At 40.2% G+C, this 288,358-nt stretch overlaps 1 protein-coding gene and 1 non-coding gene across 2 annotated transcripts; one reads left to right on the plus strand and one right to left on the minus strand.

Annotated features, from left to right (window-relative positions):
* Positions 1-3,430: 3,430 nt before the first annotated feature.
* LOC126335530 (hexosaminidase D-like) lies at positions 3,431-224,321 on the plus strand. Its single transcript, XM_049998898.1, has 11 exons — positions 3,431-4,044; positions 4,120-4,174; positions 4,257-4,472; positions 62,065-62,229; positions 62,321-62,504; positions 110,242-110,316; positions 121,015-121,210; positions 139,867-140,034; positions 190,993-191,103; positions 201,259-201,345; positions 223,721-224,321. Exons 1-11 carry the CDS (start codon positions 4,016-4,018, stop codon positions 223,914-223,916), a joined length of 1,482 nt encoding a protein of 493 aa, XP_049854855.1. The 5' UTR covers positions 3,431-4,015; the 3' UTR covers positions 223,917-224,321.
* On the minus strand, positions 206,430-206,531 carry LOC126337508 (U6 spliceosomal RNA). Its single transcript, XR_007565085.1, has one exon. It is a non-coding gene; the product is annotated as a U6 spliceosomal RNA (small nuclear RNA).
* Positions 224,322-288,358: the final 64,037 nt, after the last annotated feature.

A 288,358-nucleotide genomic window follows, 5' to 3' on the forward strand; every position in this document is an offset into this window, starting at 1 on the left:
ACCATAATGTAAAATGTAACTTCAATATTCATTCTCCTGAGTGTCTACTCTGCAGATATTCATTGAATTTACTTTGTCCCAACATTAGATTACCATTTTTTCATGAGGAAATGAGTGAGTAGGTCAAAGTGGCCCCAATGTGGGTACCATGAGAATAAATGTAATGTATTTTATTTAATATCTTTTTAATTGATGGTACATGTCTTTGACAATACTAGAAAAATGTATTTGAAATTTTCTCTTTGTCACTATCCTTCGTTTGCCAGCTCATACAAAAATACAGACAAAAACTCGATGAAAGAAACTCCAGCTTATGGTAGTTTTAAAAAATGGAGATCTCCATAATGTAAACACACAGTAAAAGTAGAATACCCAAACTCTTAAACTGTGGTATACAATACTTTCTAGGTTTATATTCTTTATGATTCTTATGTTTTTTTGTACTTTGAATACTCGCTTATGTGCTGCCAAATGATCCCAAATCTGACCCTATATTTAAGGTGGAAAAGAAAGCAGCCTTAATAGCTACTGTTAATCGTTGTTTCACATGACATACATATTTTAAATAACATTGAAGATGACGCTATTTATACAAACATCAAAAAAGTTTTGCATTACCCCAGTTCTCAGAAGTCCTGAAGATAAATGCTGACTGTAGATATTGTATCACACAGTCCCTTTGAGTGTTCAGAGATGTCACTAAACCCGCCCAAAGATGTAAACAATCATGCATGAGCAGCACCTATTAGACGGAGGACATCTGACAGCCCATCAGTTCCTGTCATTCCACCATGAAGGAGGTACACGGCTTGTAATTCAACCATGGATAGACAGTCAATACCGCGGTTCGATCGCGTCCGCATTGTTACTTTGTGCCAGGAAGGTTCTCAACAAAAGAAGTGTGCAGGTGTCTCTGAGTAAACCAAAGTGATGTTGCTCGGACATGGAGGAGATACAGAGAAACAGGAACTGTCGTTGACATGCCTCACTCAGGCCTCCCAAGGGCTACTTCGGCAGTGGATGACCACTATCTACGGATTATAGCTCGGAGGAACCCTGACAGAAACGCCACCATGTTGAATATGCTTTTTGTGCAGCCACAGGACGTCGTGTTACGACTCAAACTGTGCACAATAGGCTCCATGATGCCGAAATTTCACTCCCTATGGTCCATGGCAAGGTCCATCTTTGCAACCATGACACCATGCAGGGCGGTACAGATGGGCCCAACAACATGCCAAATGGACTGCTCAGGATTGGCATCACGTCCTCTTCACCAATGAGTGTCGCATATACCTTCAACCAGAAAATCGTCGGAGACGTGTTTGGAGGCAACTCAGTCAGGCTGAACGCCTCAGACACACTGTCCAGCGAGTGCAGCAAGGTGGAGGTTCCCTGCTGTTTTGGGGTGGCATTATCTGGGGCCTACATACACCGCTGCTGGTCATGGAAGGCGCCGTAACAGCTGTATGATATGTAAACGCCATTCTTCGACCAATAGTGAAACCATATTGGCGAGGCATTCGTCTTCGTGGACGACATTTCGCCCGCCCATCGTTCACATATTGTGAATGACTTCCTTCAGGATAACGAGCATGCCTGGGATAAATTTAAAGGGCTGTTATGGACAACATGACCCCAACCACTCTGACGAATCTACGACGAATCGCTGTTGAGGAGTGGAACAATCTGGACCAACAGTGCCTTGATGAACTTGTACGTAGTATGCAACAACGAATACTGGCATCCATCAATGTAAGAGGACGTGCTGCTGGATATTAGTGTACAGCAATCTGAACCACCAGCTCTGAAGGTCTCGCTGCTTTGTGGTACAACATGCAATGTGTTGTTTTCATGACCAATAAAAAGAGCGGAAAAGATATTTATGTTGATTTCTATTCCAGTTTTCTGTACAGGTTCCGAAACTCTCGGAATCGAAGTGATGGGAAACTTTTTTTGATGTGTGTATTTTCGGAGTTAATAAGTACACCCAGTCAGATAGCTAGACATACACTTAGATCTCAAACTGATGTGGTCGACACACAGTCACCACATGTATAGCAAGCTATTAAAAGTGGTTTCATCATTCACATATTAGGAACAATTGTAAGCAAAAAACAGCTGATCACATACTACACTTCCTTCTGTTAAAATTTTCTTCCTTGTATTAATCTCTATGGAAAGTATTCTGTATACTAACAGTATTCTTGTGGCAAAAGGAAAGGAATATTTAATACATGGCTGTAATATATAGATCTGTTTTCTCAGTAATTTGCAACAATATTTGTATTATCATTGTACACTAAAACATGCATTATACCAAAACTTTTGTGAATGATTATCACAAAGACGTGATGCATCCAGACATGGACCTACATGTGGTGTAATCCCCATTGTGCCAGTTGCATACCGTATGGTGCATTATTTTTGAGAGGAAAGATATAATACTGTTCAAGTACACTCGCTAATTTGTTAAGCTTGTATGTATAACTGAGGGATCAAATTTAGGTAATGTACACGGATTTTATAGCTAGGAATATACAATCATATTCCACTGGAAAATAGAGTTCCAAGTCAGCTATTCATCCGTCGTAGCACCCAGACATGTACAGCAGCTAGACATGTGATGCCGGTTACTGGTCCGAAACGTAAACGCAGCCAGGAGTTTCACTGACACAAGACACTCCCATGAGTTTTAGTAGCAATTGTGATACAAAAATTCGGAAAGTAGTATCTGAATTGAGAAACTATAAACGATAAAGTTAATGACAAATGCAAACTTCATAAAGCATGTTCTTAACCAAATTTATGAGTTAAAGTGCTGAGAAGTGAAACAATATTTCAAACATCGACATTTATTTGCTAGCGAAAATATGTACACAGAAACACATCAAATAGTATTTACAAGAAAATAAGTAGAACCTCTATATTTTATCTACTATAAAGTTTTTCTTAGATAACTTATAACGTTATCAATAACAGAACTTTTTATTTCATTAGAGCTGACTTTTTCTCTTAAATTGTTATTGAACAAAAACTGATTCGTCATGTTATGTTCTTATTTATATAGCTGTGAACATCAGCTCTCTTCTCTTACTGTAAAAACCTAGTTAATATTATAGCTTTCAGGTATTTCACCCAGCTTGTGGAAGAACACCCAATGAAAAAAAAAGTCCAAGTTTTCATGGAACATTTGCATTTTGCCACGCAAACAAAACACAGCAATAAAATAAAAGTTAAGAGGACTTAGAAGTAGAAAATCCAGTACAGTAAATGTAGTGAGCGCAGCGAAAATAGGTTGGCTTCCGATATTGGCAGACGACAAGATCGTCGGAATTTTCTTGCAAAGAAACCTTGCTGTGGCATGACGTGACGATTTGTTGACAGCCTACGTGAATGCTGTCATTGGAAATTCATTGTCGAATTTTTTGACGACAAGTGACAGCCGTATGAATTGGTCTTAACATGAGTAAGGACAGTGAAAAATAGGTTAACTTCCCTAGCGAACGACGAGACTGTCAGAACCTTTTTCCAGAGAAACTTGACTGTGGCGTGATGGTCCATTGACGACATGTGCGAATACCGTCTTTTGAAATGAATTGTCGAATGTCTTGGCGTGAAGTGGCATGATGTGACCATCGATCTAAATTATACTACTTAAGTACAGTTGTTTATAGTTAGACAAAGATGAAGGGATTTGCGCAGGATAGACTAGCGTGCATAATTTCTTCAAGTCAACCTTAGAGCTGATGACAATAAAAGCAAAGCCGCTTCCAGCTAAAGGTGAAGATGTAAGTTCTGTTTTTCACAATCATTCGAGGTTTCCGATTTGCAGCTGTCACTTTATGTTTCTGTGTTGGTAATATCTTTGCGTATCTGTCATTGAACTCTTTGGCTTGCTATGTTTACAATTGGAAGTCTAAATCATAATATTATGATCCTATTACGTAGATTAATATTTTGGAATGAATCCGTATATATAATTGGCTGAAAATGGGATCTGTCCCGCCGCAAAATGGAATCACTGACACTGGGATCTCACAGGTGAATCTACAATAATTGGCTGATTTAAGTAAAACTCGTATGTAAACAAAATTTGACACCGTTCTTTTCTTTCAGGCTCGTCCATCTAGATTTTAAGGGAGCACCTCCGAAAGTGACATATTTGGAACAGGTTAACAATTTTTACTTTTCTGTAATGTTTTATTTTTGGTTTAAAAGGTACATGTTTCTAAATAGTCGAGTTCACATTTCAGTTGTTCCCGTTATTCCGTGAATGGGGCGCCACAGGTATTTTAATAGAATGGGAAGATACTTTCCCATATGTCCGAGACCTTATATCAATAGGTTCTAAAGGACCCTTGTCACAATCAGGAGCATACACCGTTGAAGAAGCAAGGCTTTTACTTCATCTTGCTGGTGATGCTGGGCTTGCTGTTGTACCACTGGTTCAGACATTCGGTCATCTTGAGGTATGAATTTTTCTGTAACTCGGTTTCGAACTGATTTCTTTATTAAGAGTTCTACTAGCACAATCTACTATACTTGTCATCAAATCCCTACAGATTGAATAATTTTTATCAGCCTTGATCTCTGTAGATGTGGCCTTAGCTTGTGTTTATACAGTGGTCTGACAGGCCGAGCAAGGAATTTTATTTTATAAAAAGCAGTCATGAGACCTGCCTTGCTAAAACAGCCATCTCTTGTAAGACAAACTGTCTGACGATTTAAGAACCACAGGTGAATGTAGTTACTGTGAAGCTGCATGACAATAAGCATTTAAGTTGGATGTAATCACAAATATTAAAAAAATAAACCACTCGTCAGTATTTTCTTGGTTGTTGGGGCAGGCGTGAGAGTCTGAACTGTCTGTAGCATGTTGTTTGATAAAGGACAAGCAACTTGTGAAAAACAATGGAACAGAGATGTTTCAATGGTCTTGATAGAAAAGATCTTGCAAAATCTCAAAGTGATAAATTTTGTTTTTCACACTGAGGTATGCAATCATTTTGGTTTTTCACCAGTGCAGCATCTGTTGTTGCTATCTCATGACAGGCTAGCTTTAAACTTGAGTTCCTTGGTGAAGATGAAGGAACTAGGTGCACATTGTTACAGAAACGGACTATAGGAAAATCATTTGTACTCAGCACAATACTACAAACTCATTACCATTGAGAGCTGAGTGACAAATTCTTCTCATGCCACAGCACATTGACAAGAAATATATTTCAGAATTAGTGTGTCTCTATCTAAACATGAACCTACATATCCACTGATGGGCAAACATGAACTATAACTTCCAAAACCTGCAAATAACTATTTTCGTATGAAGTAATTTGATGCATGTATCCATCCCTATAGATATCTGTTGACTACGAAACTTAATTAAATCCTTCGATAGCACCAGTAGACTTTGACCAACAATGTTGTCAAATGGCAGACATAAACAACTTCTAAAAATGAAACGTGTGGAACATGTGCACAATAATAAGAATTACAGTTGTTCTGATGGAATCATATTCATTGGCCTTGCCAATTCACAACCAAAATTTCATCTTTCAGCGTAACCTAGCCTTTTGACTACACTACAGATCAGTCTGTCACATTCGGGAGGACGACGGTTCAATCCCGTCTCCGGCCATCCCGATTTAGGTTTTCCATGATTTCCCTAAATCACTCCAGGCAAATGCCGGGATGGTTCCTCTGAAAGGGCACGGCCAATTTCCTTCCCAATCCTTCCCTAACCCGAGCTTGCGCTCCGTCTCTAATGACCTCGTTGTCGACGAGACGTTAAACACTAACCACCACCACCAGTCTGTCACAATAATTTACATTCCAAAAACTATATACATGTGATATATATTGTCAGTATTCTGCTGTCTCTTGGTTTGTGCACATGTAACATCACATATTCCACGTACAATACGAGACTGGAATAGAAGGGAGAACCGATAGAGGTACTCAGGGTACCCTCCGCCACACACCGTCAGGTGGCTTGCGGAGTACGGATGTAGATGTAGATGTAGATGTAGATGTAGATGTAGATCTCATCATCATTACATCACCAATCAAAGCAGACATCAGGTATCAGTAGATTCAATTGATCAATAACTGTTGTTACTACTACTACTACTACTACTAGTAGTAGTAGTACAGCATAAGAACATGTTGAAATATACTGAATTAAACAATATTATTCAGAAATGCCTATTTAGGCTATGATAAAGTGCAATGAAAATTTGGTAAGAGTAACAATACAAGCAGTATGTGTAGAAGAAATCGATACAGAAATTAATGCTGGGTAGACATCACATTGCATCAGTCAAGATGACATATGACACAGTAACTAACATCAGGGACAAACTATCCAAGCTTATCAAAATATCGTAAAATGTTCCTACAGTTCGAGTTGAATCAGGAACAGAGATAAGTTAATAATGAAAACAATGACAGCTGCTCTGTAAGTCATCCTGGACAAGATGTATCAAACCATTTGAGGGATGAAGAAAGGAAATGTACTTGGAGATTATTCATTACCGATAGCTGTTTTTTCAAAGCAACTTTTTAATTGCTGTTGCCAATCAGAATTTTATATCCTCTCTACTTCAGCCGTTGTCAGTTATTTTATTGCACAAATAGCAAAACTCATTTTACTTTAGTTAATATTCATCTCATGTGTTTGCATGTCCTATGCCATCTCGGACAGAATTAGAATGTCGTCGAAGTTTTTATTTATTCTCCCTGAGCTATAATTCCCCTTTCCAAACTTCTCCTTTGTTTGCTGTACTGCTTTCTAATGTACAGATTGAATAACATAGGATATAGGCTAGAACCCTGTTTCACTGCCTTCACAGCTGTAGCTTCCCTTTCATGTCATTTAGCTCTTATAACTACAATCTGGTTTCTGTACAAGTTGTAGATGGCATTTTGCTCCCTACATTATGTCCCTGCTACCTTCAAAATTTAAAAGAACTTATTCAAATCAACATTATCGAAAGTGTTCTCTAAATAAATAAATGCTATAAATGTAGGTTTGCCTTCCTTAGCGTACCTTATAAGATATGTTGTAGGTTTAGCATTACCTTGCATGTTCCTATATTTCTCTAGCTAGCACTACCTTTCTTGGGGTTGGTGTTAAAATTATTATATCCTACATACCAGACGGAACAGTTTTCTCATAATCGGTTCTCCCAATATTATTAATAATTCTAAAGGAATGTCATCTAGTGGCTAAATAGAATTACAGTGTTGGTGGCTCATGCATTGTATGCTGATGTATGCAATTCATTGATGGTGGTCATAGCCAATCAGGCAAGTGTATACACAGCCAGTGAGAATCACTGAATTTGACAACTTCTTTCGGCAGAAAGTGCGAATTGATGGCATTTGTTTTTTTTTATGGACAGTGTTGGAATAACTGCTAGTGATCTGGCTCGCAGATAGGCACTACAAAAAGACTGATACAAACAAAAAGATACGAACCATTTCCTCCACCAACTCTCCACAGTTGCTGTCCCTTTACCACATGCTGTCCTGCTTGTCTCTATTTATGCCTCCTTTCTTTACAGTAACATCCCTAATGCCCATGGACTTACTGCTATTGAACACTACGTTTCCAGACGCCTGACAGATTCCAAACCAACAACCTCCTTCCTAGTCGCCATGACCAACTGTGTCCTCATCCACAATTACTTCTCCTTTGAAGGCATTACCTACAAGCAAATCTGGGGCAAATCTATGAGCATCCACATGGCACAATCTTATGCCAATCTATTCATAGGCCATCTAGAGGAATTCTTCCTGAATACCCAGAATCCTAAACTCCTCACCTGGTTCATATTCATAGATGACATCTTTGCAATCTGGATTGAGGGTGAGGACATCCTATCCACATTTCTTCACAATGTCAACAGCCTCTCCCCATTTGCTTCATCTGGTCCTTCTCAACCCAACAAGCCACCTTTGTACATGTTGACTTCCACCTCAAAGGTGGCTACATCAATACATCTGTCCATATGAAACCTACTGATCACCAGCAATACTTCCACTTCGACAGCTGCCACCTCTTCGATACTAAGAAGTCCCTTCCATACAGCCTAACCACCTGTGGTCCTCACATCTGCAGTGATGAGCGGTCCCTCTTGAAATAATCCTAGAGTCTCATTGAGGCCTTCACAGACTGTAATTATCCTCCCAGCCTTGTATAAAAACAAATCTCCTATGCATTATCTTTCCAGTCTCCCACCACCTCCCAGAGTCTTACCGTCCGGCCACAGAAGGGCATTCCCCTCATAACTCTGTGCCACCCAGGACTAGGGTAACTGAATTACATTCTCTGCCACGGTTTCAACTATCTCTCATCGTGCACTGAAATGAGACATATCCTGCCCGCTATCCTTCCCACCCCACCCACAGTACTATTCTTCTGTCCACCCAACCTATACAATATACCCATACCTCATGGATCATATCCCTGTAATAGACCTAGATGCAAGACCTTTCCCATATGTCCTCCCACCACCACCACGACCACCTAATCAAGTCCAGTCACAAATATCACCTATCCTATCAAAGGCAGGTCTGCTAAGCTAAGCTGTAACCACTTTGCTGGGCATGACAACCAACAAGGTGTCTGTTCGCTTGAATGGCCACCGATGAACTGTGGCCAAGAAACAAGTGGACCACCCTGTTGCTGAGCGCCCTGACCAACATAACATTCTTAATTTCAGTGACTACTTCACAGCCTGTGCCATATGGCTCCTTCCCACCAACACCAGATTTTCTGAATTGCGCAGGTGGGAACTTTCCCTCCATTGTATCCTACGTTCCTGTAACCCCCCAGGTCTCAACCTTTGTTTGACATCGTCACCACCCATCCAACCCCTTACCTGTTCCCATTCTAGCACTGCACAGCCCTCATCCCATCATCGCACCCAGTCTTTTTACTCCTCTCCATTTCCACTACTCCCCCCTTACATCCTGACTGCACGTAGCTGCCAGAACTTGACTGTCCCCCACCCCAAAATTACTATCCCTGCCCCTCCTGCTCCGACCTCCTCCTTACCCTCTTCCATTCGCCGCTCCCATCATTCATTAGTGCTGCTGCAGCGTGGCTTCAGTTGCAAGAGACTGCAGTCGTGTGTGTGTGTGTGTGTGTGTGTGTGTGTGTGTGTGTGTGTGTGTGTGTGTGTGTCTAGTCTATTTTTGATGAAGGCCTTGCTGGCCAAAAGCTAATTTGTGACTTTTGTTGTGCCTATATGCAACTGAGCATCTCTGCTATATTGTGAGTGGCAACTTTCCTTTTCATAATATTGTAACATTCCATCCTGGATTTTCCATTGTTTGATTCTAGTGATCTGGTTATTATGAATGTTAAGGTTACTTACTGATTTCTTTGGTGACTGGAAAAAATTACATGTGCCAACAGACTGACTTGCAGCGAAACCTGAGGCCTAAGTTAGGCTGGAATGCAACAATTTGGTTGTGAGGTGACTAAGCCAATGGTTAGTGGAAGAAAAATAGATGAGCCAAGAGACTGCTTTGTAGCACAAGTGAGGCCTATGTTATGTTGGAATATGAAAATTGTCTTGTGACTCGGCGAAGCAGGTGCATCTTAATATGAAAATGTGATAGCCATAACAGATTGATTTGTAATACAGCCTGACTTATACATTCATCATTGCAGTAACACACTTGTATGTCTTATTTCTGATTTTGCTGAAAATTCCAACAAAGTTCTAACCTAAAAGAACAAAATACCAACTAACTTTACTTATGAATGACTGAAAATTATGGATGAGAACCTCACAGCCTACCTACATCTGACTCACGGTTCATTGTGCGAACCGTAACTGGCAGCAGCGTGCAACGAAAAAGCCACCATTACCATAAGTGCACTTCTACCTATCTACCTCATGAGACTTATTCTGACTTAGATTTGTAGTGCTCTGTCATATTCTTCTCACAGTATTGCATCACCCATCGTCTATTCATCCACTTCCATCTCCCTTTGTACACATTCTTACAGATGCTTCATTTTTTTGCAATGGTTTCTGTGATTCTCCTTTATGCATCATCTGTGGTGTCTCATAATAAGCTTCTATTTCTCCTCCAGTCGTAAAACAATGGAAACAGCAGGCTGGAATATCAACAGCATAGGATAAGATAGATTGCTACTTACCGTAAGGATGAGACACTAAGTTGTAGACCGGCGGTAATTAAAAGACACTTAGGTCTTCCCTGTGTGGGGAGACACTGACGACAGCAGAGCGCTTGTTGCTGCTGCTGCTGTTGCTGTTCTGTTGCGTGTACATTCGAGATGCCGCCCAAGACTAGTGGGAAGGCCTCCAAGAAGGCTGGTAAGGCGCAGAAGAATATTTCGAAGGGTGACAAGTAGAAGAAGCGCAAGAGGAAGGAGAGTTATGCCATCTACATCTACAAGGTGCTGAAGCAGGTGCATCCTAACACGGGCATCTCCTCAAAGGCGATGAGCATCATGAACAGCTTTGTGAATGACATTTTCGAGTGCATTGTGGCTGAGGTGTCTTGCCTGGTGCACTACAACACTAATTAAATTAATATTTCAAGTGTTATTCAAGGATTCTTACTGGATATTATCTTTTTATCTAGTTCTTCCTCTGTTTCATTCAGTATTTTATCTTTCAAAGCTACTCATTTGTCTGCTGTTGTATTTCATTCACATATTTCAGCCTGTTGCTCCTTCTGAATCTATTAACTCTGGTTGTTTCATCTTTTTCAGAATGTATCACCTTAATTATCTACCTATCTGCAATTTCTTCAGCATTATTCTGCACGTCATTTCTGATCAGTTATATAATCTATATGAAACTTTCTGGCCTCTAGAGGCCTCTTACCGTGTATACAATCCTCTTTCAATATTCTTAGACCATGTGCTGGCAATAATTGAATCCAATGTCTATGCTCAGCAAACCACTGTGAAATGCGTTGCAGACTGTACATCATATTTTGCTAGATTTTAGGTCATTTTACCATTTTGTTCAGGTATGGAGCACAGGAAGAAGGTTTAAATGCCTTGTGCATGCTGTGGGAGTGCTACATAGACAATTGTAGTATATTTCTGGAATCATCATTTATAATCAGTGACTTGTTTTGAGTTCTACAAGGTGGCTTTCCTGTTTATTATTTTCGCCCAGTTCATAGCTTTCTACTATTTTTCCTTCTCTTAATTTTCCTTCTGTTGATTTCCTGTCCCACATCCCAGTTAAATTTTTGCATCACCTTATTTATTTAATAATTTCTTATAGTTTATTATATTTTTTTTTCAGTGTATTCATCATTTGTGAATGTATTTCTGTGTATACTTGTACTCTTGTGATCAGCTGCAGATTTGTGTCTATGTTGGGTCTATTTCTGTGTTTACTTGTGCTCCTATGATTAGCTGTGACTTTTCTTTTTTATTAGACCTACTCCTATATTATTGCTATTTGATTTTGTTTTTGTTAGTGTATTAAAGAGCACGTACATCAGTATTATAGATTCCGTTAAACTTCATTGGAGTTAGAAACTAAAAACTGAAAGGTTAGTCAGACAACAAGGTTATATATCATCAAAACTGTTTCCTTGAGCTTTAGCAAGAGTTTTCATGTCTCTAAAATGGGAAGATGAGAAGGAATATTTCTTAATGGACCATATCTGAGCCACCTACATTTTGTAGATGGCAGGTACTGTGTGACTGTGGTGTAGATAATTGCCAAGAGGCAGAAAATGTGCCAGGATGTAACAGTATCAAATACCTTTTGGAAGTAAATATAAATGTCAGCAATATGGGAGCCACTACCTACTGACTTCTGAATGTCAAGGGTGAATAGAGCAAACTAAGTTTCACAGAGTTGCTGTTTCCATTATCCATGCTGTTTTCTATAGGGGCAATTTTTGGTCTCCAAAGAGTTCATAATAAAAGAGCAAAAAATGTGTTTCATTGTTATGCAATAGATTGCCATCAGCAATATTAGACTATGGTTACATGTGGCATATCTGTGCTACAGTCCTTGAAAATGGCAATGACCTATGCCTTTTTCCAAACACTTTGAATACTATTCTGCTCTTCACTCTAAGTGACTCTGTGACTAGAAGTAGATAGAGTTCTTTCACATAAGAATATTCTTCTATATTTTATACACATACATATGGGAGTGTCATGAAGTTCATGCATCATTTCCCATCAAGTAATTTTTATAGATTTTCAGCTACCGGTGTTGTACATAGTCTTGATTTATATAATTTCAACGTTTCATTGAGACCAAAAGGAATAGTCACAGCACAATGTTCAGTGTAACAATTTGGGAAGACAGACATCAGTATTTTGTCTTTCTGCTTTTCTCCTCATCGTCATCCCGGTGCCACTATGTTCAGTGAGCTACATGATGGATGACTTTGATCCATAGACAAACTTTACACAAGAACAGAACTTCCACACCACTTTTCTGAATAGATTCATTGATTCTTGGTTGCTTTGCTCATTTTGTCACTCATTTTGACTTCATTTAGGTTTTGTTCATTAACAGGCTTTGACTTTATTGAAAAGTGTAATGAATCTTTGTTTGGTTTTTGTAGTGACTCCATGATTGGTCTTTGCATGTCACAACCCTTTCTGCACATACCTGCCTAGTATGTGATGTACAGTATTCATATATTTTTCCAATTCATTGTCCATATTTTGAGTCCCAAAGATAAATATCTTCTGTTGGCTGGTCATCTAATAAACAATATGTTTCGTGCTTTACTTCCTAAGCTACACGTTGTGTCATAATTTCACGAAAGATGGAATATGAGTTATTACTTTTTGTATGTCCTTGATAATACACTACTGGCCATTATAATAGCTACACCAAGAAGAAATGCAGATGATAAACGGATATTCACTGGACGAATATATTATACTAGAATTGACATGTGATTACATTTTCATGCAATTTGGGTGCATAGATCCTGAGAAATCAGTACCCAGAACAACCACCTCTGGCCGTAATAATGGCCTTGATACACCTGGGCATTGAGTCAAACAGAGCTTGGATGGTGTGTACAGGTACAGCTGCCCATGCAGCTTCAGCATGATACCACAGCTCATCAAGAGTAGTGACTGGCATTTTGTGACGAGCCAGTTGCTTGGCCACCATTGACCAGACGTTTTCAATTGGTGAGAGATCTGGAGAATGTGCTGGCCAGGGCAGCAGTCGAACATTTTCTGTATCCAGAAAGGCCTGAATAGGACCTGCATTATCGTGCTGAAATGTAGGGTTTCTCATGGATCGAATGAAGGGTAGAGCCACGGCTCGTAACACATCTAAAATGTAATGTTCACTGTTCAAAGTGCCGTCAATGCGAACAAGAGGTGACCGAGAAATGTAACCAATGGCACCCCATATCATCACGCTGGGTGATACGCCAGTAAGGCGATATCGAATACACGCTTCCAATGTGCGTTCACTGCGATGTCGCCAAACACGGATTCAACCATTGTGATGGTGTAAACAGAACCTGGATTCATCCGAAAAAATGACATTTTGCCATTCATGCACCCAGGTTTGTCATTGAGTACACCATCGCAGGTGCTCCTGTCTGTGATGCAGCATCAAGGGTAACCACAGCCACAGTCTCCAAGCTGATAGTCCATGCTGCTGCAAACGTCAAACTGTTCGTGCAGGTGACTGTCGTCTTGCAAATGTCCCCATCTGTTGACTCAGGGATCGGGACGTGGCTGCATGATCCATTACAGCCACGTTGATAAGATGCCTGTCATCTCGACTACTAGTGATACGAGGCCATTGGGATCCAGCACGGCACTCTGTATTACCCTCCTGAACCCACCGATTCCATATTATGCTAACAGTCATTGGATCTTGACCAATGTGTGCAGCAATGTGCAATATGATAAACCGCAATCGCGATAGGCTACAATCGGACCTTTATCAAAGTTGGAAATGTGATGGCACGCATTTCTCCTCCTTATACGAGGCATCACAACAATGTTTCACCAGGCTACATCGGTCAGCTGCTGTTTGTGTATGAGAAATCGGTTGGAAACTTTCCTCATGTGAGCACGTTGTAGGTGTCGCTACCGGCGCCAACCTTGTGTGAATGCTCTGAAAAGCTAATCATTTGCATATCACAGCATCTTCCAGTCGGTTAAATTTCCCATCTGTAGCACATCATCTTCGTGGTTTAGCAATTTTAATGGCCAGCAGTGTATAATATGTTACCTCCCATTTTAATTCTATATAATGAAGTCAAAAAATAATTTTAATACTGTGTGACACAGTAGAAAACTATCCATGTACCAACTACCATACAGTGACAACAGGAATCAGTTCTGATAAGAGCCCCAAAGGGATTGCAGTAGTTCCTCTGTCTGTCATTATAATCAAAATTTTTGTGTTTCAGACTAAAAAGAATTAATAGTTGATTACAATACAGCATGAAAGAATAGTATGTATCAAAAACAAAAGTATCAAATGTACCAGTCGCAGAAATAGAAGAAAGAGCTATATGTACAGTGCTGTCACTTTATATTTTCTCGTTACCACATACCATCGTGCAGGTCTGCCTCCAAATTTACATGATGACTTATTACCACAATCGTGAAGGTCTGCCTCCAAATTTACATGATGACGTAGTGCCACTATCTATTCTATGCTGAAGAAAAGCATAATATTGTCACATTATAATCAGAATCAACTCCAAATCCAAAAGCACAGTAAATTAAAATATTAACATTCGAACAACTTTTATTATGAATACCAACGTACACCCGAGCAAGGTGGCGCAGTGGCTAGCACATTGGACTCGCATTCGGGAGGAAGACAGTTCAATCCCGCATCCGGCCATCCTGATTTAGGTTTCCCATGATTTCCCTAAATTGCTCCAGGCAAATGCTGGGATGGTTCCTTTGAAAGGGCACCGACTTCCTTCCCCGTCCTTCCCTAATCCAATGAGACCGATGGCCTTGCTGTCTGGTCTCCTGCCCCAAACAACCCAACTCAACCAATGTACAGCCAGAACAGATCTGAACTGATGGATGGAGAGTGTTTCTCTTTATACAGATGTTAGCTACTCGGGGGAGGGGGGGGGGGGGGGGCAAAGAACACAAACATTACAAGCAAAAGATATTTAGTGAACCTTCCATAAATGACACATACTAAATATCAAATAATTGCTGGTGGTGAAATTTCAACTAATGACCCACAGCACCCTAGCCAGCGATGCTAACTGCTACACCATACCGAATGCAGCATAGCTCGCAGCATTGCTCCCTCTTGTGGAGAAACATTGGCCTGTTATTTCAGGAGTTTCTGCTGGATCTGTCTACAGCACCCTTGATCTAGCTCTTGTCAGTGGTCCTCTGTACGGCATCGATGGTGGATCTTTGCAGTCTGTTCATGTTGTCGTGTCCTCTTCACTATGACAAGCACTGAAAGTAGCCCTCACATCAAATCTTCGTGATCATTGAATGTATTTTGAGTTTCCTTGAATGGGAAGCCCCCATCATTGGTCTGTGCATCAGGACTGAAGTTGGACTTCATACAGGGGATATGGACAATGTCTCTGCACTTTTGTTTTCTTCATGATTGTTTGTAATACTAGTTTCATGTGTGATGTTGGCCAACCAGTGAAGGATATGCCACAGCCCAAAGTATTGCTTTAGTAACTTTTACAGTATTCCACTTTCCACCCAGCTGTAAAATCCATACCATGTCTCGGGGGGGGGGGGGGGGGGGCAGTATCTCACTGGCCAGTGCGTGGCATTATTGATTGTGCTCTTAGGCATACAGGATCATTTGTAAGTGAGCTGTCTTGTTTCCTTGATTCTGGTGATGAGGCATTTCACATAGTCGTCCTGAAAATCATCCAGTTGAAATGGGAACAGTATATCCATTGTCATTTTGGCCTCATGAGTATGGAGCAGAACGAATAGTGTTAAGACTTTAGTGGCTTGCTTCACTATGTCATATGCAGATGACAGGATAGGCAGTATTGGGTCCCAATCTCTTTGTTCAACGTCAACATCCATCAGGAGCTTATCTGCCAATGTCATATTAAAGTGTTCTGTGAGACCATCGGTGGGTTGCAGGCAGTCTTCCTACTGGCGATGTCGCTACATGAAATTACCGCTGAGACTATTCATGACTGGAAAACTTTTACACAATCATAGATCATCAGAATGGTTGCTCCTTGCTTTAAAAACATGTCTTCTAAAGGAACTCTGCAATTTCCGCATATTCAGCAGTTTTGGCACGATTTTGTGTGGCAGGTGATGTTTTCAGTGCAGAATATTATCCATTGGTTTCCGTTAGTTGACTTCAGGTGCCTTCCCAAGAGGTAAAGGTCGGTGGAGTGGCACAACAGCAGGCGGAATTGATACCACATGCTCTGGAAGCAACTGTAGCACATGCTTTCTTCACTGGAATTCCTTACAGTAGCTCACATAGTGTCTTAACTGATGGGTAGGGACCTGGGCTGTGGTACCTGCATCTGATTCCATCTAGATTCTTCATGAATCCCACATGATCATATGCTGGAGCTTCATGGTAGCTGGCCGTAGATGAGCTGGCATGATGAGCAGCCATTTCTGCCCCACCGGATCATAGCTCCATTTATACAACGTTGTGATTATTATTTGTAATTTTCCTTTGGTCAGTTACTCATTCTTCAAGGCTTCTATACTTTTCATCAATACTGAATCTCCCACTGTTCAGCACCTCTGTCATTCAATGCACCAATGACTTAGATTTCATCCACACTGCTGTGTTATGTCACAGGATTCCTTGAAACACAGTTGGTATCTTGTTTATGTATACCCCTTTTAGCAGTTCCACATGTTTTATTTTCTTCGTTTGTTGCCCTCAGTGATGACGCACTGCGTTGCTACACTGGCTGAAAAATGGGTTGTGGATTCCGACACTAACTAGTGTAAATAAAGTAGCTGACTGATGCACATTTGCATTTCACTGGTTTTTATTTCACTTTTCACAACTCCCTAATAATACATAGTTATATGGCCAGTGCACTATTGTTTAACTTTCGATAAGCCTCATTATTAGTCTGCAGGCAAACCTCCACATACTGTTACAATAGTTTCCTGTTGAACATATATGAGCAGTAAAACCTAACCACAAAGTTCACAGTTCTTGAAAAATAATCAGGTACGTATGGAGCAGACACTGTCACTGTTTTTACACACAGCCTATTGGTGTAACAGTTATTTCACTGTTAAATTGATGCATTCTTATCATTCTAAGCAACACAGATTCCTCATCTGAAACTCAGCCATGGACTGACTGTCTCGTGACCAAAAACCGGGCCCTTGTATATCATCACAATAATAGGTACTGAAACTACACATTGTTCAAAGTTAAATTTACAGAAATTGCAATTGAACCTGAGCTCGTTGAATCGACTGAATGCATCGAAAAATTTGTTCCGCTTAACAGTTTCTTCTACTACAAGGTTTAGGCCTTAATTTGTTTAAATCATGAGATTAACAAATATAGTTATGTAAACAATACTTTTGACAAAACTGTTATTACTTTGGAATTAATTAAGGTCTGGCTTTGCTAACATGTTTTCGAATCAAGCTAAATAGATACTTTAAGATTACTAGTATTTCGTCTTCCAAATGTTTACAATTATTACAGAATTTATGTTTGTTTATATGTCAACAATAGCATTTACGTTATGAAACATTTAGTGACGTCACCCTATAGCAAAAGACACTAACTAGTAATAGTCAAAATAAATTAGAAAATCAATTACATACATAAAACTAAGCACAAAATTAAATCTGTTGTTATTTACTTTAAAACTGAGGGGCAACCTTTCTCTATTATGAAAATGCTGTTTATATATGCAAATATATGTTTATATATGTTTATATATGCAAATGGTAAATAGTTAAAAGAAAAAAATGAATCTAAGGGGGCAGATGGCAAAACGAGAGGGGAATTAAAATTATTCCAGCTTGCTTCGTCACACACTGTGACATTGTACTTCTTAAGCCTCAGTGCCTATCTCACAGATTAAGGCACTCTTTCACTGTATTAGAGTAGTTCCATTTAGATGTGGAGAATACTCTGGAAGTGCATAAGCTATCATCCTTTCAGCACTTTCCTGAACTTGTGCTAGGACTGTTCCTATGTGAAAACCACTATCACCAGTGTGAAGTTCTGTCTCAGCATTCTTGTCATACAGTACTAGGGCTGGAGAAGCTGTTAGTGCCTCCTTAAGGACAAGGAAAGACCTTCACTGCACTTTGTTCTAAGAAACTTTGGCATCTCCATGCAAATAGTTCTCGCAAGGTACATGTCTAGGTATAGAAGTCCTTTATGAATTGCTGGTAGTATGAGCACATTTTGAGACGACTTCTCAAATCATGAATCTGCTGAGAATTCAGAAATTGGTGACTCCTCTTATTTTCTCTGGATCAGGGTAGACCCTATCACCATTGATTAAATACCCCAAGATTTGTATTTCTTGGGTGGCAAGAAAACACTTTTACAGATTTAGTTGGATGCGTATAGCCTGAATATGCTTCAACATAGTTGTCATACAGCTAAGATCTTCTTTAAACTTCTTTGAAAAACAGACAATATCATCCAGCTAGCAAAGACATGTTGTCCATTTAAGGTGTCAAAGCAGGTTATCCATCATATGCTAGAAGGTGGCTGGAGTGTTACATAGTCCAAATGGCATACCTTTGAACTCATAAAGGCCATCAGGAGTTATGAAGGCAGTTTTTTCCCACCAGCCTTGATTTTCCAGTTACCAACTGTATGTCCGTGGTTGAGAAATACTTTGCTCCTTCCATACAGCCTTGGGTTATGTGTGCCGGTGACTAGATGTGTTTTTTCAAGTGTTTGTTCGATTTGGCAGTTGATCCAAAAACACCATGTGCAATCCTTCTTCTTCAACTGAGATCAAAGGAGATGACCAAAGAATCTCTGAAGGTTCAGTGAGTCATCGTGCAGCATCATCATCACCTCTTCCTCCTAGGTATTCCATTGTTCATGCTGTACAGCCACTGGCTAATTGGTGGACGATCTCCAGTGATGGTATGGTGTTTTGTCATGAGCTGCTTGGTCTGTATTTTCTCCTCTCCAGATTTGAAAGCACCCAAAAACTGGCACAGAACCGCTAACACTCACTAAGTTGCCCTTCGTGGAATGGTCAGGCTGTTCCTTCACACATACAAGTGTGTCTACTTGTGACAATCAGTGATCCAAATTTGTTCTTGACCAGCTACAACACTTGTGATCATACCTGATATGTAGATTTCTTTTGTGAACCTGATTAGCTTTCTGCAGTTGATGAAAACTTCATAGTTTAACTGAGCATCTAGACTGGTGAGTGGAACTCATCTCATTGATGAAGGTGGGATTGCATTTCCTTCAGTAACCAGCCAGAGCAGTCTTTATTATGTGTATGTGTTGGAATAGCTTCAACAATCTGGAGCTCTGATGTTCCACATTTTGTGACTGCTTGTGATGCCTGTAAGAATTCCCATCTGAGAATAATATTATGACAGCATCATGTTAAAATGACAAAGTCGAAAATTTGTGTTTTGTCATTGATAGTTATTCTTGCAAAATATGTTCCCATTGGCTGGCCATTTTTCCCATTTACGACTTTGAGCACAATCAGTTTTATATTATGGAACATATGCTTCTTCAATTGGTGATGTTAAGCATTCGACTTAATAATAAGGAAAGCTCATAATTTACCTGCACCTGGAAACATTGTCTGTTAATGATCACATCATTGAGATCTCCTGACACACTAGTGACTGTTGACCATGGAGAATTTTGGTATGTGGTGGCCTCATCTCCACAGATGATTGACTAGCTTAGTTTTTCTGAATTTGGCAGCTAGGTGAACAACTGTTACCTTTGTACAGTGACTAGGAATGGCTAAGGCGTGTTGGGGAGTGACCTCATCCATAGTACAGTGATGGGCTTCATCCCAGAAGTGGACTACAGTCATCTGCAGTTGACTGATGTGAATGCTGTTGCTGTGGTAGTTGACATCTTGATGGCATAGAAGTCATCGAAAACTCATCTTCTTTCAGTGCAGTGGTTAGCAGACTCAACTCCCATTTAGGAGAATGGCAGTTTCAAATCTCAGATCCCTAGATTTAGATTTTTCATGATTTCTCTAAACCACTTGAGGCAAATGCTGGGATGGTTGCTTTGATAAGGCCTCAGCCAGTTTCTTTCCTCATCCTTTCTGAATCCAAGCATGTACTCATCATCAACAGAACATTAAACTATAATATTCCTTCTTCCCCTGCAGTAGTGTACAGCTTGTCTGGCAACGTACGGGTGTGTTGTCCTCTGTCTCCAAATGTCTGTTCTTCTGTGGGGTATTATACTTGGTTGAGAAGTTGGTTATATTTGCTTTGGTCAGGTGTTGCATTGTCATTTGGTGGCTGTGGCATAGTTCTTAGATGATCAAGTCCATTCTTCTTGGCGCATTCACTGGTGGCGGAGATTGTTGCTATGGATTGATACATCCCTTCCTCAACAATCTTTATTGCCTCCTGATGTAGGAGATCAGCTTTGTCCAAAAGTTCTGGTTGCAATAAAATGTATCTCTTCTCGTTGTACGTGACACATGAGAGAAGTGAGATCGTGGTGGTGTTCTGCAACTGCCATAGTCCCCACATTTTGGAATCGGTCACACTGTTTTTATCAAACTCTTTTCTGTTTCATTTCCCCAATGTGCTGTACCATTTGATGAATTTCTCAGTTTCTGTGACATCATGTACAAGAAGAGTGTGGTACATATCTTCTGCAACCCCTTTCATCAAGTTTTATTGGCTTCTGTCATATGTGTATTCAAAGTGAGTTGTAGGTCCAAAACATTCTGCATGTAAGACTGTGTCGTCTCCCCATGACATTGGGTGCTGTTCTTTCATTAAGTGGAATTGATGCTGATTTTCACCAAATGTTTTCTTCAGTTCTACCTGCATTTGACCAGTTCTTCTTGTTGTTGTTCTTGAACCATTACTGAGTTGCGCCATCTGAATAAAGGTACACTTTTGCCGAACACATCATATCATCCCACCTGTTGTATTTGGTAACCCGGTTAGATCCTTTCAGCCATTTTGTCAGGCCCTGACCAGTGTCTCCAGAAAAAACTGATGAATGCCTGATGTGCAATTGACATGTTGCTGTTATGGAATCCATTGGCTTCCTGAATATACAGCCATTGTCAATGCTGTACTGCTTGTATTCTGGTTCTTGTCTGTGTAGGTGATGGCTTTTATGTTGCCTAATTGGAGCTGTGGTTGTGTAGATGTTATAAAGTATCCACATCTCAACCAAACAATGTCTAATCATAGCCAGCTAATAATAATCAATTCCAAATCCACGATCAGGGTCATCAGTGAAGTACAACACATAACACTGAAAGCCCATTCATTACAAACAGCAACATACGGCCAGAAAAGAACTGAACGCCTGTGCGGGGAATGCTTCTGTTTATACAAACATAGCATATTCTGGGATGTACAAACAGTACACACTTTAGAAGTTTTGAGAACAGTACACAAAAGTTAAATAGCATTAACAAGCAATTGCTGGTGGTTGGGAATGAAATGGCAACCCACAGCACGCCAGCCTGTGATGGAACCACTATGCCACAGTGCATGTGAAACAATTTGTAGCAATATGTTGGCAGTCCTAGAAGACTTAAGTCATAATGACTGTTGGTAGAAGCCCAATCGACAAGTACACTTTGATGCCTTGGTCCAATTGCAAACCAGTGACTGAAGATGGGAAGGAAGTAACAAAATGTTCAAATATTTATAGATTTAGGAGGTGCCCAGTGGCTTTTTATATGAGAGCATCAGAAAAATTAAAAAAAAATCATTGTCAGCACTGAATAATGATGAAACCTTTAGCCGTTAATGTGATGAATATATTGTTTGTGTGAACATATGGTCTGCGTGGTTGTATGTGTAAATGTTGATATGTGTACTTTTTCTAGAGAAAGAGCAAGAGTTCAAAAAATAGTGTAAGTACTATATTCTGTTCACTGTTTCTATGTGCCACCCATCAATCAGCTGTAGAAGAGTGGGTGCCGTTTCTTTTTTTAAACTCTCAGATGGGCCTTTCCTTTTTTACATATTGTTCCATTCAGAAATGTCCATTGTTGTTGAACATATTAATTGGGTGTGACAGAAATGAGATGGTCATATTTGCAAATGTTCTATACTCCTACACAGAGTTAGAAATTAGATTATGAGTAAAAGCTTACAATGAGTTAAGAGTTTCAAGTAGTCAGAAGCTGTATATAAAAAAAGGAGGTTAAAAATGTTAGAAGCAGGTTGATGTAGAGGCAAGGAAAATCAGAAGAGGACAGCCCAAAAGATATTATATGGGTGTCATATACTGTAGCTGAACATTTATTTGTAGGCAACATGGTATATAAGAGAAAGAAAAAGAAAGAAAATTATAATATTAAGGAGAAGAAGAAGAAGCAAGAGGTTTCGTGCAGTTAGCTGAAGTGGCAAAGACTGCCTGTCTTGATTGCAAGATGGAGGTTGAACTCACCACTGTAGCATCATTGACAGGACCAATTGTGAATCTTTGATAGTGGAGGGTCTGAATCAGAGGCTCAGATGATTCTGTGACTGTTTCAGAAAGGATAGATTAAATACAGTTGGTGGTAGCATTTCTGTTTCTGTTAGAAATAGTTTACCTTTTAGTGAAACTGAAATAGATAGTTCCTGTGAGTTATCAGAGGGTAGAGGTTATTCTTAACAATCAGAATAAATTAGTAATTGGTTCCTTTTACTGACCCTCAGCTCAGATGAATAAGCTGCTGAACTCTTCAAAGAAAACTTGAGGTTTATCACAAATAGGCAACCCACTCATACAGTTACAGTTGGTAGTTTCTTCAGTCTACCCATGATAAGTTGGCAAAAACATGTCTTCAAGGCCAATGGTGAGTATAAAACATCATGAGAAATTGCTTTCTCTTAGAATTATTTTGAGCAATTAGTTCAGAAGCTGATTTGAAGTGCATACTTGACCTCTTAGCAGCGAATAATCTTGACCGAATAGGGAACATCATGATGGATACAAGGATTATTGACCACAAGGGCATTGTAGTGAGATTGACCACTGTGTCCAAATCCACCAAAAGCAAATGCAAAATATATTTATTTAAAGAAGCAGATAAAAATTGGCTTGACACCTTCATAAGAGACAATCTCCACTCTCTCTCAATTATTGATGTATAGACCAGATGAGGCTTAATTTAGAGACAATTGGGAGATTTATACCAAATATATTAATAAAAGTTGGTTCTGATCCCTCATGGCATACAAAACAGGTCATAACGATGTTACAGAAGCAGCGAAGAATGCATGCCAAATTTTAAAGAACACGAAGTCTGTTGAGATTGATGATGTTTTACTGAAGCTCGAAACTTAATGCTGACTTCAATGGGAGATGCTTTTAATGGCATTCAGAACAAAACTCTGTCTCAAAATCTAATGAAAAATCCAAAGAGATTTTGGTTGTATGTAAAGTACACCAGTACCAAGACACAATCAATAACTTCACTGCGTCATACCAGCTGTAATATTACCAATGACAGCAACCGAGCGGGGTGGCGCAGTGGTTAGCACACTGGACTCTCATTCGGGAGGATGACGGTTCAGCCATCCTGATTTAGGTTTTCTGTGATTTCCCTAAATCGTTTCAGGCAAATGCCGGGATGGTTCCTTTGAAAGGGCACGGCCGATTTCTTTCCTAATCCTTCCCTAACCCGAGCTTGCACTCCGTCTCTAATGACCTCGTTGTCGATGGGACGTTAAACACTAACCACCACCACCACCAATGACAGCACCAGTAAGCAGCATTATTAAACTCAGTTTTGTGAAAGTCCTTCACCAAAGTAGACACAGTAAGTATTCCAGAATTCACATCAATAACAACTGCCAAAATGAGTAACTTAGAAGTAGGTATCCTCGATGTAGCAGAACAGCTTAAAGCTCTTAATAAAGGCAAGTCTTGCAGTCCAGATGGCATACCAGTAAGGTTCCTTTCAGAGTATGCTGATACTATAATCCTGATCATATACAACCACAAGCTTGACAAAACATATGTACCATAAAACTGGAAAGTAGCACAAGCCACACCAATACTCAAGAAAGGAAATAGGAGTGATCTGCTGACTAACAGACCCATATCATTAATGTCAATGTACAGTGGGATTTTGGAACATGTACTATGTTTGAACGTTATTAATTACTGCAAAGGTCTTGACACACAGTCAACATAGATTCAGAAAATGCTGTTCCTGTGAAACACAACTAGCTATTTATTCACTTGCACTAATGAATGCTATTGACAGGGGATCTCAAATTGATTCCATATTTTTAGATTTTTGGAAGGATTTTGACACCATTCCTCACAAGAAACATCTAATCAGATTACATGCCTATGGAGTATCACTGCAGTCATGCAACTGCATTCGCGGTTTCCTGTCAGAAAGGTCACGGTACATAGTAATTGATGGAAAATCATCAGTTAAAAAAGAGGTGAAATCCGGTGCTTCCTAAGGAAGAGTTATAGGCCCTCTGCTGTTCCTAATTTACATCAGCAATTCAGGGGACAATCTGTACAGCCCTTTTAGATTATTTGCAGATGATACTGTCATTTGCCATCTAGTAAAGTCATCAGAAGATTGAAGCCATTTGCAAAATGACTTAGACACAATATCTGTGTTGTGCAAAAAGTGGCAACAGTCTCTCTGTAAGGAAAAGTGTGAGACCATCTACATGAGTACAAAAAGAAATCCATTAAATTTTGGTTGCATGATAAATCACACAATCAGTTTGACTAAAGACCTAGGAATTATGATTATGAACTACTTAAATTGGAACAGTCACATAGATAATGTTGTAGGGAAGACAAACCAAAGAATATGTTTTATTGGCAGAACACTTGGAAGATGTGGTTTATCAACTAAAGAGACTGCATACACTACAATTGTTCATCGTCTGCTAGTGTGTAGTTGTACTGTGTGGGATCCTTATCAGATAGGATTGATGGAGGATTGAAAAAGGTAAAAGAGCTCTCAAGGGCTCAGCATTCATTTGCTGCACTAGTCCCCTGTCACAGTAAGCTCTGGGCATGCTTCAGTGACCACCTTGTGGTGTGGTGGTGGAATGTTGTGTGTCTCAGGGAAGGGGGATCTTGACTTGATTGCCAGGGTCCCTAGGATGGAATAAACCTCTATTTTTTTAAAAAAAGGAAAAAAAAAAACACCTCAGTCTCAGTGAGTGCTGTGCCCTGATGGGATGCATGGGTGTTGAGGTGGAACAGTCATAAGTGGGCAATCTCTGGGGAACCTGCTGCATCTCAGTTGTATAAGGCTTATGCAGGCATGTGGGGGCTCTGTCTGAGTGGACCCTTATTTCCCTAGCTGGCCATGGGACTGAGATGGATTATATGAAATTTTCTTTTCCCCCTCCCAGTGGAGAGGGTGGACCACTGCCAGTCAGTTGTAACAGAATGCATGCTGTTTCGCAGATGTATTTTTTATAGTTAAAAGAAAAGAGGGTAGTTTTGAGAAAGTTTCACCATTTTACACACAGAAAGCTTAGAAGGCATTGCTAACAACCTAAAATTTGTCAAGCACTTGCACAGTGGGACTCTATTGGTTGACATATGTAGCTCCCAACAAGTCAAGAACCTTCAGAAAGTTCATTGCCTCAGGGAGTATACAATAGAAACTGAATTGCACAAACTGTGAACTACAGAAAAGGTGTTGTGGCTTCCAGGGATCTAGTTGGCATTCCCTCAGAAGAACTAAAAGCCAAATGGTCTCAAGAAGGCACTGTCAATGTGCAAAATGTTATGAAATTGGCAGACTCTCTTATCCTTACTTTTAACAGCCCCAGATTACCAGAGCATGTCAAGGCAGGTTTCCTACGCATATTATTTCCCAAATTCAGTGAGGTATTTTAAATGCCAGCAATTTGGCCACACTACTCTTGGCTGTGAAGGAGAAGCCACTTGAGAGAAATGTGTTTAAGCCACCAATTATGGAATTGGTTGCTCCTTTCTGCCAAAGTTTGTCAACTGCTCCGGGGAACATCCTGTGCGGAGCATGGGCTACAGAGTTTTCCTAGAGGAACATAAGAGCCAGGAAATCAAAATGACAAAGCATATCACATGTGGTGAAGCCACGAAGTTATACAACTCCATGCAGCCACCCACCTTTGCTGCTTCTGTTCTGAAACAGCCAGTCCTGGAAACTGATGCTGCTACACAAACAGAGGTCGCTATTGTCAACACTAGCTCGTGCATTTGTCAATGCACTTGTGCTGCTGCAGTTCCTTTGAAGACCTGTACCTTGGTAGAAAGAAGAGTGCCATTCAGCCATCCGGACCAGGCATGCAGCTCTTTGACAGTTTAAATGCTGCCTGACAACAGACAACCTCAGAGCCTTTCAAGTCGCAAGGGCCAAGGCTTGAGGCGCCATTACGAAGAGTAAGAAAATGTCATGGCAAGTGTTCCTGAACTCCATCAACCTTTCCACGTGTTCTACAGAAGTATGGGAAGCCATCCAGAGGATTTCCGGTAAACACAGTCGTTTACTGCTGCACAGCAGTAAATGACTCCAAACAACAGCCAGAGACATTGCTCAGATGCTGGCTGAACATTTTGGAAATACCACAGCCGATGCAATCCAGCATCTGGCATTTTATCATGACTGTGCTACTGTTGAGAGGGGCACTGTGGAGTTCAGATTCAACTGTTCTGAGGCCTACTACTCTCCTTTCTCCATGTGGGAGCTTGAATCTCTACTGTCTGAGGCTCATCATACAGCACCCGATCATGACCTAATCCCCCAGGCTGTGGCTAAGCCATGTCTCCGCAGTATCCTTTCTTTCAGGAGCGCTAGTTCTGCAAGGTTCGCAGGAGAGCTTCTGTAAAGTTTGGAAGGTAGGAGACGGATACTGGCCGAAGTAAAGCTGTGAGTACCGGCCGTGAGTCGTGCTTCGGTAGCTCAGATGGTAGAGCACTTGCCCGCGAAAGGCAAAGGTCCCGAGTTCGAGTCTCGGTGGGGCACACAGTTTTAATCTTCCAAGAAGTTTCAAATCAGCGCACACTCCGCTGCAGAGTGAAAATCTCATTCTGGAAACATCCCCCAGGCTGTGGCTAAGCCATGTCTCTGCAATATCCTTTCTTTCAGGAGTGCTAGTTATGCAAGGTTCGCAGGAGAGCTTCTGTAAAGTTTGGAAGGTAGGAGACGGATACTGGCAGAAGTAAAGCTGTGAGTACCGGCCGTGAGTCGTGCTTCGGTAGCTCAGATGGTAGAGCACTTGCCCGCGAAAGGCAAAGGTCCCGAGTTCGAGTATCGGTGGGGCACACAGTTTTAATCTGCCAAGAAGTTTCATGACCTAATCCGTTACTGCATGCTTCAACATTTGCCAGTAGCGTCAAAGGAAATCCTCCTCAAATGTTTTAATCCTATATGGCAGACAGTCAACTTTTCCAACTCGTAAAGGGAGATGGTTCTGACACCTCTCTTGAAACCAGGAGAGTACCGTACATCTGCCAGTAGTCATAGGAGTATCACATTAACAAGCTGGGTAAGAAAGACCCTGGAACGAATGGTTAACTGTTATCTGGTCTGGTTTTTAGAGACCAGACAACTCCTTAGCCGCTCTCAGTGTAGATTGTGGTGGTTTCAGTCCACTGTCGACAACCTGAACCTGCAACAGCAAGCCATCAGTTCAAACTAAGAGTGTGAAGTTTACAGGAGAGGGTTGCGAATACAGGTTTTCAGTTTTCTGTGGATAAGTGTGTGCATGTTCATTTGAATCATTCTTGTCGTATTTTTAATTTGCCTGTCTTGCATGTGGAGGACATCATCCTACATTTTAATGACTCAGTGTGGTTTCTGGGCCTCATTTTTTGCTCGAAATTTTTGTGGTTTGCTCATCCAAAAGTCAGAACCCTGAAGCACTGAATCTCTTAAAGTGCTTTAGCCACAGGTCTTGGGGAGGAGAAGGATGCATCTCCTCAAGTTTTATAGGAGGATTTTGTATGTTCACGACTGGACTATAGGTGCATGTTGTATGGATCAGTGAGGCCTTCTTATTTGGAGATCATTGACACTATCCACCATGAGGGGCTTCCACTGGCCGTGAGTATTATGGGACCAGTCCCATACTCAGCCTCTGTAATGAGACTGGGGAACTGACACTTAACATCCAGTGGCAGCTCCTCATGATGCATCAGATATGTAAGATCCTCGCAGCTCCGACTTCACCCGCACACCATACTGTTAATGTAGGTTGATTCTTACAAAGAAGAAAACAGCAACCAGCCACTATTAATACTGCTATTTATTTAAGTAAATAGCACCGTAACCGGTTTCGAACTGAAAAGTTCATCTTCAGACGGCTGTTCACAATATTTATATGAATCTTTGTGTCAACACATGTGGCAAATACTTTTTGGTGTGTGTGTGTGTGTGTGTGTGTGTGTGTGTGTGTGTGTGTATGTGTGTGTGTGTTACTTTGCACAATATGGTCATTTGCACATCAAATAAGTGCCGCATATACTATACAATATTTGAAAAATGCAATACTGCAACTTCGCAAAAAAAATTTCGCAGAATTTTCGATGGCACCAACACACCAAGAATATTTCGGTGCATTGGAAGCATAAATATCAAAAACTGATAATTATGTAAAGTGCGTCTTATAAATATTGTGAACAGCCATCTGAAGATGAACTTTTCAGTTCGAAACCGGTTACGGCGCTATTTACTTAAATAAATAGCAGTATTAATAGTGGCTGGTTGCTGTTTTCTTCTTTGTAAGAATCAACCTACATTAATTGTATACAGCCACGGTCTCACCATGTCAGTTTTAGACAAAATAGTACCATACTGTTGCTCGTCTACCTCTGGAATGCATTTTCTCCAACCTTCCACGAGCCACAATGCTGTTTGGGATCCATGTGCAGTGTATGCTGGAGTCACTCAGTGTTGAGCACGTACAACCTCAAATCCAGGATTTTAGCTGTCTGCTGCCCAGGTTACTGCAGAGGCCCAGCCTAATTTTAGATTTAGTGCTGTACAAGAGAGACTGCATTCCTGCTTCTGTTTTTAATTCGGCATTTTCAGACATTTTATATGAGCACCTTAACTATGTAGCTGTCTTGATGGATGGGTCTACACAGGGGGACTTCATTGGTTACTTGGAAATACAGAAGCGTGCGATTCCACCCATCTGCTTTGACCCATGACATCACAAATATGGCGGAAACAACCATACACTACGACTCCAATATGGCACCTATGATGTCATTATGTAAACATGACCACAAACGCGAAAATACATTGAAAAACCATCACGCACACGTTTCTCAAAAAACGTAATCAAACTAATGGGAGAAGTGTGGGAAACTGGGGTTTTTTGGGTGGGGATAAAGTAAATATAAACAAATTTAGACACACACCACAATACCAAACCATACAAAACGACGGAAAAAAACCAACAACACGAAACTCCTCAAATTCCGCTAAACACAATATCGTCTGGAATTGGACACTTCCCTTGACCTATATAGCTCAACAGCAGCTCCCGATCCCACAAATTGGAATCAAACAATTCCCTTGACCTATATAGCTCAACAGCAACTCCCGATACCGGAACACCCATAGCAACCACACATTGGAATCAAACACTTCCTTTGACCTATGTAGGTCAACAGAAACTACCGATACCAAATCATGAAACCCAAAGCTGCAACCACGTCCACAATCATCACTACCTCAAAAAACACAACAAAATTGGAATCAAACACTTCACTTGACCTGTTATCCTTACGACATCTCCACATATAGCCACCCTGGTCCAGGATGCTGGAACATTAGTAAGCCTCATTTCTTCATGACACACTGAACACTTCACAACTTCATCCAAAAATCTGAATAGTTGAAGAAATTTTGCAATGACCCCCATCATCACCGACAACTGAAAACTGTTGACCTTTTCAGTCATACCCGTACCTACCAAAGACATAAAAAAAGCAATTTACCAAAATTCACACACGACAAACAGAAAAAAACTACAATAACATCAGCATAACAAAACCAAAATCGTTAGCTTACTGAAAAATATTTCACTGAAAGCACAGTCACTACTGATACCACAATGCTACCACGCAAATGAATGCCATACGCGAAGTAACACGCTACCCATAAACACACCACTAGAGAGAACCACCGACCGCAACAATACGCCACCTATAAACACACCACACACGCAAATTAAACCAAAAACATCACCTAACATCCAACACATAAATACACCACCAGAGAGCACCACCGATCACATCAAAACAACACCTACAAACACACCACTCTCTCAAACTCAATTCTGCGCCGTCGTGATGTCACAAACCACAACAGCCTTACGTCATGGGTCACAGCTGATGAGAGGGATCGGACACTTCAGTCGACCTGGTTGCTTTGTTGTTTTCACTCAAGAATTTACTATCTTTGATGCAGAATTATATGCAATTATTATATGAGATTCTCTTCCAGTGCTAAGTTTCTTGTCTGTTCAGATTCTCTGAGTGCTCTTTACTCTCGACAGTGTTTGTACCCAGCAGATAAAGTCATCCAGGATGCCCTCCTCCAATGTCAATGACTGGGGAAGGAGATGTCTTTCTGTTAGGTACCAGGTCACATGGGAATTGTGGGGAACAAAAGGCCGGATTGAGCGGCCAAGAAGGCATGTGTCATGATTCTCAGGTATTTCAGTGTGCCATCCCCCTGCATGCTATCACCTCGCTGTTGAGCTCAGAGTCTTGTGTTGGTGGGAAGATGGGTGGCTGGAAGTGACTGACACCAAGCTCCGTGTAGTAAAGCCCACAACTCAGCCGTGGTATCAATGGGAAGAGGTCCTCATTATTTATCTTCACATAGGCCACAGCCCAATGACATATGGATTCTCACTCTGGCAAGAGGACCCTCCAAATGTGATGCTTGTGGTGAGCAGATCAGTGTGTGCCACATTTTATTGAACTGCATTTTATTTGTCGACCAGCAGACTGTGGTGGATTTGTCAATGGATCTGCCCTGTATTATAAGCAATGTTCAAATGAATGTGGTTCAAGTTTTAAAGTTTTGTGAATTGTCCAACATTTTTCACAAAATATTAGGGATATGTTTTTAAGGCATCAACAGGGTGACTGGCTCACCCAATTTGTTTGTAAGTGGTCAGCCACTCACAGTTCTCTGTGCTTTTCTTTTAGCTCTTCTGTGTTTATTTTTCTCTGTGTTTTAATTTCATTTATAGATACTTTTTCTCCTAATTGGTTTTCGTGCAAGTGTGGTAGAGTGACTGTGATCATTTAGAGTGCATGAGTGTACAACAATTTTAATCTACCTTCACATTTGTTTGTTTTGTGATAAGTGTAAGGGTGCTGACGACCTCACTGTTGGGTGCCCATAGGATCCAATCACACACGCACATGCACACACACACGCACACACACAGTGTTCAAAGGCGGGCACCTCGTTTTATATGATCACATAATAGTGGAGAGAGTATCACGGATATGACAAGTGAATTGGGATGGCAGTTATCAAAAGAAAGGCATTTTTTGTTGTGGAAAGATCTTTTCCCAAAATTCCAATCACCATCTTTCTCCTCTGAATGTGAAAATATTTTATCGTCACTAATCTACATGGTTCCCCATGTAGATTAGTGACAATAAAATATGGTCATCATAATAAAATAAGAGAAATCTTAGCTCATACAGAAAGATTTAAATGTCCATATTTTCCGTGCACTGTTAGAGTGTAACAGTAGAGAAGTAGTCTGAAGGTTGTTTGAAGAACCCATTGCCAGGAGCGTCAGAGCGACTTGCAGGGTAGTCATGTAGATGTAGACTTGATTTCTGTCATATGCTGTCATGTGGCAGGAGGAAATTTTAAGAAGGTAAGTAGAAAATAAACTTCATGTATGTTTGTTATGTCCTCAATTGTCAGTGGAGCACACCCTGGGTTTGACATATTCTGACTTGTCTGGTTTATCCACAATATACTTCATTTGACAGTCTTGACATAACTTAAACTTGCACACACCTTGGCATACATTATATGGTGTATATGTTGTTGGCAACTGTCTAGTCTTTTTCCCAAGTTCTTGTTTGCTCTTGTATTCGTAGTTAGTAGGATAATCCAGGCATTGCTAATTTTTGGAATTATCCCCATGCACATTATTGCTATACTTCATACACAAGCACATGTATAGCATAAAGCTCAAGGATTAGTGTTGCAAAATATAAGTATTATAAGTTCAGAGTGACAGCTCGCTCCCCTCCCCACCACCACCCCTTCCAAAACTTCAATGCTCCCTTCTAAAGTGCATCTGCCAATCTTAAAGTGAAGATAAATGTTCTACATTCTTAAGAATGAAAATCTATGAAAATCATTTATGGAAGTATGACATTCAGGCTCTTGAACAGAAGCTAAATGCTGCTTTCTTTATCATAAGAATAGTGTCTTGTCTGCCAATGGAACTTGAAAGCTTGTTTACTTTGCATTCTTTCACTCTGTTATATTTTAAGGTATAAATCTTGTCTTCAACCGAAAGTAATATTCTCTTCCCACACCATTGACTCAACAATTTCCACCTCCTCTATCTTGTTACCTCCTCTCTATTCTCATCCCCTCACCTGCTTTGTGTGCCTCCCTCTGCCAATTTATCACCCATCTTTTCCCTTCCCTGCTCCTCTCCCTTTTGCTTTCTATTCCACCCCCCTCCCCCTCCACATCTTCCTGCCTCACAGCCTCCTCATGCTGTGCCTCTTGGCAGTCTAGTCCCGGCAAGCTCTGCCAGATAGTGGTCTTTTTGCCCCCTACAAGTACCCTACTATCCCCTCCCCTTCCCCATCACCTCCAGATTGCTGCTTTAATTCTGTATGACTACTGCATTTCAGTCCGAGCTGCCCGAAATGATGGGCATGTGTGTGTGAGGTGTGCTTGTTTGTGTGAATGAAAGTGTGTGTGTGTGTGTGTGTGTGTGTGTGTGTGTGTGTGTGTGTGTTTCCTTTTCTGAAGAAGGATTGGGCTGAAGTATAAGGTATAAGTGTATTTTCACTGTGCCAATCTACTTTCACTGTGCCAATCTACAACTCAGTGTGTCGTTTTATGGTGAGTAGCAACCTATCTTTTCGTATAATGTTGATATTCCAACTTGGAGTTTCCATAGTTTGGTAAACAAAAATTACTTATATGATGTATTGATGACAAATTTCAGAGCAAAGAAGCACATGTAAAATAACATGGTATATGTGACCATCATTAAAACCAAATTAAATCCATTAAAAAACATTCCCATTGGAGTTGGATTAAGGATAAAAGTCTTCACATTGAAATGTACATGGAATTAAAAGGCAATGAAATAGCCCGTATGTGACTGACAGAGCAGTTGCAGTGCACAAAATAGCAAACATCATAGGTGGCATACCTGTGTGAAAATATGTGCATAACAACCATGTAAAGTACAAGGTGTACATCTTTTCTTCCGCCTTTTGCTGATAGGTAGCTAAGCAGCGGTTGAAAGAAACAGATCACAGACGTCAGGCAGTTATCTTGGACATCAGTCAACAGAGCCTCATTTAAACATTAGTCGATTTGTGTCGGCATCATTAAGTTGTTCTTGATTGAAAATGTCAGTTTACGAGCCAAATTCTTGTATTTTGCAAGAGGTGTTACTGTTTTGTTTCAGTATGAAGAAAATGGCAGCTGAGTCTCATCGAATGGTCTCTGGTACATATGGTACGGACACTATTAGTGAAAGAACATGTCGTGAGTGGTTTCAACACTTCAAGAGGGTGATTTTGACGTCGTAGACCGGCATATTGGTGGAAGAAAGAATGTTTTCGAAGATGCAGAATGGGAGACATTGCTCAGTGAAGACTCGCGCCAAAATCAAGAAGAATTGGCACGATTAGTGGAAGTGACACAGCAAGTCATTTCAAAATGTCTCAAGGCTATGAGCTTGATTCAGAAAGAAGGAACTTGTGTCCCGTGTGAGCTGAAACCAAGAGATGTTGAATGGCTTTTGTGTGTTTGTGAACAGTTGCTTCAGAGGCAAAAGGAGTTTCTGCATCGCATTGTGACCAGGGACGAAAAATTGGTTCATTATGATAACCCTAAATGCTAAAAATCATGGGGATATCCCGGCCATGCTTCCACGTCGATGGCCAGACCAAATATTCACGGCTCCAAGATCTTGCTCTGCATTTGGTGTGACCAGCTCGGCGTTGTGTACTATGAAGTGTTAAAACCAAGTGAAACAATCACAGGTGCTCGTTATCAAATGCAGTTAATGTGTTTGAGCAGAGCATTAAAACACAAACGGCTGCAATACAGTGAGAGGCACGATAAAGTGATTTTGCAGCATGACAACGCTCGACCCCATGTTGCAAAAGAGGTCAAAATGTACTTGGAAACATTAAAATGGTAAGTCCTACCCCACCTGCCGTATTCTCCAGACATTGCTCCCTCTGACTATCACCTGTTTAGATCGATGGCACATGACCTGGCTGATCAGTACTTCCGATCTCATGAAGAAGCCACAAATTGGATCGATTCATGGATCACTCCAAAAGATGAACAATTTTTTTGACACGGGTTTCGTGCACTGCCCAATACGTGGCAAAAGTAGTGGCCAGCAATGGAAAATACTTTGAATGATACATCTGTAACCAATTTGTTTCATTAAAGCCTCAAATGTTGGGGAAAAACAGCAGAAGCAAAGTTGTACACCTTGTATAAACTATAAATTAGAGAAGGAGAGTTGCTAATCACCATGTAGTAGAGACGCTGAGTCGCGATAGGTACAACAAAAAGATTCACACAGTTATAGATTTCGGCCATTAAGGCCTTTGTCAACAACACACACACACACACACACACACACACACACACACACACACACACACACACACACACACACAAACGCAACTTACACACACGTCTGCAGTCTCAGACAACTGAAACCACACTGCGGGCAGTAGCACCAGTGCATGATGGGAGTGGCGACTGGGTGGGGGTAATGAGGAGGTTGGGGCAGGAGGGGGAGGTATAGTATGGTGGGGATGCCCGCCCGGTTGTACGTGTGGTCCAACACACCGCTTTTCAGGCGGGAAGGAGTACCAGTCCCCGGCTCGAATCTGCCCGGCGGATTTGTGTCGAGGTCCGGTGAGCTGGCCAGTATGTGGATGGTTTTTAGGCGGTTTTCCATCTGCCTCAGCGAATTCTTGCTGGTTCCCCTTATTCCACCTCAGCTACACTATGTCGGTGATTGCTGTACAAACAAGTTCTCCACGTATGCGTACACCACCATTACTTTACCATGCAAACATAGGGGTTACACTCGTCTGCTGTGAGACGTTCCCTGGGGGGTCCACCGAGGGCCGAACCACACAATAACCCTGGGTCCGATGTAGGGTGGCAGAGGGGTGAAGTGGACTGCGATAGTCATCGTGGGGTTGCGGACCACTGTGGCTGCAGCGGGAGCCTTTCCGTCATTTCTGGTTCCCCGGTTAACATAAATAAAAACATAACATGGTGTGGGTGGCGGACAGTGATGTGCTGCAGTTTAGACGGTGGGCCGGAGAGAAGATGTGTGTGTGTGTGGGGGGGGGGGGGGGGGGGGGGGGAGTTAGAAGCGGAAAGAAGAGAAGTAAACAGAAATTAAAAGATTAGGTGTGGCGCTGAAATGACGGCTTTGTAGTGCCGGAATGGAAGCAGGGAGGGGGCTGAATGGTTGAGGACAGTGACTAATGAAGGTTGAGGCCAGGATGGTTACAGGAACATAGGATGTATTGCAGAGAAAGTTCCCACCTGCACAATTCAGAAAAGCTGATGTTGGTGGGAAGTATCCATATGGCAGAGGCTGTGAAGCAGTCATTGAGATGTGGGATGTCATGTTTGGCAGTGTGTTCAGCAACAGGGTGGTCCACTTGTTTTTTGGCATGTAGAAGGTGCTTCCTAAAGTCCATAAACCCAACCACCCAGGATGATCCATTGTGGCCAGTTACTGTGTCCCCACTGAGAGAATCTCTGCTCTCATAGACCAACACCGTCAACCTATTAGTCGGAACCTATCCTCCTATGTAAAAGATACCAACCATTTCCTCCACCGACTCTCCACAGTTTCTGTCCCTTTACCACATGGTGCCCTGCTTGTCACTATTGATGCCACCTCCCTGTACACAAACATTCCTAATGCCCATGGCCTTACTGCTATTGAACACTACCTTTCCAGATGCACCATGGATTCCAAACCAACAATCTCCTTCCTAGACACCATGACCAACTATATCATCACCAACAATTGCTTCTCCTTTCAAGGCATTACCTACAAACAAATCCAGGGTATGGCCATGGGCACCCGCATGGTACCATCCTATGCCAATCTATTCATGGGCCATCTAGAGGAATCCTTCCTAAAAACCTAGAATCCTAAACCCCTCATCTGGTTCAGATTCATTGATGACACTTTTGCTATCTGGATTGAAGGTGAGGACACCCTATCCACATTCCTCCAGAACCTCAACAACTTCTTCCCCATTTGCTTCACCTGGTCCACTCAACCCAACAAGCCCCCTTCCTAGACATAGACCTCCACCTCAGAGATTGCTACATCATTACCTCCGTCCATATCAAACCTGCTAACCACCAGCAATACCTCCACTTTGACAGCTGCCACCTATTCCATACTAAGAAGTCTCTTCCGAATAGCCTAGCCACCATGGTCGTCACATCTGGAGTGACGAGCAGTTCCTCTCAAAATATACAAAGGATCTCTCTGAAGCCTTCACTGACCATAATTATCCTCCCAATCTTGTATAAAAACAAATCTCCCATGCATTATCTTTCCAGTCTCCCACCACCTCCCATAGTCCCACAGTCCGGCCACAGAGGAGCATTACACTCATAACTTAGTACCATCCAGGACTGGAGCAACTGATTTACATTCTCTGCCAGAGTTTTGATTACCTCTCATCATGTCCTGAAATGAGAAATGTCCTGCCCACTATCCTTCCCACCCCTCCCACAGTGATATCCTACTGTCCACCTAATGTACACTCGTCCATCCTTACACAACCCTTGCTCCCAATCCCTTACCTCATGGCTTATACCCCTGTAATAGACATAGATGCAAGACCTGTCCCATACATCTTCTTACGACCACCTACTCCAGTCCAGTCATTAACCCCACTTATCCCATCAAAGGCAGGGCTACCTGTGAAACCAGTAGAGTGATTTACAAGCTAAGCTGCAATCACTGTGCGGCATTCTATGTAGGCATAGCAACCAGCAAGCTGTCTGTCCGCATGAACAGCCACAGACAAACTGTGGCCAAAAAAGAAGTGGACCACCCTGTTGCTGGACACGCTGCCATACATGATATCCCTCATCTCAATGACTGCTTCACAGCCTCTGCCACATAGATCCTTCCCACCAACACCAGCTTTTCTGAATTGTGCAGGTGGGAACTTTCCCTGCAATACATCCTACGTTCCCGTATCCCTCCTGGCCTCAACCTTCGTTAGTCACTGTCCTCACCCCTCCAGCCCCCTCCCCGTTCCCATTCCAGCACTACACAGCTGTCATTTCACAACCACACCTAGTCTTTTAATTTCTGTTTATTTCTCTCCTTTCCGCTACTTACCCCCCCCCCTCCCTCCCCTCACCTTCCCTCCGTCTAAACTGGAGCACTTCACTGTCTGCCACCCCAACCATACTATCCCCCCCCCTCCCCACCCCAGCCTCCTCCTTACACTCACCTAGTCACCACTCTTATCATGCACTGGTGCTGCTGCACACAGTGTGGTTTCAGTTGTCTGAGACTGCAGACATGTGTGCAAGTTGTGTTTGCGTGAGTGTGTGTGCATGTTTGTATGTGTGACTATTTCTAACAAAGACCCTTAATGGCCAAATGGGTGAATCTTTTTGTTGTGCCTATCGCGACTCAGCATCTCTAACGCAACATCTGGCCGATAGCCCGGCAGCATAAAGCCCCACCAGAAAGAACAGGCCACTCCACAGCAAGAATGGTCTAATGTATGAAGACCAAAATAAGACAGAAATAATGGCACAGTCATTGGAGTCACAATTCCGAACCCACGTCATTGATGATGATGAGAGTGATGGGCATGGAAGAGTAGTCATTGGACGAGTGACTCAGATAAGAAATACATACCCAAACATAGAATTAATGCCCATTAATGAGCCAACGATAAGAGCACTTATCAAGCGACAAGGAAACTACAAGGCTCCTGGCCCTAACTGCATCCACACCCCACTCCTAAAGCACCTTCCACCGCTCGCCATAACATTTCTGGCAAGCGTCTTCAATCCTTGCCTAAAACTCATCTACTTCCCCTCAGTGTGGAAAACTGATAAGGTAATCACCCTCCCCAAACCTAATAAAAACCTGTTCCTACCAGAAAGTTACAGACCACTTTGCCTACTCACCGGAATGAGTAAAATCCTCAAACTGCTCGTCCTCTCACCCCTCCAACAATTCCTTACCAAGAATAGCATCCTGATACCGGAATAGTTTGGATTCTGTGCTGAGCACTCTACATCCAGCAATGCCTGCCCTTGGTATAGCACATTTGTCTGGCCAGGGCAAAGAGAGTATCTACAGGAGCAGTGTTCCTGCATCTGGCACGATGGCCTATGTTGTGTACATAGTTCCACATAGTCAGTGTGTACACAACTTTCCGACTAGAGCTCGCCCCGCTAAGCACAACAGCACAGGCGCAGCGCTCATCCGTCTCCGCACTACAAGATGGCCCTGCCTTAGCGACGGACCAAATTCTGCTTCCGCCGATCTGCATATTAAAATGTAACGCATCCAATGAGATTGCTGCTAACGTAGAACCTTTTCTCCTCGCGGATCACACTCGCGCAGTGATACCTGAACGCGCGAGGTATTATAACAAGTGTACAGACCTCCTATTAGTCAGTCTGCATTTGTCTGCACCAGTCTGTACCAGTCTGCATTAGTCTGTACCAGTCTATAGTCAAGTTTCCGTCTGCACCTAAGAAGATTATCATATTCCTGTACATAGCCATGAAGATAAATGTATAGACACTTTGTCAAGTATCAGAGATATGTGAGAATAAGATTAACGTACCAAGACCAAAGGAACTTAAGATTGTCAATTGTAAATAGCATCCAGAATGTTAAGTAAGGTTTATGATTGTTATTATTTTAATAAATGTATGTGAAAATTAATCAAGTTCTGTTTAAAGTTGGTCACCATCAATCTGCTACTCTAAGCGTGCAAGTGGTATTTCTATCGTCTGAACTAATGGCAGAAGATAAACACGCCACGATAAGACCACGAAACATATTGCTGACTCTCACCTACGTCGTTAGAGCGACAAGTCAAATACCTGTAAGACCTTTGGTACACACACCACAGCCTAATATACAAGCTAGATCAAATAGGGTGTCCAGAACATCTCATAAATATCATCGATTCATTTCTTGCGGAGTGTCAGTTCTTTGTAAGAACTGGATCAAGATCGAGCCAGATGCGACCGATTGCGGCCGGAGATCTGCAAGGGTCAGTTTTTGGTCTCGTCCTGTACTCAATCTACATGAACAACATGCCTAAACAGGTCAGTGGGGAGATTGCTATCTACGCTGATGACACAGTGATCTATAGGAGTTGCCGCGACCTTGAGTTCATACACCGAAAGCTACAAGGACACCTAGATTCCATAACACAGTGGTGTAATCTATGGAAAATTAAAATCAACCTGACTAAGAGCCAAGCAGCATACTTTACAACCAGGCTAAAACTCCCAGACCAGCAACTAACCATTGGTGGTCGGGATCTAGCCTGACGTAACTGTATTACTTATCTTGGACTGGAGATTCGTAGGCATCTCACATGATGACAACATATTACTAAAGTGGCAAACAAAGGTTGCGCACTCCTCTCACAGCTATACACCCATCTGAAGGGTGAAGGACTCACTCTAAACTGCAAAATGCTTCTCTGGCACCAACTCATGCTCCCGGTCATAGTAAATGGCTCGGAAGTGTGGTCGATGGCGTCAGACACCACCCTCATTCAGCTGCAACAGTTGAAGAACAAGACATTCTGTGTCATCACAGGTGCTGACAAATACATCTGCAACACAGAAATTAGAGAATTTTTAGGACAACCCGCCATCTATTCCCTCATGAAGGAAAAATCTGTCAAACTTTATGAAAAGACACAAACACAACACCACCTTCCCATCCAAAATTTAGGCTGTGAACACCCATAATTTCAGCATAAACATCCAAAATTAACACTTATACACCATGTTAGGGACATTTAGAATGGGCACAGCCCTATGGCACTTTGGTACAAATAGAACAAACAGAAAGCCTGTGCTATATGGTGAGTAGCAACTTTCCTTCTCTAATATTGTTACATTCCATCATGGATTTTCCACTGTGTGATAAACTATAAATTGCTACATTATATCAAAAAAGGGACTGAGAAAATTGTAGGTAGAAAATTGGGGGAAGGTGTTAAGTAAGGAGGAGGAGTAGAAACTTTTAGAATGAATAATAACAGTAAAAAGCAGGATAAATAAAAAGAAATAAAATATTTTGCAAGGAAAATAGAAATTTGATGAGAATAAATGACAAGTTGAGGCCACCAATGAACTGTGACTACACTAATCTGACTGAAGTACCGGCTTAAAACCTTCAAGAAACTGTTACCTCACAAGCTGCAGCTGATTATTTGACATGTTACCATCCACTTTGCCATGCCTGTTGAGTGTGTGTTTAAAATTTTCCAGTTTTCACATAAGTCTAATTTCTGCCCATTAACCTCCTTACAAAACACTGTGGTTTCTCCCAGATCTTTAGGGTAATTATTAGTAATGAGTAAATGTTCAGCAAATGTGGATTGGTGCTCATCACCACCCATCTTTCCTAGTAAACATTCTTCATTCTTTACTTTGATCACCCAGCTGATTTGACCTACATAGTAACATCTGCAATTGTTACAAATCATTTTGTAAACACATGACTTAGAACTTGGATCATTGGTATTATTAATTGTGTGCACAAGATTTTTCTGTAAGCTATTGTCAGTGAAGAAGTTTACATTACTATTGTATTTATTCTCTATTAACCATTTTATCCTATAGGATACATTTCCTAGGAAAGGAATAGGATTTTTATGTACTATTTTTTGCTTTGTTGGCTCCGGGCTTATTTCTCTGTAATGTGGTACATCTTTTTTAGAGATTTTCATGTTGATGATGTGATCAAGTAAATTTTGATCATATCCATTGTTAATATCAATAGATTTTATAACGGCAATTTCATTCTGTAAATTAATCGGGGAATGGGTGCCCCCTACTTTAAATACCTCATTTTGTAACCTAATTCCCACAGCATCACCTGATTTAATTCGACTACATTCCATTATCCTTATTTTGATTTTGATGATGTTCATCAATATACTCATTTCAGGACACGGTTCATTCCATTCAACTGCCCTTCCGAGTCATTTACTGTCCAACAGAAATACAAAATTGTTGACAGACCGGAAAGCTTTTATTTCTTCTCCCCGAACTTTAATTCCTACTTCAAATTTTTCTTTGGTTCCCTTTGCTGCTTGCTTAGTGTACAGATTGAATAACATCGGGGATAGGCTACAACTCTGTCCCAATGCCTTCTCAACCACAGCGTCCCTTTCATGCCCGTCAACTCATATAATTGTCGTCTGGTTTCTGCATAAGTTTTAAATAGCCTTTCAGTACCTGTATTTTGCCCCAGCTACCTTCAGAATTTCAAAGAGAGTATTGCAATCAACGATGTCAAAAGCTTTCTCCAAGTCTGCAAATGCTATAAATTTGGGTTTGCCTTTCATTAACTATCTTCCAAGATAATTTATAGGATCAGTATTGCCTTAGGTGTACCTACATTTCTGCGAAATCCAAACTGATCTTCAGGTAGATCAGCTTTCACCAGTTTTTACATTTTTCTGAAAATAGTTCCTGTCAGTATTTTGCAGCCATGACTTATTAAACTGATAGTTTGGTAACATACACACCTTTCAGCATCTGCTATCATTGGAATTGATACATTCTTCCTGAAGTATGAGGGTATTTTGCCTGTCTCATATAACTTGCACACTAGATGGAATAATTTTGTAGGGGTGGTTCTCCAAAGAATATCAGTAGTTCTGACAGGATGTCATCTACTTTAGAGGCCTTATCTTGACGTGGGTCTTTCAAGTGCTCTGTGAAATTCTCCTCACATTATCTTATCTCCCGTCTCATGTTCATCTGTGTCCTCTTCCCACTTTCAAAATATTACCTTCGAGTTTGTCTCCCTAGTATAGGCTCTCCATATACTCTTTGAACCTTTCAGCTCTCCCTTCTTTGCTTATTACTAATTTTCCACCGTAGCTCTTGATATTCAAGTAGCTGTGACTCTTTTCTCCAGATGCATCTTTAATGTTCACAAGGAACATGAAATGTGTGATAAAGAAAGGTCAGGTTGTATAAGCAACAGTGTCCATAGGGAGCAAATGCTTGACTTTTGTCAGCTGTGACTGCCGTCTAGAAATGCTTCGCATGGAAAACTTGCAAAACAAAAAGGGAGGTTCAGGAGGGTGGCCCAAGCGACAGGTAAAAACATTGTTGGGTATGCCATGTACAAGAGAACAAGGCAAGGGTAGCACCAAGAGTACAAGCACCAAAAAGAGAGACAGCGCAATGTCCAGGCACCCAGAAAGATATGTGGGCTGGAAATACAAACAGGCTTCCTGCAACAGCAGGAAATGACGAGGCAGTGTTGGCAGGACATTGAGAAAGCTTTGATGACCAATGGAAGGCAGAAGCTCGACCAACTGCAGCTACCCAAGGCACAAGAATGCCAATGGGGCAAAGAAGCATTGAAGGGTCACCATTGGCTGCTGGGAGGCATGAACTTGACCATCAGTGGTCGCTGGAGACAAGAAGATACCAGCAGGACACTGGCCCAACAGTGATGTGTGCAACAAGGTCCTGGGAGCTCAGACGGATGCCAACAAATCAGTGTGACATCGACGGGGGTGCCGACGGGCACTGCCTAGATGCTGGGAACGCTGGAAGTGCCTTGTTGCCAGTCCTAGCTCCCCTGCATTATAACAAGAGCACAGAACTGCAGGGTAAATGAGATGATGTGTGTGGTGTTGCTTCACCAGCTTTTGACCATAGGCAGACAAGCTGCCAGGAGCGACTACAAGGACACTGGCAGCCCCGGGGCATCAGGCTGCAGCGGCCAATCGAAGCAAGGCTCAACCTGCAGTGGCCACAGGAGGACATGGGTTCTGAGATGGCAGGCTTCAGCAGTCGAGGGGAGCTTAGCTTGAACCACAGCAGCACTGGTGGGACAACTCGATCTCCAGGAACTCTGGGCATCAGTGGCCAAGTAGGACACGATGCAATCTACAGTAATCACTGGTGAGACAGCTGCAACACCTGAAAGGCGGGCAGGGGCAGCTGATGACAGTGACATACCACCTGTGGCAGCAGCCGGAGTGACGGTGGGTGTCAAGTCTGAGGGGGGTAATGATGGCAAGTGTGATTAGACGAGGTATGTGGAATTGAAGTCAAAAGCCATCCCCAAAACCAATGGAATACAGTGGAGTTGGAACATCTCATCAACAGCTGGTACACAAAAGACTACATGAGGTGCATGGATCCATAGACGGACTTGTTGTCAGCTTTTATGTCCTTACATTGTGACAAAGACAAAGGAAGTAAACAAAAGTTCCCAGGATGATATCTACAAGAGTTTATTGCACAGTGGTAAACAATACATAACATCTGGTATTACAGTAGTCTGAACCTCACTCTGTAGGACATGGCAGGCACCTGGTGATTTGACATTGTGATAAGATGGGTATGATTGACACCTAGCGATGCTGGCAGCATCAATAGCCTGATGAGCCAGGAGCAGCATTGATTGGTGATGGTGGTGTGGCTTTGGGGAAAGGTGGCAGTGGTAGATGTCCGGCGATCGATGCTGCAACAAGAGGAGTGTGACTGGTGCCCAGCGAGGGTGGCAGTGTTTGTAGCTCGAAGAGTCGGCAGTGGCACAGGCAGGTGTCAACAGGGGCAGTGACAGCTGCTGGCGAGGCAGCTCTGAATCCACAGCAACCACCTGGATGCAGTGAGGCCAATGGGCCAGTCTGTGTCATCGGCAGCAGCTAGTAGAAAGGTGTTTGACCAGTAGGGCTGCCTGATCTATGGCAGCTTGCACAGTACCTTGTTGACAACTTCAGTCCATAGCTTTGTGGAGTCTGCACCCATACTCGAACCCTACCATCAGCTCTTACCAACTGAAATTGGGACTCACCTGAACAGGCCACAGTTTTCCGTACATCTAGGGACCAACCAATATGGTCAAGAGCAAATTTGAAACTGTTAGTCACTGATGAAGTGTGACAATAGTTTTCAATCTCTGTGGGTTAGGATCTTTTTATGATCACTGTGATTATGCTGGGTCACATGTCTGTGAGTAGTACACCATTTCTTGTAAACACATCTTAAAATCTGCATTGATAAATCATCAAATTGGGCAACTTTATTCACAGTGTGGTTATGGCCATGTCTAAAAGTGGTAGCTCCTTTAGTTATTTTCTCATGTCTGAATGTCAATCCACACTATTGTGCTGATTCTATTCAACTGACTGGCCCATACACACCACTCACTTCCATGACTTATATTGGTGGTGGGGTGTTACAGGACCACCTGGTGTCAGTTCTAGAACATCTACAGAACTTAATAGTGATGAATGTGCTCCCTTAAGGAGCTGACTAAGTGAGTCTATTATATGTCTGTATAGCATTGTAAATCTTTTTCTTTTTTTGATTTTTATAAGTCTTTTTGGTTTTTAAAATTTGCTTATTGGTTTAATTACCAATTTTGTGTGTGCACCACTTCATAGTGTGTGTGTGAAGTTTGTGCTTGATTTGGACACTAGAGGCCTGTAGTCATGCCCTCTGCTGGAACTACTGAATATGAATATATAGGTCGGAGTGCAAGGCTCTGCCTGCCATCTGTGTATTGCTGATTCGATTGTATCTTCTCATCCATGTGTATATGTACCATTTGAGCAATAAGTCACAGTGTTCATGGGTTAGAACTCCTTTTGATGATGAGTATGGTATTTGATTCCATGTGTTCCAAATCAGTCATTAGTCCTTTCACTCTGACTGCCATGGAGGCAGTGCTTAAATCTCAAACAACAATTTAATGACTACATTTGCACAACCTGTGGCCCTGACAACAACGTATCCACTGACGTACCCTGCATACGACGATGCAGCAAAATACTGGGATGATTACAAAAAAAAAACACCTGTGGCAACATTTCCAGAAATTTGGGATAACAGACGTAAACTTGTGCAAGGCCCTCTTTTTGTTGTGGCTATCACCTTGCAGGTATCAGTTGTTGTACCAGCTCACCTCTTACAAGAAGCTTCAATTTTTTTTAATCACATGTGTGAGTTATGTTCTACCTATCGCTGTAAACATACTTACATTATCGCTGCTCATTTGGCATTTTACTGCTGCCAAGAGCGACCAAAACAGTGACACAGGCCATGGGCAGCAGAACTACGGACTTGGCTATCGTCGTAATTTTTTGACAACTGTACATAAGTAATCCTATGCTGATCAGATGGTTCATGATGCAATTAAACATTTTGCTCCAGATAGTGAAGTTTAAGAGCAAGCTCTACAGTGGAAAAATCTTACACTTATAGAAGTATTGAACATAGCTCAGTCGTTTGAATTTCCAAGGGCTGCAGGTTGTCAGATTGCCACATCCCATGTCTGTCAAAGAATTACATGCACTTTTAGGCAAAATCATGTACCACCACAAATTCATACCAGACATTGCTACTGTGCCCCAATCACCCTGTGCATTATTATGTAAAGATGTTCCGTTCCAGTGGTCCCCTGCAAGTGACCAGGCATTCAAGTTGTTGAAATCTAAGTTGCAGTGGGTCCCTTCTTTGGTCACTTTTCAGCCAGGCCAGCACCTTGTGATAGCCATGGACATGTTTCAGTTTGGCCTTATCACTGTCCTTGCTCATAAATGTGTAGATGGATCAGAATGCCATATTGCATATGCCTCTAAAACCCAAAATTCAGCACAACAACATTATCATCAGATAGGAAAAGGAGCTTTAGCAATCGTGTATCCTGTAAAAAAAAAAGTGCATGTTTTTCTATAAGGGTCAAGTTTCACCTGATGATAGACTAAAACCCACTGGCATCTCTTTTTTAACTCTTTGACATCCTTGCCAGACAAAGCAACACATTGCTTACAGGGGTGGGTTCTTTTATTGTCGCGATACAATTACGAGATCCCTTTTCGACCTACAGTGTAACATGCAAATCCTGATGCCTTATCGCATATGCTGATTGGTTCGGATCCAAAGTTTGATAAAGATTAATTGCTTTGTTTTCATTTACACACAGAGGTTCAAAATGTTGTAGGTGGTTTTTCTACTACTAGCACTAATCTTGAAGTTACAGTAGCTGCGGATGGTGTTTGAAGTAAAGTTGTTTCTTTCGTACAACATCCACTGTGTGCTTCTGATCCTTTAAATAATTATTTTGCTTTACATAATCATCTTTCTGTTTGGGATGGAATGCTGCTGCTAGGTACAGAGGACACCGCTCCACGGATTGTACTCCCGTCCACCCTTGGGCATGAGGTTATGCTTTTATTACATGTGGACCAGAGGGGTGTATCATGTACAAAAGCATTAGTGTGCAGATATGTTTTTCGGCCAGGCACTGAGGGGGAAATAGTATGAGCTGTTGCAGCCTGTTCACAGTGTGCCATCCATCAGGCAGCTCCCCAAGCTTCTTTGTCACTATGGTCATATCCACAACATCCTTGGGAATTAATTCATGTAGATTTTGTTGGACCTTTTTGAATTTCCAGTGGCTTATTGTAATTCATACTTGTTCTAAGTTTCTGAATGTGGTCTGCTTTGTCAAAAATTTTTGCAATGGGAGGTTTTTTTGTATATTTTAGTTACCAGCAATGGCCCTCAGTTCATATCTCAGGAATTTGTTGATTTTTGTAAAAATGTGGTGTTCACCATGTCATGGCTCCTCCTATCCACCCTCAATCAAATCGGGATTGACTAGTACAAATGTTTGAGACTCAGATGAAAAAACACATTTTGGATGTTTCACTGGAAGTAGTTCTTGACTAGTTCCTCAGTCCATATAGTTCACCTCTGTTGGTGATAAAGAGTCCGGCAGAGTTGTTGCACGGTCTCAGCCTTGGACTCTGCTGTATCTTCTTCAGTCAACACCAGGCTGTCAGCCGGCAAAAGTGCCACAATGCTTCAGCCGGCAAAAGTGGCACAATGCTTCCGGTCTGCCACAGTTGTTTAAACTCACAAGTTTGACTGCTGCCAAAATGGGTGCTGGCAGTCATTGAGAGTTCTTATGGCTAATGCCTTTGCATTGTCTTTATGGCTTAGGGGAGGGCATCGCGAAACGTTGACAGACTATGACCTGGCTTGGGCAGCTGCACACTGCGTGTGTCTCCACTGTGGAAATGGTCACTGTGGCAGTGTCGCCTGCCCTGCCAGAGAGCCTCAAACAGGGGGCACACCTGTCTGCGCTTGTTCCACTTCTGACCCTACACACTGATGGTTGTGCATCACATGACTCAACACCCTATGTTGGCCACAGAAGAAATCGATGTGAGCATGGTGCTCACCTCTTCACAAAGGAAGAGGAGTGCTGTAATTACCAAATTTGTGTGTGCTCCACTTCATGGTTTGCATGTGAAGTTTGTGCTTGATTCATCCAGTAGAGGCCTGCGAATATAACAGCAACTGTGGGAATACAAGGCTCTGCTGGCCACTTTGTATTGCTGGTTGTATTGTATCTTATCTTCCATGTGTGTGTACTGTTCGAGTAATAAGTTCCAGTTTTCTTGGTTGTATCACACATAGCTTTTAATTATGTAGGGACTTGTTTTGTGACCAAGTAGCTTTGGCTCAAATAGCCCCACAGAACTTGACTCATTAAAATTAAAATTGGCACAGTTGTTATTTTTTCTACAATGACAATGTCTATGATGACGGCTGCTAAAATCTTCAACAGTTCTTCTTTCATATTCTCTTTAATTAGTGAAAATAAAATTATGTTGTGCAGACAGTGTGGGAGAGGATGTGCAGTACACACTCAGGTAGCCACATGCTTACATGACTGCCTCCAGGATGAGGAGGTATGCTGTCATCTGATCGGTGTATTAATGACAAGAGCCTGGATGTGGTTTCAGGTGGTTTCTCACATCCTACTAGGTGTACAGCAGGCTGGTTCCCACATTCTGTCTCAGATACACACTACACAAACATTTCGAACACTTTATCACACTTGCACACAGATTTTGCTATGTACGCAGACAGATTGAGAACACTGCTTCTGTCCTGTGTGTGTGGGAAAAGGGGGGGGGGGGGGAATGAATAGGACATGGATGACCTTAGCTGTTTGCTCTCATTAAACACTTACTCCACATCAGCGGGATACACACTTAGTCCAGGGTGTAGGGTGAATGTTCAGAGACTGTGGTTCCTATCCAGAAGCAAAAACACTAACTGACAGTTACGGCCGTGTGAGAGGATGTATTGTTGCAGTGAAAGCACTGACAACTTCTCTTGCCACAGATCACATGTTTTTCTGTGAAATGTTTCACATGTGTTTTTCATTGCCTTTAGGTCATACACAGAATTGACTGACCTTTGGAAAAACCTACATGGCACTGAATTTATATTTTAGTATTCTAATGTTTCTGTTGGTTACTTTTTCCTGCTCCATACTTTGACTTTTTATCTTAGGGTCATACTAGCATATTCAAGATTTTTTATCATGTTGTTCTCCTTGAGAATGTGGTTACATTATCTATACCTACTCCTAAATTTTCAGAAGCGACATTACAGTGTGTGGAAAATACTATATATACTATGATCAACTCCCCAGTTTTTTGTTCCCTTCATGAATGGTGTGTGGGGATTTGACTATCTCTATGTGAAATTAAATTTGTTGAATTTTACTGTCTTGGTCATTTCTTTTCAGTTCACAAGCAATTTTCCCTTTATTCACTTTAAAAGTATTTTGTAATAATCTTTGTGTAAAGTTTGACATCACCAACTCTTTTGTTGTCTCTCAATTAACACTGGTGTCTTGAGTGACATCTCTAACCTGAGGCAGCAATTTGAGTTCAACTTCTGCTCAGTGTTGGGATTGGCTGCTTACTAAATGGTTGCTCCACAATTCACACTTTGTGACTGACAGCGTGTCAATAGAATCACTTAAGAGTATGTTTCAACCATTCCACTCTTGAGTAGTACATGGAAAAAATGAATACCTAAATCTTTCTGTGTGAGCTTTGAATTGTCTTATTAATACCTACATAGGGGGGAAATGACCATTATAATAATGGTCATTTCTTCCTATACAGGAGAAATGACCATTATTACAATGTCATTTCCCCCTATGCAGGAGGGCACCAGCAAAATATATTGGCATTTGGAGGAGAAAGTAAGTGGTTGAAATTACATGAAAAGATATCACTGCATGAAAAATGTAGTTTTAATGATTTCCACCCCAACTTATGTTTCATATACATTACACTCTCTCTCCTGATTCACGATAATAAGAAACAGCTGCCCTTCTTTGAACCTTTTTGATGTCCCCTGTAATAAATGGTAAAGACGTAATGATTAATGCATGCACAGATTTAATTGTAAGAGTACCTGATTTTATTGTATTGCATGAAAGAGCAAGGAGAGACACATTTTGTAATTAATAAATGCCATAAGAACAACCATTGTCTAAAAGCTACTGAAACGAATTCAGTACACAAATGACCAATGTCAGTGCTAGAGAATTTTATGTCGCACAGATAATAGCATTTGTAATCATATTTGTTAGTACCCAATAATAAATTACAGAATAAAATATTAACTGTATTTTCTCTGACTTCAATGCTTGATTCCCACAAATAAGATTTCTGTTCATTGGTTGTTCTTTCATTAAATCCCCCTCCCCTCCCCCCCTCCCCACACACACACAAAGTATTATGTGTGTATATATGTCCAGCACCTCCTCCCCAAAATCTTGGACAATTTCAACCAAATTTGACACAGAAACTATGCACTTCATAAGTATCAGGACTGTGTGGTTAGAACCTCCCAGCTCCCAGAGGGAGGCATGGACAAAAAAAAAGTTATTTCAACACTTGCCATGTAGGCTGCCATACATGAAAGGGATGTTGCATGGCAATAGTATCAGCCTGCCTTATTGACCTGCTGTGCAGGACAGCCAACACATCAGGTGTAGCAAACAGTTTTCCAGCACCCGACATGTAGGCTGTCCTCCAAGACATGTGTGTTGTTGGAGTGGTCACTGTGTGCTTTATCAACCTGATTTGCAGGATAGCCTACAGCCCAGGAGCAGAAAAGCGATTCTCAAGCCCTATGTGTAGGCTGCACTGCACAACAGGAATGTTATGGAAGTGATATCGGGCTGCTTTATCAGTCTGTTTTGCAGGGTTACACAGGCAGATGGGCTTGTCTGGGCAGAGATTGTGGAGGAAGAGATGGATAGTGAGAGACAGAGAAGGATGAGGTAGATAGAGAAGGGAGAGAAGGAAATACACAGAGAGAGTGTTGAGGATGATGAGATGGACAGAGAGAGGGGGGGGGGGAGGAGATGGACAGAGAGAGGAAGGAGGAGATGACTAGAATGGGGGAAGAGACATGTTGTGCAGTTAGTGTTAGCATGCCTCGCAGAGGCCACATATGCTGATGGGTACAACTGAGCAGAGAGGGGGTGGGGGGTGGAAGTAGATCAATAATGTCAACTTTAATGTATTCCATAGTAAATTTGTGTCAATATTTGAAAATTGCTTTCCTAAAAACTTATCCACAAGATGTATTTTAAAAAAAAAAGTAAACTGTGGGTAACCTAGGGAATTAAAATCACATGTAAGAGGAAAAGGGAAGTTAATATAAAGACCAAAATAGTCAAGATCTGGCATTACTTGCATACTATAAAAAATAAAGTAATATTTTAAGGAAAGTAATTAAAATGCCAAGTATGTACACCCTGACAGAAATCGTTAATGCAGATAATAAGACTAAAACTATATGGCATACTGTCAGATGGAAGACAGGACAACCAGTCAGTCTTCAAGATACCATAACAATTAAACTAAACTGAAAATTCACAAGTTAGGATTACTTTTACCAATCACTTTCTAAAGGCAACAACAAAAATAGGATTAAATGGTTCAGTTAAAGAAGGAAAAGAATATATTTAAAATGTCATTCTGCAAACTATTAAGCAATTAGAAGCAGCACCAACATCCTTCAGTGGAATTAATAGAATTCAAAATTCTGTAAACTTGATCTAAATTAAAAAGTAATGTCCTTAGTGATATATGTAATGCATCACCTGCACAGAGAATTTTTCCAGACTAGTTAAGCTGTGCATTAAACCACTTCATAAGAAGTGTGACAAGACAAACAAGTATCATCCAATTTTCTTATTGACATATTTTTCCAAAATGTTTGAAAAAGTAGTGTAGTCAAGATCAGTTGCACACTTAAGTGGAAAAAGTTTACTTAGCGTGTCACAGTTTGGATTCCAGAAAGATTACTTGAGTAAGAATGCTGTTTTATACATTCACTCATCAAATAGCACGAGCCTCAAATAATAATATATCACCTGTTGGTATTTTTTGTGATCTCTCCAAGGGCTTTGATTGCATAGATCATGATACTCTATAAGGAAATTCAAGAGTAGGAAAAGGGAGAGAAGGAAACATATGGATTGGAGGAAAGAAATGAAAGAGGAAGCCGTCTGGTAGAATTTTGCACAGAGCACAACTTAATCATAGCTAACACTTGGTTCAAGAATCATAAAAGAAGGTTGTACACATGGGAGAATCCTGGAAATACTAGAAGGATCAGATCGATTATATAATGGTAAGACAGAGATTTAGGAACCAGGTATTAAATTGTAAGACATTTCCAGGGGCAGATGTGGACTCTGACCACAATCTATTGGTTATGAGCTGTAGATTAAAACTGAAGAAACTGCAAAAAGGTGGGAATTTGAGGAGATGGAACCTGGATAAACTGAAAGAACCAGAGGTTATAGAGAGCTTCAGGGAGAGCATTAGGGAATGATTGACAGGAATGGGGGAAAGAAATACAGTAGAAGAAGAGTGGGTAGCTTTGAGGGATGAAGTAGTGAAGGCAGCATAGGATCAAGTAGGTAAAAAGACAAGGGCTAGTAAAAATCCTTGGGTAACAGAAGAAATATTGAATTTAATTGATGAAAGGAGAAAATATAAAAATGCAGGAAATGAAGCAGGCAAAAAGGAATACAAACGTCTCAAAAATGAGATCGACAGAAAGTGCAAAACGGCTAAGCAGGGATGGCTAGAGGACAAATGTAAGGATGTAGAGACTTATCTCACTAGGGGTAAGATAGATACTGCCTACAGTAAAATTAAAGAGACCTTTGGAGATAAGAGAACCACTTGTATGAACATCAAGAGCTCAGATGGAAACCCAGTTCTAAGCAAAGAAGGGAAAGCAGAAAGGTGGAAGGAGTATATAGAGGGTCCATACAAGGGGGACATACTTGAGGACAATATTCTGGAAATGGAAGAGAATATAGTTGAAGACAAAATGGGAGATAAAATACTGCGTGAAGAGTTTGACAGAGCACTGAAAGACCCGAGTCGAAACAAGGCCCCGGGAGTAGACAACATTCCATTAGAATTACTGACGGCCTTGGGAGAGCCAGTCCTGACAAAACTCTACCATCTGGTGAGCAAAATGTATGAGACAGGCGAAATACCCTCAGACTTCAAGAAGAATATAATAATTCCAATCCAAAAGAAAGCAGATGTTAACAGATGTGAAAATTACCGAACAATCAGTTTAATAAGCCACAGGTGCAAAACACTAATGCGAATTCTTTACAGTCGAATGGAAAAACTAGTAGAAGCCAACCTTGGGGAAGATCAGTTTGGACTCCGTAGAAATATTGGAACACATGAGGCAATACTGACCTTACAACTTATCTTAAAAGAAAGATTAAGGAAAGGCAAACCTACGTTTCTAGCCTTTGTAGACTTAGAGAAAGCTTTTGACAATGTTGACTGGAATACTCTCTTACAAATTCTAAAGGTGGCAGGGGTAAAATACAGGGAGCGAAAGGCTATTTACAATTTGTACAGAAGCCAGATGGCAGTTATAAGAGTCGAGGAACATGAAAGGAAAGCAGCAGTTGGGAAGGGAGTGAGACAGGGTTGTAGCCTCTCCCCGATGTTATTCAATCTGTATATTGAGCAAGCAGTAAAGGAAACAAAAGAAAAATTTGGAGTAGGTATTAAAATCCATGGAGAAGAAATATAAACTTTGAGGTTCGCCGATGACATTGTAATTCTGTCAGAGACAGCAAAGGACTTGGAAGAGCAGTTGAATGGAATGGACAGTGACTTGAAAGGAGGATATAAGATGAACACCAACAAAAGCAAAATGATGATAAAAGCCGTGCGATGCTGAGGGAATTAGATTATGAAATGAGACACTTAAAGTAGTAGCAGAGGTTTGCTATTTGGGGAACAAAATAACTGATAATGGTCAAAATAGAGAGGATATAAAATGTAGACTGGCAATGGCAAGAAAAGTGTTCCTGAAGAAGAGAAATTTGTTAACATCGGGTATAGATTTAAGTGTCAGGAAGTTGTTTCTGAAAGTATTTGTATGGGGTGTAGCCATGTATGGAAGTGAAACATGGACGATAAATAGTTTGGACAAGAAGAGAACAGAAGCTTTCGAAATGTGCTACGGAAGAATGCTGAAGATTAGATGGGTAGATCACGTAACTAATGAGGAGGTATTGAATAGAATTGGGGAAAAGAGGAGTTTGTGGTACAACTTGACAAGAAGAAGGGACTGGTTAGTAGGAAATGTTCTGAGGTATCAAGGGATCACAAATTTAGCATTGGAGGGCAGTGTGGAGGGTAAAAATCATAGAGGGAGACCAAGAGATGAATACACTAAGCAGATGCAGAAGGACTTAGGTTGCAGTAAGTACTGGGAGATGAAGAAGCTTGTACAGGATAGAGTAGCATGGAGAGCTGCATCAAACCAGTGTCAGGACTGAAGACAACAACAACAACAACAACAACAATAAGAAAAGCTCAGGTTGTATGAAACTGATTGCTTTATTCATGGCTGGTTTGAATCATATTTGACCGCCAGAGTGCAAAAAGGTTGTGCTGAATAATTCAGACTGTATTGGAAAGGTATAAAATTTTAGAGACTGTGGTGAAATCACAAAGGGAGTCCCACAGGTTTAATTTTGGGTCCACTCCTAGTCCTTATGTATGTGAATGATCTTCCAGGTAATATTCAACAAGCACATTTATTACTATTTGCAGATAATACTAGTGTTATAACAAATCCTATCAAAGAGAAAGCAACAGAAGAGATTGTTAATGATGTTTTTTAAAGAATTAGTTAATGATCCTCCAAAAATGGACTCTACCTAATTTTTAAAAAAATGCTCTATATTCAATTCTGTGCAACAAATAGAGTAATAAAAACAGATGATGTAGAACATGGGCAGGAGTCAGTAAATAGGATAGAATGTGCCAAATTTAAGGGTGTACTAACTGATGAAAACTTGAAGTGGAAGAAGCATATTAATGAGCTTCTCAGACAGTTTAGTTCAGCTACAAAGAAAGTATTGATTGCACAAAAGGAAGCAGTAAGAATAATATGTGGTGTTCGCACACTGACGAGATGTAGATACCTATGGAGGGTGCTAGGCATTTTAACTACAGTGACACAGTACATGTATTCACTAATGAAATTCATCATAAATAATCCTTCACAATTTTTGAAGAATGCTGATGTCCATACCTTCAGTACTAGTGGAAAAACGTTATGTAGAGAGGGGTTCAGTATGTAGAAACAAAAATTTGTGATCATTTGCCCAATAACATAAAAGTTTGACAGGTAGCAAAGCAAGTTTTGAAGTTCATGTGAAATCATTTCCCCTGGACAACTGCTTCTGTACCATGGACAAATTTCTGTTTTAAAACCCTTTCTTTTTAAGTATAGTTGCATGAGTAAGAGTAAAAACACAGTATGTTCAGTAATGTTAAAACTAATCATGTAATTATGTGTATATATCCTATAAACTGTCTCATTGCACATAATTTGGATAAAAGAATTATTCTAATGATCTATAATATTAATCTGACTAATTAACTGAGAGAGGAGGAGGACGATGACTTGGACAGAGAGAGTGTGAAGGAGGATGGGATGGATAGAGAGAGGGGAACACAGGAGATGGGCATGAAGGAAGTGGACAGGTAGAGGTGGGAGGATGAGGTGCACAGAGAGACGGGGAGGCAGAGTTTAGCAAAGAGAGGGGCAAGGAGGAGATGTGTGCAGTATGCATGTCAAATGTGGACGTGAGGAAAGCTGTTGGGAGAAGGCGAGTCTAGAAGTGCGGAATCAGCTTCAGATCCCCTGTCAATAACACTCATTATTTCATGCGAATGGGGAGCCAGTTGTGTTTCAAAAGAATGATATTTTTGAATCCTTGTGTCAATCAATGTTTCATTTTAGTTATTTCATAATATCTTAATCTATTGCAAAATGATATCAGTAGTAAATGGGTTTATAATTCAGCGGATTACTTCTATTTCCTTTCTTTGGAATTTTTGAGACAAGTGTAACTTTCCAGTCAAGCAAGCAGGTGTACATAATTGCTAAAAGTGGAGCCATTTCATCAGTACACTCTGAAAGGAACCTAATTGGTGCACATCTTAACTGAAATACTTGTCTTTATGAAGTGACATCAGATGCTTCATTACACCATGGTATCTATTTCCAAATTACTCATGCTGACAGCTGTTCTTTAATCAAATTCTGGAATATTTACTGCATCGTCTTTGGTAGAGGAATATCAGAAAACCATGTTTGGCAATTGTACTTTAGTGGCACTGTTATTGGTAACACTACAATTGCTTTCATGCAGTGAAGATATTGATTGTGTATTGCAGCTGATATGCATTACATACAGCCAGAATCCCTTTGGATTACCTGCCGTTTTTGAGAAGGAGCTTCATTGTGCAAATTGTCAAAAGCATCTTGCATTGAAGTCCACACCAAATTTCAAGGTTCTGTAAAAGAGCACCACTCTTGGAGATTTTGCATTCTTCCATACTGTGTGTGTGTGTGTGGGGGGGGGGGGGGGGGGGGTAATCTTCTTTTTTTTTCAGCAGGTTCCTGATCTATTTTATGTATCATAGGAGATTTGTCCCAGCTCTTATTAATTTACATGAAACTTTCAGTGGCTATCAGTACTGTTTCTTTGAATTCACACTGCATCTGGTCTACATGTACATAGTTTGGAAGGAATATGTGAAGCAAATTTTTATCTGCTTTTTAACATAGACATACACTGCCAGAAAATAAAAATGTGGCACCCTCAAGTACAAGGTCATTTTATTGTCAAGTGAGCTGACAGGTAATCCCTCATAGTGGGTGTACATGATAGCAAATTCAGACCAAGTGAAACACGCATTTCACAGCAAAGGGTGCCCAGACAGCTGCACCAGTACATAATGTACGCATTCAGGTGGTAATAAAGGTGTACGTGTATATCTAATAGAGAGCGTCGTGACAGATACAGGGATTAGTGAACACAAGGTCGTTGTAGCGAGGCTCAAATCCATATCAACCAAAACCACTATAAATAAACGCAAAATATATATATTTAAAACAGAAGATAAAAATTTGCTTGATGCCTTCCTAAGAGAGAGTCTCCATTCCTGCCAAGCTAATTATATAAGTGTAGAACAGATATGCTCAAGAATTATGACTTTTTTTGGGAAATGAACATTTCCTCTATAAAAATCAACATGTATTTCACAAACAGAGATCCTGCGAAACTCAGCTCACTCTGTTTCTCCATGAGGAGCGCAATGGACAATGACACTCAGGTTGATGCCGTGTTCCTTGATTTCAGTAAAGCTTATTTAGTATCGGAGCAGACTTGCGATTGGATTCAAGACTTGCTTGCTGTTAGAACTCAACACATTGCTCTTAATGGAACAAAATCGACAGGTATAAAAGTAATATCTGTAGTACCATAGCGAAGTGTGATACAATATATAAATGATATAGTAGAAAGCTTCTGATGCTCTTTAAGGCTATTCGCTAATGATGTAGTTGTCTATACCAAAGTAGCAATGCCAGAAGATAGTAAGGATTTGCACAACGATCTGCAGAGAACTGATGAGTGGTGCAGGCTCTGGCAGTTGACCCTGAACATAAATAAATGTAACATATTGCACATACATAGGAAAAGAAATCCACTACTGTACATTTACACTATTGATGACAAACAATTGGAGACAGCGACTGTCGCAAAATATCTAGGCATAACTATCCAGAGCGACTGTAATTGTAATGACCACATAAAACAGATAGTGGGAAAAGCAGATACCAGACCCAGAATCTCAAGGGAATGTAACTCGTCCACAAAAGAAGTGGCTTATAAGGCACTTGTTCGCCCTCTCAGAGGACTGAGTAGGACTGATAGAAGAGATAGAGAAGATCCAATGAAGAGCGGTGTGTTTTGTCACGGGATCATTTAGCTGGCGAGAGAGCGTTACTGAGGTGCTAAGCAATCTCCACTGGCAGACGTTACAAGAGAGGCGCTGTGCATCATGGAGATTTACTATTGATATTTCAGGACAGCACTTTTCAGGAGGAGTCGAACAGGGATTGAGGGATCAGACAGTGGTTCTGAAAGTACCTTCTGCCACACATCATTAGGTGGTTTGCAGAGTATGATGTAGATGAGATTGTAAAGGTGGTAGGTGGTGGATTGTGACAGAGTGCCCAGACATCTTGTGCCATTTGTTGCAACTCGGCAACGGTTCTTGCAGGCGCTGGAGAGTAAGTAGGTTCCTGCTTCATCATGTCACATAGGTGTTCAATTGGTGAGATATGTGGTTATCTTGGTGGCCAGGGAGTTATTGTACACCACAAAGAGTATGTTGTATAACATCAGCTGCATGTGGATGTGCACTGTCTTGCTGAAAAAGCACATCATCTTCCTGTTGTTAAATTACCGTAGCAAGGTGGTACCAGTCTGTCCAATGTACCGGGCACTGGTTACTTTACCTTGTAGAAATTCCAAATGTGACTATGAGTTGTAATTGATGCTCCTCCTCTCCCCACGCTGACAATCCTGGGGTAGAACCTTCGTGTCATGGGTGAATGCAATCCAGAATAGGCTGATCGACACATCTACACTATACACTTGTACATCCAGAATAACAACCGAGACAGAACCTACTTTCATCACTGCAAACAACAGAATGCCATTGCATTCACCAGTCGACTCCCACCACCAATAGATGCCTCCCAGCACATGCAGTAGTCTGTCGATACATCTATCTGGTGTCCTGCGGGCCCACAGTGGGACCCTGTTCCAATGGCTGAAGTTGTTTCACAGGAATACATACTCATCAGTGTAGATTTATTGTACCCTAGACTGATTGCTGCAAACACTCTTCATCTCTAAACTCAGCACACTTACTGCCTTCATAATCAGAACAGAGAGCGCAGAGACAAGGCTCCTGAGCACCATCTGCAGAGTGGGAAGTGGACACTGCTCAGCACTCAGATATCCACTTCCCTATCTGGATACACTTCCTAGACAGAAGCCACCAAATTGGATGCTCAGCTGAATGAACTGGCACTGTATAATTAGTTAGTTAGAAAGACAGTATGCAAGACTAGGTGGGCTATGCTACACGTATGATCCATCATGCTGCTGAGACATCCACACTAAAGTCTTGAAATGTCTTAAGAGACCTCCTATTCCCAGGTGTAACAACAAATTCTGCACTGTCATACGAGACATGCCAACGGCACTGCAGTGGTTTGAGACCAGATACTCAAGAAATCACATAGCATTTTTGTACATGGCAGAATTAATAGTATTAGAAGTTGATCCAGCAGCCATATGATCCTCTGTATGTTAGTGAGTTGTTGAAAGATATATGTGCAATTTACTGGCCTTTGTGGTTTACATTTCAAATGGTGTCACTATCATTAATCTTAGTATGCCAAACTGCAATCTGCAGATCAACTGAAGCTCTGTTCGGACTTAGTTTGGACAGTGGTCAACCTGTTTAGGAGGAAATTTATCCTTAGGAGTCATTAAATATGAGAATTGAGGTATGGATTTATAAGGAAATCTCTTTGGAATTGCATTAAAAGCATTTTAGTCACACTACACATGCATGGCTAAGAAAGTTTTTTTGAGATTGTGGCAGAGTACTGTGTTGCAGTCAGTTGAGTACCAAACTGAAAGAGATAACATTGACCCTCTCCTTCTAAAAAAGAAAAGACAGATAGATAAGAGAGAGAGAGAGGGGGGGGGGGGATTGGTTGAAAAGAGAGTACAATTTCAGCACCATAGAAAGTAGTTTTTGTGGACTGTAGCTTCAAATTGTGTGTCTGTAAAGTGCAACTACATCAAAAAATGCACAGAAACAGAATATATTCAACTCATTCACTGTACTGTAGAAAAAGAGCCACTTACCACAAACATTATAATATTGTACTGGAAAGTTTTACCTCACATCTTTACCACAGTTAACAGTGACATTTTGACCTTTCTAACTCTTGCTTCCCCTCAGTTAATTCTGGTGTCCTCAGTGAGATATATAATATGAGACAGCAACTTCTGCACAGTGATGGTATTGCACTTGATGATGTGGTGGTATTGCACTTGATGATGGGGTATGCTGCTTGCTCATCATTTTATGTCGAACTCCTGTTAGCTTCCATACCCACGTATAGAACAAACTTCTATCCACAAGATACCTGGACTGCTACACAGACTGTCACGTTTTTATAACATAAGCTTCTTTTGCCATTTTTATTGTTCATGTTTTACAGTCTACACAGGTGAAGAAGTTCCAATATGCAGTAATATTAAGTGTAGTGTAGTAACTGTCTTAGCGGTGTTACGTTTGGTGCCTACTACGGTGTGCAAGCTTGTACAAGTGGGACAGTAAAAATGCCTCAAGTGTATGGGGAGCAGTTACCTTTACTCTTTGCATTATTTTATTTCACTCAGGATTTCCAATTATGTATTAATATGGGGGGGGGGGATCTAAAAGTAAATGCCTCTTTTGTCATAAAAATTCCAATAATGAACATATAACAGCAGAATTAGTACAGATCATAGTCTGAACTGTCCCCTACATAATACTAGAAACCTAAACTAAACTAAACTAAACTCTGTCCTAACAGCAGTTGAAGGCCAAACAGCACTGTCTGACCGCTGTGTCTTCCTCAGCCCACAGGCATCACTGGATGAGGATATGGCGGGCCATGTGGTCAACACACTGCTCTCCCAGCCATTGTCAGTTTTCATGGCCAGAGCGCTACTTCCCCATCAAGTAGCTTGTCAGTTGCATCCTGCTTGCCAACAGTGCTCGACAGACTGAACGGTCGCCCATCCAAGTGCTAACCAACCTTACCATGCTTAACTTCGATGATCTGATGGGAACCGGTGTTACCACTGTGGCAAAGCCATTGGCTCTATACAACACTACCATTTAAAATAGTTACTGTACATTTGTACACATTAGCGCCATCATTAAACCCAGGTGTCAAAAACAGTTTGGAAGAATTCAGGGTTTTGTTTTTTGATCTAAGATTTTGACCTTGTCCATGAAGAAAGCATATGGGGATGCTGTAATGGACATCAGCAATGTGCAAGGTTGCGTGAAGAAGTTTGGTAACAGAGAAACAAACATGCAAGTGAACTGCACAACAGACAGCCGACAACCTCTGTCACAGACACCGGTCAAGGTGATTTGAAGAGGCAGATGGTTCATAATTCACAGTCAACAGCTTTAAAATCATTCTGAGAAAAATGAGTCAAGAAGCAAAACCCTGAATTTTCCCAAACTGGTTTTTACGCCTGGGTTCAGCAGAGGTGCATATGTGTAGAAATGCATGGTGACTACGTTGAACAGTAGTGTCTTATAGAGGGCAGTGCAGGCCATGAATTTTATTAATTTTGCTGTTGTAAATTTTTAAGATACAGGGGAAATTACTTTTTGATCCACCCTCATACAATCAACAGATGTACATAGAAAAGGCAAATCATTTTTGTGTATGGGCTAAAGTAAATACAACAAAAAAGATGGACCAAGACACCAAATCTGCTGTAAATTCTATATGTAGAAAGTTAGCTCAATCATCAGGTGAATATGGTGCCGTTTCATTGTAGTACGGAAGATGAAGCCCTTAGAGATTGTTGGGACTTCCATAATAATGAAATTGGCTTTCACAATTTTGTAAGTATTTTAGAAATTCATGAAGGTATATTTGGCTGTGGACCAAAGTATTTCAGTAAATGATGTATTATAAAATATGTATTTCTGTAGTAGTATCATAGAGATTTAACATTTGATGTGTGTGTAACACGTAAATAAATGCAGACCAAATTGACTACATATACATGGTGAGCATGCATTTTCATAATGTTAGATTTATATTGATCGAGATTAGACATTTATATTGATGTAGGTTGCATACACCATTTATTTGGTACAGACGTTCATCAATTATAAAAAGTAGTGAATTAAAGTGCCACCACTATAATAATCACTATGATGGCTTTTTCTACATTTTTGTCTAAATGGTTGTGATGACAACATAAAATTTACTGGTTCAGTAACTGGTGAATTATTTTTTAATTGATTTAAGCATGTTATATTTCTTCTGTGACAATTATTGTCATGCTGAAATCAACAACTGTGTGTCATTTTACAGTTTGTTTTAAAACACAAAGAATGGGTATCTCTGCGGGAAGTGGCAGCTTACCCAAGCTCAATGTGTCCATCTCATCCAGGAGCACTGAAACTTGTTACATCTTTGATTAAACAAATTGTTGAATTTCACCCTGACATTCAGTACATACATATTGGTGCTGATGAGGTATGTTTGGTTTTATCTGTTTGTTTTATGCTTTTTATATCATTTCATGCGTAGTGTAAAAACATTGTTACTCATACCTGTATAATTTTAGGTTTGGCACCTAGGCATATGTCCAACATGCATTCGAAGAATAGAAACAAGTAAACATGGAAAAGCACAGTTATTCCTGGAACACATTCTGGGAGTTGCCCAGTTTGTTCGAGATACCTACCCCACATTACGTGTCATAATGTGGGATGACATGCTTCGTAGTATTGATTCTTCTGTTATGAATGGTAAGTGCGGTTGTAGTTGTTTTTCTCAATCCTTTTTTTTTAATTTTTAAACTAAAAGACAGAAAATTTTAAAGGATCTGTCAAAGTAGTCAAATTAAAAATGCACCTATTGCACCAGTTATTTCATTCTTTATTTCACTTTACTATTTAATAACATAGTTCTTATTTAGAAGTAATATGCTGATAGGCTACTGATATATCCAGAACAAACGTTACCTATGTAACAAAATCATCAAGCTGGTTATCAATATAAATTAATAATAATTTTTTCTTTCAGATATTACTTGATTTTCTTCCAGAGAAAATAATGACAGCTGTGACTGCTCGTTGCTAATCTTTCTTGTGGATGAATTACTCGCTCATATTGGTTGGAATTGAGGTCTTTCCTCACATTAACATATGTAATATGACAGTTACCAAGCCAAAAACGTATTGACAATGGCCACTGCTCACTCATTCATATTAAATATTTCAGTATTAAATATGCCTCAAGTAATTTCAGTGGAAATTACTCAACTTGTGCAACAATGAGCATATCAATTCTCTCTCTCTCTCTCTCTCTCTCTCTCTCTCTCTCTCTCTCTCTCTGTCTGTCTGTGTGTGTGTGTGTGTGTGTGTGTGTGTGTGTGTGTGTGATCTCTATTGCTGAAGAAGGCTTTACTGGGTGAAAGCTTTTTGTTGTGCCTATCTGCTACTCAGTATCCCTGCTATATGGTGAGTAGCAACTTCCCTTTTCATAATACTGTTACATTCCATCCTGGATTTTCCATTGTTTGAAAATATTGAATATGGCATTCATTGTGAAAAGTCACATCTATTACTGAGACTTAAATTTATGGGTTAAGTTTAACTGAAAAATTTAAAATATTTATGGAATCTGGTAGAAGACTTCATTAAAAACAATAAATATTTTTTGCAATAATTTAAAATATAGAGATCTAGGGTATATTACAATATTTTCAAAAGGTGTGTGCAACGTACTCCCCCCTCCTTGATATAGCTTTTTAGTCTTAACCACTAAACTATTATATGGTTTTCATTCACAACTATCATTCGTTTGGTAGGTACATGTAGGATACACACCACTCACCTGTAGGGATGTGTAACACCACAAATTTCGTCACTCAGATGAATAATGCTGCTGTTATTACATAAATGTAAGCAATTAAATGTCTGTTATGAGATACCACACCTCCCTTTTACTGTTATTTATTGTATCATGCATAACATCTGTGCTTGGCTCCCAAGGAAGTGTTGTTAGATTTTCTGTATTAATCTTATAGTTAACACCATATTCAAAGGGTTTAACTGCTTATATCAGTATTGGGATCCTCTTGACATCTCGCAAGTTTTCACCCTTAGTTGAATTTTACAATTTACCCTCAACGTTAGGGTATATTGTTTTTTGGGTACATAATGTGTGCTCTGCCTTGTACCTAGAGCATATCCCTAGACATCGAAAGTTACTTAATATTTGTTTGCTCTGCATGTTTTTCTTTAGTAGATACAAACTTCTTTGTACTAGGATTATCCATAGCATTTATCTGTTGTTCTGAATTACAACACTTTCGGTAAGTCTCTTTTTCAGCTCTAAATATAACAAGTTTATCCCTTTGTGGTAACTGCAGCCATGCAGACGGAGCTACATTTTGAGTACTTAGTAACTTTTGAGTTTTGCATAGTAGAATGCTTCAATCTGTTGAACTGTGATTGGAGTCAGCATGCAAAAATCGGACTCAGGTGCCATTCTTCATAATTTCTTAATTAAGTATATGTACTAGACCAGTAATATATGGCCTTAGAGTAAGGCTCAATATTTTCAGTATTCTATCTCTCAAGAAACTATATTCACACAGCATATCTTTCCTAAGAAAGACTTCTCTCCACCCTAATCATGTGTTCAAGATGAACTTGCCCATATCTGATTGTTTGAATTTCCTTCTTTTTGGTTGTCACATACTCATCTGTCCTCCTCTGTGGTTAGTTAGTTAACTTAGCAGTACCTTGTTATTGTTAACATTTATTGACTTTCAGTTATTTATGCGACACTTATATTAGGTTAGTCAAAACTGATGGCAACTTTTGCTGCTATGGATGTTCATGGTACCTTTTGGCTCTAAGCTGGATGTTAGCATTTTAGCAAATATAATGTAAATAAATACAATTTCCCTCTCCAGTGTGACATTGCTAACATCTGCACATTATTTTGCAGGGTACATTTGTTAAAGTAATAAAGTTATTCTTCTGATGTATAATTAATCATATTTAGGTCTTCTCTGAGTATATGCATGATGGTGTATCACTGTAGTGCAACAATCCCATTTGTCCCTGTAAACATGTCTATCTGTGAAGTTATAATCCTGGTAAATTTGACAAAAGAAAGGTAAGGGACCTGCTATCAGAACTTGCGAATATTGGAAGAGGGAGGATAGAACAGGTATCCATCGGGGGAAGTGTAAAAGGAAATAAAACATGAGGTATGTTGAGGGAGGAAGGAAAGGTGACAGCCGAAAACAGATACCCTTCGCACATCCCATCTCGTGTTCCCTTACTGGTGGTGCATTACTGGTGGCTCAGAAGATAATGGTGGCTCTCTGTTCTACAGAACAGTCATTACCAACTTCACCCTCAAAGACCCCAAAAAATGGCCTCAACATCCTGCTATTTCATATTAATGAAGATTACATGATCTTCAAAAATATATGGTTGCTAAAAAAAATTAATGGAATGTATTGCACAACCTTTCTTTCATGGTTTTGGATATCATGTCAATAGAATATTTATCTTCTAGGACATTTTCCGTGTGTTAATAAGTTAATAGAGAATCCATTTCTGGTGTGATTGGTACCTCCAGCTGCATACCATCTCCTCCAATAAGCACAACCGTCTTTAGAACCTAAATCTGAGTCACAAATCTTTATAACTCTTTAACATTTATTTTCATTCATTCACCATTGCATGTAACATAGGTGTATTAGCTCCATATTTACCTCAAAATCATTGTTTAACTATTGAGAAATAAAGAGTCAAGTGTGAAATATATCCTTAAATTAGTGCATCACTTCTGCTCATCTCTCAGTTAAATCAAGGTTTGTTCCTCATCTGTTTTTGGTATCATAACAGTGCATGATTTCTGTAAACCATAATTCATGATGTCAAATCATCATGGGGTTCATTAATGATGTATGTGAGCTTCGTTCATCCTGGGTAATAGAACAGTGAATGACTTCAGCCAGATATCACAAGTGCCGTATTTGATCTTCAAATACTATAGGTATCATAAAAATGAGAGTTTTTTTTACATAAAACTATTCATGAGCGACATGTGCGACTGTGAATCATCATAGATAGCTCTCAGTGAACGATTTTGGATAAATCTTCATAATTGTTTTACATTATAAAAATCCATATGTGATCTGAATTCATCAAAGTTAGCTAAACGCTGAATGAAGTATATACAGTACCATAATGTCCTTCAGTGGTAGATGAAATATGCAAAGAAACATAAGTTTTATACATGATTTTAATTTATCACACATAGTTTATAGGTAAATGAAGTGCATAAAGGTAGTTTATCTCCTCTTGTACAGAGGATTACATAAACCATCATTGAAAGACAAACATATAGCTTCTACAGAGATATATCATCTCCTGGTCCGACAGTAAAGCATCCTAAGCTTTTCTTTATTTACCTTGCTTTTAATTTTTTGTATGTAGTTTCCTGTCCATTTTTTTAAAACAAGTAATGAATAGTGAGTATAACAAATGGGAAATAACCCAAGCTTCACAATTTCTGAGACACCTATTTACATGGGTACCAGCTTCCTATCTTGTAATGAAATATTATCAATAAGTTACAGAGAATATATGTAACCTGTGTGACACAAATCCTTCAGTAATAGCATATTAGTAAATGAAATGATAAGAGTAAACATGAAGACAAATGGAATGTAGAAAATATTTTTCATGCATAGCTGGACTGTTGTATTCAGATATCGTTGTGGATGCATTACTTCTAAGAAAACACAATACTGTTTAATGTCTCCAAGGTATGCCATACCGTACTCCTATTCTTAAACTTCCTAAGTCATCTTTGACTATGAATGACAGTTCAGATGAATATCTTGTAGATGTGTTGTAATCATATTATAAGTAGTTCTAATGCTTTGGACGATGATTTAAGTGTGAAGTAGATATACTAACCTCCACTCCTTTTATGAGATGACTTACTTGTTGTCCACAGCCGATCTTCTTCGCTTGCTTCTGGAATCTCTTCATACTTCTTCTCCGAAGAGCGATGCTAGGTACAGGAATATTTAAAATTCTCCTTGTACTTGTGAAATAAGTAGATACTCAAAGGCTATTTTTCATCAACTAATGATATATTAAAATGTCCTACAGAACAAACTTCTCCCTTCTCACATAAACATCTGACTTCTTGTAAGTCACTCGTATCACCTCATGTCAGAAACAAATCTAATTACATCCACGAAAGAGTTGGCTTAATAACCATAACTCTATATCACAGGATTCTTGAAATACATCGTGCCTCTAGCAAGGCTGGAATAAGAGTTTTTTAAGAGTTCTTTTTTCAGTAACAATAGCCACTGACACTATTATCACAGAGTTACATAAATACTCCATGATCCTCTTATGTACTCAATAAACATCCATGGACTGCCTGACAGATACTTGGTGCCGTTCGACTGCCGTGTCTACATTCTTCCTGCAACTGAATTTCAATCTGTACACACACAGACATGTGACGTGCAGTAGGTAGGATTCCACTCTCTCACACTCATATCTAAAATATTGTGTGTTCGAGATGGTAGAAGGCTTAGTGGTTCTAGAATTTACCCAGAAATTCTTGAAACATTACAGTGTATAATAATAAAATAAGTATATGTGTATGATTTTCTAGGAAGATTCATTTTACGGAAACCCCATATGAATGTACTCTAATTATATGATATGTAGTGTCAAAGTAAATGATTTTGTATCTTATTCATGACCAAATAAATATAGTATTACATTATGTTAGCAAGTATTCCCTGTGTAGTATTATTATCATGCTGTGTCAAGCAGCCCCCCAACCCTATGAATCATGAACTTTCCGTTGGTGGGGTGGCTTGTGTGCCCCAGTGATACAGATAGTGACACTGTAGGTGCAAGCATAACTGAAGGGTATCTGTTGAGAGGTTCCTGAAGAAAGACAGCAATCTGGGCAACAGTCTGGATGATTGACTGATATGCCCTTGTAACATCAGCCAGCATGGTGTTGCTGTGCTGGTACTGTAAATGGCTAAAAGCAAGGGCAAACTAGAGCCACCATTTTTTCCCAGGGGCCTCCAGCTCTGCTGTATGGTTAAATGCTGATGGTATGCGCTTGGGTAAAATATTCTGGATGTAGAATAGTCCCCATTCGGACCTCTCAGCAGGGACCGCTAAGGAGGTTGTCAACATTGAGAGAAACAAAACTGGCATTTTACAGGTTTGAGCGTGCAACATTAGAGCCCTTAACTGGCCATGTAGGTCAGAAAATTTAAAAAAGGCAAATAGATAAGTTGATATTAGGTATAGTGTGAATTAGTGAAATTTGGTGGCTGGAGGAACTGGACTTCTGGTCAGAAGGTTATAAATACAGAATCAAATATGGGTAATGCAGGAGTAGTTTCAATAATGAGTAATGAAATAGGAATGCTTTTAAGCTACTACGAACAGCACAGTGAATGCATTATCATAGTCAAAATGACGAGATTGTAAAAATGTATGGTGAGATAAAAGAAATTATTGAGATAATTAAGAGAGAGGAAAATTTAACTGTGTCGGGGAACTGAAATTTGATATTAGGAAAAGAAAGAGAATACAGCTCTGCTGTATGGTTAAATGCTGATGGTATGCACTTGGATAAAATATTCTGGATGTAGAATAGTCCCCATTCGGACCTCTCAGCAGGGACCGCTAAGGAGGTTGTCAACATTGAGAGAAACAAAACTGGCATTCTACAGGTTTGAGTGTGCAACATTAGAGCCCTTAACTGGCCATGTAGGTCAGAAAATTTAAAAAAGGCAAATAGATAGGTTGATATTAGGTATAGTGCGAATTAGTGAAATTTGGTGGCTGGAGGAACTGGATTCTGGTCAGAAGGTTATAAATACAGAATCAAATATGGGTAATGCAGGAGTAGTTTCAATAATGAGTAATGAAATAGGAATGCATGTAAGCTACTACGAACAGCACTGTGAATGCATTATCATAGTCAAAATAACGAGATTGTAAAAATGTATGGTGAGATAAAAGAAATTATTGAGATAATTAAGAGAGAGGAAAATTTAACTGTGTCGGGGGAACTGAAATTTGATATTAGGAAAAGAAAGAGAATAAAAAACAGTGGGTGAATGTGGACTAAGGAAAAGGAGTGAAAGAGGAAGCTATCTGGTAGATCTTTGCAAAGAGTTTAATTTTATTATTGCTAACATTTGGTTTAAGAGTCTGTCGATGGCCAGATGTCGACTCTTTTGGTTATGAACTGTAGATCAAAACTGAAGAAATTGAAAAAAAATGTATGAAATTGAGGAGATGGAACCTTGATAAGTTGAAAGGACCAGAGGTTGTTGGGAGTTTCGGAGGGAGCATTATGCAACAATTGATTGGAACAGCTGAAAAGAATACAATAGAAGACAAATTAACCTTGAGATATGAAATAGTGAAGGCAGCAGAGGATCAAGTAGGCACAAAGACGAGGCCTAGTAGAACTTCATGGATATCACACGAGATATTGGATTTAATTGATGAAAGGGGAAATAGAAAAATGCAACAAGTGAAGAAGATGAAATGGAATACAAAGTGAGAAAGATGAGATTGACAGGAAGTGCAAATTGCCCAAGCAGGAATGGCTAAAGGACTACTCTAGGGATATAGAAGCACATATAACCAAGGGAAAGATAGATACCATTTATAGGAAAATTAAAAACTTATTTGGAGAAAGCAGAAGCAGTTGTATGAATATCAAGAGCTCAGATGGAAAACCAGTAACAAGCAAAGAAGGGGAAAGGGGGGGGGGGGGGGGCAGAAAGCTTGAAGGAGTATATGGATGTTCTATTCGAGGGAGACGAACTTGAAGGTAGTATTATGAATGGGAGGAGAGGGTGTAGATGAAGATGAGATGGGATACATGATACTGCTAGAAGAATTTGTTAGAGCACTAGAAAAGCCAAGTTGAAACACGGCCTCTAAAGTAAACGATAAACTGTCAGAACTACTCATATCCTTGGGAGGCCAGCCCTGACAAAATTATTCCATGTGGCATGCAAGATCTTTGAAACAGCAAAATACCCTCAGATTTCAAGAAGATTGTATTGATTCAAATTCTAAAGATAACATCTACCTCTACATGGATACTCTGCAAGTCACACTTAAGTGCCTGGCAGAGGGTTCATTGACTACCTTCACAATAATTATCTATTATTCCACTCGCAAATGGCATGCAGAAAAAAAGAGCACCTACATCTTTCCGCACAAGCTCTGTTTTCCCTTATGTTATTATGATGATTGTTTCTCCAAATATATTTGCATTTGGAGGAGAAAGTTGGTGCTTGAAATCTCATGAAAAGGTCCTGCCACAATGAGAAACACCTTGGCTTTAATGACATCAAACTCCATAACCTGTATCATGTCCCTGACACTCACTCCCCTGTTTCTTGATAATATGGACTGCCCTGCTCTTCTTTGAACTTTTGTGAAATACTCCATTAATCCTATCTGCTCAGGATCCCACACCACACAGAATTACTCCAAAAGAGGATGGATAAGCATAGTGTATGCAGTCTCTTTAGTAGATCTGTTGCATCTTATAAGTAAATGGCAGTATTTGGTTCACTTTCCCCACAGCATTTTCTGTGAGTTCTTTCCAATTTAAGTTGCTCATAATTGTAATTACTAGGTATTTAATTGAATTTATGGTCTTCAGATTTGTTTGATTTGTTGTATAATTGAAGCTTAACAAGTCTTTTTAGCATTCATGTGGATGACCTCACGCTTTTCATTACTTAGGGCCAATTGTCAATTTTCGAACCATACAGATATCTCTTCTAAATCGTTTTGCAATTTTTTCTGATCTTTTGCTGACTTTAGTAGATAGCCCAAGACAGCTCCTCAGATTGTCTCCTAAATTGTTTATGTAGATAAGGAACAGCAGAGGGCCTATAACACTACCTTGGGGAATGCCAGAAATCACTACTGTTTTACTTGATGGCTTTCCATCAATTATTAAGAATTGTGACCCTTCTGACAGGATGAATCCAGTCATATAACTGAAACAATATTTCGTAAGCATGCAATTTATTTACAAGCCACTTTTAATGTACAGTGTCAAAAGCCTTCTGGAAATCTAGAAATACAGAATCAATTTGGAAACCTATGTCAATAGTACTCAGCACTTCATGTGAGTAAAGAGCTAGTTGTGCTTCAGAAGAACGATGTTTTCTGAATCCATGTTGACTTTGTGTCAATAGACTGTTCTCTTAGACATAATTCGGATGTTCGAACACAATATGTGTTTCAAATTCGAGCTGCATGTTGACATTAATGATGTGGGGATGTAATTTAGTGGATTACTCGTATTGCCTTTGTAGAATATTGGTCTGACCACTGCAACTTTCCAGTCTTTGGGTACAGAAGTTTCATTGAGCGAGTGATTATATATTATTGTTAAGCATGGTGCTACTGCACCAGTGTGCTGTGAAAGGAACCTAATTGGTATACAATCTGGTACAGAAGACTTGCTTTTACTAAGTGATTTAAGTTGTGTCACTACTCTGAGGATATCTACTTCCAAGTTACTCATCCTTGCAGCTGTTCTAGATTTGAATTCTTTAATATTTACTTCATCGTCTTTAGTAAAGGAATTTTGGAAGGCTGTGTTTAGTAACTCTGCTTTAGGAGCACTCTCATCAATAGTATTTCCATTGTTATCGTGCAAAAAAGGCATTGGTTGTGTCTTGCCTATAGCATGTTTTACATACAACCAGAATCTCTTCAGATTTTCTGCCAGGTTTTGAGACAAAGTTTTGTTGTGGAAACTATTATAAACATCTTGCATTCAAGTCCGTGCTAAATTTTGAGCCTCTGTAAAAGATCACCAATCTTGGGGATTTTGCAGTCATTTAAATTTGGCATGCTTTTTTGTTGTTTTTGCAACAGTGTCCTGACCTGTTTTATGGTCCAAGGGAGATCAGCTTCATTGTTTGTTAATTTGTTTGGTAGGAATGTCTCAGTTGCTGTCAATGCTATTTCTTTGAATTCAAGACACATCTGGTAATTTGGAAGGAGCAGAGATTGTCTCTCAGGAAGGCACCAAGAAAATTTTTATCTGCTTTTTTGAATAGGTATATTTTTCGTTTATTTTTGGAGGATTAGGTGGTTATTGTATTCATTCTCTCTATGACAACCCTGTGTTTAGTAATCCCTGTATCCGTTTTGATGCTAGTTATTGGCAGAGCAGCAGCAGATACAGACAGGTGTGAATATTACCAAACTACCAGTTTAATAAGTCATGGTTGCAAAATACTGACATGAATTATTTTCAGAAGGAAAAACTTGTAAAAGTCAACTTAACAGAAGATCGGATGTTCCCGTAGAAGATTGGTTAAGGAAAGGTAAATCTACATTTGTAGCATTTATAGACTTATAGAAAGCTTTTGACAGTGTTGACTGGAATACTGTTTTTGAAACTCTGAAGGTAGTGGGAGTAAAATACAGGGAACAAAATGCTAATTACAACTTGTACAGAAACAAGACAGCAGATATAGAAGGGAAAGGCCATGAAAGGTGTGGGGGGCTGGGGTTTCTTTGAGTGCAGGAGGTCAAGCACAGGGTGTGGAGAGTGGTCCAGAGTAACACCCACAGGTGTGAGAGAGATAGCAGTATCTGTGATTACATTTATGTGCCAGGATGAGTGTGCAGAGTTTGAACTGGTTCAGTGTGTTTTATGGTAGCCGGGCATCAGAGCATGCCATGAAGAAGTGGTGACGTGCCCCATCAGTGATTCTTTATGTTGAAACCACATGTCAGTGTGTTGCAGCCAGTTATTGTAACGCAGGCAGCAGCATGGAGCTGGGTAGGCATTGCTTGCCCTTGAGGTTCTGTGGTACAATGCGGCCCTACACCTCACCACTCTCATAGATAACCCGTATTGCATTTAGGTGAGGATGGCTGGCTGTGTGGTCCAGGATGGTGTAAGTTGTCATGAAGGTCAAGCTCTGGACATCTACCATGGGTCAACCAAGACTGCAGCAGGTGTTCACGACTTCACCAGGGGGCTGCAGGAGTGTGCCACACATAGATAGTGTGGAGATGAGAGCTTGCAGATCTTCTTTTATTGGTTCCCTCAGCACTCCCCGTCTCACTTTTATCGTTTAATAATTATTCTCAGTTGTGGAGCTTGGGTCTTCTGCAAGATTTTGCTATTGCAATGGCACTCTTATGCTTGAAGTTATGGAGAGTTATTTCACAGTGTCCTATTATGTCATTTTGTGGTATTTGCTCTTTTACTTCCCTCACTCAGAGGTTGTGTGACAATGCTCACATGGTGCACTGTCTTCCGCTCTACTGGTGGTATGTATGCCATGTTGACATTCCAGTTGGCACATTGGTCCCTAGCTGGCCACCTTGGCTCTGAGCTCACCATGTACAACTTCAAAAATTTAGGTCTGTACACCAAAATTATTGTGTAGTCTAATACAGCTTCCTTATGTAATAAAGTAAAATTAAATAAAAAGTCCCAAATTTTGCCTCTGATATCCTCTGCAATAGTCGTGACATGTACATGTATAATTGTACACTGTGATCATTGCACCAACTTTTTTGATCATGTAAGCTGACCCATATTGATCTTTTTTTTTGTCCCTTTAATTTGCTGCTATTATTCTTAAGCTTTTGTGTACTGAACTCTTTGCAAAATTGTGCTATGTTATTCCCATGTGTTTCATTACAAGCTATCACAGATTTATAAATTTTCTTAGTCTGTGATTTCCAGGTTATGTCCGTTAATCACTTGATGGGCATCTGATGAGTCAATAGGTCTGGAGAATGGATATCTCTACATCTGAAACAAAAGTAAAGGACACAAACTGCTGTCATGGACATGGCAAGTCTGGTGTTTTTGTAATGCTTATAGTTATCATATTCCAATGTTGTCAGTGCTCTTGACGTGTTATCACTGAATGTATTGAAACATTTGAGTCATGGAAATTTTACCATGCTGAGATGTTAATAGTGTATCTAAAGAGTGTATGAGGTCTGGATCTAGGGTGTTGCTAAGTTGGGTTAGATTTTATGTTGGCTGTACTTACAGCAGTTTCTCTGGCCAAGACAAAGCAGAATCAATCAATTGGAGTACAGTCATACCTGTGAGTGTAGCTGAGAGGCAGAAGTCCATCCCGGCAATTCACAAGTTGTGCCATTCATCAAATTACTGCTATTACATAACTCTAATCTTACCATGCCTGTAGGTTTCCCATTCTCACAGCAATTCATGGTCACAGTTTCTTGTGCAAAAGCTGAGCAGATACAGTATGCTCCAACCTTCTGAAAATGATGTTCTGTGGCCAATATTTCCTTCTGGATTTTCGTTGCCTCTGCTTTCACTCGAAACAGTTGCAGTCCACATGTCTGCATGTCAGTCTTCACTTCTCTGGCTGGACAAATAGGGACTGTTTCCTGTAGACACTCCTATAGGTCCTCTAGGGCAGAAGAGCTTGAGCTTCTCCAAGCTCAGAAATTACTAATACCTCTGACATCTTCACTTATACCCATTTACCATTGTCCACGATAAAGGTGAATTTTATAACTCTGAAACCTCCGTACTCACTTCCACAGTTGCTATGTGGTAAAATATCACCATGTTCTCTTCCTGCAGCTCCATCATGTGTTGTAGTTTCTGCTAGTCTCAACCATGTGAGAAACTGGTGTGGCAGTAACAATACTGAACCCAATTGTCTGATTACCACATAGTAAACTGCATCTTATAAAGGCTCTACTTCTAGTCTTGCATAATTGAGTCCATCTGTTGTCTGCAGTAGCCTGGCTACTGCAATTTTGCTTTGTAGTAAGCTCAATTGGTTCTGTATTTCTCCCAAATCACTGTTTAAATGCTATGGTTTTGGTAGCACTTGTCATCAGTTGCACTTGTCCATTTGTGTCATTCAACTCCTGAATATCTTCATTATCCACCATTCAAAACACTGTCTTTTAATTTTTTCCTCATATAACCATCCACCCTCTTTCCCTGCAAAATAGTGCCAATGGTACAGTGTCAGCGACTTGCATCAATCAAGTTCTCAGTCTGCCAGGTGATGATAACCTCAGTTCCTTGTACTTGCCCTGCACCATGATGAGAATTTTGTTCGATTGCACTTCCCTATGTAATTCTATGAATGCATCTTGCAACCTGTGACCTTCATTCCTTATCTCTCTCACATCAACCATCAACCACAGACTGGTTAGTAGCACTTCTGGGTGACTAGCAAACACACCTGACTCTGATAGTTGAATGAGAACTGTATGCATTCATTGCTCCTCTACTGATCTTCAGGACTACCGGTACCCATCCAGTTGTCCATGCTGATCTGCCAACTGATAAAAGGAACTTTCATCTACATCCACATCTTCGCACATACTCTGCAAGCCACCATATGGTAAATGGCAGAAGTTACATTGTACTACTACTAGTCATTTCCCTTCCTGTTCCATTCACAAATAGAGATAAAAGAAAATGACCATCTGTATGCCTCCATACGAGACCAAATTTCTCATATCTTTTGTTTGTGGTCCTCACACAAAATGTTTGTTGGGAGCAGTAGGATTCAGCAGTCAACTGCAAATACTAGTGATACGCCTGCTAACCCACTAGGCAGAACAGGTAATTAGGAGTGTAAAAAGGGCAAAATAAGGTTGGGGTCAGTTTCACCTGCTAATTGTAATTTATTGTAATTTAATAACACATTTACAACCAAAGCGGTACGTAGCTGAACATTTACCAAATGCAACTGTTCCATGCCTGAAGGCCTGCAAACAAGAAATCTTAACAAATCAACAAGATAAAAATCCAACTAAAATAACAATAAAATAATTTAAAAAAAGTCTATCACAGCTAGATGGAAAGTCTCAAAGCAAAGTAGATAGAACAAACATATGCAAGGTGCAATACATATGGTTGAAGGCCACAGTTAAGTTTCGAAATTTTAGAATATATTACCATAGACTTTTAAAGGCAGAAGGCCACAATGTTTAAAAACAAGAAATCTTACAAATCAACAAGTTAAAAATGCAATTAAAAAACAAATAAAATAAATTAAAAAAAACATATCATGGCTAAGTGGAAAGTCTCAAGGCAAAGCAGATAGAACAAACATATGCAAGGTGTAATACCAATGGCTGAAGGCCACAATTAAGTTTCAAAGTTTTAAATATGTTACCATAATCTTTTAAAGGCAGAAGGCCGCAATGTTTAACCTTTAAAGATAATTTTAAAAATAAGGTTGCAAGACAAAGCCCATAACTAATTTTGCAAAATTTTTAAGAAAAAAATAACCATAAACCTTAAATTTTCAGTAGCTGAAAACAGATAATTAAACGCCTGTGGGAAAGACGATAAAGACAACAGCACTCAGAAGCCTCCAGGGATGTCAGTCTGCCCTTGTTCACTTAGGCAAGATAGGTGGTGAGCCCAACTACACCTGATCCGCCGGAACCCAACCAGGGGACAGCCATGCACCAACCGACTCTAAGACTTGCTTCCCATCAATCAGTACAAGATAACTCAAACAGAAAAGGTTACAAACCTGATAATCCACAATGTAGTATGTATTAGCTGTCAAAATTACACACCATGTTGGACAGCGACAACAGGTGAGGAAAGGATGCTGTCTGAAATTACATTAGTGGCCAGGGCAGGTAACCAGAACACGAACGGCCAATAGGCAGAAAATTTCGCTGGTACACTTGAATTTGAAACACAGTAATATAGTGAACTTCACCCAAAAGAACACTGCCTGAATTTACGTCAGTGCCCAGGGCAGGTAACCAGAACACTAACGGCCATAAGGCAGAAAATTCCACTGGTGCACTCGAATTGAAGTCAACCAAAATAGTTAATTGCACCGCATGGTGGCTAAATTTCAGCAGTAGAAACACTCGATGTTGCTCATAGGAAAACTTCCCCAACAGCAAACTACCGAAACAAACCACCACAACATGAATGGATATGGCTTGGGTAATTGAAACCACTACTGAACTTTGACGTCCTGGGTTGGTGAACCACGAAGCTCGTAATGATCAGACAGCTCCACACGCACTCCAACACTGTGCAGGGACCGCCAGTTGACCCAGTTGACTGCACCACGAGGAGATAACTTCCCTTGTCCACAAAAACCGATTGACTGCCTGCAGACCCCCTAGCATGAAACTGCATGCACCAAACCAAAGGTGGTACACGGTGCAAATATCGATACACATCACTGCTGCAACACGTAGAAGGAAAAGAACCATGACGTAACCGCAACAAGGGCGGGAAAACAAACACAGATAGACAGCGAAGTTCACGAAAACGCATAGCTGGGAGAGAGCACGGCTCAGCTAGTTCTTTAAATTTTCTCAGTAGTCTTCCTCAAAAAGAACATCTTCTTCCAACCATGGATTCCCATTTGAATTCCTGAAGCATCTCCATAATATTTGTGTGCTGATCAGACCTGCCGGTAATAAATTTAGCAGTCTGCCTCTGACTTGCTCTGATATTTTCCTTTAATCCAGTCTAGTAGGGATCACAAACACTCAAGCATTACTCAAGAATGGACTATACTAGTCTCCTGTATGTGATCTCCTTTACATGTGATCCGCACAGGTGGAATGTTATGCCTAGATATTTAATCGATCTGACTGTGTTCTGTAGCACACTACTGATGCTATATTTGAACATTATGGGATTGTTTTACTTAATCATCTGCATTAACTTAAATTTTTCTTAATTTAGAGCTAGCTGCCATATGTCACATCAACTAAAAATTTTCTCCAAGTCATCTTGTAGCCTCGAACAGTCACTCTACTTTGACAGCTTCTCATACAATACAGCATCATTAGCAAACAACCTCAGATTGCTGTCCACCATGCCCACTAAATCATTCTCATATAAAGGAAATGTACCGTATTTACTCGAATCTAAGCCAAACCTTTTTTCCGGTTTTTGTAATCCAAAAAACCGCCTGCGGCTTAGAATCGAGTGCAAAGCAAGTGGAAATTTTGAAAAAGTTGGTGGGTGCTGCCACAACTTACTTCTGCTGTCGAATATATGTAGCGCTACACAGGCATGCTTTGTAGGCACAAAGATAAATACTGTTGCCAAAACCTCTGCGCCGGTAAATAAATTTAAAAAAAAAAGGTGGAAGACGAGCTGTTTTCTCCGCCCCGTGTTTCGACCACTGCATTTTCATACATTATCCAACGAAGTAAATACAAATTCAGTATTGTTCATCTTCGAATGTAGCAGCATTTCAATGTACTACGAAAATCTGACTGGCAAGACTATTTGGGATGTTTGTCAATATGGCCAACTCTACGTTCTAAATTTTTTCCTATCTGTGAGAAGAGATGGTTACTAATAGGAACTTTTATAAATTGTAAATCCCTTGCAGTATTCTCGTCACCATAAGAATAATACGCATATAAACATTTTTCCATGTATTTTTTCATGTTAGCTGCTATCTCATTTAAATCCTGTCTACCTAATAAACTACGAAACTAGAGTGAGACAACAGCAAACATGGAAAAATATACACATCATGTCATGTTTATATTCGTATTATTCTTATGCTTAATAGTGATACAGTCAGAAATGAAGCACAGCAATTGACTAGATTTTTAAATCTAAGATAACTCTAATTTATGTGTAGAATGTAATGTACTAAAGAGCAAATGGAAAAAAAAACTCTCGTTCAGAACATTTTCTATCATACGCAGTCTATTATTTGGTTCTTGTTGATCATTATCAAAGAAAGCAGCAGTGTAAGTAACAACAAATAGCAGTCTCTTGCCATTGTTACGCTAATGAGACGATTCCTCTCCTTTTTTTTTAAAAAAAAGCAGCGGTAGCATGCACAAAAGCAAGCCATGCCCCGAGCGGCGACAGGCCATAAACGTGCACTATCAAAATGCAACAAACAATGCATGACACAGTACAGTAATGCATTTTCAGCTTAGAGTGACGTAAACACCTATAACAAAGAAAACTGCGCTTATCGGATCAAAGAAAAATAAGCAATCAATTCAAACCAGACGAAGCACGTGGAAAAGGAAGGGTACCCATATAAATACGGATGGAGCGCCTGACGCATAGCAATGGCTACCTGGTGAACCTTAACTGCTAAGCTTACGACTTGAACCAAACTACTGTAGCTGTATCGTCATTCATTCGACCTAAATTGTGTCTCATATTACAATGGACCAACTTTGTTTCGATTTGGAGATGCGGCCTATAATTTTTTTCTCCCCTTGAATTTCGAGCCTTAAATTTCAGGTGCGGCTTAGATTCGGGGAATTTTTTTTCCCTCGATTTCGAGTCTTATTTTTCAGGTGCAGCTTAGATGTGAGTAAATACGGTAGTGGTCCTTTACACTTCCCTGGAGCACTCCTGTGATACTCTTGTCTCTGATGAGCACTCACTGTTAAGGACGTCATACCGGGTTCTCTTATTTAAGAAATCTCTGAGCCACTCACATACCTGTCAACCTATTCCATGCTTGTACCTTTGTTAACAGCCTGCAGTGGGGCACCGTATGAAATGCTTTCCAGAAATCTAGAAATATGGAATCTGCCTGTTGCCCTTCATCCATAGTTCACAGTAAATTATATGAGAAAAGAGCAAGCTGACTTTCGCAAGGACAATGTTTTCTAAAATCATGCTCACTCACAGATGTAAGTGCCTTGGTCTCAAGAAAATTTATTGTATTTGAACAGAGAATATAGTCAAGGATTATGCAGAAAATTGTTATTAGGGATATTGGTCTGCAAATTTGTGGGTCTGTTCTTCTACCCTTCCCATGAATGCTCTTATTTCCATTCGCATGGGACTTTGGACTGGGTGAGAGATTCACAATAAATGCAAGCTAAGTAGGGGCTCAATACCATAGAGTACTCTTTCTAAAACCAAATTGGGATTCCATACAGACCTGGTGACTTATTTGTTTTCAACTAAATTGCTTCTCTATGCAGGGATGTCTGTTCTCCATACAGGAGTCTGTGTGATGTTCAGATGATAGTATGCTTGTACAATCCTCCTGTGTGAATGATTTCTTCAGTGTGAAATTTAAAACTTCAGCTTTCCTTTTGCTGTCTTCTGTTGCCTAACGAGATTGGTCAACAAGTCACTGGATAGAAGCCTTCGGCCATCTTAGTAACAATTTTAGAAAGGACCAGAATTTTCTCGTGGTCTCAACTAGATTCTTTGCTAAGGTATGATGATGGTAGTTGCTATATGCTTCATGCATTGATCTTTTTACAGATGGACGGATCCCTGCTAACTTTTGCCTGTTGTCATTTGCATGTTCTCTTAACCAAGGTTTAACAATCTTTCTTCCTCAGAATTTTCCAAATTTTGTTTTTAAACCACAGTGGGTTTTTTCTGCCCTTAATCCACTTGCTCATCACATACTTCTCCAGAGCAAAGCTAACAATCCATTTAAACTATTCCCATAATTCCTCTACTTCCATCCTACCAATGTCCATTCATTGTCTAAGTGGATGCTAGCAACCGCCTATCTGCTCTTTCTAGCAAAAATTCTCTCCTTGTCTTCTTTTTTGTTTTGATAACTTTAGTAACCATCATGGCTATGATGATGGTCAGGATTGCCAATCCCTGTCTTTATTCTGAGACTATTGATAAGTCAGGCCTGTTTGTAACTACAAGCTCTAAAATATTTCCATTACACATGGACACTTTCTAACTAACTGCTCAAGACAGATTTTGGAAAATGTGTTCTGCTTCGCAAGACTGTCTGTCAGCACTCTCTGCAATGGGTCCGTAGACATCCCAGTCAATTTCCATACAACTTGAATGACTCTAAAACAATTAACTTGATTTCACACAGCCCAGTTGTTTGTGACCAAATAACTTCTCTGTCAGACTCAAATTCAACCTCAACAGAGAGAATATATTTGTTATCTACAATGAACACTCCCCCTCCTATGATGTCTAATCTGTCTTTTCGATATACACTCCATGAATTGCTAAATACCTTGGAGCTTTATACTTCATTATTCACCCAGCTCTCAGTACCAGAAATACTGTGAACATGAGAAATTTCCTGGAGTACAGTAAATTTGGGAACTTTGGTATGGATGCTTTGACATTGTACTTATAACGTTTTGACAGTCGAAGTGTTTTTACTCTAAACCTGTCTGATTTTGCTATCTGCGTGTCAATTGGTGAGTGACATCAGAGTACCTCAGACTACTCCTAGCCTATAAAGCACTCCACTAGTACTCAGTTGCCCGATAACTACTTCCTTTGTGATCCATTATAGGGAGTCCTACAACTCTCCACCTGATAATGTGGGTCCAGGAATCTACAGTCAAGACCGTCACAGAGTTGATGAAACCTTTGGTTGAGACCCTCCACTCAGCTCCAAACCAAAGGATACTGATAAATTCTGGGAACAAAGCTGCAGATTGCAAGCTCTGCTTGTATCCTGAGTGTGAGGTCAGCAGCCTTCACCACTTCCACCACCCGCTTGTGTAAACTGAGGATGGCCCCAGAATCCAAGGCAAGGCCTCCTCCACATCTCAGATGAGGTCTCCCAGCAGACGTACCTAGTGTACATTGGCTTTATTCCTGGCAAGGAATGCTATTTCCCTAATAGGCTCCATAATGTTGCTTAACATTGGAGCTCCTGATAACTAGCAAACCCTTCCCCTCATGTGCCTGCTCAGACCCTGCTGAAGGAGCGGCCACCTGTCCACTCACAGGGTGAGTGGGCAAGGCCTGATGGCAGGCATGAAGATAGCTGACCATAGCCAAAAGTGCCTTCAGCTGTTCAAGAGCTACTACCAGCTCCTCTTGCATCCTCACACAGGATACAAACATCCTACTCGTCCCGCAACACTAGTAACACAGAAAAAGATAAATATGTAACTTGCTGCTCTGCAGGTCATAGCAGGTGACAGTTGGAACATGATGGAAATGAATGAATGCTGGCTCTTCAAAACAAACATATGAATAACAACTGCTACAGACTGCCTGTATTTGCACTTTAAAGCTACAAAATGCAAATCTAGATTTCTTAAATAGAAAAACACACATGACATTTAAGAAATACATTAGTAAGGAAACACAAAAAAGCTATATATGTAATTCGCTGCTCTGCAGGTGTGTAGCAGGCAATGATTGAAACCTGAATCTCTTCCTCCCTCCCTCAGAAATTCATATACAAAACAAAACAAAACAAGTAAGAAACAACTCACAACCAAAATACAGCTGTAATGACCTGTGACAACTAATACAAATTCAGAAGATACTTGAACAAGAATAGAAAAATAACACATGCATGGATCAAATAGCTCTTAGAATAATGCAACGAAACCCGAATATTGCTATTTGTCACATGAGCTCATTGTATATGGTACTCTGGTACAAACTTCTTGACTGTCTGAGTTGTGTACATGTGCCCTGACTCTGTTGTCAGGATTAGTGGTAATGCGGCCACCATTCCTGTAAAATGTTTAACCACACTGACATGGACAGTAGATGTTTCAGTCGTAAACTGCACTTAAACATTCTCTGGAGAAGTCATATCAATAACTTGATGAGGACCCTGATACATAGTCAAGAACTTCTTTACCTTTCCATTAAGTGTGAAGTGTGTGATTATTAGTGACTAACAGCTATTGAACCACAGCTATTACACAGAGAAGGCCGCAATTTAACCCCTTTCAAACTCATGCACTTGTCTGTAGGAAGCACAAGTGTATCTCCAAGGTGTAGTTGCCTGCTTGCTTCACACATCTGCACCACACTGAACCTTTTGGCTGTGAGCATTCCTATTAAATGGTAAACACAGATGATTCTCTGGCAGCTTTGCCACTGCACTGTCTGTTGTCAGACAATGTTGAAACCATTATCAGTACATCTGCTGTCCTCCAGGGGGCATATTCCATCATCAGATCAAACTTGACAGTGTCTTTTCAGGTGCACTATTTTTTTCTGGGAGGTCATAAGTATCCAGGTGTTAACTAGCTACTGTACTAGCCTGCTGATTGGGAATTGGGAATCACCACCATTGCCATGAACCTTGAAAAATGATCTATAATTTTAGTGGTCCCAAGTTATCAAGTCCAATCATCTTAAGAGGTGTTGATGCCTCTGACAGTCTATACAAAGGAAATTTTTGATGACTGAGATTGCCTATTTGTTCACAAGGTACACAGTCTTTTATGTAAAGCTCAATGTCATGCATTGTGGTTCTCCTCCAGAACCTTTCGGTGACTTGACTGGCCATCATTCTGTGTCCTCTGTGTTGGTACTACTAAGCATGGTCCATATTTTGTCATTCTACAAAGTAAGCCATCATGCATCATGAACTGTAGTTGTGAAGTGAATGTGAAAATGTTTCATTGTCACAAGCCTATGTACAGAGAAATGTTCATCATCATAATATAAGAGAAGTCTGAGCTTTTACAGAAAGTTTTAAGTATTCATTTTTCCCATGTACTGTTAGGGTCTGGAATAATCTGAAGGTAGTTCAAAGAGTCATCTGCCAGCATGTAAATATGAATTGCAGAGTATTGATGCACTTGTAACTGTAGCTGAATGCCTGACAGGTCTTTGTTGGTCCCCTGTGCTCTCTGCCACATTGTTACATTTTTCCTCAGTTCGTTCAACAGTGCAACCTTTCTGCCCAATGTATACTACCCATTTTATGGATAAACTCATAATAAAACTTACTGGGTTTTAGTGCCCACCTCATTAACCACCCCAAATGGTTTTTAAGTCCCAATGACATTTTAATGATGCATAGTCTCTTACAACCTTGAACTTCCAGTCACATAAAAATGAAAGTATGTGATCCCCTATATAGTTGCTAGCATTTTCTTTTCTGTAGTGAAGTAGTTACATTCAGTTTTGTTCAGTTGACTTGATGCAAATACTGCTGGATGTTGCTGCCCAGTGATATTCTGTCTCAGAATACAACCGGCCATTCCATTGCCGGCATCACAAGAGAGGATAAATTCCTTCTCAGAATCGGGAAAGATCAGTACTGGATGAGAAAGTAATGTTGTCTTCGGTGTTTAAAATGCTGTTTGACTTTCCATTGACCACTGGAATTTCACACTCATTCTTGTCAATCAGTTCAAAGGTTCTGTGACCTGTGCAAAATTATTCAAACTTCATAAACCCAGGAATGGCTGTAGTTGTTTCATGGTGTGTGATATTGCAAAGTTACAGATTGCCTCTATTAGGTTAGGATCAGTCTGAGCATGGTTCTCACTACTCAGAAGCCCGAGGTAGTTCACCTGCATCTCAACAGAATGGCACTTGTCTAAGCTAAGCACCAAACACACTGATCATAGCCTGCTGGCTATGTCTTCCAAGTGTTTCGCATGCTCTGTCTTCAAGAAGACAAAAATATTGTACAGATATACCATACATGTTGTCAGCTTTAAACCATGTAGGACCCCATCTAATAACCAATGGAGCATGGTTGCTGATTTTTTCAGCACTTTTATGCTGGTAATGTCTCCACTCTTCAGTCTATCTTCTGGGACTGCTTCTAGCTGATGACAATCATTTCTTAGATCCAGTGTTGTAAAGTACTGACACTGTCCTAGGTTTTCTAACATTTCCATAATAATGTGAATGGGATAAGTATACATCGTAGTTTTCACATTCAGGTAGTGGTAATTGCAACAGAATCTGTACATCTTAGTACTATCTGGTAACTTTTTCAGAACAATGATGATGTTTGTCCCTCATCACTGTGCAGTATTATGCTCTTCGTCAGCTGTTGATCTGTAAACTCCTCCATTATGAGTTGGAGTAATTTTGCTGTATGGTATGGCTTTCTGTATATTGGTACATTATTACTTGAAGGTAATGGTGCTGGGTAAGGACCCTTCACATTAAATAAATCCGTAAAACATAGTAGCAAAACTTCCATTGCCTGCAAGTCACTGCCTTGCTAGTGACCCACTTTTTTATGTAACGCTGCTGTATTGGCGAATTGCTACCTCTAAAGTGACAATCATTAAGCCCTTCAAAAGACTAACCCGAGCACTCGCCAAAGTTATCTAAGCTCACAGGAATCATAACATCACCATTCACCAGTAGTACTACTTGCATGCGCTACACTTCTGCGCACAAACCATTGCACTCTGTCTAACTTTTCATTTTATCTTACATGTTCGCAGTTTAGTCAGTGACACCATCATGACAGGTGTGCCTTGTGACATTGACTCACTTGCAGCTATATCCTCCATTGGGAATGAAGGCCCACTGAATTCTTCTATATACTGCGGAAGATTGAGTTTGGCATATTGTTTGCTGAGAAAATCTAAACCAAAAATCGCTGAATACCCTTAACCCACATATAATAACACTTCCATATGCTCATTAAAATTCTTAGTTCTGATACAAATACTGAACAGCGTCATATCTAATGACTCTATGCTATTGCCCCTATTGCATGCAATTTGTAATGTGGAGACCCAAGACTCTTCTTGCTTACGAGGACAACTGACATGTGCGCACCCATATCTACCAGAAATTTATGTTCCTAGCTTCATACAAAGCCTGCAGCTTGTAGTATACCAAGTATGCATCTATCTGTGCAGTTTATGACTAGTTGAGTGGATGCCAACACACTCATGTCTGCAATGGCTGTTTCCATTGACATTGTTTTCCCTGCCTGTGCTTGGTGTCAAACTTGTCTGCACTTGTAGCATTCAGGTTGGTGGCATGGCTTCTGTATGTGACCTTGGTGCCCACGTGTATAACACTTCACCTCTGAAGCAAAAACAAGGCAGTCCATATGTACTCCTGTCGCAATATCAGTTTCTTATAATTGTATAGTGATCTTAAGAGCTGCTGCCAATTTGCCAGGACTTTCCTCCCTCATCCTAAGTGACATCTTGGCAGAGATACCACATAGGAAAACATCCAAAGCCCTATTTTCAGCTTCCCACAATAAGATTCTATTTGCTTCTGCATTTGCATCAGTTGCTGAGTCTGCACATTGATCTTCTGGTTCCAGTCTGCAAAGGCTTCCACTTATTCATTATGCTGCTGTACTAAGATGATCTATTTTTCTCAGAATAAACTTGTGCTATTTTGCTTCAGGTAAGGCTGTCATAAGCAGTCAGCTAACTGTTGGAATGTCTGAGCCTTACTAAGAACTTTTTGGTGCTTCAGGAATATTTTAGCTTTGCCTATCAGTTATAAATTAGAAAAAGACATTATCAAGGTGGCTGCTGATTGTTCTGGAGGGGGACAAGAAGGTACACTCACTACTGCCTTAGCTTCCTTTGATCCCAATTGCAATTGCTGAACCACAGCCTGAAATACTTCAGCCTGCCTATGTAGCTCCTCTTTTTCCTGATGTTGCCGAAAAATTATACCTGATAATACCTGTACCTGCTCCATCAGAGTGACAGTCTCACCAGTAGCAGCAGCAGCACATGTGTCTGGCATTTTGACTAATCTACTACTCAGGTTGCCCTCCATGGAGTGGGTGCACGCAACGACTGTGGTTATATTGGGTTAGGTAGAGCAGCAATCAGTCGTGGAATTAAGTTGCTTTAAAATGACATTTATTGTCACAACGCAGATCAGATTTCGAACTGTGTCAGGTCATTATCAATGCTAAAACAAATACAAGAGTATATATTACAATGTGATTTACAAAAGTTATAAGTCCATCACATCGTTGTCTAATAATGTTAACATCACATACCAGTGCAGAATTGTAGCAGTTGTTCGTGCTCAAGTGAATGCTTACACAGTTCAACCATTACTGTCGTAAAATTATATGTTGATTTCACAGTACACATCAGTTTTGCGTGTCGCGCCCTCTATGAGATGTTCCTGAAGTTACAGTTTCGACGACATTTTTGTAAAATGTTGCACAGTAACTAAGTAGTAACATGAAATTATTATGAGTAAAACTATGTAAAAATTACAATTCTTACTTTTTCTCATGTCTGTAATGCGCTACATGTTTAAAATTACTATAGTACGTAACAGTGACAGTTACGCCTCGTGGGCTGAAATTAATTATAAAACTGATATGGCTACGTAAATTACGTTATAGGAAGTATTGCATATTTTGTCGTGTTGGGACCTGTCTTAACTTAATTATTACTTGTCAAGAGATATAACGTGACTTTTATTTACAAAATGCACTTTGTTGGCGCTAGTAGCGCTTGTAAGCATCATTTCAATATGTCGCACTTAGTGGCTGAGAAATAAGAACAATATGATAAAGTGTGATCCTTTTGAACACTTATTTTGAAAAATGACAGTTTTACTTATTAATTGTTGCTAATAGTTACCCTCATGAGTTTGTGTGTTATTCTAATGCAATAAGTTATGTAAATATAGTGTTATGAAAGTGGTCCTCGTTTAGATTTTATGCAAGTGGCTGCTACATAATGGCGTGAAGTTGCGACTGACCTTTGAGACCTCTGGGTTGAATTCTTCACTGCTTTCAAGTAGGCAGTTTTCAAACAATTCCCAGAAATGGGCATTTTTCATTATGACCTGGTCATTGATCAGGTTACACTTAGCACTTCTTTGGTGGCAAAAGATCTCCATCTCCTCAAGAAGATCGAGGAGTCTACCCTTCTCGCCTCTATGTAGGTACCTTACATTTGACGTTAACATTGGCAATCTATGTTTAGTTGATAATAAATGTGCAGCCACACTCGATTTTTTCTACTGCGTCTTTTCTTTCTAGATCAACATGTTCGTTGAAGCTAGTTTCCAGTCTCCTCCCTGTCTAGATTAGATTAGATTATTTTTTCATTCCATAGGTCTGTGTTGAGGAGATCCTCGTGGATGTGGAACATGTGAATAACAATACTAATACTATGAGTATATACAATACATAATTTGTTTCTATTATAAAACTCGTCAGTGGAGTAGAAGAAGTTGGCCACTAGTAAGTCTTTCAGGCTCTTTTTAAACTGATCTTTATTAGTAACTAAATTTTTTATGTTTGCTGGCAAATTATTGAAGATGAGTGTTCCTGAGTAGTGGACCCCTTTTTGAACTAAAGTAAGTGCTTTTAAGTCCTTGTGCAGATCATTTTTGTTCCTGGCATTGTATGTATGAACTGAGCTGTTTGTTGGAAAAAAGAGATATATTATTTAGGACAAATTTCATTAAGGAGTAAATATACTGAGAGGCAGTGGTTAGTATACCCAGTTCTTTGAAGAGGTTTCTACAAGACATCTGTGAATTTACTAAGCAAATAATACGTATTACACGCTTTTGGGCTCTGAAAACTTTTGTTTGACTTGAAGAGTTACCCCAAAATATTATACCATATGACATTATGGAATGAAAGTAGGCAAAGTATGCAAGCTTTTTCACTTTGATGTCACCTATGTCTGTTAACACTCGAATTGCAAATACAGATTTGTTAAGGCGTTTCTGCAGTTCTGTGGTGTGCTCCTCCCAACTGAATTTATTATCAAGTTGTAATCTGACCTACGTAACATGCTCCACAATGGGGACAATCAATTTTATAAACCCCAGATGAATCAACTACATTTTTTACACCTATAGTATGTTGTAAGATACATCCTAAGTTATTTATTGTTCCAAAGGCTACTTTCACTTTGTATTTTCTGAAAATCGATGCAATTCTCATGCTCATTTTCCCATTGTAAGGCAAGGTGACAATTTTTTTTACTTTCTTTTGGTATCAAGGTATTTATCTCATTACCATATTTTTTCTCTACATTCCTATATATCATGTTGACAAATGTGTTAGGATAATTATTCTCTTTAGCGATATATCTTATAGTTGCCATTCCATTGTCATGTTCTTCTTTTGACAACTGAATGGCAAATACACAATTAATGGTGAAATTAAAAAACACCTTTTTATGTAGAATGGGATGGTTTGATGCGCAGTCTACAATACCATCTGTGCATGTTTTTTTGCGAAAGATACCAAATGTGTGCCTACCATTCTTTCTCTGGATTGATAAATCTAGAGAATTAATGGAACCATTTATCTCAATTTCACCAGTAAACTTTATTGATTCATGCCAACTATTGACAGTGGATAGTATGTTGTCAATTACTTCTTCATTCTCTTTTACTAACAACAGTGTGTCATCTACATATCTATAATAATATGCAATGTATTTGATTCATCAGGGGTTTATAAAATTTATTGTCCCGATTGTGGAGCTTGTTACGTAGGTCAGACAGGGAGGAGACTGGAAACTAGGTTCAAGGAACATGTTGCTCTAGAAAGAAAAGACGCAGTAGAGAAATCAAGTCTGGCTGCACGTTTTTGTCAACTAAACATTGATTGCCAATGTTAACATCAAATGTAATGTTGCTACATAGAGGCGAGAAGGGTGGACTCCTCGATCTTCTTGAGGAGATGGAGATCTTTTGCCACCAAAGAAATGCTAAGTGTAACCTGATAAATGATCAGGTCATAAAGAAAAATGCCCATTTCCGGGAATTGTTTGAAAACTGCCTACTTGAATGCAGTGAAGAATTCAACCCAGGGGTCTCAAAGATCAGTCGCAACCTCATGCCATTATGTAGCAGCCACTTGCATAAGATCTAAACGAGGACCACTTTCATAACACTATATTTACATAACTTATTGCATTAGAATAACACACAAACTCATGAGGGTAACTATTAGCAACAATTAGTACGTAAAACTGTCATTTTTCAAAATAAGTGTTCGAAAGGATCATGCTTTATCATATTGTTCTTATTTCTCGGCCACTAAGTGCAACATATTGAAATGATGCTTACAAGCGCTACTAACGCCAACAAAGTGCATTTTGTAAATAAAGTTCAAGTTATATCTCTTGACAAGTAATAATTAAGTTAAGACAGGTCCCAACACGACAAAATATGCAATACTTCCTATAACGTAATTTACGTAGCCATATCAGTTTTATAATTAATTTCAGCCCACGAGGCGTAACTGTCACTGTTACGTACTATAGTAATTTTAAACATGTAGCGCATTACAGACATGAGAAAAAGTAAGAATTGTAATTTTTACATAGTTTTACTCATAATAATTTCATGTTACTACTTAGTTACTGTGCAACATTTTACAAAAATGTCGTCGAAACTGTAACTTCAGGCACATCTCATAGAGGGCGCGACACGCAAAACCGATGTGTACTGTGAAACCAACATATAATTTTACGACAGTAATGGTTGAACTGTGTAAGCATTCACTTGAGCACGAACAACTGCTACAATTCTGCACTGGTATGTAATGTTAACATTAATAGACAACGATGTGATGGACTTATAACTTTTGTAAATCGCATTGTAATATATACTCTTGTATTTGTTTTAGCATTGATAATGACCTGACACAGTTCGAAATCTGATCTGCGTTGTGACTATAAATGTCATTTTAAAGCGACTTAACTCCACGACTGATTGCTGCTCTATCTAAACCCTTAGCTAATACTGTTTTTGATAACAACGAAGAAGCACAAATAGAGAAACTGTACTCAAAACACACACAAAATAATTATTCACTCATTCTTTCACCAAATCCTTGCCAACAGGACAAAGAACCTTGTGAATGGTGTAGGCTTGGTACATTCCAGTTCATGCTCTGACAGTTTACAAAACTTACACCAAACTGGTGTTAGATAAGTTTCCCTAACATTACCTGTAAAAAACGACAAGTCCAGATGCTCCTGCTGCATAACAAATAACACATTGAAGGTGCTAATGGTGTGTCTGTAGCGTGACAAGGCCCCACCAGATACACACATACACTAAAAAGGCCATCAACAAAGATGATGTTCGCTCACCAGACCACATTGTGCCAGTATTGCCAGACGATAGTCACTGCTACTGGTATGGTTCCGTTGTTAACGAAATGCCAAGACCAATGTTACAACCTGGGGAGCTGGGGTCACATTGTATGCTAGGAGACAGATTACAGAGTGTGAGAGAGTGGTCCAGAGTAATGCCTGGAGATGTTAGAGAAACAGCATTCTCTATCACAACATTTATGTGCAAGGATGAGTTTACAGAATTATGAAGCTACTTTTGTGCTTTTTATGGTGGCCAGGGATCAGTGTGTGTCATAAAGAAGTGCTAATATTCTTCATCACTGAGTCGTGTTGTCAGAGCTGCAGGTCAGTGTATGGCAGTCATGCGTTGTCTTCCAGGTAGCAGTGTGATACTGGGTAGGTATGGCCTATCCTTGACATTCTGTGGTACAGTACTGCCCTACAAATTAGCACTCTTGTAGACAACCAGTTGTGCACTTAGCTGAGGATAGCCAGCCGTGTTGTCCAGGTTGTCAGCTGTTGTGGAGGTTAGATCCTGGTCATCTAACATGGATCAGCCAAAACTACAGCAGATGTTGATGAGTAGCCAGGGGCTGCATGAGCACGCCATTGGCTGCATGAGCACACCGCTCCTGGATGGCGTGAAGAAAACATCTTGTGGATCATTTGTGATTGACCTGCAGTGGGAGGAGGGCTGGCAGCACACCACTGTTCTCCTTATCTGCAATGTCCCAGTAAGCTGCATGGCTGTGGTGTGCATCAGGATGGCTGCATCTTGGTGTCGAAATCAGCGAGCAAGAGGCAGGTGGACCATCATAGATCAGCTTATCTTGATTTCACTGAATCTCAGTAGACAGTGATTCTCCACGGTTGGAGTGTATCCCTGTATGGAACTAAAACATGGACAATAAACAGTTCTGACAAGAAGAGAATAGAAGCTTCTGAAATGTGGTACTACAGAAGAAAGCTGAGGATTAGAAGGGCAGTTCTTGAAACTAATGAGTAGGTACTGAATGAAATTGAGGAGAAAAGATGTTTATTGAATAACTTGACTAAAAGAAGGTACCAGTTGATAGGACACATTCTCAGACCTCAAGAGATCACCAAATTACTATTAGAAAGAACTGTCAGGAGTAAAAATTATAGAGAGAGACCAAGATGAATACAGGAAGCAGGTTCAGAATGATGTAGGTTGCAGGAGTTTTAAAGAGATGAAGAAGCTTGCAATGGATAGAGTGTTGTGGAGAGCTGCATCAAGTCAGTCTTTGGACTGAAGGCCACAACAATAACGTACCAATCAGTGGTGGGAAAAGTCATAAGTGATATATGCAACATTAATTCATCACAGGTAGCAGACATTCAACAAAAAAAAAATGAAGTTACAGTTGTTTGGTATCTATTATTTGTACTGAAATACGGTGAATAATGCCTTCAAGAGAAAACTAATCTCTCTGTTGTAACTGAAGTCTCTATAACCAGTTGAACTGTTCTCGTAACACAAATGTCAGTGGCTCACAGGTCCAGCCTAATGAAGAAGGATAGTACTAGAAAATATAGTTAGAGCTGATAGAATAGTAAAAGGGTAAGATCATTGTACAGAAACCAAAATATGAAGGAATCAGCTCAGGTTCTCACTCCACAAATTTACGGAGAGTGCGAATTCCCAGAGGACTTATGGCACATCTGTAAGGAATGCATGCCTGTGACATTGAAAAGTGTATCCTAATTCGTATTTTTGGATACCCTTATCTACCCACGTATCTCAGCTTGCTTAATCTGTGCGTGAGGTCACACAAATCTGCTTTTTCATTTCATTTTGATTTTCTTGAGATATTTTAAGTCCTCATTGTACCTAGCATAAAGTTCAAACTTAAAGATACAACTAAATCTCACTTTGTACCAATAATAAGTAATTTCTTCACTTAATGTTAACTAAGTCATTTGTACATATTCTTACATAAACATGAGACTTGTTAGACAAGTAGAAATGAAATGCTACTGGGCAGCAAAAACCTAAGCAGTTATATGTGAACTGTTGATTTTAATCTGTCACGTAAATGTTCCACCTATTCAGCAGAAGCTGCATATTAGAATCAAATACTTTTTTCCAAATAGATTCATGGCAGACATCATCTGGTGAAAGATGTGTGTCATTGTGTAGCCCAATATTTTGCATAAACATTTGTTCAAACAAATCAATACTATACCCCTTCAAAGTTGTCAAAGGGGAAAATGAACCGTCTACCTATCATCTAATTTGTGTGTCAACATATTCTATGCCAAACATTTTTGTAAACATATTTAAACATCTGTATCTCTGTGCATACCAAGATGTACATACATTTGTAAATAAAACATGAACAACAACTTAGATCGTAGTGAACTAAGGCTTATAAACCCCCATGTTGTTTTTGTTTGCATGTATGTACAACTTATCTGGCAAACACAATAAACAAATAAAATGAAAATTAAATTTCTGTGTTCACTGTATCATCATCAAATTGCTTAAAATTTTCTATGTATTATATCTTTCTTTTTGTAGTAGCTTATCAATTTGGTCATTTGTATCATTACACTTTCTGTTTTTTTAATTTTTTAAAATGTTTTTATCACATACAAAAAACAGATCACAATGCCTTTCCTGTCTTCTCACGTGCCTCCCAGGCTCATTACAACGATGCAGCTTTGATCATTGGTGCTGTTTTCAGACTCTCTTGCCAGCCAGCTGACATGACGTTAGCAAGAAACAAAAAATCACTTAATGTGTCACCTATTATTTACATGCATCTGAATACCAAGGACAGGTTGAAATGAAATAGTAGTGTTAGCAAGGAACACTGGCTAAGTACAGCCTTTTCCTTTCAGTTGCAACAACTTGTTCTGTTCAAAGTCTGAATGGCCCATAGCAGCTGCAACTGTACTACATTGAAACAAAGGTTCTCCAACCAATATGAAATCGAGAGATAGTGTGTATAATGCTCAGAATGTTAAGTAAATGGATGGTCTTATGAACAAGCACCAGCAAACAAAATAATTGTTCTGTTAAACAAACAGAATTGACTGGAGTAGAGTTTACCACAAGCTTAAAGATAAGAATTAGAAATGTATTAAAGAATATTGAACAGGACACTAATCATACCCCAAAGAATAAATAACCCCACAAAACTGACTAAAAGCAGTGACAGCTTACCTTACAATCTCAGACCACATTAATTCCATTTACTCATAATCAGTTCACCTTTTGTAGCTAACAGCTGGACCATCACACACCAAAAATATGCTTGATAGGTAGGTAAAATTAAATGTCTCCTACTCCCTTTTCATACTCAAATTATGCACATGTATATGCTGTGCAATAATTTCACCGGTTGCTGCTTGTTGGATAACAATTTTACTTTCTTTGTCATCAGTAATTCATAATTTATCAGCCCACAGCTATGCAAGATACACCTAGTTAACTCATCCAGGAAAACTTAAATCTAACAGCCCACAATAAATGTACCTCCAAAATATTCGCAATGCCACAGCAAAATGCCCCTTCAAATATTTTGAACTAAACATAATGTATATACAACAAATTGAACCTCTGAAACCTTATCCCAACATATATACCCATGACAAAATAATCCCCAACGTATTATACTACACACATTTAATTGCACACTTCACATATACCATCATAATTCACCACCAAATTGACTGTTAACATCTGCTGCTTGCATGATCCTTCACTTTTATGGCTTCATTAAAAACTGTAAATAAACTTATCACTTCTATACAATTACTGCCTAATTTACTGCACTACCCACAACTGTTTGTTGCTCACCATTAACCGAGTGTAAAAATTTATATCTCATTACTGTATTAAAACTATCACTTGCTTCGTTCATTTCACTATCCATGTAAAAAGTTTTTTCATCAACTCATCTGCCCCACCCCGCCCCTTTCCACAAAAAAAGATTAAAATCATTATCCTTGGAAAAATTTCATCATCACACCTAAATTCTGGACACTATCAATAAAAGAAAGTGCCTATACAACCTCTCCACTCATATAATTATGAACACAATTTCACTTTTGTAGCATTTAGTGTAGCCTTCTCAGGTTCCAACATTGGAACATTATTTGCACAACAGAAACACCATTAGTTAATACTCCTGCCAAAGGAACCATTGCCCTCTCGTAATTACCTTCAACTACATTAATCATAGGCCTTCCTACCTACACACACATAACCTCAGTAACTGGAGTATCTCCATGTATATCTCCAGCCATTAAAACATCAACCATAGGCCCTGCTACCTGAGTACAAAAACAACATAATCATAGCTGGAACATATATCTCCATGTACGTATATTTCCACCCACAAAATAACTTCAACCACAGGCCTTGCTGCCTGCACATAAATAACATCAACCTCCTCATGGTTGGATTTCATTTCATCCTAATTAACTTATTAATGTTGTCAATGTAAATAAAACAGAAAGAAACTTCCACATGGGAAAAATATATTAAAAACAAAGATTCCAAGACTTACCAAGCGGGAAAGCGCCGGCAGACAGGCACATGAACAAAACACACAAACACACACACAGAATTACGAGCTTTCGCAACTGGCAGTTGCTTCGTCAGGAAAGAGGGAGGGAGAGGGAAAAATGAAAGGATGTGGGTTTTAAGGGAGAGGGTAAGGAGTCATTCCAATCCCGGGAGCGGAAAGACTTCCCTTAGGGGAAAAAAAGGACAGGTGTACACTCGCACACACACACACATATCCATCCGCACATACACAGACACAAGCAGACATATTTAAAGGCCAAAGATTCCAAGACTTATCAAGCGGGAAAGCGCCGGCAGACAGGCACATGAACAAAACACACAAACACACACACAGAATTACGAGCTTTCGCAACTGGCAGTTGCTTCGTCAGGAAAGAGGGAGGGAGAGGCCTTTAAATATGTCTGCTTGTGTCTGTGTATGTGCGGATGGATATGTGTGTGTGTGTGCGAGTGTACACCTGTCCTTTTTTTCCCCTAAGGGAAGTCTTTCCGCTCCCGGGATTGGAATGACTCCTTACCCTCTCCCTTAAAACCCACATCCTTTCATTTTTCCCTCTCCCTCCCTCTTTCCTGACGAAGCAACTGCCAGTTGCGAAAGCTCGTAATTCTGTGTGTGTGTTTGTGTGTTTTGTTCATGTGCCTGTCTGCCGGCGCTTTCCCGCTTGGTAAGTCTTGGAATCTTTGTTTTTAATATATTAATGTTGTCATACACACTTACATATATCTTATCACAGCATGCACTTATTCTCCCATGTACCACAGCTGAATTCTGTTTCGGACCTACAACTGTGTATTAATAGTGTCAAATCCACACACTCTTGCCAACACTTTCAATCCCACTATTATGTTCATCAAATGAACCCCCAATATTAATTTCTTCCCATTACTATCTGTTCCATTCAAAAACCCCTTTCTTAACTACTTCCTAGCATTATTCTGCCTACAGTTATTCCAACTTTTGATCCTATTTCTTTGCTTAATTAATGTTAAATTACATGCCAGATGGAACAAATTTCAGTTTTTCCAATTTTCTAACTGCTGTGCCTCCCTGATCATTTCGTACTTACATAGACTTTTTAGATGTGCAGTTTTTCTCACTTCTTCCTGCCAAAAACCCCCTCATTGTGAATCTTTCTTCCCTAAACAGTAGTACATTTAGAACTCGGTTATGAAACCTGATTTATTTAGGATGCCAGCAGTCACTATCCACAAACATTTTCCCGAACACTGTATAATAAAAAAAAAATTCATCTACATTTTTATTTTCCAAGATCTTGGGAACCGTTTATTAATTGTCAAAAAACTTCATTTTTTACTGCCCATTCATGCCTTGCACAAAACAATCCATATGCGCATCATGAAAGTTTACTGCATGGCATTCACTTACCCCTGCAAAGGTTTTGCTATTGGCTGTCTGCATTACAGGTCACCTCATTTCCAGAAACACAGCACAATTCTAAATTACTTTTTTTTGGCTGGCTAACTTCACTGTTATTTGCAACAGAATTTACTTCATTAATATGTAATACACCACTGACAGTCTCTCCAGCAAAAGCATCATTTACTGCAGCTGTATTCTGCACATCACAAAAATCACCACCAAAAAATCTGATACATGAATCACTGCCTGCTCACAACTACATCACTGGAGCATGTACCTCTTAAATATCTCCACCCACAAAAACACTGGATGCAGTCTCCTTTTCCTGCACATAATTATGGTAATGCTGACTCCCACTGATTTTGTATCTATATCCCTAGTTTTTTCTGTAAACCACTTCCCAATTGGACCCCACAATTTCTGCTTTACTTGCACACCCATAATTTCATGTTTCAATTCATCTACATACGTCTATAAAGTGGCATCAAATTGGCTCAAAAATGAAAGTTAGTCATTCATACTGATTTTGCCTACTTTTACAACCCTCTGGGATGTAACAGACTGACTCCCACTAGCCATGGACTCACAAGCACTGAGTGGCCTCTTTATTTCATGCTCCATCACTCCACCTTACAAGAGAGCTGAAAATCACAAAATAGTGTGCCTGCTGCCAACACTTGACTTTGGCTGTTGTGACTGTGACTCTGCTACTGCTGCTGCTGCTGTCGTTGTTGCTGCTGTAGCAGGCTGCTCTGCTGCAGTGTGATATAACTCCTGTACATGTGGAGCTGCTGTGGATTACTACCATTGGCTGTTTGTCATGTGCCAGCAAAGTGCAATGTGCATGGCAGTGGTAACTCCTGGTTGGCTGGTTGGTGATGGGACGATCATCAAGCATTTAACTGCTGGCTGCTCCGTCTTATTTCTCACAGATTGTTGAAAACTCCCACAATTCTGCACTACCTACAGAGTTTGTTCACTGTGAGCTACCCTGGATGAGCCCCCCTTATGCTACACGGTGATACCACAAAAATTTATCTTATGATACCCCACATTCACCTGCACAAATAGTGAACTGAAATTCAAATTAAAGTCACTCTTCATAAGGCTTCTCTCTGAATAGATGGTTGGATTTCTAAGAGTTGACTGTACTGAAGTCTATGGGCCAACCAATGCATTTGCTGCATTTATCCTAAAACTACAGTCACAAAGTTTGAAATGTATGCAGGCTGGAATTTGCAGTCCAAAATAATGTTAATTAGTCACGATATTTTTAAGATTTATCAGAATGGTGTTTATTTACTTTTTTGTACATATAACACAACTTAATAATTGTTTATGACTGAATTAATAAATGTTTGAGAGAGCTTAAACCACACTGGGACAGTATCTCATGTTACAGTTCTCAAGAAAAAAAAATGTTTGTTTAGCACTTGTATAAAGTTAAAGTGCCACAATTGTAACCTAGTTAAATTATGACTGCAGATCATGTACAAATAACTGCAGTGAAGTTTTAGAGTTCAGGCTAGTTTGCTTCAGTCTGGAACCATGCTGCTGCTACAGTCGCAGGTTCAAATCCTGCCTCGGGCATGGATGTGTGTGATGTCCTTAGGTTAGTTAGGTTTAAGTAGTTCTACATCTAGGGGACTGATCTCAGATGTTAAGTCCCATTGTGCTTAGAGCCATTTGAACTAGTTTGCGTAATGCGAAATATTCTAAGCTCACAAGTTGAAAATATTTCAGAGAATTTGGTAGCTCCTCATGTAGATATTACAAGTCTGCATATAGCACTTAGAAACATTTTGACACATTCAAGATGACAGCCTACTCTGTTCATACCTACTGCCTCACCTAAATCTCAAAGCCAGCTACTCTTCGAAAGCCCGAAATGCACTGCGAAAGAAGGCTTCCACATATTTAAACCCTCACTTTGACATGAGTCAAGCGCACACACTCCCGAATGTCAAGACATATTTATAAACTATAAATTTAATGTATAAATATTGCTTCTAATTCAGAAGTGTGTCCACTTGAGTCATTTCAGAGTGAGGGCTTAAATATGTGGAAGCCATCTTGTGCAGTGCATTTTGGACATTCAACGAATAGGTGGCACTGAGATCTAGGAGGGACAGTATGTATGAACAGTGTTAGGTCTCAACATGAGTTTGTCAAAAGTATAAATTTAATGTAATACACTTCAATATCTGTTTGTTTGTAAATTTCCTCAGCTTTCTGAAGCTGTTCTTGAGTTTTCTCTGAGTTAAATAGTTTATTGAGAAACAACAATTTTGTTAAGGAAACACTACTTTATGCTGTTTTGTTTCTAAGAAATATGAATAGTTAAAACTAAGTACATTGAATCCCTTGAGAATTGCTACAATTTCATCTTTGTACCACTGAAAAGGTGAGTAAAATAAATATTAGTGTCAGTGGTGTTGAGAAACACCTGAAATCATTAAAACTGAATAAACCTCCAGGGCCTGATGGAATCCCTGTCAAATTCTATACTGAATTTCTGGCTGAGTTAGCCCCTCTTCTGTCTATAATCTATTGTAGATTCCTTGAACAACAAACAGTGCCCAGCAATTGGAAGAAATCACTGGTTACACCCGACTATAAGAAGTGATCCACAAAACTGCCATCCAATATCATTGACATTGATTTGTTGTAGAATCTTAGAACATCTTCAGAGCTCAAACATTATGAAGTATGACCACCTCCACGCCACTCGGCATGGATTCCGAAAATGTCATATATGAAACCCAGCTCACACTTTTATCACATGACATACTGAAAGCTTTGTATCAAGGCAGTCAGATAGCTGCACTGTTCTTGATTTCTGAAATGTGTTTGACTCAGTAGCAGAGCTACACTTATTGTCAAAAGTATGATCATACGGTGTGTCAAGTGAAATTTGTGACTGAATTGAGGACTTTTCAGTAGAGAGGACACGGCATGTTATCTTGGATGGTGAGTCATTGTCAGGTGTGGAAGTAACATCAGTTGTGCCCAGGAAAGTGTGTTGGGACCTTTGCAGTTCAAGCTGTATATTAATGATCCTGTGGACAATATGAATAGCAACATGACACTTTTTTGTAGATTATGCAGCTATCTATAATGAAGTAGTGTCAGAAAGAAATTGCATAAATATTCAGTCAGCTCATGATAAGATTTCAATGTGGTGTAAAGATTGGCAACTTGCTTGATGTAAAATTGTGCACTACACAAAACAAAAAATGTTGTATCCTATGACTGTAATATCAATGAGTCACAGTTGGAATTAGCAGATTCATACAATTTGTGGGTTACCACTTTGTAGGGATATGAAATGTAATGATCACATAGTCTCAGTCAGGGGTAAAGCAGGTGGTAGACTTCAGTTTATTGATAGAGTACTGGGGGAGTGCAGTCAGTGTAGAAAATAGGTTATTTACAAATCACTCGTGCAACCCATTCTAGACTATTGCTCAAGTGTGTGGGACCCGTACCATATAGAACTAACAGAAGATATTGAACATATGAAGAGAAGGGCAGTATGAATAGTTGCAGATTTGTTTGACCCATGGGAGAGCCTCACAGAGGTGCTGAAGAGATTAAACTGAAAGACTCTTGAAGATAGATAAAAACTATTCTGAGAAAGCCTACTAACAAAGTTTCATGAATCAGCTTTCAGTGACTCCTCTAGGAGTATAGTACAACCCTCTATGTATCACTTGCATAGGAATCATGAGGACAAGAGCAGAATAATTACAGCACGGACAAAGGCATTCAGACAATCATTCTTCCTGCACTCCTTACAAGAATGGAATGTGAAGAAACCGTAGTAACTGGTACAATGAGATGTAATCTCTGCCATGCATCTCACACTTGTTTGCAGAGTATAGATGTATACCTAGAGGTAGAGATACATCCCTCTGTGTCTTTACTTCATAATGCTGTCACTAATTTCAGTGTTTCATTTATTATTCAAGTATACTCCCTGTTTTTATGCAAGAAATGCACGTTCCAGCCTTTAACTTAAAAAAGGTATAAAAAACCTACTATGATCTCCTAATAGTGCTCATTGAGACTTATCCATAGTCATTTTGTTTCTGAAAATGATTTAAGGCATTGTCAAGATATTAATTTTCAAAATTCATTTTATACACAAAACATTTAACAATAAATAACTTAAGAAACACTATTCCAAATGACGGGGTGTACTTACCCATGCACTCACCTAAATTTCGTCTTTATTAGCATGTTACTGGCTTTTTAGTAACTAGTCAGGTTCAGTTTTTATTGAATTTAGTCTCATTTAACATTTATGCTAGTCTTTCAGTTTAGCCATGACAGTCTCTCTCTCGTGTTTCTCGCCAGTAGCTTGGATGCACTGGTTTTCTTAATCGTGCATCCAGAACATGTGTTCACTTGGCTGCTGTCTTCCGGACATGATAATTCTCATACTTGCAGTGTCTACTCAAAGGATGCCCCAATCTTTTAGTGATACCATGAGGCTCATGCAGTTCTTTGAGTTCAGTTAAGCATGGCCTCCATACTTCAGCTGTCAAAAACACACCAGCCTGGCTGTGCATGCTCATAATGTCCTAACAGGAATCACATGCATGGCCACATCTGTCTTTTTGACAGCTTGCAATCTTTCTTACATGGTTGTACCCTCTCAACCTTACTTATATATTTTCCTTATGTTGAAGTATTAGAACTGAAAATTGTGTAACTTTAATATTCGGTTTGACAGAATATGTCTGTAACAAAATTAAAGTGTTCAGATACTCCAAAATATAACTCTCATTTTATATTTATGATATTTGATCTGATTGTTACATTTTATTATTTATTTCTGTATTTTTGTGTCTGGAATGAATAATATGCTCATCTAATTTCTGGTTAGTTGGTTGTAATTCAGATTTTAAACCATCACTTTGACTCTTTAAATCTGCTTTTAATTCTGTTAGTAAGTCAGCATCTATGCTATCAATCATTTAATTCAGTGATCATTTCAGGATTTGTCTCAGCAAGAGCTTTTTTTAATCTAACAACTTGAGTGTCTATATTTGCATTAGTATTATTCAGTCTAAAATTGTGAATGTTCAGTTGTTCTTTTGATTCCACAAGAGTCTTCAAAACCTCTTCCATATTTTGAGTCAACCTGTGGGTGAAACAGTATTCAGTTTAAAATTCATCTTCTACTAACAATCATCAAAGTGTTCGAGATAAATCTGTATTAAAAAAAAAAAAAAATCATCTTTTGAACTCAAATGTACCTTACTTACTGCAAAACACATTTAAATAACCATCTTATTTAGCTTCAAGACAACTCACCAGAGGTCACCTGCATGTCTCACAGCACTGTGATGCTAATGAGGAACCTTATCACTGTACTCAATGAACCAGGACTGCCACTGCTTGGTGAGCAGCTGGCGTGGACACCACTGATCACTGTGGGATAGTTCTAGACCTGATGAAACCAGTCATAGCTCTTATTAGTCCCAGCTGTTGATCTTGCAACTCATGGATTTTATAAATTTCTCTGAGACATAATTATTTTCAGTTAATGTAATTATTATTAATTGACAAATTATTTATTTTCAAATTTCTATACCTTTTTTGCCTGTAATTACTTATTCACTTCACCACAGTGTTCTGTTGATGACTTGGTTGATAACGACTACAGTGATAATCTTTGATAAATCTTCAGCTAAAATGTTAATTTATTCTTAATTTTCATTTAATATAAGACTTTTTTCTTAGCTTTTATCGATTTCCAGCAGAAATTATTCTGGGACCTGTTCACAGGGCACCAGAATACAGTGTCCCCTTATATGATATACATGCATCCAGAGTTTAGCTTGTTACTTTTTGCATCTTTGAACTTCTCCACCTAAAATCGAATCCTCTTCAAACAGTGCGGGTACAAATTTGATGGGCTTCTTCATCAATGCGGTCAACTCATGCTGGAATCGAAAAAGCTTCAACAAACATTCATCTTCATTTAAATGAATACAAAGTGTTCCTTGTGTAGCCAACTTCATATGTATTTTGTCCCAGTGTACAATAAATTCTTGCATTCTAAACATTACAGAACAGGGGACATTGCTTTTCCACTCATAACAAGCTCAAACATAGGAATGACATTAGTTAACATTTCAGTCGATATCTTCTGGTTTGCCCTGATGATATGTCGCATTGTTACAGCATTTGCTTTTACTCGATGGTGCACCATGCTACTCCAATCTAGGACAATGAGTCAAGGAGAATACATAAAGACCACACAGGTACTACAACTATTGGTAATACTGTTATCGCCATCCCACGTTGAAAGACACGCGGTGTCAAACTGTACATGTATCACATGCAGAACACATAACAACAACCTCCAAACAGTTTCAAGTGCTTCTTTTATGGTTTGAAAAATATAGCCATCGTATGTTGGCTATGTAGATGTAGGTTCACACATTCACACACTGCTCTGCTTGGACTTCGTCACCAAAGTGTTAAAAATTTTGTTTGTAGTTGATGAATTGATAGGTGACACATTAAACAATAAGTCTGTTGTGAAATCCAAATAGTTTCTTTCTTGTTGAGCAATGCCCAGCCATTAAGTATATTTCTTCTTCCCAACCTTTGGAGAAAAGCATTTTTACTTTAACTGGTCAATGAGTATTAATATACCTCTAAATATCTTTCTGGTAGAGGACTGTAACAATAGCTTACGTAGCCTGCCTGGAGATAGATGATGTGAAAGTGAATGTTACAAATGTGACACGGTATAACAGTTATGAGAGGAGAGGCTTCTGATATTTTACTTGAAACATCATTAACTTTGCATGAATTCAGTTTGAAATATTTTGCTCTCTTTTTGTTACAGGTGGAGGAAGGTAAAATATGAATGTTGTAGGAAATGTCTTGTATTAAAGGAGATCACTCACCAAAAAGCAGAAGCATTGAGTGGTCAATAGGCATTGCAAGAAAACTGAAAACTTGTTAGATTTCAGAGCTATCCTTTGATGAGATAGAGCAAAATAAAATGGGTGTGTGCACACGTGTGCCGTGCCCCCCCCCCTCCCCCCCCCTCCCCCAAACACACACACACACACATTCATATGTCCCTACATCTGCTTCAGCTGGTACTCCTCTACCCAACTCACCATCTTCCCGGATGTTGTCTTCCATCTCTTGGATGACTCTGTCCACATTGCTCTCCACATTAACCCCACTAAAGGATGACGTATCAGCAGTGACAAGGACTCCTTTGCCCAGTATGCCGAAGGTCTCACAAAGGCCTTCACAAACAGGCAGTACCCTGCAAATCTAGTCCACAAACGGATTTCCCATCCATATACTTACACATTCCAATCCTCCCACCACCTCCCAAGAATCAGCTACAAAGAAGTGGCCCCTTCCATCATCCAGTATTACCCTGGACTGGGAGAACTGAACCACATCCCTCGCCAGGGCTTTGATTATCTCTCATCCTGCCCTGAAATGAGGGACAACCTACTCAAGATCCTTCTCACCCCTCCTAAAGTAGTTTTCCGTTGTCCACCCAACCTCAGCAACATCATCCCTATGCCACTTCCATTCCCAACTCCTTGCCAGAGGGATCATATCCCTGTGGCAGACCAAGGTGCAAGGCCTACCCAGCACTTTCTACTCTAGCCCTGTCAGAAGCTTATGCTACCCCATCAGAGACCAGGCCACATGTGAAAGCAGCCACATCATTGCCAACTCTGCTGCAAACTCTGCACAGCCTTTAATATTGGCATGACTACCAACCAGCTGTCCACCAGGATGAATGAACACTGCAAAACTGTTGTCAAAAAGAAACTTGACCACTTGATTGCAAAACATGCAGCTGAGCATAACATGCGCAATTTGAATGACTGGTTCACAATCTGAGCCATCTGGATCCCTCCCTCCACCACTAGCTTCTCTGAACTATGTAGATGGGAGTTATTCTTAGAGCACACTCTCCACTCTTGTAATTGTCATGGAGTCAGTCTTGGGTAACCCATTGTCCCCGCACCCTCCACCAAACACTTCCTCTGTCCTGTCACTCCCACCCAATTCATATTGTCTTCAGCATGTGCTGCTCACAATCAGCCACTACAATTGTGCCAGTCCATATACCTCCCACCCTCCCTCCTGCACTCCTAGCTGGCAAACCGGCTGCTCCCTCAGCTGCTAACCACCCATCTCCAGTCCTTCTCCCTCCCTCCCTCACCCTCTGCCTGCCCCACCCAGTAATAACCTCACCACAGCCAGTCCTCCGGCTGAAAAATAGCTTTGGTGCTGTTAGTCTAGCTGACACCATGTAAGGGCAAGGTTTGTGTATGCGTGTATGTGAGTGTGCCTGCTAGCTCAACAAAGGATAACTCCAACATCTAGCTTGTTTCCTTTGTTTGGTGTGTGCCTATTGACAACTTAAGCTCCTGCTTTTCAGTCAGTTGTTTCTTTTAATCATAAGTTATGCAGATAAAATATGGTTCACTGGTGGCAGGTTATAACAAATTGCATGATATGACATGAAATCTAAAGCTCAGTAAACTTAGATTTTTAGTAGGGCATAGTGATTGATACTGCATAATTTTCTGCAATGGGGCTTGCTGCCATCTTCAGGTGTGTACTACGGAGTTGTCCTCAATAGTCATCTGAAGACAGCAGCAGGTTTTGTTGGCAAGAACTCAAATAGTGTCAATGATTGTACCCAGCTGAACACAAAAAAAACTGGAACTACATATTCACTGAGCAAAACCTCACATAGCAAAAACTTAAACAATCTGAAAACCAGAAAAACTTGTAAAGTTTGGAACATCATTGCCATGATGCTGGCAATATACAGTATTTTTTTCATAGTTATTCTGTTAGTTAATGTAAAATTTTTGAGACATTTTTCAATTATTATTATTGTCTGAAAATATTTAAAGAAATCTAGAATATTTGTTGATAGTCACAACTTTGGATGCTCTCATGATTACTAAAATCTTTTCCACAAAGCAAACAGTGACTGCTACTATTCACCCACAGCATATTTCTGTCTTAGCTATATTGACTTTTATGTCTTGTGAAGATAAATTATTACACAAACTTAAAAACTGAACATAAATTAGTGCTGCAACTTTTGCTAATTGCCTGAAGCTATATTTAAGGACTGTCTCCAAAAGGTGAAACAACATTACACGGAAACTGAGAACAGTCTGAAAAAAATTGTGGGATTGTTGAATAGGTTTCCTTGTAAAATCAATACCTTTTATTTCCATCTTTCCATAAAAAATTCATAATGTCACTAGTTTTAATTAGTTTCAGACACCAGTGAGAGAAAATCAGCTGTGTTTTTATATTCAAATCAAACATATTCATTCTTCTCTAGACATTGTCTTAAGCAGTGTGCATAGTATCCAATTTCCTAATGAGTTTCAATGTTACAGCGTTTTGTGTTATTTAGCACCTTCGGAAATTTTAATTTAAATCTCCCACAGAGTGACTTGTCTGTATGTAGTGTATTAACCTGCCACAGTGTTGCACATTAATGCAACCTTAAAGTTGGAACATGGCTTTTCTCTACCTAATTTCTTGACTTGTTAAGAGTTTGCAGTGATTGTTATTTCCATTCAGAATATATGTATGTACTTACTACTTCTTACCACATCCCGTCATTCACTTTCATTTGAATTTCTGAATTGCAGTAAACAGAAGATCAGATATGTTGTTAAAATGTGTGTGTGTATGAGTGGTGACCCAGTTGCCTCCATTTTGGCAACTAGAATTTATAAGCTCCTGTTCTGTCATATATTTTGTTAATAGCTCTTGTTGTTGTGTTTGACAGCAACAATAAAAATTTTATGCCTTTTAGAAATTCATAAATTGCAAGTGTTTCTTATACTTAAATCTAAATTGTTTGTATACTGCAGTTTTTTTCATTAAACAATTAAGAAGTATGTACAGATTTTCACATAATCATACACAGGCAGATATGATTTAAGGACATTGCACTACACTGTAATTATCGCCTGTGTGACCTAAGGTATGTGAGGGTAGTTTTTAGCACCACTGGAATACTTCAGAAACATCTGAAATAAATACTGATACTAATATGACATATTGTTGCCATAAAAACATGGTTTCAGTGAAATTATTGTGTAGTTCCTGTGGGGCATTCTGCTACTACTAAAGAAGCTGTCTTCTGCTCAGGTACAGTCTGGAGTGAATGATCTGGCTTGTATGTAAAGTACACTATGTGATCAAAAGTATCCGGATACCCCCAAAAACATAATTTTTTCATATTAGGTGCATTTTGCTGCCACCTATTGCCAGGTACTCCATATCAGTGACCTCAGTAGTCATTAGACATCATGAGAGAGCAGAATGGGGCATTCTACAGAACTCATGGACTTCAAATGTGGTCGGGGATTGGGTGTCACTTGTGGCATATATCTGTAAGCAAGACTTCCATGCTCCTAAACATCCCTAGGTCCACTGTTTCCAATGTGATAGTGAAGTGGAAGTGTGAAGGGACACATACAGCACAAAAGCGTACAGGCCGACCTCGTCTGTTGAATGACAGAGACTGCCCACAGTTGAAGAGAGTCATAATGTGTAATAGGCAGACATCTATCCAGACCATCACACAGGAATTCCAAACTGCGAATACATAGAAAGATAGGTCCCTTATCATTTAGCTACAAAATAGCAGGTCAGCAACTGGAAGCAGTTAATTCCATAAATTATCTGGGAGTACGCATTAGGAGTGATTTAAAATGGAATGATCATATAAAGTTGATCGTTGGTAAAGCAGATGCCAGACTGAGATTCATTGGAAGAATCCTAAGGAAATGCAATCCGACAACAAAGGAAGTAGGTTACAGTACGCTTGTTCGCCCAATGCTTGAATACTGCTCAGCAGTGTGGGATCCGCACCAGGTAGGGTTGATAGAAGAGATAGAGAAGATCCAACGGAGAGCAGCGCGCTTCGTTACAGGATCATTTAGTAATTGCGAAAGCGTTACGGAGATGATAGATAAACTCCAGTGGAAGACTCTGCAGGAGAGACGCTCAGTAGCTCGGTACGGGCTTTTGTTGAAGTTTCGAGAACATACCTTCACCGAAGAGTCAAGCAGTATATTGCTCCCTCCTACGTATATCTCGCGAAGAGACCATGAGGATAAAATCAGAGAGATTAGAGCCCACACAGAAGCATACCGACAATCCTTCTTTCCACGTACAATACGAGACTGGAATAGAAGGGAGAACCGATAGAGGTACTCAGGGTACCCTCCGCCACACACCGTCAGGTGGCTTGCGGAGTACGGATGTAGATGTAGATGTAGATGTAGATATCCACTGCAAGTATTATGACAGTTAGGTAGGAGGTGAGAAAACATGGATTGCATGGTCGAGTGGCTGCTCATAAGCCACACATCGTGCCAGTAAATGCCAAATAACATGTCACTTGGTGTAAGGAGTGTAAACATTGGATGATTGAACAATGTGGTGATGTGATGTCAGGGTGTGAGTATGGCAAATGACCGGTGAATGTCATCTGCTACCGGGTGTAGTGCCAACAGTAAAATTCGGAGGCGGTGGTACCATTGTGTAGTCGTGTTTTTCATGAATGTGCCTTGCCCCCCTTGTTGTTTTGCATGGCACTATCACAGTTGATGTTTTAAGCACCTTCTTGCTTCCCACCGTTGAAGAGCAATTTGGGGATGGTGACTGCATCTTTCAACACGATAAAGCTCCTGTTCATAATGCACTGCCTGTGGCAGAGTAGTTACACAACAATAACATCCCTGGCCTGCACATAATCCTGACCTGAATCCTACAGAACACCTTTGGGATGTTTTGAAATGCCAACTTCATGCCAGGCATCATCGACCGACATTGATACCTCTCCTCAGCGCAGCACTCTGTGAAGAATGGGTTGCCATTCCCCAAGAAACCTCCCAGCACCTGATTGAACGTATGTCTGCAAGAGTGGAAGCTGTCATCAAGGCTAAGGGTGGCTCAACACTATATTGAATTCCAGCATTACTGTTGGAGGACGCCATGAACTTATAAGTCATTTTCAGTCGGGTGTCCGGATACTTTTGATCACATAGTGTATCTCTTCTTTGTGCAGTTCAGACATGAGAACACTCAATGCTAAGGACTATGATTGCGGTGTTCTGAATTTTTAGCTTACAATGAGTGAATGCTAAGGGGATGAACGTTGCTGTCCCAAAAAGGTACAAGCAGCACCAGCATACAACAGAAAAAGAATCTGGAGCATTTTGTCCATATACCTTTGAGCTCTGAAAGGACAATTTTAGGCAGTATGTGTAGTAATGCTGAATCTTGCCCACACCATCAGTTGGTTACCGTAGTATTAGGATATTTCCCCCCACAGATAAGCATCCATGTTCCATGCTGTTTCCAGCCGTAAACGTGTTCACGTCAGGGCATCAGAAACATGTAAAACAAGGGAAAGGCAACCACTCACCTACAGCTGATTGATCCATAATACATAACAGAAAACAGCTTTCACACTAGTGTTTGAGCATTACCTTCTTTAAAGCAATAGTACACATATTAACACATACAACCACACAGACACCCAAATGCACACTTCCGTGCCCATGGCAGGACTTTCCATGGCTACGGAAGTGTGTATTTGGGTGTCTGTGTGTGTGAATGTGTGTTCTGTTGCCAGCAAAGAGGCTAACACGTGAAATCTTGTGTGAATGCTGTTTTCTATTTTGTGTTACTGTGCTCTATGCATTGATTCACTGTAAGCGAGTTGGTGTCTTCCCCTTGTTTTAGATATTGTTGCATCCAGGAATTTTTGTTATTGTTAGTCATCAGAAAGTGAAACCTGGCTCCATTCATGTTCCTCCATCCCTAATGTCCAGTGTCCACATACAACGTGATACCACATTATTAATGCAATATACACCATGCAAAAACTCCACGCTTTCAGAGTTAAATGCAGGCAATTTGCATTTTCATTCTTTGACTTGTTGCAGTTTACAATACTCATAGCCAATAGTTGCATTGTATCAACTTTTCCATTGTACTGTAATTGATGGGGAATAATTGTCTCTAGCTGTACATCCTTACAGATGCTCCTGCCCTAATCTTTTTCAAACATACCTCACTGTCCAAAGTTGTGAAAACTACATTTTCGACTACCCTGTCTGTGTTTACCACAAAAAATTCATCAAATTCAATCTTATTAATGGCATTTCAAGCAGAAAATTCCACTAAATCATGCTTTTCAGGCATCACGTTGCTTCTTTAAGGGAAACCAAAAATGAACATTAACACTAAATCTTGAGGTTCAGTTAATGAGTGATTCCCATTTAAATATCATGTATCCAAGTGATTAGGTTGGTTTTTTTCTGCTTCCTGTAATAGTAAAGAGACATTACACTCTAACGTATCTCTTATACAGCATTAGTACCAGGAATTAATTGAATATTTTCACTGATCCCATAATTGTTTTTGTTTTGGAAATTTTGGAAGGATGTGCCTTCAAACATAGGTACAGCCATCCTGATTTAGGTTTTCTGTGGGTTTCTTAGACCACTTAAAGCAAATTTTGGAACAGTCAATTTGAAAAGACACAGCTGATTTGACCTTAGTGTCGCCAGAACATTAAATCCTAATACTTCTCACATCCTGAACATTTTAACCATTGTATATTTCTCATTTGTAAATTTTGTGGTGTCTAATGTGTATCCATTCATTTTTGACAGAATACAATCTTGGAAAATTTGTGGAGCCAATGGTATGGCATTATCTTCCAGCTGAAGCTTTTCAGCTTTCAGCAGGTAGGATTTTAACTATATATGTACTTTTGGTATAAACTTATTGAACTAATTTTAAATGCTTGAGTCTTACATCAGAGTGATAAATCTAACAGTGGAATGTCCAGGTCGGAATATCAACATTTATTTAAAGGATGGTTGCTACTTGCAGTAAAGATGACATGTTGATTGGCAGACAGGCATAACAAAAGAAGCTCAAAAGAGGCTCAAAGCCTCAATCAGAAAAGAAAAACACATGCATTCACACAAGCAAGCACACGAGGCCAGTCTGAAACTGAAACATGTTGAATGAGAGCAAGAATCCATAATGGAGCAGGGAAGAGGGAGGGATGGCAGGGTATGATTTGGGGAAGAGGAAACAGTGCTTCCTGGCAGAGCTTTGTAATCTTACTCTCCCAAACATCACTATTAAATTCTCTTTCTTTACACTAATTTTGAATGCTTCGAGAGGTGTAAGATATACAAAGGAATAACTTTTTACTGATCTTAATTTTCTTGTTTTTGTCATCAATGGCTCAAAGTCTTGTCTAGGGGTACATTCTTGCAGCTGAAATTTCGATTTTGTAGGTTCCTGATGACTAAGTAACTGATGAAGATTTGCCTGTATTATTCTTGAATTTTATTCGTTGTCACATCTGTCAATATCACACCGTTTTTACATTTTCCACATTAAAAAAAAGAAAAAAATAATAACATTTTTGCTGACAAACTTAGAAAATGTCTTCAATCAGAAGCGTGCCCATCACTACTTACATTCTGCGGTTCTCACTTTATTCCAAAGAGTTTACAAAGCAAAAGACTTTACAAACTTTCTTTGCCAAAGAAGACTCTTCATTAAAATATATCATTATTTTGTAAATCAATGGAGAAATAAATTTAATAATTAGTGTTAGATTGTGCAATTAATAATATGAATTTTAAGTACACCACAAATTTTGTAATTTCAATTATTTTTAAAAGAAGAGTATTTTTAACTGTTAGTACATATCGATTGTAACACATTAATTCCTTTTTTATACATTTTAGCCTGAAATATAATACATTGTATGCAAAATCATATGAAATCTTTTAATGAAACAGCTGAGATAATTTTAACCTAAAAAAAGGTATTGTTAGAGGAAGGTGATTCATTATAGCATGCAGGGATTAAAGGTGGCAGGTAAGGCTACCTGGTGCAGCCCCAGGAGGCTGTGGGGAGGAGGGAAGAGAAAAAAATGTAATGGAAATGGGACAAGCAGAGAAGGGGAAATGATTTGTGGGTGTGTTGACAGAGAGCAGTGCACAATGAGGGTGAGGGGATGTCAGTTGGGAGGAGATGATAGGACAGATGGAGGGGGGGGGGGCTGTTGGGTGGAGGATGTGAAGACATTAGGTTACCAGAGACTGAGGCCAGGATGATTTCAGGAGTTGAGAATGTGTTGTAAGGATGTTTGTAATTCAGAAAAGCTAGTAGTGGATGGGGGATCCAGATGACTTGGGTTGCAAAGCAACCATTGAAATCAAGCATGCTATGTTCAGCTGGAAGTGGTGCAACAGGTGGTCCACTTTGCTCTTGGCCACAGTTTGGCCATGGCCATTCAATCTCGTGGATAGCTGGTTGGTAATCATACCAATATAAAAAGGTGATCAGCGATTGCAGCAGACATGGAATATGACATGGCTGCTTTCACTGGTGGCTCATTTTCTGATAGGGTGAGATAAGTCAGTGGCAGGACTGGAATAGAAAGTGCCAGATCGGTGAAATGGGCAGGTCTTGCACCTGGGTCTTCCACAGGAATATGCTCCCATTTGTAAGTGTTTGGGATTGGGAGTGGCATAGGGATGAACTAGGATGTTGTGGATGTTGAGTGGGTGATGGAACATCACTTTAGGAGGGGTAAGAAGGATATTGGGTATCAGATGTGATGGAAACTTCCTTTCCCATTACGCTGAAGGTCTCACAAAGGCCTTCAGTTCATAAACATACTTCCCATGCCATATCTCCACACACAAATCCTTCAATCACCCCCAAGAGCCAGCTATGAAGGAGTACTGCTGTCTTGACCCAGTACCACCTTGGAGTGGAACAACTGAACCACATCCTTTGTCAGGGCTCTCATAATCTATTATATTGCTCTGTTTTGATGTATATACAACCTGAGATCCTTCCAGTCCCTCCTAAAGTGGTGTTCCATCACCCACCTAACCTCCAAAACATCCTGGTCCATCCATATGCCACTCTCAAACCCAACCACTTGCCACAGGAATCACATCCCTGTGGAAGATCCAGATTCAAGACCAGCCTATTCCACCCACACAGCCCTTCCTTTTCCATTCTTGTCACACGCTTATCCTACCGTGTCACAGGCCAGGCCACCTGTGAAACCAGCCATGTCATGTACCAGCTCTGCTGGAATCATTGCTCAGATTTTTGTATTGGTATGACTACCAACCTGCTATCCACCATTATGAATAGCCACTGCCAAACTGTCACCAAGAGCAAAGTGGACCACCCTGTCACACAAGATGCAGCTGTACATAACATGACTGACTTAAGTGACTGCTTCACAGCCTGGAACATCTGGACCCTACCCTAAACCATCAGCTTTTCTGAACTGAGTAAATGGCAATTATCCTGTCACCACACTCTCCATCCAGCACTTTCTGCCCCCTCCGTCCTATCATGTCCACCCACCTCATTTCTCCTCACCTACATTGTGCACTCCTCTTTGTTGTTGCTCCCATTGATCTTTTCCCTTCTCTGATCCTCTCCCTTCTGCTCCCTTTTTCCCTTCCCTCCCTTCCACACAGCCTTCTGACACTTTAGTGGGTAGCCTTGTCTGCCACCTTTAGTCCTCGCATCCTCTGTCAGTAAGCACTATTTCCTCTTCCACTATTTCCTGCTATCCCTCCCTCTTCCCCAGTCCATTATGGATTGTCACTCTCGTACGTTATGTTTTAGCTCTATTCTGGCCTGAGCAGCCAGAGATAATTGTCATTTATGTGAGAGGCATGCTTACTTGTGTGAGTACATGTATGTTTTTCTTTTCATGCAGGCCTTGAGTGAAGGCTTAATGTGTAACAATATTTTTATTGTGTCTGTGTGCAACTCAACATTTCATCTTTACTGTGAATAGCAATCTATCCTTTCCGTAAGAGTGATAAATCTGGTAGTTTCAGATTTTTTCTGCATTTACATATTCACATGAGTGATTGAGTGATAGATTTGATATTTCAGTTTTGAGTACATTTGTATCAATTCAGTAAAGTTTATTGTAAAGGTATGGCACTGTGGTGAAAATACTTCTACTTGCACTACCTAAGGCTAATTATTTTACATTTAACAAGGGCAAGAAGTGGTATGTCATGTCCTTTCATCCAAAGAATGGATTTGTTAAATGTGGTGCAGAGAGAACAATTCTTCTATCGACTCATTGTATTGTCCTATGAATAATGCTACATTACCAGCTTTTTACCTCGCTGTTTGCCTTAAAATATATTTGAGTCTTTTTGGCATGTTTAAATATTCCATCAGCAGTCTGGATGAAATATTGAAGAATAAAGTGATGAAGAGAGACTACAAGTCTTCTGTTATTGTTAAAAATTCAGCTTCCTTTAAGAAGGTGGTGTTAAGGTATCTCTGTGGACTCCATATCAATGTCACCTGGCCATCAGCCACAATAAACATCTCCATTTTTATTGTGCTGCTTGTCAGGATTATAAAAGGTGCTCTGTTTAAAATAACTATAGAATTGATAACTTAAAAAAATCATGACTCTATGTTGCATTCATCTCCTTTTATGGCTGATCATGAAAGTAATTTATTGTTATTTTCCCAACTAGTGTGAAAACGAGCAGCCATGACTTCATGCAATGCAGTACCAAAATTAACTTCTTAACAATGAGCTCATGGATTTTACATTGTTTTATGTTAAGAAACCATGTCCGCAGGTCTTAGCTACCGATATTCTCCACAGCATCCTTTCACTTTGAAAGCTGGGAGAGGGAAAAGGGGGAGGGGGTAGCCAAGAAATTGTATTGGTGGACCTCTCCAGAATTTTGAAAGTGGGATGGAGCTATTGGATAACTAAAGTAGTGAGGCAGGTCATGGGGTGATGCATAGATTCTCATTTGGTAAGAGCATTGTAGATAAAAGACAGAGATCTGGGCATGAGTCTGGATCCTGCACACAGTTTTATACTGCCGTAAGTACCTTACCAACCCTCTTATACAGTGAAAATACAAGCAATTTTTGTAGCAGTTTTTCATGAGCCAATGCTGACATTGTAGTGTGATTTCACTGTGTCTGCCTTTGTTAATCCTTTTTCCTCAGAGAAACACCAGAGCAGTACATTTAGAAACTGGTATTGTCATGGTGGGGGGGAGGAGGGGGGGACAATGTTACACAGAACTTTTAAAATACCATTTTATGCCTTATATTCTTTTGTCCAGGAACAAATATTTGTTGATATATGGGCCATTCTGTCCTGTGATAGACATCTTCTGTTGACACTACGGGAAGTGCTTGGTGCAGTTGCCATTCATTGTTATTCATCCTTCCTCCATGTTGAAGAATCACAGACTTGTGAGAACAAACTTTCCTGCTCTAATTTGGTTACATACAAGACACACATGCTTCTGTAATGTGTGCACATTGTCAATGGATGTGGAATACACCAATGCTGTAAAATCTTGCCTTAGCCAGAAATCTAAGGGATTAAAATGTAGTGAAGAGGGAGGCCACACAACTGGATCTTGTCGAGCAATACATTGCTCACTAAATGTCATAAATGTCTGTGTCAGGCATTGTCATATGAGTGGTAGAAAATTTGTTGATGCCCCATTGTACATAAACTAAATTCTTTGTATTTCTACAAGAATTGTGTTCTCCAGTAGCACAGGTAATTTGTCATAAAGATATTGATAATACACAGAACCTGTTACTTATCCAGTACAGTGTGTGGACATGCGAGACTGTTACCTATTATTCTGACCACACATTATTAGTAAAGTAAATCCACAGAATTGCTTCCATGATCACTCAAGTATTCTGACCACACATTATTAGTAAAGTAAATCCACAGCATTGCTTCCATGATCACTCAAGTATTTGCATCTGCCTAGGTGTGGTTATTATGGTAATTTGGCCTCTCACTCAATGTAAATCGTGGCTCATACATAAGAGAAATGCAAGCTGTGACCTTTGGATCTTCAGTACTGTATTTTAGGATCCAATGGCAGAACTGTGACCTGACATAGTGGTCATTTGGCCTGAAAGATTGCATGTGCTGTAAGTGATGTGGATAAAGTTACTACTCATGCAGAAATAACCATGTAAGAATGTGGCTTATGCCTCCAGCAGCTCCAGTAAATCTTCGCAGATCTGTGTTTCCTGAGCATCCATCTTGGTATTGCTCACAACATGAGGCCGGTTGTGTTGGGTAACTTCTCAGTAGCTTCTCTTGTCAGCATTTCGAATTATTTCAGGATAAACTTTGTATTGTTTCCTGCCATGTTACTTTTCTCCTGGGCCCAAGTTCAATCTAATTGGACTGAGCATGGTACAGGAAAAACATTATTAAGATATCCCTTGCCACCATATCCAGTTAATTGATACGAGAGCTTTATATTTCCCATTAATCCCACCTTATTCATGTCAAGTTTTCCTGCAGATCATTTATCTTCACACAGAAAGTATATCCACCTTCCTCCACTACATTGTCGGAGCTTTATATACCACAACACAGTGATATGTCACATTGTCCATTACTGTCAGTGAATTTGAAGGAAATTTTTAGAAAAGAAAATCAGGAAAACAATTTATAAAAACTGTGTCACTCTTTTGTAATGATAATTGCCTTGCTTTCTGGAATTGAGTGGCAATAAACAGTTTGGAATGAAGTCACAAGCCAAGTCATCATGAAGGACGATAAGTGTGCTAGCCTTTGCTATTACTGCTGTTGTCACTTCAGCTGTGCAATTTGTTCAGTTTTCAGTCAGTCTGTGACATGCATTAAGTCATGACTTGGCAGGCCACACAATGTCTTCAAAGGAAATGAACTTCATAGCACACAAATACTGGTATCTCTTGGGCACTAAATCACTTCTGAGATGAAAAATGAAATTGCCAAAAACCAATCTCATGAAGACTCTTTCAAATATAAGCTAAAAATAAATTTTTAATGGACTTTTTCTTGCTTTCATAATAACCGTACACACACACACACACACACACACACACACACACACACACACACACATATTGTTTCTACAGTAATATGTGCCCCCTTTCCAATTCTCAGTATCATAGATCTTATGTGCCCCCTTTCCAATTCTCAGTATCATAGATCTATGACTGATAAGTGCAGTGACTGTTTTGTCCTCGACTTTTGAATCGTCTAATATCGGACCACGACTATTGTACTCCAGTCGAAAGTACTTATGCTTACAGAACAGCATCTTACAGTGTGTGATGCCCTTCCCTGACATGCCAACCTAATGAAAAAGGAAGTGTTTTTAAGCAAAGTAAATTTGCTGCACTAAATTTATACTATTGACCGCTGACGTTACTCACTTAACAAACTTCACTGAAACAGTGTATCATGTACGTGGCCAGATTATTGTGAACATACCTTTTAAACTCCAAAACACAAGTTCCTTTGAGCAACCAGTCTGGCAACTTCTATACCAGGTCATCTTCTTATTGTGGCAGTTGACACTTTGGACTATTTTCTGCAACAGTTCTCATGCACAGGTATACTGGAATTCATAGCAACCAATATCCTACAATTCAATGACTATCACAGCTGATCAGTAGAGTTATTCAGATTGTAAAAGAGGCTCTGACAATCACCCTGGAAAATGTGCTAACATACACATGGTATCACATTTACCAATTAGGAAAGGCTTGGGTTTAGACAAAATTGAGCCATGGGTTTTCATCTGGATGAGGACCTGCAGAACACCATAGACGGATTCCCTGTCATCACTTGAACCATGGCCCAAACCACTCATACCAACAGCCCTCTTTCACAGGTCATCATACCTGTCTCAGACAGGCTGACCAAGAAAAGCACTGAAAACACTGAACTATGGGCATGTTACACATAACAGCACATGCTTTTGCCATGACACACTAATGTTGGCATGATATTTTGAGAAAGCTACCCCTTGGATGCTCACCATCCTGGAAACAACCCATGATCACCTGATGTATACAGTGGCCATTGATAGCAATCAGTAGCCAGAGATGCCTATGTTATAAGTGGTGCTGTCTTGCCAGGAGGCAGTGCAGAACAGAGCTTGCCTCATTTGCCAGTCACGTGGTATTCTACGGGTCACCTGAGCAGAGTTCCTCATCCACTGCGGTTGTAAATTAACAGCTGCAGAGCTGCACCAAGTGTCATTTGTATCTACTGGTAACCTTCTGCTCTAATTGTTTCCACAAACTCTCTACTACAATGACCTGTGCATGAATAAGGAACAATCTGACAAAATACTTTGCTGTGGACTTGAACTCAAGTAGATGATTTTCACTTTGGACATATGTATCACCACTATGTGTTGCTCAGAGTTTGTGGGTTTCTACTACCTATGTACAGGGTTATTCTAAATGATGGACCCTTTTCAAAAATTCAAGTACAAATGAACAAGCTTTATACCAATGAAAAGAGGAAGTTTCAAAGGTATTAGTGAGTACTGGCGGGCGAGCGGTGATGGTTTCAGAAGCTGGCAGTGGAGTTTGTGCGGCAGTAGGGCTGGGCATTCTGTTTCACTGTCAGTTGTGAGAGAGATGGTGACTGTGGAGCATAAGGTTTTCTGCTATCTAGAGTTCGTGAAAAGTGAGTCGCAAATTGCAGTGCACCGGGCATTTCGTACCCGACTCAGTATTCAACCACCTACTTGCAAAAGCAGTAAAGGAAACAAAAGAAAAATTCAGAGTAGGTATTAAAATTCATGGAGAAGAAATAAAAACTTTGAGGTTCGCCGATGACATCGTAATTCTGTCAGAGACAGCAAAGAACTTGGAAGAGCAGTTGAACGGAATGGATAGTGTCTTGAAAGGAGGATATAAAATGAACATCAACAAAAGCAAAACGAGGACAATGGAATGTAGTCGAATTAAGTTGGGTGATGCTGAAGGAATTAGATTAGGAAATGAGACACTTAAAGTAGTAAAGGAGTTTTGCTATTTGGGGAGCAAAATAACTGATGATGGTCGAAGTAGAGAGGATATAAAATGTAGACTAGCAATGGCAAGGAAAGTGTTTCTGAAGAAGAGGAATTTGTTAACATCGAGTATAGATTTAAGTGTCAGGAAGTCATTTCTGAAAGTATTTGTATGGAGTGTAGCCATGTATGGAAGTGAAACATGGATGATAATTAGTTTGGACAAGAAGAGAATAGAAGCTTTCGAAATGTGGTGCTACAGAAGAATGCTGAAGATTAAATGGGTAGATCACATAACTAATGAGGAAGTATTGAATAGGATTGGGGAGAAGAGAAGTTTGTGGCACAACTTGGCCAGAAGACGGGATCTGTTGGTAGGACATGTTCTTAGGCATCAAGGGATCACCAATTTAGTATTGGAGGGCAGTGTGGAGGGTAAAAATAATAGAGGGAGACCAAGAGATGAATACACTAAGCAGATTCAGAAGTATGTAGGTTGCAGTAGGTACTGGGAGATGAAGAAGCTTGCACTGGATAGAGTAGCATGGAGAGCTGCATCAAACCAGTCTCCGGACTGAAGACCACAACAACAACTTGCAAAAGCAGTAGTCAAGTTGTGGTCTACCAATAGAGCCAGTCGAAAACTTGGAATACCCCAACCAAGTTTATGGAAAGTTCGGAGATGGTGTTTGCTGTACAAGACACATCAACTACAACTTGTGCAAGCTGTCAACCCCATTGACAAACAGAGGCATCTCACATTTTGTGGTTATGTGCTAGCAAAGAAGGAGCATGACACATTTTTACAGCATGTAATTTTTAGCAATAAAGTGACGTTCCTCCTTAGTGGAAAAGTCAACAGATGCATTGTTCACATATGTGGTTTGGAAAATCCACATTCACCATTGCAACATGAAAGAGACTCACTGAAGATCAATGTATTCTGTGCTGTAACCCACGGACCATTTTTCTTTGCAGAAAGAACTGTAACGGGAATCACGTACCTGGACATGTTGGAACAATGGCTGTTCTTTCAAGTTATGCACAATTCCCAACAGGATGGAGCTCTGCCCCATTGACACTGTGACGTAAAAGGCTTTATGAATGACTTCTTTCCTCAGTGCTGGATTAGTCGTAGGGGACGTGAGGACCTGCCTCTGCACTTCTGTCCACCAAGATCTCCGGATCTAACACTCCGCAACTATTTCTTATGGGATTATGTAAAGGAAGCTGTTTACATCCCACCTCTACCAACCACTCTGAATGAGCTTCGGAACCAGATCACTGCCGCTGTGCACCCAGTAACAGCAGATACACTTTCGCGCATGTGGGACGAGTTTGGTTAACGCATCAATATTGAACATTTATAACATTTATCACATTTCTTATCATGAAAACTAGGTAATTACAAATTATTACATTTATTAAATTGATATCAAACAGTAAGAAAAAAAAAACTTTGAAACTTCCACTTTTCATTGGTATAAAACTAGTTCATTGTGGATTTGTACTTGAATAAATACAAAGTTTTGAAAATGGGTCCATCATTTAGAATAACCCTGTATTATCATTGATAGAATAAAATAGATGGAAATTATTTATAAAAAAGTGCAATAGGCTCCAATTACAATCCACTTCAACTTGCACTTATCAACAGGAAGACTAGAACTAATGGGCATACTACACTACAATACTCAGCAGATAACTAAAGTTTTACAAGTGGTAACTGTCTTCAAAATTTGTTATAATGTAGCTTTTTACTTATGAACTGCATTCTGTTTAATAATTATTGTATACCAAAGGCCTATCTTCAGTGAAGAAAGGATTATAGGGAGGGGAGATAGTAACATTTTATTGCTTTTGATGTATTACCAAACATAGTACTTACACAGAACTATGCTACATTCCACAAAAAAATCTATATCTATGATGGGCAACTTTAATAAGTCATCAACAAATGTCCATTATCAGGTGCTAGACCAGTGTAAATACTATTGTTCCATTAGCTAATATTAAGTAATCCGCAGACAACAAGAGATAGTATCTTAATAATTTTGCAACATGGACTGTGTTTCTAACTAAGCATTTAATATTTATGGGCTAGCGGCAGTACTGAGATAAGATGCAAGTTAATGAAGAAAAGATAATAAACATTTGTGATCTTTAAGAAAGAGTGAAAGCCTGTCTGGAGGAAGCTCTGATTTCACTCTTTCATGGTTCTGCTTTTTCTTTCTTCATTGTGTGAAATTCCAAATAATGTGCCTGCATTATTCATTGATATTTGCTTTACTCTCAGACAACATAGAAGTATGTTCTGCTGGCAGAACTCTTCTCCCTCCCCCACCCCCCACATAATGAAGGGAATTATAGTTTTCAATAATTTGTGTACAAAGAAAAATGTTGGAAAAAAAAAGAATGCAATGGAGTGGCTGTATGTTGGTTTATAATAACATGGGTGATTGATTTAAGTGCATGAATATGATGAATGCCAGTGTTAAGTAAAATATTGTGTAATTTGTTTGCAACTATAGCACCCAGAAAAATTTATTTCAGATATGTGGGAAAGATACGCAAGTGTCTTCAACACCTTATGGGTAGCAACAGCTTTCAAAGGAGCAACAGGTAGCTCACAAAATCTGCCAGTAATACAGCACCATATCAGCAATCACGAACAGTGGCTTACTGTGCTCAGCCAGATTGTCAACAAATTTCCCAACTTTCGTGGTGTTGCTCTCACGGGCTGGTCTAGGTATGTTTACATTTTACATAAATTTGTGAATGGTTGCATATATTCATTGTTCCACAAAGATTCTGGTCATATGAATGTAGTTAATTAGGATTTTTTTTAAAAAATACAAAATATCTGAATTAAGAAAGTAATGTACAAAATCCTTCGTCTATTCTGCCAGTTATTTATGTTACTTTGAATGAGTGCATTGTGCTGTGTTATCTTCCAGACTGAGAAATATTATCACCAACCAAAATTGCTTAATTCAGTATCACAAGTAATTAAACTGATCATCATATTACTGTTAAATACCATTAAGGAAAATGTTACCAGAGGATAATGCAACAGTCAGCCATCTGAAAATGATCACTTGGGCTTGATCATAGAGTTATTGTTGTATCACTAACAGATTACTCTCCTTTGTCCGGTTAGGTATTTCTGCCCCTTCTCCACCCCCTATCACTCATTTTCTTTTTCCTGACTCCTTCAACCCCCTTTTTTTAATTCTAGTATTTTTATTTATATGCATATGATTTATCAGGAAATTGAGATAGAGGGAAATCAATTCTTGCAAGTTAAGGTTTTTTTGTGAAGGTTCCACAAATAATAATTTGCTTCCCCCTGTCTGACAGATAGCACAAATTTTTCAGAAATAGATGAAAATTTCCCGATGGGGACCTATATACAGTTACAATTATAAATTTGCCTTTATTTAATTTAAGCTCACAGGCACATGCTTCCTTTATGTTTCTCTACACAAAACTTTTTTGTTTCTATACTTTTTGCACTAAGATAACTTTTGACATATATGGCAACTCCTCCTTTCTCCATATTTTCTCTAATTACATGTGCAGAGAGCTTATATCCACTTACATTTACCTTATCCATATCAGTAACAATGTGATGCTCAGACAGACATAGTATATCGATTTCATCCTCAGATTCTAAATCTTCTAAACAAACCAGAAGCTCATCTATTTTATTCTTCAAACTCCCAATATTTTGATGAAATATAGTTACATTATTTTTAATTATACTTTTATGAGAACCTTTCCTTACTCTCACATTTGCAGTGCTCTCCTGCCTGAGTTTCTCATTGTGCTTAGGCCTAGTACCTATACCACTGGTCACATGGTGTTCAGAGAGGCAGATTATGTCAACTGGGTTGGGTGACTTTAATTCATCAATGCAATTACCTAGGACTGAGATACAACTTGGTGGAGATAAAATTTCTGGTGATTGGTGAAAATTTATAATTGACAGCTGTGATTGGTGATCCATTATGCTAGAATTGTGCTGTTTAATTTCTTTCCTAAACTGGCCTCTTGGGTACTAGTCACATGGGTCCTTTGAGAGTTCATATTCGCATGACAGTCATGAGTGCTGACAACACGCGCACCAATATTGTGGGGAAAAAATCTTCCATCTCAACAGCTCGTGGTCCTGCTGCTGTCCCAAGAGTTGCTGACAGGCGTTTGTCATTCTTACATGAAGCATAACGTGACCTATCAAGCAGACAACTTTAAAATGTGATTTTTAATGAGATACCTGCTGTGTAATTGTTCCTTATATGTAGTATATATATACCTATTGTGTGCAATTGCATTGAAATGCTAATCATATATATGTAGTACACTTCGTGGCAATTTGGTAGTCGTGTATACCGTCGCCGTGATACTGCAATTCTAATGGCCAGCAGTATGGATGTATTATAGAGCTGAATTACACTTTACATCACCAACCTAAAGTATGCATCTTTTAGCACACATTTGTTCCACTTTAAACTAAGTCGTTCAATGTGAAAAAACAGAAATCTTGGGACTAATGTGTAAATGTATTAATACGGTCATATTTGAATTTTTGCAAGGAAAGAAGGAGCTGTTCTGGATGTGACAAATATTTTTACAAAAGTTCAACAGTTCAGTGGGGAGGAGGGTGTTTCTGACTGAAAAAGGAAAAAGAATCATATAAAGGTATATCTGAAAAGCCTTCATATTTGAGTTTTTAAGAACATATTTCAAATTTCACAAGTGGGAAATAGTTTTGAAGACTTTCATTACTTTTTAATTAATCATCTCCATATGAAGAATGTCTGTTCCATGAACCAATTGACTTGGGTGTCCACCCCCGGTAGCTGAGTGATCAGCGCAACAGAATGTCAATCCTAAGGGCCCGGGTTCGATTCCCGGCTTGGTTGGAGATTTTCTCGACTCAGGGAATGGGTGTTGTGTTGTCCTAATCATCATTTCATCTCCATCGAGGCGCAAGTCGCCAAAGTGGCGTCCAATCGAAAGACTTGCACCTGGCGAACGGTCTACCCAATGGAAGGCCCTAGTCACATGACATTGACCTGGGTGGTTCCACAGCTCACATGACAAAGGACTGAACTTTTGGGAATGCCCTGGCTGTGGAACTGGCCCTCCCATTCTATCCATTTGTCTTCAGTAATACCATGTAGTGCATCGCGAGCAGTATGATTGAAATGCGGATGAGTCCCATTATTAGGGACAGAAAACGGAGCCTCTGTTTTTGGCAAAATTCACATTTATCTGTTTGCATCTGCTTTTGGCAAAATTCGCATCTTTTTTGTGTTTGTAAGTGATTAGATGTGCTAATACAAAATGTTATCGTGCTACTTGAGTGAAGAGGAACAAAGTATTAGATGTTTGAAACTGACTGTTGAAAAAAGTGGGGATTGGGAAAATTTGGATTGGATTGTTTGGTTTTGCAAAAACTTCAACGACTTTTGTGCCAAAATGGCCTTTGTTCTCTTGGTTTGGCTGTATTTCAGCTTTCAGTAATGTTTGTTCTGTAGAAAAGCAGCAGCATTTTCCCGACAGTGAACTGAAGCATCGCCGAATTAAGGTGTTTCTGCACTTTAGTTGTCTTTCTCCCCACCCCAGATTTGATGTTACTAAATCTGCAGACTATTAATTAAGACCTTCTGTGGGCATTCATAGCTTTGCGACTCATACTTGACAACGCTATAAATTGAACTGAGAAGGTACGTAATTAGTGTAGGAGTAGAGCCGAACTTACGGTAATTCGATTTTTACATTAGGGAAAGAATTTCAACGCAGTCGAAAAAAGTTACAGATTTCATTTTCCAGTCACTATGTGCAAGTGCGGGCACTATTGGTAATAGTGGTAGGTAGCCACGAGTGTAAACAAACTAGAAATTTGACCGCCAGACGGCACAGTAGAGGTGCACGGAAACAAGCCCCGCTTCACTATAGCAGAGCAGCGGCCTAAAACGGCACTGATGCATTCTCAAGGGGTCGTCGATCTCTTCTGGTGTTGTAAGAAGGGCGGTTGAAATTTGTGATGGACCAGAAGTCGCTTCACTTGTTTTCAAAATGCGGAAAGAAAACAACGAGCAACGCAATACACAAGGCATTTGGGTACGGCTACAGCGCAATTGCGTATTGAAGTTAGAAGAGTGTTGTTAACGACATAGTTCAGGCACAACTTCTAGCTGTATTCGATGCGACCACAGTTCAAAACATTCGCCACATAATTTGCCACGTCAAAAGTTTTCGCATGATATCATCATTCGAACGTTGCGTTACATGGCGTGTATCTTAACTACGCCATTCAACCGTTCACAATTGGCATTGCGCCAAATCATTCTGTGCATTGATACATCGTTGCGTTCGTAGTTCGTACACTTTTCATTTGACAAGCAGGTTCTTGTCTACATTATCTTTTCCTGCTAGGCTTCGCCAGATGATGTGCAATTAGTAACAGAAAATTGGTTGCATTTTCGATATTAATATGCAGAAAATAAAATGGTTTCAAACCATCTCTGATAAAATAGCTCATGTGGATACAATTAGGTGTGACCTAGCATCTATTAAGTAATTCGCACTTATCGAAAAATGCGAATTTTTCCTGTTCCTACCCATTATGAATAAACCATATGTTTCCTCCTATTTTTAGGGACTCATCCGTGAAATATCTCAAAAAAGTGCATTCAACAAAGTCCTTGTGTACAGTATCTGTCTGACAAGCTAAACGAAATGAACCTAACAGTCATCTTTTCAGACCGCACATTAATGTTAAACTGATGATCATTTCGAGCCTGAATTATACAATGAAGATTTTATATTCACCCACCGAAACTGACTGTGAAAATTTACCATTCCATTCCCTCCAAATGCTGTCTCTTCTACAAACAAGATGGGATAAGCAACAGATTAACAATGTGAGCAGCAAATCATAAATCAAAAATTTTCTCATGTTCAGCAAATGTTCAAGATCGTATGGTTGTGTTGGGGGTGCTCTCCATGTGATACTACAACATGTATCACATGCTACAATGACATGTGAATGGATTATGATCTTCATCTACAGAATGCACCGTGTATTCTTTTTGGTCAGGCATACAAACAATCTGTCATACTCAATCCACTATTTGTTGTGCAACGGATCCTCTCTCAGCAATGCAGAATTGAACAGTAGCAAAGATTAGACAGCTCAGCTGCATTTTATCTGGAAACACATTTTTATGTTACTGTACAGCCACATGAATCAATGGTTTTGCTGCAGTGGTAATACCAGTTCCCATCAGATCACTGAAATTAAGTGCTGTTGGGCTTGGCTAGTACTTGGATGTGTGACCATCCAGGTCTGAGGTCTGCCAAGCACTGTTGGCAACTGGGGTACACTCAGCCCTTGTGAGGACAGTTGAGGAGCTAGTCGTATGAGAAGTAGCAGTCATTCAGTACTGTTGGGCCTTCTAAGGCCTGTTCAGACGGAGTTTGGTTTTAGTTTTAGTACAGCTACATCTCTGTTACCATTCATGTCACAACACATGAAAATGAAATTTATCTGCCCATAAATTTAATGCTCTGCCACAGTTAATTAGAAAGCTTATAAGATATAGTAACACATTGCTACTACATGTGTGGAATATTTAAGACACATTAACCACAAATTTAAACAATATCAAATACAATGAATGCATCAGCAGGTTGACTTTTTAAAAAAATATTATCACAAGATTTCCTAACAAAACGAATTTTACACACTTCAGTTGTTGCATTACACTTTGTAAGCAATAATTTTAAATATTGATTGTACTCATAAAACAAATGATTTTTTGACATATATTTCTAACCTTTTTCTTCTTTTTCTTCTTTTTCTTCTTCTTCTTCTAGTTCTTTTTCTTCTTTTGGAGTGAGAAATGTGTTCCCTGAAGTTTGTGAATGTATTTATCAAACACCTTATAGGTGTCTTTCAAGTTCAGTAACCATTTTTTGAAGTTTTATTTCCTGTTTATCTACTTTTGAGGACTAATCAGAGGCACTTCATTATTTGTTATTTTTAGTAATATCCAGCAGAATTGTCTCAGCTCTTCTGACATTTCATATTTCAACTTTATTTTTTAGTATCACCCCAACCACACTGGTATACAAATACAAATATCCTTTGTGAATATTTTCTAGAAATGTATGTATTTGAGTGGTGTCTGTTTTATTGGTAGTAGGGGGTTAATGGTTGAGGAATGGTGCACTGCAGTGTGTGACATGTTGGAAATTTGAATTGGTCAGGGACCGTGTCTGGATGGCCACAAAGGTTAAGGCAACCACTCATGAGAAGTGGTAAATCCAGGTTCTAGTCCTGGTCTGGAACAAATTTTCATCTTTTGCCATTGGATTACCACAGTGCATTGTCAGTCTGTAAGCCACGAATTACCATCTATTCCTTTCCATTCTTTCTGCATTCATTGTTATCATATAAATACAAGGGAAGATTGGAAAGTAATACACAATAATTTTATTACCAAAAAGTTTAATAGGTAACAAAATGAATTTAAAAAAAAATCACAAATGAACTCACATCTTTTTCCTACTTTTGTACATAGTCACCAACATTCTCAACACATTTCTTCCATTGTAGTAACAGTTTCAATATACCTTGTATGTAGAAGTCCATTTGGTTGGAGTATTGCCATCTGTGGAGTGCTGATTTTACTTCTGCATCTGTTGCAAAGAGTTGGCTAGCTAGGAATTTCTTCACGGGATCAAACAGATGAAAGGCCAATGGTGCAAGGTATGGTGGGTGCTAGAGCGGCTCCCAACCAAATTTGGTGATTTTTTCATGAGCAGGAGCAGTAACATGGGGCAAACATTGTCATGAGAAGGTTGGCATTGTCAGCATTAATGTTGTGGCATTTGTCACAAAGGGCTAAACAGAACTTATCCAGAGTTTTAATGTAGGCTGCAGCATTCACAGTGGTCCCATGTTCAGCAAAGTCCACCAATAACACACCATGCATATCACAGAACACTGTCACAAACACTTCCCTAGCAGACTGGGGAGTAGCACTCAGTAGAGGCCTATTTGGTTTTGAGCGTGTAGTGGTATGCCCACGACTCATCACTGGTGATGATTCCTAACATGCTAAGTAATGCAACTTTGTTATCATTCACTGATCCTTGTGGCTGTCTGTCAGGTTCTTAGGCAACCAGTGAGCACTAATGATAAGAAATTTCAATGTGTCATGAACAATGTCATACATCGCGCCATAGGAAATGTTGAATTGCTGCAATAAGGTTCGCAGTTGCATGCACTGCTCATCCAAAATTCTGTGGGGCTGTTACTAGCCACCTGGAGCACAACGAATCACTAAGGTTCAAGTTGTGCTCTTGGAAGAATTCACACATCTTGGAGACATTGCTATGGTCTATACACACGTCCCCATACATGACAGCTCTATCCCTGTGAATTTCACTCTGTTTATGCCCACAAATGTTGAACTACACTTCGATGCTCTTCATGAGCTGACAACCATAACAGGCACACCATGTTTATTTCATAGTTCGGGCAGATATTGCTAGAGCTGCACGTGAAAATAAAATATCCTCTGTAGTGCAAACTTCAAACTGTACCGTCATGATATTTCAACATTCCAACTGCAATACCAGAAGGGAAAAAAATTATTGTGCATTACTTTCTGATCCTCACTCGTGTTTTATAGCTTCGTTTCCCAATTTGTGAATCATTTTCTTGAATACTGTTTCCGTTTACTGGTATGATTCAAGGAAATTAAGCTAAAGAAAAGCATCATAAATAGCAATGTTAATGTTAGAAGGATGGTGTTGTAAGTGTACTTGTATGCTAACAGCATGTTTGATTTTTAGATAGAACTGTAATTTACCTCCAGAAAGTACGTCCCACCCCCAAACTCCCTCATTTTGCAAAAATGTCTGTGGATGCCCCATAGTTCCCCTTACACCTATTGTTAAGTATGCTTGATGAGGCAGTTAAACATTTGAACTGCATTCTAAAATAACTTGAACTGACGTCTCATATGCATCCACTGCAGTTTTAAGTATCCTTCCAACAAATCTAAGTATTCCATTCCCCTGCTACATAACTGATTTCCTGTGTTCATTGCAAGTGATATTACCGTTGCTTGTACTATATGGCAAACTCCAAAGGCTGACAACTGACAATGTAATGGGATACTACTGTATTCTTTGTCTTGTGTATAAGCATTATTCTGCACCTAATGAATTTTAAAAGGAGCTGCCATTCTGCACACCAATAATCTTTGAGTTATTCATTTCCTAACAACCATCCAGTGATGATATCCTCTTGTAAACAACTGCATCAGCATTGAGCAATATAATAGCGCCTCTAACCATATAGTTGAAAATTCTGTGAGCCTGTCACACACATGACAAAATACTTCACGTAGTTATATATTACTTATCAGTTGACAATTTGATAATCTTCAGAAATTTAGGAAGAAGGAATCTGCTCTTTCACTTGCATTTGCTATTTCCTACGTATAATATAAAAAGTGCAATCTGTGTTTCACAATAGCAATATATCTTGAACCTGTGCTGATGGTTGGAGAAGTGGAGAAAAGTTATATTAAATAATAGTAAACATAGTACATGTAAAATTAAGCTGCAGATTGAAGAAAAACAGCATAAGGAAGGGAAATCTTAAAAGCATGGTCTGGTAAAGAAGCAGTGAAAAGCTACAGCAATGAATTGGATTGGTAGCCATACTCTGTAGCTCAGTTGTTTGAAATAGGTTCTGGAAATGTAAAGGACACAGATCATGTGTCAGTCAAGCACACAGTTTTACTCTGTCTGTTGTGTCAGTAGTGACAAATGCTTCACTAAAGAGTTTAAAGTTGAGTCCAGCCTTCTGTGTTACATTTTGGAAAGTGTTCACCAGACCAGACCAAGATAACAAAAAATTTGTGCTTGCATTTCAGTGTTATGCAAGCATCTGTACTCATCAGCATGTAATTTAGCTATAGTCGAGCTTCCCAACTGACAAAAACTATGTTCCTTATCAGAACTTGAGTCCAGATCTCTGTGTCCTCGGAAGGCCACCAGTTAAGTTTTTTTTAATGGAAAACAGTTACACAAAACATTATTTTTGTACAAATTATTTTCTTGCTTCTTGAAATATTCACCTTTAATATTTACACAATTTTGCCTAAGTTAAAACCAATTCCGGGACATTTTTTCCACTCTGATGTTGGCTCTTCAAAAACATAGTTTTGAAAGGCTTCAACAGCTTCTTGAAGTGATCAAAACCACTGTTTATGCATTTTTTATTTGACATCAGGGAAAAAAGAGAAATCATTAGGTGACAAATAAGATGAATACAGACAATTAGACATTAATTTGATGTTTTTCTCTGTCAATTAATGAACTATTTGGTAGGCTTTGTGAAAACTGGCATAGTTACAGCGAAGAATTGGAATGTATACCCCAGAGACAGGCTGGACACTGAAGGGGGAGGCGTGTTTATAGCGATAAGAAGTGCAATAGTATCGAAGGAAATTGATGGAGATTCGAATTGTGAAATGATTTGGGTGAAGGTCTTGGTTAAAGCAGGCTCAGACATGGTAATTGGATATATCTATAGGCCCCCGGGCTCAGCAGCTGTTGTGGCTCAGCACATGAAGAATAATTGGAAAATATTTCGAGTAGATTTCCCCAACATGTTATAGTTCTGGGTGGAGATTTTAATTTGCCGGATATAGACTGGGAGAGTCAAACGTTCATAACGGATGGCAGGGACAAAGAATCCAGTGAAATATTTTTAAGTGCTTTATCTGAAAACTACCTTGAGCAGTTAAACAGAGAACCGACTCATGGCGATAACATATTAGACCTTCTGGTGACAAACAGACCCGAACTATTTGAATCAGTTAATGCAGAACAGGGAATCAGCAATCATTAAGCGGTTACTGCATCGATGATTTCAGCCGTAAATAGAAATATTAAAAAAGGTAGGAAGATTTTTCTGTTTAGCAAAAGTGACAAAAAGCAGATTACAGAGTACTTGACGGCTCAACACAATAGTTTTGTCTCAATTACAGATAGTGTTGAGCAACAGTGAACAAAGTTCAAAACCATCGTACAATATGCGTTAGATGAGTATGTGCCAAGCAAGATCGTAAGAGATGGATAAGAGCCACCGTGGTGCAACAACCGAGTTAGAAAACTGCTGCGGAAGCAAAGGGAACTTCACAGCAAACATAAACATAGCCAAAGCCTTGCAGACAAACAAAAATTACGCGAAGCGAAATGTAGTGTGAGGAGGGCTATGCGAGAGGCTTTCAATGAATTCGAAAGTAAAGTTCTGTGTACTGACTTGGCAGAAAATCCTAAGAAATTTTGGTCCTATGTCAAAGCGGTAGGTGGATCAAAACAAAATGTCCAGACACTCTGTGACCAAAATGGTACTGAAACAGAGGGTGACAGACTAAAGGCCGAAATACTAAATGTCTTCTTCCAAAGCTGTTTCACAGAGGAAGACTGCACTGTGCTTCCTTCTCTAGATTGTCGCACAGTTGACAAAATGGTAGATATCGAAATAGACGACAGAGGGATAGAGAAACAATTAAAATCGCTCAAAAGAGGAAAGGCCGCTGGTCCTGATGGGATACCAGTTCGATTTTACACAGAGTACGCGAAGGAACTTGCCCCCTTCTTGCAGCGATGTACCGTAGGTCTCTAGAAGAGCGAAGCGTTCCAAAGGATTGGAAAAGGGCGCAGGTCATCTCCGTTTTCAAGAAGGGACGTCGAACAGATGTGCAGAACTATAGACCTATATCTCTAACGTCGATCAGTTGTAGAATTTTGCAACACGTATTATGTTCGAGTATAATGTCTTTTCTGGATACTAAAAATCTACTCTGTAGGAATCAGCATGGGTTTCAAAAAAGACGGTCGTGTGAAACCCAGCTCGCGCTATTCGTCCACGAGACTCAGAGGGCCTTAGACACGGGTTCAGAGGTAGATGCCGCGTTTCTTGACTTCCGCAAGGCATTTGACACAGTTCCCCACAGTCGTTTAATGAAGAAAGTAAGAGCATACGGACTGTCAGATCAATTGTGTGATTGGATTGAGGAGTTCCTAGATAACAGAACGCAGCATGTCATTCTCAATGGAGAGAAGTCTTCCGAAGTAAGAGTGATTTCAGGTGTGCCGCAAGGGAGTGTCATAGGACCGTTGCTATTCACAATATACATAAATGACCTGGTGGATGACATCGAAAGTTCACTGAGGCTTTTTGCAGATGATGCTGTGGTGTATCGAGAGGTTGCAACAATGGAAAATTGTACTGAAATGCAGGAGGATCTGCAGCGAATTGACGCATGTGCAGGGAATGGCAATTGAATCTCAATGTAGACAAGTGTAATATGCTGCGAACACATAGAAAGAAAGATCCCTTATCATTTAGCTACAATATAGCAGGTCAGCAACTGGAAGCAGTTAATTCCATAAATTGTCTGGGAGTACGCATTAGGAGTGATTTAAAATGGAATGATCATATAAAGTTGATCATTGGTAAAGCAGATGCCAGACAGATTCATTGTAAGAATCCTAAGGAAATGCAATCTGACAACAAAGAAAGTAGGTTACAGTACGCTTGTTCGCCCACTACTTGAATACTGCTCAGCAGTGTGGGATCCGCACCAGATAGGGTCGATAGAAGAGATAGAGAAGATCCAACGGAGAGCAGCGCGCTTCGTTACAGTCTCATTTACTAATCGCAAAAGCGTTACGGAAATGATAGATAAACTCCAGTGGAAGACTCTGCAGGAGAGACGCTCAGTAGCTTGGTACGGGCTTTTGTTAAAGTTTCGAGAACATACCTTCACCGAAGAGTCAAGCAGTATATTGCTCCCTCCTACGTATATCTCGCGAAGAGACCATGAGGATAAAATCAGAGAGATTAGAGCCCACACAGAAGCATACCGACAATCCTTCTTTCCACGTACAATACGAGACTGGAATAGAAGGGAGAACCGATAAAGGTACTCAGGGTACCATCCACCACACACCGTCAGGTGGCTTGTGGAGTATGGATGTAGATGTAGATAGAAGTGAAATTTTCAGTTGTTTTTCCTGATTTCATCAATGACTTGTGGGAAACAAATTGTGCTTTGATCCTCAAAAGCAATGGTCACATGCCCAGTGGAACCAAAGAAACAAGTGGTGGTTTTTGAGGAAGTGCTTCACAAATAACCACTTTTTATGGTTTTGATTTTTCATGGGACATCTGGACAGTTGACTGCTGCTTAGTTTCTGGCTCAAGTGAATTATCTAAGTTTTTAGTCTTGTTATGTACAGATTTTGAATTTCCTTGGTGGAAATTTGTATTTCCTTACATCAATAAATATGAGGCTCTTTGAGATCATCAGTCAAATTATGCAGAATCGATTAGGAACTTTTTCTGTTCATCACTGCTAGATATTCATACAAAATCAAATGTACTGCAGTCTTCGATACACTTAGAAATTACTCTGACTCATAGTACATCACATGTCAAACTTCCTCAATTATGTTGTACAAAACATATATTTTTTAAAAGAACCACTGATTTTAGTTGGTGTACATAAAATACATCGCCTACCAAAACAACTGTAAATACTCTTTCCTGAAAGTGATTGATTACAAAAAAAAAAATGAATGATGTGATTTGAAGAATTGTTGTTAAGCCATTATGAAGAACAAAAAAAACCTTCATGTTAAATTTTCATTTTTTAACAATTCTGTTTTTTTAAATACCCACTTTAAACAAACTAACTGACCTGTTATGAGCTGCCATTGTTTTAACAATAACAAGTGATATATTCTAAAACAGTAGTAGTGTTACATCTCAGTTTGCATGTGTGTCTCCTATGTTTCCAAAATGAGTTGGTACAAAAAGGCAAAGATTTGTGTCTGAGCACTGTTTGGCATGTAGATTTAATTTGTCAGAAAGATTCAGTGATATGAATACACTGATATAGAGTGAAAGTTTCAGTCTTGGTGGAATGTGTGTGGAAATAGTAAGTTGATCCCTCCAAGAATACTGAGAATTTATTTTACTTGTTTGTTTATTTAACCTGATCTGATTAGGGCCATCAGTCCCTCACTTACATCAGACCAGGGTTTCATACATGTAGTACCTTTTTTTCATCATAAGTACTGAAGAAATAACTATTTTAATATAACAAATAGTATTAAAATTATTCGAGTGGCTGAAATGGTAGTGTGAGTAAATTATACTATGAACTAACAAAGTTAATACTGGCAGTACTTGTACTACTGCAGCTACTACCACAAACTTAATAATAATAATAATAATTATAATAATAATAATAATAATAGTGGCTGATAGAAGAAGAATTTATAGGTGTACAAAAATAAATTTTTTCTGATATAGTGTGTTCTGGAGAAAGGAAATGTAAGGCGACTGCATTGACTAAGAATATTGAGAAATGAGGAAGATCACATTGGAAAGAGAGATTGTAACCTCCGCATGACACAGTACTTGTTAATGCTTGTACTATGGCAGGTGAGCGAGGTCCACCTTATGAGAAAGGATTTTTGTATAGATATCGACCGCGTGTACCTGAATGGTGGCAAATCAGACTTATACCCATTCTGTAATAACAATGATCCGTCAAGCAAGTTCGATATGCAATTACATGTCAGGATGGGCCAAAAGCAACACTGAAGATTCTACCAGTTTGATAATAATATGGTCACCAGCCTAATTAGGCATTAACTGAGTTTCTTCCCTGTACAAGTTGGTAGATTTTCATGCAAAACAACAAGTAGTAACACTGCATAATATAGTAGAATTTTAGAACCAGAAAATCTATTGAACTGATAATTTCACATTCTGTACTGACATGGAAAAACCATGAATACATAACACTACACTATAATGTATACTACAAAACTTTATACTGTCTATCAATCTGATTAAAATCGCACATAGGTTACCCTAGAAATATCACTTTCATGCCACACACAAAATGTCAATTTTGATAAAGATAAAACACTGATAAATTTTGACTTTTATATTGACTTTAACTTTTGCTGGTCAAACCAATTTAGGACACTTCAGAATTCAAATGAATAAGAGGGGGGGGGGGGGGGGGGGGACAGTACCCTGAAACTGTTATGATCACTGTATTAAAAAAATGATTACTGAATTTATTATGCCTTCAAGATTTCCAGTATATAAGGTACTACTCTTTTCATCTTATTTACTGCTCATTTAAGTACCTTTATATCTGTCTCGAAATAATTAAATTTCATTACTATATCAATATTAAAATTATCTTTCAACTTCGTTAGACCTTCATTATTCATTTACTGGTTCATTAACAAAACACTTCTTTAAACACCATTCTAACATGACTAGGTCTGCAAATAATTATTATTAACACAAAATTTAATTTTTAATTTTGGGACACTCGGATTGCACAATATTTGGAAAGGACCCTGTCTAGGTTATTTGTGAGGATAATTAAATGATGGTAAAATTCTTGTAAAATTTAGGTTATTATTGCACAGTTCACTCTCTGATCCATACGAATGCAGTACTAACAGTTTCAACCTGCTTGTGTCGGTCGATGCGGCGGTTGGTGGGCGGCGAGGTGGCGAGGCACAGAGCACACATACAACCACAGCTATGGCTCTTGACGTATCAGCACTTTAATTCTTCTTAGTGTCAAAATACTTTTCCATTTAGTGCCTATGGAATTTTGCCATGCTGTGTGGGCATTGGAATGGCATATCCGAGGCTCAGTGAAGCTACGCCGTCCAGGAGAGCCTCCGAGCTCCAGAAGGTGTTGCTCAAACCAGTGCCAAACTCCAACTACTACTGCTGCTGAGCCCGTTGTACCGTGCAGTGTCCATGCGCATTTTCCTGCGCTCGCCTACCACCCACCTTTTACCGCTCCCTGACAGACCGGGTATTCACCCGAGGTTTTGCATTCTACATATCCTAACACATTGCCTACGTATGGACCAGACACACAGTTACAATTTTAAACATCTTACAACAGTTTCAACATTTGTTACATTTCAATTCTACAACAATAGTAAAGCGTCGTTGTTGTTACAAGATGTTCAGGATAACGAGTGCATACAGGGCAATGGTAATCCTTATTGTTGCTTTAGTTAAATATGTCATTAACTGTATTCTGAAGCTGGAGATGCTATTCAGTTCTCTAATATAATGTGGGAGGTTATTCCAGTGTAGGGTTCCTGCTACTGAGAAGGGCTTCTAGCAAGTGGCTGAATGATGGAGTGGGACAGAAAGAATTTTGCTGTGATGGGGGTCAGGTGTTTTGATCTGCCACATTGTTCAGATACGAGTGCTAAGGTCAAGGAGAGATATAGGGTATTGAAGTCTCTGCACTTGGGTGCACACATATGATGGTGAAATATGATCAAAGTATAAAACATCACAGAGATAATGAACACAGACATCCGTTACCAGCTCCAAGTGCCATGAGCTATCCTGAGAAAGGCCTTGCAGAATAACACCTCTGTAATCAGTAACTGGAAGTATAAATGTTTGTACAAGTTTCTTTTTCAGGTCAAGAGGGTTGAGCTTTTTATATTTTTATAGAGATTGAGAGACGCTGATGCCTTCTTGCATATTGCAGTTACATATTCAGTACAGTTTAGATTCTCATCTGTTATTACTGCTAGACTCTTTGATGAAGGAGAGAAGTTGATATTTGTCCCACTTAGAGTTAAAGATGCTACGGCTTTCCAATATTTCGGGCTAATGAGCCTATAATGTACAACTAGTACTGCTTGGGTTTTGGATGGGTTTAGTGTTAAACCTATATCAAGCCCTCGTTTTGATAGTGCACACAGGGTGGTATTGAGATACTTGAGAGCTTTCTTCAGATTTACTGGTTTTGCACTTAGGCACAACTGGAGGTCATCAGCATACATGTGGTATTTGCAGTTGGTCAAAACTGATGACACATCATTTACATACAGTGAAAAGGGCATAGGAGCTAATACCTAACCAAAAGGGATGTCCTCCATTGTGACTTTCTGATTCCAGCTGTGACACATTGCTGGTGAGATGTCAGGTAAGAGCGAAACAATTGCACTGCACTTGATGAGAAATTTAGGGTGTCAAGTTTGTCAAGTAAGGCTTTGTTGAAGTCTAAGAAGCATATTGTAGTTGCCTCTTGTGCGTCAGCAGCAAGCTTCAAGCCATCTGTTGCCTTTATTAAGGCAGATGTTCTGCTGAGATGTTTATGGAAGCATGATTAGTATTCGTCTAGTAGGTCGTTTGTAGTTAGGTAGTTTGTTACTGATCATGAGCTATATATTCTGAGGCCTTGTACAGTGCTGGTAGAATGCAAGTAAGTTGGTAATCAGAGGGTGCAGTGGTTACATCCTTTTTGGTAATGGCTAAACTAGTCCCTGTTTGAGAGTCTCAGGGGAAATGCTTGCGGTTAAGGAGTGGGTAAACATATCTGTTATAGTGGGTCAGTAATAAGCTTCATCATTTGAACTGTGATGCTCTCATGTCCAGTACTCATATCCAGTAGATGCTGATCTGATACACTTGATGGATTTTTTGATGGTATTGCGTGTAACGTGGTTTAGATAGATTTTTGTTTCACAGTCATTTACCCCCATGCATCTACAGCTATACTCTGCAAACAACTGTGAAGTACTTGGTGCAGGGTACATTCTATTGTACCAGTTAGAAGGGTTTCTTCCCGTTCCATTCATATATGGAGTGTGGACAGAATGAGTGATGGAGTGTGGAAAGAATGATTGCTTGAATGCCTCTTTGCATGCTGTAGTTAATCTAATCTTTTCCTCATGATCCGTATGTGATTAATGTTTGCAGGATTGTAGTATATTCCTAGACCCATCATTTAGAGCTGGTTCTTGAAAATTTGTTAGTAGACTTTCTCATGATAGTTTAAGTCTCTCTTCAAGAGTCTACCAGGTCAGTTTCTTTAGTGTCTCTGTGACACTCTCCTACAGGTCAAACAAATCTGGAACCATTCATGCTGTCCTTCTCTGTATGTGTCCAATATCCCCTGTTAGTCCTTTTTGGTACCGGTCCCACGCACTTAAGCAGTAGTCTAGAATGGGTCACACAAGTGATTTGTAAGTAATCTCCTCTGTAGACTTATTGCGCTTCCCCAGTATTCTACCAATAAGCCGAAGTCTACCAGCTGCTTTACCCACAACAGAGCCTATGTCATCATTCCATTTCATATCCATACAAAGTGTTACTCCCAGGTATTTGTACATGATCGCCTATTTTGGCTGTGACTCATTGACTTGATAGTCATAGGACACTACATTTTTTCCTTTCTGTGAAGCGAACAATTTTACATTTCTGAACATTTAAAGCAGTTTGCCAGTCTTTGCACCCTGTACGAATCTTATCATGATATTACTCAATATTTTGCAGCTTCTTTCAGACATTACTTCATTATAGATAAGTGCATCATCTGCAAAAAGTCTAGGCTTACTATTACTATTGTCTGCAAGGTCACAATATACAACATGAACAATAAGGGTCCCAATACACCTCCCTATGGCACACCTTAAGTTCTTCTAGATCTGGCAGTGATTCTCCATCCAAGATAACAAGCTGCATCCTCCCTGCCAAAAGGTCCTCGATCCAGTTACAAATTTTAGTTATCCCATATGATCTTATGTTTGTCAATAAGCATATGTGTTGTACGGAGTCAAATGTGTTTCACGGAAATTAAGAAATACTGCATCTACCTGACTGCAGATGAAGTAATCAAAGAGTCTCTGCTTCATTTGTGGTTCAGTTGTGGTTGTAGGTAATGTGAAATACCAGTTCAGTTCATTGGCAGGGACAACGGAATAAGCTACAGCTTTTACTTCACCTGTACCATGACGGTCCAGGTTTTTCCATAGGGCAGCTGGTTTATTTCTTTTGCAGTTAATGTATAGCCATGTTTGAGTTTTGCATTGAGAATCATCTGCTGTTTTAGTTCCTAAGCGAAGGTGCAGGTTTCTTTCTTACTTTTCCAATCTTTAGGTGGGAAGGGGATACAGTTGTTGTATAGTTGAGTAAGTTTGTTAGTAAATTGATTAAGTTTTTCTTTTACGTACGAGAATGGAATACCGTAATGGGAGAAAAATGGAAATATTAACTAGTGTAAATGAATTGTTTACATTTGGCTCAATGAAATGGAGCAACTTCACTGAGTAAAGAGTGGAAACTTTTGCAATCACTTGCTATATATCAGTACATTTACTCTGATTCCAAATGGCTGTTACTATTGACTTATGCTATATGTTGATGATAGTCTCTTTTTAGTATCTTGAAAAATGCAGTTTTCATCATAGTGTGTTTCAGTTTCTGAACCTGTCACTGGGAATATCATCATCAACATAAGCACAAAATTATAGCATTGTTACAGGAAAAATTCAAAATTGCTTGGTGCACAAACAGATGCAACTGTACACTTACAAAATTCATATTTTACAAGAATTGGAACCACATAATTATGAACAACTAGAATCTCTCATGACCTTGCTGTTGATTGGGCATTATACTCTCTCCAATCTCTGAACAATGACAAGAATTTACAAATACCATATTATTCCATATCAAAGTGAATGATTTTTTAATGAAAAAATAGTAGTTCCAACGTAGCAACACTTCATTTAATTGGCATTGTAAATACACATAAAGTGTGTATTTGAGGTAACAAAAAGCCAAGGCTTGTGAGGCAGCACATAAGTGATAGCTCAAATGCACGACAGTCATCAGCCCACTCTTCTCCCAGGAAACACCTATTATTGGTTGCTGTTAACTTGGATATTCTTCAGAAGTATGCGATACCCTTATTCCAGAAGATTCAGCCCCATTAGTATTTCAGCTAGATGAAGCACCACCACATGGGGCAACATGTATCTAAGAGTCTTTGGGTTAAGAATATCTGATTTGGTGGATTGGAAGGGATGGCTCAATACCATGGTCATCGAGATCACCAGACACCACCCAGATGAATTCTTTCCTTTTTGGATATGTTACAACAAAGGTGTATGCACCAAACGTGACATTTGCACATTGTATGAAAGAACCATTCAAAGTATTGAGTGCGTCATCCCTCAAATGCTGCAAAATATGTGGCTTGTCACAGAGTAGTGTTTCGATATTTTTTGTGTCACCAGTGGTGATCACATTGAGAGCATGAAATGAAATTATATGTGAATGAGAACTTCGATTATGTGTGTGCATAAGTCTAATATTGTGTATGAGTCAGTTTTAATTATAAAATTGTGATAACTTTAAATGTGAGTAAGCATTCTGGGTCACAGTGTATGTAAATGTCTATTTTTTTTCTTTCCCTTGCTTATATCATGCTTTTTTTCCAGGTATGATCACTATGCGATAATGTGTGAACTGTTGGCAACCTCTCTACCAAGTCTTGCTGTGTGTCTGAGAATCTGGATGTCAGGCACTTACAGCAGTGATATACATACAACTGTAGCCAAAGCTCTTGGCTACTATGACACACCACTTTTCCTCAACCCTTATCCAAGGTGAACAGTTTGCTTTCATTCCTTATTATCAGAATGTATTAATCGTCAGTGGTGATGGTCAGTTAATATTTATTTTTAACAACAGTAATTTTACAAACAGGTAAACAATCCAGATATTGAATTTAATCTTAAAAGAATAATTATCAAGACCATATCTGGCTTGAAGCTGTACGTCCTACTCTCCACTAACCACTTACTCCTCTCCCCTGCCCTGATCCTCCTATTTTAATCTTTGTCTGCCTCCACAATTTTTTCCCTCTACAGTGCATATCACTCATGTTAGCTTTTTTAACGAACTCTTTACCCCCGTTTCTTGTAGTATTTTGTTTGGCATTAACCACGAAATTGGACATGGTTTAACATAATAAAAATAAAAACCGGGAAAAGGGGAATGAGTTCAAGGTGTTACAGATTTTTTTTTTTACAATATAGAAAAAATACAGTTTATTAACAACAGTAGCACATATATGGATGAGTAATTAATATACAAATCAGTCTTATATTCAGTACACACTACACAGTTTGTAGGTTGCCAGATGAACGAAAAGGACAAGGCCACGTCAGAATGGGCTGTGAAACATAAGTGTTGGCAGATCTGCTAGTAACAAAATGTGGTACATTGTTCAGTCCATGATATATGTGACACACAAAGCTTAATAAATCTCTGGAAAAAGAGTTCAGAGCTGAAATAATACAAATTTAAGATATAAATTACCACAGTCAGACACATTTATTGTTCCTCTCACTGTGCGTTATGGAGGATTTGATTTGATTCGCTGCCTCTACCATCCGGTGGCTTTCTTTCAGTTAATAAGGCATAGACAATTTGTATTTATGACTTTTTGAGGGCCCTCATTGGTACTGTCTAGATACGGAACACACAAAGATTGTGTATTATAGACCCAAATATATGTGAATGCTTTATTGTCGAAGTGAATAGTAATTTTAACATAAATGTAAATATCTTTCAATGGACAGGTTGCTTTTCTAGTTGCATTTACATCACACAAACCTTCCACACACTGAATTATGGTGCACTATAGTTCAATTCTTTTATCTTGACGGCTCGCGCATGCCCGCCCAGACACGGGAGATTGCTGCGTTGCCAGTTGCACATGACGCACGCACCAAGAAAAGCAGCGCCATAGTATAGCATAGTTCGCAGGCTTTCGTTTAGGGGGGAGCACGTAGTTCATGAAGTAAAGCCACCACGGCCGCATAAACCCTTTTGCTGCTACAAAGATGTGCTCCCTGCATTCCACGCTGTGCGCAATTTTGTCGCTGCACTGCTCGCCTGTGCAGACACATGGTGTTCCGACTGCTTTGACACTCTTATCATTCGATTCCACAAAAACTATTTGGCCCAAAAAATTAGATTTTTACACATCTTCTTGACTGATACCTTCCCCCCATAAATGACTTAATTCTGTGTCTATGTCCAATGCAGTTATTATGCAGCATTAAATATAGTAAACCATTGCACGAGATTTTAAAGAGTTTGCAGAGGTAAAAGTCCATAGAGTATACTTTCCATATGGTCGATTTTAGTTGCCACAATGTTGAGAATGAAATGTGGACAAGATACCTAAATTTCATATAAAATTTACTGTATAACAATATCTCATTTAATTTAAGTCTCACATAGGTGTCGTATGTAATATTGACAAATCTTCCATCTTTCGCAACTGTAACAAAAGTTTTATTTACACAGGGCACGTTTGGCTTTATTTTAAAGCACTTCAATCAATCAAAAGGAAGTAGACAAAATACATTAAACAAAACTGCGGACGTACAAAAACATTAGGACTTGAATATACCGTCTATCAGTGAAGTGCTCTGAGCTATGTCAAATACAAAATACAAATTTATTTGCTAAAACACTGATATATTGTGTTATCGCAGCGCAAAACTACGAAAGGTGACTTGGCAATGGAGGAGACAAAATACTGTCCACTGAAGATGCTTCAAAAGAGAGAAACGCGTCTGGTCTAAATAAGTCGCTTATTACAGTTGCAGGAGAGGAATATATTTCAATACCATTGGTAAAACTGCAACTGTGGAACAAAAACAAGAAAGAGAACATGAGTACCATTGTGTATGTGCCATACCTTTCTTTGATTGAAGTGCTTTAAAATACAGCCAAATGCGTCCAGTGTAAATAAAACTTTTATTACAGTCGCGAATGACGGAATATTTCTCAATATTACATACGACACCTATGTGAGACTTAAATTAAATGAGATATTGTTATACAGTAAATTTTATATGAAATTTAGATATCTTGTCCACAATTCATTCTCAACGTTGTGGCAACTCAAATCGACCATACGGAAAGTATACGCTATGGACTTTTACCTCTGCAAACGCTTCAAAATATCGTGCAATGGTTTACTACATTTAATGGTGCATAATAACTGCATTGAACAACAAAACAAAATTAAGTCATTTATGGGGGGAAGGTATCACTCAAATTTTTGGGCAAAATAGTTTTTGTGAAATCGAATGATAAGTCTGTCAAAAGCAGTGGGAACCCCATGTGTCTTCACAGGCGAACAATGCAGTGATGACAAAATCGCGCACAGCGCGGAATGCGGGGAGCACGTGTCTGCAGCAGCGAAAGGGTTAATGAAGAGACAAAGCACTAGAAATTTCAAAAAATTGCATTCAAACGAATATAATTCATAAAATAAGGCACTTCGATATTGTTTTTAAGTAATGAAAATATTAAGCCCCACACAAGGTTTGAACTCATAAGAGTGGGAAGTATTACACAACATTTTATTTATTAGTACATAATTTCTGTCCCTTTCACTGTAGATACTTGGTGAAACATTTGTGTATGAAAAAATACTCTTTCATTAATTAATGAGTGAAAAACTGGCAGATAAGCGTATTTTTCCGCATTATTATTATTATTATTATTATTATTATTGTTGTTATTATTATTATTATTATTATTATTATTATTATTATTTTAGTAGTTGTTGTTGCGTTTCCCAAGGACATGTTTTAGGCCCTCTCTGTTCCTGACCTATCTAACTGGTTTAGGAGACAAAATGAGCAGCCCTCAGAAATTACTTGAAGATGATGCTGTCCTTTACCATCTAGTAAAGTCGTCAGAGATCAAAACCAATTGTAAAATGATTTGACAAGATATCAGTGTGGTATGATAAGTGGCAATTAACACTAAATAACAAAAAGTGTGAGGTCTTGCACATGAGTATTAAAATACATCTGTCAAATTTCAGTTACATGATAAATTGTTCAAATTTAAAATCTTTCAGTTCAACTAAATACCTATCAATTATAATTACAAACAAACTAAACTGGAACTGTCAAGTAGAAAATATTGTAGGAAAGGCAAACCAAAGACTGTGCTGTTTGGCAAGGCACTAAGAAACTCCAACAAATCTTCTAAAGAAGTTGCACACATTACGCTTGTCCAATCTCTTCTGGTGTACTGCTGCCTGATATGTTATCCTTACCATGTAGGATGAATGGGAGACATCAAAAAAGCTCAAAGACAATCAGCTTATTTAGTATTGTTGTGATAAAGGGGGACAGTATTACCAAATGTTATTAAACTTCAATCAGAGCACTGTAAAAGTGAGATTGTCACACTATTCCTGGAAGCACATTTCCATAAGTTCTTTCTTCACTTATTGTTTCTAACACATTTTTCTTTTGTATTATATCTGCCCATTTAATTTTTAGCCTTCTTCGGAGTAGCACATTTCAAATGTTTCTTGTTTTTCAGTTTTCTCTTCCGTACAATGTGACCCTACGTACCAAAATTTTTCTTCAGTACAGGTCAATATTTGATAGCAGCAGATATTTCTTTTGTACATTCTTTTTAAAAATAATTTGTTTTGTTTTACATTTACTTAAAGTAATTCTGTATGTCTCTGTACTTTATTCCCATGCCTTTCAAGATTTTGTACATATTATTCCTTCTTGTACTTCTTACAAAGGCATTCAGTTACATTTATTCCAGACTTCCTCATTTCTGAAGCATTCCAGCATTTAAGGCGGATGTTAATGCCGCTGTTATATAATTTCAGCACAGGGATAGTGAAGCTAGTGCTGGTGTTTCTGCTCATGCAGCATATGTTTGTTGTTGTGGTCTTCAGTCCTGAGACTGTTTTGATGCAGCTCTCCATGCTACTCTAACCTGTGCAAGTTGCTTCATCTCCCAGTACCTACTGCAACCTACATCCTTCTGAATCTGCTTAGTGTATTCATCTCTTGGTCTCCCTCTACAATTTTTAAACTCCACACTGCCCTCCAATACTAAATTGGTGATCCCTTGATGCCTCAGAACATGTCCTACCAACCGATCCCTTCTTCTCGTCAAGTTGTGCCATAAACTTCTCTTCTCCCCAATCCTATTCAATACTTCCTTATTAGTTATGTGATCTACCCATCTAATCTTCAGCATTCTTCTGTAGCACCACATTTCGAAAGCTTCTATTCTCTTCTTGTCCAAACTATTTATCGTCCATGTTTCACTTCCATACATGGCTACACTCCATACAAATACTTTCAGAAAAGACTTCCTGACACTTAAATCTATATTCGATGTTAACAAATTTCTCTTCTTCAGAAACGCTTTCCTTGCCATTGCCAGTCTACATTTTATGTCCTCTCTACTTCGACCATCATCAGTCATTTTAATTCGACTACATCCCATTATCCTCGTTTTGCTTTTGTTGATATTCATCTTATATCCTCCTTTCAAGACACTATCCATTCTGTTCAACTGCTCTTCCAAGTCCCTTGCTGTCTCTGACAGAATGACAATGTCATCGGCGAACCTCAAAGTTTTTGTTTCTTCTCCATGGATTTTAATACCTACTCCGAAAATATCTTTTATTTCCTTTATTGCTTGCTCAATATACAGAGTGAATAACATTGGGGAGAGGCTACAACCCTGTCTTACTCCCTTCCCAACCACTGCTTCCCTTTCATGCACCTCGACTCTTATAACTGCCATCTGGTTTCTGTACAAATTGTAAATAGCCTTTTGCTCCCTGTATTTTACCCCTGCCAACTTTAGAATTTGAAAGAGAGTATTCCAGTCAACATTGTCAAAAGCTTTCTCTAAGTCTACAAATGCTAGAAACATAGGTTTGCCTTTCCTTAATCTTTCTTCTAAGATAAGTCGTAAGGTCAGTATTGCCTCACGTGTTCCAGTATTTCTACGGAATCCAAACTGATCGTTCCCGAGGTCGGCTTCTACTAGTTTTTCCATTCGTCTGTAAAGAATTCGTGTTAGTATTTTGCAGCTATGGCTTATTAAACTTATTGTTCGGTAATTTTCACATCTCTCAACACCTGCTTTCTTTGGGATTGGAATTATTATATTCTTCTTGAAGTCTGAGGGTATTTCACCTGTTTCATACATCTTGCTCACCAGATGGTAGAGTTGTCCTCAAGTACATCGCCCTTGTATAGACCCTCTATATACTCCTTCCACCTTTCTGCTTTCCCTTCTTTGCTTAGAACTGGGTTTCCATCTGAGCTCTTGATGTTCATACAAGTGGTTCTCTTATCTCCAAAGGTCTCTTTAATTTTCCTGTAGGCAGTATCTATCTTTCCCCTAGTGAGATAAGCCTCTACATCGTTACATTTGTCCTCTAGCCATGCCTGCTTAGCCATTTTGCACTTCCTGTTGATCTCATTTTTGAGACATTTGTATTCCTTTTTGCCTGCTTCATTTATTGCATTTTTATATTTTCTCCATTCATCAATTAAATTCAGTATTTCTTCTGTTACCCAAGGATTTCTACTAGCCCTCGTCTTTTTACCTACTTGATCCTCTGCTGCCTTCACTACCTCATCCCTCAAAGCTACCCATTCTTCTTCTACTGTATTTCTTTCCCCCATTCCTAACAATTGTTCCCTTATGCTCTCCCTGAAACTCTCCACAACCTCTGGTTTAGTCAGTTTATCCAGGTCCCATCTCCTTAAATTTCCACCTTTTTGCAGTTTCTTCAGTTTTAGTCTACAGGTCATAACCAATAGATTGTGGTCAGAGACCACATCTACCCCTGGAAATGTCTTACAATTTAAAACCTGGTTCCTAAATCTCTGTCTTACCATTATATAATCTATCTGATACCTGTTAGTATCTCCAGGGTTCTTCCATGTATACAACCTTCTTTCATGATTCTTAAACCAAGTGTTACCTATGACTAAGTTGTGCTCTGTGCAAAATTCTACCAGGCGGCTTCCTCTTTCATTTCTTAGCCCCAATCCATATCCACCAACTACATTTCCTTCTCTCCCTTTTCCTACACTCGAATTCCAGTCACCCATGACTATTAAATTTTCATCTCCCTTCACTATCTGAATAATTTCTTTTATTTCATCATACATTTCTTCAATTTCTTCGTCATCTGCAGAGCTAGTTGGCATATAAACTTGTACTACTGTAGCAGGTGTGTGCTTCGTATCTATCTTGGCCACAATAATGCATTCACTATGCTGTTTGTAGTAGCTTACCCGCATTCCTATTTTCCTATTCATTATTAAACCTACTCCTGCATTACCCCTATTTGATTTTGTGTTTATAACCCTGTAGTCACCTGACCAGAGGTCTTGTTCCTCCTGCCACCGAACTTCACTAATTCCCACTATATCTAACTTTAACCTGTCCATTTCCCTTTTTAAATTTTCTAACTTACCTGCCCGATTAAGGGATCTGACATTCCACGCTCTGATCCGTAGAACACGAGTTTTCTTTCTCCTGATAACGACATCCTCTTGAGTAGTCCCCACCCGGAGATCCGAATGGGGGACTATTTTACCTCCGGAATATTTTACCCAAGAGGACGCCATCATCATTTAATCATACAGTAAAGCTGCATGCCCTTGGGAAAAATTACGGCCGTAGTTTCCCCTTGCTTTCAGCCGTTCGCAGTACCAGCACAGCAAGGCCGTTTTGGTTATTGTTACAAGGCCAGGTCAGTCAATCATCCATACTGTTGCCCTTGCAACTACTGAAAAGGCTGCTGCCCCTCTTCAGGAACCACATGTTTGTCTGGCCTCTCAATAGATACCCCTCCGTTGCGGTTGTACCTACGGTACAGCTATCTGTATCGCTGAGGCACGCAAGCCTCCCCACCAACGGCAAGGTCCATGGTTCGGGGAGGAGACAGCATATGGCAAGTGCAATATTCAGATATTTAATTTTCCATCATGATTACAGGTTTCCCACAATACAAATGAATAAAAGACTTACTTTGATAGTTTGCAATGAAACTTATTTCAGTAGAATAAAAGGTGATTGGAAACCAACCTTGCCCCAAATGTCATCAAACAGTAAGATATCAAACACTTTGCATATCAGAATCAACTCTCTCTCTCTCTCTGTGTGTGTGTGTGTGTGTGTGTGTGTGTGTGTGTGTGCAGGCTAATGCTGCATAGATTTAGAATTTCATGGCTATGATGAGAATGCAGAATTATGTTGGCAGAGATGGAATCAAGAAGAAACACAGTTAACTACACCACTCGCCATTAAAATTGCTACACCACGAAGTTGACGTGCTATAGACGCAAAATTTAACCAACAGGAAGAAGATGCTGTGATATGCAAGTGATTAGCTTTTCAGAGCATTCACGCAAGGTTGGCGCCGGTAGCGACACCTACCTTGTGCTGACATGAGGAAAGTTTCCAACCGATTTCTCATACACAAACAGCAGTTAACCGGTGTTGCCTGATGGAACGTTGTTGTGATGCCTAGTGTAAGGAGAAGAAATGCGTACCATCACGTTTTCGACTTTGATAAAGGTCGAATTGTAGCCTATCGCCATTGCGGTTTATCGTATCGCGACATTGGTGCTCGCGTTGGTCGAGATCCAATGACTGTTAGTAGAATATGGTATCGGTGGGTTCAGGAGGGTAATACGGAACGCCGTACTGGATCCCAACGGCCTCGTATCACTAGCAGTCGAAAAGACAACAACCATCTGCACGAACAGTGGAGAATCATCGTAGCGATGGCACAGGCCGCCAATGGGGAGATACATCGCCATAACCGGCTTTGATACACTACTGGCCATGAAAATTGCTTCACCACGAGGATGAAGTACTACAGACGCGAAATTTAACCGACAGGAAGAAGATGCTGTGATATACATATGATTAGCTTTTCAGAGCATTCACACAAGGTTGGCGCCGGTGCCGACACCTACAATGTGGGGACACGTGGAGAGTTTCCAGCCGATTTCTCATACACAAACAGCAGTTGACCGGCGTTGCCTGGTGACACATTGTTGTGATGCCTCGTGTAAGGAGAAGAAATGCGTACCATCACGTTTTCGACTTTGATAAAGGTCGAATTGTAGCCTATCGCCATTGCGGTTTATCGTATCGCGACATTGGTGCTCGCGTTGGTCGAGATCCAATTACTGTTAGCAGAATATGGAATCGGTGGGACAGGAGGGTAATAAGGAACGCCGTGCTGGATCCCAACAGACTTGTATCACTATCAATCGAGATGAGAGGCATCTTATCCACATGACTGTAATGTGCAGCCACGTCTCGATCCCTGAGTCAACAGATGGGGACTTTTGCAATACGTCAACCATCCGCATCAACAGTTCGATGACGTTTGCAGCAGCATGGACTATTAGTTCGGAGACCATGGCTGCGGTTACCTTTGACACTGCATCACAGACAGGAGCGCCTGCGATGGTGTACTCAACAATGAACCTGGGTGCACAAATGGCAAAACGTCATTTTTTCGGATGAATCCAGGTTCTGTTTACAGCGTCACGATGGTTGCATCCGTGTTTGGCGACATCGTGGTGAACGCACACTGGAAACGTGTGTTCTTCATCGCCTTACTGCCGTATCACCCGGCGTGATGGTATCGGGTGCCATCGGTTACATATCTCGGTCACCTCTTGTTCTCATTGACGGCACTTTGAACAGTGGACGTTAGATATCAGATGTTTTACGACCCGTGGCTCTACCCTTCATTCAATCCCTGCAAAACCCTACATTTCGGCAGGATAATGCATGACTGCATGTTGCAGGTCCTGTACGGGCCTTTCTGGATACAGAAAATGTTCGACTGCTGCCCCGGTCAATGGTGGCCGAGCAACTGGCTCATCACAATACGCCAGTCACTACTCTTGATGAACTGTGGTATCGTGTTGAAGCTGCACGGACAGCTGTACCTGTACACACCATCCAAGCTCTGTTTGACTCAAGTCCCAGGCATATCAAGGCTTTTATTACAGCCAGAGGCAGTTGTTCTGGTACTGATTTCTCAGGATCTATTCACCCAAATTGCATGAAAATGTAATCACATGTCAGTTCTAGTTTAATATATTTGTCCAGTGAATACCTGTTTATCATCTGCATTTCTTCTTGGTGTAGTAATTTTAATGGCCAGTAGTGTAAGTATTTGATTCCATGCAGTAATGAATTCATTTCGTGATTCAGAAAATGATAAACTGAAAATTACATTCATTAACACAGAAACAAAATGTGGGCAATGTGCAATTCTGTGCCTTTGTATGTTTTTCACTTTACATACAGGGTGTCCCAGAAGGAATGGTCAATATTTAGGGATATGACAGGAACAATCATTCGAAGAAAAAAGTCTAGTATACAAAGGCCCAAAAATGGATACTTTAATAAGACTTACGACCACTTCGTCGTCTTCAATATTGTGAAGCAAATCTTATCTACTGCATGCTCTTCGCTTTCCATATTTTGGGAGGTGATAGTATACATCAAAACAAGAAAGAATGTCTTCATAAAAGTGGGTTCTAAAATGCATGCCTTAAGAGCAATGACCACTTGTTCAATATATAAGATGTGTTTCACAGTAGTGAAGATCAATAAATGCTCATACTCTTAAGGTATGCACCTTGGAGCCAATGCTTCCTGGACATTATTTCCTTGTTTTGGTCCATACTACCACATCTCAGAATATGTAAAGCAAAGAGTTTCCAGCATAATACTGAAGATGAAGAAATGTTCATAGATCATCGTCTACGTGATTATTCTGCAGTTCATACCTCATTGCCTGACTGAGGGTTCATCAAACCACCTTCAGACTATTTCTCTGCTGTTCCACTCTCGAACAGCACGTAAGTGAAATAAACACTTGTGGCATCGACAGGTCACACGACCATGTAAAGCATGATCTTTGAACTGTAACTGCTCTGATGAGCCTCCATGTTAATGTTCCAGTCAGCCTTTGTGCCTTGTACAATGTACACATGTATCTTTCTTTGTGCTGAAATATATGTTTGTATCGACATGTAGGGGAACAGTTTGTTGCGTATACAGTTATCGTATTCCTGTTTCCCATATTGGTGACCCTGAAATGTCTACATTTTCCGTGACTTCCATGCCAGCTGTGTGGAACAACAGGTTTTACTCCAATCCTCTGCCAACAGTTGTTTCACTACTAACAGACAGTGATTCGTGATACCCAATTAAATTAACCTCAAACTTTACAGCTCTACAATGGCCAAGTGTTACGCTGTTACCTCAAACAATGGGCTCAGGTTTCGTATCGGCAGACTGTGCATGTCAACATGTGAAAGGTGAAGTGGACAATTTCCAGAATCGTATAACGATCGATTGCTCGTGTAGTGTTCAAAGGGACCCAAATTCGCACACATGCTTTGATCCTCCACTCGCTGCAACATTGGTTACAGTAGTGCCGTGTGCAAAAGACACACGAGGTCAACTGCTATCAAGCTATGCCAGTTTTCCCTTCCTCACAAATTAATAATGGACATTTTTATGCATCAAGTTCGCCAGGCTTGACCGCCAGATCTGTTGCCCAGTTTCTTGACCATGTGGGTTGAAGCACACCTGATGGTGCATCGCTGTCCAGGAACATTGTACTACAACAGTGTGACCGCCAGCAGGTTTCACCAGTGATGTATGGTCCTACCACACGGGGTGAGTTTCCGATGTGCACAGAAACTCTCGCTGTTGCCACACCAAGTACCAAACCATCCCCCACCTACCCCTCCTAACTCATGGTGGGCCCTGATTCCGACCATACAGCCACAAGCTCCTGCCGCAGTACCATCTGCGCCTGCCACAACAACATTCCGCATCATTTCCAAGGTGGACAATTTAAGTACTGTGCCTCATCCTCTGGTCCAGTTTACGGTCCTGCCTCACATGCCGCTCATCTGTTCGTTCCCATGGTACCGACCGTTCCTGCCGCGTCATACTTCCGTGATTTATCAGGGACATTGCAACTGGCTGTTGTTTGTGACATGTTTGCTGGTAACACACCCATGCCAATAGTGCCGGGTTACAGGACAGCCTATCCTACCACGGGACAACAGGCCTTCCAAGATACGCCAAAGGCACCCTCGTCGCTCCCCCCCCCCTCCCCCCCCCTTCCCACCTCCCTCACCCCCTGGTCATCTGCCGAAGCTACCTCCTTTATATAAGGACAACCCTGTTTCATGGTTCGCGCTTGTGGTGTACCTTTTCGATTTACATCAGGTGACTTACGACAACTCTAAATTTCTGTGTCTCATCGCTCACCTCCATGACCACTCAAATTTAATTTGTGACCTCCTCCTTTTGCCCCTGCTGCCACCAAAATACGAGTTCACCAAGAAGACGATATTGGACCGACTCACCTGCTTGCCACAGGAATTAATAATCAACATCCTGTATGAGGAACATCTTGAGGACCGCACTCCATCGCAACTCTAGCGACGCCTTCAGCTACTTTTGAGTGAACACATGATGCCAGACGTTACCCTGTGGACAGTATGGTCTACCAAGTTACCTACCAACCTGCAGGTACACCTGCTACCACACTCCTTTGAGTCTATTGGCTCTTGCCTGTGCATCGCAGATCAGCTGTATGCACTACTGCAACAAAAACAACCAGCACACCTCTCACCAATGGTTGGCACTACGCCACCTGTTTACCAGCCGTCTGTGGGCAGAGGCAGGGCTGGTTCCACCTCCACACCTTCTACACCACCAGGCAGTACTCGTTCGCTCTCTCCTCTTTTCGGGCATTCAAGAATCCCACATGCATCGTACATCCCAATTTACATTCTGGAACAGATCAGCCAGGACAAACCACCTCTGCTGTCACAATCAGCACTGCTGCCACATTTGGCTCAACCGTACTGTTGGTACCACAAGATTTTCAGGAATGAGGCCCAGAAGTGCAGATTACCTTGCCAGCACCCAAACATCGACCGCAGGATCTAAAAGACGCCAGGTCCTGTGGGGAACTTCACAGGCGTCCTCAAACATTGCACTCTGTCCACTCGTCCTCTCAGCCCGAGCGGTCGTTTATATGTGACTGACATTTCGTTGCAGCTTGTTTTCCTAGTCGACACAGGCGTTGACGTGTCCATCATACCTAAATCGTTGGCTCCTCCCATTTTTTCACGGCCAAAGTTGCTTCTACGCACTGTCAACACATCAGCATTACAAACTGTTGGCTCTGCTAAAGTTATGGTGCATCTATCTCCTTCTCTACGTTTCCCATGGACTTTTTACGTTGCCGACATTGACAAACCAATTCTCAGTATGGATTTCTTGTCCCATTACACTCCCCAAAAATAGCCCAAGGTTCAGTGCTACACCACCCTTCTGACACTCAGATACTGTGCTCAGGCACTTATGCTCATCATTCCGTTTATGTCATGACAGGTGATTTGGTCCACGAGTGCTCCAACCTCACAAACAAAATTGTGACCTGCGTCACTAATCTAATGTCAGCGTACGGTGCAGTGGCGCATCTCCGTCATCAAAATGATGAGTTGAAACAACGCATTGCTCACACTTTCGATGCGCTCACCGTGGCTCATATCTCACTGCTGCAACTGCAATCCACAGTTCCTTCACCTGATTGACCTTTATCAGCAGACACCAGCATGGGTGCTCATCAGGTTAGTTCAAAAGCATTCATTGTGTGTGACGATTCGTGTTTAGTGATCTCTGCACCCACCACACGCCTGCTATGTGCAGTTCCATGTGTTCCAAATAGTGCTTCTAAAGACACAGTCGCATGATGCGAACACACCCACTGCCCAGGCAGCCGCCTACTTTGTTGGTAAACATCCCCCTCTCTTGCGCGTCAACCACTTGATTCAGCTCCCGTCGCTGTTCCCCGTGCGATGTCAGTGCCTCTCTCGACCGCGCCTTTTACTCAAGGCAAAGCTAACAACAGACAGTCACAGTGTGCCCCAATCCACTCCGTAATGTGTGCTCACCCGAGCTCTCTAAACAAGAACATGCCTTGCTCATGTAATAGGCATGTGACTTTCATGCTGCCTTTTCCCACTCGCGCTAACGGCTACACCTCATCAGGCCCCACTTGTCCCAAAACTTCACATCAGGACTTTACTCAGCCTCATGTGCAGTTCTCAGTCTCTTCCGTCACTGACGGAATGACACACAAGATAATTACCACTGCCTGCCCTCCTATTAGGCACAAGGTTAGACACCTCAACCCCATTAAGTTGAGTGTAGCCCGGCAGCAAATTAACAAACTTCTGTAGGCAGGCATTCTACAGCCATTGGACAGCCATTGGTCTTCAATGATTCACCTCGTCACCAAACACAACAGTTCTTTGCGAATGCTTGGTGATTACAGACGCCTAAACGCTCATACTGTCATGGACAATTACCCAGTGCCGAACATAAACGATTTCACCCATATGTTATCGGGCGCCTCAATCTTCAGTGTGACTGGCTGTAAATGTGCCTATCACTAGATTCCCGTAGCACTGGAAGACACTCAAAAGACTGCTATCATCACGCCGCTCGGTGTGTTCCGATACAACTTCATGCCATTTGACTTAAAGAATCTGGCACAAATGTGGCAATGTTTCATTGACTCAATCATATGACAATTTGAGTTCTGCTTTGCCTACCTGGATGACATCCTCATTTTCAGCAAGTCGACTGAGGACCACGAAGATCATTTATCCCAGGTCCTCCAGACCTGGAACTCTAACGGTGTCGAGGTCAACAAAGATAAATTCCAATTGCACCGATCTTCTGGGACATTTTTGGGTTACACCATCTCTGCAGACGGAATACAGCTGCCCAAATCCCACATGCAGGCTATCACGTCATTGCCACCCCCAGCTACATACAAAGAACTCCAACGTTTCGTGGATGCTATAAATTACTACTGCCGACATTTACCTTCTGCTGCTGCCGTGCAAGCCCTGCTGAAAGACTCGCTGTCCGGCAAACAGACTTCGGGTCTTAAGCCAGTCCATTGGACTGAACCTATACTAGAGCCCTTCAGGGCTCTGAAGACAGCGTTAGCTCATGCCGTCGTACTCGCCCACCCCGATCCGTCTGCCAAGTTCTTCATCACTACGGATGCCAGCGACATCGCAGTTGGGGCAGTATTACAGCAACACAAAGGCGACACGGTTTCACCCCTTCATTTCTTGTCTAAAAAACTGTCTACAACACAGAAGAAATATTCCGCTTTTGATAGAGAACTTCTGGCGGTCTATGAAGCTGTCAGACACTCTCGCCCTGGCATCGCGGGCCATTCTTTCTTCATCCTTACTGACCACAAACTACCGGCAGATGCCTTCTGCAACCCTCCCGAGGACCCATCTCCTCAGCGTTTCTGCCACTTTGACCTGGTCTCTCAATTTACTATGGATGTACGCTACATCAGAGGCACGGAAAATATCCCCACTGATTTCTTTTCGTGGACCAATACCATCTCACGCATCATCAATTTGTCCAACCTCGCCACTCTCCAGGCCTCTGCCGAGGAATCTCAAGCTCTCCTCATGGATCCTCAGACATCGCTTGTGTTTACCAAAGCCAGGTTCCCCAGCATTTCAGATGAAGTGTGGTGCGACTCTTGTACTGGCACTCTGCAGACGTTGCACCCTCCCACATTACGCCGACAAGCCTTCGACACCTTGCATAACCTTGCCCACTGTGGGGTCCGTGCCACCACATGCCTCGTCACCGAGCGTTTTGTTTGGGAAAATGTTAAGCAAGACTGTCAAAACAGGGCACGCAGCTGCATTTCCTGCCAACACAACAAAATCAGACGCCACACCTCGCCCCCCCCCCCACCCCCCCACCCCCCCACCCCCCCACCCCCCACCCCCCACCCCCCACCAATTGGCAAGTTTGACATTCCACAAGGACGTATTCATCATGTACATATCGACCTTATCGACCCTCTGCCTCCATCAGAGGGCCACAGATATATCCTCTCCACAATCAACCACATGTCTCATTGTGTGGAAGCTGTTCCTTTACCCAACATCACAGCAGTAACCGTGGGTAAGGGATTTGTCTCGTCATGGATCGCTAGGTTCGGTTGCCCATCCACGGTGCCATGTTTGCATCTGGTCTGAAGCGCTTCCTTGGGTGTTACTCGGTCTCTGTTTGACCTTTAAACCTGACTTACAGGGAACCATCTCCAAATTTGTTTTTGGCGAGAACCCGGTTCTACCTGGGGAACTTATCCTGCCTCATGCCCCCAAGGATTTCCTCACTTCCCTAGACTTTATTAGTAGAATGTGAGGAGGAGGAGATTAGAGTTTAACGTCCCGTCGACAACGAGGTCATTAGAGACGGAGCGCAAACTCGGGTGAGGGAAGGATGAGGAAGGAAATCGGCCGTGCCCTTTCAAAGGAACCATCCTGGCATTTGCCTGAAGCGATTTAGGGAAATCACGGAAAACCTAAATCAGGATGGCCGGAGACGGGATTGAACCGTCGTCCTCCCGAACGCGAGTCCAGTAGAATGCACACCCCACACCCACCTGTCAGTCATTCCACACTGGACACTTACGTGCCATCCGCATTCGACACATGCTCCCATGTTATGCTCAGGGACGATTCCGTTAGACAACCTTTGCAACCCCCATACCTCGGTCCCTTTGAAGTACTCCGGAGGGGCAAGACAATGTTCAACATTATGGTTGAAGATCGCCTGCAGACCGTTTCGCTACACAGGCTCAAGCCTGCTTTCACAGACTCTTACACTCTTCTACCGTCCCAGTCGGATCATCCAGACGAATTTTCCATTGCTGAGCACGATAATGAGTTAGCTCATCCCATGGTAGGGTCTTCTCCTTCTGACGATTCTTCACCACAGTTCGCAGGTTTCCCAAGCATGTCACCATTAACCCCATGCACAGGTTTTGGTGACGTTTCATTACCGGAGAGACTTGTTCCCCGACTTACAACTTACACTGCAATGTAACACCTAACCGCAATCACGACGTGTCGATTGTCGCTTTCAACAGCCATGTGCTCGTGCTCCTTAGACACACTTCAGTGTCGACACTCAATGATTGACTGGATGTCAAGATAGTACATAGCCTCCCCCCCGAAAGTGTGATCCATCAAGAGTTTGTGCATTCATCTCCTCAGATGACTTGATCTGCATTAGGGGCAGGCACGCTCGCACGCCACACCCCTCCCCACACCTTTACTGCTGGGCCGGCCAATGCATTGTCCGCCCCCGCTGGCTGTCTGATTACGGGACCTGCAGCCCATCACCGCCCCTTCGCAGGCCGCCCTGACTAATATGGAGCTTCCAGTCACGTGCCTGCTGCCTCGCACTACTCACTCCAGCGCCGACGCCCACACGACCTCCCCCCTCCCCTCAGGCCTGACAGGCCGTACTCCGTACTGCGGAGGAGGGGCTGCGTGGCATTGATAGGTCACATCGACCACGTGAAGCATGATCTTTGAACTCTAACTGCTCTGACAAACCACTATGTTAATGTTCCAGTCAGCCTTTGTACCTTGTACAGCGTACACGTGTATCTTTCTTTGTGCTGAAATGTATGTATGCATAGACATTTATGGGAACAGTTTGTTGCATATACAGTTATCCACATTTCCAGTTCCCGTACACTTAACTCTTTCTGAATGGTTTCTGTTATTTTATTACGATGATCATTTCTCCCTATGTAGGTTGATAACAGTAAAATATTTTTACATTCAGAAGAGAAAGCTGGTCACGAAAGACAACTCTTAATTTATGCATTTTAGAGCGGTTTTTTTTTTTTTTTTTTTTTTTTTTTTTTTTTTTTTTTTTTTTTTTTTTCCAAATGGTCATTCCAGCCATATCCTTGTGTACTGATCATTCCTCCTTGGTCACCCTGTATAATGATGTTATTAGGTATTCATAACGTAGACCACCATGCCTGCTTTTTGAGGGATTGGATCGAGGTAGCCAGAAGACTTACGAACTGTATTCGAAATTGAATGTTACAAGTGAAATAAGCACTTGATTACCCAGAACTTCCATTTTAGTTTACATAGCTGTGTAAATAAAAACAAGAAGAAACCCTAAAGAACAAAACTATCAAACATAATGTACCATTTATGGTTGTAACACTATAACCAATGACAGAATCTATACTACATATTCAATTGTTGAGTAATATAGTGTGACACAAATTTATCTGCCATCATGGTATTAAATCAACAGAAATTGTTGCAATGGTATAATTGCATCCCTGGCCTCCTATTGTCATTTTTTTTTCTTTTGGCCTTTTCCTATTGCTCTGGAAATGAGTCATAGAGGTAAATGTGCGCATTCTGCATGGCAAAATATCCAGGATTCTGTTCTTCCAGATTCACTGGTCATGCGCATTGTTACTAAACAGGGTTAGGAAAGCTCATGAGACTGAATGAATGACAGTAATAATACCAACAATGAAAAACTAATTTTGTATTACAGAAGTAGATTGAGAATTAAATATAGAAATAGGCTGATGATTCAGATCATGCATTGCAAATGTTTTCTTAGCATTTCATTTATATGACTGTTTCCAGAGAAAAAAGAAAAAACCAAAGCAATACACTCCAGCAGTCAGAGATCCAAACCAGCAACACGATTTGTGTTAGATCATGAAACGAACATGGTGCCATGGAGCAATCATGACAACATTTATTAGCTCTCCACAGTTGTTCTGGTGGTAGTTAATGCTGCCAGTTCACAACATGAAATACAAAATCAGTTGAAATTTTAGTGTGAAATGACCTTCCAAGGGTTTAAAAATTAAATTTACGATTTCACTGTCACATAAACCCAATGATTATTCAGATTCCTTCATCAGTATGGAAAGGAAGTATTATGAGGATTTAGCAGGATCAGTCAGCAGCAATGCAGAAAGTGAGTGAATGATCATTAGGTGCCAAAAATCATCAGTAATATTGCCAAGTATCAACTGAACTAGCAACATGAAGAGCTTCATGGACAGCTCGCAATTCCCTCACTGCTGTCCACAGCCTGCTCCAGCCATCCCTTAATGTAGCTGTGCTACCAGCTGCTGATCTGAGGGACAGCTTCAAACCAACAGCAGATTACACTATTGAATACTGTTTCCTTGTGTTGAAAAAATTCGTGTCCGAAATGTCAAGGAACAGTAAGATACTATGCACCGTTGAACTCAGGCTGTATCTACACTCCTGGAAATTGAAATAAGAACACCGTGAATTCATTGTCCCAGGAAGGGGAAACTTTATTGACACATTCCTGGGGTCAGATACATCACATGATCACACTGACAGAACCACAGGCACATAGACACAGGCAACAGAGCATGCACAATGTCGGCACTAGTACAGTGTATATCCACCTTTCGCAGCAATGCAGGCTGCTATTCTCCCATGGAGACGATCGTAGAGATGCTGGATGTAGTCCTGTGGAACGGCTTGCCATGCCATTTCCACCTGGCGCCTCAGTTGGACCAGCGTTCGTGCTGGACGTGCAGACCGCGTGAGACGACGCTTCATCCAGTCCCAAACATGCTCAATGGGGGACAGATCCGGAGACCTTGCTGGCCAGGGCAGTTGACTTACACCTTCTAGAGCACGTTGGGTGGCACGGAAACATGCGGACGTGCATTGTCCTGTTGGAACAGCAAGTTCCCTTGCCGGTCTAGGAATGGTAGAACGATGGGTTCGATGACGGTTTGGATGTACCGTGCACTATTCAGTGTCCCCTCGACGATCACCAGAAGTGTACAGCCAGTGTAGGAGATCGCTCCCCACTCCATGATGCCGGGTGTTGGCCCTGTGTGCCTCGGTCGTATGCAGTCCTGATTGTGGCGCTCACCTGCACGGCACCAAACACGCATACGACCATCATTGGCACCAAGGCAGAAGCGACTCTCATCGCTGAAGACGACACGTCTCCATTCGTCCCTCCATTCACGCCTGTCGCGACACCACTGGAGGCGGGCTGCACGATGTTGGGGCGTGAGCGGAAGACGGCCTAACGGTGTGCGGGACCGTAGCCCAGCTTCATGGAGACGGTTGCGAATGGTCCTCGCCGATACCCCAGGAGCAACAGTGTCCCTAATTTGCTGGGAAGTGGCGGTGCGGTCCCCTACGGCACTGCATAGGATCCTACGGTCTTGGCGTGCATCCGTGCGGCGCTGTGGTCTGGGCACGTGCACCTTTCGCCGACCACTGGCGACAACATCGATGTACTGTGGAGACCTCACGCCCAACGTGTTGAGCAATTCGGCGGTACGTCCACCCGGCCTCCGGCATGCCCACTATACGCCCTCGCTCAAAGTCCGTCAACTGCACATACGGTTCACGTCCACACTGTCGCGGCATGCTACCAGTGTTAAAGACTGCGATGGAACTCCGTATGCCATGGCAAACTGGCTGACACTGACGGCGGCGGTGCACAGATGCTGCGCAGCTAGCGCCATTCGACGGCGAACACCGCGATTCCCGGTGTGTCCGCTGTGCCGTGCATGTGATCATTGCATGTACAGCCCTCTCGCAGTGTCCGGAGCAAGTATGGTGGTTCTGCCAAACCGGTGTCAATGTGTTCTTTTTTCCATTTCCAGGAGTGTATATCCGGTACTGTGTCGTACACAACTACAATATCAGGAGTACCTACAGAAAGTTGAGATATTGTGGATAAGTTATTGGCATTGTGTGAAAGGCTGTTATTCTATAGAATGCCTAGGTGAAGTATAGAATGCCTAATAGTTTTTGGCAAACTATGGAATATAATTTTTTTGTGTAAATTTTACATACTTTTCCTAGGCATTATACAACATGGCCAGTACCATTTACACAAAATATTGCAAGGGCACAAGATGAGAAGCCTTTATTAATTAATACAAGTTTGAAACTAAAAGAACAAAAGTACAAAATAAAGCACAAGATATTCTTTCCAGAAAATAGTGAAAGCAGAACTGAGATTGAAGTACTTGTCGCAGTAAGTATTACATTTCTTCTCATTCTTATTCTTCTTCAAAGAAAGCACTTTACATTTTGGCAATTTGATCATGTTCATACATTTCATGATTTAAAGAAGAAAGCAAACAGAATATAGTTACCAATAAAACACAAAGCAGAACTGGGATGACCTACTTGCTGCAAAATAGGATAGAGTGACATTTTGAATTGCACGTAGTTTTCTTTTTCTCTGAAAGGCACCTCATGTTTCAGCATTTTGTGTTCCACATACACCTAACAAATCCTTGGCCACTTCCTGCAGTCTGAGAAGCAGCTGGAGATTAGGGAGGTATTTCATAGTCAAAAATGTCTCCTATTCTGTTAAGTTCTTTGGACATATGGTGAATTCTGATCTTGTGTAAAGCTAATTCCTTCTACAGTTCCATGTTGATATGTTGATAAAAACCATCTTCCTTCACATTTGTAACAACTGCTGACAGGTTGTGTGTGACGCTCCACCCTTTTTTGACACCAGGAATCGAAACTCACACATTGACACCAGAAGAAACAGGAGGAATTTTTTTGTCAGAATCCCTTTTTCTTTTTTTTGACCTGAATCTGAAAGTTCAGTTTCAATTCCATTTTACTTTGGATAGCTTTCTCAATATTGAAGCAAACCCTGCACAAAATACCAACCCCATAACCTTCTACTTCGTCACCGTCATCAACTTTAACAGTGTGTCCACGATGGTATGAACATTTTTGCCACAATTTTTGCATATATGAACACCACTGGTTTCTTTCAAGCAGACGCAACACATATCAGAAAAAAAAGGATTTTCAGTAACCACAGAAAGGGAACGCTTTTTGATAATCATGGTTTCATCACTGTTTTTGTTTCCTCCATCATGGATTACTTTCTCATCTATGTCTTTCTTTGTGCTGTTTTGGTTGTTCATATGCTCTCTATTATTTTTCCTGCTCTTTCTCAGTCTCTGCATCTTGTAAAACATTATCAGGCAGGGATGATGTCGAGAGACCTACTCTAGCTTCACAGCCAAACAGAGAATCATATGCTGATAGTCTCTGCATCTTGTAAAACATTATCAGGCAGGGATGATGTCGAGAGACCTACTCTAGCTTCACAGCCAAACAGAGAATCATATGCTGATGTGTTAATCCCAGAAGGAAAAGCTCTGTTTTTATAAGTTGGATAAATCACAGCCTATCCCTCCAGCAGCTAGTTTTTTCATCTTGCATCCAAGCACACAACATACTTTCAGTGTCCTGATTTGTTCTTTCGACACTACTCTAACTCCTCTGACGTTGTGAGTGGCATAGCTTACCATGCACAATCTTCAAGATGGGTCAGCACTACTTTAAGCTGCTTAGCACATTTTTTGCAAACTCCTTACTATTATCAGACAGTAGAATCATTGGTGGGTCCAACCAACGTAAATATGTCAGTGAGGTTGTAGGTTATGTCTTCCACTTTCTAAGGTTTCGGAGCCCTGAGAACTACAAACTTAGTGTAATGATCTTGGTAGACCAGTATAAAGTTGTACTCTCTATCAGGATGGGACTGAAAATCAATGAGATCAACCTGACTATGAGAACTGAATAATGAAAATCTTTGGTTTGACCACAACACCTTTTTAACACCGATTTTCTTCTTGTGACAAGGCTCATGAAGGTGAGTGTTTGGCTCAGTATCATGATGGGTAAGGCTCTTATACTTGGTGAAAAATCTTTCCACATCCTGTCCCACCTTCCATGATCAATAGCCAAATGGGCATTATAGGGTACGTCAAATAACTCTGAGTCTGGAACGTAAAGTTGAGTAGCAATCGTACTTTCTTTTAACAGGATAGATTAACTTAGTCTTATTCTTGACCATCAATATACGATAGTGTTTCAGCAGCCAATAGTCCCGTGGTTCCTTATTCATGGTTGTCTTAACCTTTTTCATGTTGTTGTTGTTGTTGTTGTTGTTGTTGTTGTCTTCAGTCCTGAGACTGGTTTGATGCAACTCTCCATGCTACTCTATCCTGTGCAAGCTTCTTCATCTCCCATTACCTACTGCAACCTACATCCTTCTGAATGTGCTTAGTGTATTCATCTCTTGGTCTCCCTCTATGATTTTTACCCTACACGCTACCCTCCAATACTAAATTGGTGATCCCTTGATGCCTCAGAACATGTCCCACCAACCAATCCCTTCTTCTGGTCAAGTTGTGCCACAAACTTCTCTTCTCCTCAATCTTATTCAATACTTCCTCATTAGTTATTTGATCTACCCATCTAATCTTCAGCACTCTTCTGTAGCACCACATTTTGAAAGCTTCTATTCTCTTCTTGTCCAAACTATTTATCGTTCGTGTTTCACTTCCATACATGGCTACACTCCATACAAATACTTTCAGAAATGATTTCCTGACACTTAAATCTATACTCAATGTTAACAAATTTATCTTCTTCAGAAACGCTTTCCTTGCCATTGCCAGTCTACATTTTATATCCTCACTACTTCGACCATCATAAGTTATTTTGCTCCCCAAATAGCAAAACTCCTTTACTACTTTAAGTGTCTCATTTCCTAATGTAATTCCCTCAGAATCACCTGACTTAATTCGACTACATTCCATTATCTTCGTTTTGCTTTTGTTGATGTTCATCTTATATCCTCCTTTCAAGGCACTGTCCATTTTATTCAACTGCTCTCCCAAATCCTTTGCTGTCTCTGACAGAATTACAATGTCATCGGCGAACCTCAAAGTTTTAATTTCTTCTCCCTGGATTTTAATACCTACTCCAAATTTTTCTTTTGTTTCCTTTACTGCTTGCTCAATATACAGCTTGAATAACATCGGGGAGAGGCCTGAACCCTGTCTTACTCCCTTCCCAACCACTGCTTCCCTTTCATGCCCCTCGACTCTTATGACCGCCATCTGGTTTCTGTACAAATTGTAAATAGCCTTTCGCTCCCTATATTTTACCCCTGCCACCTTTAGAATTTGAAAGAGAGTATTCTAGTCAACATTGTCAAAAGTTTTCTCTAAGTCTACAAATGCTAGAATCATAGGTTTGCCTTTCCTTAATCTTTCTTCTAAGACAAGTCATAAGGTCAGTATTGCCTCACGTGTTCCAACATTTCTACAGTATCCAAACTGATCTTCCCTGAGGTCGGCTTCTACCCGTTTTTTTCATTTGTCTGTAAAGAATTCATGTTAGTATTTTGCAGCTGTGGCTTATTAAACTGATTGTTCGGTAATTTTCACATCTGTCAACACCTGCTTTCTTTGGGATTGGAAATATTATATTCTTATTGAAGTCTGAGGGTATTTTGCCTGTTTCATACATCTAGCTCACCTTTTTCATAGAATTGACTAATCTTTGATAACTGCCTTCAGTTAGGAAAACAGTTTTTAGCAGCATAGGCTCTTATTTGAGATAATTCATCACAGAAAAGTCATTGTGTGTCAGCATGGCATGATTCCTCTCTTGGCACTACACTCCCTTTCAACATGGTGATACAAGAACAACAGGGAAGAATGACAGAAGAGTGACTGTGGAACTTCAGATGGATGCTTTATACTGGAGAACAATTATGGTGATATCCGTGGCATGATAGCAATATGCTGTCCTCACAACCATTAGATAAAGTCCTGAACTCCACTGCAAACAGTGGTGGTGGGGTAAAACATTTGCCAGCAGACAATTCATAAAGTATACAATGCCTAGGCAATGTATAAAATATCAATCTTTTCATATTGTGACAACTGATTTTAGGCATTGTATAAATTACTTAGGCATTCTGTAGAATTCCAGATTTCACACAGTGCCAGTAACAGATACATCAATGCCATGGAGTAATAAATCAAATTGTGGATTCACGAGAAAAAATTGAATGTGTGACTACTGAAGCAGAACCAAAACCAAAAGAATGTGCAGTAGTGCTCTTTAATACATTTTTTTAAACTCCAGATCTACCAAAGGTAATGCATACTAACAAGTTTGTTCATTGCTTCTGTAATTTTTCACATCGTGTTTGATACTGGGATGATGAACTATTTACACATTCATGTCACAGACAGTTGCTTTGAATCTCTTCAGAGACTTTCTTCTGTTTTGTTGGTGATGTAACTTGATATCCATGAAGCAGTCAATTATGGATATTCCTGTGAAATTGCCAGTAGGCATATGACACGGATGGTTGAGATTCGTCACTTACCTGTGACAGTTAGCAGCTCAGTTAAAGTAGTAGCAAAAAGAAGTGATAAGATACAGTTGTTTCAGCAAAATTGGAACGTGTTCTGAATGTGGTTACCATTTCAGAAAGTGAGCACTTCACAACTATGCAGAGAAGACATAGCTGCAGCGAATGCCCTCGTATTTCCATAATTGTAACCGAGTTAGATAACTCACAACCTGAAAGATGGGAGTATGGATACCTTATCCACCTCTCTGGAGTCAAAAACGTTTACTTTATTAAATTAGTGTGATGCCTTAAGTGGGAATTATTCAGAGTATGTCATTGATATGACAAAAAAAGTCAAGAGAATGTAGCAGGATCTACATCTACATCTACATCCACACTCCGCAAGCCACCTGACGGTGTGTGGTGGAGGGTACCCTGAGTACCTCTATCGGTTCTCCCTTCTATTCCAGTCTCGTATTGTACATGGAAAGAAGGATTGTCGGTATGCTTCTGTGTGGGCTCTAATCTCTCTGATTTTATCCTCATGGTCTCTTCGCGAGATATACATAGGAGGGAGCAATATACTGCTTGACTCTTCGGTGAAGGTATGTTCTCGAAACTTTAACAAAAGCCCGTACCAAGCTACTGAGCGTCTCTCCTGCAGAGTCTTCCACTGGAGTTTATCTATCATCTCCGTAACGCTTTTGCGATTAGTAAATGATCCTGTAACGAAGCGCGCTGCTCTCCGTTGGATCTTCTCTATCTCTTCTATCAACCCTACCTGGTGCGGATCCCACACTGCTGAGCAGTATTCAAGCATTGGGCGAACAAGCGTACTGTAACCTACTTCCTTTGTTGTCGTATTGCATTTCCTTAGGATTCTTCCAATGAATCTCAGCCTGGCATCTGCTTTACCGACGATCAACTTTATATGATCATTCCATTTTAAATCACTCCTAATGAGTACTCCCAGATAATTTGTGGAATTAACTGCTTCCAGTTGTTGACCTGCTATTTTGTAGCTAAATGATAAGGGACCTATCTTTCTATGTATTCGCATCACATTACACTTGTCTACATTGAGATTCAATTGCCATTCCCTGCACATGCGTCAATTCGCTGCAGATCCTCCTGCATTTCAGTCAATTTTCCATTGTTGCAACCTCTCGATACACCACAGCATCATCTGCAAAAAGACTCAGTGAACTTCCAATGTCATCCACCAGGTCATTTATGTATATTGTGAATAGCAATGGTCCTATGACACTCCCCTGCGGCACACCTGAAATCACTCTTACTTCGGAAGACTTCTCTCCATTGAGAATGACATGCTGCGTTCTGTTATCTAGGAACCCCTCAATCCAATCACACAATTGATCTGATAGTCCGTATGCTCTTACTTTGTTCATTAAACGACTGTGTTCAACTGTGTCAAACGCCTTGCGGAAGTCAAGAAACACGGCATCTACCTCTGAACCCGTGTCTAAGGCCCTCTGAGTCTCGTGGACGAATAGCGAGAGCTGGGTTTCACACGACCGTCTTTTTTGAAACCCATGCTGATTCCTACAGAGTAGATTTCTAGTCTCAAGAAAAGACATTATACTCGAACATAATATGTGTTCCAAAATTCTACAACTGATCGATGTTAGAGATATAGGTCTATAGTTCTGCACATCTGTTCGACGTCCCTTCTTGAAAACGGGGATGACCTGTGCCCTTTTCCAATCCTTTGGAACGCTTCGCTCTTCTAGAGACCTACGGTACACCCCTGCAAGAAGGGGGGCAAGTTCCTTCGCGTTCTCTGTGTAAAATCGAACTGGTAACCCATCAGGACCAGCGGCCTTTCCTCTTTTGAGCGATTTTAATTGTTTCTCTATCCCTCTGTCATCTATTTCGATATCTACCATTTTGTCAACTGTGTGACAATCTAGAGAAGGAAGCACAGTGCAGTCTTCCTCTGTGAAACAGCTTTGGAAGAAGACATTTAGTATTTCGGCCTTTAGTCTGTCACCCTCTGTTTCAGTACCATTTTGGTCACAGAGTGTCTGGACATTTTGTTTTGATCCACCTACCGCTTTGACATAGGACCAAAATTTCTTAGGATTTTCTGCCAAGTCAGTACACAGAACTTTACTTTCGAATTCATTGAAAGCCTCTCGCATAGCCCTCCTCACATTACATTTCGCTTCACGTAATTTTTGTTTGTCTGCAAGGCTTTGGCTATGTTTATGTTTGCTGTGAAGTTCCCTTTGCTTCCGCAGCAGTTTTCTAACTCGGTTGTTGTACCACGGTGGCTCTTATCCATCTCTTACGATCTTGCTTGGCACATACTCATCTAACGCATATTGTACGATGGTTTTGAACTTTGTCCACTGATCCTCAACACTATCTGTACTTGAGACAAAACTTTTGTGTTGAGCCGTCAGGTACTCTGTAATCTGTTTTTTGTCACTTTTGCTAAACAGAAAAATCTTCCTACCTTTTTTAATATTTCTATTTACGGCTGAAATCATCGATGCAGTAACCGCTTAATGATTGCTGATTCCCTGTTCTGCATTAACTGATTCAAATAGTTCGGGTCTGTTTGTCACCAGAAGGTCTAATATGTTATCGCCACGAGTCGGTTCTCTGTTTAACTGCTCAAGGTAGTTTTCAGATAAAGCACTTAAAAATATTTCACTGGATTCTTTGTCCCTGCCATCCGTTATGAACGTTTGACTCTCCCAGTCTATATCCGGCAAATTAAAATCTCCACCCAGAACTATAACATGTTGGGGAAATCTACTCGAAATATTTTCCAATTATTCTTCATGTGCTGAGCCACAACAGCTGCTGAGCCCGGGGGCCTATAGATATATCCAATTACCATGTCTGAGCCTGCTTTAACCTGTCTCTGCGGTATACATTCCAATCTGAGTTTAGGTTTTCATTACTGTTTACATGTGGTTTCAGCCAACTTTCTGTCCCTAGTACTATATGGGCGTTGTGACCGTTTATTAATGAGAGCAGTTCTGGGACCTTTCTATAGACGTTCCTGCAGTTTACTATTAGCACGTTAATATTGTTATTCCCTGTTGCATTTTGCCTACTCCTGCCTTGCCGCGTCTCAGGAGGCGTCTTGTCGGGCCTAGGGAGGGAATTATCTAACCTAAAAAAAAAACCATGTGCACTCCACACGTACTCCGCTACCCTCGTAGCCGCTTCCGGCGTGTAGTGTATGCATGACCTATTCAGGGGGACCCTATATTTCTCCACCTGATAGCGGAGGTCGAGAAATTTGCACCCCAGCTCTTCACAGAATCGTCTGAGCCTCTGGTTTAATCCTTCCACTCGGCTCCAAACCAGAGGACCGCAATTGGTTCTGGGAACGATACTACAAATAGTTAGCTCTGATTCCACCCTGCGAGCGAGTCTTTCCGCCTTCACCAACTCCGCCAACCGCCTGTACGAACTGAGGATGACCTCTGAATCCAGACGGCAGGAGTCATTGGTGCCGACATGAGCAACAATTTGCAGTCGGGTGCACCCAGTGCTCTCTATCGCCACCGGTAGGGCCTCCTCCACGTCTCGTATGAGACCCCCCGGCAAGCAGACAGAGTGAACACTGGCCTTCTTCCCCGACCTTTCCACTATTTCCCTAAGGGGCTCCATCACCTGCCTAACGTTGGAGCTCCCAATAACTAATAAACCCCTCCCCCCGTGTGCCTGCTCAGACCTTGCTGAAGGAGCAGCCACATATCCACTCACAGGCAGAGCGGGCAATGCCACATGGCCAGCCTCCACATTGACCCTCCGCCTCGTGCGCTTCGAACGCCGCTGAACCCGCCACTCCCCTTGGGGAGAGGGTGGCCCAACCGTGCCCGCTACCCGCGAAGATGTCTCGACAGCAGGGACAGTGGGTGAAGCATGTAACACCTGGGTTGTACCTTGCGACGCACCAGACTCCCCACTGCCGCTACACTCCGAGGCAGCAGACTCAAGACGGCTGACCGCGGCCATCAACACGCTCAGCTGTTCGCGAAGAGTGGCCAGCTCCTCCTGCGTCCGTACACAGCAGTCACACATCCTATCCACCCTAAGGAATCAATTTACTGAAGAGACTTAATCAACTTTTAACTAGACTGCTAATTCACTAAAGGCGGCTGATTATTGACTAAACTGTGATTGCTAACCACTTCTTGCAGAAAACAATGAAAATAGCACTACCTGTCTCTGGACTGTATTGAAAACAAACACTAGCACTACTAGCACTATGGCTGACTAAAGGGACTCTCTCTGACTGTATTCAAAACAAACACGAAATCTATGGAACACTATTACTAGCACTCAACAATTAAAGCTTCCTAAAAGCAAAAACACACCGAAGAAGAAGTGACAAGTAAGAAAAATACAGTTAATACTTAAATTAAGGTAGGTCGCTGCACAGCAGACGTGAAGCAGATGGCGGTTAGGGCGACATCCAGAAACCATTGTTATGATAATAGAGTTGCCAATCAGTGCCTACTGTGTTGCAAAGTCTTGACTATGCTAGTGTCAATGAAAATGTGGTTTCCTAGATGAAATGACACAAGCACAGATCCGGTTATCCAGTCTACCATGAGACACTGTGCTCTTCAAATTTCAGATGACCCTGATTTCAATTTGCTGTGAGGAACAACTAGCAACTTAAATGATGTGCTGGTATACAAAAATGAAGGGCTTTCTGCATAAAGTTCTGACTGCCTGATGAATTAACACTTTCCAAAATCAACAAGATAGGCAATAGTGTGAGAAGTTCAAAAAATCATTCAGTACATCATTAAATGATAGGGTGAAAGTAATATTCACCATAAATTGGATGAGACCTATGTAGAAAGATATTTTATTGATTACACCTCATAAAAATTCCCAAATGAATAGTCTGATATTTTTGTACTAACGATGCCTTCAGGAGCAATCAGGTAGTACATTAGGAGGGAACTGTACCAACTTCAGAATACTGCATCAACCCTGCCCACACCCAATGGTAAGCATGCTGATCTGATTGTTATTTTATTTCTTTTGATCTGAAGTGTGCTGTCAATAGAAAAAGTCATTCATACAATACCTCCAGTCAGTGCATTTTACTATATACTTCCACACCTATAGGTGAATATGTGAAAATCAAAAATATTTCTCACTCAGGAGTAAAAATCATGCCATCAGCATGTATAGTATGAATGATAATTTAAAAACATTAGTTAGCATAATGTAAAGAATTAGATAAAGGTTTATTTCTGTTTAAGTAGTCTAAAACAGGCAGCAAATGTGATATTTGCAGTTGCAAAAACATCAGAAACAGTAAAGCAATTTATACTCTCCAAAGTGATGATCAGTAGCTGACACTTTTGCTGGGGGGTGAGGCGGCACAGCGCTGTCCCACAACAGTTGCCAGAAAATGGGTCCCAGAGAGCTGTGGCACATGTGGTGTTCAGAGGCAGACAGTCTGTCAAGATATCTGTTGCAAAAATGTTACTGGATGGAACTGTTTTTACTGGTGTGTCAGAAGGTGTAATACATTGTAGCTGTGCTACCATTACACTTGGGACATCAGCATTGAGATAAAAAGTACTACAAAAATTTAGGCAACAGTCGTGAGACATTGCATTCAGACAATGCATGGTTTACCGCTAGACCACTGGTGTAGTTGTCATTGAATACTTGTACAGGAGACAAGACCTTCAGAAACAGCCATAGCACACAGTGTTGCCAATTTGTGCACATAGGCAGACTTAGAGTATTACCATCAAAGCCATGTTATTTGCCCAGGTCACAATCATCACACACTTCTTCTCTGCAGCAGCCAGCCATTGGCTGGGTTTTGTGTCAAGGAGTGTGCCCAGCAGAAAAATCTGTGATGGAAGGAAGCCTCCATGGTACATAGTCAATGTAAAGATACTTCTAAAGACGCAGAGACTACTGCATAATAGATGTAAAATTAAGCATAGGGCTACAGATAGAAAAATGCTGAATGAAATGCATTTGGCTGTCAAGAGCACAATGCACAGTGTTGACTGACTAGCAGAATATTATCAATAGACTCTTCACAGAATCTTAAGAAATGATATTTGTTTGTAAAGGCTCCTAGTGGCATTGAAGGTAATGTCTAGACACTCATGGACTAGACAGAACTGAAATCAAGGGTAGCAAAGCAAAAGAAGAAATGCCTGACTAGGTTGTCAAGCATTTCTTCACAGGGGAAAACCCAGGATTATTGCCCCCAATTTAATTCTCATAGCACTGCAATGATGAGGGAAATTAGTTAAAACTGAACACAGCTCCAGGATATGATGCCATCCCTATCAAATTCTGTACTGAATTTATAGCTGAGGTAGCACCTCTTTTAAGCATAATGTACTGAAAATCCCTCAAATAAAAAATACTATTCCCAAGATTGGAAGAAAGTGGAGGTCACTTCCATGTACAAGAAAGCCAACAGAAGCGATCCACAAAACTTGGGTCTAGTATCCTTGACATCTGTTTGTTGTAGAAACTTAGAACTTATTTTGAGCTCGTGCGTAATGAGGCATCCCAAACAGAGTTGCCTTCTTCATGCTAACCAGCACAGATCTGATAAACATCAATCATGTGAAACCAAACTTGCATTTTCCTCTCATGATATCCTGAAAACTGTGATATCAGGCAGTCAGATAGGTTCAGTGTTCTTGACAATCACTCAGTGCCACACATATGATTCTTATTGAAAATACACTTGTTTTTACTTCCTTATTTTACGGTATTTTAAACCAGCATCCCGACCATGTACCAGTATTTACGGATGGCTCTAAACAGGGGGACTCTGTTGGTTGTGCTGTTGTTTTCCCTGATCGAGTCGTCAGGTTATGGCTTCCTGCAGCGTTTACCATCTTTGATGCCGAATTGTTTCCGATCTTGCAGGCATTGTAGCAGATGAGATGTGTACCCAGTCTTAAGTTTCTCATCTGTTCTGACTCCCTGAGTGCCCTTCAGACCATGCAACACTTGTACCCAGCGGATACGGTCGTCCAGAACATCCATGATGCCCTACTCCACCTGCAACGGCAGGGGAAGGAGGTTTCTTTCTGCTGGGTGCCGATGGACGTGGGTATTAGGGGAAACGAACTGGCAGATGTGGCTGCCAAAGATGCATGTTCCCTCCCTCACGTTGTTGAATGTGCCGTCCCCCTCCATGCTGTTACCTCCCTCCTGCGTTTTTGTGTTATGCGTCAATGGGAAGAGGAGTGGCTGGCAGTCAGTGAAAATAAGCTGAGTCTGGCCAAGGCCACCACGCGGCCATGGCGTACGTCCCACCAGTCATGCAGGCGGGATGAGGTTCTCCTCACTCGCCTCCGCATCGGGCACAGTCCCTTAACGCATGGTTTTTTACTCAGGCGGGAGGACCCCCCAATCTACAGTGCTTGTGGCGTCCAGATTACTGTCCGCCGCATTTTACTTGACTGTCCTTTATTCTCTGACCAGAGGGCAGTGGTTTCCTTGCCACCGGATTTGCCCTCTATTTTGCAAGACGACGCAACGACTGTGGTTAAGGTCTTACGGTTTTGTGTCCTGTCCAATTTGTTGCCTCGGATTTTAGGGAGAGGATTTTAATGTGCTGCTGGGTGACTGGCTCACCCAGGTTTTAGGTAAGAGGTCCAACAGTCACGATTACCTACTTGTTTCACTTCGATTTCTGTTCTCTTTTCCTTGTGTTTCCTTTCCTTTTTTAGTGTGTTTCTTTTCCTCTTGTTTTGCTTCTGTATGTGAGGATTTGGAACTGCGTCAGGCCTTTGTCTTTTAGCCGTTCTCCTTGTTCACTGTCCGTCTTCGTCCCTTCACCGCATGTGTTCCTGTTTCTATGCGTTTGAGCACTGATGAACACACTGTTTAGTGCCCGAAAACCTCAAACCACACACACACACACACACACACACACACACACACACACACACACTACGCTTGTGGCTGGATTGAGGATTTCTTGGTGAGAACAGACAGCTTGTTATCTCGAATGGAGAGTCATCAGCACATGTAGAAATTCTGTCAAACCATTCATGTTGTATGTTAATGATCTTGTGGACAATATTAATTGTAACCTCAGACTTTTTGCGGGTGATGCAGTTGTCTCTAAAGAAGTACTCTGTCTGAGTAAAGTTGCACAGGTATTCAGTCAGGTCTTGATAAGATTTCAAAGTGGTGCAAAGATGGGCAGCTCACTTTAAATCCTAAAAAGGGGCAGCAGCCTTTTCAGTAGTTGCAGGGGCAACAGTCTGGATGATGGACTGATTTGGCCTTGTAACACTAACCAAAATGGCCTTGCTGTGCTGGTATTACGAACGGCTGAAAGCAAGGGGAAACTACAGCTGTAATTTTTCCCAAGGTCATGCCGCTTTGCTGTATGGTTAAATGATGATGGCGTCCTCTTGGGTAAAATATTCCGGAGGTAAAATGGTGTGATATTTGGATCTCCAGGTGGGGACTACTCAAGAGGGCATCACTATCAGGAGAAAGAAAACTGGCATTCTACAGTTCTGAGCGTGCAACGTCAGATCCCTTAATCGGGCAGGGAGGTTAGAAAATTTAAAAAGGGAAATGGATAGGTTAAAGTTAGATATAGTGGGAATTAGTGAAGTTCAGTGGCAGGAGGAACAAGACTTCTAGTCAGGTGAATACAGGGTTATAAATACAAAATCAAATAGGGGTAATGCAGGAGTAGGTTTAATAATGAATAAAAAATAAGAGTGCGGGAAAGCTACTACAAACAGCAAAGTTAATGCATTATTGTGGCCAAGATAGACACGAAGCCCATGCCTATTACAGTAGTACAATTTTATGTGCCAACTAGCTCTACAGATGATGAAGAAATTGATGAAATGTATGATGAGATAAAAGAAATTATTCAGGTAGTGAAGGGAGACGAAAATTTAATAGTCATGGGTGACTGGAATTCGAGAGTAGGAAAAGGGAGAGAAGGAAACATAGTAGGTGAATATGGATTGGGGCTAAGAAATGAAAGAGGAAGCTGCCTGGTAGAGTTTTGCACAGAGCATAACTTAATCATAGCTAACACTTGGTTCAAGAATCATGAAAGAAGGTTGTATACATGGAAGAACCCTGGAGATACTAGAAGGTATCAGATAGACTATATAATGGTAAGACAGAGATTTAGAAACCAGGTTTTAAATTGTAAGACATATCCAGGGGCAGATGTGGACTCTGACCACAATCTATTGGTTATGAACTGTAGATTAAAACTGAAGAAACTGCAAAAAGGTGGGAATTTAAGGAGGTGGAACCTGGATAAACTGAAAGAACCAGAGGTTGTACAGAGTTTCAGGGAGAGCATTAGGGAACACTTGACAGGAATGGGGGAAAGAAATACAGTAGAAGAAGAATGGGTATCTTTGAGGGATGAAGTAGTGAAGGCAGCAGAGGATCAAGTAGGTAAAAAGACAAGAGCTAGTAGAAATCCTTGGGTAACAGAAGACATATTGAATTTAATTGATGAAAGGAGAAAATATAAAAATGCAGTAAATGAAGCAATTAAAAAGGAATACAAACGTCTCAAAAATGAGATCGACAGGAAGTGCAAAATAGCTAAGCAGGCATGGCTAGAAGACATATGTAAGGATTTAGAGGCTTATCTCACTAGGGGTAAGATAGCTACTGCCTACAGGAAAATTAAAGAGACCTTTGGAGAAATAGGAGCCGCTTGTATGAATATCAAGAACTCAGATGGAAACCCAGTTCTACACAAAGAAGGGAAAGCAGAAAGGTGGAAGGAGTGTATAGAGGGTCTATACAAGGGCGATGTGTTTCAGGACAATATTATGGAAATGGAAGAGGATGTAGATGAAGATGCAATGGGAGATACGATATTGTGTGAAGAGTTTGACAGAGCACTGAAAGACCTAAGTCAAAACAAGGCCGCTGGAGTAGACAACATCCCATTAGAACTACTGAAGGACTTGGGAGAGCCAGTCCTGACAAAACTCTACCATCTGGTGAGCAAGATGTATGAGACAGGCAAAATACCCTCAGACTCAAGAAGAATATAATATTTCCAATCCCAAAGAAAGCAGGTGTTGACACATGTGAAAACTACCGAACTATTAGTTTAATAAGTCACAGCTGCAGAATATTAACACGAATTCCTTACAGACAAATGGATAAACTGGTAGATACCGACCTAGTGGAAGATCAGTTTGGATTCCGTAGAAATATTGGAACACGTGAGGCAGTACTGACCTTACGACTTATCTTACAAGAAAAATTAAAGAAAGCAAACCTACATTTCTAGGATTTGTAGACTTAGAGAAACCTTTTGACAGTGTTGACCAGAATACTCTCTTTCAAATTCTGAAGGTGGCGGGGGTAAAATACAGGGAGCCAAAGGCTATTTACAATTTGTACAGAAACCAGATGGCAGTTATAAGAGTCAAGGGGCATGAAAGGGAAGCAGTGGTTGGGAAGGGAGTGAAACAGGGTTGTTGCCTCTCCCCGATATTATTCAATTTGTATATTGAGCAAGCAGTATAGGAAACAAAAGAAAAATTTGCAGTAGGTATTAAAATCCAGGGAGAAGAAATAAAAGCTTTGAGGTTCGCCAATGTCATCGTAATTCTGTCAGAGACAGCAAAGGACATGGAAGAGCAGTTGAATGGAATGGACAGTGTCTTGAAAGAAGGATATAAGATGAACTTCAACAAAAGCAAAACGAAGATAATGGAATGTAGTCAAATTAAGTCAGGTGATGCTGAGGGAATTAGATTAGGAAATGAGACACTTAAAGTAGTAAAGGAGTTTTGCTATTTGGGGAGCAAAATAACTTATGATGGTCAAAGTAGTGAGGATATAAAATGTAGACTGGCAATGGCAAGGAAAGTGTTTCTGAAGAAGAGAAATTTGTTAACATCGAGTATAGCTTTAAGTGTCAGGAAGTCGTTTCTGAAAGTATTTGTATGGAGTGTAGCCATGTATGGAAGTGAAACACGCACGATAAATAGTTTGGACAAGAAGGGAATAGAAGCTTTCTAAACGTGGTGCTACAGAAGAACGTTGAAGATTAGGTGGGTAGATCACATAACTAATGAGGAGGTATTCAAATGGTTCAAATGGCTCTGAGCACTATGGGACGTAACATCTTAGGTCATCAGTCCCCTAGAACTTAGAACTACTTAAACCTAACTAACCTAAGGACATCACACACATCCATGTCCGAGGCAGGATTCGAACCTGCGACTGTAGCAGTCCCGCGGTTCCGGACTGCAGTGCTAGAACCGCACGACCACCACAGCCGGCGAGGAGGTACTGAATAGGATTGGGGAGAAGAGAAGTTTGTGGCACAACTTGACTAGAAGAAGGGATCGGTTGGTAGGACATGTTTTGAGGCATCAAGGGATCACAAATTTAGCATTGGAAGGCAGCGTGGAGGGTAAAAATCAGAGAGGAAGACCAAGAGATGAATACACAGATTCAGAAGGATGTAGGTTGCAGTAGGTTCTGGGAGATGAAGAAGCTTGCACAGGACAGAGTAGCATGGAAAACTGCATCAAACCAGTCTCAGGACTGAAGACCACAGCAACAACAAATCTTCATATTAATTATGTCACGCCCTTTTATTGTGTTGTGAATTTTCATGGCTATATACTGAGGAGTCTGAGCATGCACTTCAGTTTGTTTCGTAAAATACTAGGAAAATGCAATCAGTCTACAAAGGAAATCGCGTACAAACCAGCGATGTAATCCAACCTAAAATATTGCTCAAGAGAGTGGGATTCATATCAAATAGGACTAACAGGAGATATGTAGTGAATACAGTGTAGGGGGGCACAAATGCTCACAGGTTTGTTTGACCCAAGGAAGAGTGTTACGAAGATGCTGGAAGATCTGAAGTGGCAGGTGCTTGAAGAGAGATGCTGTGAAAGACTATGTAGAAGGTTCTAGAGACAGTTTTAAGTGATGAATCTGGGAAAGTACTACAACGCCCTATGAGCCCCTCACATATTTATCATGAAGACAAGATTAGACTAATTATAGTGCACACAGAGGCATTTAAGCAATTGTTCTTCCCACACTCCATATGTGAGCGGAACAAGAGAAAGCTCTAATAACTGGTACAATGAGACATACCCTCTGCCATGCGCTTCACGGAGGTTTGCACAGTATGAGTGTAGAATACTACCAGTTTATAAGTCTACTGACACCTGCACACGATGACAAGATTGAAAAATGTGTGATGAGATAAAAGAAAATTTTCTTATAGTTAAGGGAGACAAACATGTAATTGTGACAGAAGACTGGAATCTGATAATAGGAAATGGAAGATAAGGAAAAGTACTAGAATCATTCAGACTGGAGAAAGGAAATGGAAGGGGGAGCCACCTGATAGGTATTTACGCAGAACATACAGTGATCAGCCAGAACATTATGACCATCAACTTACTATTGATATAAACCCATCCAGGTGATAACAGCATCACCTGGTGAGGAATGACTGCTAGTCAGACACATGCATGCTGCATTTAGTATCAGTGAGCGTGCTGTCCATGTGTAGAATGGGGTGTATCTTAGTTTGACTGAGGGCAGATTGTGATGGCACAGAGGCTAGGCATGAGGATTTTGGAAATGGCACAGTTTGTCATGTGTTCGAGGAGTGCTGTAGTGAGTGTCTTCAACATGTGGCGAAACAAAGGTGCAACCGTGTCCAGACATCATGGGGTTGGCTGGTCACCACTCATTATAGATGTCGCACTTTGCGGACTGTGAAGACTGATAAAACAGGACAGAACAGGACAGGTGGTGAACTTTGGTGGAACTAACATCAGACTTTAGTTCTGGGTAGAGTACTAGTGTGTCTGAAAATGCAGTGCACTAAACACTCCTAAGAATAGGTCTGCACAGCTGACAAGGCATGCATGTGCCAATGTTCGCACCACGGCATTGCAACTTTGACTGGAATTGGCACGTGACCATTGGCACTGGACAATGGCACAGTAGCAGAGTGCTGCATGGTCTGATGAATCCATACCTTCTTCATCGTGCTGATGGGAAGGCATGAATCTGTTGCCTTTACAAAGGTCTGCTTGTGTCTGTATATGTGCGGATGGATATGTGTGTGTGTGCGCGCGAGTGTATACCTGTCCTTTTTTCCCCTTAAGGTAAGTCTTTCCGCTCCTGGGATTGGAATGACTCCTTACCCTCTCCCTTAAAACCCACATCCTTTCATCTTTCCCTCTCCTTCCCTCTTTCCTGAAGAAGCAACCATTGGTTGCGAAAGCTTGAGTTTTGTGTGTATGTTTGTATTTGTTTGTGTATCTATCGACCTGCCAGTGATATATATATATATATATATATATATATATATATATATATATATATATTAAAAACAAAGATTCCAAGACTTACCAAGCGGGAAAGCGCCGGCAGACAGGCACATGAACAAAACACACAAACACACACACAGAATTACTAGCTTTCGCAACCGATGGTTGCTTCTTCAGGAAGGAGAGGGAAAGACGAAAGGACGTGGGTTTTAAGGGAGAGGGTAAGGAGTCATTCCAATCCCGGGAGCGGAAAGACTTCCCTTAGGGGAAAAAAAGGACAGGTGTACACTCGCACACACACACATATCCATCCGCACATACACAGACACAAGCAGACATATTTAAAGGCAAAGAGTAAGGGCAGAGATGAGCTTTCGCAACCGGCGGCTGCTTCGTCAGGAAAGAGGGAAGGAAAAGGAAAGATGAAAGGATGTGGGTTTTAAGGGAGAGGGTAAGGAGTCATTCCAATCCCGGGAGCGGAAAGACTTACCACACACACGCATATCTATCCATCCATACATACACAGACACAAGCAGACATATATATATATATATATATATATATATATATATATATATATATATATATAAAGTGCCATATAATATTTTGTGTAATGTAATATCTGGTAGAGACACGTTTTATTAACCTGACACGTTCCACATCATTATGAAGTGTCGTACTCATGATCTATGGAACAAGTACTAATCTAATTTAATCTAATTGGGGATAAGCTGGCACGGGATCCATAATGCTCTGGGGAACATTCATGTGGGCATCCTTAGGTCCAGTGGAGCTTGTGCAACTCACCATGACTGCTAAGGAGTATTGTACACTGGTTGCAGATCATGTACGCCCCTTCATGATGATCATGTTTCCTGACGGCAGTGGCATTTTTCAACAAGATAATGCACCATGTCGCAAGGCGAGGAGTGTGATGGAGTGGTTTGAGGAACACAATGGCAAGCTACAATTGATGTACTGGCCTCCCAACTTGCCAGATCCGAACCCGATCAGGCACATCTGGGATGTGACTGAACATGGCATCAGAGCTCATCACCCCTCCCCCCCTCCCCGGAATTTATGTCAATTAGGTGACTTTTGTGTGCAAATATGGTGCCAGCACCCTCCAGCAACATACCAAGGCCTCACTGGTTCTATTGTAAGATGTGTCACCTCTGTTAACAATACCAAATATGGTCATATTGGCTATTAGGTAGGTGGTCATAATGTTCTGGCTGATCAGTGTAATTTAATCATTGCAAACTCTTGATCTGAGAATCATGAAAGAAGGTTGATATATGGAAGAGATAGAAGGGGACCTAGATAAATTAAAGAACCAAAGATTGTTTAAAGTTTCAAAGGGTGTATTAGGCAATAATTGTATGAAACAGTGCAAAGAAATACAATATAAGACAAATGAGTAGTTTTGGGAGATGAAATAATGAAGGCAGCAGAGTCCTGAATAGGCTAAAGTGCAAGGCCCAGTGGAAATCTTTGGCTAACGCAAGAGATATTGAAGTTAAGTGACAAAATGAGAAAATATAAAAGTGTAACAATGAAAGCAGAGTAAAGGCAATACAGACGTCTAAAAACTGAGATTGATACAAATGGCTAAGCAGGAATGAGTAGAGGACACATGAAAATGAATACCATCAGGCAAAATAACAGCTGTTTCTTTCACTTTCAGTCAAATCAAGATCGCATTGGCTAAACATTACAAAGCTAGGTACAGACTGTTTCCCCTGGAACTACTGAAATGTCTGCTGCCTTACTTCAGGAACCATTGGTTTGTCCGGCCTCTCCATTATGGTGACCAACTCCTCCCCTATTTCCCAGGATCACCAATATTACAGCATTTTTTTAAAAATCAAGCTGTCACCCTTATGGACTGCCTGTTTCTCCCTTGTATTTTGTCAGTGGCCACTGTTATTAATTCCATGAAGTACTATCAGTAGTTCAAATTCTGTGACCAACAGATCACTGAAGGTTTTCATGTAATAATCAATACCGTTGTAGATGTGTGTCTTTTTTCTGTTTGGCCTTTGGTATAAAGAAAATGGTTTGGCTGAAGGGAATGTAAAGATGACATAGCATACGTGTCAAGGTGCTGTGTGGTAAGCGTCCCAGGATTGAATGCTCACACAGAGAGAGTTTCTGCTTTTTTGAACAACAAGAGAACTGATCAGAGAAATAGCAGCAGCTTAGACTGATTAAGTCAGAGCTTATGATTAAAATAAGTTTTGATCATAATTTCAATTTCTTTTTAGTCTACACTGGCAGAAGAAAAATTGCTGAGTTCTCATGCTTCTGTAAATAAGTACTTGTAGGGTATTTTTATTGTGATTATGTTTGATCATTATATGCCATGAAAAAATAAGTCTTTTTTTGTAGGTTGGGTTAGATTTATTTTTCATTCTACAGTCTGAGGTATTGGTTGGAAAAAGAATCATATTAGTTACAACAAACTTCATAAAGGAATAAATATACTGAAAATCAGTAGTTAGTATATCCAATTCTCCAATTCTTTGAATAGGCTTCAGCTTGCTGTTCTTGAATTTAGACCACAAATGAGTCTTATTACATGGTTTTGCACTCTAAAAACTTCTTCTTGGGCTTTGGAGTTACCCAAAAGGGGATACTGTGTAACATAATAGCATAAATGTTATCAAAGTGATGTAGTTGTGCAGTTGAAATTTATTGTGACTAAATCAGCCTTAAACTTCTCTTAAAATTATCATCATATGTTGGTCATCTCCATTAAAACCATGATCAAATGATGATCACCCTAATCTTCACAGAAGCCCCTGTGTTGTTGTTGTTGCATCTGCACCATGGCCGTCAACTATTAAAGATTGCCCATCATTATTATGGAGATATCACCTTAAATTTGGAGTTGTGGGAGGTTGCTACACAATTACAGAAATAAACATTTTACAATTTGATGATTTAAGAAAATCAGATAAGATACTGTTTACTTTTTCGCTACTCACACATTACTAAAATTTGTTATAGATTGTAATTATTTTCTTCCTGAATTCACAGTAAACCTGTCTGTCATTGATTTCATTACCACAGCTTAGTAAAATAGGTTATGCTAAGTGACAGCAAAATTTTTTCATTCTGTGCAAGTCAGCTTAAAGGAAAGGAATAAAACTGGAACTGAAATTAAAAACTAAATAAATAAATATCACAAAGAGGATGAGTGTATTGTCATTGGCGTAGACAAGAGAAGACACATTCATCATACCCAGTTTGTAAAATCTGTTGTTATAAAATTTTATGAAGTTATAAGAAGTTTTTTTATCAAAAATAATTTCCCAAAGGATTAGATTCAAACTGCGAAAGGTGCAACAAGATTATCCTCAAGGAAAATTTATTTTCAGTCAGCAATGAAAATCCAGTCTCTATATCATACAAGTATAGGCAGATTCAGGAAGAAGAGGGGGCAAGGGATGAGGAAGAATTGTGAATATTTTTATATAAAACTCTGAAGACAGGCTTCTCATAATGTAAGCGGATCTTTTTCCATATTTTACTTTGTGAGATTTGTGTGTACTGATTTTGCAGTATTTTAAAATTACAGAAAGCACCAGTAAAGTTTACTAAAGTGATTTTCAGCCTTTTTTATGTAATCTGATATTTTCATTTATGATTGTTTTTATTCCTGGAAAATCTTCTTTGTTTATTGTCAGGAAATTCCTGGTTCATGGAGGATAAGGGGGAGGGGCAATAAACTAAAACTGCATAGAAAAGGGAAAGTCAACTGGACCTGATTGAATACGTGTACAATTCTGTACAGATTATGTGCAACATCTACATCATTCCAAATATTTCCATGTTCATGCTCACCTATTGCTTTAATTTTCTTGTAAAAGCACTGTTTTCACATTAAATTTTGAGCTCAAAATTTTCATGCTTCGCTTATGATAACTCTTCTTTGAAAATATTAATCTCACTTTTCACAATTCTAATAATTTCTTCTTGTGAACTCTCATCAGGTGCAAAATTTATCATGTTATCACACACACAATGTGATGCAACCACTAAAAATGTGACTGATAAATGTTAGGCTTTGTTTAGTGCACTTCTTGTCAAACTGGTGGTTCATTGTACACACAGAAATCTTTTACCATACATGCCAGGCACTTCTTTCATGAGCCTCCTGCTTTTTTGTGATCATGTATGCTGTACTATTCTGGAGTGCAGTCCCTACTAAGTGACACTTTTTTTATACTTAATAAAAGAAGTAAAGAGTAGCACTGTTTAAATTTGCAGTCACATGTGGCTTTTCAAATTATGATTAGTAATGACTGTTGCAGTCTTGCTTTGTAAGTATTTCTTAGTGCAGGTTGAGTGGATTCAGCCATTTGGAGGAGGAGGAGGAGGAGGAGGAGGAGGAGGAGATTAGTGTTTAATGTTCCATCGACAATGAGATCATTAGAGACGGAGCATAAGCTCAGATTAGGGAAGGATAGTGAAGGAAATAAATCCATGGCCCTTCACAGGAACCATCCAGGTATGTGCCTGAAGCAATTTAGGGAAATCATGGAGTGCACACCTGACCCATTTAGAGGGACCCTACAGTTGTCAAAGCAATGGTACAGGTCTAGGAATTTGCAGCCTAGATTGTCATCGAACCTTTGCAGTCTTTTGTTCAAGCCTTCCACTAAAATCAGGACCAGGGAGCCTCGATCTCTGTCGATTACAATGCTGCAGATTGTGAGCTTTGTTGAATCTCCATGAGCAAGGCTGATATTCTCAACTTTTTCTGCCAGTAATAGGAATGCTCCTAGTGTGATTTCAGAGTCCAGATGACAGGCATTGTTTGTCCCAATGAGTGCTGCGACCCTCAGTTTGTTGCACCCTGTTCACTCTGTGGCTGCCAGAATAGCTTCTTCAACATGTTGACTGATGCTTCCAGGCATAAATACCGAGTGCACATAATGTTTCTTCCCATTTAATACTGCCGTTTCAGTAAGGGGTACTATTAATTGCTGTAAATATGAAATGCCAATGATTAACAGATTCCTACTCCTTTGAGTCTGCCTATCCTTAACACAGGGCTCAACATGTTTCCCAACAGGTGAAGGAAGTCCCCCTGGCTCAGTTTCAGTTTCTGTGGCAGAGAGCACCTTAAATGTGTTGGTTAGGGGGATGGGTGTAACATGTTGAATTCTCCTTGATCCCTGTCTTTTCTGTACCGTGTGCCTAGATCAGGCTGTTCTGTGGAGTGCTCACTGTGGCAGCTCGGATCCCACGTGGAGGGGTAAAGTGAACTCACTGCTCCTGGCCACGTGCAGCCACAACTGGTGCAATAATTGGTGTTCAATGACAGCTATGACTAGCTGTGGGAGCTGTGTACCTCTATTTGGAGGATACCTTTCTATTCATTGAGTGGGATGGTCATCTGCAATGTCTTGTATGTCATAAAGTATTTAATTCTGCGAAGAGGTACAATATACAACTACATTATATACGTCTTCATGCAGCGCACTACCATCACTTAGAAGGCGTTGCATGCAGAGAACTGGTAGCCAGGCTTAAGAACGACATACCAGGAGATGTAAGTTTAAAAATGGTTTCGTAATACGGAGGGTATCAAAACATGCAACATAGTTCGTGTTCTGTAATACGTTTATAATTTTGTGGTGAATGAGAGCAGAGAAAACACTACTGAATCTGCAATTCGAGCAAGCTACAGGGTCGCTCACATCATTGCGATGAGTGGCAAGCCATTTTCAGTGGGACCACTCGTAAAATCGTGCATGGTTGCAGCTGCAGAATGTTTGTTTGCAAGGGAAGTGCAGGCAATTGAAGGGTTTTGCCTGTCGAAACAAACAGTGTCTCGTCGAATCTTGGACATGGCAGCGGATTTAGACACACAGCTCAGGAAAAAGGCGGAGAGCTTTGTTGCATTTTTGCTGGCGCTTGATGAAAGCACTGGCATATCAGACTGTGCTCAGCTTGCAGTCTTTGTGCGTGGTGTCGACATGGAGCTGCAGGTAACTGAAGAACTCTTGGATGTGGTACCACTCTATTACACCGCAACAGGACATGACATTTTTTAAGCTGTTTGTGAATCAGTGAACAATATGAATTTGCCATAGGATAAGCTCCATTCTGTAGCGACAGACAGTGCACCACAAATGATCAGGTGTCACCAAGGTTTTGCTTCTCGATTGAAAAATAAAAAGAGGGACAAATTCGGGAAAGACATTTTGACTTTTCATTGTTTTATTCACAAAGAGGCACTGTGTGCTGAAACAGTAGAACTAGGTGGCATAATGAAAGATGTCGTGAAGTGTGTGAGTTTTGTGTGGCGTCACGGTATGAATCGTTGCCAACACAAAGGATTCCTGAAAGATATGGAAGCGGAGTATGGGGATATGCCTTACCACAGTACAGTTCATTGGCTGAGTCAGGGAAAAGTTCTTGATGTTTTCTTTACCATTCGTGAGGAAATATCCATTTTTCTCTAAATGAAAGGGGAAGAAATGCGTTGTCTGAAAGATATAAAATGGATATCAGACCTGGCGTTCCTAGCTGACATAACTATGCATCTGAATAACTTAAATCTGTCATTGCAGGGCAAAGGGCAGCTAATCGTTGACATGCAGGACCAGATCAAAGAGTTCATGGAAAAGTTACATTTATTTGAGAGGCAGATGAGTAATGGACATTTTTCTTCAATCGTTTTGCTTCTTTAAAACTACCTGAAGGTACTACTTTTGGCGATTACCAAGCAAAGTTAAAGCAGCTCATTACGTCATTTGAAGCACGATTCCGAGCCCTCATTAGTTTGGAAATGGAACTTAAGGTGTTCAGCACTCCTTTTTCAGTTTCCCCCGATGACTTGTCATCGTTACTTCAGTTGGAGATTATTGATTTGCAAACTCCAATTTTGTTGAAAGAGAGGTACTCCAAGACATTGGATTTCTCACGATGGTATCGTTCATTACAGCAAAAAACAATTCCCAAGCTTCACAACAATGCCACTCAGATCATGTGCATGTTTGGATCTACGTATTGTTGTGAGCAGCTTTTCTCAGCAATGAAAAGAGTAAAAAGTATGGAACAATCATTTCTTCAGGATGCAACAATGAAGGCCATCCTCCGCATTAATGCTGAGAACACTTTGACGCCTGATATTTCCGATCTTGTAATGAAAAGAAAATGTCAAGCTACAGAGGCCCAATAAATGTAGTATGCAATATCTTGTAAAATAGTTGTTTCTTGTTTATTTCCTGAACATTGTATTTCCTGGTGTAGCATGTCACCACATCTTAGCAGCTAGGAGTATGAGGTTGTCGATCTTGTTAGACGCAGCTGACACATCAAAACGCTTGCCTTGCTGCCTGCCTCACCCAGCTGTGCGACGTACCAGCGTGCTGGCCGACTTGAATGGCCACAGCGAGCGACACGGCTCCCTGGAGCAGGGAGCGCTCCGCGGCTCACAACGGAGTCGATGAGCTGGAACAGCCTGGCCTAGATCTATCATTGACACCCCACTGTCCACTCTCAAGTGGACTAATAGTGATAGATTCCTTATTTCTGGTAGAAGAGACAAGATCCTCAGGCGAGGATAGTACTTGAGGTATGTTTGATATCCCTGGTAAATGACTCTCAGAAGTCCTTCCAACACACCCTGTGACTTGACAATAATCAGAGAGATTTCCATCTGCTGAAGAACAGCAACTAATTCATCCTGTGTCTGAAAACAGCATACACTGCAGGGCTGCATTGTGGCTGGTGCAGCATTTTACAGAATAGTAAACAAATAACTTTGTAAGCCTGCTGAGCATCTTTTAGTTTATGGGTTTGATATGTGACAAGTATTACCAGTAGCCATGTAGAACTGAAGTCATTAACAGCCAAAATGAGATACCTACACCAACTGCGACATGGCCACTTATACAAACAGTGATCCAATACTGTCAAATGATTTTTATTTTTCAGTATTTGATAACAATATCAGTTCTTTAGACAATGACTGGTTTCAGTCAGTAATGATCATCCTCAGATCTTTTTTACACCATGTCCTTAAGTTATAAGGCCATAATGGCTTCGTCAAAACATATAAATATAATCAGCATAGCATCGTCACATATATCTAAAATAAGGTGCCACATCGTCCACACAGTCATTATTGGAGCCAGTGTAAGGCGGGTAGGGGTATATAAAATACCCCTGACTTTTCCACAAACAGAACTAATGTAGTTTGTCCACCACAGATTTTCATAGACATACACACCCAAAATTTACAGCTGTCTGTTTCTGTTGCTAAAATGTTACATACATTACTTACATTGATGTGGTGAGAACTGTCTATTTTAAATGCCAGTAACTGAGATTTGGTGACATTCACTTTGAGGCCCTCTTCATTGAAGTATTTCATTAATTCTTTTATACCACTAGTAGCAAAAGAGTCTAATTTCACATATTCTCTACCAGAGACTAAAATTGAGGTGTTATCTGCGTAGCATATAATATGAGAGTTAATAAGTTGTGCAATGTTGTTAGTATATATCAGGAAGAGAAAGGGACCAAGGATTGAGCTGTGAGGAACGCCTTGTGTAACTGTTCCACTGGTGGAATGAAAGTTTATAATTTTTTTCTTATGTCAGCATTGCTTAACGTTCAGTAGGTATGTAGCTATAAGATGTATCGATGGATCCCCTGCACAATATGACTTCAGTTTTTTTTAGAAGTAAGCTATGTTTTACCGTGTTGAATGCTTTTGTCAGATCTAGAAATATACCTGCAGTTTGCATTCTCTTGTCCAACAGACAGTACACTTCATGGAAGAACTGTGTAACTGCTTTGGTTATGCTTAGCCCTTTATTATGCTGGGTCTCTATAATAAGTTTGTGTTTTGTGTAAGAGGCACTAAGCTGGGACAGGCAAATATCTTACTAAAGGTTGTAATTAATGTATTGGTCTATAGTTAGAAACATTTTCCTTACTTCCCTCTATATGCACTGGTTTCACAACATTCATTTTTAGAACAGCTGGATACATGTTTTCTCTATTGCTGCAATTAATCAGGTAGGTAATAGGTTCCGATATTTATTTTAAACAACCCTTAGTAATTGCACTGGATATGCCATCCCATACAGATGAAAACTTTTTCTTTAGAATATGTATTACCTTTGCCAACTTCCTTCTTATTTACCTCTGTAAATTCAGAGTCAGTACACTGAGTGAGATGGCATGGGGTCTCAACTTGGCCTTTACAATAGGGATTGGTTGTAGTAGTAGTAGCAGTACTACTAGTAGTAGTAGTTATTAAAAATAGTATGTATAGTATTTGGATTTTTTGCAGTATTACCATCATGTCTTACACTGAAAGTTTCCATATTCATTATGGTATTTATCAATTAACTCCCAGGATGTTTTACTTATATTATCAGAGTGCTCTATTCATTTTCTATTAGTCTGCATTATAAGGTTTGTAACTTCAGTTTAATGTTTTCTTTCTTTTCTTTGCATGATTGTATTTCCCCTTAAAAATCTTTGATTAGTAGCTTCATAAAGCAGGTTTAGATTATGTATAATGTGCATGAGCCTAATCAGATTTGGTAGGAGCTTCAGTCTAGGATGACTTCCATTTTGGCGACGCTTAACTACCTTTTGGATTTCTCTGACAGGGCAGCAACAGTCATAATGTCTCAAAAGGGTTGTATGAAATCCATTCCATTTGTTGTCAGACCCTTTCACCTGAATCGTTGCCCCTTCTCCTCTGCCAGTTTATATTTAAAGCCAGTAATATTTGATCTATTCATAGTTTGTTTCTGCAGAATGACCATTGTTATTTGTGGTGCAGCTAAATTTATGTATGTAAATCATGTCATCACCTGACAAAAGTGGTCAGAGTAATGAAAATCTAGGCTACTGTGATTTACTTTATCTATAATATATTGCTGTTATTAGTATAATTACTATAGTGGAGCATGTGCTCATTACTGTAGTGTCTGAGCTTACTATATTTACAAGATTATATGAGCTTAATACTTCAGTGAGCTTCAGATTTTGTGTACTATTAGAATTTGCATGTATATTAAATTGCCAAATACAGTAAGGTCATTAGGGCTGGTCTGGCCAAATACCCGAGAAAGTTTGTCCATAAAACACTTTACGTCTGAATTCGGTGGGTGATACATCCTAGTCAGTTTATGCTTAGCTAACTTCAGATCATTACCATGGAGCACTACACCTGCCATTTCAAATGAACGTTCCTGGGTGTGGTGTTCAACAAAAGGTATTTTTTCAACTGCTGTTTGTTTATCAACATTAACTGCCCCACCACCACCACCTTTATGACAATGACTGCAATAACTGTTTTTTAATAGGTAACATTCTAATCTATGATATATTATTTCACTCGGTTTAAGTCCATATGTCCATATGTGGTTAGTGTTCCACTATGAGTATCTGCAATAAATCTACTTTGCGTCTGAGAATTGAACATTTAAATGCATCATCTGTAAGTGTGTGTCTTGTAGATTTAACACTTTTCACGATCGCATTTATTTACGTTACAGTTTTTACAATAATCTGTAGCATTAACTGGGTCTTTAGAACTGTTTTGCAATGGCTGGTCACTTATTTTATAGTATGGATTTTCTTCAAGTGAAATGGATTCAGACACATCTGAACTACATCCCTGGACGCTAGTGTGATGATCCTTTATCTTAAAACAGCCTCATGCTTGTAATCTAAAGCAATAGGGTCCTCCTCTTTAATAGATTTGTCGCACAGTTCACTTAACTGGGAAATTGGCTTGTAGGTTCCTTTTGTGTTTAGGTGCAGTCCATGGCTTGTTTCTTCAGCACAGTTATTTTTACTTAGTTCTAACAAATGTACATAGTTAAACTTTTCACACAATCTTTTTAGCTTAAGAATTGCAAAATTATATTTCCTTATTAACACACGACCATTGTGACAGATCTTGTCACACTGGCACAGTGTTGAGGTTTTATTAATACCTCAGCTAAATTCTCATGTAAGTGCTTGTATTGGTAACTAATTTAGGAAGCTGATCCATTTCACTTGCAACTGCTGCTTTTAACATTTTGCATGGAATATTCCTGACCACAATGGTGACCGTTGCTTCAGTTCACTCAAGAATTTTTGGTACTTGTTGGTATGTCATTTCCTGTTCTCATCCCCAAAGAAGATATCATTGAACATCAGATCTAGGCTGTTTCAGATCAAACTGGCCCACCTGTATGACCACTCCTGCAAATCCATTGACCTGAAAAATAATTATGTAACCTTTCATGAATGCAATTTTGCAGATATGGGGCTGCACCATACTCAATGAAGTGAAGGTATAAGAGTTTCTCTCATTGAGCCGTTAATGGTCAAATACAAACCTACATCATTTCCAGATATCTTTCATCACTCATAGCTGTATGGAAAAGGAGTGAACCAGCAAATGGAATATGCAGTAGCCCCATGCCAATCTGTTACCTTTTGACACCCATGCAACTTTTCAACAATAACATTCTTCCTCGTGCAATAATGATTATTATGTCTGTTGACATAACTGACAGTTTGAAAGGCAGCATCATCTGACCACAATACATAGTTAAGCAGTCCTGTTTCTCATCATGCCAGAGCCAAAGTAGTTTCAGCAAGCTCCATCCCACAGTTATAGTATCCAGGGAAAAATCATTAAATATAATATGGCTTCCATTCATTCAAGAAAAGATCATTTTTCCAAATGGTTCTAATCATACAAATATTTAGGTCACATTTGTGATAACCTTGACATAATGCAAGCAGCAATCTGGAGGGAAGGGATAGTAGTGTATGTGTAGAGAGAGAGAGAGAGAGAGAGGTGAACACTGTCTGGTGAAGTGTTGTGTGTGTTAGCAATTGTGATTCTTTGATCACAGATCACAACTCTTTATTAGTTAATTAATTAGTTATTTGTGGCCCATAATTGGAATGTTTCACTGTGGTAATGAAAGTGTCCATATGTTTGCAAATATGACACACCTTCTCAATGTTACATACATTTTCTCTTTGCTGCTTGTAATTAGAAGACATTGGCTGGTCACATGATCTTATCCCACAAATATTCCACCAGTAATGTGGTGGCACTACAAGAATAGCAGTCTCTGTCCTACTCATTCACTAAGAGTACTATGGCATCACAAAAGAAATGTCGTTGAGTGTTATCTTGTTAGGTTATTATTGAGCAGTCCAGTGAACATATCTGTATGATTACTATGAGGTACTGGTAGTTGCCAATTCACAGTATATAGCATCTAACAAGGATGCCCATACCCAGGGGCAAGCATCCCCCCCACCACCACCACCCCCTTTGCCCAGCTCTGAAGGAAAGGAATAAATATAGTACAGCCAGGTGTTCTTATTTCAGAAAAATTATTTTAAAACTGGTATTACACAGGTTTTTAACAGGTTAAGAAATGGAACTGTTTATGGCTATTTACAAGTTGCTATTTATCTTCCAAAATATTAAAAATATATCATTCATATCCCTCAGTTAGGCCCCCACCCTCTTCTGCACAAACCATCATGTGGGCACCTAAGATTGATGTTATTAAAAAATGCACCATGCTATCACACCATCAGTCATCAAATATTACACCAAAATAAACATGATTTTGCCATTGTAATTGTAGTTAAAAGCATGGTTGTAAGTGTAGTGTCCTCATTGTAGTTTACAGCATCTATAATTCAGCATTAAATATCCACATGCATTTTATTGAGTGACTACCAGGAGAGATCCAACATCATTGATTATGCAACACAGACCTGGCATTTGTGAGTCCTTCCAGAAGCAGTGGGTTCTATGAGAAAGAGATAGAGGAAATGTCCCACCTTTAATTCAGTATATTCTTTGGTCTTTGTCCTTTCAAGACAATGCTTGATCACATATTGTCAGGAATGTACAGTGATTCTCCGCAACTTAAAGTAATATACTTAATTTCATGGCTAATGTGTCTATAACCACATTGCTGGTTGAAGATGTAAGAGATTCTGGCCTGCCATAATGCTTCAAGAATCTACGAATTGAAATTGTAATAGACTTACAGACGGTATCCTGAGAACACATTCAGTGACTTGTAGCTCTTGCTGGAGCTCATCATGCCACTTCAAAATACCGATTCACATAGCTTTTTGTCTGTCAGTCTGCATAGCTTGCAATAAGTGTGTGTGTGTGTGTGTGTGTGTGTGTGTGTGAAGGGGAGGGGGGTTGATTTTAATATTAATAGTTATTTTATTTGTTTCAGACCGCAACCAGTACCACAACAATTGTCATTCCCTGGATGGAAGGTTCGTGTTGGCGTTGAGTGGTTCATGAACCTTCGTGTCAAGTACCGGAACATTGTTGATAGTGAACAGTTAGTATATATTCATATGAACCTTCCAAGTACTACATTAATTATTTGCATGCCCCTGCACCATAACTTTTATTCGTCACTGTGATGTGGTATGTGTCAAACAATTAACAACTGTAATACATTTTCTCAATGAAAAGTGTGGTACCAAGATGATAATTTACAAAACTGACTTTTGCATTAATTAAGGGGTTGCTCACCACTGCTTGCTTCCTCTCCGTCCCATTCCTGTCATCAGCCACCCTTCAGCCCACCCCTCCATCCCCACTCCCCACCTCCTTTCTCCCTTCATTCACTCTGCTTGACATTTCTCTGTCTTGTTATGTGCCTGTTGACTACTCAACATTTCACCTATCCAGTGACTTGTTGACTTCGTTCCTTCCATATTGATTTTATCTTAATTTTCATTTAAATTTTTTGTTATTATCTTCTAGACTTTGTACATCATAGGGTTAGTGTTAAAAGATTATTACTAATGAATACTTCATTTTTTGTGTGTCTCACACTGAACAGTGGATAGTGGGAATCCTTTTTCTTTTTGGCATTACATATTGCTCAGAAGACATTGCCTCCAGATGGCGCTCACAAACTCAGACCTCTTTCAACTTCCACGCCACTTTCTCCATCATGTTGTATATGTCCACCAATACTGTGAACAGGCAATAAGGAATGCTGTCAACCATGAAACACTTTGATTCCATCTCGTATAGCTGGACATAGATATTCTTCCATCAACAAGCTGGAAACACCACGTGCCACAAACACTAAGAAAGTTCTGCATCAGCAGTAGACTGTTCTGCAAAAGCAATTAGACAATATCAATCAGTCGCTGCAGTCATCTCAGACAGTACTCCAAAGACTATCTTCTAATTTAGCATTCACTGTTTACAGAGAATGTGAATCATTAACATAGTGACTGCAAACATTGCCTCAGTGACACTTCAGATATAACAGACTGCCAGGTGCCAGGAGACAGAAAAGGTCGTTAGATATCACTAAATTAGGTCTAGGACATCAAGTAACATGCATCTGTACCAAAGTCAATTACCAATTTGTAACACACTCTTAATACGCTATCTAGTTGCAATAATGTGACCACCTGTCAAAAGCCTGTGTAGTCCTATCCACTTTTACAGTGCCTGCATTAAGAGAGTCATTGAGGCTCTGGAAGGTACTGACAGGATGTAGAGCCAAGGCAACTTCAATGTCGTGGCCAACTGCACTAGGTTTCTTGGGTGAGGGTCCATATCATTCCCCAAAATAGTATAACAGACCCTTTACTGTTCAGCATCTATATAAATGATGTAGGAGACAATCTGACCAGCCGTCTTAGGTTGTTTGCAGATGACACTGTCATTTATTGACTAGTAAAGACATCAGAAGATCAGAACAAATTGCAAAACGATTTAGAAAAGATATCTGTATGGTGCAAAAATTGTCAATTGACCCTAAATAATGATAAGTGTGAGGTCATCCACATGAGTGCTAAAAGGAATCCATTAAACTTCGGTTACACAATAAATCAGTCAAATCTGATGGGCATAAATTCAACTAAATACCTAGGAATTACAGGTGTGAACAACTTAAATTGGAAGGAACACAGAAAATGTTGTGGGGAAGGCTAACCAAAGACTGCGTTTTATTGGCATGACACTTAGAAAATGTAGCAGTTCTACTAAGGAGACTGCCTACACTATGCTTGTCCATCTTCTTTTAGAATACTGCTGCATGGTGTGTAATCTTTACTAGATAGGATTGACAGAATACATCGAAAAAGTTTGAAGAAGGGCAGCAAGTTTTGTATTGTTGCAAAATGGGGGAAGAGAGTGTCACTGAAATGATACAGGATTTGGGGTGGATATCATTAAAACAGAGGCGTTTTTTGCTGCGGCAGAATCTTCTCACAAAATTTCAATCACCAACTTTCTCCTCCGAATGCAGAAATATTTTGTTGATGCCAACCTACATCACCACGATAACACAAGGGAAATTGGAACTCGTATGGAAAGGTATAGGTGTTCATTCTTTCTGTGTGCTACAAAAGATTGGAATAATAGCAAATTGTGGAGGTGGTTCAATGAACCCTCTGCCAGTCACTTAAATGTGATTTACAGAGTATTAACGTAGATGCCATGAACAGTCCAGTTGAGGTGGTCCTACAGATTCTCAATTGGGGTTAAATTTATGCAGTTTGGTGGCCAGTGGAGTACTATAAATCACCCTGGTGCTCTTCAAACCACGCACATACACTGTGATCTGTGTGACACATTATGTCCTGGTGGTAGATATTGTACCAAGGAAAAACAAACAGCATGTATGGGAGATCAAGGTCTCCAAGCATAGATGAATACTTGTTGTGCAGATCCACTGTTTTCCAGAACAACAAGATCACTCAGGGATCACTACAAAAACATTCTCAAAACCATTATTCTCTCTCCTCCAGGCTGGAAACTTCCAATAATATTTACAGGATGTTTGCTTTCAGACGTTTCACATCATTGTGCAGATCCACTGTTTTCCAGAACAACAAGATAACCCAGGGATCACCACAAAAACATTCTCGAAACCATTATTCTCTCTCCTCCAGGCTGGAAACTTCCAATAATTGTTACAGGGTGTTTGCTTTCAGACATTTCACATCTATGGAGTATAAAATGTGGTTCATCTGAGAAGGTCATCTGTCACCACTCAATGGACGTTCGGTTGCAGTACTAGCTGGCAGAGACCGACCTTCCTCATCAATGAACAGCGCTCATCGTGTGCTCTTGAACCAGGTGCCAGTTGTGGAGGCCCACACACACCAGTGTTCCCTGAATAGTTGACATATATTGAGGAGACACTGTTGGTAGCCTCGAGGTTCACCTGGGTGGTCAGCTGCTCAACAGTTGCTTGTCTATTCGTCTGCACACATCTCCACAGCCATCATTCAACCTGTCATCTATGGCCTGTGGTGCACCGCAGTAGCCTCAGCACCAGATTTGGACAGTGCCATTTCGCATGATAGTATAGTTTAACCATGGCGGCACGTAAACATGTAACAAACTTATCTGTTTTGATCTGTAAGCCAATGGTCATGCCCTTTTGGATGTGAAGATAAATCGCTCTGTTTCCACATTATAACAATGATATCACTGTTTTCTGCATCCCTGTCATATGCTTTACATACCCTCCACTGCCGGTGCCACTCCGTAGCGTCTGTGAGTGGTTATTGAACACATGCAGTGTTCACATTTCTGTGACTGGACCATGTAATTGTTGTTTGTTAATTGTTATTGTCTTGCCATGTCTTTGCTATAGTGCCATCCTATCAGAAAAGTGTTTAACAATCATAGCATGCACTGACTACTGATAAGGAACTGCATCAGGCAATGTTTTTTCTGTTACCATGGGTGTTTGGACTGAAATGCACACCTGTCAATGTGTGTGAATGTAGATTCAAGGGAACGTTGCTGTTGTTGATGTCTCCCTTCCCCCCAACCTGTACATCCATCACACTTGCCCCCTCGCTCCCCCCCCCCCCCCCCCCCCTTCCTCCCTTCCTCTTTGTAAGTTGCTCCATTCCTTAGAATGCTGTCCTTACAGCTCAAGGTAAGCCCTCACTTTAGACAGCAGCCGTCCTAAGGTTACCACAGGCCATTCCATCCAACTGATTCCTGCCTCCTGAAGCAAGTTGTTCATGAGATTTGAAATTGGAAGATCATATCTCAGTAGCGCAAAACCATCAAATCACCATTAATAGTACCGAGCGAGGTGGCGCAGTGGTTAGCACACTGGACTTGCATTTGGGAGGACGACGGTCCAATCCCGTGTCCGGCCATCAGGATTTAGGTTTTCCGTGATTTCCCTAAATCGTTCCAGGCAAATGCTGAGATGGTTCCTTTGAAAGGGCACGGCCGACTTCCTTCCCCGTCCTTCCCTAAAACCGATGAGACTGATGACCTCGCTGTCTGGTCTCTTCCCCCAAAACGACCCAACCCAACCATTAATAGTGATATGAGGTATCTGATGTGTACACGATATCAGCCCAAAACATGAGTGACCCAACTTTCTGCTGGAGCCATAGCACTGCTGCCATACATGTACATTCGAACCTGGCTTCCTGCACACTCTTCTGTGATTTTCATCAGGTGTCAGAGAAATCCTCCAGTCACTGTTGAAGAGAACCTGATGCCACTGATCCCAGTTCCATTCCAGGTGTTCTTTTGCTCTTCTCCTTCACACACCTTGGTTCTGGGGGTTTTGTACTGTTGATTGTAAGGGGTGCTGTGGGCCAAAGTGATCATGAAGAAACAGTTGTGTACTCTCTGGGTTGACAGAGTTCTCTTAGTTACATACATACATGCCATGTGCAATTCTGTTACAGTCTGACTGGGGTATCTGTAAACCATAATTTGTAGGCAGCCATCATCAGCTGTTGCTGTTGACTGCAGATAACTAGTACAGGGCAGATCTTCAAATTTGAGTGCCTCGCAACTTTTATGTTCTTTTTGAATTGTGATTGCTTGTTAACAACAAACTTCATAGCTGAGTGAATGTCTAATGATCTGTGTGGCTTTAATCAGTCTGAGCAACACTTTAAGTACTGTCTCAAAAGCATTCCAAAATGAACACTACATATTTCCTTACTACACACTTCAACACAATGAACTCTTCTGCAGTCATGAGTTATCTCAAAATATGGTGGAGTGTGATGTCAGTGAGTGAAAAAAAGAACAGTAAGTGAACTTTTTGATATTTTCATTAATAATGTTGGCTATTACTCAGTGTGCAAAAATGCTGAAATTAGTTGTAAAGATGATCCATAGAATGAGACTTTCAATTCAGTTTCTTATCAATTTAACACCCACGAATTTTGAAAATTCTGTTTTGTTGATACTCTTTCGTGCTTTATTATATTTGTAAGGGTCATTAGATCTTGTGCAGTATATAAGCCATGTTCTATGTATTATCTCAGTCTAGGAACAAACTATTTGCTGAAAACTAGTTAATAATTTTCAAGAGAATTTCATCTACCTTTTCTGGCAGTAAGTGTCTCCACTATGCTTAATCACAATACTTGCACCATCTGCAAGAGACCTATTTCATGTTCCACGATATACTATGATAGATTGTTTGTGTCAGGGTTATTCAGAAAGTAGGGTCCAACTGATCATGAAATGGAACCACATTGAAAATTCAATGAATCTATGTAGAGATGTGTTGGGTAGTGCCTCTAGTATGCACGTTGATTGTGTCACATCTCTCCTTTCAATTCTGAGTGCACAGTGAGCATGTAAAGATGCCTAGAGAATAAAGTCTTCTGCCAAGTATGGTTGCCTCCTGAGAGATTTCACCTGATTTCTGCAAGTCCACATAATGTAACTCTGATGCGTTTCCTCCTTCATGACAACTCTCCACTGCACACTGCGGTGGTAATGAGGATGCACCTGCAGCATTTTCAATGAGAACTGTTTGATCACCCACCATGCAACCCAGACCAGGCTCCGACTGATTTTCATCTGTGCTCAGCGAACTGCTGTCTATGAAGGTGACATTTTGGCACATACAGTGAGCTGCAGACTGGCGTAGGGAATTGTGCATATTGACAGGGTATTTGAATGTTGATGGAATGTTACAACAGATGTCTAATTCTGAGCAGTGACTATGTTGAGAAGTAGCTGGAAAGTGTAACTAATTGTTTCAAATAAAACATTTTCATTGTGGTTTCCATTTTGCAACTAATTGGTCCTTGCTTTCTGAATTATTGTCATATATAACAACAACAACAACAACAACAGGCTCAATATCAGTTCCTGTGGTACACTTCAGACACTGATGCATTATGTACACTTTCTAAGTTCCATAATAAGACTTTCTGCATTCACTTTACATAGGAAAGATGAGAACTGGATACTGCCAAGATTCCTAATATCTTAAAATTTGAGTTGCTCTGAAATAGGGCCAGCCACTGCATGTCAAACTTCACGTGGGCCTTCTATGTCAGCCGCATACAGGCCAAGGCCCGACCTGTCACTCGGCTTTGCTTGTTCCTTCCTGCAAGTACCTGGAACAGTTCACAATGAAAGAGCAAACAATTACAATGATCAATAGATGGGATTCGTTGTTCAGTGCATCAAGAAGCACTTAGTTCTAAATTTCCAGGCAATTAGCATGTCAAGCAATTGGTGGTATGAATAGTAAAATTTATGACGTTGCATGCATTATTCATCTGTCATTTGCAGCAGTTTTCGATGGAACTGAACGAAGAGTATGGAACCTTTATATATTACTGGAAAGTATGTTGGTTAAGTCAATGTGCAGGTCTGGAGTGATTTTCGATTTAAAACCTGCTATTGTTGAATTTATGTAATGCAAACGAGTGCAGGAATGAAAACTAGAACATCCAGAATGTATTGGAGCCCTCACATTTTAAGTGGACTTAACTATTCACTTTCCACAGTCATACATTACAAGATGAGAAACAACTTCTTTCTGATTTAATGGAGATCCATTTAAAAAGAAAACACATTACAGAAGGGACACTTTCTGTCAAATGCATTCCAGTTCTATAAGCTCACCGCCATGAAAGAAAATGTGATGTTTGAACAATTCACTGTGGACTTGGGAGAATTATAGAAATAGTTTTCTTATATCTCTTTTTGAGCTATTTCTGACACCTTTTCGCGTTTCAATTGAAAGTTCCCTGTGCATGTGCAGATGCAACTGACTTGCACAGTAGTTCCAGGTTTAATGACAAATCATTTTACTTCAGAACTGCCCAGGGTGTATACATTGCTTTCCGCAGGCAGAATTCCCATGGCTCAATAATGAGGTTGCAAAAGTTCTACAATATTTCAATTGACACATTTGTGTTAGAGACCTTTTTTTGTTTATGAAGCTAAATGAGTGGTAATTACATGGCAGCTTGAGTCCAAAAATCTGTTAAATTGTCTGTATCTGTCCGTATGCCAATAGTTTGTACAAGATAAAAATTGTATTATGTATTCAGTGCACCAAAAATAATTACATAATACTGAAAATTTGTGAGAAATGTGAAATATAAAACCAAATTGTATGCAGTGTGACTGCTCTGCCATTTAAATGTGGCTCATTTGTAGTTTTCCCTTGTTCCCCCTCCTTGCACTCAGACAGTGTCAGGGAATGTGCAGTGAAGCTGAGCACTTCGGCACTCAGGCCCAGGCATGGCCCTGCTCTAAAGTAACATTTTGAATGTGTGTGTGTGTTTATTTTAGAAGAAAGCCTACTGGCCGAAAACTCACATATTTAGTACTCTTTTTGTTGTGTTCTTCATCATCAACACTAAATTGTCAGATTGTTTATAAACTAATTAAAAATTACTTGTACAGTGGATAGATCATTTTGTAACTCAAAACTGATACTAAGTATCTCATTTGAAGAGAAGTTTTTTATTTGTTCTTAACTACATAGTTTTCCAGTGCTTGTGAAAAGCAAGCAAGCAGTGAAACTGGTTTATAACTACTAATATCTGTCTTATTACTTTTCTTGTAAAAGTTTATAACAATACTGTACCAAGAACCAGCTGGAAACAAATCTTTTTGATAATAATGTTTCGCAGTTTTGATTGAATATACTGATTGCATGTGAAGAACAGGTTTTGAGTGAGTGATTTGAGATATTTTCAATACAATAGGGTTTTTAGTTTTGAGACAGTTAATTACATTCTTAACGTCCATTGTAGAGCATGGATTTACTGATTTGGCTGAATGTGTATTCTTTAATTGGTTTTCTAGTTTCTCTTTGACCTATTGTTCTAATTTTATTTGGGTTGTTAGTATCCAGTTCTATGTAAAGGTTTTGTGTTAACTGACATGCCACTGGTTTTGGGGAAACATTGTAAATAATGACACAAAAAACACAGTTTAATGCCCATGTTTCACATAGAATTATTTTATGTGAACAAGGATTTGGGTTACAGACCCATTTTCTGATGTGATTGTTCAAATATGTTTTTTGCGTCTCCTGATGTGGTCTGGACCAGTCATCAGAAAAAGATTGAGTGCCAAGTTAAAATACATTAAGATCTTCGGTATACAACAGAGGAGGTAATTCTTACAGGAGAGCAAAACTAAAACAGGTACTTATTGAGATATGGGTAATTCTGTTTTGTGATACCCATCTGCCTATTATATCACAGAAGGTACCCATTTTTGTTGTCATTCATTATTACATTTCCTTCAGCCCTCCTTCCCAAAGAATCACAAACCCGTGCATAAACATCTGGTTGCCATCAGATTTGAACAAGTGTGTGAACACATGCTCCTGTAATATGTCAATGCATGTGAAGTACACTAATTATTTTAAATGTCTTACAGTCAAAAATATAAGGTATTAAGGTCAGATGAACTGGGATACCATGTTACTGTATGTCCTGTAGTGCAACACTGAGGATGGTGTCTGCATACACTATGAGTGGTTGTTGATTAATGCTGTTGGCAGAGACATGACAGGGTACATGTCTGCCATTTTATTATGAAAAAATATAATTGCATATCACTGAGTACATTAATCATACTCCATCGAATCACTAATTGTCAACTGATGCCAGCACAACATCAAAATAAGACAATGTCTGATGGCTGATTCAGGCGACTGTTGTGAATGTCTGACCACATCATCACAGTGAAGGCTAAACACAGAGACTAACATAACAAATAAAAATTACCAATGAACATCAACTGGCAGAAAACATACACTACTGAGTACTGACTATTCCTAATGCAAATAAAGTGATCCATATAACAACAAGTATTTGTTTCTGGACTTCTTTTCTAGTTTTGATCAGTACTTTTTCCTGTAAGAACACAGGACAATTTTTTAAAATCATCCTGTATAGTCTCTCACTAAATGATATTGACAATTAGTTAAATAGATTAAAGGTTAAATAAAGACTTTCTCATAATATAACACAGTATAACACAAAACACAATATTGACAACAAGGTAATGGTTATTACATGCTAGTCAAGCTTGTTTCATTAAGCTTCACTATATTTAAGAATGGTATTTTTGGTGCAAGGTATACAATTGAAAAGTACAGGGTATTTGGGGAAGCAGAAGAAATCAGCACTTAAGCTGTTCTGATGGTATCCAGAAGTGATGAGAAAGAAAATTCCATTTGGTCATTCAGTAACAGGTTCTCTATCTAACCTGCAGCGCTTCTCTGTCTGCTACCCCTACCCTACTATCCCTCCCACTCCCCACCCCAGCCTCCACCTTACCCCCACACAGTCACCACTCCCATCATGCACTTGTGCTGCTGCTCGCAATGTTGTTTCAGTTGCCTGAGACTGCTGTCATATGTGTGAGTTGCATTTGTATGTGTGTGTGTGTGTGTGTGTGTGTGTGTGTGTGTGTGTGTGTGTGTGTGAGATTGAGAGAGAGAGAGAGAGAGAGAGAGAGAGAGAGAGAGAGAGAGAGAGCAGATTGAAAGTCTTATTCCAGCATTTACAGGGTGAGCATCTTTAGTTGGGTGTTAGATATGAGATTTAACAGTATCTAAATGAAGGGTCACTGTCATCGTTGCCAATACCTTTGCGTTTTCTTATACAATGGTGAAAGGCCTTACATCAGATTACGCGTGTAAGTTTATTTATTTTATATGTAAATGAAAGGGTGATTACTGCTGCCAGCTGCAGTGGGACATAAAGCAGAATCAGCGGTGACATCTGTTTTTGCCGAAGGCCTTGCTGGCCAAAAGCTTTATTTGTGACAGTCTTTTTGTTGTGCCTATCTGCTATTCAGTATCTCCGCTATAAGGTGAGTAGCAATGTTCCTTTTCATAGTAATCTGAATTAATATTTTACTGTAGCAAATTATGACTTTTGCCATGCAAATCATCATATCTACTGAAAAAATAATTATTTGTATTTAAAATAAAATAAATGTCATTTGACTCACAATCTGGTGCAACCATTTTCATTTGACATGACTTTGCATGCCTATTTTGCTACTCAGTTTATCAAACTTTTCTGATTTAGCCTCGTGAAGTTCAGTGGACCCCATTCCCTTATTGTTCACCCTGAACTGAATTTGTGACCATGCATCAGTAGCTAGCTACTGTAACCAATAAGCCACAGATATATAATTTGATTTTCATCCATAACGAGGCATTCAAAAAGTACTTCTATTTTTTTTTCAGAGTTGAAACCTGGCTAAACCCATGGCAGATCCAGCATGGACTCACCAATCCAATGCAGATTGAAAGTCTTATTCCAGCTTTTACAGAGTGAGTATCTGTAGTTGAGTGTTAGATATGAGATTTAACTGTATCTAAATGAAAGATGATAGTCATTCTTGCCAATACCTTTGCATTTTCTTATAAAACAGTGACTGGTCTTACATCAGACTACACATGTAAGTTTATTTATTTTATATGTAAATGAAAGGATGGTCACTGCTGTCAGCTGCAGTGGGACATTAAGCGGAATCAGCAGTGACGAGTGAAAATTTATACCGGAGTGTGATTCAAACCCAGGATCTCCTCCTTACTTGGCAGGTGTGGTAAACACTGCACCGTCCAGGACACAGCGACATCACAAACACATGGACTGTCTTGGTACACCTCACAGTCGATCCACACTCCCACTGAGTGCCACCTATCCACACTTATCCACATTCACATAATTTATTTATTTTATGAATTCTCTCATTTGCAATCACTACATGTATGATAACTACTGATATTCATGGATCTGATCAGGGCCACTCATAGATTTCATGGTCAAGGCCACTCATAGATTTCATGGGTCCCCAGGGAAACTTTTGTGAGGGCCGTGAATCCTTCTCAACTCAAAGGAATTAAATATCAAAAATATTGATTCTTCAGTGCGTTGTTTTATACATGAACAGTTAATAAATGCTGCCCGCACAGTGAACTGTCAATAATTTATTTTTTAATTGAATGTCCTGTATTTGAATACGTGCAAATATTAGTACACACACTAATAATAATAATAATAATAGCAGCTAAAAGAAACAAACCTAACATTTAGTGAGAAATCTTCGCATGCATGGATGTCTGAAGGACATTGCAGAGTACATCAAACCAACACAGGCACTGCAATATGGTATTTCATGCCTATAAACAAGTCCGAAACTTTAATCACACTTCTCTCCTTGTATGAGATTCACAGTATCTGTACAAATATAGGATGTGGACAAAACTATGACTTATGAAAGTTTGCGTCTGTGCGGGGAGCATGCTTGGATAGTCAAAGCGGTTAAGGCAACTTCTCAAGTAAAGTGTAAATCTGGGTATGAGCCCGGTCTGGTACAAAGTTTCATTGTCACCAGTACATTGAGCAGCTGGAGTTTCACCATATTCATGAATGTGAATATTGTTAGAGCTTTTCGAATACAAGTGATAATAGGTTAATTTTCTACTCCACTTGTCTTCAACTGTTGAAATGTTCTAAGATCAGTGTTTGAAATGCCTTTTTCTAACAATTCTGCCTCTATCACCATTATGTAATGGATATGGCTATGCCCAGGATCACTTGGATTGCAGTCACAGTCACTATATCCATCAGGCTCAGACTTCTGTTAGCTTACCTCTCCATCAGGTGGCGAAATGAATGCATCAGGCATAGTTTCAAGTTTTTGCTCAGAATGAGTTTATGCTTCTAGTGACGTTGAAGGGCTACTTACATATGGCAGTGTATTATCTTTTGGCAACGAGTAGCTAGCTGTTGGTTTTTTTTTTTATTTTCCCTAGCTCTTTCACAAATTTTCCCCCGCTTTTATGTTTTTCTGATTGCTTCTGCACAGTAGCTTCATGTGCATATTATGGAAATAAATTATTAAAATACCTACTGCTATATGTTTACATGAATAAGGGAAGCTTTATATAACAGTGAAAGTAGTAGCACTAAATTATTTTTACAGTTTTGCAACTTACCTCAGATTAAAAAGAATATAAGGAGAATTCCCTGATAGATTCACACTTGCCTGCAGTATCTGCACAAGCAAAGAACCCTAATTTTCACAAAGACAACTTACACACTGCCGTCACTCCTAATGTTAAATGAATAAATTAAAATAAGAACAGCACAGCACATAAATATGAAACACACTGTATGTAAAACATACCACATGGACAACAGAGCCAAGCTCGGAAACAGTGGTCATCAATATTGTTGCCAAAATGTTTTTCATGAAAATAGCAGGGTCGCAATGCTAGAGTTTCTAAATTCCTGTAGACATTTTATCAAGGGAATAAACACTATTTTTGTCACCAAAATGATTTTAGAAAGTTGTTCAATCCACATATAAATATATTGAATCTCTAGAAAAGTTATGATTCTTTGATAATGCCAAATGTTGGATGGGGGGATTGATTTTCATTTAATTTGGTGATAGGGGTGTTCAGTCACTGCCACAATTGATCATCAATATGTGTTGTAACATTGATTTCAACAGTTAGAAGGCTATGGCTTTTCTAACTTTTCTTGAGTTGTGTCAGAGGTTAGCTCAGTGAATGAAGGAGTAAGCATTGTGGTGGCCATGGGGTGAGGAATTTTTTGTTGATAGCATTTCCAGCAGTGCCACATTCTGACCACTTGCTGTAAAAGAAATGAGGCATAGAAATAACAAGGTTTCATGAGTGCATGTTAAAGCAACATTAATGTTCACACATGATACTTGTAGCAATGAAATTGATATGAAATTAAATTAAGGCCACAGCTCAAGGTCAAACAGTTAGTAGAGTATTGTGTAATACCAATTGCAGTGACACACAGTGTCAGCTTGCATAGACTGGCAGCAGTTACAAGCATCGAGAAAACTTACAAAATCTGTGGACTAGTGCCAAGCGTACTAGGGGCCATTGCCCCAAAGAAAGTTTGAGTAGCTATAAAGAATTTTTGTTCCATCAATTTATTTTCTGTTATTTTAAATTTATAAACTAACAAAAGCATCACAAGCAACATTGACCATACATACTTGTACACTCAACAAGCCCAGACAATTCAGCAAAAATTTCAATGTTAACAAGATTGAATTAAGGACAAAAACACATAGAGATACATATATATATTTCACGGGTCCCCCAAAATCACCTTCCTTTATGAGCACATCTGCTCTGAATTCCGGTGATGAACATCTTGTTCCCTTATTTCTACAAAATAATTTTTATGGAATTATGTAGTGAACAATTACCCTTACATTTTCATATAGCATATTTTGTTGTGCTTCATGTTCATATCAGCAAAAACTATGGTTATCAGTTCTGCAGGTCAAAATATGTAATTCCTTCTGTGAGATATGCTAGTTTGTGACATTAGTAATTATTTCTTTTTGCTCAGAGATGTTACCATTTTTATATATTCTTCCTTTGTGCCCATTATTGAATAAGGCATGGTGTTTGCACTAGAAGACCAGTCACAATGAACTGAGTGTACACATAATCTGAAGGTAAAATATTCCCCCATTGAAATTTCCAAGTGGGGACTATTTCAATAGATATAAAGTGAATAAAAATAAATCATCATCATCTTGGACAGTTTCCAGCCTCTGGCAGGGTCCGTGTGGAACATAGGCCTCTCCATCGTCTTTTGTCTTGCCACCATCTCTCTGTCTTTATCTTGGTCCAGTCTTCTCGTTTATTCTGGATGTATTCCTCTACTCCTTTCAGCCATCTGTCTCTCAGTCCTCCTCTTGGTCTCTTTCCTCCCAGTTTCATCTCGTGTATCCTCCTGGGTATCCTCTTCTCCTCCATTCTCTTAACATGTCCATACCATGTCAGCCTTGATTTCCCTATCTCCTCCTGTAATGGTTCCACCTTCATTAACTCTCTGATCCTCTCATTTCTTAAACTGTCTATCTTTGTTACTCCAGTACTGTTTCTCAAGAATTTCATCTCACTAGCTTGTACTTTGCTTTTCTCTCTTCCTTTCATAATCCAGGTTTCTGATGCATATGTGAGGACCAAGACATAGTATGGCCAGTATATAATCTTTTTACTGATTTGGGGTACATCCTTGCTCCCTATCAGGCTTCTGACACTCTTCTGAAATGCTTCTGCTTTTCTCCCCCGCTTGTTTATTTCTCTGCCACTTTTTCCATCTTCCTGTATCAGGCTTCCTGTGTCTTGAAAATTTCCACTCTCCTCAATCGTTCCCCACCAATTGTTATTCCAGTTGTTCCCCTCTCCTCCTTTGTTGTTGTGATAATCATCTCACTCTTACTTACACTAAATTTCGTCCTATATTCTTGTACTGTTCATTCCCATACATCCAACTGCTCTTCTACTTCCTACTCCTTAGCCCCCCAAATCATCAGATCATCTGCAAACACCATAGCTTCCATCTTCCTTTCACCAATTACTTGTGCTACTGTACTCATTCTATCATCTATCACTACAATGAAGAGTAATGGTGAAAGTGCACTTTCCTGCCTCAAGCCATTCTTCTGTTCAATCCAGGCTGATCTCTCTCCTCCCACTTTCACCCAGCTCACACTTCCATGGACATTTCCCTTATCCTCCAGATAATCTGTTTTGCTACTCCTCTGTTCTCCAGGGCTTTCCACACTTTGCGTCTACGTACACTATTATAGGTTTTTTCAGTGCCCAGGAAGGTCGTTAGTAGATCTATTCCATACGCATAGTGCTGTTCCTGCAGTTGTCTTACAGCAAAAATTAGATGCACCATGCACCTACTTTTCTGAAGCCATGTTGCTCTTCTCTCATTCTTCCTTCTAATTTTGCCCGAATTCGTGCTTCCAGAATTTTCTAAAAAATCTTTGCACAGTGACTCATCAGTGTCAACCCCCAATAGTTCTTGCACTCTTTTGTATTTCCCTTCTTAAAGATCATGACAGTTATTCTCTTCTTCCAGTCTCCTGGTGTCATCTTCTGTCTCCACACTATTTTCATTACTCAATATAGCCAATGTATCTCCACCTCTCCTGCTGCTCTCACCATCTCTACACATAACTCATCCAGACCTGGTGACTTCCCTCCCTTCATCTTGCCCAGTGCCTCTTCCACTTCTCCCCATGTAAGATATTTTCCTATTTGCTGTTCCTCCTCTTTTTTCTCCTGGGCATGATCCTCCTCATCCAGGTCTCCATTTGGGTTCAGGAGTTCTTCAAAATACTCCTTCCACATATTCTTGAGTTCCTCCTTATTCTCTACATCATGTCCACTTGTGTTCACCATTCGAGCATAATCTGAATAAAAATAAATGAGGTGACATAAATGTAGTAGGAAAGTTCTGATAGAATGTAAGTATGTTAAGAGTAAAGGAGATCCCTCACAAAATAGCAAAAGCATTGAGTAATTGAAAGGCACACAAAAAGAATGAAACCTTTATAAAAAGTGATTGCTTTATGATTTTGCATGTCATTTTGCACAGGGGCCATGCTACTCTTCTCTGTATTGTTTCAATTTTAGTATATGTAACATCTAAGTGCTTTGGCTGGCATTGTCTGTTGCTGGTGGGACCACTTGTACTGGCAAAGTGTCAGAAAAACTGTCAAACAAATGTTGGCTGATGAACTAAGGACAGAAGCCAAAAGTCAATATGTCAACAAGTGAGCACAAAGGCCTCAACAATTATGTGGTGCATCCATTATTGTGTCAACCCCATGGCCATGGAGCAGAAAGAATGGTGTGAAACCTGTAGTGTCTTTCTTCATTATGTTATACAAAAATATTACAAAAGACACTATTGCATTTGATCTCTCTGTTTGACATCAAAATATGTAGAGAGCATCTTATTAAAGTGTTCCGTGAGGTCATTTGTCTCTGTGTGGTAAACAGTTGTCACTATGTGTGTGATGTCACAATGTAAAATTACCCTAATACTAGGCTTGACTGGAAAACTTGTCCATAATCAGGTATCATCATAGGAGGTGCTGGCTGTTTCAAACTGATGTCTTTTACAATAAACTTTACAATTTGCTGTAGGTTCAGGAATTCTTACGTCTTTGGTGATAGCTTAGCAGGTGAGTTAGCCAGTGGAGACTATTAGTCATTGATTTCCATTTGTCAACTTCAGGAACCTCCACAAGAAGTCAATTCCAGTCCGGTGGAATAGCACTGCTGCAAGCAAAATTGGTACCAGGTGACCTACATGAAACTGTGAGACAGGCTTCCATTGCTGGCATTCCTCACAGCAGCTACCAAGTGAGATGGCACAGTGGTTATCACACTGGACTCACATTCTGGAGGACAATGGTTCAATCCCATGTCCGGCCATCCTGATTTAGGTTTTCTGTGATTTCCCTAAGTCACTTCAGGCAAATGCCGGGGTGGTTCCTTTGACGGTCCACGGCTGAGTTCCTTCCCCATCCTTCCCTATTCTGATGAGACCGATCACCTCAATGTTTGGTCTCGTACCCAAATCAACCTCAACCTCAACCTCACTGTGGCTCACATAGTGTCTAATGGATTGGTAGATACCTGGAAACTGACCCCTGCGTCTGATTCTATCTAGTCTTCACAAATCCCAAATGTTGGAGATTAGATTAGATTAATACTAGTTCCATGGATCATGAATACGATATTTCGTAATGATGTGGAACGAGTTAAGTTTTCCAATACATGACATAATTAAGTTAATTTAACAACATAATTAAGTTAATAAAAAACTTTTTTATTTTTTGTTTTTTAAAATTTTTTTGAAATTTCTTTGTTTGGTTTTTTTCTTTTTTTTCTTGATTTATATCTAAAAATTCCTCTATGGAGTAGATGGAGTTGTCATTCAGAAATTCTTTTAATTTCTTCTTAAATACTTGTTGGTTATCTTTAAGACTTGTGATACTATTTGGTAAGTGACCAAAGACTTTAGGGGCAGTATAATTCACCCCTTTCTGTGCCAAAGTTAGATTTAATCTCGAATAGTGAAGATCATCCTTCCTACTAGTATTGCAGCTATGGACACTGCTATTACTTTTGAATTGGGTTTGGTTGTTAATAACAAATTTCATGTTGTTGTTGTTGTTGTTGTTGTTGTTGTTGTGGTCTTCAGTCCTGAGACTGGTTTGATGCAGCTCTCCATGCTACTCTAACCCGTGCAAGTTGCTTCATCTCCCAGTACCTACTGCAACCTACATCCTTCTGAATCTGCTTAGTGTATTCATCTCTTGGTCTCCCTCTAGGATTTTTACCCTCCACGCTGCCCTCCAATGCTAAATTTGTTATCCCTTGATGCCTCAAAACATGTCCTACCAACCGATCCCTTCCTCTAGTCAAGTTGTGCCACAAACTTCTCTTCTCCCCAATTCTATTCAATACCACCTCATTAGTTACATGATCTATCCACCTTATCTTCAGCATTCTTCTGTAGCACCACATTTCGAAAGCTTCTATTATCTTCTTGTCCAAAGTGGTTATCGTCCATGTTTCACTTCCATACATGGCTACACTCCATACAAATACTTTCAGAAAAGACTTCCTGATACATAAATCTATACTCGATGTTAACAAATTTCTCTTTTTCAGAAACACTTTCCTTGCCATTGCCAGTCTACATTTTATATCCTCTCTACTTCGACCATCATCAGTTATTTTACTTCCTAAAACTCCTTTACTACTTTAAGTGTCTCATTTCATAATCTAATTCCCTCAGCATCACCTGATTTAATTTGACTACATTCCAATATCCTCGTTTCGCATTTGTTGATGTTCATCTTATATCCTCCTTTCAAGACACTGTCCATTCCGTTCAACTGCTCTTCCAAGTCCTTTGCTGTCTCTGACAGAATTACAATGTCATCGGCGAACCTCAAAGTTTTTACTTCTTCTCCATGAATTTTAATACCTACTCTGAAGTTTTCTTTCGTTTCCTTTACTGCTTGCTCAATATACAGATTGAATAACATTGGGGAGAGACTACAACCCTGTCTCACTCCCTTCCCAACCACTGCTTCCCTTTCATGTCCTTTGACTCTTATAACTGCCATCTGGTTTCTGTACAAATTGTAAATAGCCTTTCGCTCCCTGTAACCCTGCCACCATCAGAATTTGAAAGAGAGTATTCCAGTCAACATTGTCAAAAGCTTTCTCCAAGTCTACAAATCCTAAAAATGTAGGTTTGCCTTTTCTTAATCTTTCATCTAAGATCAGTCTTAAGGTCAGTATTGCCTCACGTGTTCCAACATTTCTACAGAATCCAAACTGATCCTCCTCGAGGTCCGCATCTACCAGTTTTTCCATTTGTCTGTAAAGAATTCGCGTTAGTATTTTGCAGCCGTGGCTTATTAAACTGATAGTTCGGTAATTTTCACATCTGTCAGTACCTGCTTTCTTTGGGATTGGAATTATTATATTCTTATTGAAGTCTGAGGGTATTTCACTTGTCTCATACATCTTGCTCACCAGCTGGTAGATTTTTGTCAGGAGTGGCTCTCCCAAGGCCGTCAGTAGTTCTAATGGAATGTTGTCCACTACCGGGGCCTTGTTTCGACTCAGGTCTTTCAGTGCTCTGTCAAACTCTTCACGCAGTATCTTATCTCCCATTTTGTCTTCATCTACATCCTCTTCCCTTTCCATAATATTGTCCTCAAGTCCATCGCACTTGTATAAACCCTCTATATACTCCTTCCACCTTTCTGCCATCCCTTCTTTGCTTAAAACTGGGTTGCCATCTGTGCTCTTTATATTCATTCAAGTGGTTCTCTTCTCTCCAAAGGTCTCTTTAATTTTCCTGTAGGCAGTATCTATCTTACTCTTAGTGAGATAAGCTTCTACATCCTTACATTTGTCCTCTAGCCATCCCTGCATAGCCATTTTGCACTTCCTGTCGATCTCATTTTTGAGACGTTTGTATTCCTTTCTGCCTGCTTCATGTAGTGCACTTTTTATATTTTCTCCTTTCATCAATTAAATTCAATATGTCTTCTATTACCCAAGGATTTCTACTAGAGCTTGTCTTTTTACCTACTTGATCCTCTTATGCCTTCACAACTTCATCCCTCAAAGCTACCCATTCTTCTTCTACAGTATTTCTTTCCCCCATTCCTGTCAATTGTTCCCTTATGCTATCCCTGCAACTCTCTAGAACCTCTGGTTTAGTCAGTTTATCCAGGTCCCATCTCCTTAAATTCCCACCTTTTTGCAGTTTCATCAGTTTTAATCTACAGTTCATAACCAATAGATTGTGGTCAGAGTCCGCACCTGCACCTGGAAATGTCTTACAATTTAAAACCTGGTTCCTAAATCTCTGTCTTACCATTATATAATCTATTTGATACCTTTTAGTATCTACAGTGTTCTTCCATGTATACAACCTTCTTTTATGATTCTTGAAGCAAGTGTTAGCTATGATTAAGTTATGCTCTGTGCAAAATTCTAAGAGGCAGCTACCTCTTTCATTTCCTTCCCCCAATCCATATTCACCTACTATGTTTCCTTCTCTCCCTTTTCCTACTCTCAAAGTCTAGTCACCCATGACTATTAAATTTTCGTCTCCCTTCACTACCTGAATAATTTCTATTATCTCATCATACATTTCATCGATTTCTTCATCATCTGTAGGGCTGGTTGGCACATAAACTTGTACTACTGTTGTAGGTGTGGGCTTTGTGTCTATTTTGGCCACAATAATGCCTTCACTATGCTGTTTGTAGTAGCTTATCCGCACTCTTATTTTTTTTATTCATTATTAAACCTACTCCTGCATTACCCCTATTTGATTTTGTATTTATAAACCTGTATTCACCTGACCAGAGGTCTTGTTCCTCCTGCCACTGAACTTCACTAATTCCCACTATATCTAACGTTAACCTATCCATTTCCCTTTTTAAATTTTCCAACCTACCTGCCCAATTAAGGGATCTGACATTCCACGCTCCAATCCGTAGAACGCGAGTTTTCTTTCTCCTGATAACGATGTCCTCCTGAGTAGTCCCCGCCCGGAGATCCGAATGGGGGACTATTTTACCTCCGGAATATTTTACCCAAGAGGACGCCGTCACCATTTTATCATACAGTAAAGCTGGATGTCCTCGGGAAAAATTACGGCTGTAGTTTCCCCTTGCTTTCAGCCGTTCGCAGTACCAGCACAGCAAGGCCGTTTTGGTTAATGTTGCAAGGCCAGATCAGTCAATCATCCAGACTGTTGCCCCTGCAACTACTGGAAAGGCTGCTGCCCCTCTTCAGGAACCACATGTTTGTCTGGCCTCTCAACAGATACCCCTCCGTTGTGGTTGCACCTACGGTACGGCCATCTGTATCGCTGAGGCACGCAAGCCTCCCCACCAACGGCAAGGTCCATGGTTCATGGGGGGGACAAATTTCATTAGAGAGTATATATACTGAGAAGCTACTGTGAATATCCCTAGATCCTTAAATAAATGTCTGCAGGATGATCTTGGGTGGACTCCAGCTATTATTCTGATTACACGCTTTTGTGCAATAAATATTTTATTCCTCAGTGATGAATTACCCCAAAATATGATGCCATATGCAAGCAATAAGTAAAAATAGGTGTAGTAAGCTAATTTACTAAGATGTTTATCACCAAAATTTGCAATGACCCTTATTGCATATGTAGCTGAACTCAAAGGTTTCAGCAGATCATCCATGTGTTTCTTCCAATTTAATCTCTCATCAGTGGACAAACCTAAAATTTTTGAATATTCTACCTTAGCTATATGCTTCTGATTAAGGTCTATATTTATTAATGGTGTCATACCATTTACTGTACGGAAGTGAATGTAATGTGTCTTAACAAAATTTAGTGAGAGTCCGTTTACAAGGACCCACTTAGTAATTTTCTGAATGACATTATTGACAATTTCATCAGTTAATTCTTGTTTGTCAGGTGTGATTACTATACTTGTTTCATCAGCAAAGAGAACTAACTTTGCCTCTTCATGAATATAGAATGGCAAGTCATTAATATAGACTAAGAACAACAAAGGACCCAAGACCGAGCCTTGTGGAACCCCATTCTTGATAGTTCCCCAGTTTGAGGAATGTGCTGATCTTTGCATGTTATGAGAACTGCTTATTTCAACTTTCTGCATTCTTCAAGTTAGGTACGAATTAAACCATTTGTGCACTGTCCCATTTATGCCACAATACTTGAGCTTGTCTAACAGAATTTCATGATTTACACAATCAAAAGCCTTTGAGAGATCACAAAAAATCCCAATGGGTGGTGTTCGGTTATTCGGATCATTAAAAATTTGATTGGTGAAAGCATATATGGCACTTTCTGTTGTAAAACCTTTCTGGAAACCAAACTGACATTTTGTTAGTACTTCATTTTTACAGATATGTGAAGCTACTCTTGAATACATTACCTTCTCAAAAATTTTGGATAAAGCCGTTAGAAAAACTTTGGGATAGGGAGGATGACTAATGAACCTTTCTGTCCCATTGGATCATAGTTCCTCTTATACAATATTTTCTTTATTAATTCGAATCCTCCTTTGGTCCCTCTTTCTTCAAGGCTTCTGTGGTTATCCACAATGCTGGATCTTCCCCCTGTCTAGCAGCAACGCTATGTAATGTGTCAGTGACTTAGATTTTATCCACACTGCTGTGTTCTGCCAAAGGATTTCTTCCTGAAAGGCAGTCTGTGTCGTTGTGGTTTTGTCGATTTTTGTATACCACTGTGATGTTGTACTCGTGAAGCCTCAGTGTCCAATTCACCAGCAGGCCTGACAGATCCCTCAGCCTAGTCAGCTAGTGTAGAGAATGGTGGTCTGTCACAGTGGTGAAAGGCTTGCCAAGTAAATATGGCTGGAACTTGTACGTGGCCCAAACAACTGCATAGCACAAATATTTGAGCTCAGATTTTGAGAGTACTCTGGAAGCATAAGCTGTGACCCTACAGTCTTGTGACTGCTTGTGATGCCTGCAAGAAGGATCATCTGAGAACATCATAATGACAACATTCTGTTAAAATGACAAATTTGAAAGGTTGTGTTCTGTTATTGATAGTTATTCTTACAATACATGATCTTGTCATCTGGCCATATTTCCCATTAGCAACTTTCAGCACAGTTGCTTTCATATCACAGAACATAGTCTTCTTTAGCTGCAATGATAAGCATTTGACATTGCAGAAAAGAAACCTATGAATTGACTAGTTCCTGGACTGGTTGGCCATTATGATGATGGCAGTGAGGTTTCTTGCCATTTTGGTAACTATTTTCAATGGCAGATTTTCATCTGTGGCAGCCTCACCTCCATAGATAGCCACTTTACTTAGTTTTTGTGAATTCAGCAGCTCTGCAAGCTGCTAGTACCTCAGCATGGTGACAGGGAGTGGTTGCCACATGATGGGAAGAGAACTCAGTCAGAGTACTATGCTGCATGGTATGAAACTGATTGTGCTGAAGGTTGCAAACTGAAAATTCGTCCAGCCAGCAGGAACATGTATTGAAAGAATAACTGTCAATAACAGTACACAACCCTTTGAATTTGTCAGATGCGCTTCATCCTGAAGGTCGACTGCAGCCATTTGTAGTTGACAGGAATGAATAAGACTGTTGTAACAATCTCTTGTGGCTTAGAAGTTGTTGAATACACATTTCCTTTATCTGCAGCATCGTACAGTGTTTCCAGGACATCCACAGTGGAAACATACCAGCATGTTGTCCTCTGTCTTCCAAATGTCTGTTCAGCTTCAGGGCATTGTACTTGGCTTAAGAGTTGGTCATAACTTTTTTGGCCATATACTAAGTTGTCTTTCGTAAGCTGCAGTGTAAGTCCAAGTTCTACTCTTCCTGGCACTTTTGACTGGTGGTGGAGATTGGTAAAGATCAATACACTTTTTCTTTAACATTGTGTTATCTCCTGGGATGTGATGTCATCATTCATGGGTGCCATCTCTTGCTTCCACAGTTCCACAGTTCTGGCTCCGATAAACTGCAGTATCTGCTCTCTTACTACCTGGCATATGAGAGACGGTCAAGGTCATGATGGTCTCTCAGAATTGCCATAGGGCCCACATTTGTGAGTTGCTCATACTTCTTCTGCTTGACTCTTTTTTCTGTTGCATTTCTTCATTGGTTGTGGTATCATTTACTAGAAGAGCTTGGTGTCATAAGTAAAGTAATCCTAAGCTGTATGGGATGAATGGCTGGAAGACCCTGAATGGCAGTTTCAGACACCTAATTGAAAAGATTTTCCCTCTCTTCCACTCCCACTGGCACTTTTTCTTCACAGAATATTCGAATTGTATGGATAAGTAGAACTGTTACGTTTAGTCGTCTATGAGATAGATAGATAGAGAGAGAGAGAGAGAGAGAGAGAGAGAGAGAGAGTCTAGTGTTGTGTTCATGTTGGAGATGATAAGAAAAGGGAGAGGGTGAAATAAGCTTACTCCTCCCAGAGAGCACCAAGGGGGCTGCCAAGATTAACATCCCCACGTGACAGATGAATCATCAACAACAATGTCACATGCCCTCACTGCAGAGAGGTTTGTAATTTAATCCAGGATACCTGTTCACAGACTGGTGATGAGAAACTTTATGCTACCACCTCTTCTACCCAAATACCGGCAGTGAAAATTTCATTCACCATCGGGATTTGAACCAGGTCACCTTCAAGTTGAGCATCACTGCACAGGCATGCATTAGCCACCGTGGCTATGGAAGTGGGTAGCTTGGTACATATATTTAGTGACTCCTTTCATCGAGTGACACATTTGGATTTACAATATGGCATATGGCCAAAACATTCTGTATGTAGGTCCATGTCATTTTCCTATGGTGTTTGACCCGTTCTTCGGTTGTTCTTCCACTAAGCAGACCTGCTGCTGATTGTCACCAAATGTTTTCTTCAATTCACCCTGCAATTTCTCTTTGTTGTTCTTGAACCACTGTTGAGCTGTGCCCCACAAATAAAACTACACATTTATCAAACACATTGTGTCGTCTCACCTCTTGATTTTGGTAAGGTGACTTTGGTTGAATCCTTTCAACCATTTCATCAAGTCCTGATCAGCATCTCCAGAGAACATGGATGGAAGCCTGATGTGCAGCTCGCTAGTGCTGCTTGTGTTCTGGTTCCTGTCTGTGTAGATAACTGCTGTTACATTGACTAATTTGAGCCCCGGTGATGTAGATGTTTTGAACTATCCAGCATCTCCATTAAACAATGACATATTGTAACCACAATCAAATCCAATTTCGAAGTACAACACTTAGCACTGAAAGCACATTTATTATGAACAACAATGTACAGACAGAAAGAAATGAACTGAACTCCTGGAAAGTAACTGTTACTATTCATACAAGCATTGAAAAATCCAGAATGAACAAACACCACAAACATAGGAAATTTTGAGAATCTTCCGTAAATTATAAATACTAAATTAGAAATAATTTCTGGTAGTTGGGTTTGAACTGATGAACTGCAGCATGCCACCGAGCAATGTTGACTGCTGTGCCACAGTGCTTGTTGCACAGCCTACTGTAGTATTGACATGATCATAAAAAATTGGCTTAAAACGTTAAATGTCATAATTAACAATGTACATTATACATGTTTACTATTTTCTGTAAGGTCATAATTGGAAATGCTGAAAATTAAATCGAGAGAGCAGCTCAAACATAAATCGAGCCAAGTTACTGCTACATATGGTATTACAGTTCCCAGAAGTAAAACTGAAGTGGTGGCATTTTGGGAATTGGAATCAATGTGAACAAACATCGTAATAAATGGATAAAAATCAAACTAATAAGTGAATTTAAATATCTGTGGTTTAATCTTAAGATACAAAAATCAGACAATATGTAAATGAAGCTTCAAAGATCTTGGCATTTCTGTTGCACATTTTGATGAACTTTAGACTATAGCATTCAAAAGGAAATGTTACTTAAACTATATCTTTGTTACTGTTTCACAGATGCAACAGATGGATTCTTAATTTCTAACCAAATAGGACAAACTGAACTCTCTTAAATAAAGTTAGTGTACTATTTGGGAGGATACTTTATTGTAGAGTGTAAGAACAATATTTTTGTCATAAGAAGTAACTTACAAATGTTGTAAAAATACAGAAGAAATTGGAGGGGATACATTCACTGTATGAACGACAATAGCACCACTGAAATTGCTTTGCAATACAATCCAAAAGGAAAACAAAATATTAGCTAGCCTTCAAAATGATGCCATGAACAGTTCTATGACAGAACAGGCCAATAAGTCTAATCTTATATGTCTGTGATGATAACAGTGAAATTTGTGAGGTCACTGTTGCTGCATCTCAATATGGTCAGTGATATATGATGGATACAGTAACAGCAGCAACCACTGTAAGTTGTGACAGTGAGTGATTCAACATCTCTGGGCTCAAAACTAAGTTTCAGTTTTGAGTGTACACTATTGCAGCAGTGAAGTGGTGCTGTGAAATAATCAGCAGCAGATTGAATACTTGTATTTACAGTCATGTGTTGGGTGAAATGATTCTGCCTCATGTCATTAATTGTAACAAATTGTGATCCACAAGTAGGAAGTTTTGCCCAAGACTGAAGTACTCTGAAAGTTAAAAGTTTCATTGAAGCATAGCATAGCATAATTTTGTTGAAAGAATTTCCAATTCAGTTTCGATGGAAGATACAACAAAATAATATTTTAACTTCACCCAACTGTGCTCAACAGAGGATACAATCTAAAAAATCTGAACTTCACCAAATCGTGCTCATAATTTGAATTAGTTTTTATTAGCTGCTAGGTATGTGGATTTTGGCAAAATAGGATTCAGATGGTCTTTTCTGTTGTACCATAACACATTACTCCTGTGCCTCTTTTCCTTCACACACCATCATCTTAAGGACCTACTTAGTAAAAACATCACAAACAGCTTCATGCTATTCTGTTCTGACTTGTTTTTATCATAGATGTGAAACTGTATTCATCCTCAAAAGCCACACGTAGTGTCATCAACCATCAAATATAAATATCCATAGGAAACAACTGAAGAACTCATAGAATTCAAATGATAAAGTAAATGAGTATATCTGAAAAAGTGAGTTGGGATTGGCCTGGATATGAGGAATATATTTATCATTGGTGAGTAGCAGATTTAACAAAACTACAGCCCACTTTCGTGGTGCAATGTTGGCTTTAAATTTTTTCTGTGCTTGATTATTGTTGTCCTAGAATTAAAATTAGTCTGAATTTCTGTTTTTATTTTTGTAACTGGAATAAAAAATGATAAATGATCAGCTTTTGTGAAAGAGTTGTGAAAAAAATGAGAGTAGATTGAGTATTTCATGGTAGGCTTGTTATCTTGCATGAAGACACATCGACAAAAGTAGGAGTAACTTCAGGTATACCCCAGGAACCTTTGTTGTTCAAACAGCTGAAACAGTTAAAGATGAACAAAGCTCCAGTGCCTCATGTGTTCCCTATCAGATTCTATAATGAATTTGTGGCTGAGTTAGCCACTCTTTTATCTATAATGTACCGCAGATACCTTGAACAAAAAACATGCCCAGTAGTTGGTAGAAAGTGCAGGTCACTCCCACCTGCAAGATGGTTAACATAAACCCATAAAAGGCTATTATCAAATATCCTTGACATAGATTTATTGTAAAGTCTTAGAACATATTCTGAGCCGAAACATAACAAAGTATCAGAATAACCTTCTGCATGCCAACCAACATGGATTCCGAGAACACTGATCATGTGAAACCAACTCACACTTCTCTCACATGTCATACTGAAAGCCTTGATTCAAGGCAGTCAGGTAGATGCAGTATTTCTTGATTTCTGAAAAGCATTTGACTCATTACCACATCTACGATAATTATCAAAAGTACAATCATAAGGAGTATCAAGCACAATTTGTGATTAGGTTGGGGATTTTTAGTAGGAACGGTGCAACCAGTCATCTTGGATGGAGAGTCATCGGCAGATGTAGAAGTAACTTCAGGTGTGCCACTGGGAAGTGTCTTAGGACTCTTGCTGTTCACTTTATGTATTAATGACCTCCAGACAATATTAATAGTGACCTCAGAGTTTTTGCAGATGATGCAATTATCTGTAATGAAGTACTATCTGAAAGAGGCTACATAAATATTCTGTCGGATCATGATAAGATTTCAAGGTGGTCCAAAATTTGCTATCTTGCTTTAGATGCTCATAAATATAAAATTTATCACTTCACAAAATGAAAAAAAGACATAGTATCATATAATATCTGTGAGTCACATTAGTAATTGGCCAACTCATTCAAATATGAAATGAAATGATCACATAGGCTCAGTTGTAGTTAAAGCAGGCTGCAGACTTTGGTTTATTGGCAGGATCCGGGGAAAATGCAGTCAGTCTTCAAAGAAGACATCTTGTAAACCACTTGTGTGTCTCATCTTAGAATATTGCTCAAGAGTGTGGAGCTTATATCAGGTATATATAATGGGGAACATTGAACATCCACAAAGAAGGGCAGCCCTAATGGCCACAGGTTTGTTTGTCTCAGGGAGAGTGTCACTGAAATGTTGAAAAGCCTGAATTGGCAGACATGAAGATATGGTGTCAGTTATCTCACAAAAACCTACACAAGAAGTTTCAAGTATTAAGTGTAGAATCCATCCATACATATTATAAAAATGGATGTACTCATATGTACATGTGTATGTTCCTCAGGAGATGTGATGTCATAAAGACTGAGATGTGTGAAAACTGCTGCATTGTGCATGATGTTTAAATTTATTACTTATTTGCCAGTAACTCTATTCACAACATATTTGCAGACAGTATCCACATATGATGCTAAATGTATCTACACAAATATGTCATTCTATGACATATAGTTCAAGAGATGTGATGTCATTAACACTGAGATGCTTGGAAAAAATGCCACATCATGCATGACATTTTAATTTATTATGTCTTTAACACTATACCACTCACAACAAATTTTGCAGTCATTACCCAATATGCAACTGAATGTACTTGCAAAATTATATCTTTGTACAATACATTGTTCAGAAGATATGATGTCATAAAATTTGAGCTGTGTGAAAATGAAACTGCCGGGTGAAATTCACTACAAGTAATATTTGTACAAGTATTTGTGAAATATGATAAATATATGCCACATATGCATACTCTGGCAAAGCTGTGGGCAAAAAGCTCCTGCTAAATCACTGAATCAGTTTCAACTGAACTTGATAGACATATTACTTGCTATACTTAGAAATACTGTGGAGGTGAGAACCACCAGCCTGGGTTGGGGATGATAATTTGGAGAGAAAAGGTGAGGGGGAAGGATGAGATGGATCCAGATAGGACGAGGAGAAGATGCACGGAGAAAGGGGGAGCAGGAAATAGACAGAGAGGGGGGATAAGGAAATGGAAAGGGGGGGGGGGGCGGATTGGAATACATACCTGGGCAGCACTGGGTATTCCTGTAGTACAGATTATAGAAATGTACGGGGGTGAGTCAGATCAAAACTTTAAATATTTTTTTAAAATATTATTTATTATGCAGAAGTGGTACAAAGCTGCATCACCTTTCAACATAATCTCCCCTACACTCAATGCAAGTCGTCCAGCACTTACTAAGTTCATAAATTCCTTTAGAAGAAAATTCTTTTGGTAGTCTGTGCAACCACTGATTCACCACGTGGTGTACCTCTTCATCAGAATAGAACTTCTTTCCTCCCATTGCGTCTTTGAGTGGTCCAAACATATGGAAATCACTTGGGGGCTAGGTCTGGTGAGTATGGTGAATGAGGAAGACACTCAAAATGCAGGTCTGTGATTGTTGCAACTCTTGTACGTGCAGTGTGGGGCCTTGCATTGTCATGTTGCAAAAGGACACCTGCTGACAGCAATCCATGTCACTTTGATTTGATTGCAGGCCGCAGATGATAGCAGATCTGTGTATGATGCACTGGTGACAGTGGTTCCTCTAGGCATGTAATGCTCCAAAATGACGTCTTTTTCATGCCAAAAGAGAGTCAGCATAACCTTCGCTGCTGATGGTTCTATTCGAAACTTCTTGTTTTTGGTGATGAGGAATGGCGCCATTCCTTGCTCTTTCTCTTCATTTCCGGTTGGTGGAAGTGAACCCAGATTTCGTCCTCAGTAACGATTCTTGCAAGGAAGCCATCACCTTCTCGTTCAAAGCACCGAAGAAGTTCTTCACAAGCATCAACATGTCGTTCTCTCATTTCAGGAGTCAGCTGCCGTGGCACCCATCTTGCAGACACTTTGTGAAACTGGAGCACATCATGCACAATGTGGTGTGCTGACCAATGACTAATCTGTGAACATGCTGCAATGTCATTCAGTGTCACTCAGCAGTTTTCCTTCACTATGGCTTCAACTGCTGCAGTGTTCTGTGGAGTCGCAACTCGTTGTGCTTGACCTGGACAAGGATCATCTCCAATGAAGTCACAGCATTTGTAAACGTCCTACTCCATTTGTAGACTTGCTGCTGTAACAAACATGCATCACCATTCTGAATCTACATTCATCGATGAATTTCAATAGGTTTCACACCTTCACTACGCAAAAACCGAATAACAGAACGCTGTTCTTCCCTGGTACAAGTTGCAAGTGGGGTGGCCATCTTTATACTGATACTGCGACGGTATGTGTGCATCTGCAATACGCTGCCACCTACAGGCCATTCTGCATGCTGTTTGTAGCACGCTTAGCAACTTACAGGATAACGGCACGAAATTTCGATTTGTTATTACAAATTTCAGAATTTCATTTGACTCACCATTGTATGGATGTGTGTATGTTACACATCTACTCCTAAAGCTCTGAACTTATTTCAACCAAACTTGGCAAATATAGCCATATAATCGGTCAACAATCACTACAGGGGTAAAAACCACACACCTATCATAGTTTGGGAGATACTTCACCATAAACAATGATATGCATGAAAAACTGCTGCATCACACAAGATGTTTCAATTTAGTACTTCTTGCTACTAACTCTGTTCACAATGTATTTCACAGATAGTATCCACATTGCTGCTGAATTACCTACACAAATATATGATTCTACGGCACATTGCTTAAGAGATATGACATCATAAACACTGAGGTGTATGAAAGAAATGTCACATCATGCATGAAGTTTTAATACATTTATTCTTTCTTATTAAGACACTGCTGCAGTTGAATCTATTTAAGGAAATCCCTGATACCTGGAAGTTACTTGACAGCTTTCAACTACGAAGCTGAAGCAGTTGTGGGCAAAAACAATAACTATCTGTAGAGCTATGAAAAGGCATTGCCATAGAGACGTTTACAAAATAACATTGCAGACGTGTGAAGCAGCTGCGCCCCTTTCACTTCAGTCTACTTCAAGAGACTGCAGTTTCCAGTGTGACTTGTGTTTGCTGTTACACTGAATAAGTCACAGGGTCAGTTTATTAAATACTGCAGAGTGAATTTGACATCTCCATGTTTTTGTCATGGATGCTTTATGCCATTTGCTCAAGGATGGGCCAACCCAAGAATTTATTCATCATAGCTTCTGTACATGCAACTAGAAATATTGTTTATAATGAAGTTCTGAATTAAATAAACATTACATTGAATTTAGATTTCGCATACTGTGCTTCTTAATTTGGGTACTGTACTTTGACATTTGTATGTTATGCATACTGCTTTCTACAATTGTTTCATAATTTCAAAAGTGCTTTCACAAATACGTGGAAATGAAATTTATTCAGTATTACCCTACAAACACAGTTCATTTTTTGTTTTCATTTCTAATAGAAAATAAATGAAAACTTGGGCAATGCTAGGTTTGTCAGCTAGTTTAGAGATATTTTTCTTCATTCTATATATCACTTTCATGGGAACCATGATGAAAAGATTAATCTAATTGTGACTCACACAAGACATTCCAGTCAATTCATTCTTCCCATTTCAAATAACTCACGGGTTTGCTGCCAGGTGACATCGTCGACCACCACTGATATTTCGACAGGAGCACACCCTGCCATTCTCAAGGCACAGCTGCAAGGAGGAAGCAATGTGCAAGAGAATTCAATACCTCAGTTCACAGAGGAGAAACAAGGAAGATACCACACACAGAACAAGTAACCGCAGAGTCAACACACAACCACAGATAACCAACATCAGAAATATCAGTAGTGACTATTAATCAACAGGTGAGGTAGCACTAATTCTGTCACTCGGTTTTTTGATGAGAGACAGAGCCGGATTCCAAGCAGCATTTAAACAAAATCCACCATCTCTGTTTATGAGGTTGCTTGATAGTTTTATTTCAACAGCTTCCTTAATAACACTATCCCAATAGCTGGACGTGCAAGCCAGAATCTCCATGTTGTTGTATTCCATAGGATGACCGGTGTCAAGGCAATGTTCTGCAATAGCAGATTTGCTCGGCTGTTGTAAGTGTATGGGACACTTATGTTCAGTGCACCAGTCTTCCACAGTCCTGATTGTCTGGCCAATATATGACATGCCACAACTGCAAGGAATACAATAGACACCAGCCTTACGCAAACAAAGATAATCTTTTACGGACGCCAACAGGACCTTAATCATGGAAGGTGTACGAAAAACACATTTCACATCATATTTCCACAAAATACTGCCAGTCCTGTTGGAAACGCTTCCTGCAAAAAGGCCGTACACTTAGGTGCCAACTCGTTGCTATCGTCACTCACTCATTGCACAGAAGGCTGATAGCGCAATGAGCATTTGATCTGCCTCTCACTATAACCATTCTGATGAAAGGTGACTTCGAGATGTGATAGCTCAGCTGCCAAACTTTCAGGGTCTGAGGTAACATGAGCCCTGTGAAAACCACTCCTTCACACTGAGCTGGATTGTGACAACTATCAGCTCGCAGATACAAGTCAGTGTGGTAGGCTTCCTATAAACAGAATGTCCCAATGTACCATCAGTCTTCATTCTGACCAAAACATCAAGGAAGGGAAGGCAATCCATTCTTTTCCATCTCCACAGTGAACTGAATATTTGAGTGGATTCAATTCAGGTGTTCCAAAAACCGGTTTAAATTCTCACTACCATGAGGCCAAACAACAAAATTATCGTCTACATATCTGAAAAAACATGCAAGTTTCAAGGTTGCTGACTCCAATGTACGTTCCTCAAAGTTCTCCATAAACGAATTGGCCACAGTAGGTGACAACGGGCCTCCCATTGCAATTCCATCAGTCTATTCTTAGTACTGACCATTGAATAAAAAGTAAGTGGAAGTCAGCACTTGCTGCAACAAATTTGTTAACTCGACACCAACCCTCAATTAGCCGCAAAGAATCAGAGAGAGGAACATGAGTGAAAAGAGAAACCACATCAAAACTGACTAGAGGATCCACCATACACAGGGATGAGGGTACTCGCACATTGATAGACTGGAGTGGAGAGCTGCATCAAGCCAGTTTTCCAACTACAGACCACAACATCAGTGATAAAGTGCAGCCATTGTTTTAGTGTCTAACTAACAGTATACAGTCCTCTTCACTGAGAGTCAATGTGTCTTCATTCCTTCCCTGCATATGAAATGCTGATCTGTTTGTCACAAATCCCAATTTTGAAAAATTAAGCTCTTAATTTATAAGTATTTTAAGTTTTTATAGCTGCATTTTGAAAAACAGCACTTATGTTTAATTTATTTTATATATTGGTTCCATGTTTATTAGAATGTCTCAGAGATTTGTAAATTGTTTCAGTCTGATGTTTGAACTGACATCTCTTGAGAGCTACTTACGTGCACACTTAGAAGACATACTGCATACAGCAACAGTGGATGAATGGATTGGAACAAATGTTGAGCCTTTAAAGGTTAGGCTCAGGCAACTGAAAAAAGACGCAGAAGCACAAATGCCAATGAGAATACCAATGCAGAGTTTTCCAGATGTAATTTGAAATTGTGATGTCAAGACTATATGTTTAAATAGAAAAACCATTGGGGTGTTTCATGAAATGTAGCATTCTCTGTGGCATTGACTTATTAAGTACTTTGTGCTATAAAAAAAGCCAGGCAGATAATTTTGCCATGTTATAGAATGTTTATAGCTCCCATTTGACTCTTTTTGAGTTAAAAGACTGAATGATGTGATATGTGAAGTAAACAAGTTGTTCACACACTGCCTCATTTTTCCATTAATGAAGCTGTAAAATATTTTGTATATATATGATTTTAACTCTTGTTAGTAATTTTAATGTGCTCTAGTCACCTATCACTGTAAATATTTCTCCAATAAAAAATGTAAGAGCTATTTGCAGAGTTCATAGTTTGTTCAGTTTGAAATAGTACCACTTTTAGACAGAGGTGTGTTAGTTGTTATTTAACCTATTCTATTGTATGTTAACTTGCGACACAGTCCCTGATTCATATGCTTGAATTGTTACCATTGTTCTAATGAACTGTAAAGCCTGGATGTTATTTTCATGTGCATGCTCACACATATTTAGCAGAATCAATGGCTGATTCTCCTCGCCCATTTCATACATACAAATGTTAAGCAGCAAAACATTCCGAAAAGAGCTTACATAATTTGCAGACTGCATACATGATATTTCTTCACTTAAATTATGGTAACATTGTGGTACCAAAAAAGCATTCAGGGGCAGAAACAAATATGGCATTACTAAGACTTTTCATTTGCAGACCCTGCAAAGTGAAATAATATCTTAGAGAAACAAAAAAAGTTATTGGTCATTATTATACTGTGTAAATAAAAGGGAAAAAAAATATATTAACAGTATTTGCTACAGTAGAGTCTACTTAGCAACCACTAGACAGTAACAGGTAGAAGGACAGAAAAGACTAAGATGATGATTTTTTTTCAAAACCAAAAAAATCTTCATTTTCTCTCTAGCACCTGTACAGCTTATTATTTCTTTCTCTGTATCTTGGTTAATCCTTCTTAATGGAGGAACTGACAAAATATTCTTAAAACTATGGGTTTAAATTGTATTTTAGGATGTGTAAGGTTATTATCACTTTATTCTCATTTAGCAGTTTAAAAGTTACAGTTCTGTTATCCCACAAATTTTGTTGATATTTGATCAGTCATACATTTTAAGCAAGTTTGAAGCATTTAAAGGAACCATACTTTTATGTCTGTCCTATGTACAAGTGTGTATGAAAACTTCTAAATACAGTAGCATCTCTGTTTGATCTCTCCGGTTTTATGGGTGTGGTTGATTAACAGAAAGCTTTCAGGTGTTCTGCTGAATTATTATTTCTGTTTTATGTACAATATTTCGATGACCAAACCAGGCATCTTCTTTGGGTGCCGCGAGTTTTATTGTTATGTGAACTCACTGCCTGGGCTCAAACCAGACTGTGAACTTTTGTTGATCTCATGCTGCCATTTATAGCTGTGGTTGATTCATGACATCCACTTTGCCCTTTGATCCCTTTTGATTAGATTAGATTAATACTTGTTCCATAGATCATGAATACGACACTTCGTAATGATGTGGAATGTGTCAGGTTAATGAAAGATGTCTGTACACCATATTACATTACACAAAATATTGCATGACACTAATGTTTAAGTTAGTTTTTTTTCCCTCCCTTAATTTATATCTAAAAATTCAGCCAATGAGTAGAAGGAGTTGTCCTCTAGAAATTCTTTTAATTTATTTTTAAATGTTGGTTGACTATCTGTCAGGCTTTTGATGCTGTTTGGTAGGTGACCAAAGACTTTTGTGGCAGCATAATTTACCCCTTTCTGTGCCAAAGTCAGATTTAACCCTGCATAGTAAAGATTATCCTTTCTCGTGGTGTTATAGCTATGCACACTGCTATTGCTTTTGAACTGGGTTGGATATTTAACAACAAATTTCATAAGTGAATATATATGCTGTGAGGTTACTGTGGGGATCCCTAGATCCTTAAATAGATGTCTGCAGGATGACCGTGAGTGGGCTCCAGCAATTATTCTGATTACACGTTTTTGAGCAATGAATACTTTTCATCTCAATGATGAATTACCCCAGAATATGATGCCATACGAAAGCAGTGAATGAAAGTAGGCATAGTAAGCTAATTTACTGAGATTCTTGTCACCAAAATTTGCAATAACCCTAATAGCATACGTAGCTGAACTCAGACGTTTCAGCAGACCATCAATGTGTTGCTTCCAGTTTAACCTCTCATCAATGGACACACCTAAAAATTTTGAAAATTCTACCTTAGCTACAGACTTCTGTTCAAAGTCTATATTTATTACTGGAGTTGTGTCATTTACTGTACGGAACTGTATATACTGTGTTTTATCAAAATTTAAAGAGAGTTTTCAGACCTAGCACTCATATTCTATGAAAGGAAAATTGTCTAAGCATGTCCTTACTCTGGTAAGATTTTAATAACTTGAGTGTCTGACCCAGTATATTTCACTCCTATCATCTAAGATAAAAGTATTTTTTATGATGTTAAAGATGATCTAAGTCTTCCAAAGTCAGATGTATCTCATGTTCAATGTGAAAGTGCCACATCTTAAATGACACAGACACAGACTATAAGAAAAGTTGAGGAGAGATGCAAGAAACACCAACAACATACCCAACTAAAACAACCAAGAAATCAGCTGTTGTGGAGCACTGTCTCAAATATAATCATGAAATTAAATATGATGAGACCAGTATTGTGGTGCAAACATCAAGTTTGTGGGACAGCATAATTAATGAGTATCTGCTGTTGAGAAGTCAGGAAACTTAATAAACAGGGACGGTGGTTTCAATTTAAATAAATGCTTGGGGCTTGGCACTCAATTTATTAAAAATCTTATTATCATAGCCAAGATAGACATGAAGCCTACACCACCGTGCTAGTAGAAGTTTAAATGTCAGAGATAAAAGAAATTATTCAGATAGCTATTGGAGGCAAAAAATTCAGTGTGATGGGGGGCTGGAATTCAGTAGTAGGAAAAGGAAGAGAAGAAAAACGTATATGAGAACATGGACAGGATGAAAGGAAAGAAGAGGAAGTTGTCTGGAAGAATTTCGTAGAGCATAATTTAATCAACCCTAGCACTTTGTTTAAGAATCATGTAAGTAGGATGTATGTGTGAAAAAGACCTGGGAGCACTAGAAGGTTTTCTGGTTGATTGTATAATGGTAATACAATGATTTCAAAACCAAATTTTAAACTATGAGACATTTTCAGGGGCAGATATGGACTCAGTTTAATGGTAATGAACTGCAAATTAAAACCGAAGAAATTGAAACGACAAGAAATTAACATGAAAGAATATGGGTAAAATGAAGAAGACAGTCGAGAGTTTCAGAAATAGCATTAGGCAACATTAGATTGAAACAGGGGAAAGGAACACTACAGAACATGAGGAAAGCAGTAGTCAAGAAGGCAGTGAGACAAAGTTTTAGACTGTCCTCAATGTTATTCAGTCAGTACATCGAGCAAGTAGTAAAGTATGCCAAGAAGAAAATAGGAAAGAGAACTAAACCTAATGGAGAGAAAGACAGAGAAAAAAGAACTTTGAGGTCTTTCAGAGACAGCAAAGTATGTGGAAGAATAGTGGCATGGCAAGGACAGTATCTTGAAAAGAGGTTGTAATGTCAGTCCTCCATAACCAAAAATAATTAGTGCATTCATTTATAATTTTTTTCTGTCTGTGACGCCAGACCCATCAATTCTCCAAGAGTCTCAATATTATGATTCTACATATAAACTCCCATGTAAACTCACTCCAAAACCTCCTTAGAATGATTTTGCAGCTGCTCTGTCTGCTGTAAAACACATTTCTCTGGATGGTCTACTTTTGCTTCTCCCACCCTACACGGCTAGAGTTGAGCCCAACCACTAATGTTCAGGTCTGTCTCACCACAAAAATTGGGACTTACTTTTAGTTATTAATTAAAGTATTCATGCACTAAGCTCCAAGAATATTTCCACCACCCTCACTTCTACGCGACCTGGAGGTCTCGTGTCTCTGTCTACCATGCCGACGCAACTTGCATTACAATGGTTGAACCAGATGCTATGCACCTCCATGAATCTTAGTGTGCTACTCAATTAATATTCAAATAACTCATGATCCAGCTGACATATTTTGAAGTGGTCTACACCAGTCAATTTCAGGTTAAACAAGACTATGTTTAGGATATGTTCCACCATAAATTATTCTCTTGTGTCACTTACTGGGTTACATACTTGCTCTTTCTGAATTGAGTGTGGTCTATGAAATAACAGGGCACTGCCACATCTCACACTTCCAGGTGGTTTGAAAATCAATACATATGTAATAAATGTATGTACCACCTTAAATGTTTATCTCCACCAGCAAATCTTATCCTTAAGTCAGCCTTTCATAATCTAATGATGTTTCATTTTGCCTTACCTTTGAATTTGTAATTATACAAGATCTCTTGGACCATCTCAGATCTCTATTATCCTATAACTGTAACCACCTGCCTGAATAGCCATGTGTGTCAGGATGCCACTAATTGGATTTGGATAGATGCGTCAGCACCGGATTAAATCTGACTGTTGGATTAAAGATGAGAGCCAGTCTGCCGGCCAGCCTGGATGTGATGTTTAGGCAGTTTCCCACCTCTGACAGGGTGAATACTGGGCTGGTACCCTTGTGGTGACTCAGTTACATGATTCACAAATATTTCATAAATGTTCTCACACTTTAACATGGCTATCACTAGAAGCAAACAGATGGAATGCAAAAATTTCTATTCCAGTAGGGGGGGGGGGGGGGGGTGAAGGGGGGGGGGCACTGGAATGCCACCTTATATCACTCATATGACAAACCAAGATTTAACGGGCCAACCTGTATATAAGAGTAAGTCAACAAGTTTAAGCAGTTTTGCTCTAGTTATATTTAGCTTGGCTCTATGGCTTAGTGTGCTCACCAGCCACAAGACTGCACTGTTGTTTTTGTCTGAGGTAGGCTGCAACATTATCACATCAATCCATTTAGCACTATTGTGATGTAAAGTTGGCTGTGACACTCTTTATTTGCACCATAGAACAACAGAGTTCTGTAATCCAATTTTTGTGACCAGAAGGTGAACCTGGCCTGGCAATTAATAGAAGACTTTCAGCAAAATGCAGGGACAATGTTTTGTTAAAGATAAATGTTTACCAATGGATTGAACAGTTCTAAGTGATCAAATGAGCATGGAGGATGAAGAAAGAGTGGGGCTTTCAATTACAGCAACAACTGACACTAATATTGAACAATTCCGTGCATTGATTCTGAATAACAGACAAATGAATATTTATGATGTGGCAAACCATTTGCAGATTTGGTCCACTTAAACTTTCTTTAAGAGGCCACTGATTCAGCTCAAATCAACAGGTGAAGGAAATGGCACATACCCTTCCCTTCACCTGGTGCACAGCAAGCCACATATGGTAAATACCTGGCTTGCTGTGCAACCAATTTTTTTTTTTTTTTTAAGTGTGTATCAGAAAGCTTGTGCAACAGTGGATCAAGTGCATTGAAAAGCAGGGTGACTATGTTGAAAAATGATATCAATAAAACTGTGCACTCTTTTTGTAGTACATTATAAAAATTGATTGCAGATACTTATTGACTTATTCTCATATATACAGAATAAGAGGCTGAAGAAAACAAAAGGAAGAAAAAGATAATATTAACATACCTATACCACAAAAAACATACAGAATGTTTATATACTAGCAACTAACAACAAAAGCAACTCAGTTATAAAATTTTCAAATACTGTGCATTGACAGCCTACTATCTCACTTTTTGCCTCACTGCACTTGCCATCTCGCTTTTTTAAAACTTCCATGTACCTATAACATGTTACTAAAATTTTTTCTGTGATCTGTGGCTTTGGTCATCATATGTAGAGGTGTTGCTGCTGGGAATATAGCCTCTCTCTAATTAGGTTTCTTTCTTCATTATCAAGAACCATCAAAATATAGTTGACAGGGGGATAGGGGGAACTCTTCCCTTCGCCTCTGTGAAACAGTGCCACCATCTGCATTGTTGCAGCTTCCGTCTGTGATCTCTTATATCTTTTGCCTCTTGGCAACTGTGGGTTATGTCTACGAATCTTAGAATTTGACCATACAATACCGATCTGCATGACAGTAATTAGGTGTCATCTGTACCTAGTGTACATTCAATTGCTTATCTTACATGGTATTGCCTTAGTTTTATTCCCCCTCATCTTGATAAACTAGGAAGTCTTTCCACTTTTCTTGCAAGCCTCATGACCAATGACCGTAAACAGAATCCAGTTAACCTGGGTATTTCGCAATTTTTAATTAAAGCATTTGAATTAATTAAAATGACACTTTCTTGTTACACACACACACACACAAATGCAAACGCAACTCACAAGCACATGACTGCAGTCTCTGGCAGCTGAAGCCAGACAGAGTCTGGCAACTGGCAACTATCCTTTTCATAATATTGTTACATGTGATCCTGCGTTTTCCATTGCTTAATACTTAATTACGTGTACATAAAATTTTGTTATTATACACTAGCATACCTGGCAGCTCTGCGCATTTGAATTGAGCATAACTATACTGATTTTAACCTACATAAACATGAAATGCAAATGTAATTCTATCCACAGCCACTGAAAGGCCCATCGGTACCAACCATCTGCCGTGTCATCATCTGCCATTGGCATCATTGGATGCGATATGGTGGAGCATGTGGTTACCACACAATTTCCTAGCTTGTAAACTTAACACTTGTGTACACATATCACTACTCTTCAAGGCTGCTTGGTTGTTTTTCTGTCTGTCCTTTGCTAAACTTGACACTCATGTACATTTGACAGTGGCACTCGTGACTCCTCAGTCCATTTTCCTGCATATATAAACTTAACACTAACGCATGTGTTCCTCTAATGCTCATGTCTCCTCAGTTACTTTTCTTATATTTCATCTTTAGATTTGTCATTTATCAAGTTGTTCAATAAGGAAGGCTTTATGTTATTGAAGACTTTTTTATAACTAAACATAACATTCTACCTTTGCCTCAGTTTCTCGCCTCATTTATTTTTCAACTGAACCACTTTGCACTAATCTCTAATCATTATATTTCCACCCTTGTTCATACCAATGGTTGCTTGACATCACAGCCTTCATCTTTAAACCAGTCCGGAATCTATCAAATGTCTGACCTACTGACAGTATTCAAAACCTTACATATCACCACTGTTTTTATTGTGCTTATAAATATTCCACAAAAATTGTACTAATACAATATTTATTCATTAAATTTATCACACCTTCAGCTATATTTTCAACAGTAGAGCTCAACCTCAAACTTGCTATTATACAGATAAAAGAAAAGAAAATAGACCATGGAAGAGAATAGAACAAAAAGGAAGAATTGCTCTACACAGCTTGAGTGTGGACACTCACCCAACTGTGGAGATGCCCAAAGCCAAGGACGGCCTGCACGCTTTGTCATTAAGGAACCTCTTCCTCCACAGGTATCCTTTCTCCTACCTTTACATCAATTTTTACCTGTTTATCCTCTAAAGGATAACTTATAATTACTCTTATTACCGTATCGTCCGTAGCTCGTGGTCGTGCGGTAGCGTTCTCGCTTCCCGCGCCTGGGTTCGATTCCCAGCGGGGTCAAGGATTTTCTCTTCCTCCTGATGACTGGGTGTTGTGTGCTGTTCTTAGGTTAGTTAAGTTTAAGTAGTTCTAAATTCTAGGGGACTGATGACCATAGATGTTAAGTCCCATAGTGCTCAGAGCCATTTGAACCAACCATATTACCGTATCACTCGGTTCTAAGCCCATACAAACTGCTCCCACTTACCTTGTTCTTGCTGTTCAGTTCTTCAATGCAGTGAACTCCCATAACACCCAAACATTTTTCACGTCATTTTACAAAAGGCACCACTAACTGAAACTTATCAAAATCCAGTTTACAACAACAATGATTTAGGGAACATACACATACAATCATATTTAACCTAAGCTGCAGAATAATCCAGAATCAATGTACTGTAATGATGTTATGAGATTGCAAAGGCAGCATCACTTCCTGCCTGATGGCTTTATACTATTTCCCTGTTGCTTCAAATATTTTGACACTTGACACTTGACACTGGCCTAATTTCCATTCCTGTTTTGCTTGGCAGTGCTTTAAGATATTCCAGTGAAATTACCGAAATTTTCAAATCACTGTGTTGCAATTGCGATAAGACTGATGTTACTACTAGTTGGCACTAGATCCTCTTTTTGTAACAAATCTTCAACCTTTACTTCATGGTCAAGATCTGGTTTAACAAGTTAAGTTTTGGGTTTCGCTCTTCTCAAGAGCAAGAGTGGAACACCTTAAGCTTCCTGCTGTGAAGTGACAAGTCACATATGTGCTGTGCTTTGCACCACTCATCCTATGTGCCTAAAAGAAATGCAACATTATTATCTAGTCTGAAGGGCAGTTCTTATTCAGATTGACCATTACATATAAGTCTGTGGGTGCTATCACTTTCCTCCACAGGCATTTCTGCACTTTTTGATTGTTCTGGTTTATCAAGTTCCAAGTCCTGTACTTCCAAAGCATTTATGACTTCACCTTTAGCTAGGTTCTATTTTAAAGTCCACCAAAGATACCATTCTTACCAACTAAATGTTTGTTAATTTCCTTCTTTTCCTACATCATGTTCTTGCTCATTAAATAACCACACAGTTCCTAGAGTGTCATCCACTCGGCTATCATCTAAAATGTCATGGTGTCTAGAACTGCTAAAACAGATGTCGCGTGGTGCTATGCACAAGTCATTCATCACTTGAGCTTCCAACCTCTGTTTATCAAGGTCAACCATGGCACCACCAGGCCAGGGTCACTGGAATGCTCCACAAGTTGACCTGCCACAACAATGAGTGGACCACTTGTATCCATGTATCCTGTCTCACATCACCATGATTAAGCATGGTATCACCAAACTGGTGTTCTCGTCTTCTAAATTAAACATAAGTGTTAATACCTCAGACCTTGATCCCTCTAGCCAATCATGTAGCAAGGCAGTACTTAGTTTAACAGCTCACGAGGAATATGCAGTTTGCCATATTCTGTCTCTTCAAAATGGCTCCTACTCTGTTGCTCATTGTGTGAGTTTTACCTCCCCACTGTGGCAGTGCATCATATGCACAGGCCTACTGCCACTTTGTCTTGCCTGTGTGCCATCATAGCCCTGTAAGAATTCCATCCTTTCCAAGAATCTCATGTAATTATCATGATTGTGTCGCAGTGCTGCAATCAACTATTCACTAACGTAGAACAGCAATATCTATTCAATATCAGCAACAAATAACTTCTTGGCCATTCCAACATCAATACACCTAATGAATTTCCACCAGTAATAGCAGAAAACTTTCATTATGCTGTTGTCTACCTGGTATCTATCATGACTACAAAAATCAAGCAACTCCCTTTGAATTTCTGATGACCAGTATTCCTTCAGAAATTTGTGCAAGGCCTGCATCCCTTTCAGATGTCTGACTGTAAAAGAAATTTGTGCCTGTGCCAACCAAGATACTGGCAATATAACTGCAAGTTCTTGTGTACACATTACCTTGTGAATCAAAATAAGTAAACTTGTGACTTCTAATAATGGGAGCTTTTGCTGAGGTAACAGGTGAATGCTGTATTACACTTTGAGACAAATTTTGAATTTCTTAGCCAATTTTTACCAATTTTTTTGTCAACTACTTTATTGTGCTCTAGCTGTACACTTTAAAATGACTCGCCATCTTTTCGTTGTTTCCAGTTGGCAATTATTCTCTGTTACATGATTGTTAAAATATTAATACGATGACCTTGCACTTTTATTAGACAATTCTTGACCCTTAGATTGCTTTAACTCTGCCTGTTCAGTGAAAATGTGACTGGCATTTTCATTCATTTAGAACTTTTATGCGATCTGTATCTTGGATTGTATGGTGCGTATTTCTCTTATTTTGCTCACAGAATTGAGGTCTGCCCACCTATGAAGCTAGGGTTTCCAATTTAGAGTAATGGTGCTCTTCCAATTGTGCCCAATATTGGTCAGTCTTGTTTTCACTGTCTTATCTTATTTCTGATTTCAAGGCAGAAATTTCTTTCAAAATGTTGGTTTTCACACTGTCAATCTCACTGCACTTTCTCAGTCTCAGTTTTTACAATGGAATTTACCTTATCCACCTCAGTTTTTAGGTTGGACATTTGATTGACAATGCTCTTTTGCAATTCAGACTTTAAATTGCTAGCTGTCTCAATTAAAGACAATATTAAAAAACATTTTATCCATTGAGTTTGATATCTGGAGACCATTTGTCTGCTGTTGATTCTGTCATTAAGTGAATGTCATTGGTGCTCAGCTCGAGCACCACTATTTCCCTTTTAACTTGAACTGCTGATATAACATCAGGAGATGCTGCGGCAGTTTGATTACCATACTGTACACAACTAGAATACATATCTGCACTAAACATACTAGTATCATTGACTTCTATTTTAATTCTGTTCTCATCAGCATTATCTTCTGCATCACTCTGTGTTGTAGAACCTACTATGTTATTAGCCTCAGCCATATTAGTCTGAGAGCAGCCAGCAGTTACAGTAAGACTTGAGAACTTGGCTTTTTATGTGTCGGATGTAATGTGATTTGGATACATGTCGTCAGTAAGTGTAGGTGGTACGGATGGTCATTGAGCGTGTCCCTGAAGTTGTGCCACACCACCAGCTCTCCCTGCCCTCTTGTTATAGAAGCTAACTGGCTTGCCCACTCAGCCACTTTATGGACAGCCAGTATCTTTACTTCTCTGTGGTCAAGAGGGCTGCTACTTGCTCCACCTAGAGTCACTTATAGTGTCTCAGCAGTGAGCTGATGGATGTTGTAGGTCTCACTCTTTAGCTTCAAAAGTATAGGCTACCATCAAATTGTGCCCACTTAGTGTTGCTTTCTAAACTATACCTCTGCTTGGAGGATTCTCTCCAGAAATGTATTACACTTTGTTCCTCTACAGCAACATTTAATATCATTTCCCAGCAACATGATGCACACCTTTTGTAATATCAGTCCTCCAAATACATTAATCATTAGTGCATTTCTTTTGAACTGATGTAACAAAGACAACAAAAACAATCCTGGAACTTCTTTTAGGATGAACTGTCTGTAACATAACTGCTCTTGACCTGGTCTGCCTTCATTTTCAAACTGGAGGGACGTACATGTTTCAGAATCAAAAAAACTTAGGGAATGTTTGTACACCATCAAATTAATAACAGCATGGATCTGATAAAAATAGACTATATTGCCAGGGCCCAATAACCTCTTATTGGACTGTTGTACACTAGCAACAATATAAACAGAAAGATAAAAGATCCATGCACCAGAATTCATACTAGCTACTCTGCCCAGGTTGCTTAATCTTGGGCTGCTAATTTGTAGTAATACTAATCTCCTGTAAATTTGCCTATCTACTGAGTCCAGTCTGAGATCAAAGAATGATACTGTTGCCATGCTGGACCTTATAATTTAAATGCCAGGATAGTTCTGAAACTGCTTTGCATCAAAATGCACAATATTCTCCATGACAATAAAACTGACACCAACAGTCATGACCAAAAGGCCATCTGCAATTATTTACAACACAACAAGATAAGAGGCTTTGTCCTAATTTCCAGCTTCATTGTGTTTAATAGTGGGACATAAGCGTTGTTCATCTAATTGTTCAGTAGTTGTTGCAGTGAAATATACAACTTTGAAACACCAGTTAAAGTCACTTCTTGAAACTTCCTGGCAGATTAAAACTGTGTGCCCGACCGAGACTCAAACTCGGGACCTTTGCCTCTCGCGGGCAAGTGGTCTACCATCTGAGCTACCGAAGCACGACTCACGCCCGGTACTCACAGCTTTACTTCTGCCAGTATCTCGTCTCCTACCTTCCAAACTTTACAGAAACTCTCCTGCGAACCTTGCAGAGGTAGCACTCCTGAAAGAAAGGATACTGTTGTGAGTACCGGGCGTGAGTCGTGCTTCGGTAGCTCAGATGGTAGAGTACTTGCCCGCGAAAGGCAAAGGTCCTAAGTTTGAGTCTCGGTCGGGCACACAGTTTTAATCTGCCAGGAAGTTTCATATCAGCGCACACTGCACTGCAGAGTGAAAATCTCATTCTGAAAGTCACTTCTTACGTGACTGTTCATATTTTGACTTTGCAAACATCAGGTGGACTACTAAAAAGGTTATTGCATCACTGAGGTGTAAATGGATATCAGCTACAGGTCCATCCTTAGCCAACACCTGTTGTAAACTGCCTTGAACAAGAGATTCTGACCCTTATTTATAAGTTTTAGCTAACTATGATGTCAGACCAAGCACTTATTCAATTATATATACATATTCCTCCTATGTAAAGTCTGTGCAAATACTTCTTAGAATAATTTTGTGGCTGCTCTGTCTCCCGTAAAACATATTTCTCTAAATGAATGGATATTGCTTCTCCCACTGTTCAGTGCCATGGATGAGTCCAACCTCTCTTGCTAAGTGGTGTTTGCCCACAAAATCTGTGTCTTACTTTTACTTTTTTACCACTGTATTCCTGCCCCAAGCTTAAAGAATGTTCACAGTGCCCTCGCTTCCACCCCACCTGGAGGCCTCGCATCTTCAGTGCCCTCCAACTTCCATTATAATAGCTGAACCTGACCGCCACATCTTTCCATCAGTCTTGATGTGCTACGCAATTAAAATTCAAATAATTAGTAATCATCTTGATGCAGTCTGTACCAAGCAGTTGCAAACTAAACAAAGACCACATTTAGGAAATGTTCCATCGTAAATTATTCTCTGATGCTACTTACTAGATTAATTACTTGCTCTTTCTGAATTGTGCATGATCAGTGAAATGATATGGCACTGTCATGGCCCAAGGTTATAAGATAAACAAGGCTAATGGAATGGTAGAAAATCAGGTGAAGCTGAGGGAATAAATTGGGTAATGAGACACTAAAAGTTGTAAGTGAGTTTTTCGATTTGGGCAGTAAAAAACTGATGATGGCCAATGTAGAGAAAACACACACACACACACACACACACACACACACACACACACATGACCACTCTCTCTTGCTGAGGCGAGACTTGACAACTAGAGACAGAGGTCAGGACTGTGTGAGCTGCATTTGCATGACTGTGTGTGTGTGTGGGGGGGGGGGGGGGGTCTATTACATTTGAAGGCCTTCCGGCCAAAAGCTTACTTGTTTAGTAGTCCTATTGTTTGCCTGTCTGAGACTCATCATCTCCACTGTATGATGAGTAGCAATCTGTCCTTTTCCTAATATTGTCATTATTCCATCATGAAATTCCCATTATTCCACATTACCTATTTATTTTACTTTCATCTATTGATAAGTTTTTGTGTAAATAAAATAGAAAGAAACTTCCACATGGGAAAAATATATTAAAAACAAAGATTCCAAGACTTACCAAGCGGGAAAGCGCCGTTAGACAGGCACAATAAAATAATACACAAACACACACACAAAATTTCTAGCTTTCACAACCAACGATTGCTTCTTCAGGAAAGAGGGAAGGAGAGGGAAAGACGAAAGGATGTGGGTTTTAAGGGAGAGGGTAAGGAGTCATTCCAATCCTGGGAGTGGGTTTTTGAGGTGATATTGGATACTTCAGGATATACATGGATGGGCTATAAGGTATGTGCTTAAAAAAACATAGATATACAGAAGTTTTCAGGTATTTCTAAATGTGATTAAGAGTTTACACCATATAAATAAGATTACACACATACTACGCAAGACATTATCAGACAGAGTTAAGAAAATATATATAATTATTCATAGGCCAGCATACACTGGCTAGCACAGCATCTTTATATTATTTTGATGAAGTTTGCAGAAAAATCTCTTATTTAAGAATTTTCTGTACTTGCATCTAACAACTCCCTTACACTGTTTTACTCGCATCTAAGAACTTCTTTTGAACTGTAGCAACAGGCCGCGACCAGATGACATCTTAGTTTTTGTTTGAAAGCAGACAGTGTTTTTAGGTTCTTTATACTGCTTGGAATTTTGTTATCAAATATGCATGTAGTTATTTAAGGTTGTTTGTCACTTAAGTCTTTTTGTATACATGTGGTAGTTTTATTTACACCTACTATTGTAATTATGTATATTTTTGTTCATCAAATCTGCGCAGTTCATTTTTAAGAACATATTAGTTTCACATACATATAGGGCAAGCATTGTCAGTGTTTCTAATTTTTTGAAACAATACCAGAGAAGGAAAGTTGCTACTCACCATATAGCGGAGATGCTGAGTCCCGATAGGCACAACAAAAGATTCAGTTCTCTGAGATTGCAGATGTGTGTGCAAGTTGCATTTGCATGAGCTTGTGTGTGCATGTGTGTATGTGTATCTACTGCTGACAAAGGCCTTAGTGGCCGAAAGCTATAATTGTGTGAATCTTTTTTTGTGCCTATCACGACTCAGCATCTCCGCTATATGATGAGTAGCAACTTTCCTTCTCTGGTATTGTTACATTCCATCCTGGATTCTCCATTGTTTGATTTCAGATTTTTTGAATTTATTTTTGCAGGAGTGTCTTGGTGATAGTTTTACAATGTACTTAATTACTTTCTTTCCCAGTTAAGGTAATCTACCTATATGTATACTACCTAAACTGCTCCACATGAATATACACTAGGGAATTTGCATATAAATTAGATCATAATACATTTTTAGTATTGTGTTGATCAACAGTTTGTGACTTTTTCTCATGAAAAATAAATTTGTGCTAATTTTTGAGCATATTTTATTTATATGAGCCTCTCATGTCATGGAACTGTCCACTATCAGTCTCAAAAACTAAGTGCAATTAGCTTCTGAAATACTTGAGACCCCAAGCTTGATATTAAGATCATCTTATTTGTCTGTCCTATTTGGTTGTATTCTCATACAAGTTGTTTTACTTCCATTTGTAATATGAAATAGTAGGCACACAGTATTAAGCCATCAGACAAGATGTATCACAAGTTTTGATTTTGAGTCTTCTGTTATTTCTGATACACATCAATGATATCCCAATTGCAGCTTCATAAGATGCAATTTTTTTGTACTTTTTGAAGATGATACTAATCCCCTGCTGAAAAGGCAGCATATAATGAATATTCGAAAACATCAACTGATGGTACAAGGCAAATGGATTACTATTTAATTTTGACAATGCTCAGTACCTACAATTCAGAACTTCTCACAGAACTCCACAACCTATAAAAATAAGTTTCTCAAACAATTAAATATAAGAAGTAGAAAGGATTACGTTTTTGGGATTACAGAGAGAGCATGGCCTCAGTTGGAAAACCCACTGCCTAGAATTAATGAAATGCCTTGGTTAAGCTATGTTTGCTGTGCAGATCACTACTTCTACAGATGATTTAGAAATGAAGAAACTAATAATTTAATTTGCATATTTCCATTCAACAATGAGTTATAGGATCATTTCCTGGGAAACTGCAAGTTACAGTTTTCAGAATGCAGAAACATTTTCCCACAACTTCTTGAAATATAGAATTCTGTTATCAGGCAATTCCTCCTGTGAAAAAAATCCTCTTTCACAAAAAAAGGGAATCAAAACCATCAGCGCAGTAAAAAATAAGATCTTCTGGATAATATTTCAGAAGTAAAAGTACACACTGTTATGTCCCACTATATTCTAAATACATGCAACAGAAAACTAACAAGACATGTCCAAAAACTGCCTATTGTATCCCAACATATTTATCTCACAAAATGCATACAGTGTCATTCAGTTGCCCCCACCAATTGGTTTTATGCAACCTGTGCTACACTCAAGATTTTCATATTCTCTCGCTTACTAAGTGTGAATTATTGGTTCTACAAAAAATGACCACAACCATTTTGTAGGACATTTAATGTAGTTAAGTTTTGTACTGGGATAAGTTTATGCTAAGGCCACAGTTTTTGAATTATTCAAGCAAAATGTACAAAAGTGCCCTGCAAAGCATTTTTCTTGAATAACTGTGGTGTCCAGTGGAAACTTATCGCAGTACATAATTTAACTAGATTAAATTTCCTACAAAAATGTCCTGTTCATTTTTTTCTGTAGCACTAATAGTCTGAGTATAACAAGCGAGAGAATGGTTTTTGAAAGTGTTGTGGGATGCATGAAACTCATAGGAAGGGGCAGCTGAATCGCTGTGTATATATTTATAAATGTAAATAAAATAGAAAGAAACTTCCACATGGGAAAAATATATTAAAAACAAAGATTCCAAGACTTACCAAGCGGGAAAGCGCCGGCAGACAGGGACATGAACAAAACACACAAACACACACACAGAATTACGAGCTTTCGCAACTGGCAGTTGCTTCGTCAGGAAAGAGGGAAGGAGAGGGAAAAATGAAAGGATGTGGGTTTTAAGGGAGAGGGTAAGGGGTCATTCCAATCCCGGGAGCGGAAAGACTTCCCTTAGGGGAAAAAAAGGACAGGTGTACACTCGCACACACACACACACACACACACACACACACATATCCATCCGCACATACACAGACACAAGCAGACACAAGCAGACATCGACTGCTTGTGGCTGTGTATGTGCAGATGGATATGTGTGTGTGTGTGTGTGTGTGTGCGAGTGTACACCTGTCCTTTTTTTCCCCTAAGGGAAGTCTTTCCGCTCCCGGGATTGGAATGACCCCTTACCCTCTCTCTTAAAACCCACATCCTTTCATTTTTCCCTCTCCTTCCCTCTTTCCTGACGAAGCAACTGCCAGTTGCGAAAGCTCGTAATTCTGTGTGTGTGTTTGTGTGTTTTGTTCATGTCCCTGTCTGCCGGCGCTTTCCCGCTTGGTAAGTCTTGGAATCTTTGTTTTTAATATATTTATAAATGTATGTGTATATGTAAGAAAAGTGACATCAGCTGGATTTATGAGCTTAAAGATATATAAATAATAATAATAATAATAATATCTAGTGTTATTTAAGAACATCCAGCAGTAAAAAACTTTGTAAAAAACTGGGTAGTTGAAGAACACATTACAAAATATATAGGGGCATTAATTAATGATGTTTGTCATTACCACCGTTTCTCTAATCACAGAAAATAGTGAAAAGTATGACTGTAACACTAGAAACAAAAAGAACCTCTCCAAAGACTTCAAGGAGTCTCACTGATGCCAAAAGGAGTGAGATGACATGCCAGAGCACATTAAAATACAGTAGATAAGGTAGTGGAGTTTAAAATTGACTGTCTATTGGACAACACTTCTACTACATTGTAGGGTATCTTCACAAAAGTTCTTAAATTTAATGTTTAGGATAATGCATAACTGCCAATGGCCTTGCTGGAGTAGAACACCAGTTCCTGTTGGATCACTGTAGTTAAATGCTGCTAGATGGACAACTGTCTGGGTCTGCCGAGTGCTGTTGGCTACTGGTGTGCACTCAGCCTTTGTGAGGTCAGTTGAGGATCTACTTGACTGACAAATAGTGGCTCGCACACTGACAATGGCCAGGAGAGCTGTGTTGATCACATGCTCCTCCATATCCACATCCAGTGACATGGCTACGAAGTCTTTCGCAACATATTTCTTGAATAAAAGTCTCTCGGTCTGTAAGAACCATTGCATCGAGCACCAGCGCCACCTGAAATACAGGTATTTGCAAAAATCAGCGGTGGCTGAACATAGCCTGCTTAACAAGCATCAGATTACATTTGAAGAAACGAGATTAATAGCCCACACACGGAATTACTGGGACTCTGTGATGTGAGAAGCAGTCGAAATTAGACTTAGCAGTAGTAACTTTAACAGAGACAACGGCTATGCACTTAGCAACACCTGGAAGAGTGCATTGGATAAAGAAAAATCACAGAAGAAAACTTCCGACACTTTACTTCCTGATTCAAGGAATGGCGCTGCAAGCAACGCGGGATGGGAACTACATCTATGGAAGTAGAGGGCACCACTTCACTACACGCCATATCACTGTTGCTATGACGTATTCCAGCCAATCAGAAGCCGTCCTTTGCCTATAAAAGTGGGAGCCTCGCTACTTCACGACAGTCAGTTTTAGCCCTGACGACGACCGTGGAGGTAGTGGTCGAAAGCTTGGAGTTTTATCCTGAATTGGCGCGGCATGTACACCGAGAGACCTTTATTCACATCCAGTGCTGCCTGCCGACTGAGGGTGATATGGTGGTCAGTCGGTACTGTTGGGCCTTCCAAGGCCTGTTTGTAGGAGGTAAGTGTTTAATGTATAATTGTAATTAACACTGTATTACATATGTGTACTCCCATTACACTGTTTTGTACTTAAATTAATTACCATTTGTTACCATGGCTACATCATTTGCCAGTCATGACTGTACAGACTGCGCCAATGTTACAGGTTTAAGATTACACAAGCATTATAATAGAAGAACAAAATAGCATAAATGTAGAATTACACTTAATGGCGTATAGAGTGTGATTTTTTTAACAAGTACATGTTCACTAAACAGTAACGATTTCATGTAGTATTGCATTACTTAGGCAGTCCAATTTGTTGTTTCACTATCAACGAATTCAATCAGACTGTACAACGGCTTATGGCATTTGAAGACCAAGGAAGCGACAGGAGGATGAACTGCACAAGGATCTACAGCAGCCGGGTACCCAAGAGGATAGGATCCAAAGTGCACAAGATTGCCTTGTATGGAGGAAAATTGTAAGGTTGCCACATGATGTTCAGGGACTCTGATCACTGATATGTATAATGTGAATGTTTTAATAGGCACTCCTGGAAAACTGTCCTGTGTCATAAGAGTCAGCAGCTTGGCTTATCTATGTTTTCCTTATTTCATTTGTTATAATTGTGGATATCATTCCCATTGCTGAATGCTTCATGGTTTTCCTTCACATGTATGAGGCAGATGAAGATATACCGACTGAAAACTGTCATCACTCCTAGTCGTGTGAAGATGGATCTGCCATTCCAGTTTTCTGCCTGTTGCGGCATAAAGTCAAGCACCGCCATGCCAGGCGGGAACGACAGGGAAGAGAAGGCTGTGAGAAGAAGTCAGCCAATCGCACAGTGGCCAGACCACCCTCCAGGATGACAGTGTGACAGCAGTGGAAGAGGACATAAGCGCCGTGATCGATTGCTGATGGCCCAGTTCAATAGCAGACTCAAGTTTAGCGACTTGGATAGAAGCTTCAACTCTAGTCACTTTGCTTGTACTCTCCATTTAGCACAGACTTGGGATTGTTTATACTAGAGAAGATCAATTATTTCGTATGTCGTCCTTTGCTTGCGACACATCTGTGTGATTGCAAAATTTAAGTATTGTAATTTTCTGATTGTTATAAAACTCATTAATATGACTATTTGATTGTTTGTGTAGCGAACCGAGTATGCTTGATTCCTATAGACACTACACTGCCTGATTACAAACGACTCTGTGGTCGAGGTGTTTGCTGTGGTGGTAGTACATCTTACAACAAGAGCCCCATGACCAGCTGTCTCTTGTACCAATTTTATTGAGGCACCAGTTTATTGAGTCGCGTACCTTAATGGAATTGGTTCAAGTTGCATTTGTCCATTTATGTCATATATTTTGATACTTGCAAACAGAACGTATACGGTTCCCATTGATGTAGCATCATGAAATTTGGCAAAGGACAAGGTTAACGGAACAAGTAAAGGAAAAAATACGAAAAGTGTTACTTTCTAATTATATCATACGGAAAAATACTTCTTTTTTAATTTGTTGCTACTTCCTGTCTGTCCGTCTGTTAAGGCCCCTTTTGTCGGAAACGGGTAGACACAACACGTTGACTTTTATCTCGCATAATAACGACAAGGGTTCGTTGGCAGCGGAAAAGCTCAAGCTATTAAGTCAATGCAATCTAAAGACACGGTCATTTATGTCATACATTTTAGTAGACACAAACTTACTCACGAAAAACTGTAGGGTACGTCCCACTGACGTAAAATCATTAATATGGGCAAGAAGCAAGGTTTCACTGTACAAGTAAAGGAAGAAAACCTGAAGTTGTAGATCTGTGGTAGCAGCTCACGAAAAAATGTTCTTTTGTCGTTTGTCATTCAACTTCAAACTTAAAATTAAAACATTCTCGAAAGCCTTGGACGCCCTGGGATCGATATCTTGCCCGTATCAGTAAAAATCGTCGATTCTCAGATTGGATGAACTGTGATCAAAAAGTCAGCATAAATTTGAAAACTTAATAAACCACGAAATAATGTAGATAGAGAGGTAAAAATTGACACAGGTGTGTGGAATGACATGAGATTTCATTAGAACAAAAAAAAGTATTGCTAGACGCGTGAAAGATCCCTTGCGCGCATCGTTTGTTGATGATCGTGTGCTCAGCCGCCACTTTCGTCACGCTTGTCCTCTCAGGTCCCCAGACCTCACTCCGTGCGATTATTGGCTTTGGGGTTACCTGAAGTCGCAAGTGTATCGTGATCTACCGACATCTCTAGGGATGCTGAAAGACAACATCCGATGCCAGTGGCTCACCACAACTCCCGACATGTTTTACAGTGCTGTTCACAACATTATTCCTCGAGTGCAGCTATTGTTGAGGAATGATGGTGGACATGTTGATCATTTCCTGTAAAGAACATCATCTTTGGTTTGTCTTACTTTGTTGTGCTAATTATTGCTATTCTGATCAGATGAAGCGCCATCTGTCGTACATTTTTTTAACGTTTGTATTTCTTTGGTTCTAATAAAACCCTATGTCATTCCAAGCATGTGTGTCAGTTTTTACCTCTGTATCTACATTATTACGTGATTTATTCAGTTTTCAAATTTATACTGACTTTTTGATCACCCGGTACATAATTAAGTTTGTACGGAGCCCTCAGTACGCGAGTCCTACCTGCAGCTCGCCAGTTTTTTTTCCGGAGTGGTAGTACTTTTTTGCAGCCTGTAGAGTGACCTCACAGTAACGAGCCGTAGCTGACACGATAGTGAAACAGTGAATAACACCATTAAGCAATTAATACTGATCAATTTTCACATGTTTTAGTTTTCTGAGGAGGCATATGAATCGTGACAGTTTGTCACACAGATGTGCGATGTGTTCTTGCCTAGTGAGTTTGCTGTCTACTTTGAACCCTAGAAGCTTCACAGACCAAAACAGTTCGCATATCTTTCCGCGTCCCTGGGACCACTACCTGTCGAATCCATGGAATATGACTAATGTAATGTAATACAATGTACGATGTCCTGTTACCGGCCAGGCGGCAGTTTAACTATCAATGTGTCAAAAAATATCACTAACCTACTGATTTCAAGACCAATATTTATTAGGCGATACCAATGATCGCTGTTTGGAACATGCGACAATTTTATATTGCGAAGAGCATTTTTGCTGTTGAATGAACAAGCAGAGGAATACGATACCACTGCTGATCTTCGTAATGCTGAATACAAGGTAAGAATCTAAGAACAAGATGCTTGTCTACATGTGAACAAAACGGCAACAGCAACAAAGTTAGCTTCGCACCAGGCGCTTTGGAAGCAACACCAGTTTATTTCGCACCAAGTGAAGACGCCCGCAGGTTTACCAGGCGCTGAATCCAGCCATAAATATTCTCCTGCAGGCAGGTGCGTGGGAAATGGGACGCGCCGCTGGGTGATGCAACGCAGACGTGGGGCCTCATCTGTCTGCCCAGACTTCCGCGACTGCTGCTCAAATTACACAGTTACGAGACGCTGCAGTTCTTGTCCGTGCCTCAGACTGCACTTCAGATAGTGTGGATCAGGCTTTATCTGTAATTTTTTGCATTGATATTTCACTATTACAGAAAAAAATGTCGTTCCACTATGTATATCAAGAGTGCAGCCGGATGATACGTTAAAAACTGAAATTCTTGAAATGCTTGTATTGTATAGCATAGTCTTTGTATTCTTGTAGCTTAAAATTGAGAAAAGTCTAGTTTTTGCGACCTTCTCTGTCAATACCGTCGCGAACACAACTCTATGTACCGACACTTCGCGCTATAGTGTCGCCATCAGTCTCGCTTGGACACATTCAGCCCTACTACATCAGGGGAAAGTATCTGCACAACTTCACTGAATCCTTAAAACGTGTGTTTACTGAAGCCATAGATGAGGCAGCTTGCCAATAACATAGCCCAGCAATTTTACCTGATAACACTATAGCCGCAACAGAATGCACGGCGTCATTGTCGGATATTATTGCCAGCCACAAAGAAAAAACAAAAGATACGATACTAGAAAAAGAGAAACTGCACTTTGCGGATGCGTTCTTTTTTAAGTAGCGCAGAAGGTGCGTCAGCACGATGCCTTTTTTCTTATCAACTTCAGGCATGCGCATAAATTTCCGGCTGCGCATCCACATTTGTGCATGCGTGATTTTCTGGAAATGTAGGCCGTGCGTGAAGCGCACTGCTTCCCGCCTTCGGTCGGAATCTTTGCACCTAAGGTCCAAGTCTGTTTCATTGTGTAGTGTTTTGAGATGATGCTGTGAAACAATTTATGTGCAATAATGTCCTGATTCTAAAGGAACGACGCTCGAATTTATAGTTGATCACAGACAAAGAAATGTCGCATGGAATGCTGCTTCTAAAGGTAATTTTAGTAAAAATTTGAGATGTGATGCCTTGAGCGTCAAATATTGGATAAAAAAATCTCCGATCGTATTACTGTAAAGAAAAGACACACAGTATCGTAAATTTCGAAATAGCAAAAGAAGAATAACCCAGAAATTTTTGAAAAATGTATGTGAAAACTATGGACGAATAATCATGTTATGAAGACTAATAGCACAAGTGAGGAGCCTGGCATAAATGGGGTATGAGTAGCTCCTCATCAAACGTCTAGAAATACAAATGAAGGACACTGATGACGCAGAAACTACATAACTGGAAAACACAACATACGCCCTAGTGCATTTTGGCATCTGCGAAACTCCCAAATCTGTCCAATCCGAGGATGTTAATTTGCATATAATCCTCCGTTATTTAAGTTGTGCAAACAACTTTTGTTATAAAATAAAATAGAAATGACGCATTAAAAGTTAATTAACCTTCACACAACGTGTAAGAACCAATCTGCAGGATTTCTTAGTTTCAGAAATAATAATTGAAATGTTTTGTTTTGAAATTCGAAATACATAGTTCAATCTGGTAAGTAAATATCCGGTTACTAACTAACAAAATGTTATTACCAGCCCTATCGGTGCAATTTCCCAAACAGAAAATTTAAAATCTCGCTTTGACCTCCTTATGAAATTTGCAAACAAAACATTATCGTCACTTTGTGTTTTTCGTACATTTGTTTTTTTTAGATACTTTTCAGTTGCAGTCGCGTTTATGTTTTCTTTTTCTGTCGTCTTTTCATCACAATAAACACAGCATAAGATCCCAAGCAAAGGATGGGATCCATGGCAGACTGCTTGCACGAGGCAACGTGTGGGCACAACGGCCATGTGTGCATGCGTTCTTTCCACAAATTTCTGTGCATGCCTTGTTATTCCCGTGCATCTGCGATTTCTCACGGGGAAAGAAGAATCGTGCGGACATGCTTTACGTGACCTGCTTTCGAAGCTTTAATTCGTGAACTGATGCTGCTGTATACATACATTTAATTTCACCATAATGTCGAAGCATTGTACTGAAATCTCGGAAAATCAAATAGTCCGAGAATTAGTAATTACGAGAGACTGTACACCAACTAGACTGGCGCTCATCCTTAGGTATTTGGCAATCAGCAATTGATATGAATGTTTGACATAACTTTTTAGAGTGCACTTCTCATCGATCTGCTTCTTGGTAGCAGAAGTTTGCAATATTTTTATAGAAAGACCTATCCCTATCCCCGTCCCGACTTGTCCCGACTTTGCTCGACTGCCGCTCGCTGCCAAATGATTGTACAGATAATTTATTACGGTTCATCTAAATGTAAATGTCGTGCGACTAGGGCCTCCCGTTGGGTAAACCGTTCGCCGGGTGCAAGTCTTTCGATTTGACGCCACTTCGGCAACTTGCTCGTCGATGGGGATGAAATGACGATGATTAGGACAACACAACAACCAGTCCCTGGGAGGAGAAAATCTCCGACCCCGGGAATCGAACCCGGGCCCATAGGAGTGACATTCTGTCGCGCTGACCACTCAGCTACCGGGGGCGGACACGGTTCACCTGTACGGTACTATAAGAGAACTATGGATTTTATACATGAGATACAGGAGCGATCAGAGCTATGGGACGTAGAAAGTACTGTATACAAAGAACGTTATCATTCTGCAAAGGTTCGAAAACTTCAAAATTGTTAGCTTCACCCATATTTCCGTGCTCGTCAGCAGCCGCTTGCCAATCGTCTTTTTACATATTGCTGTTTCCGTGTAGATTAGCTTGTACGTCCCATAGTTCTGGCCATACGTGCACCACGAGTATGAATTTCATAGAAGTTCACCTGTGGTGTTGAGGTGTCATCTTTAACTACCAATCAAAACGTTCTGGATCCTGCGTCCGAACCGAGTCAAGGCTCGTATTTCAATAAAAATTATCAACAATGGCGGCGGAAGACTTCCGGCGTTAGAAGTCAGCCTCGCTCTGCAACGGCTTCGTGAAAGAGGGCAGAGGAATGTACAGAGGTTCAGGACTCTCTCTTGCTTAGAGCCCTTAGATTGGGAAACAGCCCTAAAAGGCGGAAGAATCAGCAACGATCAATGGCACGAGGAATCAGAAGGGCGACGGAAATCACTGCACTACAGACACGTAATGTGAATTCACAGGACACGTGGTCTACAATTGAATAAGTGTCATGATGATCTCTCCACTGGGAAAAGATTCCATAATAGTCCCTCATTCGGATCTCCGGGAGGCGACAACCGAGGGGCAGGTGACTATAAGAAAAATATGGAATAACCAACAACGGGACAACGTTCTGCAGGTCACAGCTTGGAATGTCAGAAGTTTGAACGTAATAGACAAGCTTGAAAAACTGAAAAGGGAAATGCAAAGGCGCAGTTTAGATATAGTGGGGGTCAGCGAACTGGAATGAAAAGAAAACAAGGACTTTTGGTCAGACGAATATAGGGTAACATCAACAGCAACGTAAATGGTATGACAGAAGTAAGATTCGCCATAACAGGAAAGGGGCAGCGAGTGAGCTACTGCGAATATTGCAGTGATAGGATTGTTCTCATCAGATTCGACGGCAAACCAAAGCTGACAACTACAGCTCAAGTGTACGTGCCACATTCGCAAGCAGCAGATAAACAGATAAATTTCATGAGGCTACTGAACGAGTAGTTAAATATGTACAGGGAGATGAAAACCTAATAATCATAGGGGATTGCAATAGGTTGTGGGGGAAGGAATATTGGAGAATATTGGCTTGGTCATAGGAATGAGAGAAGAGGAAGACTAGTTGAGTTCTGCAATACATTTCAGATAGTAATAACGAATACCCTGTTCAGGAATCACAAGAGGACAGGGTATACTCGGAAAAGATCTGGAGACACGGGAAAATTCCAGCTGGATTTCATAATGGTCAGACAGAGTTTCGATATCAGATACTGGATTGTAAAGGCATTCCTCGGTGAAGATGCAGTCTCAGATCACAATTTAGTGATGGGGAAGAGTAGACTGAAGTTTAAGAGAATCATCTGGCAGAGTGGATGTGGAAGGGAGTGGGATACTGAACTACTGAGGAACCATGAGACGCATTTGATGTTCGCTAAGGATGTAGATACTGTGGTAGGGAATACCACAGTAGTCACTTTAGGTGAAAAAGAGTGGACATCTCTAAAAAGGACAATCACAGGTCTTGGATAAATAAACATAGGTACAAGGGACGCAACTGCGAAGAAACCTTCGTAATACACGAAATAATCCAACTGATTGACGAAAGAAGGAAGAACAAAAATGTTCAGGGAGATATTGGATTAGGGAGTCAAGTCAATTACAGTAGGTATGAAATAAACAGGAAGGGGAGGGAAACTAAGGCAAAACGGCTGCATGAAAAATGTGAAGAAATCGAAAAAGAAATGACTGTTGGAAAAACTGAACTCAGTATGCAGAAAAGTCAAAACAATCTTTGGCGAAATTAAAATCATTTAAGAGTGCCAAGGGAATTCCACCACTAAATGCAAAGGAGAGAGCGGATGGGTGGAAAGAATACAGTGAAGGTCGCATGAGGAGGAGGACATGTCTGATGATGTGGTGCAAGAAGAGAGAGGGGATTCTGTATTAGGATCAGAATTTAAAATCAAATAAAGCAGAAGAGACAGATAACACGCCATCGGATTCTGAATCATTGTGGGAAGTGGCAACAAAACACGTTGGTGTGTAGAGTGTAGAAGACTGGCGATACACCATCAGACTTTCGGAAAAAACATCATTCACACAATTTCGACTAAGAGCCGACAAGTGTGAGAAATACCGCACTATCAGCTTAACGGCTCTTGCATAAAAGTTGCTGACGAGAATAATTTACAGAAGAATGGAAAAGGAAATTGAGGATCAGTTAGATGACGATCGGTGTGGTTTTAGGAAAGATGAAGGGGTGAGCTATAATGAAAGACGAGTAATATACAATATGTACAAGAATCAGGAGGGATCAGTAAGACTGGAAGACCAAGAACGAAGTGCCCTCACTACAAAGTGTGTGAAACAGAGATACAGTCTTTCGCTTCTAGTGCTCATTTCATACATAGAAGAAGCAATGATGGAACTAAAAGGTAGGTTCAAGCGTAGGATTAAAATTCAGGGTGAAAAGGTGTCAATGATAAGATTCACTGATAACACTGCTATCCTCAGCGAAAATGAGGGCTGGCCGTTGGTGGCCAAGCGGTTCTAGGCGCTTCAATCTGAAACCGCGTGACCGCTACGGTCGCAGGTTCGAATCCTGCCTCGGGCATGGATGTGTGTGATGTCCTTAAGTTAGTTAGGTTTAAGTAGTTCTAAGTTCTAGGGGACTGATGACTTGAGATGGCCCCATAGTGCTCAGAACCATTTGAATTTTGAAAATGAATAATTACAGGATCTGTTGGCTAGAATGAACAGTCTGTATGTCTTACATGCGGGAAGTGTACTGAATGGAACTCTAATACCGCAGGATACAGTTATACTTGTTCCATTCATGTCACGAGTACAGTGGAAACGACAGGAAATGGCAACTCAGACAAACAGAAGTTATATTCCTTAGCCACTCTGTCAGCCAATCCTGGGTTCGGCCTACAACGGAATGGATCAGACTAGTCAGTCACTTCCTACACGATCAACTATCAGGAATTATGGAGGTTTCTCGGAGCAATAACATTCTGCAGAAAACATTTTCCCCGAGTTGCAGCTATACAGACATGCTCGCGATTAAAAACAAACATGGCAAGCAATCTCAGACATACACAAAGGAAATGCAATAGGCATTTGACAATATCCAAATCTGCCTGCAACAGGCATTCACCCTACCTCTCCCCCTGATGTCAGTGACGCGGTAGTTAGGTAAGTTTCCAGCAACGTGTCACTGGGAAACAGGAATACCCGTGGTTCTTTTCGAAAATGCTTACTCATTCACAATGCAAATGGTCAGCCTTCGACTGTGAGTTCCTAGCCGTGTATGACGCAGTGCAGCATTTCAACTGGGCAGAGAAGGCAGGCTCTTCACAGTTTATTGAGATCATCGGCCACACACAGAAGCTATACGTAACCTACGTAAAGACTGTCCTCCGAGACATTTTCGCCACGTGGACTACGCTAGCCAGACCACCGTAGATGTCCAGTCCATCAAGGCCGCTGACAGTGTAATCGCAGCTACCTATCAATCGTCGATGCATTGCCTATGAACATAAACTATGAAGATCTCATCTCGGCACAAGAACAAGGCCCACAAATCTGCGAGCTCCTGCAGTGTGAATCGAACGAGCTGAAGTTTGGACGTTGCACTTTCCATGTTTTGAGAAATAAATTGGTGCAATGCAACAGAAGGTAGAGTTTGCCCGTTAGCCCTCTTCCGATTTGAAAACTGAGCAAGCACTAAAGGAGACTAAAGAAAAGTTCGGCGTAGGTACTAAAATCCATGGAGAAGAAATAAAAACTTTGAGGTTCGCCGATGACATCGTAATTCTGTCAGAGACAGCAAAGAACTTGGAAGAGCAGCTGAACGGAATGGACGGTGTCTTGAAAGGAGGGTATAAGATGAACATCAACAAAAGCAGAACGAGGATAATGGAATGTAGTCGAATTAAGTCGCGTGATGCTGTGGGAATTAGATTAGGAAATGAGACACTTAAAGCAGTAAAGGAGTTTTGCTGTTTGGGGAGGAAAATAACTGATGATGGTCGAAGTAGAGAGGATATAAAATGTAGACTGGCAATGGCAAGGAAAGCGTTTCTGAAGAAGAGAAATTTGTTAACATCGAGTAGTGATTTAAATGTCATGGAGTCGTTTCTGAAAGTATTTGTATGGAGTGTAGCCATCTATGGAAGTGAAACGTGGACTATAAATAGTTTAGACAGGAAGAGAATAGAAGCTTTCGAAATGTGGTGCTACAGAAGAATGCTGAAGATTAGATGGGTAGATCACATAACTAATGAGGTATTGTATAGGATTGGGGAGAAGAGGAGTTTTTGGTACAACTTGACTAGAAGAAGGGATCGGTTGGTAGCACATGTTCTGAGGCATCAAGGGATCACCAATTTAGTACTGGAGGGCAGCGCGGAGGGTAAAAATCGTAGAGGGAGACCAAGAGATGAATACATTCAGAAGGATGTAGGTTGCAGTAGGTACTGGGAGATGAAGAGGCTTGCACAGGATAGAGTAGCATGGAGAGCTGCATCAAACCAGTCTCAGGACTGAAGACCACAACAACAACAACAATCTTTGACAGCCTCCACTGCTTGCCACTCCCTGGTATATGACCTTCCAGAAAGTTAGTCACTAATCGTTTTGTCTGGCCAGACGTGAAACGAAATTTCAAACTATACACACAGGCTTGCGAAGCGTGCCAGCCCTGCACCGAGAGAGTATGACATTCCTGCAGGAAGACTGCAACATTTGCATCTGGACCTAGTCAGCCCACTACAGGAGTTCGATGGCGACATATTCATACCTTCTGCAACTGACTGTACTGTGCAGTTTGTCAGAGCAGCGCACATATCAGATATTAAGGCAAAGGCCAGAGTGATACGTTTATGTTACTATGGATTTTGAGCTTTGGATGTCCGCGAGTCATCACCACAGATCAGGGCTGCCAGTTTGATTCGGTATTCTTCTTGGAGCTTTGAACGTTTGTGGGGTTCAACATTACCACACTATCACCTACTACCCAGAGAGCAATGGGGTGGTAGAGCAGTGGCACTACACTTTAAAAGCAGCATTCGTATGCCACACGGGTTATTGGACAGAATCCCTATTCTGAGTGCTAACGGGTGTAAGTACGGCTTTGAGAATGACCTGCAGGCATTGTTAGCTGAGATCTTGCACAGTGAGCCATTGAACTTCTCATCTGAGTTCATCGAACACGCAAAACTACCGAACTTGAAGGAGTTGACAGACCTCGTGAGGCAAGTGAAACAGCACGTCTCGCTGTCAGAATGCAACAGGTGTCATGGATCTCCAAAAAAAATTCGCTCAAAAGGCCCTAGTGAATTGTTGGTTTATCAAGCTGTGTGTTGGCACCATAGTCCGCAGTTCGTGGTCGTGCGGTAGCGTTCTCGCTTCCCGCGCCCGGGTTCCCGGGTTCGATTCCCGGCGGGGTCAGGGATTTTCTCTGCCTCGTGATGACTGTGTGTTTTGTGATGTCCTTAGGTTAGTTACGTTTAAGTAGTTCCAAGTTCTAGGGGACTGATGACCATAGATGTTAAGTCCCATAGTGCTCAGAACCATTTTTTTTGTTGGCGCCATAAGGGCACCCATCCACCTCCCACAAGGTCCTGCGGAGAGGAGACAACACCTTCGACATACTTGTCCGCGAAGAGAACCCACAACAGTCTCAGTGCACAGATTCAAAACTGCCATGACGTCCACAATGCACGATCTACTGCTGACGCACAGTGGTAAACCAATATGCCGCACCGGCCCCAGCTGGTGCAGTTGACACCTCTGGCCCATTCCCCTCAAACACCACTGGACGCCGCTGCATGATCTCGTTATGGCTGCACCTGTCATCCAACAGCTCACCTTGACAACTACATCCTCGACTAGGAAAAGAGGGAATGCCTCCTCCCACAATGCTTTGTACAACGTGCGCGATGGGGGGGAATACATATATCGGGACTTCACCTATTAGAGCTGTGGAATATATCATAAACTACAAACTTTGACACTAATAATATCTTTACTTTTCTGCAAGGTGTAGGGCAAGAGTACTCTCTCTGGAGTTAGTCCTCGCTGACGTGAGAGTGGAACCAGCATGTTTGCAGTAACGCCCACTTGCTGGCGCGAAGACTTGTTGTTCATCATGGGCGCGTTTACTGCAGCTGGCCGCAGGTGAGTGCACCCTGGTCGGGTGCTGTCAGGTAAGTTCGCGAAAGTTCTGGACTCGACATCCCTCCGAAGATACTGTTATCCCAATACGACAGTTGATTTGAAGCGTTGCGCATTGTTGTGTCGTGTTTCTGATCCCTGTCATAGCTGTGGAATTGCATACAGTCTGACAGCCAAACATAATGTAGTCTCCATTGAATCATATTCCTTCAAAATCAAAGTGGACTGAGTTACAGGAGGTAATTTTAGCAACCAGATGGACCAAAGCGTGCTGTCTGGACAAACAGCGTCTCATAGATGCTGCCACAACAACCCATTCTTCATAAATGACATGACGCAGCTGTTGTTCAGATGTCTTGGGAAGGCATTGCACCAATGATTTCTTTGCAGTTTCAAATTTTTCTACAGTCGGCAGTGCATGGATGATGTCACTGATTACTGATTACATGTGGCATTACTGATTACTCAGCTTTACTGAGTAATCAGTAAAGCCACAAATTTCGTTGTATTTTCCATGATGCCTTGACTTCGCAATATAAGCTCAGCAATCTGAAACGGTGGGGCCGGGAGTTCCGATCGAAATACTGGTAGTTCAGTTGTGGAGCCTGGTCTTTTGGTCTTTCACTGCACTGAAGTCTTGTTCGTCCTTTGATGGTGTAATCAGTACGAACTCGGCGGGCGTGTCCTCGTAGCACGTTCGCGACGTGGGCTGAAAACTAGCACACATCTCGCAAGGCTAGCTGGCTGGGCTCCGTATTGTGCAATGAACGGATTCGACTGGCCTGCGATCGACGCAGGTAACACAGGAAACGAACGCCAGTGGTCGTTACACAGTCTGGGATTTGTTGCTTGAGCGAGATCCTGATGATGCGTAACAATGCGTTCGTTGAATCTGAGGTCGCCAAGTTTGTCCTTTTGTCACTAGTATTGTTCATGCCCATGTCTGCCATTAGCGATGTTGGCCGCGCAATGCGTCAGAAACCCGAGAACGTGAAAATGTTTTGCAGTCCACAGTAGGTGTCACTATTCTGAAGAATTTGTCTGAAAGAATGGCGTTCTTGTAGATGTTCCATTGTTGATATTGGCGCTGAGTTGCGAAACTGTAGATCTTCTGTGTGGGAAGGGTATGAATGAAACGCTAATATAGCAGGATGCAGTTGTACTTGCTTTATTAATATCACGAGTACAATGGAAACACATTCGCACTACACGGAAGTCAGCAACAGGCTATCTAACACTTAGCCTCACAGCTTGTGGAAGAACAAAGCTGCTATTAGCGTCAAAGGTTGCAGCTTATGACACATTCCACATCTCCGATTGGTGCAATCACCACATGTCTAATAAGTACAGAATGTGGTTTGAGAGTAAACTGGAAAAACCTTATGTCGTCCATGTTGGACTGTTGGAAGGAACTGCGACTGTTAACGACAGTAAAAGTTCAAATAAAACAATTACATGCGTCAGTCACTGTTTTCATTTCATTCGACGACGCGTTTCGAGAGTTTATCTTCTCATCATCAGGTGGAAAAGTGTGACATAATATCATTGTTCCACATGAAGATCAGTGAGTAAACTCTCGAAACGCGTCGTAGGATGAAATAAAAACAATGACTGAATCAGATAATTGATTTATTTGAACTTTTACTATATAAACTGGGAAAAACAAAGGTAATGAGATGGAGCAGAACTGAGAATAGCGAGAAACTTTGCATCAAAATTGATTATCACGAACTAGATGAAGTTAAGGAATTTCTGCTACCTCGGTACCAAAATAACCTATCATGGACGAAGCAAGGAGGGGATAAAAAGCAGATTAACACACGCAAAGAGGGCATTCCTGCCCAAGAGAAATCTACTGGTAGGAAAAAGTCCCAATCTGAGGAACAAATTTCTGAGAATGTAGGTTTGGAGCACAGCATTGTTTGGTAGTGAAACAAGGACAGTGGAAAAAGTGGAACACAAGAGAATCGAAGTTTTTGAGATGTGGTGTTAGTGTAGAATGTTGAAAATTAGCTGGACTGATAAGATTTTTGAGCGGGGAGACAGAGATTGGAATACACCCAACAAATAATAAAGGAAGTAGGGTGAAATAGGTTAGCGCAGGAGGGGTATTCGAGGCGGGCCGCATCAAACTGGTCAGAAGACGAATGATTCAAAAAAATTTAATTTCGTTTGTGAACTTCTTCATCCCTATTGAAAACAAATAAATCAAGTATAATACATCTATACACGCACGTCATTTTTGAAATTGAAGGGTAATCATATTGTTTCACTGCTCAGATTGCGTGACTGGGCACCGCATCACTGTCAGCATCAGAAAGACGAAGCAGGGTTGACAGTGAGAAGAGAGCACTTAAAGAGACAGACATGTACATGGCTCGGCCATACGAAATATTCTCCACCCCAGGCAGACAAGAACGGCAACATCTTGGCCATACCTCAACAAGTACCTGGCTACAGAAGTCATCTGGATTAGGCTAACAGCCGCAATACTGCCGCTGCTGCTCCGATTCGGCGGGATTTTTGATGAAATGGGTGTGAGCAGTCACGGAAGCCAGCAGGCGGCAATCTTTACCATGTTTATTAGGTTCAAACGTCGCATAAGATTTTGAAAACCGATCCATGACTGATTTTAACTTTAATCACTATCGTATAGATTGTGATACGCTGGTCTTCGAGCACCAAGGCCTCCATCTCTTGCGATTCCTGATTCTTCACAGAGAGGTGGTCTGCCCAACGCAGACACTTAGGCAGTGTAGGCTAGGGTCCCGTGTGCTAAGAATAAAATATTTTGAAGATGTTTCTTCGAGTAAAAATTAAATTTGACGATTTGTATGTAACAAACTCTCAATGACAATATTATTTCCTTGTTGTTTTTTTTTATTTTGAAAAGTTTTTTACATCGTCATATTTCAGTACATTTCAGAACGCGCTTCAACTTATTATAGAATATTATTATATTTTATTGTGGTGATTTTAGTGTTGACTAATAGGAGAATCACTTGGCTAGAAAAGCTTTTTTAATGCATTGCGCTTGAAAAACTCTACACTGTGAATGCATACTTGCATACTTATTGGTACAAGTATTAATTTATTCCATGACCACGTTACTTTCATAAGGTTGGCTGTACTGATTCACGTGACAAAAAACATTGGGGAATCCCCAATTCTTCGGATAAGTACGTTATATCAGAAACAAAAGTTTCGAAAAACTTTCAATTGTTTAATTTTCGTTTTGTTCTCTAATTATGAATTGTGAATTTTGCGACCATGAATTAGACTTAAAAGGTTTTAATGTGGCTATGTTTCAAAAATTACGAATATGGATAAGAGTGCTAGATTTCCGAAAAGACGTGCTTCGAGAAAATCGGCGGGACGACGAGTACAATAAACTGAAGTTACATTTACGATACCATGTAAGTTTGATTACGAGATTTTATTTTACATGCTTATTTCAGCTAATATTATAGAATTTAACGAGTGTGAAATGCCGAAGTTTTTCCTGTGTAGATATTATAGAAATTGTTACTATTTCATTTTGCGCCAATCTTCAGTTTCTCTCCGTTCGCCTAATAGCAAGGCACAACATAGGTAAGTATTTAGGTTCAGTTAATTTCAGACTTCAAGAAGAATATAATAATTCCAATCCCAAAGAAACCAGGTGTTGTCAGATGTGAAAATTACCGAACTATCAGTTTAATAAGTCACAGCTGCAAAATACTAACGCGAATTCTTTACAGACGAATGGAAAAACTGGTAGAAGCCGACCTCGTGGAAGATCAGTTTGGATTCCGCAGAAATGTCGGAACACGTGAGGCAATACTGATCCTACGACTTATCTTAGAAGAAAGATTAAGGGAAGGCAAACCTACGTTTCTAGCATTTGTAGACTTAGAGAAAGCTTTTGACAATGTTGACTGGAATAATTTCTTTCAAAGTCTGAAGGTGGCAGGGGTAAAATACAGGGAGCGAAAGGCTATTTACAATTTGTACAGAAACCAGATGGCAGTTATAAGAGTCGAGGGACATGAAAGGGAAGCAGTGGTTGGGAAGAGAGTGAGACAGGGTTGTAGCCTCTCCCCGATGTTATTCAATCTGTATATTGAGGAAGCAGTGAAGGAAACGAAAGAAAAATTCGGAGTAGGTATTAAAATGGAGCCAATGGAGATTCCTTGCGAGATTTATGTATAGACTGGTGAGGGCCAAGAAACAGCTGCTTTATTGGGTCCAGATAAAAGTGAGGGCAAGACCCGAGGTCCAATTACTACATCAAAACATACTCTATCTAGGAGTAGAATGATTCAAATGGTTCTGAGCACTATGGGACTTAACATCTATAGTCATCAATCCCCTAGAACTTAGAACTACTTAAACCTAACTAACCTAAGGACATCACACAACACCCAGTCATCACGAGGCAGAGAAAAGTCTTGACCCCGCCGGGATTCGAACCCGGGCGTGGGAAGCGAGAACGCTAACGCACGACCACGAGCTGCGGTCTAGGAGTAGAATACCAGAATGAAGTTGGCTTATGGGAAAATTTTACGAGCGACATGCAAGATTTTTGGTGAACTAGATATCATAACGAATGTCAACACTCTGAGGGACTTTTCTGCTTCAAGCCGACAATATGACGATAGCATAAGATTTTTCTCAATCAATGTTTTTTCGGAAAAATGTAAGTGATGGTAAAACTGATTGGCTCACGTATCCTCCGTCTAGTGGAAAATTATACTGTTTTCCATGTTTTCTTTTGGGTGAAGCACAAAGCCAATCACAATTTCAGAATGGATTTTCTGATTGGGAAACTACGTCGCACCGAATTCAATTGCATGAGTATGACGCAAGGCACTGATAATGTGCACAGACACAAGTTAGTAGGTAATGTGTTCACAGACGAATGGACGCCGCACTGGAAATTACATTGAACAAAGAAAGAGAATATATTAGACTGTGGTTTTACTAAAAGCGATCTGAGCGATTAAATTTTGTCATCCCGGGGATAAGCATTTCGTGGTGACAATGAAATTCTTGGTTCTCAACATAATGCAACTATTTGGGAATTTTAAGAGTCAATCATGGAATTCGACCCCTTCCTTAGCTCGTATACTGGGAAATAGGGTTTTAAAATTCATTGTTAACTAAATTATTGGAACCAAATATTTCTCAGTAAGCATCAATTTGCGATCAGACATATTTCATGTTGACCAGTTGACTGTAGTGCTGGGATACGTTATGTCAAATGGAGAAGCAGCGGAGCGTTTTCTTACGTTTATTCCTATAGGAAGTCACAAAAGAAAGAAACAGCCACCACAGTTTTAAATTATTTAAATCAGTGTTACATTAATAACATAAAAATTGAATGGACAGTCTTACGATAATGCGTCAAATATGTCTCTTTGTTACATTGGTCTCCAGGTGCATATTAAGACGAGAAATCTCCTTTCACACTAAATTCCATGTGCAGTGCATTCAATGAATTTGTCTGGAGTATGCGCTACAAAGAAAAATGTGTTAGGGTAGTGTCAGTCTTCGGATTTATACAGGCACTATACAACTTTTTTTCGCGGGTGAACATGCTGGAACACACTGAAAAAGGTGATGAACGTAAGCAATACTTGTCAACAGCATAAAAATAGTACCTGAAACAAGGTGGTTTGCAAGAAGCAATGCGACTCAGGCATTGTCAAAAGGTTACAACAGTTTCCATAGAGCTCTACAGTCAATTGCTGATGGTGAGACTCAGAAATCACAAGTGATTCACGAGGCCGGATGTATTTTGAAGGAGTTGGAGAAAAAGAAGAAATTACCGTAATGGCAGTAGTCTGGGCTGCCATACGGTACTACATTAAATTAGTGGTGTCGGTATGTCTCTAGATAAAAAGGACTATTGAACTTAGAGAGGCACTCGATCTTTTAAAATTGCTTTTAGATTTTTTACTTTCACAGTAAGAATTATTTGACGATTACGTGATGAAGGCAAACGAGAAAACTGATACCCATTACAGTGATGAAAATGAGCATGTGCGAAGAAGGAAAAGCCATCACGATGACGGAACTGTAGGAGACGTCGTGCACCGAGGAAAACAGAAGTTAAAAACTGAAACTTATTTACGTGCACTATCGTAAATATATAGAATTCTGATTATTACAAACGCAACTTTTCAAACTGAAAACCAAGCAAAAACTACCTTGTCTCAGAACCGATTAAATTCATTAGTGATAATGGTGAGCCGGCCCGAGTGGCGGAGCGGTTCTAGGCGCTACAGTCTGGAACCACGCGAGCGCTACGGTCGCAGGTTCGAATCCTGCCTCGGTCATGGATGTGTGTGGTGTCCTTAGGTTAGTTAGGTTTAAGTAGTTCTAAGAATTTGAGTCCGATAGTGCTCAAAGCCACTGGATAACAACGACTGAAGGACAATTTCAAGATGTTTTAAACAATTTTGTATCTGAAAAACTTAGAAGAGTTCATATTTAAGTACGGTATATTGTAATTTGCACAACGATTTAATAGGAAGTACCCATATTTTCCTTTCATTTCTTTAAATTTTTTATCCAACAGGGCGAAGGTTCAAATGGTTCAAATGGCTCTGAGCACTATGCGACTTAACTTCTGAGGTCATCAGTCGCCTAGAACTTAGAACTAATTAAACCTAACTTAACCTAAGGACATCACATACATCCATGCCCGAGGCAGGATTCGAACCTGCGACCGTAGCGGTCGCTCGGCTCCAGACTGTAGCGCCTAGAACCGCACGGCCACTCCAGCCTGCACGGCGAAGGTATATTTTCGCAATGTAGCGAAAAGAACAGTGTAATTATGAATAAAATTGTGCTGTGGCAAGAAAAATATATTTTAGGAATTTAAAAAAGGGTATAGGTGCCTCAAGATGCGCATTGCTTAGAGGCCCCACTTCGTTCGCCATTCGGGCTTGTTGTACTAGGGGAGCTTTATTGTCTCGCACTTACACTAACTCCACATTGATTGATGCTATGTTGTTTCCTTCAAATGTTGAACACAAAGTACCGTAAGGTACTCCACTTTATCAGAGGGCTCCGCCATATTGTTTTGGGTCCTTTACCTTTAAGGCAGGAGTAGGTTTAATAATGAATAGGAAAATAGGAATGCGGGTAAGCTACTACAAACAGCATAGTGAACGCATTATTGTGGCCAAGATAGATACGAAGCCCACACCTACTACAGTAGTACAAGTTTATATGCCAACTAGCTCTGCAGATGATGAAGAAATTGAAGAAATGTACGATGAAATAAAAGAAATTATTCAGATAGTGAAGGGAGACGAAAATTTAATAGTAATGGGTGACTGGAATTCGAGTGTAGGAAAAGGGAGAGAAGGAAACATAGTAGGTGAATATGGATTGGGGCTAAGAAATGAAAGAGGAAGCCGCCTAGTAGAATTTTGCACAGAGCACAACTTAATCATAGCTAACACTTGGTTTAAGAATCATGAAAGAAGGTTGTATACGTGGAAGAACCCTGGAGATACTAAAAGGTATCAGATAGATTATATAATGGTAAGACAGAGATTTAGGAACCAGGTTTTAAGTTGTAAGACATTTCCAGGGGCAGATGTGGACTCTGACCACAATCTATTGGTTATGACCTGTAGATTAAAACTGAAGAAACTGCAAAAATGTGGGAAATTAAGGAGATGGGACCTGGATAAACTGAAAGAACCAGAGGTTGTACAGAGTTTCAGAGAGAGCATAAGGGAACAATTGACAGGAATAGGGGAAAGAAATACAGTAGAAGAAGAATGGGTAGCTCTGAGGGATGTAGTAGTGAAGGCAGCAGAGGATAAAGTAGGTACAAAGACGAGGGCTGCTAGAAATCCTTGGGTAACAGAAGAAATATTGAATTTAATTGATGAAAGGAGAAAATATAAAAATGCAGTAAATGAAGCAGGCAAAAAGGAATACAAACGTCTCAAAAATGAGATCGACAGGAAGTGCAAAATGGCTAAACAGGGATGGCTAGAGGACAAATGTAAGGATGTAGAAGCTTATCTCACTAGGGGTAAGATAGATACTGCCTACAGGAAAATTAAAGAGACCTTTGGAGAGAAGAGAACCACGTGTATGAATATCAAGAGCTCAGATGGCAGCCCAGTTCTAAGCAAAGAAGGGAAGGCAGAAAGGTGGAAGGATTATATAGAAGGTTTATACAAGGGCGATGTACTTGAGGACAATATTATGGAAATAGAAGAGGATGTAGATGAAGACGAAATGGGAGATACGATACTGCGTGAAGAGTTTGACAGAGCAGTGAAAGACCTGAGTCGAAAGAAGGCCCCCGGAGTAGACAACATTCCATTAGAACTACTGACGGCCTTGGGAGAGCCAGTCATGACAAAACTCTACCAGCTGGTGAGCAAGATGTATGAGACAGGCGAAATACCCTCAGACTTCAAGAAGAATATAATAATTCCAATCCCAAAGAAAGCAGGTGCTGACAGATGTGAAAATTACCGAACTATCAGTTTAATAAGCCACGGCTGCAAAATACTAACGCGAATTCTTTACAGACGAATGGAAAAACTGGTAGATGCGGACCTCGGGGAGGATCAGTTTGGATTCCGTCGAAATGTTGGAACACGTGAGGCAATACTGACCTTACGACTTATCTTAGAAGAAAGATTAAGAAAAGGCAAACCTACGTTTCTAGCATTTGTAGACTTAGAGAAAGCTTTTGACAATGTTGACTGGAATACTCTTTTTCAAATTCTAAAGGTGGCAGGGGTAAAATACAGGGAGCGAAAGGCTATTTATAATTTGTACAGAAACCAGATGGCAGTAATAAGAGTCGAGGGGCATGAAAGGGAAGCAGTGGTTGGGAAAGGAGTGAGACAGGGTTGTAGCCTCTCTCCGATGTTATTCAATCTGTATATTGAGCAAGCAGTAAAGGAAACGAAAGAAAACTTCAGAGTAGGTATTAAAATTCATGGAGAAGAAGTAAAAACTTTGAGGTTCGCCGATGACATTGTAATTCTGTCAGAGACAGCAAAGGACTTGGAAGAGCAGTTGAACGGAATGGACAGTGTCTTGAAAGGAGGATATAAGATGAACATCAACAAATGCGAAACGAGGATATTGGAATGTAGTCAAATTAAATCAGGTGATGCTGAGGGAATTAGATTATGAAATGAGACACTTAAAGTAGTAAAGGAGTTTTAGGAAGTAAAATAACTGATGATGGTCGAAGTAGAGAGGATATAAAATGTAGACTGGCAATGGCAAGGAAAGCGTTTCTGAAGAAGAGAAATTTGTTAACATCGAATATAGATTTGCGTATCAGGAAGTCGTTTCTGAAAGTATTTGTTTGGAGTGTAGCCATGTATGGAAGTGAAACATGGACGATAACTAGTTTGGACAAGAAGAGAATAGAAGCTTTCGAAATGTGGTGCTACAGAAGAATACTGAAGATAAGGTGGATAGATCACGTAACTAATGAGGAGGTATTGAATAGGATTGGGGAGAAGAGAAGTTTGTGGCACAACTTGACTAGAAGAAGGGATCGGTTGGTAGGACATGTTTTGAGGCATCAAGGGATCACAAATTTAGCATTGGAGGGCAGCGTGGAGGGTAAAAATCGTAGAGGGAGACCGAGAGATGAGTACACTAAGCAGATTCAGAAGGATGTAGGTTGCAGTAGGTACTGGGAGATGAAGCAGCTTGCACAGGATAGAGTAGCATGGAGAGCTGCATCAAACCAGTGTCAGGACTGAAGACAACAACAACAACATTGAGCAAGCAGTAAAGGAAACAAAAGAAAAATTTGGAGTAGGTATTAAAATTCATGGAGACGAAGTAAAAACCTTGAGGTTCGCCGATGACATTGTAATTCTGTCAGAGACGGCAAAGGACTTGGAAGAGCAGTTGAACGGAATGGACAGTGTCTTGAAAGGAGGATATAAGATGAACATTAACAAAAGCAAAACGCGGATAATGGAATGTAGTCAAATTAAATCGGGTGATGCTGAGGGAATTAGATTAGGAAATGAGACACTTAAAGTAGTAAAGGAGTTTTGCTATTTAGGAAGTAAAATAACTGATGATGGTCGAAGTAGAGAGGATATAAAATGTAGACTGGCAATGGCAAGGAAAGCGTTTCTGAAGAAGAGAAATTTGTTAACATCGAATATAGATTTATGTATCAGGAAGTCGTTTCTGAAAGTATTTGTTTGGAGTGTAGCCATGTATGGAAGTGAAACATGGACGATAACTAGTTTGGACAAGAAGAGAATAGAAGCTTTCGAAATGTGGTGCTACAGAAGAATACTGAAGATAAGGTGGATAGATCACGTAACTAATGAGGAGGTATTGAATAGGATTGGGGAGAAGAGAAGTTTGTGGCACAGCTTGACTAGAAGAAGGGATCGGTTGGTAGGACATGTTTTGAGGCATCAAGGGATCACAAATTTAGCATTGGAGGGCAGCGTGGAGGGTAAAAATCGTAGAGGGAGACCGAGAGATGAGTACACTAAGCAGATTCAGAAGGATGTAGGTTGCAGTAGGTACTGGGGGATGAAGCAGCTTGCACAGGATAGAGTAGCATGGAGAGCTGCATCAAACCAGTCTCAGGACTGAAGACAACAACAACAACAACAACACCTTTAAGGCTCCAGTAAAGGCCCCTGTGAACGATCAAAGAAGTTGGAAAATTTTACTATGTTTGTCAAATATTTATCTGTGTACAGTGCTGTCCAGCGTGTTTGTCAAACATAGGGAGTGTTTGACAAATTTTGACTGACGAAAAGTTTGGCACATGTTGCCTTTGTTGATGTTTTGGAAAACATGGTCCGTGAAAAACAGTTTTGTGATTCGTACAATTTATCTTACTCTGTCTTGAGTTTCAACAATATGTATCATACTATCAAGAAAATATAAATAAAATAACACAGACAGTTACAAAACGGTAGTGGCGTCACTTCTTGCCCAGGCATACATTACGCAGGAGGAGGTTAAGAAGAAAATCAATACTCTACGAATAACATACAAGTGGGACGCAATAAAATTAAAAAAAAATCCTCTAGTTCTTCCACGAACGATGTAGGCTACATTTCCTCACGTTGTGGTTTTCAATGAACTGTCAGTAGAGGACTAAGTAGGAATACATTTTCGCCTACTTGTGTTTTCTTTTTCAATGTGACGGCGAAGTAACTCTAAACAAGTTAAAACATGTTCAACTCTACATTCAGAGAAAGTTGATGTAATCATATCGTTCCGAGTGTAACATTTTCTCTCATATGTTTTCGTGTGTACATTTCTCTCTCATTTTAAACTGTTCCCTGGACCAGTGTCTTGTTTTCTTCTTTTTCTTAACATTGTGCCAGAGTGAATGTTAAAAATGCTTTATCTGCATTTGTAGCCGTTGCCACTAGTAGCAGAATACACCATACGCGAAGAGTGTCTGCCTCAAAAGCGACGTTAAATTGATAAACTTGGTTGGTGCGTGTACAAACGTGTTTAACAAATGTGTGGCTACATAAGAGCTAATTTGACAAACAAGTTTGACAATTTACGAGATAATTATGACTCCAACATATTTATCAAATTCGTTATCACCCATCCACGGATTTCTCAAACAAGCCCGTGAACAATCCAACAAATTTGTCAATTTAACCTCACTTTTGAAGCATCACTGTTCATGTATGCTGTATTTTGACACTAGTGGTAGTGGCTACAATTGCAGATGGATGTGTACTGATGACGTAGTCGCCAATGGGTGCGCGTGCTGTTATCCTCTTTAAATGGACACGTGGGACCATTGTGTCCGTCATTCATGAACCGCTACAGAAGAGGTCATCTCTTGTCAAATGGTTGATCGCTGGTGTTGCATATTTAGAGAAGGAAGGCAAAGTGCGAAAGATGAAGTTCGAAGTAGGCATCCCTCCACATCCACGTATAAAAACAACACTGCTACAGCACGAGACGTGGAGCAGGCTGTGCGATAGTTCCTTACATCGCAGGGCACCAAGTTTTAGCAGAGTGCTTTCTCCAGACTGATTGCTCACTACGACAAATGTCTCAGCGTCATAGGCGACTATGTCGAAAAATAGTGCAAGGTGTATTGTTCATGCTACCATGGTGTATGTCTATTTGTTTTGGGCAATAAAGTTTCCAAGTGAAAAAAAATGATGAAACATACTTTCGGAACATCCTTCGTATATGTCTGGGTAAGACGCAACACCTCTACGATTTTGATAGTTGCCAGTGTTATTTTATGTTCCTCGTCTGAGACGAAGATGATGGAGGTGAGACAGACTCTTTTTTTTTTTATTACTTTGCTGCATGCTTGCTAATAACGCAAGTCAAGATGTATTTGGCCCAAGTAGTTGTGTTTTGTGCTAATAATTTACATGAATAAACTGGAACCCCAAGCATCCACAAAATTTTCTTTTGAGACTGTTCATGACCAACAGAAAGTTATCCTAATTTAGCCGAAGCTTATAAGGCATCTGCTTCTCAATTTTTGACAAGTATGAAATGCTTGACGTAAGTCAAACGTAGGTGGGATGATGATCCATGTAAAGGGCGCTGGGAAACGACCACCTTAAATGAAGACGTCGAGAATACTTGCTATGTGACAGGTCTATCTGATGATTGACAATTGAAGATATTGGAAATAACGGATGTCATAGGCACACCAGAAAAAGAGTACACCTTACGTAAGAAGTTAACTATGAGGGAACTGTGCAAGAGGGAAGCTGCACTTGTCGAATGCTGACCAAAAATAATTGGGAAAACGGATTTCTCGACAGTTTTTGGACTGTTTTCAAGAGAATCGGATTGGTTTTGTGCAGCGGATGGTTACCATGGATGAGAAGCGAGTTCTCCATGCCAGAAATGAAAAAGCAATCAAGGCAATGAGTGTGTCTGCAAGTCGATTTCATCTCTTGGTAAAGCTATGGAAAATGCGATCTCGGATGCAGAGAGGCTCTTCTCGGTAGTTATCTAGCTAAGAGTTGAAAGTCTATATTGACTGTATGAAAATAAAATACGTGGGAAAAGACCTGGACTGCAAAAGGAAAAAAGAATCCGGACAGTACACTTGCTCACAAAGATGCTTTGGAATTTGGAAAACTGAAATATCTGAAGTACGAGTTGTTAAACATGTACTCTGCTCACGGGTTTTGATAGCCTCTGACTTTCAACCGTGCCAATATTTTTTGGATGTAAAATCTTTTGAGTCGAACGAAGAGATTGTGGCAACCATAGGCGGACATTTCACAAAAGTTCTCGGGTGGAATCTACTCGCTGGAAAAATGGAGGACAAAGTTCATTGAGCCAAAAGAAGACTAAGTCTAAAACTAAGTGCATTTGCGCATCTCTCGCCTCAAAACGCCTCCTTTACTGCCAGACCAACAACTTCTCACCTTGCGTTCATACTTTGACTAATACGTCTCCACAGATGATTTCATTCCCATATCACTTTTGAAATACACCAAGGTGGCGACAGCAGTTTGCAGTAGCGGAGGACGAGCAGATCTTTGGAAATAATGGAACAGCGGAACGAGTTCCATAGATTATGAACCCAATATAAACTGTAAATGTCGTATGGTATTGTTGACTGGGCTTTCCCACGAGGTGAGATTAGCTGCCTGCATTCTGTTCATCATAAGAATAAACCTGTTGTAATCATGACTGCAGGTATTCTTCCGCGTTTGCCTGAAACTCATTAGATTTCAATTCACGTGGAATGGAAGGCAAGTTATGTCGAGCACAGTCAAGTGCGATCATAAGGACTCGTTTTATGTTGTAAAAAGTGGTAATGCGGTACAACAGCTTTACCGGCGCATTTAACTTACACAGCACTGCGCAGCCAGCGGTCCAACTAAACTAAAATGATGACAGCAGCTGCCGTTCAGAGGTAAAAAAGAGACGAGCAGAGAAACAATATAGCTTCGAATGTCATTTAATTTTTAAAGAGAATGAAATAATATTCGGCAAAACTTCAGCACCGCCACTCGCTTCTTAGGCGACCAGACGAAAGGCATAAAATGCTCTCGTTCGCACCTAGGATTGTGTTCTAATATCAAACAAGAGAGATAATTCCTGACTTAAACACATGGTTATTTTCTGAGCGAGCTATGTGTGATGCAAACGCATACTGCATGGATTTCACCGCATTATTGAATACTGAAGCCACTGAAGATATTATTCACAGTCAGTCGTCCACTAATCTCTTAGCTCCTTCCTTAGCGGAAGTTGAAAATACACTTCAGTTCTGGAACTGTCATTTGCTACGTAGATAACAAGTTGATCAACAACAGATTGCACGAAGCCATCCAGGCGCCGCACTATCTGCCCTTCATGACGTGCCGTTTTATATCCCACCAGCGTTCGGCATTGACATGTGAAAAAACTGCATGCGTTAGTGACAGTAAGTCTGACGGCTTAACAATCTTGTTATTTCTCGAGACAAGTTGGCTCCAGGTCAGTTCTGTTGGGTTCACTTCGTAATGGTACAGTGGCGAACGTAAAAATGCAGCAATTGTATAGTGTGCTCCAAGCTGCGAAAATGATTGTTTTTCATGTTTCTACCCGCTACCGATTCCGCTATACATCCAATGTGTATTTGTATCTCAACTGTACCAAATACAGTCCCTCAGAAAACTTCAAAGCCGATTTTTTTCTGTGTATGAAAAATATTAAGAACACTCTATTTTTTGGCATTTTTTAACCGCGATCTACATGCGTGTTTCATTACGGAGTAGCAAGTAGCCTCAGCCATTTTCAAACTGCATCTTAACAGGCCAACAGTACAGAGACTGTAACTGTACATGATTTTTTAAAATAAAAACTACATAACTAAGCGTGGTCAAGAAAAATGTTTACGGTCGTGAACACATTAGAATATCTTTAACTTTTATATTACGCAACTTAGTAATAAAGTATCTAATACCTAAGGAGGACCTACTTCCAAGAGTGAAACAACACCAGTGTACGTATGCTACGGCTTCTGATAAATCATCGCGTTTGTGTTCGTTTACAGGCCCCTGCGTGAGTGTTGAGTGTCGCGTTATATGTATACTTGTGAGGTGTAAGTGAGTGTAATGGATGCTTTTTAGTGTAGTGTTACGTTTGTGATGATGTGACGATGTTGAGAGAAAGGAGATGACGAAACCCAGTGCCGTCACATAGCCTACACCTCTCGAAGAGCACCGAGGGGGCGGAGCAGCTTAACGCACTCAACCGACGGACGTACCGCCATCGACATGTGCCCTCACCTCATGAGGCTCTGTTAGAGGTTTGAAATTTAATCCAGGACATTGGTGCGAAGTCTGGTGATCAGCAACTTAACGACACTAACGCCACCACCTCTCTTCCCCTTGCTGACTAAATACTGACATTCACCATCAGGATTCGGACCGAGTTACATCCAGGTCGAGCATCAACGCACAAGCGTGGGTCTGCGACTTCGGCTACGGTGGCCAGTTACAAAAGCACTGCTAGTTCGGACGCTGCGTTGAGTAAGTTACAACTTGGTTTTACACTACTAGCCATTAAAATTGCTACACTAAGAGGAAATGCAGATAATGAAATTTTGTGTGGCTAACTGAAAGAACCAGAGGTTGTACAGAGTTTCAGAGAGAGCATAAGGGAACAATTGACAGGAATAGGGGAAAGAAATACAGTAGAAGAAGAATGGGTAGCTCTGAGGGATGTAGTAGTGAAGGCAGCAGAGGATAAAGTAGGTACAAAGACGAGGGCTGCTAGAAATCCTTGGGTAACAGAAGAAATATTGAATTTAATTGATGAAAGGAGAAAATATAAAAATGCAGTAAATGAAGCAGGCAAAAAGGAATACAAACGTCTCAAAAATGAGATCGACAGGAAGTGCAAAATGGCTAAACAGGGATGGCTAGAGGACAAATGTAAGGATGTAGAAGCATATCTCACTAGGGGTAAGATAGATACTGCCTACAGGAAAATTAAAGAGACCTTTGGAGAGAAGAGAACCACGTGTATGAATATCAAGAGCTCAGATGGCAGCCCAGTTCTAAGCAAAGAAGGGAAGGCAGAAAGGTGGAAGGAGTATATAGAAGGTTTATACAAGGGTGATGTACTTGAGGACAATATTATGCAAATAGAAGAGGATGTAGATGAAGACGAAATGGGAGATATGATACTGCGTGAAGAGTTTGACAGAGCACTGAAAGACCTGAGTCGAAACAAGGCCCCCGGAGTAGACAACATTCCATTAGAACTACTGACGGCCTTGGGAGAGCCAATCATGACAAAACTCTACCAGCTGGTGAGCAAGATGTATGAGACAGGCGAAATACCCTCAGACTTCAAGAAGAATATAATAATTCCAATCCCAAAGAAAGCAGGTGCTGACAGATGTGAAAATTACCGAACTATCAGTTTAATAAGCCACAGCTGCAAAATACTAACGCGAATTCTTTACAGACGAATGGAAAAACTGGTAGATGCAGACCTCGGGGAGGATCAGTTTGGATTCCGTAGAAATGTTGGAACACGTGAGGCAATACTGACCTTACGACTTATCTTAGAAGAAAGATTAAGAAAAGGCAAACCTACGTTTCTAGCATTTGTAGACTTAGAGAAAGCTTTTGACAATGTTGACTGGAATACTCTTTTTCAAATTCTGAAGGTGGCAGGGGTAAAATACAGGGAGCGAAAGGCTATTTATAATTTGTACAGAAACCAGATGGCAGTAATAAGAGTCGAGGGGCATGAAAGGGAAGCAGTGGTGGGAAAGGAGTGAGACAGGGTTGTAGCCTCTCCCCGATGTTATTCAATCTGTATATTGAGCAAGCAGTAAAGGAAACAAAAGAAAAATTTGGAGTAGGTATTAAAATTCATGGAGACGAAGTAAAAACTTTGAGGTTCGCCGATGACATTGTAATTCTGTCAGAGACGGCAAAGGACTTGGAAGAGCAGTTGAACGGAATGGACAGTGTCTTGAAAGGAGGATATAAGATGAACATTAACAAAAGCAAAACGAGGATAATGGAATGTAGTCAAATTAAATCGGGTGATGCTGAGGGAATTAGATTAGGAAATGAGACACTTAAAGTAGTAAAGGAGTTTTGCTATTTAGGAAGTAAAATAACTGATGATGGTCGAAGTAGAGAGGATATAAAATGTAGACTGGCAATGGCAAGGAAAGCGTTTCTGAAGAAGAGAAATTTGTTAACATCGAATATAGATTTATGTATCAGGAAGTCGTTTCTGAAAGTATTTGTTTGGAGTGTAGCCATGTATGGAAGTGAAACATGGACGATAACTAGTTTGGACAAGAAGAGAATAGAAGCTTTCGAAATGTGGTGCTACAGAAGAATACTGAAGATAAGGTGGATAGATCACGTAACTAATGAGGAGGTACTGAATAGGATTGGGGAGAAGAGAAGTTTGTGGCACAACTTGACTAGAAGAAGGGATCGGTTGGTAGGACATGTTTTGAGGCATCAAGGGATCACAAATTTAGCATTGGAGGGCAGCGTGGAGGGTAAAAATCGTAGAGGGAGACCGAGAGATGAGTACACTAAGCAGATTCAGAAGGATGTAGGTTGCAGTAGGTACTGGGAGATGAAGCAGCTTGCACAGGATAGAGTAGCATGGAGAGCTGCATCAAACCAGTCTCAGGACTGAAGACAACAACAACAACAACAACAGGGCGTCCCGTCGGGTAGACCGTTCGCCTGGTGCAGGTCTTTCGAATTGACGTCACTTCGGCGACCTGCGCGTCGATGGGGATGAAATGATGATGATTAGGACAACACAACACCCAGTCCCTGAGCGGAGAAAATCTCCGACCCAGCCGGAAATCGAACCCGGGCTCTTAGGATTGACATTCCGTCACGCTGACCACTCAGCTACCGGGGGCGGACGGAAATGCAGATGACAAACGGATATTCATTCGACAAATATATTTTACAAGAACTGACATGTGGTTACATTTTCTCGCAATCTGGGTGCATAGATCCTGAGAAATCAGTATCAAGAACAACTACCTCTGCCGTAATAACGGCCTTGATACGCCTGGGCATTGCGTCAAAGAGAGCTTGGATGGCGTGTATAGGTACAGCTACCCACGCAGCTTCAACACGATACCACAGTTCATAAAGAGTAGCGACTGGCGTATTGTGACGAGACAGCTGCTCGGCCACCATTGATTAGCTTAGATTAGATTAGATTAATACTAGTTCCATGGATCATGAATACGTTATTTCGTAATGATGTGGAACGAGTCAAATTTTCCAATACATGACATAATTAAGTTAATTTAACAACATAATTAAGTCAATATAACAACTTTTCTTAATAATTTTTTGTTTGTTTTTTTCTCTTTTTTCTTAATTTATATCTAAAAATTCCTCTATGGAGTAGAAAGAGTTGTCATTCAGAAATTCTTTTAATTTCTTCTTAAATTCTTGTTGGTTATCTGTCAGACTTTTGATACTATTTGGTAAGTGACCAAAGATTTTAGTGACAGTATAATTCACCTCTTTCTGTGCCAAAGTTAATTTAATCTTGAATAGTAAAGACAATCCTTTCTCCTAGTATTGTGGTTATGCACACTGCTATTACTTTTGAATTAGGTTTAGTTGTTAATAACAAATTTCATAAGAGAGTATATATACTGAGAAGCTACTGTGAATATTCCTAGATCCTTAATTAAATGTCTGCAGGATGATCTTGGGTGGACTCCAGCTATTATTCTGATTACACGCTTTTGTGCAATAAATACTTTATTCCTCAGTGATGAGTTACCCCAGAATATGATGCCATATGCAAGCAATGAGTGAAAATAGGCGTAGTAAACTAATTTACTAAGATGTTTATCACCAAAATTTGCAATGACCCTTATTGCATTAGTAGCTGAACTCAAACGTTTCAGCAGATCATCAATGTGTTTCTTCCAATTTAATCTCTCATCAATGGACACACCTAAAATTTTTGAATATTCTACCTTAGCTATATGCTTCTGATTAAGGTCTATATTTATTAATGACGTCATACTATTTGCTGTACGGAACTGTTTGCACTGTGTCTTATCAAAATTCAGTGGGAGTCCATTTACAAGGAACCACTTAGTAATTTTCTGAGAGACATTATTGACAATTTCATCAGTTAATTCTTGTTTGCCAGGTGTGATTACTATACTTGTATCATCAGCAAAGACAACTAACTTTGCCTCTTCATGAATATAGAATGGCAAGTCATTAATATAGATTAAGAACAACAAAGGACCCAAGACCGACCCTTGTGGAACCCAAGTCTTGCTAGTTCCCCAGTTTGAGAAATGTGCTGATCATTGCATACTATGAGAACTACTTATTTCAACTTGCTGCACTCTTCCAGTTAGGTACGAATTAAACCATTTGTGCGCTTTCCCATTCAAGCCACAATACTTGAGCTTGTCTAACAGAATTTCATGATTTACACAATCAAAAGCCTTTGAGAGATCACAAAAAATTCCAATGAGTGGTGTTCGGTTATTCAGATCATTCAAAATTTAATTGGTGAAAGCATATATGGCATTTTCTGTTGAAAAACCTTTCTGGAAACCAAACTGGCGTAATCAGTTGGTGACAGACCTGGAGAATGTGCTGGCCATGGTAGCAGTCGAACATTTTCTGTATCCAGAAAGGCCCGTACAGGACCTGCAACATGCGGTCGTGCATTATCCTGCTCAATGTATGGTTTCGCAGGAATCGAATGAAGGGTAGAGCCACGGGTCGTAACACATCTGAAATGTAACGTCCACAGTTCAAAGTGCCGTTAATGCGAACAAGAGGTGACCGAGACGTGTAACCAATGGCACCCCATAACATCACGCTGGGTGATACGCCAGTGTAGCGTTGTCGAATACATGCTTCCAATGTGCGTTCACCGCGATGTCGCCAAACACGGATGCGACGGTCATGATGCTGTAAACAAAACATGGATCCATTCGAAAAAATGACGTTTTGCCATTCGTGCACCCAGGTTCGTCGTTGAGTACACCATCGCAGGCGCTCCTGTCTGGGATGCAGCGTCAAGGGTACCCGCAGCCATGGTCTCCGAGCTGATAGTCCATGCTGCTGCAAACGTCGACGAACTGTTCGTGCAGATGGTTGTTGTCTTTCAAACGTCCCCATCTGTTGACTCAGAGATCGAGACGTGGCTGCACGATCCGTTACAGCCATGCTGATAAGATGCCTGTCATCCGACTGCTAGTGATACGAGGCCGTTGGGATCCAGCACGGCGTTCCGTATTACCCTCCTGAACCCACCGATTCCATATTCTGCCAACAGTCATTGGATCTCGACCAACGCGAGCAGCAATGTCGCGATACGATAAACTGCAATCGCGATAGGCTACAATTCAATCTTTATAAAAGTCGGAAACGTGATGGTACTCATTTCTCCTCCTTACACTAGACATCACAACAACGTTTCACCAGGAAACGCCGCTCAACTGCTGTTTGTGTATGAGAAATCGACTGGAAAATTTCCTCACCTCAACACGTTGTAGGTGTAGCCAACGTTGTGTGAATGCTCTGAAAATCTAATCATTTGCATATCACAGCATCTTCTTCATGTTGGTTAAATTTGGCGTCTGTAGCACGTCATCTTCGTGATGTAGCAATGGCCAGTAGTCTAATTGGGATAATAATTGCCGGGTGCACTCAAATAGATAACAAAAAACATGTAAGAAGTCAAGAGTCTGACTCACCTGTGGTAAAGAAACTGACAACACGAGTGGTAGGTGCAAGCACTCTCTTTTGAATAAGGAAGTTGTAGTATTTCATTCTTGACTGGTTTCACTTCGAAAACAAACAGCTGTGGTCCGAGTGCCCCAGCAAAGTGTTCACCGAAGTATTTTCAAATTTCGCTCGTACAAGCAGCAGATTGCACAAAAACTTGAGAACAGTGCCCGGCTGGTATTCACATTTTGCCAACAGTTGGAGACGAGCCTGAACGAGGACACTGTGTTTATAAAAGTCGTGACCCCAGCGGCCAGTGTGACTGACGGCCACACTGGCGACAGGTGTTCGATTCGCAGGACTTCCAAAGAAGAGCGGCGCGTTTCGTCACAGGGTTATTTGGTAACCGTGATAGCGTTACGGAGATGTTTAGCAAATTCAAGTGGCACACTCTGCAAGAGAGGCGCTCTGCATCGCGGTGTAGCTTGCTGGCCAGGTTTCGAGAGGGTGCGTCTCTGGATGAGGTATCGAATACATTGCTTCCCCCTACTTATACCTCCCGATGAGATCACGAATGTAAAATTAGAGAGATTCGAGCGCGCACGGAGGCTTTCAGACTGTCGTTCTTCCCGCTAACCATACGCGACTGGAACAGAAAAGGGAGGTAGTGACAGTGGCACGTAAAGTGCCCTCCGCCACACAACGTTGGGTGGCTTGCGGAGTATAAATGTAGATGTAGAAGGAGACGGTGGGCGCCTAGCCTCAAGAGGACACTGAGACGCTTGAAGGGGAAACAATGACAGTTCTGCAGACCGGACAGTAACAGTGGGGAGACGCTTGTCCATATTTACGTCTACATATGTTGTATGTAGAGGATGACGCAATTGTCAGTCGGCATATTTTGGTCCTCTGGGTGCCTGCGGATTTTAGTTTTACTTTTTAAGTATATCAGGGGAGACCTAGTTTCACCTTATGGGTTAAGCAGAGCCCTAATAAGTAGGCAGCAACACCAACGGAGTTAATCGACACCCTTTAGACTGTCGCAAGGTAAGGTTACGGTGTGTAGTTTCGTAGCAAGGAACATCTTATCTTACTCCTTCGACTCCGAGGTCGGCTTCTGCCAGTTTTTCCATTCGTCTGTACATAATAAACGTCAAATTCTTTTACATAAAACCAATACAATTTCCTTCTTAACTTTGAATGTCACGGCCAGTAGCCTTCCACCAATGTGCTTTCTGATAAATAAATAATTCTATTGCCTAATGATTCAATAAGGTGTCATGCTGTCATCGTTCTGTGTGTTTTGTGTGGAGGAAATGATGACCTGATGCTTAACTCAGAATACTGATAATTTTAATTTACTATATACTTTAGACAAATAAAGTTACAGAGTTGGTATTTACAATGTTTGCCATTTCAATAATGCGCTTCTATGTGAAATGTCGACCGTTAATATCGACCAAAGCGTTCAGATTTTAGCTTTCAGGTCTTCGTTACAAAACTTGTTGATTTCACTTTAACAGTAAATCCTAAACTATTAAATATGTGAACAATATTCAAATTTTGTTGGGATTACCACGAAAATTTATGAACGATGGTAGATTAAAATTATTGTTGCTTCATTCCCTGAATTACTACAGAATTAAATAGCTTTCATAAAAGTTTCCCTTTATGGCCGAACCTAGGTCCGCCATACTTAACACTGCTACGTCTCCCTGGTCACAACAGCTTCTACAGTGTTTCCGTATGACGTAGGTTCTCGTCACTCACACTCGCACACTACAGCGCTTAGGCCTCATTCAGCACAATAGACGCCTGAGAAATTTCCCCATCTCGTGGCGAATCTGCTCTCTTTGTGGCACACGGTCCTGGACGACTGGGTTCGTTTCACAATTCCTGTAGGCTGACTCTTTCTTAAATGAGAGCGAAATGCTCATAAACTCACAGCGTCCTTATACCACTTTCTTTGGCGCTTCAGTGTATATACCCAAGATTTGAGAAATTTGTCACTAGGAGTTTTCTCATTATATATAATAATCTTCTTGATGATATTATTGGTGGTAAAGGACACAGTGATGTTATACTTTTTTAAACAAAATGAATTTATATTGTTGTTGGTTTTACAAATATACGTAAATCTATAGCCAGGGTCCAAGAATTTGTAATATCCGTAGTTTTGTAGGCTTCTGAAGCTGACAATTTGATTTGTCGAAACCGGTAAGACAAAATAAAAATTATTTGCAACTGACGACTGAATTTTATTCTGAAACTATGTATTTATAGATGAGCAGCGAAAAAGCTCTTCCCGTCTCCTAGAAACATCGCTCTTGTGCAACGCAGCTAGCTCTTTATTCGCACGAAGTAATGGCCGCTATCGACAGGGGATCTCAAGTTGATTCCGTATTTCTAGATTTCCAGAAAGCTTTTGACACCGTTCCTCACAAGCGACTTCTAATCAAGCTGCGGAGCTATGGGGTATCGTCTCAATTGTGCGACCAGATTCGTGATTTCCTCTCAGGAAGGTCGCAGTTCGTAGTAACAGACGGCAAATCATCGAGTAAAACTGAAGTGATATGAGGTGTTCCCCAGGGAAGCGTCCTGGGACCTCTGCTGTTCCTGATCTATATAAATGACCTGGGTGACAATCTGAGCAGTTCTCTTAGATTGTTCGCAGATGATGCTGTAATTTACCGTCTAGTAAGGTCATCCGAAGACCAGTATCAGTTGCAAAGCGATTTAGAAAAGATTGCTGTATGGTGTGTCAGGTGGCAGTTGACGCTAAATAACGAAAAGTGTGAGATGATCCACATGAGTTCCAAAAGAAATCCGTTGGAATTCGATTACTCGATAAATAGTACAATTCTCAATGCTGTCAATTCAACTAAGTACCTGGGTGTTTTAATTACGAACAACTTCAGTTGGAAGGACCACATAGATAATATTGTCGGGAAGGCGAGCCAAAGGTTGCGTTTCATTGGCAGGACACTTAGAAGATGCAACAAGTCCACTAAAGAGACAGCTTACACTACACTCGTTCGTCCTCTGTTAGAATATTGCTGCGCGGTGTGGGATCCTTACCAGGTGGGATTGACGGAGGACATCGAAAGGGTGCAGAAAAGGGCAGCTCGTTTTGTATTATCACGTTATAGGGGAGAGAGTGTGGCAGATATGATACACGAGTTGGGATGGAAGTCATTACAGCATAGACGTTTTTCGTCGCGTTGAGACCTTTTTACGAAATTTCAGTCACCAACTTTCTCTTCCGAATGCGAAAATATTTTGTTGAGCCCAACCTACATAGGTAGGAATGATCATCAAAATAAAAGAAGAGAAATCAGAGCTCGAACAGAAAGGTTTAGGTGTTCGTTTTTCCCGCTCGCTGTTGACTCAGTGGGTAACTGACCTAGCCTGACACACGGAACGTCGTTTGTCAGGCAGCAGCTGATCAGCTTTACAGCGTGAGGTACCTAAATGACCAGGAAATGTCTCAATGTTTGGTTTTGCGACTATGAAATCGATTCTTTCGAGCAACGGAAGGTATTACTAAAAGAAAGTAAGGGGTGAACGCCGTATCAATGACGAAGTTGGTAGATAAGGAGCTCGGGGGAGAAAGGAAACTTGCCGTCTCCTTCTCGAGGAAGACGGCCCGACATATCCCAATATGGGTCATGAAATCGCTCTCCATCCAGGATGGTTCCCCCACCCGGAACATGTGCTCCGTCTCTAATGACCTCGTCGTCAACGAGAGATTAAATCAAAACCTTCCCCCGAAGTGAGAGGTGGTGAATTGGTTTGTACGCTGGCTTCGTATTTAGGAGTAGCAGGGCTCCAGTTACTGTCACCCATCTTCGTTTAAGTTTACTGCGATTTTCCTAATTCACTTCAGGCGAGTCATACGAAGTGTTTCCAAAACCCATATCTTACCAACAGTGTCTGTAGAAACGTTCAATTTTAACCATCCTTCCTTCCTTGCTCCATATGACCGCCTCACTCTTCACAGGGCATCTCGACGAAGGAGGAACAGTTGTGCTTTGCAGATTTAAATCTTAGGTGCTATTCCAAGCTGTGATTCAGAAAGATAAGCAGATAGCGTTGTACATGACACTTGAGAGGACAAGTCTTATCTGGAGTGGCGTTCTGTAGCGTGTTAGCCGTAAGACAGTCCACACGTTCTCTGAAAGAGTACATCCTCTAGTGTTAAATCACTATTGCTTGGTTTCTTATTTACGTTATTCGTGCTATCTATGCACTATTATATTCAACAAGAAAAATGACAAACTCATTCTCCATTAATTAAATTCCTTTACTCTTTGCTGACCATACACTGAGTTGATCTTTGTGGCAAGATAACTGTGACCATGATATCAGTGGCTGAGTTCCAGAGTAGAAGTACAAAGGTTAAGGGTTCGACGACACACCACCTCCAATAGGATCATCTACATCTACATCTGTACTCCGCAAGCCACCTGACAGTGTGTGGCGGAGGGTAGCTTGAGTACCTCTATCGGTTCTCCCTTCTATTCCAGTCTCGTATTGTTCGTGGAAAGAAAGATTGTCGGTATGACTCTGTGTGGGCTCTCATCTCTCTGATTTTATCCTAATGGTCTCTTCGCGAGATATACGTAGGAGGGAGCAATATACTGCTTGACTCTTCGGTGAAGGTATGTTCTCGAAACTTTAACAAAAGCCCGTACTGAGCTACTGAGCGTCTCTCCTGCAGAGTCTTCCACTGGAGTTTATCTATCATCTCCGTAACGCTTTCGCGATTACTAAATGATCCTGTAACGAAGTGCGCTGCTCTCCGTTGGATCTTCTCTATCTCTTCTATCAATCCTACCTGGTGCGGATCCCACACTGCTGAGCAGTATTCAAGCATTGGGCGAAAAAGCGTACTGTAACCTACTTCCTTTGTTGTCGTATTGCATTTCCTTAGGATTCTTCCAATGAATCTCAGTCTGGCATCTGCTTTACCGACGATCAACTTTATATGATCATTCCATTTTAAATCACTCCTAATGCGTACTCCCAGATAATTTATGGAATTAACTGCTTCCAGTTGCTGACCTGCTATTTTGTAGCTAAATGATAAGGGACCTATCTTTCTATGTATTCGCATCACATTACACTTGTCTACATTGAGATTCAATTGCCATTCCGTGCACCATGCGTCAATTCGCTGCAGATCCTCCTGCATTTCAGTACAATTTTCCATTGTTGCAACCTCTCGATACACCACAGCATCATCTCCAAAAAGCCTCAGTGAACTTCCGATGTCATCCACCAGGTCATTTATGTATATTGTGAATAGCAACGGTCCTATGACACTCCCCTGCGGCACACCTGAAATCACTCTTACTTCGGAAGACTTCTCTCCATTGAGAATGACATGCTGCGTTCTGTTATCTAGGAACTCCTCAATCCAATCACACAATTGATCTGATAGTCCGTATGCTCTTACTTTGTTCATTAAACGACTGTGGGGAACTGTGTCAAACGCCTTGCGGAAGTCAAGAAACACGGCATCTACCTGTGAACCCGTGTCTAAGGCCCTCTGAGTCTCATGGACGAATAGCGCGAGCTGGGTTTCACACGACCGTCTTTTTCGAAACCCATGCTGATTCCTACAGAGTAGATTTCTAGTCTCCAGAAAAGACATTATACTCGAACATAATACGTGTTCCAAAATTCTACAACTGATCGACGTTAGAGATAATAGGTTTATAGTTCTGCACATCTTATCGACATCCCTTCTTAAAAACGGAGATGACCTGTGCCCTTATCCAATCCTTTGGAACACTTCGCTCTTCTAGAGACCTACGGTACACCGCTGCAAGAAGGGGGGCAAGTTCCTTCGCGTACTCTGAGTAAAATCGAACTGGTATCCCATCAGGACCAGCGGCCTTTCCTCTCTTGAGCGATTTTAATTGTTTCTCTATACCTCTGTCGTCTACTTCGATATCTACCATTTTGTCAACTGTGCGACAATCTAGAGAAGGAAGCACAGTGCAGTCTTCCTCTGTGAAACAGCTTTGGAAGAAGACATTTAGTATTTCGGCCTTTAGTCTGTCATCCTCTGTTTCAGTACCATTTTGGTCACAGAGTGTCTGGACATTTTGTTTTGATCCACCTACCGCTCTGACATAGGACCAAAATTTCTTAGGATTTTCTGCCAAGTCAGTACATAGAACTTTACTTTCGAATTCATTGAAAGCCTCTCGCATAGCCCTCCTCACACTACATTTCGCTTCGCGTAATTTTTGTTTGTCTGAAAGGCTTTGGCTATGTTTATGTTTGCTGTGAAGTTCCCTTTGCTTCCCCAGCAGTTTTCTAACTCGGTTGTTGTACCACGGTGGCTCTTTCCCATCTCTTACGATCTTGCTTGGCACATACTCATCTAACGCATATTGTACCATGGTTTTGAACTTTGTTCACTGATCCTCAACACTATCTGCACTTGAGACAAAACTTTTGTGTTGAGCAATACTCTAGCAGTGGGCGAACAAGTGTACTGCAACCTACTTCCTTTGTTATCGGACTGCATTTCCTTAGGATTCTTCCAATGAATCTCAGTCTGGCATCTGCTTTACCGACGATTAATTTTATATGCTCATTCCATTTTAGATCACTCGTAATGCCTACTCCCAGATAATTTATGGAATTAACTGCTTCCAGTTGCTGACCTGCTATAGTGTAGCTAAATGATAAAGGATTTTTCTTTATATGTATTCGCAGCACATTACACTTGTCTACAATGAGATTCAATTGCCATTCCCTGCACCATGCGTCAATTCGTTGCAGATCCTCCTGCATTTCAGTACAATTTTCCATTGTTACAACCTCTCGATATACTACAGCATTATCCGCAAAAAGCTTCAGTGAACTTCCGATGTTATCCACAAGGTCATTTATATATATTGTGAAAAGCAACGGTCCCACGACACTTCCAAGCGGCACACCTGAAATCACTCTTATTTCGGAAGACTTCTCTCCATTGAGAATGACATGCTGCGTTCTGTTATCTAGGAACTCTTCAATCCAATCACACAATAGATCTGATAGTCCATATGCTCTTACTTTGTTCATTAAACGACTGTGGGGAACTGTGTCAAACGCCTTGCGGAAGTCAAGAACCACAGTATCTACCTGGGAATCTGTGTCTATGGCCCTCTGAGTCTCGCGAGCTGGGCTTCACACGACCGTCTTCTTAGAAACCCACGCTGATTCCTACACAGTATATTTCTAGTCTCCAGAAAAGTCATTATACTCGAACATAATACGTGTTCCAAAATTCTACAACTAATCGACATTAGAGATACAGGTCTCTAGTTTTGCACATCTGTTCGACGTCCCTTCTTGAAAACGGGGATGACCTGTGCCCTTTTCCAATCTTTTGGAACGCTACGCTCTTCTAGAGACGTATGGTACAATGCTGCCAAAAGGGGGGCAAGTTCCTGCGCATACTCTGTGTGAAATCGAACTGGTATCGCATCAGCTCCAGCGGCCTTTCCACTTTTGAGCGATTTTAATTGTTTTTCTATCCCTCTGTCGTCTATTTCGATATCTACCATTTTATCATCTGTGCGACAATCTAGAGAGGGAACTACAGTGCAGTCTTTCTCTGTGAAACAGCTTTGGAAAAAGACATTTAGTATTTCGGCCTTTAGTCTGTCATCCTCTGTTTCAGTACCATTTAGGTCACAGAGTGTCTGGACATTTTGATCCACCTACCGCTTTAACATAAGACCTAAATGAGATTCTCACTCTGCAGTTTCATAAGACCTAAATTTCTTAGGATTTTCTGCCAAGTCAGTACACAGAACTGTACTTTCGAGTTCATTGAACGCCTCTCGCATAGCCCTCCTCACACTACATTTCGCTTCGTGTATTTTTTGTTTGTTTGCAAGGCTTTGGCTATGTTTAGTTTGCTGTGAAGTTGTCTTTGCTTCCGTAGCAGTTTTCTAACTCGGTTCTCGTACCACGGTGGCACTTTTTCATCTCTTACGATCTTGCTTGGCACATGGTCATCTAATGCATATTGTACGATGGTTTTGAACTTTGTGCACTGATCCTCAAAACTATCTGTACTTGAGATAAAACTTTTGTGTTGAGCCGTGAAGTACTCTGAAATCTGCTTTTTGTGACTTTTGCTAAACAGAAAAATCTTCCTACTTATTTTAGTATTTTATTTACGGCTGAAATCACCGATGCTGTAACCGCTTTATGATCGCTGATTCCCTGTTCTGCGTTAACTGTTTCAAATAGTTTGGGTCTGCCAGTCATCAGAAGGTCTAATATGTTATCGCCTCAAGTCGGTTCTCTGTTTAACTGCTCAAGGTAGTTTTTAGATAATGCGTCAGAAAACACTGTGGAGTTCAAACCAGCCATCGGGTTGACGAAAACATTACATTTTTTTTGACCATATCAACGACACGAAGGAATTCGGTAACTTAAAACTCTGAAAGCTTTCAAAAAACTCATCAAATGTTGTCGGGTTGATCAACAGGTAAATTCAGACCCTGCTCGTTTCATGCAAGTGTTTTTCCTGCTGAAGAACGCAACAACACATCACGAACTGCGCCGGTGGAGGAGCTCCTGGAACGAGAGGACAACCGGCGAATGGACTGGCCTATCACTTTTCCCGACTTACATCCCATGGCGCACATTTTGGGACGACGAATTGCAGCACGTCTATCTACTTGACGAATGACCATCCAGTACTGTCAACGTGGCTGGTGGGGGGGATGGTAAGCTTCACCACAACAACTCTTTACCAAGCTTGGGGCCAGGTTGGGACTATGTTGCAGAGAATGCACGCACCCTATTAAGAACCATGTCCTGCCTTTCGTAATGTCTAGAGGACCACAATAAATCGCCCTGACTTCATTGAAGTATTATCTTTGAATAAAAGCGTCATTTCTGTTCGTCCCATTGCGTATTTCTTTCAGTTACCGCCTGTATTGTACTTTATTCTTTTAGATTGTAGCAGTTCTTCCTATGTATGGTCCGAAGTCCATCGAGCTATATTACCTGGCAGTGACACATCATTCAAAACTTACTTTTGTCCATAAGTTTTGCTCATCAGATTATAACAAGAAGTAGAGATTGGACTAGAAGAGCAGGCGACTTGTAAACCCATTATACACTCCTGGAAATGGAAAAAGGAACACATTGACACCGGTGTGTCAGACCCACCATACTTGCTCCGGACACTGCGAGAGGGCTGTACAAGCAATGATCACACGCACGGCACAGCGGACACACCATGAACCGCGGTGTTGCCCGTCGAATGGCGCTAGCTGCGCAGCATTTGTGCACCGCCGCCGTCAGTGTCAGCCAGTTTGCCGTGGCATACGGAGCTCCATCGCAGTCTTTAACACTGGTAGCATGCCGCGACAGCGTGGACGTGAACCGTATGTGCAGTTGACGGACTTTGAGCGAGGGCGTATAGAGGGCATGCGGGAGGCGGGGTGGACGTACCGCCGAATTGCTCAACACGTGGGGCGTGAGGTCTCCACAGTACATCGATGTTGTCGCCAGTGGTCGGCGGAAGGTGCACGTGCCCGTCGACCTGGGACCGGACTGCAGCGACGTACGGATGCACGCCAAGACCGTAGGATCCTACGCAGTGCCGGAGGGGACCGCACCGCCACTTCCCAGCAAATTAGGGACACTGTTGCTCCTGGGGTATCGGCGAGGACCATTCGCAACCGTCTCCATGAAGCTGGGCTACGGTCCCGCACACCGTTAGGCCGTCTTCCGCTCACGCCCCAACATCGTGCAGCCCGCCTCCAGTGGTGTCGCGACAGGCGTGAATGGAGGGACGAATGGAGACGTGTCGTCTTCAGCGATGAGAGTCGCTTCTGCCTTGGTGCCAATGATGGTCGTATGCGTGTTTGGCGCCGTGCACGTGAGCGCCACAATCAGGACTGCATACGACCGAGGCAAACAGGGCCAACACCCGGCATCATGGTGTGGGGAGCGATCTCCTACACTGGCCGTACACCTTTGGTGATCGTCGAGGGGACACTGAATAGTGTACGGTACATCCAAACCGTCATCGAACCCATCGTTCTACCATTCCTAGACCGGCAAGGGAACTTGCTGTTCAAACAGGACAATGCACGTCCGCATGTATCCCGTGCCACCCAACGTGCTCTAGAAGGTGTAAGTCAACTACCCTGGCCTGGATGAAGCGTCGTCTCACGCGGTCTGCACGTCCAGCACGAACGCTGGTCCAACTGAGGCGCCAGGTGGAAATGGCATGGCAAGCCGTTCCACAGGACTACATCCAGCATCTCTACGATCGTCTCCATGGGAGAATAGCAGCGTGCATTGCTGCGAAAGGTGGATATACACTGTACTAGTGCCAACACTGTGCATGCTCTCTTGCCTGTGTCTATGAGCCTGTGGTTCTGTCAATGTGATGTATCTGACCCCAGGAATGTGTCAATAAAGTTTCCCCTTCCTGGGACAATGAATTCACGGTGTTCTTATTTCAATTTCCAGGAGTGTATTTACATCGAAAAGCGTCAACGAGAGTAAGAGGAGAAAATACCAACTAGACCGAGTTAGGAAAACGAGTAACCAAAGCTGCTGCCTTACCGTAGCCCTCTCAATAGATACTTAGAGAGGGTGATCGAGCATTGTCCACTACATGACAAGGGAATAACGGCTGGAGGAAGAAGAATATGGTGGCTGAAGATTGTAGACGCCATGGTGCTTCTAGTGGCACATGGAAAAGAGCTACAGGAAATAGTGTATGCCATTGAAGCTAAAACAAAAGGCAGAGGACGGAAAATCAGCACAAAGAACAAAAAATATTGACGATAGGAGGAAATAAAAGGGCAAAGATAATGTTGAATCGAGAAACATTAGAACATATACGAATTTTATGTAACTGGGAAGCAGAGGAGAAAGCAACTGGAAGAGCAGCACATAAATTAAAACCAGGACAGTAAAGGTGAAAGAGGAATTTTGTAAGAAAAGGAGAGTATGCTGTTGCCATATGGACAGAGCCTTAAGGAAAATACTGAAAATTTTATTGTTTGGAATGTGTTATAGTGCTGAACCGTGGTCGACGAAGAAGGAAGATACAGCAAAACTGGAACTTTTTAAGATGTGCATATGGCGGAGGGCGGAAAAATCAATTTGGATTGGAAAGGACGACAGATGTGGAAGTACTGAGAGAAGTAGGAGGACAGAGACAGCTACTAACGTAGTAAACATGCAGAGGGGAAGACGAAGATATTTCAGATCCTCGATGAAGTGCTAGATGGCAGCGCAGACAGCGTCATTAACAAGGAAGCGATGGACCACCATAAACAGAGTTGCAAATGACCTGCTAACGTAGCAGAGAACCTAAGATGATGGTAATGATTTTGTACGAAAGTTTGGTGCACTGTTTGAGATTTGTTTGTATGTGAACAGTAAATGCATGAACGAGCCGTTGATGTATTGTTTGTCTTCAAGTTCTTAATAAGCTAGCAAAGGTTAACTAGGTCTCAAGGCTTTAGAAATGTCTAAGAATATGCCTGTTATTATGTCTTCCTCTGCTAGCCGTACACATCATGCGGAAGTTGAGCAACTGTAGCAGTTTTGCTGCTATCTCTCCTGAAATCATAGTGTGTTTCTGGGATAACTGTTTCAAAAACCTTGCTAAGGTCGTGATCATTGATACTGATCAGTAGTTTGAAGCCTCTTTTATATATCCCGGTTTATCGGTGCTTATTTTTAGAGTCCTCTAAAAGCGCAAGTTTATGCGGTAGTTGTACATTTTAGCTGCCTGTTTAAATAAGTGTATTTTTGAAATTTCTCTAATCTCTTTTGGTAATTTATTGACAGTTTTATTTCTTGGTAGAAAATGCTGTTTTGAGTTTTATGTTTGTATTTGGCATTGTTTTAAAACCAGCAGCATAAGCAAGTTATTTTTCGTTTTATAAATCAGTTTTCTTTCTTTTCACATTACCGTGATGCACTCTTCTTGGTTTTATCACTCCCAAAAAGATCTATCTGCTTCCACTGCATGTTCTCTGTCTATTGCATACAAAGCTTTGATGCAGCTCACTCCGGGCTTAATTCCCATTCTCTCTAAAACATATTTCCCTTTTTCACACAATCATTAAAACATGAAACTACATCATAAACACCAAGTGCAATTCTTCCCACAAAAATGGTTTTTGGCAATCTTTCCCATGCACATTGATTAGAACTTTCATTTGGGTTTTGGGTACGCCATGAAGACATTTCTTCAATAAGTTTTCATTTGCAAGGTCCCTGAGTATGGGTTTGATGGCTTCTATTACAGCATTTACTAGAGAATTCCTGTGATGATATTCTTCACCACGAGCAATCGACTTTTGGTAACCACACCACGATTCACATCCATTTGGGCATAAGTTGTGGATAGGGTTATTGTCTGTGGACATTTCGTGGAAATATAAGGCCCAAACTGCTTGCTACATATTTTCCTAATCCCCTCTGTTCCTTCTGATTGCCAAGTCATAACACGTCTGTAGCTTGTCAATTTCTGCAGTCACGAGTCCCGTTTATTCCCTTCCCATCAGATAATTGTTTCCCTGTCAAATCTTGTCTCAGCCTTCTAAGTCTAGTGCCACGTCTTTTCTGTACATGTCCCACACATTCTCACTTCTTCACAATAATCTCAGCTCGATATGGAGCACGTTTTTGAACCTCAAGGAAAGCTTAACTATCACCATCACCAAGATACCTCACATATCGCAGGCCACGGGATGCAACAGATCTGGTAAACAAGCTGACAACTTCCTCCACTTGAGCCCTTATAGTTCATATGACATTTATGATCTGGAATCCCTGTCACAACTATGACAAAATTTGCTCATCACTTCAATATCTAGTACTTTGTCAGTGTCAACAGATATTGTTGTAACAACAACATTCAGTGGAGTGCGCCCTTTTTTTGCCAGGTAGCATCAAAAGCGGCCACTATGTCTCTGTCACTGTTGGGGATATGTGAACAAACATTTTCCAGCGTGCATAGTGGCGCACAAGATATGATGCGCAGAGTGCATTCGACTATGTGCTATATACATGTTCCGTGTTTATTGATGGGCAACGTAATATATTGTGCGGGTAAAGCAAAAGATTATTTTGTCCCTTGAATAGTTGTTACCTGTCATTTAGCTGCGTTAACCAGCACAAACTACAACAAGTACTCGATT

The sequence above is a fragment of the Schistocerca gregaria genome, chromosome 2, assembly GCF_023897955.1.
Source record: "Schistocerca gregaria isolate iqSchGreg1 chromosome 2, iqSchGreg1.2, whole genome shotgun sequence".
Taxonomy (NCBI): Eukaryota; Metazoa; Arthropoda; class Insecta; order Orthoptera; family Acrididae; genus Schistocerca; species Schistocerca gregaria.

Coding starts and splice junctions, on each gene's coding strand:
- LOC126335530 (XM_049998898.1), top strand. CDS start 4,016: ATGGAATCACTGACACTGGGATCTCACAG. Junction 110,317..121,014: donor AGCTTTTCAGCTTTCAGCAG/GTAGGATTTTAA, acceptor AATTTATTTCAG/ATATGTGGGAAAGATACGCA. Junction 140,035..190,992: donor TTCCTCAACCCTTATCCAAG/GTGAACAGTTTG, acceptor TATTTGTTTCAG/ACCGCAACCAGTACCACAAC.